Below are 232,943 nucleotides of genomic sequence, written 5' to 3' on the forward strand. Positions count from 1 at the left end.
AAGTTGAAGAGGAACAAGGCTTGGCCAATGAGAGTCGGGTGGGGGCCCCAAAAAACTTTGCCTGAAGTCTGGTCTTGCAGGAAGGGAGAAGCAGGCAGAGCCCCAGCAGTCCAGTTCCCCAGCCCTTCATCCCCAGCATTTGTCCCACTGGGAACTTGGGGAGCAGGGCACTCAGGAGGGTCCCTGGGGACAGATGTTCCCATGGATACAGCCTCCCGCTGCTGGAACAAACCCACATAGTGCTTTATGTGATCCGGTCCTCACTGTGGCCAGTTTGGCTGGCGAGCCCTGAGGTGGAAACCTGGCCTGTCCAAGGGAGGGACATCTGTCCCAAGGGTTGGCAGCCTCAGGATGAGGATGGGAGATGGGAGAGCAGTCGTTGAGGACCTCTTCAGCTGTCTGGCCCAGGGCTGGTCATCCAGAGGCGTACTTTGCTGGGAGAGTTCTGGGAGGTATGGTCGAATTCCAGCAGGGAAATCAGCTGTCATGGTGTGGGGCTGTTCGTGGCCCTCGTGACCTCCCACGCAAGGCTTCTTAGGGACCTACCCCTGTGGGAGTGCCCCCAGTCAGCCATTTGTGGGCCCAGGAAAGGGGGAGGGCTGTCACCCTGGGGTCACATGGAGCCTCAGTTTAGGTTGGAACCCAAGACTCCCCTCACCAGCATCTCACCTCAGGCAGTGTACCCGCTCTGACCTCTAGGATGAGGGGGAAGTGGGGCCCCCAGCCCTCTCCCAACTCACTGCAGGCTTTTGATGACAGAGCAGCACTTGGCAAAAATGTTTTCTGGAACTTTGGCCAAGGTGTAGACAAGGGGTAGCAGAGGGGGTCAGTTCAGAGTAGAGCGAGGTCATGGCCCCCACACCTCTCCCTCACACACACCAGGGGAGAGCAGGTTCCCCTTCCAGTTGCTAGAGCAGGACTGACAGGTGCAGCCCCAGGGCCACACGGATGAGGGGAGGGGAAATGGTTAGAAAGGCCACGCGTTACCGCTGGGCGCTCACTCGGCCGCACAGACTGCACGGGGGCGCTGTCCCCTGGAACAACCCACGGGATGGGGGATGTGCCAGGCTGGCTCACAGCCTTCCCACCCCACCCATGATACTCCAGGCTCCTTCCTCTCACTCTCGATTTTACCCTTGGTTGTGGGAGGGGACCAGGAATGACACCAAAGTTCTCTTAGCTCCATAGCAATGTATAGTAACTGCATGGGTCACTTTAAGAATTAAGAGATCCATACTTTGGAGGACTTCCCTGATGATCCAGTGATTAAGAATCCGCCTTCCAAAAAAAAAAAAAAGAATCCACCTTCCAATGCAGGGGACACAGTTTCAATCCCTGGTCTGGGAACTAAGATCTCACAAGCCATAATGCAACTAAGCCCGCACGCCACAACTTCCGAGTCCGAGCTCTGCAACAAGAGAAGTCCACGTGCCACAAGTAGAGAAAACCTGTGTACCGCAATGAAGACCCAGCACAGCCAAAAATTCAAACTGAAACAAAGATAGTCCTACTTCCTATGCCTTGAGGACCCATGGCTGCATTGGAGCTGAGCTGTGGTTGGCTGGTTGTCATGATCCTAAATTTTGTAACATCCCACGGAGAAGAAAATGGCAACCCACTCCAGTATTCTTGCCTAGAGAACCCCATGGACAGAGGAGCCTGGTGGGCTACAGTCTATGGGGTGGCAAAGAGTTGGACACAAATGAGCAACTAAATTACCTCCACCATGTTCTAAAAACACTTAATGGTGTGGTTTTGGAGCCAGTCATTCTGTTCAGACCTTCAGCATCATCTCTCGGAATCCACGCAGCTGCACCCGTTCTGCCTAATGGAAGAGATGGAACCCCCCAGTGTATGTGCTTGGGGAAACTCAGGCAGGCCCAGAGAGGTCTGGGACCTAGGTAACAGTGTAACACCTGCTCTGTTTCAGCTGGACTTGGTCCCTTTGCGGGGGCTGGATTGGAGTGGGGGGATGGTACTTAACGTTTCGGAGCAGGTTCTTTTGCTGGTAGAAGGTCAGGACAGGTCCATACAGGGTGTAGTACGTCTCCAGGTGCTAGCGGAGGGCTGCCTCACAGCCATCTGTCCAGTGTTCCATGTGGTCCTGGCTTAGGGCTCTCTGCATCATCGTCTCCATCGAACAGTCAAGTGTGATGACGACGTTGTGGGCCCAGCCCACCTGGGCATCCGTGAAAGGGGGCTGGGTGAGGAAGAGGCTGAATGAGGTGGCCTCCCATGCCCACCCCTGCCCCGAGATCAGGGATCTAGGGTGGTGCTCCCCCAGTAAAAAACCAGGCCCCCCTGGGTCTGTTTTACTCTTGTCGTTCCAAGTTTTTCTTCTATGTGTTTGTGTTTTGGACAGGTAGGGCATTGGCAGAGCTCATAAGCCAAACAAGACCAGTGGGAAAGGGTGAAGAGTCTCCTTGCTGCCCCCAAGCACCCAGTTTCACCCTCCCTGGATGCAATCAAATTAATCTGATTCTTGTTTCTCCTTCTGGAACTCTTTGGGCATATACCAAGCAAATTTGGTTCTGATGTTATTTTTCCTGCTTTTTCTTAAAGACACTGATTTGCCCTTTCACTTAGTAAGCTGGAGATGGTTGCGTATTTGACACACAAGGTACTTGTGTGTATTTTATTTAATCACTAGATAGTCTTCTGTTCTATTGTTGCTTCGTTTAGTCACTCAGTTGTGTCCAACTCTTTGGCGACTCCATGGACTGTAGCCCGCTCTGTTCATGGGATTCTCCAGGCAAGAATACTGGAATGGGTTGCCATTTCCTCCTCCAGGGGATCTTCCCCACCCAGGGATGGAACCTGAGTCTCCTGCATTGCAGGTGGATTCTTTAACTCCGAGCCACCGGGGAAGCCCATTCTGTTGTATGGATGTGTGTCATAATTTACTTAACTGGTTCCTCGTTGATGGGTATTTCTATTGAAATATTCCTTTTAAAGGGCTTCCCTGGTGGCTCAGATGGTTAAGAATCCACCTGCAATGCAGGAGAACTGGGTTCCATCCCTGGGTCGTGAAGATCCCCTGGAGAAGGGAATGGCAACCCACTCCACTATTCTTGCCTAGAGAACCCTATGGACAGAGGAGCCTGGGGGGCTATAGTCTATGGGGTCGCAAAGAGTCGGACATGACTGAGCAACGAAACACACACACGTTCCCTTTAAGACGGATTTAAGCAGTTTTCCATTGCTTTCCTCTCCCACGAGCACTTTGGGGAAAGAACAAGCGTTTCCAGCTCGCTGCTGCCCTCTCCTAACTCCAGGGAGACCTTCCAGGATCTCCAAGGCCACCCAGCTTCATTCATCGTAAGAGAAATGCCCATTTCGAATCACTAAGAGGGACTTCCCTGATGGTATAGTGGATAAGAACTTGCCTGCCAATGCAGGGGACATGGGTTCAATCTCTGGTCCAATCCCTGAACCCCACCTCCTAGTTCCTCCAGAATTTCCTTTTGAAACAGAACCTGTCAGCACATTAAAAAAACAAAATAACAGCAACAAAAAAAACCCCACAGCCCAGTGGGATTCATTCGAGGAAAGCAAGGACGGTTCAGTACAATTTATTGTGTTATTACTTAACTAAAGAAAAAGTCATATAAGAATCCTTTTAAACAGAGAAAGAGCAATTTAATTGACAAAATTCACACATTCTTGATTTAATTTTTTAAAAAAACACTAGGAATTGATAAACATCCTAAGCCTGCATCTTATTTAATGGAAACTTGCTTTCCGAGTAAAGTTGGGAATAAGATAAAACTGCCCACTCTTGGGACTTCCCTGGTGGCCTGGTGGCTGAGACAACCCTCCCCATGCAGGGGGGCCCAGGTTTGATCCCTGGTCAGGGAATGAGATCCCACGGGTCACAACTAAGAGTTTGCATGCTGCAACCAGGCACAGCCAAATAAATATGCAAAGTCACAGTAGGGAACACCCTGGCAGTTGAGTGGTTAGGGCTCAGTGCTTTCACTGTCAGGGCCCCAGTTGCATCACTGATCAAAAAACTAAGATCCCACAGGTCAGGCATCATGGCTAAAAAAAACAAAGGCACAATAAAACAAAAAAATAATTGACAAACCGGGGGGTGGGGGGTCAGAAATTTTGCAACCTATATTATAAACAGCTAATATATAAAGAGTTCCCTAAACTCAAGAGGAAAAAAAAACCAACAATCCTCTAGGATGGGGAAAAGTGAGAAAAGATATAAAGAGTGCACTGAAGAAGAAATGAAACTGGCCCAAAAGTTTGGAAAAGATGCCCAGCTTCATTCATCATAAGAGAAATGCCCATTTAAAGCCACTAAGGGGGACTTCCCTGATGGTACAGTGGATAAGAACCTGCCTGCCAATGCAGGGAACATGGGTTCAATCCCTGGTCCAAGAAGATCCCACATGTCTCAGAGCAGCTAAGCCCATGTGCCACAACTATGGAGCCACAACTATTGTGCATTCCAGAGCCCACTAGCACAGAGTCTTAGCCAGTGGACCAGTGGGGAAGTCTGAGGAAGACTTCTTGACACTGATATAAAATCTCAGAGTATACTGTAAAGTTAAGCAAAAAATGAAGTCTGTTGTATATGGAATGCTAGTTTTTATGAGGAGGGACACACACACACACCTGTATTATATTTGCAAAAAGAAACATCAGAAAGGACAACCCAAAACTTAATGAAAATGCTTGCATACAGGGAGGGGAGGGCACAGTTGGGGGCAGGGGTGGATCTACTCTTTTATGTGACTTTGAAATCATTAAGTATGCTGCATATGCAAAATGTTAATTTTAAAAAGCAATCCCTGAATGTTGAGAGCCAAGCTGAAATGAATGAATCCTGTGTCAATGTCATGCCGCAAATGCAGGGAGAAAATAATTATCGCTAGGGACCCAGTGTTTTTGTGGTCCGTCCACAGGGAGAGCTATTATGAGAAAACCAGAAAGTGTTAGTTGCTCAGTTGTGTCCGACTATTTGTGACTCTAGGGACTGCAGGCTGCCAGGCTCCTCTGTCCACGGGGTTTCCCAGTCAAGAATACTGGAGTGGGTTTTCATTTCCTTCTCTAGGAAATCTTCCAGATCCAGGGATTAGAACCCCAGTCTCTTGCATTGGCAGGCAGATTCTTTACCATCTGAGCCACCAAGGAAGCCTAAGGAAAACCATAGCTGCAAAGAAGTCTTAAACTTCCTATGGTAGTTTAATTCTCAGTAGTTAACACTGGCATGTTACTTATTTGGAAACTATTTTGCATCTAATGGAATAATGCAACTGAGAATATCAGTGGTTTTAGGAAGCAGACTTTTTAGGGAAAAGAGAAAAGTAAAACACTGTGATGTTACGTGTGAGCTGGAAACAACAGTATGAACTTGTGATATATATATATATATATATTTTTTTTTTTTTCCTTTCAAAAGTGTGTGTTTCCTGGCCCTGTCTGCTGGAGAGGCATGGAAACGATGAACACCCATAGCAATGAGTGCCCCTGGCCCCCAGATGGAACACCACTGCCCAGAGGCCTCCAGGAGAAATGGCTGATTTTCCAGGTCTGGGCCAGAAATGTGAAAGGTTGGGGTTGGAAGTCTTGCACAGAAAGAAAGCGAGAAGGTGAAAATGAAATGGAGCTGTGTCCTGGAGGACACTGTGCAGCATGAGGGAACTCCTAATGGCCCCAAATGAGACACGTTGACTCACAAAAAAGAAGACCAATTATGGCCATTATCAAAAAGTCCACAAACAATAAATGCTGGAGAGGGTATAGAGAAAAGAGAAGCCTCCTACACTGTTGGTGGGACTGTAAATGGGTGCAGGCCACTATGGAGAACAGTATGGCAGGTCCTCAAAAAACTAAAAATAGAGCTACCGTAATACAGCAATCCCATTCCTGGGCACATATCTGGAGAAAAGCATAATTCAAAGATACATACATCCCTATGTTCACAGCAGCCCTATTTATAATAGCTAAGACACAGAAGCAACCTAAATATCCATCTATAAATGAATGGATAAAGAAGATATGGTTCATATATACAATGGAGTATTACTCAGTCATAAAAAAGGAAAGAAATAGTGACTTCCCTAGTGGTCCAGTGGCTAAGACTCTGCACACCCAATACAGGGGACCTGGGTTTGATCCCTGGCTAGGGAACTAAAATCATACATACCATACAGTGTGGCCAAGAAATAAAAACTGGAAAAAGAATGAAATAATGCCACTTGCAGTGCCATAGATGGACCTAGAGATAATCATACTAAATGAAGTAAGTCATAGACAAATATCATATGATATCAGTCATATGTGAAATCTAATTTTTAAAATGGCACAAATGAACATATTTATAAAACAGAAACAAACTTACAAACTTATGGTTTCCAAAGGAGACATGTGGGGAGGAGGGGAAAGATAAATCATGGGCTTGGGATGAACATATACACAGTATTGTATACAAGACAGATAAGCGACAAGGAGCTACAGTACAGCAGAGGGAACTCTACTCAATATTCTGTAGTAATCTATGTCAGAAAAGAACCTGAAAAAGAATGAGTATATATACAAATGAATCATTCTTCTGTACACCTAAAACTAACACAACGCTGTAAATAATTAGACTCTAATAAATTAAAAAAAAAGAAGACTCACTTTAAATACTTTAAGTACACTTATTTTACTGAGATGGTCCGGAGAAGGCACTGACAACCCACTCCAGTCCTCTTGCCTGGAAAATCCCATGGACGGAGGAGCCTGGTAGGCTGCAGTCCATGGGGTCGCTAAGAGTCGGACATGACTGAGCAACTTCACTTTCACTCTTCACTTTCATGCACTGGAGAAGGGAATGGCAACCCACTCCAGTGTTCTTGCCTGGAGAATCCCAGGGACAGGGGAGCCTGGTGGCTGCCATCTATGGGGTCGCACAGAGTCGGACATGACTGAAGTGACTTAGCAGCAGCATCAACTGAGATGGTAAGGATGCAAGAGAACAAAACATGGGAAGACAAAATAATGAACCTCACTGTCACCATTGGAGGCAGCTAGGGCACCCGCAACCCCTCAGTCTGAAAATGGGCTCTTGGAAGGGAGAAGATGATCTTGTGTCCCACCTGTCTGGCAGGAACCAATATATTTCAAATAGCCCTTGTTGAGGAAGGCCATTCCTTCTTTAAGGGAAGAATATCAGCTAATTGATGTGGGGGAAACAAATGACTGAGAGTTACACATTTTGAACTGATTTGGAATATGAAGTTACCGATTCTGATCAGCAGTGAATGAATCTATAAGATAAGGGGCCGGCGGGGGTGTGTTACAGCAGCCCCTGATTGACCCGCTATCTTAAATTTGTGAGGACTGTCACACCAAGTACCACAGTTGAGTGACTCCAGCCACAGAAATTCCATTTCCTGGAGACTTCCCTGGTGGTCCAGTGGTTGAGAATCTGTCAAGGCAAGGAACGCTGGAACCAAGGGTTCCATCCCTGGTCCGGGAATTTAGATCCACATGCTGCGGAACAGTTGAGCCTGTTCACCGCAAAGGCTGAGCCTGTTCTCTCGAGCCTGGGAGCCTCAACTACTGAAGCCTGCGTTCCTCAGTTGCTGGAGGCGGTGCTCTGCAACAAGAGAAGGCGCTGCAATGAGAAGCCTGCGCACCACAACTAGAGAAAAACACACTCACAGTAACCAAGACCCAGAGCAGCCCAAAATAAATTTTTTTAAAAAAAAAGAGATTCCACTTCTCCACAGTCCTGGAGACTAGAAATCTGAGACTGAGGTGCTGGCAGGATGGAGTCCTTCAGAAGCCTCTCTCCTTGGCTTGTTTTCTCTCTGTGTCCTCAGTGGCCATTCTGTCCACGTGTAAGTCTCCTCTTCTTAAAAGGCCACCAGTTATATTGCGTTAGGACCGAGACAAAGCAACTGATCACAGTGGGCCAACCTTACTTCGATCCCGATTAAGACAAGATGTGAAAAGAAAAAGATTTTGAGGTGTTCACAGGAATTTCCATAATGATTGGTTATTTCACAACATGGAGGATATTAAGGTGTGATAATGGAAGCATGATACAATTTTTACAAAAGCCTTCACTTTTTAGGAAATATGTACTAAAATATTCATGGATTAAAAAGAAAAGAACAGGGACTTGCATGGTGGTCCAGTGACTAAAACTCCATTCTCAATGCAGGAGGCATGGGTTGGGGAACTAGATCCCACATGCTTCAACTAAGAGTTCTCTAGCCACAACAAAAAATCCCGCCTTCTGCAAGGAAGATTGAAGATCCCATGTGCTGCCACTAAGACCCAGCACAGCAAAACAAAACAATTTTTTTTTCAAGAATTAAGGACTTCCCCCCGCTTCCCTGTGGCTCAGACAGTAAAGAATCTGCCTGCAATGCAGGAGACCTGGATTCAATCCCTGGGGCAGGAAGATTCTCCTGGAGAAGGGAATGGCTACCCACTCTAGTATGGTTGCCTAGAGAATTCCATGGCAGGCTACAGTCCATGGGGTCTCAAAAGAGTCAGACACAACTGAGCGACTACAACACTGGTGGTCCAGTGGTTAAGAATCAGCCTGCCAATACAGGGGGCATGAGTTCCATCCCTCATCAGGAAGATCTCAAATGCTGCGGAAGAGCAACAAATCCTGGGAGCTGCAACTACTGAAGCCCTAGAACCGTGCTCTGAAACAATAAAAGCCTGAGTATTGCAACAAAGTGTAGCCCCCACTGTCTGCAACTGGAGGAAAAAGCCCGCTTGCAGCAAAGAAGACCCAGCACTGCCATAAATAAATAAATTTTTAAAAATGTTCATTGACTGACTTGAGTTCACGTTTCACTGCCTGCGCTATTATTTAAGGCTTTGAATTCTATCCACTTCCCTTTTCTACTTTTTTTTTTTAAAGATAATGGTAGCAGTTTGGGAAATGGAAAGTGGATGTCACTTGCCATGGAGGCGACTGTGAAAACAAATACAAACCAGGGCTGAAGGCCTGGTTCTGATATTGGGTGCGCATTGCATGAGATGTGGCCCTTCCTCGGAGCCAGATGAAGGGTCCGGCAGGACCTCTCCACCATCTCAGCAACTTCCTGTGAGGCTCTACTTAGGAAAAAGTTTGAAAACATACGTCATTATTGCAAAACCTACTTCTGGAACTTCCCTGGTGGTCCAGTGGTTAAGACTGCAGGCTTCCAATGCAGAGGGCATGGGTTCAATCCCTGGTGGGGGGACTAAGAGTCCCACATGCCTCAAGGCCAAAAAATTAATAATAAAAACATTCTCTTGTGAACTTCCCCAAATCATTGGTCTCATAATATAGGTGATTCTTGGGGAGAAACATGAGCCCCCATAATTGGGTCTTCTGTCCCTGGGCATCTTGGGGAGACTGTTCATGGATCTCCTGCACAACCTGACCTGATGCAGATAGTCAGGGCTACTGGTGTCTGGTCTGGTCTGGTCTGGCCTGCTGGCCCTCAAGCCAGTGCTTCCTGGGGGCTTCCCGTGTGCTCATTCAACAGACGCTGCTTGGGGACTTGTCTGGTGGTCCAGTGGTTAAGACTCTGCATTCCCACCTCCAGGGGGCACAGGTTCAATCCTTTGTCGGGGAACTAAGATCCCACATGCTACAGGATGTGGCCAAAAAAGTAAAAAACAACAAAAGCAACAACAACAACAAACAGATGCTTCTTGCCACGAGCCAGGCCAAGTTCAAGACAAACGGCCAAGGACCCCTCAGTTCCCCAGAGCGTGTATTCTCAGGATGGGGGCAGATGTGACTGCAGTCAACTCAGAAACAGACGTGACAGCTTCCCTGCATCAGCCTCACTCGCATTGAGGAGATGCTGGTGGTATTTCTGTGCACAGACGAGGAAACAGGCTGGGGGTGCTGACCCAGAGTGGACACGTGGAGACAGCAGCTCTGAGTGGGACCTCAGCCCCGGTCTCAAGGGCTCCAAGGCCAGCACGTGAACTAGGCCAGCCCACCACCACCCACAGAGTAGGGGCCAACCTCAGAGAATGTTCCCTGCTTGGGCCTCAGTTTTCCTGTCTATAAAATAAGGATGCTGGTCTTTTGGGAACGCCGAGGCAGTGTCTAGCTCTGGGTTCCTGTGAATTTCAGCACCTTTGTCCCCCCAAAGCACAGAGAAAGCAGGAAGGATAAAGGGAAGAATTCTGGGCATCATGTTCTTAGTGTGGAGCTTCAGCCTCAAGCCAGACTCACTGCTCCAACTCACACCAGTCAGAGTAGCCTGAAACAGGCTCGAAAGCCTGGCGGGATCAGAGCTGAAGGTCTAAGCTGGGTGGCTCCAGGGACGCCTTTTAACGCAGACCCTAGATGGACCCTAAGGCAGGGGCTAGATGGCTCACAGAGATCAAAGTTCCCTGTAAAGAAAACACACTCTTTGAACTTCCCTGGTGGTCCAGTGGCTAAGCCTCAGCACTCCCTATGCAGGGGACCCAGGTTCCATCCCTGGTCAGGGAGCTAGATCCCACATGCCACAACTCAGAGTTCTACATACCACAACTAAAGATCCTGAATACCACGACTAAGGCCTGGCGCAGCCAAAATAAATAAATGTTTTTAAAAAAAAGAAAGAAAACCCACTCTTGGAAATACCCTGGTGGCCCAGTGGTTAGGACTCCAAGCTTTCACTGCTGAGGGCAAGGGTTCAGTCTTTGGTCAGGGAACTAAGATCCTGTTTATTTTCATTTTCTCACTTCTTAGAGCCACACGGGTACCAGAGAAAAGCACGTGTGCTGTGCTTCTTAGCGTGAAGCTACCACACAAGCAGGATCCTAAATGGGCCTCCGTAAAGGAGAAGGAGCGGGTGGGTGTAGGGGGGCCGGCAGGGAACAGAGGGAGCACATCCCATCCACGTGTTAAAACTGGAGCCCTGGTCCTGCCTTGGCTGCCTGAATGGTGTGACCCGGGCTAGCTCCCTGATCCCTCTGTGAAAAAGCAGGGTGCCTGGAACGTTCGGGAAGATCAGAGTTCATCTGTGCAGAGTGTGGAGAACAGTGCTGGGCTGGTGAAAAGCTCCGGAGGACTTCAGGCTGCAGTTGCCATGGGGACCAGCAGGCTCCCGTGTTGCCAAGTCAGGCGTTTTTTTCAGGAGGAGCTGGGAGTTTTCATGTGGCATCTCTGGATTTTTGAAGGTTGGCCACGAATTTTAAAAAAAAAGTGTGAAACGCTGAATAGTCCAAACTGAACATGTCAGTGGATCACGTGGGACCCGAGGCCCTGGGGGTTTTGCAGCCTCTGTCCTGATGCTTTGCAACCACCTGTGGAGATCATTCAGCTGGCATGGGTGACTGGGTGTCTACTCTAGGCCAGGTGCTGGCTAGAGTCATTCATTAGCTTGGCCTTTGCCCTTCAAGCTCCCAGACCTGGAGAGGGAGCCACTATTTGCCTTTTACCTTCATCACAACAATCCGGACAAAACTGCTTCAGTAGAGGTGCATACAGAGGGCAGGATGGGGGGGCAGGGAGGGCGGGGGTGCAGCCCCCTGCGACCTTTGTCAGATTCCTTCCCCGCGCCTGGCACCTGAATGCGTTTCTACGACATTCAACAAGCCCAGCAAGTCCCAGGAAAGCCTGGAGGCCCCTAGCCTGCCACAGTTTCTCTTTTCCTGCCTGGCATGCTGCAGTCCCTGGGGTCTCGAAGAGTGGGATATGACTTAGAGACTGATCAACAACCTCTCTGGGATGTCATTCTGTTTTCTGTTCTTCACTGCACTTATGGCTACCAGAAATTCTGTTGTATTTTGCATGGAACATATTGCTGGTCCCTGACCCATGTGTCTGGTGAAGTCCAGAGGACTTAGCTTGTCCTCAAGAATTATTTTGGGCACAGGAGGTTGAATAAACGAGTAAGTGGAGAGCTACAGTCCATCTTTACGACCCAGAGGTGATGCTAAGCCCACATGCCACTCAGTGGGCAAATAGTTTGTCTACCAGTTGCCAGGGACTGTGTGGAAAGTGCAAGAGTTAGTCACTCAGTCGTGTCTGACTCTGCCATCCCATGGACTGTAGCCTGTCAGGCTCCTCTGTCCATGGAATTCTCCAGGCAAACATACTGGAGTGGGTAGCCATTCCCTTCTCCAGGGGAATCTTCTTGTGCCAGGGATTGAACCCAGGTCTCCTGCAGGCAGATTCTTTACTGTCTGAGCCATCAGGGAAAGGATTGACTGTGTGGGAGGATGTTAAAATGACTTTGTCCTCACCCTTGAAGAGCTCACCTGGGGGTCTAGACACTTCCAACCATCTCCTGACCATCCCCTAATTAACACAAAACTCCATTTCCCTGTCATCAGCTCCTCTTGCCTGACATCTCCATCTGAGGTGGGGACGAGGCCTGGTTTCATGCCCTCTTGGGGTCACTCACAAAACGCTCAAACTCCTTGGCCTGCCTCAGCTCCTGGGGGAAGCTGTCAATGAGGAAGCCCTGGCTCTCTGGGCAGGACAGCATGCAGATGCTGATCACATCAAGGATGACTCCCTGGGGCGGGAAGGGGCGGCTATATTCAGTGCTTGGGGGGCCCCTCACCTATGAGGTCACCTAGGCAAGTTCTGGTGATTTCAGGGAAACATTTGCTGGGTGCCCTGGATCCTGAGTGCCCTGCCCTGGACCCCTCTGATGGGCTGGGGTCTCTGGGGGCACTTCTGAGAATGGGGCTCAGCTACTGTCTGCTGGGGTGGGGGGCGTCTGCCCCACGCCAGGCTTATTGGGCTCCTTTGTTCATCACTATCATGAGGAACTGGGACGACCTCCATCTTATTGTGAGGAACTGGCGGCAGAAGGGGCCACTGACAACATGCCCAAGGTCACAAAGTGAATAAATACTAGCTAAGTTTACTGAGGGCTTCCCGGGTGGCTCAGCAGTAAAGAATCCCCCTGCCAATGCAGGAAATGAGGGTTTGATCCCTGGGTTATGAAGATCCCCTGGAGAAGGAAATGGCAACCCATTCTGGTGGGTTGCTTGGTAAATCCCAAGGACAGAGGAGCCTGAAGGGATAAAGTTCATAGTGTCTCAAAGAGTCTGACACAACTTAGTAACTAAAACAATAAAGAAAGTTTACTAAGTGCGTCTTAAGGGCCAGGCACCCTGCAAAGCCCTTTATAGGAACAAAGTCATTCACCCCGCACCCCAGCCTTCTGCTGAGGGTCCAGCTGCTCTCCCATTTTACAGTGGAGGACACGGAGGCTCGGCTGACAAAGCAGCAGCCGGTGGCCTCTGCCCTCGAGAGGCCCCTCGGCTCCCACAGGGTCCTCCTGGGACGCTCCTCCCAATGGGCCCCTCATCCCCGTGCTGCCCTGCCTGGGAGCTCTCACTATGGGCACCAGGATCCCTGCAGCATGAGGTCATGGATCTTCCGGCCCTGCTGGGTGCCCCGTGGGGCCTCCTGCCGCAGCAGCTGGCCCAGCCCCATGTGGCAGAAGCCATACTTGGTTGCCATGTATTTGCACTGTGTCCCTTTGCCGCAGCCTGGACCACCCATCACAAAGACGATCGGGGGACTTGAGGATGTCTGCAGTGTCCGAGAAAGTGAGACAGGGGAGAGGGGTTGGTGCCTGTAGGGGTCAGTTGGTGCTGAGGTGATTGTGTCCACAGCTATAGTGGGTGACACTGGACACATGTTGCTGGCAGACCTATTTCTGCCCTAGGGTGGTATCTGGGGGTGCGTGTCCACACCCAGTGATATATCCAGGCACAGCACCATTAATACTGCTACAGGTCATGTGGATGAGGTGTGAACCCAAGCAGGTCAGGCCCTTTGTGTGCAGCATCTCCTTGAAGCATCACCCCTTTTTACAGTTGAGGAAACTGAGGCTCTGAGATGGACATGGACTTGTCCACCCCTCCAGTCTCATCCCATACCACCCTCCCCTTTCTTTACTGTGTTTCGGCCCAGTGGCCTCCTTTCGGACCCTTGTACTCCTCACCTCCCTGTTGCTCCTCCCCCACCTCCACCCCCGCTGGAATTCCATACCGCAGTCCCTTCAGGTTGCAGCTCACCCTTCAGGTCTTCTCTAATCTCTGCCTAAAGAGATTGTTGTGTTACTATAACGTAGGGGGCCGGGAGGAGGGGCGTGTGCACACCTGGACTTGAGAGGGGGTTACCTGCATTCTCCTGCCCTCCACAACCTCCTTCCCTTCCCCCGAGTAAGCCAGCCACCCCTGAGACGTTTCCCTTCTTCTGGGGCCTCAGGGGCCTGTCCATTTGGGGCAGCTTGGACTTGCAGAAACCCAACCCGCCTCCGGACCGTGGGATGATCGCGCTCCATCCCCTACACAGGCCCTGACCCCTCCTGGTTCGATTCAACGTCACAAGAGCCCCTGGCCCAATTTTTTGGCGAGATGATAGGGCTACCCCCAGGGGCAGTGGGGAGAAATGAACCCCAAAGAGACTCAGGTAGAGCCGCAGCAGTCGGCTGCCAAGGAGGCCTCGGTTGCTGTGGTAACGCGGCCTCCTCGGACTCACTTCCGGAGTAAAGTAGCGCATGCGCAAATAGCCCGACAGGCCGCAAGGGTGGCGGGTTTCCTCCCTTCCTTCCCAAGATACCCCGCGGTCCTGAGATGTTATGTGACTGGGGGCGTCCCCACACCACCTGATTGGGTTATCCGCATGATGAAGTTATCGGCTTGATGGAATTATCGTGATATATATATATATATACACTGCGGGCCGCCAGAGCGCTAGATACAGAAGGCGCTAGCTGCCTTCAGTTCGGAGTAGGTTACTTCGACTAGGCCTGCAGGATTTCGATTCCGGTTTAGGCGGCTGCGCAGGCGCAGACTTGGCACAGGCGGTCCCTAGCTGATCGCCGACCCAGCTCGGCCTCCGGATAGCTTTTCCCAGGATCGGTTGTATCCCGGGCTTAGGGTCCGCGATCGAGGCCAGAGACCCGACACTTCGAGGGCGGCCTCCGCGGGACCGAGGGACGCGCACCCCGAGGGAGGCGTAAAGAAAGAGGTTCCGACCGGACCCGGGTCAATCGCCCATCGCCCATGGCGGCCCTCGTAAGTGTGCGGCAAGGCGGTTCGGCTGCGGTCCTGGTGGTGGCCTCTGTAGCCTCTCACTCACTGTCCTGCTTTCTCTCCCCTCAGGGCCCCAGCAGCCAGAATGTCACTGAGTATGTCGTCCGAGTTCCCAAGTAAGTCCCTGATCCTACCAACCCCCTCTCTCTCCAGAAATGTTTAAATCTCGAGCCTCCAGGAGTGTCTGATTCTTCTTCCAGGGCTGGGGTTGAGCCGAGGCCTCTGGGGCATCACTGTTTTTTTAATAGAGTGAATGAATGAGTACATTAATATATAGTAACACGCAACCTCCCTGCCTAGGATTCCCTCAGCCAGGAATGGCAACTGTGACTCTACTGGGTGGATTCTTTTTGATCCTGCAAAATTCCGTTACAGTATTTTCCTCCTTCAGGAGGCATTCCCTGGCTGTCCACCCCCCTGCCCAAGGCTGAGTTCCCAATTATCCCATCTTGGGTTCCCAGAAATATTTGTCCCTGACTGATCTCTGGGTTTTTTTTCATGGGTCCCCATTGTTGCCCAGCACAAAGGACTGAGCCTGGGAGGGTTTACTGAATTAATGAATGATTGACTGAGCACTGCCTCTTCTTTCTTGTCCATCCCAGAAATACCACCAAAAAATACAATATCATGGCTTTCAATGCAGCCGATAAAGTCAACCTCACTACTTGGAATCAGGTAAGTCCGAGTTCTGAGGATGTGAGAAAACCTGACCCTGGATTTGATATAATAGTTGCTTGGTTGTGATAGTAACTAAGGCTTAGTATCCTCCTCTCTCCCCATGTGCAGATAAGTGATAACTAAGGCCCAGGCTGAGCCTGAGGGCAAGATATGTATGACCCTGCAGGAGGTTTTCTCCTGAAATGTGTGCCCATTAATGGGCATTTGGGGTCAAGATCTATCTGGGCAAGAGAGGAGGGGGCTGCCTCCTAGAGGTGACTCAGAGCCCCCATTGTCGGAGACTCCAGAACGGTCTTTAGAAGCTGTCTTAGTTGTTGCAGGCTGCTTTAGCAGAATTCCAGAGATCTGGGTGGTTTATAAACAACAGATGTTTATTTCCCACAGTTCTGGAGGCTAGACGTCCAAAATCAGGGCGCCAGCAGATTTGGTGTCTAGTGAGGGCAGGCTTCCTGGCTCACAGCTGATGCATGTGCACTGTACCCTCACCTGGCAGAAGAGGGACACAGCACTATGGAATCCTTTATTAAAGAGGGCACTTAGCCCATTACTAATAGGCTGCAGCCTCATAACCTAATCATCATCTATCAGAGGCCTCGCCCCCAAATACCATCACACTGGAGATTAGGTTATACGCGTTTTGGGGCAATTCCCTGGAGATACAGCGGTTAGGCCTCCAGCTAGGACTCCAGCCCATTCACTGCGGGGGCCCAGGTTCCATCCCTGGTGGGGGAACTAAGATTCCAGAAGCCCCGGATCACAGCCAAAAAGAATGCATCTTGGAGGCACGCAAACATTCATCCATAGCAGAAGCCATTAAAGGGTTACAAACAGTCTGTAAAGAGATTTGTCCATTGTGGGGTCGAGGACAAGTGAAGGGAGAACGGCAAGGCTCTGGACCAGGTGAGCCTGTGATGGGGTTTGCAGCAAACAGGTTGCGACAAGTGATTTGACTCTGGAGTGTCTTTTTTTTTTAATTTGGAAATAATTTCAAACTTTCAAAAAGCTGCAGAAACAGACATCGTAGCGGGCTTTAGACAGATCCCTTTGCCCACATTCACAGAGCCTCTTTTCGCCAAGCGGGAAGTTGGCTCTGAGGGTCCACCGCTCAGCCTGCGGGGAGGAAGGGGTATCGTTGGATGGGGAGCAGGCTCCCTGATGAGAAGTGTCGCCTTCCGTCCTCCCAGGCCCGGCTGGAACGAGACCTGAGCAACAAGAAGATTTACCAAGAGGAGGAGATGCCTGAGTCGGGCGCCGGCAGCGAGTTCAACCGCAAGCTCCGGGAGGAGGCGCGGAGGAAGAAGTACGGCATCGTCCTCAAGGAGTTCCGGCCAGAGGACCAGCCCTGGCTGCTGCGGGTCAATGGCAAATCGGGCCGCAAGTTCAAGGGCATAAAGAAGGGCGGCGTGACAGAAAACACCTCCTACTACATCTTTACCCAGTGCCCTGATGGGGCTTTCGAGGCCTTCCCTGTGCACAACTGGTATAACTTCACGCCGCTGGCCAAGCACCGCACGCTCACGGCCGAGGAAGCCGAGGAGGAGTGGGAGAGGTGAGTGACGGGGCCATGCCTGGAAAAGGTCTGCAACCCCTGACGTTGTGCCTGGCTGGGAGCTGGGGACTCAGCGGTGAGCAAGCCAGATCTCTCCACCGCTCAGGAGCACCCAGTCCAGGGGGCAGATGGACTGGAGACAGCAGGGAGGTGGATCCAGTGCTAGGGCGTCAGCATCACATGAGACCTTCTCCTGAGGGACTCTGGGAAGACAGGGAACCAAAGGAGGGCCAGCTCTCCCTGTGTGAGCTCAGGGTCTTTCTGCCACGTGCCTGTGTCCCCACTTGTAGGGTCAGGTCGTCCCTCTCATCACCTAAGTTGTGTCTGTGGCTCTCCTCCGGGGCACACATGGTGGAAGTGCAGGGAGGCACCAGTGGATGAGGCCCACTCCCGGAGGGGGTCTCCCGAGCCAGGCCCGCTGCCAGCCCCTGCTGTAACACTGCCCCCCGCCCCACAGGAGAAACAAGGTCCTGAACCACTTCAGCATCATGCAGCAGCGGCGACTGAAAGACCAGGACCAGGACGAGGAGGATGAGGAGAAGGAGAAGCGCAGCCGCAAGAAGGCCAGCGAGCTGCGCATCCACGACCTGGAGGATGACCTGGAGATGTCGTCTGATGACAGCGAGGCCAGCGGCGAGGAGGGTGAGACGGGTGGAGCCAGCCCTGGGCGGCAGGGGTGGCAGTTGTAATTAATCCAGGTCCTGTGTGATGACTCAGAGAGGTGAATGCCCCTGAAAGGATTGCTTGATTACTTGCAGACCCTTGGATCCCCTCAGGAGTTTAGCTGCTGGGGGAAGCACTAGGGTTGGTTAGGAGGCCCCAGGAAGGTCTCTCTCGGCCATGGCCTCGACTGGGATTTCCATGGGAATGGCCTTAGGACTGGCCAGTTTGAGTCGTACCAGCAGGCTCTGGGCCAAGGGGTGGTCTCTGGTTGCCCAGTGGCTGGCTGGCCCAGGTGATTTGGGGCAGGGATGGCGGCCCTAAGTGTGAGTTAGAGGAAGGGGTTGGCTGGGGGTGTGGAGTTGAGATTGCTTGCTTGGCGGTGGGTGATTGGTACAACCCTGGGCCAGCTCTCTGCCTCCTGGAGGAATTGGGGCTGGTCCTGGCATCACCACGGCCCCTGAGATGTCCAGGCATCATTAGATACACACAACACGATGCATGTCCATCTGAGCCCCTCACCTCGTGTATTCTTCCCCAGGTGGCAGAGCCCCCAAGGCCAAGAAGAAGGCACCGCCCAGCAAGGGGGGCCGGAAAAAGAAGAAGAAGAAGGGCTCAGATGATGAGGCCTTTGAGGACAGTGATGACGGGGACTTCGAGGGCCAAGAGGTGGACTACATGTCCGACGGCTCCAGGTGAGGCAGGCGGGAGGCGGGTGTGAGACCCTGGGCCGGCCTGCGGACGCGCTCACTCACCCTCTGCCCGCTCTCTGTCTTACAGCAGCTCCCAGGATGAGCTGGAGGGCAAGCCCAAGGTCACCCAGCAGGAGGAGGGTCCCAAGGGCGTGGACGAGCAGAGTGAGAGCAGTGAAGAGAGCGAGGAGGAAAAGCCGCCCGAGGAGGACAAGGAGGAGGAGGAGGAGAAGAAGGCACCCACGCCACAGGAGAAGAAGCGGAGGAAAGGTGGGTTGGCTCCTCTGAGCCCCTGATCTGGGACAGGGCCGAGGGCTGGCTCAGGGGTCTCCAGTCCTGACGCCCCCTCCTCTGGCCCCTTGCAGACAGCAGCGAGGAGTCCGACAGCTCGGAGGAGAGTGACATTGACAGCGAAGCCTCCTCGGCACTCTTCATGGCGGTAAGGCCCCGCCGCGGCAGGGCCGGCCAGGGCGGACGGTGGGGGGGCCCTCTCCCGACATGCGTGCTCAGCCCCAATCTCCACAGAAAAAGAAGACGCCCCCCAAAAGGGAGCGGAAGCCATCAGGGGGCAGTTCCCGGGGTAACAGCCGGCCAGGCACGCCCAGCACTGAGGCGGGCAGTACTTCTTCCACCCTCCGGGCAGCTGCCAGCAAGCTGGAGCAGGGTGAGTAGTATGCCCCATCCCACCCCGCCCGCCCTACCCTGCCCTCTTGACCCCATCCTGGTCTTCCTGTTCCGCAGCCTCTGAGCCCCTTGCACACATGATCCCAGCACTGTCCCCCGACCCCCCTACCCCTCCATCCCCCTACCCAGTGGTCCAGCCTCCCAGACCCAATCTCAGTCCCACCGCCACCTCCCACAGGGAAGCGCACCAGCGAAACGCCGGCAGCCAAGCGGCTACGACTGGACACCGGGCCCCAGAGCTTGTCCGGGAAATCCACTCCTCAGCCCCAGTCTGGGAAGTCAACCCCCAGCAGTGGCGATGTTCAAGTGACCGAAGACGCCGTGCGCCGCTACCTGACGCGGAAGCCCATGACCACCAAGGACCTGCTGAAAAAGTTCCAGACCAAGAAGACGGGTCTGAGCAGCGAGCAGACAGTGAATGTGCTGGCTCAGATCCTGAAGCGCCTGAACCCTGAGCGCAAGATGATCAACGATAAGATGCATTTCTCCCTCAAGGAGTGATGCTGCCCTCAATAAACAGGCTCTGTTTTCTACAATCCTCAGTGTCTTCATCCCCACACTTGCTGCCTCTCGTCCCACTGCCTGTAGACGCCTCTTAGAACTTAATTCCAGAGAAGGCAATGGCACCCCACTCCAGTACTCTTGCCTGGAAAATCCCATGGACGGAGGAGCCTGGTAGGCTGCAGTCCATGGGGTCGCTAAGAGTCGGACAGGACTGAGTGACTTCACTTTCACTTTTCACTTTCATGCATTGGAGAAGGAAATGGCAACCCACTCCGGTGTTCTTGCCTGGAGAATCCCAGGGATGGGGGAGCCTGGTAGGCTGCCATCTATGGGGTCGCAGAGTCGGACACGAGTGAAGTGACTTAGCAGCAGCAGCAGAACTTAATCCTCTCCTTACCCCCTCAGCCTCCTCCATGGAGCTGCTGGGTGATTTCTTTCAGCTCTGTCTTCCACTTGGCTGGTTCTCTCTTCAGCTGTGGCTTATCCACCACCTGAACCCATTAAAAGTAGGGCTTCCCAGGTGGCTCAGCAGTAAAGAATCTGCCTGCCTGTGCAGGGGACGCAGGTTCAATCCCTGGGTCAGGAAGTTTCCCTGAAGGAGGAAATGGCACCCCACTCTAGCATTCTTGCCTGGGAAATCCCATGAACAGAGGAGCCTGGTGGGGCTACAGTTCATGGGGTCCCAAAGAGTTGGACATGATTGAGCACACGTGCACAAACCCGTAAGTACTTAGTGTCACTGTCTTTCAGTTCTGCAAATAGCTTTTTCAGATCAGTAGCTCTGTTTTGAGTGTATGGCCCCTTCTGTTTTTGATGCCTTCTTTTCTATTGTTAGTTTAAACATCCTTGTCTTACAGTCTCCATCACACTCACCTAGTACCTGAAGCAGACGGGCATCCTGTTGTTTTCTGATGCCTCTTTATGATTGTATTTGTGACCTGGGATGGGGGACTCGTTCCTAGTTCCAGGTTCTGTCTTTGGAGCTTCCTGGGTGGCCTGCTTTGCAGGCAAGTTCTTTTTTTTTTTTTTTAATATTTGCTTTTATTTATTTATTTGACTGTGCTGGGTCTTAGTTGCAGCATGTGGGATCTAGTTCCCTGACCGGGGATCAGACCCTGGGCCCCCTGCATTGGGAGCATGGAGCCTTAGCCACTGGACCGCCAGGGAAGTCCCAGGCAAGTTCTTCCAGATGGTTTTTGCATGTGCCTACCAGGTGCCCCAGAAGTGGCTTCTAGGTGGCGCTAGTGGTAAAGAACCCGCCTGCCAATGCAGGAGACTTAAGAGACCCAGGTTTGATCCCTGGGTTGGAAAGGTCCCCTGGACGAGGACACAGCAACCCACTCCAGTATTCTTGCTTAGAGAATCTCATGGAGAGAGGAGCTTGGCGGGCTACAGTCCATAGGGTCGCAAAGAGTCGGAAACAAGAGAAGCAATTTAGCATGCACACCTGCCCCAGATGTGTGATTCTAAGATTCTCAGCTCTTGATTCTGTCCCAAATGGCCACAAAATCCCAAACCCCTGTTACTGGCCTTGGCATCTGGACCCTACTTTTCAACTTCCCAGTGGGGTTTCTGGGGCATCCCTTAGAGTCTCACAAGTTGGTAAGGTGTTTATTTTATCCAGTATGGCTAGGCATTCTGTAAGCAAGAGGGTTCTTTGCGTTTGTGGAGTCATATTGCTGGAAATGGAACTTGGCAGCAGGAACGACGTTGAAACCCGTTTTGAGTGATCCGGCTGGTGGCAGGATGCTGGAGACGGCAGGTGGAAAACCTCCCCACCCAGTTCTACATGCCCTTGGCTGCCGAGCCGGAATGCCTGAGATGGCCGGCTAATTCCCAGGAATGTCCCAGCTCGTTCCAACCTCCCTCCCATCCTTCCGCCAGGACTTTCGTGAAGGAAGTGCCTGCCCCTTACCCTGACAATTTCACCCCTGCTCTGCCTGCCATGTGGACTGAGGTCTGAGGCCTCCCCCACCACACCGGTCTACGTGCCCCCAGTGGTTCACATCAGGAGCCTTGCATTCAGTAGGACTTGGGGTTCAAACCCCACCTGTGTCTCTTAATTCTGGGTGACTTTAGATAAGTGACATTCCTCCCAGCGACACCCCCCAACTGAAGGTAGTCTCAACAAGCAGTTGAGAAGAAAAAAGCACACCAAAATCACTGAAGCAGTCCCCTGTGGGTAGTGCTGTGGTCTTTTCCTACTTCCCAATACAAAGGGCAGCAAAAAGCCCCGAGCTTGCATCTTGGCTCACCTGAAACGGATGAGCTCCTGAAGCACGTGTCCTGGGTCAAAGGGATGGGATTGGTGGTTTCTGTAGCCAGTGTTCAACTGCCACTGGTTTATACTGCTACCAACAGGCATGCCCATTACACACACACACCCAGCCATGTGTAAGCAGACTCTTTGCCAGTCTCAGGGGCAGTCTCACCTGAGTTTTCATCTGGTCTTGCCTGCATTGGGTTCAAGCACCTTGTCAAATCTACACAAGTTGCTTGTATTTCAGGACTTCCCCCTGGTGGTCCAGTGGTTAAGGCTCTGGGCTCCCAATGCAGAGATACAAGTCGGATCCCCTATTCGGGATCTTGCATGACACAGGACATGGCCTAAAATTTTTTAAAAATTGAAAATAAAAAAGATGCTCTTATTTCCTTTGCCTCGAGCATTTTGTGTGTGCTTAGCTGCTCAGTTGTGTCCAACTCTTTGCAACCCCATGGACTGTATAGCCCACCAGCCGCCTCTGTCCATGGGATTCTCCAGGCAAGAATACTGGAGTAGGTAGCCATTCCCTTCTCCAGGGGATCTTCCCAACCAAGGGATCGAACATTGAGTCTCCTCCATTGCAGGTGAATTTTTTGCCATCTGAGCCACCAGGGAAGCTTCTAAGAGGCTCTCAACTGCTCAGTACCAGGCACCCTGATACACACTAAATGTCTCCTGTTTGTCCTCAAGACCTCATGTGGGAGGGACTCTGTTAGCCCCCTTTCATGGCTGAGGATGGAGGCTCACTTCCCCAGGGTGATGGAGAAGGGCTGGGAGATTGCCCTAACCAGGGCAGGGCTTAACCTCCCCTCCTGCTCTGATGCCCTCCAACCCCAGGTAGGGCTGGGGTCCCAGGGGACTCAGGTTGGCCTTCTAGAGACAGGAGTCCCTGCAGGGTGAGTTTCCTGCCCCTGTGTCCCAGCTCTTGGCAGTCCCCAGGCCTCTCCCTTTTCCTGTTTTGATACTGCCTGGGCCAGACCCGGAGGCAGGGCATGATGTCTTAATCCTCCAGGCAGGAGCCATGATGGATTCCCAGTCAGCTCACCCACCTCTCCCCTGCATGCACATCCGCTCTACCTGGTGCACAATGTGGGGGCTACTGGGCCCCAGCACCCTGCCCGAGAGGGGAGGACCCCCACTGGGAGACCCTTGGGGCCCCCCAACCCTCCCTCCAGACAGCAGGTGGGGTGGGGACCCCAAGTTGCCCTCCCTGAGCTCGGCCCTGGCTGCCGACACAGCACTCGTAAATCAAGGGGCGGAGGGGGTGTTGGAAATGGGTCTGTGGAATGTCTGGATGGGGTGTGTGTGTGAGGGGGTGTGCACCCTTAACTCTTGGAAGGATGGGGTGTGGGGCAGAGGAGCGGGGCTGCCTGGGCCTGAGGTGTGCGACGTTGGAGCCTTTGCAACAAGCAGCAGCCGGAAGTGATGAGGTTAATTCCCCAGCTCGGGCAGAGAGGGGATAAATTGAGGGTGCCGGGCATCCGCATCCTCAGGACCTGCCCGTCACCATGGCCACAGGAAGAGTCTTGCTAGGCTCTCTGCTTCTCCTGATCCTCCACTTGGACCTTGGTGGAAGCCGGGGGGCCTGGGAGGCTCTGGTGGCGGAGAGAGAGCTCTCATTTGAGCCAGCGGTGGACAGACAGACCCAGAGGCCACAACTGGGTAAGGACTCCCGGAACCCTGTGCGCTCCCCAACTCCTTTCTGCCCAGACTCTGCCTGCTGTCAGCTGCCCCTTGTCCCTGCAGGAGCCCGCCTGCGCCGATCCCTGACCAGCCCGTGCCAGCTGTGGAGCCTGTCCTTGCCTGTGGCTGAGCTGGGCCTGGGCTACACGTCGGAGGAGACGGTCATCTTCCGCTACTGTGCTGGCAGTTGTCCTCGCGGTGCCCGCACCCAACACGGCCTGACGCTGGCCCGACTGCGGGGCCAGGGCCGAGCCCATGGAGGACCCTGCTGCCGGCCCACCCGCTACGCCGATGTGACCTTTCTCGACGACCGCCACCGCTGGCAGCGGCTGCCCCAGCTCTCGGCAGCGGCCTGTGGCTGCGGTGGCTAAGCATGGCCGACCCGGAGCCCTGCAGCCGCTGGAGAAGCTCAACTGACTTATTTGCTGGAGGCCCAGAGGCCGAGGCAAAGAGAAGGGAAGGTGGGCTGGGGCCACCAGCAAGGGGCTCAATAAAGGAAACTGCTCCTCCAGCCTTATGACTGTGTGTTCAGCTGGGAATGCTCCTGGTAGGGGAAGGGGAAGAGGGGGAGGCAGGTGTGGTCCTGGGTTTCCCTTGCAGATCCTGGCCTTCCTGCAAACAGCTGGCAACAGGCCAGCTTGTCCATTCTCCAACAGTATTCACAACTTTATTCACAAACATGGTGTCCTGAACAGCTTGGGGTAATGGTCCAGGGGGTCAGCAAGCTGGGGGCGGCTGCCCAGGCTCCCCTGGCCCCATCCCCTCAGGGAGGGAGCGGCAAATCACCGAGATGCGACGGCCCCGGGGAATCCGACGCTCCCCAAAAAAGGACTCTTCATCCCGAAGGATCTCGTGGGAGAAGTCATAACGGGCTGAGCCCCTGCAGGAGAAAACAGAGGATGTGGCTGGTGAGGGCAGCCCTGGTTCCAGGCAGACCAGCCCTAGGGGTAGAGTCTGCTATCATGGCTGAATGACAGAAGGTGTTCCAAATGTTGAGTGGCTGTCTTGTGAGTTACTGGTGGAGTGCAGGCTCCTTGGCTGCCAATACCTAAGAATGTAGAGGGAGCCCGGCTCCAGCAAGAGTTCCAGCCACTCCCCTGGCTCCTGGGTGTGCACCAGTCGCATGACGCTAGGAGACAACAGGGATAGGCCGGCAATGGTGGATCCACAGAACTGGAAGAGAGGACATGGTGGAGGGTGGGTTTTGGCCTGGCCAGCCCATCCCCAGCTGGGAGCTCCAAGCCACTGCCCTCTGCCCACCTTGACGCTGTCCACGTGTGGCTTGATGTAGCCCTGAGGTTCTAGGTCCAGCACGTGCACTGAGGAGAGGAGCGTCTGGCCAGGTCCAAAGGCAGCTGCCTGCACACGCCGCAGGATGGCCCGGCTTGCCTCTGACCAGCGCGACTTCTCTGTCTCTCGGAAGCCGTGGATGGCCTGCCCAGAGCACTCAGGTCAAGCCTGGAAGCTTCCAGGGGTGGGGAACAGGGAAACTGAGACATAGCCCAGGGCTGGGGAGGGATTGGGGGGAGGGTGGTGGAAGTGCAAAGCAAAGGCCTGGTTTTTCCAGGATGACACTTGACCCCAACCCTCAATTCTCAACTTTGATCCTATCTACCCCATGATGTTTTCTCAAATCCCAACCCCTGCCACATCTGGGTCTGGCTTTAGTCCTTTCTACCCACCATCAGGGTCCAGTTCAGTCCCACATTCCGTCCCTAACGTTGGCCCGGTTCCAATATTCACAACTTGATTCACCGGGTCCCCTGTCTCTACCCCTCAACCCGTGACCCTCCCTCATCTCGCTCCACACCCATTTCCACCCCTAACTTTAGTCCTGTCCCCCAAACACCCCTCGGTTCTGCCTCGTTATGGCCCTGCTCACATCTCCAAAGCGCTCTTCCAGCCCCCAAGACCCCAAGTATCAAATCCTCGCCCCCATTCCCAGGCCCCGCCCAGATGAAGCCCCGCCCACCCCAGCGCTCCACTACCGCCGGGTCTCTAACGTCCCAAGCCACGCCCCGGTGGCTCAGCCCCAGCGCCACCCGCCCCAGCGCCACCCGCCTCACCGCATCCCAGTGGTCGTATTCGTATCTGCGGCGGCGCAGCTCGGGTTCCAGCTCGCGGCTCAGTGTCTCCTCCTCGGCCGCGCTCAGGAAGCCGGGCCGCACCACGGCCGCGTCTTGTAGGCGGCTCAGAACGGCTGGGCCCGAGCCCCGCACCCAGCCGTGCTGGGAAAGCGACCGCAGTACCACCTGCCCACCTCCGGCCATAGCCCCGGAGCCGGGTCTTGGAAGAGGGTGGGGCCAGGGCCACGCCCCTTCCCCAGGGTTATTGGCTGTGGCTGCACCGAGTCCCTCCAGCAATTGGCTTTCCTCAGAGTCCCGCCTCTCGCTCAAGGTTACTGGTTGTTACTCGGCTCGTCCTCTCAAGCTATTGGCTCTTCCCAGAACCTGCCTCCTCTCCGGCGCTATTGGGCCCTTTCGACCATAGAGACTCAGACTACTAGTTGTGCCTCGGGTCCGTCTTCCAGAGGGCGGTGGTGTCAAAGGCTAGCTATGCTCTGGGGTCAGAGGTCAAGGGTCAGAGAAGGATTGGGCCAAGGCTATCAAGTTAAGGTTACAGTCCAGTCAGGCTGAGCTGTAGGAGTTACGGGAGTGACATCAAGGCTATGATTATGGGGTGGGACCAGGTTTGTGGACTTAGGGGTTTCAGTCAAAGGTCAAGGCGAGGCGCCTCCCATTCCGACCCCCCTCTCCCCCATCCGCATACAAACAGGCTGGCTTCCAGTTTAAAACAGTATATAAACTGTTTATATACTTTGTTTAAAAACAGTATATAAACAAAAACTCCTCTCCCTTTAATGGTAGAATTGGAAGGTCACCATTTTTCAGCCCATAGACAACTGGTTTTAAAATATCTTCTGCTAGAAGCCACCCTCACGCCGAGGTAATCGGCGGAAAAGCGGAACCTGAATCCGATCAAACTTGTGTAGAGTCAGACACCAGGTACCGAAAGTACCAAGGACAGACTCGCATCCTCAAAATTCAGAGGGAAAGTTCGTAAAACACACGACCCTGTTTCTCCAACAAGTTAAGTTCAAGAAAAGAGAAGAAAAAGAGGGAGAGAGAGATTTGAGAGACTAAAGGGAAAAACCGCAATAACAAGACACTTATAGATTTATCAACCAGTGGCAATGCCTGCACCTTATTTGGATCCTGATTGGAAAAATTTAAAAAAAAAAATAGTGATCACCAGGGAAATTTGGACGCGGTTGAATATTCGACCACGGTAAGTGTTATTTTTTTCTGGTTGAAAATGATATTGTGGTTGTCTTTTTCAGGACAAAGATTCCTTGTCCTTTATTATGTTTTGAAAATTCTATAAATTCTGTAGCACTTTACAGTTTTTAAAAGTTTCACACACGCATGATTTCATAGACTCTCATAATAATAACCTTTTAAAAAAAATTCCCTACAGCTATATTGCCCCTCCTCCTTCCCTCTCCCCACTGGTAACCACTGGTTTGTTCTGTGTGAGTCTGTTTTTTTTGTTTGTTTTGTTGACTAGTTTATTTTTTAGATTCTACATAATAGTGATATGATACAGAATGTCTGTCTGATTAACTCACTTAGCATAATACCCTCCAAGTCCATACATGTTGCTGCAAATGGCATTATTTCATTCTTTTTTATGGCTGAGTAATATTCCATTGTGTATATGTGCTGTATCTTCTTTATCCATTCATCTGTTAGATTGCTTCTATGTCTTGGCAGTTGTAAATAATGCCATGAACATTGGCATGCATGTTATCTTTTCTAAATAGTGTTTTGTGTTTTTTTTTGGATATATACCAAAAGGAGTGGAATTGCTGGGTCATGTGGTTATTCTTAGTATTTTTGAGAAATAAAATTTCTTATCCTTTTAGAAATACATACTGAAATATTACAGATGAAATGAAAAGCTGGGATTTGCTTCAAAGTACTACAAAGCCATGGTAGAGGCTCTGTAGAGGCAGGGGAGGGACGAGACATAATCAGCCATGAATTGGTGTGGTGGGTACATGAGACCTCATTATTCTAGTTTCTCTACTTTTTTTCCTATTTAAAAAAAAATTAACTACAGGTGATTTTTCTTTTTTTTTTTTTGCAGCACCAGGCTTCATTGCTGTGTGGGCTTTTCTCTAGTTGTGGAGAGCAGGGGCTACTCTCTAGTGTTGGTGCACAGGCTTCTCACTGTGGTGGTGACTCTTGTGGAGCATGGGTTCTAGGGCATGTTGACTTCAGTAGTTGTGGCACACAGGCTTAGTTACTCCGAAGCATGTGGAATCTTCCCGGACCAGGGATTAAACCTGTGTCCTCTGCACTGGCAGGCCATTCTTAACCAATGGACCATGAGGGTCTTCTCCACTTTTGTATATATTTTAAATTGCACAGAATGAAAAAGTTCAACCAAATGTAATCGATGAATGAAGCCAAATTAAAAAGTCCTCTATATTAAAAAAAAAACAAAAAACAAAAATTGTTCTTTGCTCTGACAGCAAAATTCCTTGAAAAACTTGTCTAGCTCCCAGTATTTTCCAGCCCCTTCTCTCTGGGTCCACTCCAACCTGGCTTTTGGCCCCCTAGTACTAAAAGTGGTCTTACTGAAGGCCATTCCCAGGTGGTGCTAGTGGTAAAGAACCTGCCTCTTACTGCAAGAGATGTGGGTTCGATCCCTGGGTCAGGAAGATCCCCTGGCGAAGGGAATGGCAACCCACTCCAGTACTCTTGCCTGGAGAATCCCAAGGACAGAGGAGCCTGGTAGGCTACGGTCCAAAGGGTCACAAAGAGTCGGACATGACTGAAGTAACTTAGGGATTTCTGTGGGGCGAAGTGCCATAGCTAGTTCTTAGCCTCACTGCTAACTCATGGACACACTGAGGTTTCCTACATTTTTATTCCCGATCCTGACTCCAGATTTAACCATGTGCTGGGATGTCTGCGGGGGTGGGGTGGGGGGGATGAGGGGGGGCTGGGGAGTGGGGGAGGCACGCTAGACTTACAGACATCCAAAATCAACTCCTGATCCTGACCCCTGCTCCTCCCCCCAGCTCTCCTGGAAACATCTCATCTTTCTTTCCATCTTTCTGGCTGCTTTGGGCTAACACCTAGGAGTTTTGGGAGATTTCATTCTCTCTCAAATCTCACATCCTACCTGTAAGCCCTGCCTTTAAAACCTGGCTGGACACTGACCTCTCTCACCATGTGGCTGGGGCCAGGTCACTCCTCCTCTGGGTGATACCAAGTCTCCTCACTCCAGGTTTCTGTGCTTGCCGCCCTCCACCCACCACTCTGTGGTTCCTTTTTGTTCCTCTTCTTTTTCTTTTGGCTGCGCTGGGTCTTTGTTGTGGTGCAGCCTCAGGAGTTCCAGCACTCGGGCTTAGTTGCACTATGTGGGATCTTAGTTCCCTGACCAGGGATCGAACCCAGACCCCCTGCACTGGGAGTGCAGAGTCTTAGCTACTGGACCACCAGGGAAGTCCCCTGTTCCTCCTTTTTTTTTTTAGTTCTACCATTTTATTGCTACCAACCCATCTCCCTCCACCCTCGTGCACACGTGCTCAGTCAGGTAACCTCATGGACTGCAGCCCGCCAGGCTCCTCTGTCCATGGACTTTTCCAGGCAAGAATACTGGACTGGGTTGCCATTTACTTCTCCAGCCCCTGTTCCTCTTCTTGAAACCCTCCATGGGGCATCTCCCTCCTATCTCAGACCTGCTGCTGTTTAATCACTAAGTCGTGTCTGACTCTTTGCGACCCCATGGACTGTAGCCTGCCAGGCTCCTCTGTCCATGGGATTGTCCTGGCAAGAATACTGGAGTGCATTGCCATTTCCTCCTCCAGGGGATCTTCCTGACCCAGGGATCAAATCTTGGCAGGTGGATTCTTTACCACTGAGCCATCTGGGAAGCCCTACCAGACTTTTTATGATCTGTACTCTTCCTCTTCCTGCTCTTATCTCTACTTTTCCCCTCACTCCCTCCCTCCCTTCTTCCAGCCACCCCAGCTGCCTCATGGTTCCCCTCATGTGCCAGGCATAGTCCTGCCACAAGATCTTTGCACTTGCCATGCCTTCTGCCAGGCCTGCTGTGTCCCAAGATAGCAATCTGGCTCCCCCCACCCTCACCTCCTCCAGGTCTTTGCTCTAATGTTACCTTCTCAGCAAGGCCTCTGCAGGCCTCGTCATCTCACTCTCGTCACACACACACACAACACTGCATACTTCTTGCCCTGATTTAAAAAAAAAAAACAACTGTCTACTTTCCCAAGAATGTAAGTTTCTTCAGGACAGGGACTTCTGTGTCTTCTTCACAGTAAGTTGTGGCCTCTGGAGCAGTGTCTGGAGTGTCATGCCGGCTCTTAGCTCTGCTCAAGATGAAGGTCAGGGTGAAGGCACACGTGAGCCAGGGTAGACACCAGAGGGAAGGCGCCGGAGCCAGGAGCAAAGGCTACAAAGATTTAATTTAAAATCACAGTGTCTCAGTTGGGCTACCCACCGACAGGGGCAGCCCCATATCCACAGTTCCTCAAGGGGCCCCTCCAGGCTCAGTGTGGAGGGGCTCGCAGGCCAGGCGCCTCCGCTCTCCCTGGGAGGGCGAGAGGGAGGCCAGTTCTCAGGCGCTGGCTGGGGTGGGTTCTACCACTGTTGGCTCCCCCGGCTCCTTCTGTACCAGCTCTGGCTCGTCCTCCCCATCCTGTGGGGGGTGGACCAGAACCTTGTCCAAGATGCCGAACTCCTGGGCCTCCATGGGGCTCATGTAGCGGTCCCTCTCCATGGCCGACTCTGCAGGGGGCGTACAGGCAGGATGTGGGTGGTGAAGAATGGACACCCAAAGGCCACATTCCAGTCTTCAATCAGCCCAAGTCCACCCTGTGTGACCCTGGCCTCCCCATCCCTGTGCCTTGAGTTTCCCCACCAGTAAAATACCTGTTTATTGTTTTTTTAGCTTGTTGATATGTAAATACACATCTAGGAAAGGGCACAGACTGTGGAAGTGGACAGTGTGGTAATTTTCAGACTGAACCCACCCATGCGGCCAGCTCTCAGATCAGACCTCCCAAACCCCACTGGGGACACATCCAGTTGCTAAGTCCCACCCCCCCTGCCCCACCCTGCTGCTGCTGCTAAGTCACTTCAGTCGTGTCTGACTCTGTGTGATCCCATACACGGCAGCCCACCGGGCTCCCCTGTCCCTGGGATTCTCCAGGCAAGAACACCGGAGTGGGCTGCCACCTCCCTCTCCAATGTGTGAAAGTGAAAAGTGAAAAGTGAAAGTGAAGTCGCTCAGTCGTGTCCGACTCTTAGCGACCCCATGGACCGCAGCCTACCAGGCTCCTCCATCCATGGGATTTTCCAGGCAAGAGTACTGGAGTGGGGTGCCATTGCCTTCTCCCTGCCCCGCCCTAACAGTGGCCTAATGGCACAGAGGTTATGCCAGTTTTTTGCTCTTTAAATACATAATCACAGGGACTTCCCTGGCGGACTAGTGGTTAAGACTCCACACTCTCAATGCAGGGGTCCTGGGTTCCATCCCTCATCAGGGAACTAGGTCTTATGTGCTGTAGCTAAGACCTGGTGCAGCCAAATTTAAAAAAAAAAAAAAAAAAAGACTCTACACTTCACTGCCAGGGACATGGGTTGGACCCCTGATTGGGGAACTAAGATTTTGCATGCCGAGCAATGTGGCCAAAAATATTAAAGTTAATTAATTAAAAAAGTAAATAAACGTATAACCAGAGCATTTACTCCTTTTCCCACTCAGCACTGTTTTGGAGATTTATCTCAGTCCTTCTGGCTATGTAGCGTCCCACCTCATGAATATACCACCACTGGCCACTCATTCTCCTGCTGTCAGGCACTTGGGTCTTTCCCCATTTGGGACTGTAGGAACAGGACTACATTCCCGTCTGCATCTTCAAACAGAAGCACTTGATTCCCTTGGCTACAGGCCGAGCAGAGGAACCAGGTATCTTTCTGGGTGTTCACCCTCAGTGCCCCAGCTTCCTGAAGTGGTTGTAGTTATCACTGTTGCCTGCAGTGGATAAACGTTCCAGTGGCTCCACGCTCCCCTCAGCATTCAGTGGTGTCCGTATTTTCTATTTGAGCTGCTCCAGTGGATTGAAATGGAGCAGGAAACGGCAACCCACTCCAGTATTCTTGCCTGGAGAATCCCATGGACAGAGGAGCCTGGAGGGCTACAGTCCATGGAGTCTCAAAGAATTGGATCCGACTGAGCACACACAGCACAGTGGGCTGAAATGGTATCTCATCAGGGCATTGATCTGCCTTTCCCGAATAACTGATGATGTCATTATTATCATTTTTTCTTTTTTATTGGCCACACCACATGCGGCATGTGGGATCTTGGTTCCCCAACCAGGGATGGAACCTGTGCCCCTTGCAGTGGAAACACAGAGTCCTAAGTACTGGATCTCCAGGGAAGTCCCACTGATGACACTTCATTATTAAACATCATCAGTAAAGGTGATGAGAACTTTGGCTTCTGTTTCTTGGCCATTTGGATCTTCTTTGTGGGAGACCCTTGGAGAAGGCAATGACAACCAACTCCGGTACTCTTGCCTGGAAAATCTCATGGACAGAAAAGCCTGGTAGGCTGCAGTCCATGGAGTTGGAAAGAGTCGGACACGACTGAGCAACTTCACTTTCACTTTTCACTTTCATGCATTGGAGAAGGAAATGGCAACCCACTCCAGTGTTCTTGCCTGGAGAATCCCAGGGACGGGGGAGCCTAGTGGCCTGCTGTCTATGGGGTCGCACAGAGTCAGACATGACTGAAGTGACTTAGCAGCAGCAGCAGCAGCAGCAGTTCAAAACCTTTGGACCTCTTTCAGTCAAGTTTTTTGTCTTTTAATTTTTACATTTTTATTATTATTTTTTCTTGGCCACACTGTGCGGTATATGGGATCTTAATTCTCTGACCAGAGATCAGACCCGCATCCCCTGCAGTGGAAGTGTGGAGTCTTAACGACTAGACCACCAGGGAAGTCCCTGGGTCTCTAAAAAAAGTGCTCAGAACAGGGGTTCTCAACTGGGGGTGGGGTGGGGATTCTGATCCCCAGGGGACACTGGGCGATGGCTGGAGATGGTTCTGGCTGTCACCCCTGGAGGGGTTGCTGACAGCTGGTGGGCAGAGCGTGGGGATGTGCCACACATCCTGTAGGGCCCTGGAGGGCCCCCACCACAGGACGATCCAGCCTGGTATCAGCTACACCAGGTCCAGAGGCCTGACCGGTATGCCTGTGTTGGTTCCAATAAAAGAGCAGCCGAGGGCCTTGTAGGGGACGCTCACCGATCACCTGCAGGGTCTGTTTGGTGTGCTTGGCATAGATGCTGTAGAGCTGCTTCTTGAGCTTCATGATCTCCTCCGCCTGGATGGCGATATCTGTGGCTTGGCCCTAGGGGGCCATCCCAAGAGGGAGAAGGTTGGGATCAGGGTCTGCCACTTGCACGGAGAGGGACTCAGGAGACCACCCTGGGTTTCTGGTGCCAGCATTCAGGTGGGTGGGACAGGCCTCTGTGAATGCCTCCATAGTCTGTTTCATCCTTACCACCTCCAGGAAGGCTCTCTGTATTAACTCTATGTTCTTATTTCTGGCAGCTGGTACCTCCCTGACCAGAAGGGAGGGAGCTAATTTCCTAGAGACATCAGAAAGCTGCCCAGAACACACTTTTCACATGCAAAGCTGCCAATCCAAGCCCACACACCCGCCACCTTCTCTGCAGAGCTCTCACACCCTGGGTCACCATCCTCCTGCCCCATCACCCCAGGGTACCAGACAACTAGGGACAATCCCTACGCCCTAGAGCCCACCAACACTATTCATGCTAGCCCATCCTAATCTCACACGTTCTTTCCAGCAGAAACCTCGAAGAAGGCTCCTGCTCACATTCTCCTCTCGACCAACCCTTGTGCCTACGTGTGTGGTCCCCAAGGCCTGGCACACTCCCTCCTCTTGGGATCTGTGAGTCACAAACTGTCTTTTTAATGGCAACCCTCTCCTGGTCAGTTGGCCTCACCATATCTGCATACCAACAAAATCTACATTTTAAACCCACCCCGTCACGTGACTCCTGCCTGTCTGGCTGGTTCACCTGTCTAGACCCCCATCCCCACCCCCAAAGCAGCTCTCAGGGCACACTCACCCGGGCACCCCCAGAGGGCTGGTGGATCATGATGCGGGAGTTGGGGAGCGAGTGGCGCATGCCTGGGGTGCCAGCGGCCAGAAGTAGGGAGCCCATGCTGGCCGCCTGGCCCACACACCACGTGCAGATGGGGTTCAGGATGTATTGCATCGTGTCGTAGATGGCCAGGCCTGAGGTCACCACGCCACCTGTGGATGGGGCCGAGAGTGAGGGGCTGTGCCAGCTACCCCCCACCATCCTTTCTCCTAAGGTCCTGGAGAGGGTTGGGGTCTCAAACAGAAATACTCCCAGGGGTAGGAAGGTGACACAGGCCAGGTGGGGGCAGCAAATGAGGGCTGGCTCCAAAGTGAGCTGACAGTTGCCACACTTGCATGTGAACCCAGTGGAGGATGAGATTGGCCACATTCTCAAGAATTGGGAGAATGCAGTAACTATGAGCGAAGACTCTGGAGCCAGTCTGCCTGGGTATGACCCCTGGCTGGGCAGGTCATCACATGTGACCTTGGGTAAGTCACCCAGCCTCTTGGAGACATGGTGCCTCCTTGTAGGTTGGAGATAACTAGACACTACCCATCACGTGAGAGGCTGCATGAAGAAAATGAGTTAAATGCTTATAAAGTGCTTATAAAAGTGCCCGGCACAGTAAACGATCTATTAAGATTGGCTATTCAGGGAATTCCCCATGTGTCCAGTGGTTAGGGCTTTCACTGCCATGGGCCTGAGTTTGATCCCTGCTCAGGGAACTAAGATCCCACAGGAGGAACAACTCGACCAAACATAAAATAAATTGGCTGTTGGCTATTCTACCTTTTTGGGGGGATAGAGTGGAATCTACTAGTTTAAAAAATTTTGACAACCGAGTCAGGTTGGTAAAACATTATGTATGGGATCAGAGGCAGGTTCAGATGCCTCTTTAAAAAAGCAAGGGAAGAGGCAGATTTTGGAGGTTTCCAGACCCTCTGGAGATTCCGAAGGAAGCTCTGCCCCCTTTCTTGCTCCAGAGACAGAACCTCCCTAATTAGGGGCCTCAGTCCCTGGAGTCACCAGGTGTGTCCCCAGGAGTGCCCCTGGCACCCGGGGAAGGCACTGCTCACCGGGGCTGTTGATATACATGTGGATGGGTTTCTTGTTGCTTTCCGACTGCAGGAACAGCAGTTGCGCGATGACCAGGCTGGCGACACTGTCATCGATCTGCAAGTGAGGAGGGCAGGGGTGTCCTCAGATGGGCGTGAAAGCTAAGGGCGGCAGTTATGGGGTGGCTGGGGTTGAGTCAGGGCACCAGAATGGTGGTCAGGGCCCAAGTAAGACAGATCGGGAAGCGTTCAGGACCAGGAGTGGATGTGGTGGGGGGTGATCCGGAACCAGGGGGTTGGGGACACAGGAAGGGGGGACTCAGGCAACAGGAAGGAAAGGGGTGAGGAGGTTGGGGAGGAGAGACTGGAGCCCAGGAATGGGGAGGAGGATCATTGGTGAGGGAGCGAGTCAGAGATTAGGGAGGGAGACGCAGAGGATTTAAAGGAGTAGAAGAGGGACTCCAGGCCAGGAGGGAGCATCAGGGGGCTTATATGCCCAGGAAGCAGGGGGTGTCAGATTGGGACAAGAGCGTCAGCCTAGGGAGGAAAGTCATGGGGGAGAAGTCAGGTTTGCGGAGATCTGGGCAGGCGAAGGGGAGGATCGCGGCGGGAGGCACTCACAGGGCCCATGACGCACACAATACGCTCCCGAAGCAGTCGCGAGTAGATGTCATAGGCGCGCTCGCCGCGACCCTGAGGAAGAAAGACGCGGGTGAGGGTCAGACAACCTCCGTGCCCCAAGCCCTTGCACCCACGGGCCGTGTCCCCGCCCGGCCACTGTACCGTCTGCTCCACCACGATGGGAATGAGCGGGAGAGCCCGGGCCGCCGTCGCGTGCAGGCTCCGCTGCGGGGCCAGGCGATTCTCGGGCGTCCGCTGCGGGGGAAAGCGGGCGGCGAGGCGAGGCCCCAGCGCTGGGCACAAGCCGGCCGCCACCCGGCCCCCCCTAAGCAATATTTTGGGCCACATCGCGTCGCACGTCCCTCCCGGCTTCCGTACGATGCCGGAACTACAACTCTCAGCGTGCTTTGCGCCCGCGGCGCTGGCTCACGAGACCGCCCACTTCCGGGAAGCACAGGGCACGCTTCGGGGCGGGGCGATGGAGGGGGGGAGCCAGAGACGTGGTGCTCGAGTGGAGCCGGAGAGCTTCCAAGATAACTGAGTCTTTCTGAAGAATCGTCATAGTTTTCTGCTTTTCACTGCTAATTTAAAAAAATCAGCTCCGTTCGCCCGCTGGGCCTGGGCCTCAACGATCATCCAGCCTGGTGGGGCCGACTCCCGAGACCTTCCCATCCGTCTATGGTTATGCATGCGGTAGTGGGAAGGCCCCAAGATGTGCAAGCCCAAGGGTGGAAGTTGCGAACTTGGCCCGGGAGGTCGGTCTGGAAAGGCTTCCTAGGAGGAGCGGGTGTTGGAGCTGGGCTCTGAAGGATGTATAGGAGTTTGTTACGTAGGGAAAGGCATTCCTGGCAAAAGGAGGACAATGGACAAAGGTGTAGGGGGGTGAAGGAAGGCTCCTGGTAACGTTTGGAACCTCTTTTTGCCTCTAGATGGTCTCAGGGTGGACTCTCTTTCATCTTTCAGTTCTAATGTCACCTGGGAATTGTTCCTTATTTTGTCTCCAGAGCCTAGAACAGTTGCCTGGCACACAGTAGGTGCTCATTAAGTACACGTTGAACCCAGAGATGAAGTGGTAAAGGAGGTAGCTTAAGAGCTTAGGGCTTTGAATTCAACTATACTTCAATAAAAAATAAAAAAAAGTACTTAATGTAACTTTTAGGAGTAAATTAAATAACATATTTCAAAACTTTAAAAAAAAGAAGAGCCGAGGGCTTTGAAGGCAGCTTTCCCATATGCCAAGCCTGGTTTAGCCACTGACATGCTGTGTGATCTTCAGGTACATTGTTTAACTCCTCTGAGCCTGAAGTTTCTTGTTTGGAAGATGGTGATGATCAAACCGGTTTTACAGGGAAGGATTTGAGGATTCCTGCTGCTGAGGCAGCAGAGTAACATTCTCTGTGTTTAAATCTTGGCCCCACTGTCATGGTCCATGCCCGGGTTGGAAAAGAATTTCCAGACATGAAGCAGAATGAGAGGAGAATAGAGTTTATTAGAGTGGGAGACACTGTTAGAACAGTGGGCCAGCTCAAGGGAGATCCAACGTTGAATAGGGGTCCTTAGTCCACTTTTATACCCAGAGTACAAGGAGTGGGATGGGGGTCTTGCAGGTCATTTGCTGATTGGATGACGCAGGTATACTGGGTGGGGGAAGAGTAAGACAAATACCCTCTCCCTGTGTGGGGTAGGAGGGGAGACAGGAGGACCTGAAATCTGTTAATAGTTACAACATGGGGGAGAGAAGGATGATAAGGGTCTGGTTTTTCCATTCCTGCATTCCAAGACCCTCCTTGGTTTTATCTGCTCTTTAGTCCTTGGGTCATCACACCCATTACTCAACTAGTTTGTGTGTCCCTGTGCCTTACTTTCCTCTCTATAGAATGGACATAATAGTAATAAACTACATCCTGGGGTCATTGTCAGGTCCTCAGAATTGGACCTGGAATGTAGCAAGGACTCAATTTGTATTAGCTATTGACGTGTGTTTGGTGGGACAGATTTCTCTCTCTCTCTCTCTCTCTATATATATATATATACACCCATATTTACTATTTATATATTATATATATTATTCTATATATATTTTATTTATTTATTTTTAACTGGAGGACAGTTGCTTTACGACATTGTGTTGGTTGCTGCCGTACAGCGACATGAATCGTCTGTAGGTCTACATATGTCCTCTCCCTCTTGAACCTCCCTCCCACCTCCCACCCCATCCCACCCCTCTGGTTTGTCACAGAGCACCGGATTTAAGCTTCTTGTGTCATACAGCACATTTCCACTGGCTGTCTAATTTTACATATGGTGATTGATGTGTATTAGTTATTGTAGGTGCCCAATATGCTACTGGAGATCAGTGGAGAAATAACTCCAGAAAGAAAGAAGGGATGGAGCCAAAACAAAAACAATGCCCAGTTGTGGATGTGACTGGTGATAGAAGCAAGGTCCGATGCTGTAAAGAGCAATATTGCATAGGAACCTGGAATGTTAGGTCCATGAATCAAGGCAAATTGGAAGTAGTCAAACAGGAGATGGCAAGAGTGAATGTCGACATTCTAGGAATCACCGAACTAAAATGGACTGGAATGGGTGGCCATTCCAGAAAAACATTTATTTCTGCTTTATTGACTATGCCAAAGCTTTTGACTCTGTGGATCACAATAAACTGGAAAATTCTGAAAGAGATGGGAATACCAGACCACCTGACCTGCCTCTTGAGAAACCTATATGCAGGTCAGGAATCAACAGTTAGAACTGGACATGGAACAACGGACTGGTTTCAAATAGGAAAAGGAGTACATCAAGGTTGTATATTGTCACCCTGCTTATTTAACTTCTATGCAGAGTACATTATGAGAAATGCTGGGCTGGAAGAATCACAAGCTGGAATCAAGATTGCTGGGAGAAATATCAATAACCTCAGATATGCAGATGACACCACCCTTATGGCAGAGAGTGAAGAGGAACTAAAAAGCCTCTTGAAGAAAGTGAAAGAGGAGAGTGAAAAAGTTGGCTTAAAGCTCAACATTCAGAAAACTAAGATCATGGCATCTGGTCCCATCACTTCATGGCAAATAGATGGGGAAACAGTGGAAACAGTGTCAGACTTTATTTTGGGGGCTCCAAAATCACTGCAGATGGTGATTGCAGCCATGAAATTAAAAGACGCTTACTCCTTGGAAGGAAAGTTATGACCAACCTAGATAGCGTATTAAAAAGCAGAGACATTACTTTGCCAACAAAGGTCCATCTAGTCAAGGCTATCGTTTTTCCAGTGGTCATGTATGGATGTGAGAGTTGGACTGTGAAGAAAGCTGAGCGCTAAAGAATTGATGCTTTTGAACTGTGGTGTTGGAGAAAACTCTTGAGAGTCCCTTGGACTGCAAGGAGATCCAAGGATCTGTCCATTCTAGAGGAGATCAGTCCTGGGTGTTCATTGGAAGGACTGATGCTGAAGCTGAAACTCCAATTACTTTGGCCACCTCATGTGAAGAGTTGACTTACTGGAAAAGACCCTGATGCTGGGAGGGATTGGGGGCAGGAGGAGAAGGGGACGACAGAGGCTGAGATGGTTGGATGGCATCACCGACTTGATGGACGTGAGTCTGAGTAAACTCCAGAAGTTGGTGATGGACAGGGAGGCCTGGCGTGCTGCGATTCATGGAGTCACAAAGAGTTGGACACGACTGAGCAACTGAACTGAACTGAACTATTGTGTTAGATCTGTAACCATGGGCATCCAAGAAGCCCTCCCAAATAAGGGTCCATTTGGCATGGGTTTTCCTGGAGAAGGAAATGGCAACCCATTCCAGTATTCTTGCCTGGAAAATCCCATGGATGGAGGAACCTGGTAGGCTATGGTCCATGGGGTCGCAAAGAGTCGGACACCACTGAGCGACTTCACTTTCTTTCTTTCTTTGATGCATATGTAGGAGTTCACAGGCAGACCATTGCTAATTGCTGGACTCTGAACTCGAAGTGTAGTTTTGTGCCTGGTCTGATGAAGAGATAGAGAAGGACACAGACACTTTTCACTTTATGGAATCAGGGGCAGGAAAGAGGAAAGAATGTGAAAGTGGAAGAGTATAGAGGAGACCTTGGAGGCACCTGGGCTTCCCTATGGCTCAGCTGGTAAAGAATCCACCTGGAATGCGGGAAACCTGGGTTTGGTCCCTGGGTTGAGAAGATCCCCTGGAGAAGGGAATCATTCCAGTATTCTGGTCTGGAGAATTCCATGGACTGTATAGTCCACGGGCTCGCAAAGAGTCGGACACGACAGAGCAACTTTCAGTCACTCACTGGAGGCACCCTGGTGCCAGGAGAGATGTTTCCACCGCAGTGACTGAAGAAGTGGGTGAGCAGCATTGGCTCTTCCAGTTTCTGCGATGAGTCAGGTGGGTGACCCTGCCCAGCCGGTTTCCCTGAGGCCGGAGCTCCCACCCTGCCTCTGGGGAGAAGGGCTGTCCCATCAGTTGCCACCACCCCCGCAGTGCTCCGCTCAAGCACTGTCCCACACTCCTGCCCTCACTGCCTGTGTTATACCTGCTCTATCCAGGTAGGCACAGTTCAACTACTTTTCACCTCCTGCATCCTTGTCATTACCCTTAATAACACCCTTGTCAGTGTTGCAGCTTCTCCCCTGCTCTGGACTCCTTGCTGTTATTTCATTCAGCAGCCTGAGTGATCCTTGTAAAGGCTTTTTTTTTGGTGGGAGAGGGCAGCCCCTGGGCCTCATGGCTTGCGGGATCTTAGTTCCCTGACCAGGGATTGAATCTGGGCAAATCCTATCCACTAGACTATCAGGATACTCCCCAGAAGCTAAGCCACATCCCTCCCTTACCTAAAATCCTCCCCTTGGCTTCCCATCACCCCTGCTGACCTCTACCCTCCTCTTCTTCCACCCTTTCTTCTCCACTTGGCTTCAGGGGCCACGCTGGCCCACTTCTGCTCTCCAGACATGCCAAGTGCCTTCCAGCCACTTGGCCTCTGCCTGAATCTTGCTCAACACAAAAATCTCTATTCAAACACCACCTCCTTAGGACTTTCCTGGTAGTCCAGGGGCTAAGACTCTGCTCCCAAAGAAGAGGGCCCGGGTTTAATCCCTGGTCAGGGACCTAGATCCCACATCCTGCAGCTAAGAGTTTTCATGCAGCAACTGAAGATCCCATATGCCCCAACCAAGACCTAGAACAGCCAAATAAGTAAATATTAAAAAAACAAAGCCAAAAAACCATTACCTCTTTAGAGAAGCCTTGTGAAATGATGTTTATTTGTTTTTTGAGCAACCCCTTCTGATATATTCTATTTTATTGTCTTCTATTCCACTTCATTTAAACTGGGGTTTTCCAGCCTCAGGACTATTAACATTCTGTGTTGGATGATTCTTTGTCCGGGAAGGGGTGCTGTCCTGGGTACTGTAGGGTGTGGAGCAGCATCCCTGGTCCCACCCACTAGATACCAGTAATCCTCTCTCCATCATAACAACCCAAACTCTCCAAAGTTTCCAGGTGCTGAAGTGCCCCCTGCCCAGGATAGACCTGCTTCTGGTTGAAAGTCACCAATCTAAAGTGGGCAGTGACCCGAAATGAAAAAAACAAAGCAACTTTTGAACAGCACATGGCACATTATAGGCACTCAGATATTTATGAATCTCTTGTTTTTCCAGAATTTGCTCTGAATATTCCCAATGAATGAATGAATCAGGGGAGGAAGAATCAGTTTGAACACTTGGCTGCAAATCAGTCCATCCTACCGGTTGTTGGGTTTCCCTGGTGGCGCTAGTGGTAAAGAATCCTCCTGCCAGTGCAGGAGATGTAAGAGACACGGGTTTAATCCCTCGGTTGGGAAGATCCCCTGGAAGAGGAAATGGCAATTCACTCCAATATTCTGGCTTGGGAAATCTCATGAACAGAGGAGCCTGGTGGGCTACAGTCTATGGGGTCGCAAAGAGTCCGACACGACTGAGCCTCTGAGCATCAGTTTTCAGTCCAGGATCCGAGAAAACTCTGATCACTGTTTGCTTTTCTTAGATGAATGCAAAACAGGCCTGTTGAATTGATAGAGATTGAAAATTAAAAAAAAAAAAAAAAAGGAAAGAAAGAAGCAGAAACCTTGAGGGCTGAATAGGCTATGGGTAAATGGATTCCCCCAGGTAAAGGCTCGCCGAGGGTATTACTACTGGAATTGAAGCTGACACCAAATTTTAAATTCTCACAATCTACTTCTAGAGATTCATTTTTAGGAAATGGCTCAAGGCGAGATTTAGCCACAGGGCTGTTTATGATAGAACAGATCTTCCTTGACTAATGATGAGGTTACATCTCATAAACCCATCATACATGAACATATCATAAGTTGAAAATGCATTATGGGAAATTCCCTGGTGGTCCAGTGGTTAGGACTCCCAAGTTCTTACTGATGGGACCCAGGTACTATCCCTGGTTGGGAAATGAGAATCCCACAAGCCATGCTACTGCTACTGCTAAGGCACTTCAGTCGTGTCCAACTCTGTGCGACCCCATCCCTGGGATTCTCCAGCCATAAGGTGAGGTCAAAGAAGAAGAAGAATAAAATAAAACACAAATGCTCAACTAATTGAAGAATTCACATCCAAGATGGCTTACTCACGTAGCTAGCAAGTTGGATAGTTGACTACTGTTGGGAGGCTTCAGTTCTTTCCCAAGTAGACCTTTTGATTAATTGAGTGTCCTCACAACATGGCGGCCAACTTCCCCTTAGAATAAGTGATCCAAGAGAGCATGGTGGAAGCTGTAATATGTTATATGGCTCAGCTTTGAAACTCACACATGGTTATTTCTAGTGGTCACACAGGCTAACCACGATTTAGTGTGGGACTGGAGACTATGCTGGGGCTGACTGCCAGGAGGTGGGCATCATTGGAGATCATCTCAGAGAGTGGTCACCACACCCTTGCATCCTAGGGCTACATTTCTCAGCATCTCTTGCATCCCAGGAGCCATGTGATATGTTCATTCACCAAGGGACCCTGCAAGGAGATGCTGTGTGACCCTTACAAGTCCAGGAGCTTGAGGAGCAGGCATGACTTCTCCCCTCTCTTTTGACTCCCATCAGCTCTCGCAGCTGAATCCAGTGGCCTGATAAACAAGGAGGAGCCTGGGAGGGGAACCACCTGCCAATCAGAAGCACAGTTTTAAAAAGTTATTTATTTGGCTGCATGCAGGCTCTCTCTCTCTTTTTTTTTTTTTTTTTTTGCAGCACATGGGATCTTTAGTTGTGGCTTTTGAACTTTTAGTTGCGATATGCAGGAGCTAGTTCCCCAAGCAGGGATTGAACCTGGGCTCCCAGCTTGGGGAGCTTGGAGTCTTAGCCACGGGACCACCAGAGAAGTCCCAGGAACACACATTTTGGATTTTTTTCTTTCTTCTTACATTTTGGGTTTTAGATGGCTAAGCAACAAATTTCCTGAATAAATCAACAAAAAATTGTAAAGCAATTATCCTCCAATTAAAAATACATTTAAAAATCATAACCCCCCCAAAAAAAGAAATTAAAAAATGAACAAACAAGCTTCCATCATATCTGAGTCATTAAACATTTTGGGTTGTTTGTTGCAGCATCTAATATTACCTAATTAATTCAGGAGTGGATTGAATTCCTCAGGAAGGGGAGGGAAGCTTCAAACCTGCCTGGCTGGAGTCACTGGGGGCATGGAGGTGATTTTTACTGAGATGGGGATGTCAGTTTTGGGTAAGATTAGGGCAGAGTCTCTCAACTTTGACACTTATGACATTTGGGGTTGAATTAGTCAGCCTTTTGGCTAAGATCAAGTGTACTATGGGGACTTCCCAGGTGGCACAGTGGTAAAGAATCTGCCTGCCAGTGCAGGAGATGTAAGAGACACAGCTTTGATCCGCAGGTCAGGAAGATCCCCTGGAGGAGGAACCTGATGGGCTATAGTCCATAGGGTCACAAAGAGTAGGACATGACTGAATGACTAAGCACACAGCACAGGGGTCCCCAACCTCCGGGGCACAGACTGGTACCCTCCTGTCAGATCAGCAGAAGCATTAGATTAGAAATAAAGTGCACATAAATGTAATGCACTTGAGTCATTCTGAAATCATCCCTCCCCACTCTTCTCTGCACTGCCTCCCCCCCACCTCCAACCCCAACCCGGTCCATGGGAAAATTGTCTTCCATGAGACCGGTCCCTGGTGCCAAAAATGTTGGGAACTGCCAGCCTGAAGTTCTTTGTTGTGGGGGTTCATCCTGCACACCTAGCCTCCATTCACTAGATGTCAGTAGCGTCCTCCCAGTCATGTCCACCAAGAAGGTCTCTAGACATTGCACAATGGCCCCTGCTCAGAACCACTGGGTTGGGATCTGGGGAGCTAGGGCAGCCTGTGGATACTGGAGTGGAGACTTCCAGGAAGCGGGTGGTTCTGTAATTCTGGCACTCAGGTAGCATGGGAGAGGGTGAGCTCTCCCTTCCCTACCCTGTCCCAGGAACAATGGGTTGAAGTTAGAGGAGGGAGCCGGGACTGGGATGGGGGCAGTCACAGGCCCAAGGAAGAGAATGGTCCAGCAGAAGAACAAACGTGGCAGGTGGACAGGCTGTTGAGATCAGCCGTCAGTTTCAGAAGCATCAGATGCTTTGGGGAGCCATTGAGCTGGGAGAGGGAGCTTGTGGGGGTGGGGTGGGGTGGAGTGGAGGGGAATGTTAGTCACTCAGTCATGTCTGACTCTTTGCGACCTCATGAACTTGTAGCCCACCAGGCTCCTCTGCCCATGGAATTCTCCAGGCAAGAATACTGGAGCGGGTTGTCATTCCTTCTCCAGGGGAATCTTCCCATTCTAGGGATTGATCCTGGGTCTCCTGCAATTGAGCGAGGCAGGGGGGGGGGGCATTTAAATGGGTTGTCAGCAATGACAAATAAATTGTGCATTCACTTTTTTTTACCCCTCTTTCTGGCCTCGCTGCATAGCAGGTGGGATCCTAGTTCCCCAACCAGGAATCTAACCTGGGTCCCCTGCAGTGGGAGCTGAGTCTTAACCACTGAACCACCAGGGAAGTCTCTGTGTATTCAGTTTTATTGATTGACATGGAAAGAGTCCCATGGTGTAACTTTTAAAAAATATTTCATTTATTTATTTTTGGTTGTGCTGGGTCTTTGGTGCTGCATGTGGGCTTTCTCCAGTTGCATCGAGTGGGGGCTGCTTTCTAGTTGGGATAGGCAGGCTTCTCATTGAGATGGCTTCTCTTGTTGCAGAGCACAGGTTTTAGAGTACAGGCTTCAGTAGTTGTGCACAGGCTTGGTTGCTCTGCAGCATGTGGGATCTTCCCAGACCAGGGATCGAACTGGTGTGTCTCCAGCATTGCAGGCAGTTTCTTAACCACTGGACCACCAGGGAAGCCCCCCCATGGTGTAATTTTAAAAGTTATTGGAATATATGAAAATTCCAGTAGTTAGGACACTGAGCTTCTGCTGCAGAGGGCATGGGTTTGATCCCTGGTTCAGAAATGAAGACTCCATATGCCTGTGCCATTTTCTGTTTCTGTGAATCTATTTCTGTTTTGTAAATAAGTTCATTTTTATCGGTTTTTTTTAGATTCCGCATGTAAGTGATATGATATGGTACGTGTCTTTATCTGTTTGGTTTACTTCATTTAGGATGATAATCTCTAATTCCTTCCTTGTTGCTACACATGGCATTATTTCATATAATACATTATTATATATATATATACCACATCTTTATCCATTCATTTGTTGTGGGCACTTAAGTTGCTTCCATGTCTTGGCTATTGTAAAAGTGCTGCTGTGAACATTGAGGCATGTGTATCTTTTCGAATTAAGTTTTTCTAGATGGCTTCAATTTTTAAATTGGAAAGTATTCAGTTATTATTATTATTTTTGGCCTGTGACATGTGGGATCTTAGTTCCCCAACCAGGGATTGAACTCGTACACCCTGCATTGGCAGTGTGGAGTCTGAACACTGGACCACCAGAGAAGCCTCCAATCATTGTTCAGTGATAATTATCAACAGTTAAGGGGTGGTGGAGTAGGGGAGAGAGTCCTGGGTTCAGTCTCTACCCCACTACTTATTTCCCGAGACCTTGAATGAGGTTCTGAAAGTTTTGTAAGTGTATTCTCCTTACCTGACGAATGGGGAGAATCTTCTTCTGGGCAAGTAATTAGGTATTAATACTTCATAAAAGTCTGTCTGTTACTTCACTGCCCACACACACACACACACACACACACATATATACACACATGCACACACACACACACACACACACAAACCCTCAAGAAATGCAATCCATCTGGTAGACCAAGCCTATAAATTTCAATATTCATGAAAAGAACACAACAAAAAGTGGTGGGAAACCATGAGGTTTTCTAAACTTAAGTCATTCAAATGTGTGCCGGCTCTACAATCATGAATAATTTTGCTGTAAATCCCCTCGTTTAAGACATTCAAATATACATTTAGTTTAAAATAGAAACTTTAAATGACTGCCATACATGGAAAAATGGAATGACATACCAGAAATAGATGGAAACTGAATTTAAAAAAACACAGTGAAAGCAAAACACTGTTTTTAAGTGGAGAGAGAGGAGCCTGTCTTCTCCATATGTTCCTGGTAAGCTGTCCTGGAAATTCACAATGTGAATGCCTCAGACTACCAGTGGAACCATGAGCTAAGCCCATTATACCCTGACCCATTTTTAAAGAAATATTTATTTATTTGGCTGTGCTGGGTCTTAGTAGTGGTATGCAGGATCTGTTAGTTGTGGCATGTGAACTCTTAGTTGTGGCATGTGGGAGTCTAGTTCCCTGACCAGGGATCAAACTCAGACCCCCTGCATTGGGAGTGTGGGAATGCAGGGTCTTAGCCACTGGACCACCAGGGAAGTCCCACCTGACCCATTTCTGCTATGAACCCAGGACTCCATCACCCAAAGACCACAACCCTGTACACCCCTATTTTTTTTTTACCTTCTTTCTTCCTTGTTCAACTTGGTTTAATATCAACTCTATTGACATGTAATGTCCAGTTCATAAAATGTATCCATTTTAAGGCTTTGTGCTTAGTCCTCTCTGACTCTTTGAGACCCCATGAACTGTAGCCCACCAGGCTCCTCTGTCCATGGGATTTTTTTCCAGTCAAGAACACGGGAGCACATTGCCATTTCCTCCTCCAGGGGATTTTCACCGCCCAGGGCTCGAACCAGTGTCTCCTGTCTCCTGCATCTCAGGCGGATTCTTTACCGCTGAGCTATCCGGGAGGCCCCAGGTGGCTAAGTGGTAAAGAAGCCGCCTGCCAATGCAGGAGATGCAAGAGACATGGGTCAGATGCCTGGGTTGGAAAGATCCCCTGGAATAGGAAGTGGTAACATGGTCCAGTATCTTGCCTGGGAAAAAAATCCCATGGATGGAGGAGCCTGGCCAACTACAGTCCATGGAGTCGCAGAGAATCAGACGCGACTGAGCACAGTTTAAGTGTATAGTTTGATGAGTTTTGACAAACCCACAGTGTCTCCACTTCCCCAGTCAACACAGAGAACCTTTACATCACCCAAGAAAGATTGCCCTGGGTCACTTTGCATTAACCCTATCCCATCCTCATCTACAAATGACCATTTATCCGATTTTCTGTCACTCAAGATTAGATTTCCCTTTATTAGAATTTCATGTAGATGGAACCATATAGTAAGCAGTCTTTTGTGACTGGCTTCTTTCATTAACATAGTGTTTTTGAGAGTGACTGGTGCTGTTGTGTATATTCATTGATTCATTCGTTCCTTTCAAGGCTGAATAATATTCCGTTGTGTGGATGTACCAGAGTTGATCTGTTAATCCCAACCTCCTAATGTATCCCTCTCCCAGCCACCCCCTCACCCCTGCTTTCCCATAGTTTTTTTCTATGTCAGTAAGTCTGTTTTTGTTTTGTAAATAAGTTAACTTTGTATCTTTTTTTTTTTAGATTCCACATATAAGTGATATCGTAGGCTGTTTGTCTTTGATCATCTCTAGTTCCATCCATGTTGCTGCAGCAGGTGGCAATATTTCCACTCCTTCCCTTTTTAATGTCTCTTGAACCCACTCTAACCGGACTTTCTCCCAACAACTCCACTGAGACACAAATGGGTGAGGTCACCAGTGACTTTCAAATGGCCAGATCTGACGGTCAGTTTCTTTTGACGGGTCTCAGCTGTGGTCCCTGGGATCTTCAGTGACATTTGGAATCTTTGGTTGTGGTGTACGGATTCTCTAGTTCTGGTATGACGGCTCAGTTGCCCTGAGGCTTGTGGGATCTTAGTTCTCCAACCAGGGATTGAACCCAGGCCTCCAGCAGTGGAAGAGCGGTGTCCTAACCACCAGACCACCAAGGAGTGCCCCTAATTTGTCAACTTAAAATACTTTTCATGTTGAAACATTTCTATTGCAACAGGAAAGTTGCAAGACAATGCCATGAACTGCCATGTATCTTTTACCCAAATTTACCAATCACTACTATTTTGTCATATCGCCTGCCAGTGTCCAACTCTGGGTGACCTCACGGACTGCAGCCTGTCAGGCTCCTTTGTCCATGGGAATTCTCCAGGCAAGAGTACTAGAGTGGGTTGCTGTGCCTTCTTCCCTTCCTGACCCAGGGATGGAACCCGCGTCTTTTTTTTTTTTTTTAAGTTGGAGGCTAATTACTTCACAACATTTCAGTGGGTTTTGTCATACATTGATATGAATCAGCCATAGAGTTACACGCATTCCCCATCCCGATCCCCCCTCCCACCTCCCTCTCCACCCGATTCCTCTGGGTCTTCCCAGTGCACCAGGCCCGAGCACTTGTCTCATGAATCCCACCTGGGCTGGTGATCTGTTTCACCATAGATAATATACATGCTGTTCTTTGAAAACATCCCACCCTCACCTTCTCCCATAGAGTTCAAAAGTCTGTTCTGTACTTCTGTGTCTCTTTTTCGGTTTTGCATATAGGGTTATCATTACCATCTTTCTAAATTCCATATATATGTGTTAGTATGCTGTAATGTTCTTTATCTTTCTGGCTTACTTCACTCTGTATAATGGGCTCCAGTTTCATCCATCTCATTAGAACTGATTCAAATGAATTCTTTTTAACAGCTGAGTAATATTCCATGGTGTATATGTACCAGAGCTTCCTTATCCATTCATCTGCTGATGGGCATCTAGGTTGCTTCCATGTCCTGGCTATTCTAAACAGTGCCGCGATGAACATTGTGAACCCGAGTCTCTTGTGTCTCCTGCATTGGCATGCGGATTCTTTACCACTAGTGTCACCTAGGAAGCCCAGGATACTCTCTTGCTGCTGCTGCTAAATCGCTTCAGTCATGTCTGACTCTGTGCGACCCCATAGACAGCAGCCCACCAGGCTCCCCCGTCCCTGGGATTCTCCAGGCAAGAACACTGGAGTGGGTTGCCATTTCCCTCTCCAATGCATGAAAGTGAAGTTGCTCAGTCGTGTCCAACTCTTAGCGACCCCGTGGATTGCAGCCTACCAGGCTCCTCCATCCTTGGGATTTTCCAGGCAAGAGTACTGGAGTGGGTTGCCATTGCCTTCTCCGGGATACTCTCTTAGGTAACCATGATTCATTTATCAAATTCTGAAAATTCCTACCTATTTAATACTATTATCTAATAAACAGTCCATATTCAAAGACCTGGGAAATCTGGGAAAGATTGAGGGCAGGAGGAGAAGAGTGTGACAGAGGATGAGATGGTTGGATAGCATCACTAACTCAATGGACATGAGTTTGAGCAAATTCCAGGAGACAGTGAATGACAGGGAAGCCTGGCGGGCTACAGTCCATGGGGTTGCAAAGAGTTGGACATGACAGAGTGACTGAACAACAATTTAAAGTTTACTAATTGCCTGATCATGTCTTTCAGAGCCTTGGATATTTTCAGATTTAAAATTTTTGCCCTTCTGTGCCTGTAACCATGATTTACTTAAGCATCATCTTTAAATTAAACTCACTTTTCAAAAACATGATCCCATACATTTATTTCAGGAGGCAATTGTACATTGCACCCCTAAATGGAAAGTCAGAAAAGTAAGCAAGTAGAAAGCAGCTCTGGGACTCCCCTGGCGGTCCTGTAGTTAAGTCTCTACCTGCCGTTACTGTGTCCTTCCGCTTCTCTGTGTATTCATTCTATCCATTTTCGAGTGTTTGATATTGGAACTCCAACCAAAAATCTTAATTTATCTACTTAAAAAAGTTGTAAGATATAGTGGAACTATATGTAACCTTGTTCTGTATTTTCCAAGTCTCCTGTAAATGGGTTATTGTGCTTTCATAATTAAAAAAAAAAAAAAAAAGAATCCACCTGCCACTGCAGGGGTTCCACCCCTGGTCTGGGAAGATCCCACAAACCATGGGACAACTAAGTCTGTGTGCCGCAAGTACTGAGCCCAACAAGAGAAACCACCACAGTGAGGAGCCTGTGCACCACAACTGGAGAAAGCCCACTTGCCACAACTAGAGAAAGCCCATGAGGCCACGAAGACCCAGCATGGCCAAAAAGAAAGAAAGAAAGAAAAGAAAACAACTCCAAAAGCTCCTACTGGTGTATATGCACGTATACATCAGATGTACACACACAAACACATACACACAAATATACACAGACACACACACACCAGAGACACAAATACCTCAAGAAAGGGAAGTTAAAGGTCAAAATGCTAATAATACTGAGAGTATATCTGGGTGGAAGATTCCCCAAACTTTCTTCTATTTTTAAATGTTTAATAGGAAGTGGTTTTCTTTTAAAAATCTGTGCTGTTGAAATCTGTCTTAGCAATTTAAAATGCACCGATTTCCACTAGTTATTAGAGAAATGCAAGTCAAAACTACAATATCACCTCATACCAACCAGAATGGCTATCATCATAAAGTTCACAAACAGTAAATGCCAGAGAGGGTATAGAGAAAAGGGCAGACCCCTACACTGTTGGTGGGAATGTAAGTAGGTGCAGCCACTAGAGAATGGTGTGATGCTCCTCAAGAAACTAAAAATAGAGCTCCCACATTCCCACTCCTGGTCATATATCTGGAGAAAACCATAATTTGAAAGATACATGCACTGCAGTGTTCATCGCAGCACTGTTTACAATAGCCAGGACAGGGAAGCAACCTAAATGTCCATCTATAGATGAATACATAAGGAAGATATGGTACATACAGTGGGATATTACTCAGCCATTAAAAAGAATGAAATAATGCCATTTGTAGCAACATGGGGTGAACTGAGAGATTGTCATACTGAGTGAAGTAAGTCAGACAGAAAAGGAGAAATATCACATGACATCCCTTATATGTGGAATCTAAAGAGAAATGATACAAGTGAACTTACTTACAAAACATAAACAGACTCATAGACTTAGAGAAAGAACTTACGGTTGCGGGGGTGGTGGGGGAAGGATGGTGGGAAGGGATAGTTAGGGAGTTTGGGATGGACATGTGCGCACTGCTGGTATTTAAAATGGATAACCAACAAGGACTTGCTGTAGCAAGGGAACTCTGCTCAATGTTATAGGGCAGCCTGGATGGGAGAGGAGTCTGGGGGGATGGATACATGTATACATGTGGCTGAGTCCCTCTGCTGTTTACCTGAAACCGTCACAGCATTGTTAATCAGCTACACCACAGTACAAAATAAAAAGGTTTTATAAAACACACAATAAAAATAAATGTGTACAGCTGTTGTTTAAACTATGAAACAAAGTAACACCCTTGTTCAGAAAATGGACACCTGAAACTTAGTTTTCATTAAATGAAGTCATTAGTGGAAATCAGAAAACCAAAATAAACCGCACTGATTTCAGTTTTCCTCATTGTGAGCTCTTGGTCAAGCCTTGTATGTGCCATGTTTTTAAAAAGAAACTAATGATTAAATGAAGGACCTCAAAACAAAACAAAAAAAAGCTTACACTAAGATAGGCATGTTAATTATCTGAGTGATGGTGTTGGTTTCACAAATGTGTACATATGTCAAGACAATATCCAGTGATGTATTTTAAATGCGTGCAGTTTATCAAATTCACTTGTACTTCAATCAAGCAGTTTTTCAAAAACGAAATATAGTTGATTTAAAATGTGTTAATTTTAGATGTATAGCACAATGACTCAGATATATATGTATATAAAGAATCTGAAAAAATTCAAAATACTACAAAATATTGAGTAGAGTTCTTGTGCTATAGAGTAGGACCTTATTGTTTATTTATTTTCTATGTAGTAATGTCTATCTGTTAATCCCGGCCTCCTAGTTTATCCTTCCTCCCATCTTCCCCTGGAGATGGATGGTGGGGATGGTTGTCCAACAGTGTGAATGTATTTAATGCCACTGAACTCTGCACCTGAAAATGGTTAAGATGGCAAGTTTTATGTTCTGTGTATTTTCCCATAGTTAAAAGTAAAACTACGGACTTCCCTGGTGGTCCAGTGGCTGAGACTCGAAGCTCCCAATGCAGGGGGCCAGGATTCGATCCCTGATCAGGGAGCTGGATCCCACATGCCACAAGTAAAACCCAGCACAGCCAAATAAATAAATAATTTTAAAAAGTAAAAATAAAACTTAAGATAATTATAGTGAAGAAGGCTTCAAAATATCACAGGCTGTTAATGGCATTTTAAGGAAAAAATTAGGAACAAGCATACAATAGCACCAACATCTTTATAAAAACTAAATAATGTGAATGATCGTTTCAGGTAAAAATAGCCTAACAGTTAATTCTGGACTGTAAGATTATCAGCCAGTTTCATTTTCTCTTGGCCACTTGTGTTTTTCTATAACATACATCAGACCTTTGCCTGGGTGAGCAGAGATGGTTAAGAGTCATGGCTCATCGTCAGCCTTCTTGATGGACACACCACTGGCGTCTACCTCCCACCCTTACAAACCCCACAGGAGCTGACATGAGGTGGGATGCCAATGTCCGTCATGGGCAGAGTCCCATCCACAGCTTCATGAGGTCCCTATGATGGTGAATGAGAGATGAGTGAGGTCCCCATTCTGACCCCCCACCATGATCTCAAGTCCACCCTCATCCCCATACCTATCCCAACATTGTCCTCAAACTCACCCGCCAACACTGTCCCTGTCCTCACCTGTATTTCCATTCCCAGTGCCTTCCATCTCCAGCACTACATTTAGCCTTGTCTCCAATCCCAACTCAGCCTTCAGCCTCACTCCATAGTTATCCCCAGGCCAGTTCCCCACCCTACATCCATTCTCACCCCCGATTCCATCCTCACATCCATCTCAACCCCAATTTAGTTCAACCCCAGGTTCCCAGTCCTGAGATCCCTCTGCGGTGAGTAGATGACTTGTCATTTAGTTGCTCAGTCCTGTCTGACTCTCTTGTGACCCCATGGACTGTCGCCCACCTGTAGGACTGTAGGGTCGTCTGTCTGTGGGATTTCCCAGGTAAGAATACCAGACTGGGTTGCCATTTCTTTCTCCAGGGGTTCTTCTCAACCCAGAGATGGAACCTGAGTCTCTTGCAGTGCAAGTGGATTCTTTACCCCTGAGCCACCCGGGAAGTCCATGTAGATGATTAGTTCCCTCCAAATGTCCACATCCTTGTTACTGAAACTTGGCAATATGTTACCTTCCATGGCAAAGCCCCATGGACTGTAGCCCGCCAGCCTCCTCTGTCCATGGGATTATCCAGGCAAGAGTACTGGAGCGTGTTGCCATGCCCTCCTCCAAGGAATCTTCCCATCCCTGGAATTGAACCTGCATTGCAGGCAGATTCTTTACCTTCTGAGCCACCAAGGAAGGCCTTCCATGGCAAAAGTGTCATTGAATTAAGGATCCTGAGAGAAGATTGTCTTACACAGTGGATCCAGTCTTCACAAGAGTCTTTACAAGAAAGTTCAGATCAGAGAAAAGGGGGTAAGGTGGAGTAAAATGATGACATCCAAAGAGGGGATGATGTACTTTGAAGACGGAGGAAGGGGCCATGAGCCAGGGATGCAGGTGGCCCCTAGAAACTAGGAAAATCTAGAGTTTGGACTCTCCCATGGAGCCTCCGGAAGGAGACAGCCCTGCCCACAGCTGGATTTCCATCCCATAAGACTCCTTTCAAATTCCTCATCTCTAGCACCGTAGGATAGGAAAGGTGTGTTGTCTCAAGTTGCCGTCTGTGCTAATTTATTGCATGCCCACGGAGACCTGTCACCTCTCCACCCAGGCTCTGGCACTTCCCACACCTGCCATCTGGCAGAAGGTGAGCACCACCCCTTCAGCACCCACACACCTGTCTCACCATCCTGTTGCCCCAGTCCACGTGTGCAGGCAATTTCCCAAACTCCACACTGGGCTGGGCGTAGGCATCTCATCATCTTGCTTCCAGCTGTTAAACCTTGACCGAGATCCAGGAGAACCAGATCCTGACAACTATTCCTGGCCCAGATTTGACTAGGGAGGGACATGGGAGACTATCTGCTTCCAACTGGGCTCAGAGAGGCAGGGGTGATGGTGACGGTCGTGGGCTATGGCCACAGGTCAGGTTGTTGCTGATCTAGAGGAGTATAGAGCCAAGCCGAGCTTTTAGTCCAGGCTCTGGAAACTTTTGTCACCTCTAAATGTGACATCTTTTCCATCCCTTCAGAGGATCTTGAAGGTGACGGCGTATACCTGGCAGAGTGTGAACATCAAAGTATTTGACATCTTGTAGAAGATGGTGATGATGGAGATGGTGATGATAATGGTGATAATGGTGATGTGTGGAAAATTCTTAAAGAGATGGGACTATCAGACCACCTTATCTATCTCCTGAGAAACCTGTATGCAGGACATGAAGCAACAGTTAGAACCTTGCATGAAACAACTGACTGGTTCAAAATTGGGAAAGAAATACGGCAAGGCTGCATATTGTCACCCTGTTTAACTTATATGCAGAGTACATCATGTGGAATGCTGGGCTAGATCACTCACAAGCTGGACGAAATATCAACAACCTCCAATATGTAGATGATGCCACTCTAATGACAGAAAGTGAAGAGGAACTAAAGAGCCTCTTTTTTTTTTTTTCCCTTTTAAAATTTATTTGGCCATGCTGGGTCTTTGCTTATGTGAAGTGTGAGTGTGAAAGTCGCTCAGTTGTGTTTGACTCTTTGTGACCCCATAGACTATAGCCAGCCAGGCTCCTCTGTCCCTGGAATTGTCCAGATAAGAATACTGGAGTGGGTAGCTGGCCCCTTCTCCAGAGGATCTTCCCAAGCCAGGGATCAAATCCAGGTCTCCCACATTGCAGTCGGATTCTTTACCATCTGAGCTACCAGGGAAGCCCTTAGTTGTAGCACATGGGATAAAGTTCCCTGACCAGGGATTGAACCTGGGCCCCCTGTGTTAAGAGAATGGAGTCTTAACCACTGGACCACCAGGGAAGTCCCTAAAGAGCCTCTTGATGAGGGTGAAAGAGGGGAGTGAAAAAGCTGGCTTAAAACTCGGCATTCAAAAATAAGATTATGGTATCCGGTCCCATCACTTCATGGCAAATAGATAGGGAAAAACTGGAAACAGTGACAGATTTTATTTTCTTGGGCTCCAGAATCACTGTGGATGGTGACTGCAGCCATGAAATTGAAAGATGCTTGCTCCTTGGACGAAAAACTATGACAAACCTAGACAGCATATTAAAAAGCAGAGATGTCACTTTGCTGACAAAGGTCCATATGGTCAAGACTGGTTTTTCCAGTATTCATGTACAGATGTGAGAGTTGGATCATAAAGAAGGCTGAGTGCCAAAGAATTGATGCTTTTGAACTGTGATGCTGGAGAGGCCTCTTGAGAGTCCCTTGGAAAGCAACGAGATCAAACCAGGCAATCCTAAAGGAAATCAACCCTGAATATTCACTGGAAGGACTGATGATGAAGCTGAAGCTCCAATCCTTTGGCCACCTGGTGCAAAGAGCTGACTCATTGGGAGAGACCCTGATGCTGGGAAAGACTGAAGGCAAGAGGAGAAGGGGATGACAGAGGATGAGATGGTTGGATGGTGTCACTGACTCAATGGACATGAGTTTGAGCAAACTCTGGGAGATGGTGAAGGACAGGGAAGCCTGGCGTGCTGCAGTCCATGGGGTCGCAAAGAGTTGGACACAACCCTGAGTGAGTGAACCGCAAAAACAGGTGATGATGGTGGTAATGGTGGTATAATAGCCTCTTTTAGTTCAGTGCCAGCTCTGGGCTAAGCCATCAGCATACATACACAACTCAGTAGGTCCCAAGTTTCTGACTTTACCGATGACCCTCAAGATTTTCCTATATCCACTCCCTCCCTAAACTCTTATCTACTTAAGGTATTTTGTCAAATAACACCCCCTTTAAAAACCTAGATCAATTACTTTAAAATTGGGGTGAAATATACATAACATGGAATGTACCATCTTCATTTTTTTTAGCCACACCCTGCAGCATGCAGGGTCTTAGCTCCCCAACCAGGGATGGAAACCGTACCCTCTGTATTGGGAGTGCAGACTCTTAACCGCTGGATCACAAGGAAAGTCCCTGTCTTAACCGATTTTGATCCTGAGGTCAGTGGCATTAGGTAGCTTCACATGTTGTGCAACCATCCCCACCATGCATCTCCAGAACTTTCTTATCTTCCCAAGCTGAAATTCCGTGCTCATTAAATACCCACTCCCCACCCCCTGCCCCTAGCCCCTGGCCCCCACTTCCTGTCTCTATGGTTTGAGGTCCTCTAGGGACCTCCTGTGAGTAGGATCAAGCAGTATTTGTCCTTTTGTGACAGGTTTCTCTCCTGCTGAGCATCATATCCTCAGAGTTCATCCATATTGCAGCAGGTATCAGAATCTTCTTCCTTTTTAACATTGAATAATATCCCTTTGCTTGGATGGAGCATGTTTTGTTGAGCTATTCATCCACCAATGAAAACCCCAAACCAGTTGCTTAAAAAACTCTTTATATTGGAATAATTGTACACGCACAAGAAGTTGCAAAAAGTGTACAGACAGATCTGTATCCTTCTATCATATTTCTCCAATTTCTCTTACCTGGGTTACATATTATATAATGATACAATTTCAAAACCAATTAACTTATGTTAGTGTGATTTATAGACCTTATTCAGATTTCAACAGTTTGTCATTATTCATGTCTGTGCATTTATCCTATCTGTCTATGCAGTTTTTTTCACCTGTATAGATTTTTGTAACCACTGCAAGAATTATAAGGCTTCAGTCAGTTTATTCTTAAGAAGAAACTTGTAAGAACTCTGCCATGAATGGAAAGTGGCTATGAGCAGCTAGAAGACAAACTTACTTTAAAATAAGTACAGTATAAGTAAATAATGTCTAGATGGTCCAGCTGGATACTGTTGCCTGCTGAAGGGCTTTTTATCAAACAAAGGGATGAAATGTTGAGGCATAAACATATATTAGCACCAACTGAGCCCCTCTTCTGTAACTATTGAGAATTGAAAAGAGTAAATAGATTTCTCACCACATAGCTAAGTGATTCTGAATGCAGGTCCACCTCACCAAAAAATGTTCTCCCTAGGGAAATGCTATATCAGCTTATTAAATCTTCACAGAATCCCTAAGAGGGAAGTACTATTATTTCTCATCTAACAGGTGAGAAAACTGAGGCTCAAAGAAGTAAATTCACTTGCCCGTGGTCACACAGCTTAGGAATGGGAGGAACTCAGAATTCAAACTCAAGCCTGTCTGACTCTCAAACCAGAGCTTTCCGCAGCCCTGGGAAGTCAGGACTGGGAACCCCAGGCCTGGAACTCCACAGTCTCCTCCCATTCATTGGAAACTCAGACCCTCCAGGTATTTGAGGTCTTGTCTGCCCAAGAGAAATGGTTTCAATCCACCCCAGTCTCCCATAGCCCAGACAGGAAGACTGAGGCCCTCAAAGGAGGTCCTATCACCAAAGGCCCCCAAGGGAGCTGAGTAGAGTCCATTGGGGCAGGCATGCAGCTCTTGGCCTAGATCTGGGAGGCTGTGGTGTGTAGCTTTGGTGGCATCTGGGTAGTGGTTAGAAGCTTGGAGTCAGGAGCCTGCCTGTGTGCATATCTTGGTGTCCTCACCTTAAAGGATCTTGCCCTCTGCCTCACTTTGCCCATCTGTGAAGTGAGGACAGTGATCTAACATCACCAGTATTTAAAATTACTGTTCCAAGAACAGTCTCCCTAACTCCCACTCCTAGGGAGCAGGGAAGGGAAGCCCCTTTACCACTCCCCCTTGCTCCCTGGATGGTGCCAGCCCCTCTGCTTTTGCCCAGGGCACCTGCCACCACCTCACAGGCAGGCTGTCCCTGGTGCAACCAGGGAGCCGTCCAGCAGGTTTTTCCTCCTCTCGACCTGCCTGCCGCAGGGCACCCCGCCATCCTCTCCCCGCCTTGGCTGGGCCTGTCCCTCTGTAGGCTCAGATGCTGCTCTCTGCCAGACGCAGCCAGCGGGCGGCAGGTGAGGTGTCAAGATGCCCAGCATCTTCGCCTACCAGAGCTCCGAGGTGGACTGGTGTGAGCCCAACTTCCAGTACTCACAGCTGGTGGCCGAGTTCTACAACACGGTGAGGGGCCGGGTGGGAGGGCTGGCGGGACAAAGTCTCAGCTGACAGGGGTTCAAGCCCCAGCTCCTCCACCTCCGGGAAATCCTGCTCCAGTGGCCCGCCTTTCTGGGCCTTGGTTTGCTCATCTGTTAGGCAAGGCTTGCCTTGCTGGCTTTCATTCATTAGACTGTCTCTGTTTGGCATGAGCCTTGCAATAGTGATCTGAAAAAGAGCCCTCTCTGCCCTCCTGGAAAGGAGGATACAGAGGCTACTCCGGGCATTCACAAGCCAGGGTGATGGTGCTTTAAAGGGGGGTGCACAGGCAGCTTCAGAGAAGCCAAGAGGTGGCTTCTGAGCCAGTGGTGGAGGGGTGGACCAGGGAGGACTTCCTGGAGCAGGTGGTTATGTCTACTTTATTCTCAGCTGTAATTTCAGCCCAGGGTTACTAAATCATCTCAGTTTACTGGGACTGTCTTGGTTTCAGCACCATAAGTCTTATGTCAGGAGACCCTTCAGTTTCAGGTATAACAGGATGACTGGTCATCCTTTCCCCAGCCCTTGCTGTGGGGGCACATCAAAAGAGCTCAAAAATCCTGTGTGTGGATGTGTCAGTGGCAGTGGCATTTAACTGAAGTTTGAAAGATGTGAGTGACCGAAGACACGTGCGGCTCTGCCATCCTGTGTGGGGTGCTGGGGACGTTTCCTGGAGCCCGCAGGATGGTGGGTAATGAGGAAACATCCTTTACTCTGTGCCCTGCACATAGTACATGCTCAATAAATGATGAGCATGCAATCTTGCATGTAATGGCCTTTATTGAGCACTTACTGTGTGTCAGGCATCGTCCTAAATATTTGGCCTGAAAAACCCCATTTAATCTTCCCTGGGAATTAGGCACCACATATAAAGATCCCCCAGAGGAGGGCATGGCAACCCACTCCAGTATTAGTGCCTGAAAAATCCCATGGACAGAAGATCCTGATGGGCTATACAGTCCATGGGGTTGCAAAGAATTGGACACAACTGAAGCAACTTAGCATGCAAGCATAGTATATGGAGTTAGTTAATCCCATTTTCCAGGTGATGAAACAGGCATTCAGGGAGATTGAAGGATATGCCCAGGATTGCCCTGGTACTCAGAGGTGGGATTTGAACTTGACACATCCAGGAGAGGTTTTTTTCTTGGAGAGGGGGTAGGTATCGTGTGCCACGATACCCAAGTTGCTCTGACTCTGTTACCTTTGACCTCACCACTTTCCAGAGCTGGAACATGAGAGTTTGGGAACCAAGGTGTCGCTGAGGTTGCCCCAGCTTTTGAGGTACCGACTGTTCGTGGTCCTCAATGGCCTTTTTTTATAAAATGAGAGGGGGCTGAATATGCCAATGCCTATAGGCAGAGAAGAGGGTTGGGGGTTCTGGAACCCTCCTCTCTGCTTTCCCCAGCAGTCCAGAAAGTTCCATCTCCAGCCCCACCCCACAGAAGGCATGGAGAGAGGGCTGGCTCAGGTGTGGGCTGCATCCGGATCCGTGTGCTCTTGTGCAAAATTCCCACCCATGCTATCCTTCTTCAACCTGTCTTTTTTTTTTTTTTTGCTGTGCCTTGGGGCTTGCAGGATCTTAGATCCTGAACCAGAGATTGAACTGTGCCTTCTTGCAGTGGAAGCACAGAGTCCTAACCATTGGGCTGCCGGGGAAGCCCTCAGCCTGTCTCTAAATGTGGAAAATTGAATAGCCTGCAGATAACTTGCCAAGGCTGTAAGTCTAAAAATCGATTCTGGTCATGACACGTATTCAGACAGAGATTTCTACATCATTAGCATCTGATACCTGCCTTCCCGGATACTTATCAGACAGAAACAGAAGTTTGACCAGACAGTATTTACCTTGGACATCTTTTTTTTTTCTTTTTTGGCTGTGCAGCTTGTGGGATCCTAGCTCCCTGACCCCAGGGATCGAAAGCAGGCCCTGGCAGTGAAAGCGCCAAGTCCTAACCACTGGACCACTAGGGAATCCCCTAGGATGTCTTTTATTCTACTCAAAAGGCTTTGGCAAATAGATCCGGGCATGGGGAATTGAATCTGAGTTGTTATAGAAGAGATTTTCTCCTCCAACACACTTCTGAGTTCCCTAACCCCATCACTATAGCTAATAAGGCACATACTTCAGGGATCCACAAACTCCTTATATATATATATAAGTTTATGTATTTATTTTTGGCTGTGGAGGCTTTTCTCTAGTTGCAATGAGCAAGGACTGCTTTCTAGTTGTGGTACTCGAGCTTCTCATTGCAGTGGCTTCTCTTGCTGTGGAGCACGGCCTCTAGGGCACAGACTTGAGTCGTCGTAGCATGCGGGCTCAGTAGCTGCTCCAGAGTACAGGCTCAGCAGTCGTGGTGCACAGGCTTAGTTGTTCTGCAGCATGTAGGATCTTCCCAGATCAGGGATCCAATCTGTCCCCTGAATTGGCAGGCGGATTCTTTACCACTGAGCCATCAGGGAAGCCCCCACAAACTCTTTCTCTGAAGGCCAGATAGCCAGTGTTGTTTAGTTGCTAAGTCATGTCTAAGTCTTTGGCGACCCCATGGACTATAGCCCACCAGACTTCTGTCCATGAAATTCTCCAGGCAAGAGTACTACAGTGGGTTGCCATGCCCTCCTCCTGGGGATCTTCCCGACCCAGGGATCAAACCCAGGGATCAAATCCCTGTCTTCTGCATTGGTAGGCAGATTCTTTACCATCTGAGCTACCTGGAAAGCCCAAATAGACAGTAGTTTTGGATTTTTGGGAGCCACATGATCTCTTTCAAAACTACTCAATTCTGCCCTTGTAACTAGAAATCAGCCAAGATGATATGTAAACAGAAGAGCATGGCTGAATGCCAATAAAACTTTATTCGTGGACACCAAAATGTGAATTTCAAGTAATTGTCACGTGTCACAAGACATTGTCCTTGTTTTAATTTTTGAAAGCTTTTTTTTTTTTTTTTTCCTGGGATGTTCCCCAACCAAGAATGGAACCCTTGCTGCCTGCAATGGAATCTGAGTCGTAACCACTGGACCACCAGAGAATTCCCTTTTTGTGACCTTTTAAAATTGTAAACATCATTCTTAGCACATGGGCCATACAAAAGACAGTGGGCTGGATTTGACTCAGGGGGCTGTAGTCTGCCTATTCACATAAGAAGTTTTTCTTTTTTAAAGCCCAAATAGAAAACAATATATTTTTTTCTCTTTGGCCTCTCAAATCAGGAGTTAAAAATGAGTTTTTTTGTTTTTTTGTTTTTTTTTTAATGAATGTGGGCAAACTCACATTCTGTGGCCTCCTGCAAGCAAGTTGACAACTTGTGTCAAGGTATCAATTTACAGGGACTTCTCTGGTGGTTCAGTAACTAAGACTCTGTGCTCCCAATTCAGGGGGCCCAGGTTTGATTCCTGGTCCAGGAACTAGATCCCACATGCCACAACTAAAAGTTCGAATGCTGCAACTAAGACCCGGTGCAGCCAGGTAAATAAATATTTTAAAATATTTTAAAAGACATCAATTTACAAATAAACTTTAGCCTTGACCCTGCCATTGTACCTGTAGGAACTTTCACCAAAGAGAAAATCCCTATGGCTGGCAAAGTTTGTGTTTAATGTCATCTCTGGGACATTTGCAGTGGCAATAAATAAATGAATAAAAAGGAAGCCATAGAAAATTCCTGGTAGTTTGGTGGTTAGGACTCTGCGCTTTTACTGAAGAGTGAAGTGGAAGTGTTAGTTGCTCAGTTGTGTCAGACTCTTTGCGACCCCATGGACTGTAGCCTGCCAGGCTCCTCTGTTCACGGGATTTCCCAAGCAAGAATACTGGAGTGGGTAGCCATTCCCTTCTCCAGAGGGCCTTCCTGGCCCAGGGATGCACCCGGGTCTCCTGCATTGCAGGCAGATTCTTTACCATCTGAGTCACCAGGGAAGAGGACTTGGGTTTAATCCCTGGTTGGAGAACTAAGATCCTGTAAACTGCACAGCCAAAAAATAAAAAGAAGCCATAATAGTTTTCACCAATCTGTGTAGTGCTGAATACATGTCAAAATGCTAAGCAGCTATTTAAAAGCATGTTTTGATCTAGGTATGTAAATGAAAGACGATGTAAAAGAAAAAAAATTTTTTTTTAAATTATTTATTTCTGGTTACATCGGATCTTAGTTGTGCCCACAGGCTCACAGCTCAGTAGTTGCAGCACTTGATCTTAGTTGCCCTTAGTGTGTGAGATCTTAGTTCCCCAACCAGGGATTTAACCTACATCCCCTGCATTGGAAAGTGGATTCTTAACCACTGGACCACCAGGAAAAGCCCATGAAAGGAATTTTTAAATCCATTCACAATCCATTTAGGAGTCATAACTTATAATTGGAAAACAGTGCTCTCTGAAGAATCTTTTGCTTTCTTGTTGATCTTCTGGAAAGGAGCTGTGAGCCTGGGGTTGGTAGAGGCAGGGCCCAGCCCACCACAGTCAGGGTATAGAGGAAGGATGTGCTGGAGGACTTGGCTCAGGTTTCTGGAGGCTTCATGGAGGAGGGCACCTAGGAGTTGGGTTTTGAAGGAAGAATAGGAGCTCACCGAGGCAGGTAGGAGTCTGGGAAAGAGAGCAGAAGAGAAGAAAGTGATGTGCTAAGTTCTGGAAGTAAAAGAGGGACAACCAGTTTGGGAAAGTGTGTCTCTGTGCCCAAAATATGGGCCCAGATAAAGATGAAGGTTTTTTAAAAAATTAATTAACAAATTTTATTTTTGGCTGTGCTGGGTCTTCGTTGCTGCTCAGCGTCTTTCTCTAGTTGCAGCAGGCGGAGGCTGCTCTTTCATCGCTGTGTGCATGTGCCGGCTTCTCATCGTGGTCGCTCTTCTTGCTGAGCACGGGCTCTAGGGCACTCAGGCTTCAGTAGTTGTGGCCCACGGGGCTTAGTTGCTCTGTGGCATGTGGAATCTTTGCAGATCTAACCTGTGTCCCCTGCACTGGCAGGTGGATTCTTACTCACAGAGCCACCAGGGGAATGCAAAGATGACGTTTTCAATACTGAGTTGGAGTGTTTGAAATTTATCCTGTATTCATCGATTGACTCATTATCCATTCAGCAAAAATGCTGTAAACCACCCTGTGCTGGGTGATTCCAGGTCCCAGAGAGGCTTAGGGCCCCCAGGCTGTGGAGGGGGTGGTTCAGAATTAGGAATGGACTCCTCCCACCCCCATGGTTAGCTCGTGACTAAGGGAGAAACAGGGCTCCGGAAGTAATGGTGGGGAACCATGGGGTGGGGTGTGACGCCTCCGTTTGGTGGTGGGGGGGATCCTCGATGCTTAAGGAATAAGTTGATATTCTCTAAGGTGGATGGGTCAAAGGAAACAGCATATGCCAAGGTCTTGAGGTGAGAGACAAGAACTGGTACCTGGAAGCCAGCACCTAGGCTGCCTGCCTGAGGGGGAGGGACGGAAGGTGAGAAAAAGGGCTGGTGAAGTTTCCAGAGACCAAGACAAGGCTGCCAGGTGGAAGAATCCTTGCACCTTCTTGGGGGCACTGGGGAGCCATGGCAGAATTGGGAGCATGGGGGACTCCACAATGTGGGGGTGGCTGGGACACCTGATTGCGTTTCACAGTCTGGCCAGGAGTCTGAACGTGTGGTCCAGCTGGGACAGAGTGTGGTGGGGGTGTGGGAGGGGTTGGGATAGGATGAGCGTGGGGGGAAGTCGAGGTGCGTGGGCCACCCCAGTGGGTGCCTGTTTGCTTTGGTTTGGTGGCCTCCTGGGGAGAGTTTCAAGTGGTGTAGGGCGATGTTTCAAGGCTCCGCACTGCCTTTAACTCCGAGAGGCAGCTGTGCTGCTGAAATTTCTTCCCTGGGATCCTGCCAAAGTTTCAGAAGCTCTGCATCCCATCCTCCCTAGAAAACTCCTTCCCGGATGCTCAGATCCAGAGCAGTGGGATGGCGTGCCTGCTGTGAGGACCTGCATGGGCAGGTGGGAATGAGTAGGGGGAGTCTAGTGGGGAGTGGGTATCAAACAGATGGGGAGATAAGAGCCAGGAAGTTGCCAGCTGCAGTGCCCACACCTCCATCAGCTTCCTCACCTCCTCTTCTGACAACCTTGGCATGGCTGGCCTCTGCAGTGCGCTAATAACTCCCATCTCTCTCTTCCCTGGATGCTGTGTGACCCAGGCGCAAGGCCCACCCCTCTCTGAGCACCTGGCTGTGACTGACAGGTCCCATGAGCTCAAAACCACACCTCCCTCTTCTGCCTTTCTTCTCCTCAACATTCGCAGCAACAGCAATTTCTTTCCTTTGTTTTTTTTTTCTCGCTTCTTCTCACATCTTGGAGGATTATATTAGTAGTTTCAGGGACCAGGGATTGAACCTATGCCTGGCAGTGGAAGTGCCGAGTCCTAACCACTGGACTGCCAGGGAATTCCCATAGCAGCAGCAATTAATTCCAGAGCATCTCTGGTATGCCAGGCCCGACAAAAACCGAGGAGGGCATGGTTCTTGCCCTCGGGGAGAGCAGATGCCATGAATAGAATAATTGCACACCTGAAACTGATGAGAATGCCCCTGCTACAGCCTGGGCCCAGACTCAGTAGGTCCCTCTGGATCTCTCTTCTCCTTTGGAGAAACAGGCATTGGTGAACCCCACCCTGCTGGCCTCCTGGAACTGATGCCAGGGTAGACTGAAATGACCCCTTTATTTCCCTCCTCATTCATCGGAAACTGATGGAACCAGGCACTGCTCCAGCTCCAGGGATACAGCAGTGATCAAAGCAGACAGAAATGCCTGTTCTCATGGGGCTGGAATGGGTCCTCCCCGGTGGCTCAGCAGGTCAAGAACCAGCCTGCAATGCAGGAGACAGAGGAGATGTGGGTGCAATCTCTGGGTGCGGAAGATCTCCTGGAGGAGGAAATGGCAACCCATTCCAGTATTCTTGCCTGGAGAATCCCTTGGACAGAGGAGCTTGGTGGGCTACAGTCCATGGGGTCACAGAGAGTTGGACACGACTGAGCATGCACACATGGGCGGTGGGGTTGATGTCCTGGGAGATGGAAGCACTAAACAAGAGTCAACGGTATAGGGTGCCAGGTTGTGGTATGTGCTAGGGAAGAAAAACTCTTTCATTCATTCCTCCTATTCAGCAGATATTTACCAAGTTCATGCGTGGTGCTTAGTCATGTCCGACTCTTTGGGACCCCATGGGCTGTAGCCTGCCAGGTTCCTCTGTCTGTGAACTTTTCCAGGCAAGAATACTGGAGTGAGTTGCCATTTCCTGCTTCAGAGGACTGAGCACCTATGCAACAAGGGGGTTTCTGTGGAGTGCTGGGGCTTCCCAGGTGGCTCAGTGGGTAAAGAATCTGCCTGCAATGCAGGAGATGCAACCTACTTCAGTGTTTTTGCCTGGAGAATCCAAGGGATATATATATATATATATACACACACACACAAAGAATACATATGAAGTATATATATATATATATAAAGAATACACACACGCACACATTTTTTTGGTCATGCCACACTACTTGTGGGATCTTAGCTACCCCGCTAGAGATCAAACCCGGGGCCCCAGCAGTTAGAATGCAGAGTCCTAACCATTGGATCACCAGGGAAATCCTTTTCCATGTTCTTTCCCATTATGGTTTATTATAGGGTATTGAGTATGGATCCCTGTGCTGAAAAGTAGGACCTTGTTGTTTATTTTATATTCAGTAGTACATATCTATTAATCTTAAACTATAATTATCCCTCCTGCCCTCCCCCAGCCATGTTTCTTGATTTGATTGATTCAACAAATTCTTCTGGAGTGCCTACTGGGTGCCCAACTTGAAAGGCATTGGTGACACAGCTGAGGATAAAACAGGTGTTTTCTGTCTTCATGGAAGTCACAGTAGGTGAAGTTGTGCCTTGGAAAGAAGCATGTTTTATTTTATTTTTTATTTTTATTTTTTAAGAAGCATGTTTTAAAAAAATATTTCTTTAGGCTGCTCTGGTCTTCATTGCTGCGCATGAGCTTTCTTTGGTTGTGATGAGTGGGGGCTACTCTTCATTGTGGTGCACAGGATTCTCATTGAGGTGGCTCCTCTTGTTACAGAGCACAGACTCTATAGCGTGGACTTCAGTAGCTGCGGCTCTGAGCTCAGTAGTTGCGGCTCAGACTTAGTGGCCCAGCGGTGTGTGGAATCCTCCCAGACCAGGGATCAAACCTGTGCCCCCTGCATTGGGAGTGTAGACTCTTAGCCACTGAACCACCAGAGAAGTCCAGGGGCTGTGGTTTTAGCCCAGGATGGTGGGTAAATGAGAAAGACTGAGATGAGGTGAGGCATTAATTCAAGTCAATCTTCCTTCCTTCCTTCCTCCCTCCTCCATCTCCTCCTTCCCTTCCCCCATCTCTCTCCCTTTCCTCCTTCCAGCCCTAAGGAATCCAGCCACATCCACTTACCAGATGCCGTGCCAGATTTTGATGATCCAAACAGCAAAGCATTCTAGAATAATAGCTGCCCCATGGCACACTGCACAAGTGCCAGGCCCATGTATGCACTATTGACACATATTCTTTTTAGAAAAAATTTTTTATTTATTTGGCTGCATCAGGTGCTAGTTGTAGCATGCAGGATCTGTTAGTTGTGGTGTGTGAACTCTTATTTGCCACATGTGGGATCTAGTTCCCTGACCAGGGATCAAACCTGGGCCCCCTGCTTTGGGAGTCTTAGCCAAGAGTCTTAGCCACAGGACCACCAGGGAATTCCCCTGACACATATTCTTTGCATGCACTATTCTCTACAAAAATTTCCTGGGCACCTACTGCATGCCAGGCACTGTTCTAGACACTGGGGGCTGGCAGCAGTGAACAAAACTGCCAACCCCCCCGGTCTTGTAGCACTCAGTTCTCTCGTCCTCACCGTGGTGCTCAGAGATAGGGTCTGTGGGGTTTTTTCTTTAATATTTGTTTATTTTTGGCTGCACAGGGTCTTCGTTGCTGCTCTGGCTTTGTCCAGTTGTGACAAGTGGGGGCTACTCTCTCGTTGCAGTGTGCAGGCGTCTCATTGCAATGGCTTCTCTTACTGCGGAGCAACCAGCTCTAGGGCGTGTGGGTTCGGTAGCTGTGGCGCACAAGTTGAGTTGCTCCTCAGCATGTGGGATCTTTCTGGACCAGAGATTGAACCCCTGTACTGATAGGCAGATTCTTAACCACTGGACTACCAGGGAAGTCCCAAGGCCTACATTTTATAGAGAAGGAAAATGAGGCACAGAATAACCCTCAAACTCTGACTGGATACCTGGTAAAGGGAGGGACTTTGGGGTTTTTTTATTTCTTTTTTTGGCCATGCCATGTGGCATGCAGAACCTTAGTTCCTTGCCCAGGAATCAAACCCATGCCTCTTACAGTGGAAGTGTGGCGTTTTAACCACTGGATCACCAGGGAAGTCCCAGGGACTTTGTTTCAGACGCTGGTAATATTCTTGAAGGGAGGGTTCCCTGATGGCTCAGATGGTTAAAAAAATAAAATAAAATCCGCCTGCTAATGCAGGAGACTGGAGAAGACTCTTGAGAGTCCTTTGGACTGCAAGATCAAACCAGTTAATCCTAAAGGAAATCAACCCTGAATATTCATTGGAAGGACTGATGCTGAAGCTGAAGTTCCAATAATTTGGGCACCTGATGCAAAGAGCCAACTCATTGGAAAAGACCCTGATGCTGGGAAAGAGTGAAGGTAAGAGGAGAAGGGGATTGACAGAGGATGAGATGGTTGGATGGCATAACCAACTCAATTGACATGAGTTAGAGCAAATTCTGGGGGATAGTGAAGGACAGGGGAGCCTGGTGCGCTGCAGTCCATGGGGTTGAGGAAAGTCAGACACAACTTAGTGACTGAACAACAACAGTGTCCTTGAGCACATAGACAGTACTGAAGGGGTGGGTGATTGTTGAGCAAATGAATGAGTGAATGAATGACTGAACTGAAGTGAAGTCACCTTCTGGGGCTGGGACCCAAGCAGTCCAGCTCAGGTGTGTGAGAGCTCAGGACTGGCCATAATCTCAGGTGGGTGCCTCACCCAACTCTTGGAGTCTGGGTGGGGCCGGTGATTGGGAAACTTGGGCTCTGATTCTATCAGAGACTCCGGAGCCACTTGGAGCTTATTAGTCACAGGCACCGCCCATCACTGTGTCCTCATTCTACACACTCAAGGACATTCAGAACCCCTGCCTTCATTCTGCAGGCAGCTGAGCTTGGAGCATCTGTACCAATAATAAGCCTGCTGTTATTATCTCCTTCAACAATAACAAGAGCAGCAGCAGCAACCTTTACTATTTCTTAAGCTGAAACCATGTCCCCAGCAAGGTAGCTTTTCAATGCCTGGCCTCATGCACCGCTCATTCCTTGCCAACAGCCTTCGTGGTAGCATTGCTGTTGTTCTTGTCCAGTCACTCATCATGTCCAAATCTTTGTGACCCCATGGACTGCATCACACCAGGCTCCTCTGTCCTTCACCATCTCCTGGAGCTTGCTCAAACACATGTCCATTGAGTCAGTGATGCCATCCAACCATCTCATCCTCTATTGTCCCCTTCTCCTCCTGCCTTCAGTCTTTCCCAGTATCAGGGTTTTTTCCAATGAGTCAGCTCTTTGCATCAGGTGGCTAAAGTATTGGAGCTTCATCTTCCATAGAAGTCCTTCCAATAAATATTCAGGGTTGATTTCCTTTAGGATTGACTCATTTGATCTCCTTGCTGTCCAAGAGACTCTCAAGAGTTTTCTCCAGCACCACAGTTCAAAAGCATCCATTCTTCAGCACTCAGCCTTCTTTATGGTCCAACTCTCACATCTGTACATGACTACTGGAAAAACCATAGCTTTGACTATTCGGACCTTTGTCAGCAAAGTAATGTCTCTGCTTTTTAATATACTGTCTAGGTTTACAGCTGCAGCAGGTTTACAGTAAAATAGGAGAGGATCATCAAAACCTAGACAGCATTGATGATTCTCTCTTATTTTACTGGTGCATGAAAGGAGGACTCAGAGAAATTAGATGACACATCCAGGAAATAGGGGAGCCCCCCTTTGGTCATCACCATACATCTAGTCCTCTTGTTTTTCTTTAAATTTTTTAAAAAAAATTTTTGTTTATTTGTTTGGCTGCACTGGGTCTTAGCTGAGTCTTGTGAGATCTTTAGCTGTGGCATGTGGGATTGAGTTTCCTGACCAAGGGTGGAACCCGGGCCCCCAGCATTGGGAGCGCAGACTCTTAGCCACTGGAGACCAGGGAACTCCCATCCTATCTTTCAAAGCACGGGGTAAAAGCAAACTTCAGAGCTGTGCAACCTCAGAGAAATCACTCCTCCTCTCTGAGACTTAGATTCCTCATTGCCAAACAGGGACTAGAAAGCCTGGTCTTGATGGGTGTGTGAGGATTAAGAACAACCTGTAATGTCACGTGCTCAAAAGATTGGAAAGTAATAGTTATAGCGCCTTCTGTTTAGAACTTTCTAGATGCAGGACCCTCTGCCAAGTATTTTTTAAAATTCATTACTTTTTTTGACTGAGCTGGGGCTTTGTTGCAGTGCCCAGGCCTTCTCTAGATGCGGCGTGTGTGGGCATCTCTTGTTGGGGAGCATGGGCTCTAGGTTATGTGGGCACAGTTAACTTGATGCCAGTCAGGCTTAGTTTCCCCTCAGCATGTGGGATCTTCACGGGCCAGGGATTGAACCCATGTCCTTTGCATTGGCAGGTGGATTCTTAACCACTGGGCCACCAGAGACACGTCCTTGCCAAGTGTTTTCCCGTGTGTGACAGGTAAATCCATTTGAACTGTTTTGAGAGCCAGTCAATAGGAGATCACTCTCCTCGTTCACCTTCATTAAGAAGCTGTTTAGGGGTTCCCTGGTGACTCAGTGGTGAAGAATTCCCTTGCCAGTGCAGGAGACACAGGTTCGATCCCTGATCTGGGAAGATCCCACACGCCTGGCAGCAGTTGAGCCGGTGCACCACAACTATTGAGCCTGTGCTCTAGACCCTGGAAGCCCACAGCCACAACTACTGAAGCCCGTGCTTGGAGCCCTTGCTTTGCAACAAGAGAAGCCACTGCAATGAGAAGCTCGTGCACCACAACTAGAGAAAGAGCCCAGACGCAGCAACAAAGATCCAGCACAGCCATAAATAAATAATTTTTTTATAAAAAAAGAAGCTGTTTAGTTCTTCTTCAGTTTTTGGCATCAGAATGGTATTATCTGCATATCTGAGGCTGTTGATACTTCTCCCATCAGTCTTGATTCCAGCTTGTGATTCGTCCAGCCCAGCATTTTGCATAGTGAAATCTGCATAGAGGTTAAATAAGCAGGGTGACAATATACAGTCTTGTCATACTCCTTTCCCAATTTTGAACCAGTCAGTTGTTCCATGTAAGGTTGTGACTGTTGCTTCTTGACCCACATACAGGTTTCTCAGGAGACAGGTAAAGTGGTCTGGTATTTCCATCTCTTTAAGGATTTTGCATTTGTTGTGATCCACACAAAGGCTTTTGCATAGTCGGTGAAGCAGAAGCAGAAGCAGCTTTCTCTGTGATCCAACAGATGTTGGCAATTTGATCTCTGGTTCCTCTGCCTCTTCTAAACCTGACTTGTACATGTGGAAGTTCTAGGTTCACGTATTGCTGAAACCTAACTCAAAGGATTTTGGGCATAACCTTGCTAGCATGTGAAATGAGTGCAATTGTACATTGTTTGAACATTCTTTGGCATTGCCCTTCTTTGGGATTGGAATGAAAACTGACCTTTTCCAGTCCTGTGGCCACTGCTGAGTTTTCCAAATTTGCTGACATACTGAGTGCAGCACTTTAATACCAGTATATTTTAGGATTTAAAATAGCTCACCTGGAGTTCCATCACCTCCACTAGCTTCGTTCATAGTAATGCTTCCTAAGGCCCACTTGCTTCACACTGTAGGATGTTTGACTCCATGCCATCATGGTTATCTGGGCCATTCATTAAGACTTTTTTGTACTGTATTCTGGCTCCTGAGGTTATAATGGAGAAGGGGGAAGCCACAATCCCTATTCTCAAGACTAGATGTAGCAGGAGACCCAGATAGTTCCAGAACAGCGAGACCAGGGTCAGGAACATGGGACTGCATGGGACACAAAGGAAGACCACCCTGACCCTGCCTGATGGGCTTAGGAAGGCTTTAGGAAGAAAGCAATCCCCAGGCTAAATACAGAGTAGTTGGGCTGGCACAGAGGGCTGCGTGGGAATGAGAGCCTTACAGGCAGTGGGAAGAGTCTGTGCAAACTCCAGGAGGTAAGAAGTAAAGTATGACTACTTTGGAGGAGCTGAGTTATTCTTTCCACCCGGATTGTACAGTTGAAGGTGGGGAAAGGTAGTTATGGAGGGAGTGTGTAAGCCAAGTTAAAGAATCTGGCTTTGATGTATGGAAATCACAGATGTGTTCTAAGTGGAGGCTTAAGTGCCTGAGCCATCTTCAGGCACACTTGGTTTCCCCAAGGACTGGCATGTGGCTGAAGATGGAGGGGACATCAGATTTGTGTGGGGTTTTTGCCCATTCAGTATCCATGGCTCCATTTCCCCTTCATCAGCCACCTGGTTATGTTCTTGGTGGGATGGTCACTCGAAGTAGTCTCCTCTGAGGATCAGATGTGGCCCAGGCTACACTCTCCAGACATTTTTTTTTTTTTAACTTGGCTATGTCAGGTCTTAGTGGTAGCATGTGGGATCTTGCGTTGCAGCTCGTGGACTCTGCGTTGTGATGCATGGGCTCCATGGTTTTTGCACATGGGCTTAGTCGCTGTGTGGCATGTGGGATCTTAGTTTCCCAATCAGGAACTGAACCTACTTCCCCTGCATTGCAAAGTGGATTCTTAACCACTGGACCACCAGGGACGTCCTCACTCTCCAGAATTTGAAGTTTGGGCTTGCACAGAAGGACTGAACACAGTTCATTTCATTCATACCCAAAATTGCCCCCTGGAGAGATTGTCTATTAAAAGGCCAAAGTTATTCTGGTTTCTGGTTTTCTTGTCCTCTGCAATTTTCCTTTAATTATTTAGCTCCTTGTAATAAATTAATGAATGAACAAATACATGAATAAATAATTTGCTCAATTAAATAAGTAACCACACACATGCACACACTCACACAATTTATAGTTTAAGTTCACCAGAATCATTTTCTGTTGCTTGCTATGAAAGAACCCTAGCTAATATACCACTGTTGATGGATTCATGGGGCTCAGCCTATAGAGAGCTACCTTACCACTCCTGGGCATATGTCTTTTGAAAAGATAAAAACACTAATTCAAAAAGATGCATGCGCCTCTGTGTTCATAGTAGTGTTGTTACAATAGCCAAGACATGGAGACAACCTAAATGTCCTTTGACAGGTGAATGCATAAAGAAGACGTGGACATATACACAATGGAATACTACTCAGCCATAAAAACAAATGAGACAGGACTCCCCTGGTGGTCCAGTGGTTAAGAGTCTGCCTGCCAATGCAGGGGATGTGGGCTTGACCCCTGAGCAGGGAGCTAAGATCCCTCGTGTCATGGCCCAGCTAAGCCCATGTGCTGCAACTAAAGCTGCACACACACCTAGAGCCTGTGCTCAGGAACGAGAGAAGCCACTGCAGTGAGAAGCTTGTGCACGTATTGAAGAGTAGCCCCCATTCACTACAGCTAGCCCCCATTGCGCCCAGCACTGAAGACCTAGCACGGCCATAAATAAATAAAATTTTTAAAAAAAGAATGAAACTTTGTCATTTGCAGCAACATGGATGGACCTAGAGATTATCATCCTAAGTGAAGTAAGTCAGACAGAGACAAATATCATGATGTCACTTATGTGTGGAATCTGAAAAATAATACAAGTGAATTTATTTACAAAACACAAAGAAAACAAACTTATGGTTACCAAAGCGGATGGATGCACCAGGAGCTTGGGATTAACAGATACAAACTACTGTATATAAAATAGATAAATAAGGACCTACTGGATAGCACAGGAAATCACATGCAGAATTCTGTAATTACCTATAATAGAAAAGAATTTGCAAAAGAACAAACATATGTATAACTGAATCACTTTGCTGTACACCTGAATTTAACACAACACTGTAAATAAGCTATACTTCAATTAAAAAGAAACTAACTTAAGCAACAACCCAAACAAAGAAACAAACAAGAGGGGGAAAGAGAGAATATTGGAAAGATAGTGAGATGTGTTAAAAAATGGGAAGATGGGAAAACAGAACTGAAAGAGACACGTGTACCCCAATGTTCATCGCAGCACTGTTTATAATAGCCAGGACATGGAAGCAACCTAGATGCCCATCAGCAGATGAATGGATAAGAAAACTGTGGTACATATACACAATGGAATATTACTCAGCCATTAAAAAGAATACATTTGAATCAGTTCTAATGAGATGGATGAAACTGGAGCCCATTATACAGAGTGAAGTAAGCCAGAAAGATAAACACCAATACAGTATACTAACACATATATATGGAATTTAGAAAAATGGTGACGATAACCCTATATGCAAGACAGAAAAAGAGACACAGATGTATAGAACAGACTTTTGGACTCTATGGGAGAAGGTGAGGGTGGAATGATCTGAGAGAATAGCATTGAAACATATATATTATCAAATGTGAAGCAGATCGCCAGTCCAGGATGGATGCATGAGACAAGTGCTCAGGGCTGGTGCACTGGGAAGACCCAGAGGGATGGGATGGGGAGGGAGGTGGGAGGGGGGTTCAGGATGGGGAACACATGTAAATCCATGGCTGATTCATATCAATGTATGGCAAAACCCACTACAATATTGTAAAGTAATAAGCCTCCAACTAATAAAAATAAATGAAAAAATAAATAAAATATAGCAATTTAAAAAAAAGGAACGATGAGTTGTTTTAGGAAGGCTGGGACCCACAGTAGGTCTGCAGGATTCAGCAGATGTGCAAATACTGTCCTCAAGCATTCGCTTTTTTGTTCTCACCCTTGTCTTCTCATGGGTGGCAAAATGGTTGTCACATCTTAAATATCACAACAATAGCCCAGGGCCTCTGTAGAGAGTTGTCAATGATGCAACTCGATCTTGGTGACTCCCAGGCTTTGTGCCTGTTCCAAGTTTCAAATTCCTAAAAGAGAAAGTCTGATATCCTGCTTTGGCGTGGGTATCTATTCCAGTGGGGTAAGGTCTTGTGATATAGACAGGGCAAGTTGGGAAGGGGGGGATCTCTGTGTTCTAGGATAGCTGCTGTGAACTGGGTGACCCTCCTGGAGATGTGTTTGACCTTGTCCATTGATAAACATCAGAGGCTTTGGCATGGAAAACAAGGACACAGGTGGGACCATGGGCTGGGAAACCAGTTTGCCAAGGCTGGGCTCTTAAATGGTGACCTTTGAGTTGATTCAGTCATTGTCCCAGGAGAGCTTTGGGTTCTCCTGGAATCAGGAGGGCTCCTGTCTTGGGAACCTGTACAGGTGACCAGGACCTAGGCTAGTAGATGCTGACCTTGTATCAGGTGAATGATTTTCTCCAAACCCACCACTGTGCTCTGTATTTTTTTTTTTTTTTTAATTTGGCTGCTTCAGGTCTTAGTTGCAGCATGAAGAATCTTTAGTTGTGGCAAGAGGAATCTAGTTCTCTGACCAAGGATAGAATTCAGACCCCCTGCATTGGGAGCACAGAGTCTTGGCCACTGGACCACTAGAGAAGTCCCTGCTCCCTGTATTTCTTTTCTTTTTCAGTACTTATTTATTTGGCTGAGTTGAGTCTTAGTCACAGTCTTAGTTCTGGCATGCAGGATCTTTTGTTGAAGCACATGGACTCTCTACTTGTGGTGTGCAGGCTCAGTAGATGTGGGGGCTTAATTGCATGTGGGATTTGAGTTCCTTGACTGGGAATTGAACCCATGTCCCCTGCATTGCAAGTGAAGGTGTTAATTGCTCAGTCCTGTCTGATTCTTTCCCAACCCCATGAACTGTAGCCTGACAGGCTCCTCTGTTCACGGGATTCTCCAGGCAAGAATACTGGAGTGGGTAGCCATTCCCTTCTCCAGGGGATCTTCCTGACCCAGGGATCGAACCCAGGTCTCCTGTATTGCAGACAGATTCTTTACCAGGGAAACCCCCTGCATTGCAATGTGGATTCTTAACCACTGGACTGCCAGGGGAGTCCCCTCAGGCTATTTTTTAGAAGTGAGTCACTAGGGTATTGCTTTGTCTTTCCTTGTCTACAAGGCCAAGGCCAGTTCATGACCACTATGTTTGCATTTCAGTCCATAGGAAGTAGAGAGCAAGGCTCAAGCAGCTTCTCAAGAACTGACCTGGAAGTTATATTAGTAGATTCATTTACAGTTCTATCCCATGGGCTAGAGCAGGTCACAAGGCCACAGTGAGCTGCAAGGAAGGCTGGGGAATATAGTCTTTAGTTGAGTAGTTGGATGCCCAGCTCAAACCTGGGGGACACTGTTGCTGAAAGGAAAATGTTAGTAGATAGTCTTCACCATGTGCATTGAATGAATTAGTGAGCCCACAGAGTAATGGATGGAGTAATGGATTAACCAATGAGTGGTTGACTGGTCAGCTGAAAGATGGCTAGACCCTGGGTTGGTTAACTGCCTGAAAGATGGCTGCTGACCAGTTGGGTAATGACTGAGGACCACCGTGCTCGGCCTCCCCTGTCTGACAACCCCTCACCATGTTTTCCCCTTCCTTCTCCAGTTCAGCAATGTCACCTTCTTCATCTTTGGGCCCCTCATGACATTTCTGATGCGCCCATATATCCAGAAACGCTCCCGCTACTTTTATGTGCTCTTTATTCTCTTCACAGTCACAGGTAGGTGGGGACATTGGGACAGTGGGGGGGCGGGGGGGGAGCAAGAGGGACGACACCCTTGACCACCTGCCTTTGTCTCTCCCTCCAGGACTGTTCTCCATGTACTTTCACATGACGCTCAGCTTTCTGGGCCAGATGCTGGATGAGATCGCTATCCTGTGGCTGCTGGCCAGCGGCTACAGCATATGGTTGCCTCGCTGCTATTTCCCCACCTTCCTAGGGCAGAACAGGTAGGGCAGGGGTCGGCCCTCTGTCAATCCTACTGGAGCCCATCTATCCTCCAGGCCCTCTTTGGAGTCCCTCCCCTCAACACCCCAGGACTTTTTCCTGACCCTGTCTGACCTAACTGAACTTCCAGGCACCCCTCTTCTGAGCATCCTTGGGACCCCTGGAAGTCATCCCCTAGTTGTTCAGTCACTCAGTCATTTCTGACTCTTTGTGACCCCCATGGACTGCAGCCCTCCAGGCTTCCCTGACTTTCACTATCTCCTCAGGTTTGCTCAAACTCACGTCTTTTGAGTTGGTGATACCATCCAACCATCTCGTCCTCTGTTGTCCCCTTACCCACCTGCTTATTCTTCCTCTTATCCCACCTGGAGAGTTGAGACCTTCTCCAGAGCCTTTCTGAGCCTACTTTGGGGGTCCCAGGCACGTGTGTGCTCAGTTGTGTCTGACTCTTTGCGACCCCATGGACTGTAGCCTACCAGGCTCCTCTGTCCATGGGCTTCTCCAGGCAAGAATACGGGAGTGGGTTGCCAGTTCCTTCTCCAGGGCATCCCAGGACCCCATGCCTAAGCTTACCTGGGGTCCGAGACCTCTTCCCTGAGTCTATCACCTGGTCTCTCTGGCATCTTTCGTTGGATCTTCTTGGGCCCCCTTTTTGTTGACTTGAGATCCATCTGAATATCTCTCCTGACCCTGTCTGACCCACTTGAGCCTTGCAGGCTGTTGCTGCTTGTCAGGCAGTCAGTTGTGTTTGACTCTTTGTGACCTTATGAACTGTAGCCCGCCAGGCTCCTCTGTCCATGGGATTCTCCAGGCAAGAATACTGGGTTGGGTTGTCATTTCCTTCTCCAGTGGATATTCTTGACCCAGGGGTGGAACCCGGGTCTCCTGCATTGGCAGGTGGGTTCTTTACCACTGAGCCACCGGGGAACCCCAAGCCTTCAGGACCTCTCTCCTAATAGTTTCTGGGACCCCTGGTGCTCCTTCCTTAATCCCACCTGGCTCACCTGAGACTCTTGCCTGAATTTACCTGGGCCTTGGGACCTTCATCTGACCTTTTATACTGAGCCCACCTGGGAGTCTTAAGACCTTTTTCTGAGCTCAGTTGGGCTTCTCAGAACCCCTTCACTTTTCTCATCCATCTCAGCCATGAGATTTCCATGTGACTACCCAAACCCCACAGGAATACCCCTCAACCACCCTCCCCCTGCCCGCCACAGCTGAGCCCTTCTCTTCCTCCAGGTCCTGGTACATCTCACTGATCGTCACCATCACCCTGCTCAGTACCTTCTTGTCCTTCCTGAAGCCCACGATCAACGCATACGCCCTAAACGCCATTGGCTTGCACATTGTCTACATCGTGGTCCAGGAGTATAAGAAGTGGGTGTGACTGCAGGTGCCCAGAGCGGTGGTGCCCCTGTCTCTTCCAAGAACCGCACCCACCCGCCAAAGAAAAACCTCGCCATGTTCCCTTCCCCAGGATCGTTCGCCAGCTAGGGGCAGGACCAGGATTTGAAACCTAAGGCGGAGTTTGTCCTTCTTCTCTGAAAACCTCCAAACACACATACAAGTGGAGGGCATTGTATCATAAACCTCCATAAACCAGCCCCAACAGCATGTTGCCAACCTGCGTTCCTTTTTTCTTCTTCCTGGCCACATGGCATGTAGGATCTTAATTCCCCAACCAAGAATGGAACCTGCACCCCTCGCATTGGAAGCTCAGAGTCCTAACCACTGGACCACCAGGGAGGTCCCCAACCTGCATTCTCTATCCCCCTAGATTTCATATAATGTCATCCATTAATTGTTCAGGGTTTCACTCTCCTGATAAAAAATTACCATTTTTAACCCATGTTATGTCTTGGCAGGCTAGAGAAGGAACTCCCAAATGGGGCCATTTAAGGAGAGTTGTATAAAAGGGTTGTTTACAAAGGAGAGGGCAGACTGTGGGAACATCACTAGAGATCATTTAGAATCCCTCTGTTAATAACAGTGGGACTCCATGATCATCAGGAGACCTGGGATGGGGAGTGATGGAAAGGAGTGATTGCAAGAATCTGGAAGGAGAGATGTAGCAGAGAGAGTCTTCTTGGCCAGAGCTGTGACCTCCAGTTGGTTACAGTCAGCCTGAGCCAATCCCAAAGGGAGGTTGTATGGGCCAAATCCAGGATAAGGGCCAAGCCTTTATCCTTGGGCTTCCAGCTGGGTAGGTCAATGATTTCCAGTTGGGTTGGCCAACAGTTTCCAGCTGGGATGGCCAATGGTTTTCATTTGGGTTGGCCAATGGTTTCCAGTTGGGTAGGTCAATGGTTTCCAGTTGGGTTGACCAATGGGGAGCCCCAGCAAGGAGTCAAATGGTGGAGGGAGGGTACTGTTGGAATATTTATTTCTAGGTCCACCTAACTCAGCTCCCCTACCCCATACCCTGCCACCCCTTGAGGCTCAGGGCTGGGTGGAAAAAGGTAGAGAAGGATCTAGAGAGACGAATGGAAGATGCTTCCTTAGAATAGCATCTATAAATAATGCCCAGTTTGCACTGACCTTTCCTCAGTTTCCCAAAGACATCTTCTTGTACTTGGTCTTGTTTAAATCAGAAGATAAACACAGTCTTCAGGTCTTCCTTCTTTTATAGCAGTCCTTTCCTCCCTCCCTCTTTCTTCATGCCTCTGGTTTGATAACAGAAACTCAAAGATTTGTCCTGTAGGACATCCTGAATTTTGGATTTGGCCAACTGCTTCCTGTGGTGTCTTTCAACCTGTTTCCCTTTTTTTTTTCCCTCTGTAAATTAATAGATCTAGTTTTAGCTTTAACTTTTTTTTCACTTCATGTGCGGCACTGGGTGCTGCTTGTGCCAGCCCATTAAGACCTCATAATGAGTGGTCGTCCTACATTTAGTGCCATTGTGTTTGATCTGTGGATTCAGATGGTGTCATCGAGATCCTTCATTGTAAAGTCTTCTACAGACCTTTCCCCTAATGATTTCAGCAGCCATTTCATGCTGTCTCCACCCGTGATCTCCTTAGAGGGTGCAAAAGGGTGATTTTCAGATTCTGTTATTCCTTCTGCATTAATTATCTGGAGTCCAGACAGACAGACAGAAGAATGTTTGCTCATCAACCTTGAAATACAGTTTGGACAGGAAAGACAGGACAGGGCATTAGTTCTTTCCCTTTTAAAAATTAATTTCCAGAGCAGCAAGTTGGTGCCTTAGTCATCTCTGGTAAGGACCAATGAAAGTTGTTTTTTTTTTTTTTAAGCATGAACTCATGGACTTTTATCTCTGAAGTGTTTCAATCCATTGCAATCACTATGCTATATTTTTAACTTTTTATTTTGAAATAATTACAGGCTCAGAGGAAGCTGCAAAAATAGTACAGAGTCCTGTGTACCCTCCACCCAGATTCTCCCCACCTCCCCCGAGGCAGCATCTTGTGTAATCACATGTGTGTGTACATGCTAAATCACTCAGTCATGTCTGACTCTCTGTGACCCCATGGGCTGTAGCCCACCAGATTCCTCTGTCCATGGAATTCCCCCAGGCAAGAATAATGAAGTGGGTTGCCATTTCCTTCTCCAGGGAATCTTCCCAACCCAGGGATTGAACCTGTGTCTCCTGCATTGGCAGGCAGATTCTTTACCATCTGTACTCAGATTTTACCAATTCTTATGTTTGTGGTTTTGTTTTGTTTTGGTGTTCAGACTGTCCCCTTTTAGGCTAGCAGGCAGGGCTTGCACTTTTACCCATGAAGGAGTTATTGTCTCATTAATCTCTCATAAGCTCTTTCCCAAGAGACATTGGGTTAGTTCTGCTGTTGGGGAAACACATATTGTAATCCTGAGTTGTCCCATGACATGGGACACCCTCCCACACACATCCACACGTATTCTCAGAGCTACGTAGACATAAATTCTCATGCACCAGCCCACAGGAGCACATACACTTACACCCCAAAGCACAAACACAGAAGGGCTTGTTGGCTGCGGCTTCTGTATTCTGATAAACCTGATGCAGACCCCACATACCGGCTGCGTAACCTTGGGGTGGGGGCTGGGGCATACTTACTCTCACATGCCTCAGTTTTCTCATCCACAAAATGGGAACAAAAACATTGCTGTGAGGACCCAGTATCTTGTAAGTGGTCCCTACGTGTTAGCATGGGTCTGGCCCCTCCCCCACCTTGCCCCCTTTGATCCTTCCCGCCTCCGAGCCTCCTCTCCTGGAATGGAGGAATTTCCCATCAGCCCCCTGGGGCTCTGCTAGCTGAGTCAAGCTCTGATCTCCCTTCTTCCCTCCCTAGGACCAAAAATAAGGAGCTCCGGCATCTGATTGAGGTCTCCACGGTTATATGGGCTCTCGCCCTTACTAGCTGGATCAGTGACCGCCTGTTTTGCAGTTTCTGGCAATGGATTAATTTCTCCTACCTGCACAGCATCTGGTAAGCATTTACCCTCTGGTCTTGGGCTCTAGGGGCTTCTCTGGTGGCTCACAGAGTAAAGAATCCACCTGCAATGTGGAAGACCTGGGTTCAATCCCTGGGTCAGGAAGATTCCCTAGAGAAGGACTTGGCAACCCATTCCAGTGTTCTTGCCTGGAGAATTTCATAGACAGAGGAGCCTGGCAGGCTACAATCCGTGGCGTTGCAGAGTCAGACATGACTGAGCAACTGACACTTTCACGTGGGTCCTAGAAGCAGAAAATCTCAGATGCCAGAGTTTGGAGCAGGAGCCTGGGGGAAGTGGGGACAGGCACAGATACTGGGATGTGTGTGTATGTCTTGGGGGGTGTGTGGTCAGGAGATCCCTTTCGATGGCCAGGATCCAGGAGAGGTCAGAGAGGTGGGGCTGGGGCCATCAAGCTGACTGCTGGGCCATCTTTTCCCCCTCTCTACTTTGTCACCCAGGCATGTACTCATCAGCTTCACCTTCCCCTATGGCATGGTCATCCTGGCTATGGTGGATTCCACATACGAGATGCCGAACCAAACCATCAAAGTCCGCTACTGGCCTCGGGACACTTGGCCCGTGGGGCTGCCCTATGTGGAGATAGGTGATGACCACAAGAGCTGCTGAGGTCCGCCAGGGCTTCTTGATCACCCAACACCTACGTACCCACCGAGGACAGCGGCCTGAATTGGGAGACTGAGAGACACTCGCAGTTCTGCCCTCCGGCTCCCTCTCCTCATCATCCTGGTCTTCCGCGCCCCCATACCGAGGCAGGGGGTGGACTTCATCACCTCTCTGTGCTATGGTCTGATAACCCTGGAGCTCCCCTCCATGACCCACCCCCATTCTCTTTCACTTCCTCTTCCAGGTTCACTGTTTCACACGACCTGGTGGGGCTGGATCACTGAAGGGCTGTGCTTCTGTGGCAGCCACTGGGAATGACCTCAGGCTGGGGCTTGGTCCCTGGGCATCTTATAAACAGTGGTGGTCACTGTAAGACTCTTCAGACCTGTCTTTGGCTGTGCAGTGTCACTGATACTTGGGAGGCAGCCTAGAGAATGGACATGTTTTCTGGTCACCTTACACTCAAGCATGTGTGCTAATGGTAAAGAACCCACCTGCCTACACAGGAGATGGGAGACGCAGATTCTATCCCCTGCATCAGGAAGATCCCCTGGAGAAGGAAATGGCAACCCACTCCAGTATTCTTGCCTAGGAAATCCCATGGACAAGAGCAGCCTGGGAGGCTACAGTCTGTGGGGTCTCAAAGAGTTTGAACATGACTGAAGTGACTTCATGTGCATGCAGAGATCTCAGGGGTCCTCACATGCTCACATGGACTTATGGGGCTGGTAGCGTTGGAGCCTCATGGAGGCCTGTACTGGGTGACATGGGTGCTCTCGGGGCACGGGCATCAGGACAAGCGCTGCGGTGGCTGGTTGCTGTGTGCTGTGCTTAGTCGCTCAGTTGTGTCCCACTCTTCATGACATCATGGGCTGTAAGCCACCAGGCCCCTCTGTCCATGGGAATCTCCAGGTAAGGATACTGGAGTGGGTTGTCATGCTCTCCTCCAGGGGATCTTCCAAACATAGGGATTGAACCCAGGTCTCCCACACTGCAGGTGGATTCTTTACCATCTGAGCAACCAGGGAAGCCCATGAATACTGGAGTAGGTAGCCTATCCCTTCTCCAGGGGATCTTCCTGACCCAGGAATCGAACTGAAGTCTCCTGCATTGCGGGCAGGTTCTTTAGCAGTTGGTACCAGGGAAGCCCGTGGTGGTTGGTACAGGCTATCAAAGTGAGAGGAGAGAGGGAGAAGGGTGGTTTCCATGATGGTTAAGAGCTCAGGGCTTGGAGTCAGGCAGATGTAAATTTGAATCTTGCTCCACCATTTCCTACTTGTATTTTCTGAGGGAAGTGAGTTTTTTCCCCCCTCTACCTCTGAAGTTCAAGGACCTTGTCTGTAAAGCATTCCTTCCTTCCTTAGATTTCTGTGTAGATAAAACAAGATAACATATGTAAAGTTCTTAGAATGGGGTCTGGCAAACATTCACCCATCTACTCATCCTTTAATTTGTCTGTCCATCCATCCATCCATTCTTTTGAACTCTCCATTGAACCATCCATCTGTCTTTTAAGTTACTCATCCGATAGTTCATTCATTCATTGTTTTACTCTTTTATTTGTTATCTGTCTTTTTATCTACCATTTATTAATGTATCATCCATTCATTCAACCATCCATGCATCCATCTATTCATCCATCCATCCATATATTTATTATCCATCCTTCCATCATCCATTATTCTTACATCTATTCCTGTATCCAACTGTTAACCATCCTTCATCCATCCATCCATCCATCTACTCATCCACTTCATGCATCCATATATTCATCTTTTCACCACTCATTAATCATTCTTCTTCCATCCATCCATGTATTCAAGTGTTAACCATCCTTCGTCCATCCATCCATCCATATTCAGCCATCTTTTCACTTGTCCATCCAGTTCATTCAATCACCCTTCCATTCATCTATGTCCCCACCTGTTCCTTCCTTCCTTCAGTCATTCATTCATCTCTTCAACTACTGTGTACTGAATTCCTACTATATGTTTGACAGGAGTCCTCAGATACAACAACTATATACTGAGTTCCTAATATATGTTTGACATCAGTCCTCATATAAGACAACAAAGACATGCAAAGTACCTGCCCTAATGAGGAGGCACACTTTAGATAAATATAAAAGAGGCAATTGCAGTCACGGATGGGTGCTGCAAAAAAGATAAAGCAGGGTGATGTTCTCAAAGATCATGGGGTGGGGGAGCAGCCCTTTCATATGTGTGATCAGTTGGGAAGTGCACTTTGCAGCTGAGCCCTCAGTGAGGAGGGACCCAGCCATACCTAGAGCTGGGCAAGACCATTCTGGGCAGAGGGAATCACAGGTGTCATAGAAAAGCATCCACTTCCTACTCCCCTTGTCTCTATCTCTAAATGCATGACCATGATTTGTCCCCAGATTCTGGCTCCTGCTGACCACTCCATGTAGCCTCCTCTTGGGGCATGGAGGCAGTGAGTAGGTAGGAAGGAGGACCAGGGAATCATCCAGTTTGTAATTCTATCTCACCATGGGGCCTTGGCAAGCCCCTGTCTCCATCATGGAGGACTAATGGTGGCAAAGGACAAAATGTTCAGCTCTAGCTGGCTGGAATGACAAAATGATAACCAGCACATATACTTTTGAAGTTAGAGCTTAGACTGCAGGTATGGCTGGATCTAGGCTTTACTGTTGGCTCAGACAGTAAAGAATCTGCCTGCAATGAGGGGGACCCAGGTTTGATCCCGGGGTCAGGAAGATTCCCCCAGAGAAGGGAATGGCAACCCACTCCAGTAATCTTGCCTGGAGAATCCCAAGGACAGAAGAGCCTGGCAGTGACAGTCCATGGGGACGCAAAGAGTGGGACATGACTAAAGTGACTTAGCACACATGCACACAGGGCCTGAGAGGAGGAAATGGGGAGTGCTCATTGGTATAGGGTTTCCTTTTGGGGTGAAGAATATGTCTTGGAAAACTAGATAGAGGCAATGGTTACCCAACGTTGGTAAGGCTCTAGTTGCTTTTGAATTGTACACTTAAGTATAGTTTCTGATTAGTCTTAGGTTAGGTAAATTTCACCTCAGTTAAAATTTAATAAAGCTCCCAGAGTCGGTCTTGGCTGGTGTTAGGTCATGTCCTGCCTCCCCCCAATCAATTCCAGTAGCCAGAAGGATGCAGCTGTTTGATTAGCCAGACTTGGGTACGTGATTCCTCTGCAGAAGGAGGGGAGCCTCAATCTGACTGTGACTGATCTGGGGGGAAGAGGGAACAAGTAGGAGTTGAAGTCCAGTATTAAGCCCGTGCCTGTCCTCCAGAGGGGCTGCCATTTAAAAACACACACGTTCATATTGGCCCCCAGGGGGAGCCCTCGGATCGAGGACTGTTGCCAGGGAGAAATAAAAAGGAGAGGGGCTTCCCTGGTGGCCAAGTGGTCGGGTTCACCTGCCAATGGAGGGGACACAGGTTTGATCCCTGGTCTGGGAAGACTGCACATGCCATGGAGCAACTAAGTCTGTGCACCACAACTACTGAACCTGTGCTCTTGAACCTGGGAGCTGCAACTCCTGAGCCCATGTGCTGCAACTATCAAAGCCCAGGCATCTACAGCCTGAGCTCTGCAAGAAGAGAAGCCGCCACAATGAGAAGCCCACACCCTGCAATGAAGAGTAGCCCCCACTTACTGCAACTGGAGAAAGCCAGTGCTTGGAAGTGAGGACCCAGTGCAGCCAAGAAATAAATATATATCTTTTAAAGGAGAATGATGCTAAGAGAGGAAACATTGCAAATGTCCAGTGTAGCAGCCTTCTCTGGGGAAATACCTTGTGGCACATAGTTTGGGTCTGCTCCAAAACCATTCATGGGACTTCTCTATAGCTCAGATGGTAAAGAATCTGCCTGCAGTGCAGGAGGCCTGGGTTTGTCCCAGGGTCAGGAAGATCCCCTGAAGAAGGAAGTAGCAACCCACTCCATTATTCTTGCCTGGAGAATCCCATGAATAGAGGAGCCTGGCAGGCTAGAGTTCATGGGGTCTCAAAGAGTCGGACACAACTAAGTGACTAACGCACACACCCAAAACCATTCATGGCTCCCCATTGCCTATGGGACAAGGGCCAAGTGCCTCTGTATGACATTTAAGGTCTGCTCTGATTTGAAATTAACCTGGGGTAGGTCTCTGACATCCCCATTGGACTCTCTGCTCCAGCTTGATCTTATTCAGCATTGCTGTGAATGGCTGTGTGTACATTTGTGGCTGGCAGGAAACTGAGAGGTATAGGAAGCATTCTGTAGTAGTTGGTCTCGGGTCAGGAGGCCAGAAAGGGTTCCAAAAAAAGTCTGGGAAGGCTGAAGCACCTAAAAGGTGAAAGAAAGATAGTGTAATTAATACCAAGCGGTCCCTTTGGGTGCAAGTAAACTAGAACACTAGAGGGCGATAGAGACCTAATACAGCAGTTCAGTTACAGACGAGCTAAACTCACTACTTCCAAAAACGTTGCATTCTACCTGTGGGAGTCCTGCTTCAATTTCACTCTTTGTAACAAATTTGAATGACATGTATCACTCATGCATTCTGCCAAGTGCTCAAATTGCTATCTGCTTTTGTTTCTTTAAATCTACTCCCTTTGCTCACACTGATGTATTTGAATAGGAAACATTGTGTCACTTCCAAAAGTCACTTGTCACAGATACAAAATAACCATAAAACTAGATACAGTAACAACAAAAAATTATTAACTGCAGCTCAGTGATTCTTAGCCCAGTCTGCACATAGAATCTCCAGCTGATTTTTAAAAAATTTTAATTGAAATATAGGTGATTTATAATGTATTAATTTCTGCTATATAAAAATGATTCAGTCAAACATACATACATACATATATATATATATACATTCTTTTAAAAATTGTTTTCCATTATGGCTTATCACAAGATATTGTATATAGTTCTCTGTACTATACAATAGGAGCTTGCTGTTTACCCAGCTGATTTTAAAGACATGTTGGAAGAGGGCAGAGATACAGATAAAAAAACTGGTGGCTACCAGAAGAAAGGTGAGGAGAGCCAAAATAGGTGAAGGGGATTAAGAGGTACAAGCTACTAGATGTAAAAAAAAGTTACAAGGATGTAATATATAGCACAGAGAATATAGCCAATATTTTATCATAATCTTATATGGAGTATAATCTATAAAAATATTGAATCACTATGTTATACATCTGAAACTAATATTGTAAGTCAACTATCTGAGTGCTAAGTGCTAAGTCACTTCAGTCATGTCTCTTTCCGACCCTCTGGACTATACCCATAACCTTTACGCTCCTCTATGGAGTCCTTTTTAAAGTTTTTTTTTTTTAAGCACTTATTTTTATTTATTTGGCTACACCAGGTCTTACTTGCGGCACATGGGATATTTTGATCTTCATTGCAGCATGTGGGATCTTTAGTTGTGGCATGCAAATTCTTTTGTTGCAGCAATAGGATCTAGTTTCCTGACCAGGGATTGAACCTGGGCCCCCTGCATTGGGAGAGTGGAGCCTTAGCCACTGGACCACCAGGGAAGTCCCATTAGAGGCCTTTGAATGTGGGTGGGCTTAGAGTATGGTGGAAGTGACTCCATGTGACTTCTGAGGCTAGTTCATGCAAGGCAATGCAGCTGTCTATTATTTTGGGGGGGATACCCACTCTTGGGACCCAGCCACCACCATGCTGTGAGGAATCCCAAGCCACCAAGTGTAGGAGCCCACGTGGAGAAGAACCAACAGCTGGCACCAACTTCCCGGCGTGATGAGTGAGCTGTGTTGGAGAGGTTCTTCATTCAGCCTCAGTGAGTTCACATCATGAGGGGCAGAGGTAAGCCGTTTCTGCCAAGCCTTGCCCAAATTGCAGATGCTTGTAACATCTGGATAACGTGTGTCAATCATGCATGCATGTGTAGTTTCTCAGTTGTATCTGAATCTCTGTGACCCTATGGACTGTAGCCCGCCAGGCTCCTCTGTCCATGGGATTTTTCAGGCAAGAATACTGAAATGGGTTGCCATTTTCCTCCTCCAGGGGATCTTCCCGACCAAGGGATCAAACCCGAGTCTGCTGTGTCTCCTGCATTGCAAGTGGATTCTTGACTCACTGAGCCATTGGGTTGTCAATCACGCATTCTGCTCAAATTACTATTTGCTTTAAGTTTTTCTTTAAATCTATTCCCTTCAGGCACACTGATGTAGATAGGAAAAAATGTGTCACTTCCAGAAGTCCTTTGTCACAGATCAAAAATAATCACAAAAATTAGATACAATAACAACAGAAGTGTTATTAACTGCAACTCAGTAATTCTTGACCCAGTCTGCACAAGAGAATCCCCAGCTGAATTTCCAAAAGGGGGAATGAGTGACCTGGCCCTTTCTTACTTCAAATGAATGAAACCAAAATCTCTGAAGGTGACTGGGTCCCAACAACAAATGTTTAGTGTTGTTCCAAGTCACTCAGTTTAGGGTGGTTTTTTATACAGCAGATGACAACCAGAGCAACTTTGTGTACAATGCCAACTTCTAACTTTGTTGTTGTTGCTGATTTGCTAAGTTTGTGTCTGACTTTTTGTGACCACTTGAACTGTAGCACACCAGGCTCCTCTGTCCTCCACTATCTCCTGGAGTTTGCTCAAATTCATGTCCATGGAGTTGGTGATGTTATCTAACCATCTCATCCTCTGCTGTCCTCTTCTCCTTTTGCCTCCAATCTTTCCCAGCATCAGGGTCTTTTCCAGTGCTTCAGCTCTTCGCATCAGGTGGCCAAAGTATTGGAGGTTCGGCTTCAGCAGCTTGTAACAATATCTAAACATTGTACCTTCCTCTGAAAGAAATCAAGTGTTCACCTTCAATGTCATTCAAGTCTCAGCCTCAACCCTACTCCTTCCCCACCAGGAAGTCTTCTTTGATTTCCTTACTCAGGAAACATGTAGAGATGCTCTCATCAGGGAAGCTGCTGGTAGTGTCCGCCTACTAAGCAGGCACTAAGACACAGGTGGCAGACATGTAGCTCTGGACTCTCTGTGGGTCCCTGACTCTGGCATATACTGGACATGGGACATTGGACAATGCAATAACCTCATCTGAGCTTCGGTTTCCTCACCTGTAAAATGAGGGCAACAACACCTACCTCTTCATATTGCGATGATTAAATGAGTTTAAAATTCATCCTCTGGAGCTTGTATACAGCAGGTGTTGGCCAGGATACGGCCATACTAATGAGAAAATGGAGCAGCGCTCTGCTTACCTCCTCAAGGAAGGAAAACAGTTGTTCAGTTTTAGGCAATGGATGCTTTTTTTTTTTTTGACCACACTTGACTGGGCTGTGCAACTTGTGGGATCTAATTCCTGTACCAGGGATTGAACACAGGCCCTTGGCAGTGAGTGAGAGCATGAAATTCTAACTACTGGACCACCAGGGAATTCAACATATTTACATTTTAAAATTACTTTACCGTTCTAACTTTGAATGAATGAATTAATTTTTGCCTGCTGTGGGTCATTGTTGCTTCAAGAGGGCTTTCTCTAGTTGTGGTGATTGGGGGCTACCCTCTAATTGCAGTGCATGGGGTTCTTGTTGCACTGGTTTCTCTTGTTGCCGAGCATGGGCTTGTGGCACAAGGGCTTTAGTTGCTCCTCAGCCTATGGGATCTTAGTTCCCCCAACCAATGATCAAACTTGTGTCCTCTACATTGGCAGGTGACTCTTAACCACTAGACCACCAGGGAGGTCCCAACCTGTTTACTTTTCATTATATAAGCTTCCCATATACAGAAAAGTATAGAGATCAGTTTGATGAAATCCTATATGCCCATCACTTAGATTGAACAGTTCTTAACATTTGCCATATTTTCGTCTAGTTTTTTTTTTTTTTTAGTTTTTAAATTAATGTGTTTTCAAGGCAATTAGCCTGGTGGCATTTTAGCCCTGTGCAGCTTTAAAAAGTAAATAATTTTTCTACACAACTGTAATTCCATGATCACACCTAACCAATTACAAGTTGAAATATAATCCAATTCAAGTTCAAATTTCCCCAGTGACACAGCTGGTTTATTCAAAGCTAAGATCCAATGAAGGACCTTACATTGCATTTGGTTGTGACACCATCTCTTTGAACTCTGAATGGTTCTCATGTCTTTTCTCCCAGACTGTTGAGAGTTTCACCTTCTGAATTTGTTCGATTGCTGCTGCTTCTTCCTTTGTTTTCTATTTTTTTCACTGCACCATGTGTGACATCTGGGGACATTAGTACCCCCAACCAGGGATTGAACTCACACCCCGCTGCAGTGAAAGCCCGGAGTCTTAACCACTGGACCACCAGGGAAATTCCTTGCCTGATTTCTTCTCATGGTGTCACCTCCCATGATCACATACCCTGTGTGTTTCCTTTGTAAACTGGAACTAAAGGTATGATTCAAAGTAAATATTTGGGGCAAGAATAACTTCTTCTTTGGTGTTGTGTATTGCCCAATTTTTTCCCTCTGCATCTAGCAGGCAATCTGTGAAGAGGTCATGGTGGACATGATGTTATACTCTCCAGTATCCCACGGACTTTTCAGTTAATGGTCGACTGTCATCTGCAATGATTAGCTCATTAGGGGTTTCAAAACAGTGTTGTTTTTTTCTGTCATCCTTTTATTAATAACATTATTATTGGTTGGCATCATTGTTTAGCATTATTGTTGCTTATTTTCTCAGTATGACCTCCAACGCCCCCCACCAAAAAAAAAAAAAAAACAAAAAAAACCCAGGTGGCCCTGCCCTAGGTTTAAAAGTACAGTGTTACTATGTACTATGACACTGACTCTCTTAGCAGTTCCTATCTGGGCTTCTTTTAATTCCAAAGTAACTGATTTTCCGACGTTCTTCATCGCAAAGCACCGGCCACACAACCTAATAAATATTTTGCGAGCATGCTCAGTTGCCTCCTGCTTTTTGCGACCCTGTGGACTGAAGCCCGCCAGGCTCCTCTGTCCACGGGATTCCTCAGCCAAGAATACTGGAGTGGGTAGCCATTTCCTCCCTGAGGGGATCTTCCCGACTCAGGGATGGAACACACGTCTCCTGCGTCTCCTTACATTAGCAGGCGGATTTTTTAATTTCTACCACTGAGCCTGACACTTAAATGAGAAATGTGGGGGGGGGGTACCCAAACAAACCAAAAAACCCCGACTTTTAATCTTATAGAAGGAATTTAAAATAATTGCACAAGGGGCCCCAAATCGCAGGCAGAAGTCCTAATGTCCACAAGAAAAGTGGCTTACAAGATCATGAAAAAGATGGGGCGATACGTTTACGTCCGATCTAAACAGTTTACAAGTCACAGTGAAGGTATATATTCATGGGTAAATTAAAAATCGGTTTTTGAAGGGATTGGCATGATAATTTTCGGGAATAAATTGAGAATGTCTTGGTTATGTCAACGTAGCCGGTATCAGATTTGTATCATTCAGACTAGCATGAACTATCATCAAAAGGTACTGTGATATAGTCCCCATTTTACTGATGCAAACTGACCCTCGGGGGAGGAAGGGAGTGAACCATAATAGAGATCCAGGATTGTAAAATTAATCTGTAGTTCCAGAGCCCAGGGCTCATTCCATCACACAGTAGCAACACGTGGCTAGGAAACAAAAATGTCCCAGGGGATGCCTCTCCAGCGTTCCAACCGCCAGCTCAGCTCGGGCCCAGGGAGGCTCGGGCCCCAGGGATGCTCGGGCCACCGGGTAGCGCCCCCTGCGGACTACAGTGCGCAGGCGCGGCGCGCTCGTCCCGCCCCCGCCCCCCTCCACGTGCGGCGCACACCTCGCGCTCCCTTCTGCTGGGCTAGCCTCGCGCCTCCCTCCCTCCCTCCTCCCGCCCCTCCGGTCCGGGCCTCCTATTGGCTGCGGGCTTCGTCCCTCGGACCGCAGCCCGGCAGGCCCCCACCAGGCCGGAAGTCCCACCCCACGAGTGGCTGCCCGTATCGTCGATTGGCCCAGACGTCTGTCAGTCCGGGCGGCTGGCCCGAGTCGGCGGCGGGGGCCCGCGGTCGGTGCGCGACCCGGGCTGGCGGCGGTTTCCGGTTCCGCGGGGCTGGCGGGCGGGCGGGCGGCCGGGAGCGGCGGCGGCGGCGCCTGACAGACAATGAGGGCGGCGGGGCGGCGCTGAGCGGCGGCGGCGGCGGCGAGCGACGCGGGGCCCGGGGGCGGGGCGGGGCGCCAGCCATGGACAATCAGGTGAGGAACGGCCGCGCCGCCCCAGCGCAGCCCGCGCCGCCCGCCGGGCCCCCTCCCTCCCTCCCTCCTTCCCTCCCTTACCCGCCCGCCCGGCCCGGCCCTCCTCGGTCCCGGCCTCTCCGCTCCGGCTCGGCGCCCGCCCGCCCCGCTTTGTGCGCGCCCACCGCTCTCCCGGGCCTTTATGTGGGGCGGGGGCGCCCCTCCCCCATCCGCGACCCCCGCCGGGTTACAACGCCTCAGACTCCCCTGGGAATCTCGGTCCCTCGCTGCCCAGAGCCCCCTGGGATGGCCCTCGCAACCCCGGTCCGGCCCAGATCCCCGTGGGACACCTCTTGTGACCCCACTACAACCCAGACCCTCTGGGACCCTCCTCGGGACCCCAGCCTGGCCTGGATTACTCTGGGACTCCCCTTGCGACCCCAGTGCGACCCAGAGTCCCCTCGGGACATCCCTCCGGACTCTGGCCCAATCATGACTCTCCACAGCCATCCCCGGGGTCCCTTTAGAGTCCTTTGATCCGACCTGTACCCCCTTTCCTCTCTGAATCCAGGGCAGTTGGTGTCTCCTGTCTGCCCTGGCCCCTTGGCCCTGCTTCCCCTCACACTCTGTCTGTTCTCCACATTAAACCTTTGCTGGGGGTTGAGTCCCCCCAGAACTCCTGGTCTGCAGCCTCCTCCTTTGAACCCAGGCCCAGCCTAACCTCTCTCCCCTCTGATCCTGCCCCTGCCTCAGCCCCAGCAGAGCCTCAGCCCTCTCCTCAAACGCTGGCGAGGTCCCAGGCCTTTTCTCACCAGGACCCCGGCCTGCCTTGAACATCCTTCGTTTCGGATCTGGGCCGGCTTCCTCAGCCCCCTCTGCTCTGATCACTCTCCTTCGGGTTCCAGGGACCCAAAGGGCTGTTTCTTCACCTTCAGACCCTCTTTGACCAGATCCAGGGACCATTTCTGCTCAGATCTGGAGCCCCCACACCCTTCACGTACCAGATGCCTCACTCCCCTCACTTTGGGCCCTCTTTGCCCCTGTGACCCTGACGTTGCCCCACATTGCCCCCCAGCCCCCCAATCCAGAGCTAAATCTGGTTCCTGGAATCACAGCTGTCCTCCTTGCAGAGACCCCCTTGTCTCTTTCCTGATGTTCATGGTCACCCACTTCCTTCCAGCATCCCCTAGTCTGGTGCTGTGACTTTGACCCACTGTCCTCCTCCCAGCCCCTGTATACCCCCATGTTCCCTGCCTTCCCCAGCATCTTGGAGCCTCCACCCAGAGACTTGCTGCAAACCCAGGATGTTCCCCAGCCCCCCAGACTCCCCACGGACCCTCTCCCTTTGGTCTGGCAACCCAGAGTCAGTTTCAGTAAACTCAAGCCAGGGACCATTGCAGCTCCCTACGTAGGATCAACTCTCTCTTCACCCTCATCTGCTGCCCCTGGCTTCCCGGGGCGCGAGGCCAGGAAAGGCGGTGTGGGGCTGTGGGGGTGGAAGCTGAATTCCCCGCTTTTAGTGAGGGCAGGTTGGGGCGTCCCTGGCTGCCGGCGCCACTCAGGCGGCTCTGGCTGGTGAGGCGCTGTGTGGTAGTTGGGTTTCAGGGGTGGGGGTGCAGGAGGCATACCCCCCTGCCCATCCTGGCCGCCTGGTGGCCAGAATCACTGAGTCCTGTGCTTGGGGCACCCTCTCACTGCAATTTCACTTCAGCCTTGATGCTGTACCTTTCTCTCAAGAGGTGATGCATAGTTTATGACAGCTGAATGGGGATTTCTGCAGGGTGGGGTGAGTTCATTTCCCTTGAAGGGACTGAGCTCGAGGCCTCCGATGTTTATTGAGTTAGGAAATAAAATAGACCTTCAGTGTCCACTGTTAAGGCAGCTGGACCCTGGGAAAGTCTTGCTGGACAACCCGCAGGTGCAGAGCAGGACTTCTGCCCCTTGCCCCACTGGGCCCCCAGGGAGACATTTCAGGCCCATGGGCGTCCATCCACCTTGTGATGTGGGGGGCCCCTGGCAGGCTGTGGTTGTCTCTGTGAGTGAGACAGGGCAGTGTTCTGGGCTGGCAATGCAGGGAGACAACAGTCCTGCTCGGGGGGCAGATGAGCCCCCTGGAACAAAGAGCGCCATTCCGCCATTGTCTGGTGTGACAGTTGCTGGCAGTTGTGATTCAAACTTGAACCAGAGTGAAAAAGTCGGTTCTTCTGTTGCATGAGCCGCATCTTGGGTGTTCAGGAACCACCACTCCTGAGGTTCCAGCCGCCTTGTTGGGCGGTGTGAAGAGGTGCCCTTTCCTCCATGGCAGGAGGTTCCACTGGACAGCGCTGCTCCAGATCTTTGCGCATGCAAGTGCAAGTGAAACTGGCCCCAGAGGAAGGCGCGTGCCACCCCAGTCCAGTTCTTCGTCTGGGCTGTGTTCTCATGCAAATGTGGGAGGCAGAGGCCCCAGCTCTGAGCCCTATCCTTTCCTCATGGCCCCAGGGGAGGCAGGAGAGAATGGTGTACCTTATCGATCCGAGTGGGTGAGCCAGCTGTAAGCCGTCCAGGAGGACTTCTGGTACGGGATCTGGGGGTGGGGTGGGGGTCGGGACCCTTTGAATCCAGCAGAGCCAGCCTTCTCTGCCTCCCCTGGGACGCCCCACACCTGTGAAGGCCTCAGTGTGATAAGGAACAGCGGGTCTCTCCCCCAGCCAGACCTCTCGCTTTGGGAGGTTTTGGTTCTCTTGGCCTTCCTGGTGTGTTCTCTAGAACTTTCTGGCCCGGCTGAGAAAAGAGGGGATTCTGCATTTGGCTCTGGGCTCCCAGGGAAAAGTCATTCCAGTTCCCTTTGCCCTGACCATACACCCAACTGTCTGATCCCTCCAACCTCTAGTCTGTCGTTGCTCGTCTGTTTCCTTCGGGATGTGATGGTGGGTTTTCCTTTTGGGCTGTGCGGCTGGGGGATCTCAGCGCCCTGTGCCTTCGTGCTTGGTGGGTAAGTCGTGTCCGACTCTTAATGACCCTATGGACTGCAACCCATCAGGCTCCTCTGTCCTTGGGGTCGTCCAGGCAAGAATACTGGAGTGGGTAGCCATTTCCTCCTCTAGGAGATCTTCTCAACACAGGGATTAAACCCATATCTTGCATCCCCTGCATTGGCAGGTGGATTCTTTACCACCTCATCACCTGGGAAATCCATCTTAGTTCCCTGACCAGAGATCATATTTGTGCCTCCTGCAGTGGGAGTGCAGAGTCTTAACCACTGGCCACCAGGGAAATCTCAGGATGTGTATTTTTTTAGAGGGAACGTGGTGATGTATTTTGGGGGGCAGGTCTTTGCTTACTTAGGGGTCATGGCTAGCAGGCATATGATCTACAAAGATGGTGGGGAAGGAATGGCCTGGCTACAGACTGAGCAGATGCTGAAAAGGTGGGAAAGTTTGCTGGGGGGCCGGGGGCTGCCTAGGGAGCTAGAAGTGCTGTCAGTGTCTGGGGGTTTTGCTCCCCAAAGGCCCAGGTGTTCCTCCCTTTGCAGAAATGTCGGACCTGGCTGCCGAAGTGGGCAGCCGACCCATTGAACCACAGGTTGAACTGATGCTCGATGACGCTTCGTCTGCTAAGCCTGGACTTGGGAACAGCTTTCTGTGTCCATGCTCTGCTGCTCTGGAAGGGAGGTGTGTTTCTCATGATGGAGGAAGGCCCTTGTTACAGAGGAAGAGTCGAGGCTGGGGGCGTGCTTGGGGATCTCTCGCTGTTTTGCCAGACCTTTTCCAGACCACCTCGGAACCTGGCAGAGCGCTAACGAGAGGGTGCCAGGGTCCTTCCCAACCCGGCTCTGAAGCTGTCACCCGGCAGATTGGCCTGCCAGCCTTTAAAGCTGTGTTGTAACGCACTTGAGAGCAGGGGCCAGAGCCTAACAACTCCGCTTCGCGTCCCCCACAGTTTGTAATGTGAAGTTTTGCACTTAGCTTTACCAACTGTCAGTTTAATAAAAGGGGCTAGGAACCACTCCCTTTGTCACCAGGTCCACCGGCCCTGGAATAGATGCCTTCATCCGGTTGTTCATGTTCAGAATCTCCCAAGACTGTTCCCTGGAGAACTTTGGGGTCAACCAGCATATTGTCTGCATGTCGGTGGGCGTTCCCTACAGATTTAAAGTATTAATATATCTGGTACCAGGCCTCCCTGCTGGGCTGCTGGAGGTCAGGCTGCTCAGCCCCCTGACAACCCTGAGGATGATGGGTGTATTTGCTTAGCCCCATGGTCTGCATAGGTGGCCCTAGTGGTAACGAATCTGCCTCCAATGCAGGCGATATAAGAGATATGGGTTCGATCCCTGGGTCGGCCGGGAAGATCCCCCTGGAGAAGGGCATGGCAACGCGCTCCAGTATTCCTGCCTGGAGAATCCTTTGGACAGAGGAGCCTGGTGGGCTATGGTCCATAGGATCGCAAAGAGTCCGACACGACTGAAGTAACTTAGCACGCATAATGGTGGTCTGCTTGCTTATCCTTAGTGTCCCGAGACACATTCATGGAGTCCTTTCTTGTCACTTTGTCATTAACCTTGTGCCCCAGGACTGAGGCTGGTCAGAACCAGAAGAGGGTGCAGGGGCAGCCACCAGCCCTCTGTGGGCCAGTGGTCAGAGGCCCAGGCCCTCCTGTGGCTTTTGTGAGAGGTCCCCGCCTCTGGGCAGGTGGTCCCTGCTTGAGAGGATTGACACAGAGGGAGGGACAACTGGAGCCAACTCTGATTCAGTAGCTGCTCCAGGAGCCCCCGCAGGGCCCCCAAGGAGAAAGTTGTGTGAAGAGCATTTTCTTTGGATTTGTGTGGCTATGGTTCCGTGAGGCCGGTCCCCCGCCCCCTCCCATCCCCTTTTGTGGCTGTGTGTGGACCACATGGCCAGTGACCCTGCTGGGTCCCGTCAGACTTGGCAGAATCATTCCAGGCCAATGAGGGGTCCCTCAGTGATTTCTTCCCCTGGGAGGGGAGGGGATTGTTCATCCGAGGGAATTCACAGCAGCCGCCAGACTTCAGGCATAACTAGGCCACTTGGTAAAGTGCAAATTCCCAGAGGGAAGGGTGTCTGCTGAAGAGAATTCCCACCAGAAGAGCGGGGGAAATCTTACAGACACTCCGTGTCGAAGACCTGCCTTTTGGGGCTGGGCGGCTGGCTGGGTTCTGGGTTTGAGGGCTTCAGGAAGGATCTGGGAGAGCAAGGGCTGTGAGGTGAGAGGAACTGTGGGCCCCAGGCTGGCAAGGCCTCCCGGTCCACACCTGGAGGGATCTGGGCTGGCCGAGCCGTTGGCCTGCTTTGCAGGACTTGGGATTCTGGCCGTGGGGTTCCAAGTGCCAACTGCCAGTTGGCCTGGAGTGAGGGTAGTGCCCGGCGGAGGCCCTCAGCCCAAGCTTAACTGTCCCCAGATGGCCCTGGGAGCCCTCGTTCCACTCAGGTTTTAGGGAGGTTTTCCCAGAGGTAGAATAGTTAACCCCTTCTGGGACAGGGTTGGAATGTACCCCTTTGTTCTGGGCTTTTGTTGGAGGAGGGGGTGGTGAAGTAACCCCCAGATGAGATGCTGAACCAAGGCAGTGACCAAGGCCCGCCCTCGCCCTCGGAGGCTCTGCCATCTCCCAGCAGCCGAGTGGCAGGTGAGAGGCATCATTTGGGGCAGCACAGGCTTGTTAACCCGGTGGCAGCGAACCTCTCCAGCGGACACCCTTCCTGGAGCAGCGGCTGAGGGTCTGCTTCAGTTGCTTGGTTCTGTTGAACGGGGAAGGAGCCCAGGTGGAGTTGGGAGGGAGGGGCAGAGCAGGTAATAAATTACTGAGACTCGCCGAGCTGGAGTAGCTGGCGGGGGCTCGGCTTAGCCTGCCTCTGCTTTAGCGTAGCCTGAGCGTCTCACTGATTCGGTGTTTTTTTCCCTCATATCGTGTCCCCAGATCTGTGTGATTTCCCATCTTTACTTCTCAGAAGATTCCAGCACTTGAAGGAGACCCCCTCTACTGGGTGCAGCGGTGCATGGCATGGTCCTCGGCCCCTGGGGTCTGGGGTTGTTGAGGCTGAGCTGGCGCCAGCCCCCGAGGGCAGAGATGCTGCCTGGGCCCAGGCGGGGCTTTGGGCAGGGGCTTTGGGCATGGCCTGTCGGCAGCAAAGATTACCCACTGCGCTTCAGAACCTCCCTGTTTACTTTGGCCTGTGGCGCGACTTTCTGGCACTCCCATCTTCCCCCTCGCATGGAACTGTGGTCTTCCCTTCTTTCACAATCACGGCTTGGCTGCCTGCTGGTGTGCCCTGGGTGGGAACCCCACGTGATGAGACATGCCAGGCGGGCGGCCGAGGTGGGAGCAGGGTTGTGGATCTCCGGCCAAGTGAACAGCAGACCTGGGATTTAATTCTAAAGTACCAGAAGCTGTTCCCAGGGTCTCGTCATCATGATCTGGCTTCCCACCTGGAACCTTGCCCACAGTCCAGGGATTGTCTCCTGACTCCTCAGCGTTAGAACAGGTTGGAGAGAAACGTGGAGTGTGTTACACACTTGTGTATAGGGTGTGTGAAGCAGAGTATGTTACACAGTCAGTATAGGGTGTGGGGGGTGATTATGGCCTATTTGGGACCATGTAAACATCATCGGGATTTGTTTATCTTGAACGTTGCCCATAAGCAGTGCTCTGCGAATAGAAGCTCGTGGCTGATTTGAGCATGACTTGTTTATCCAGACGTCCAGTCCTTTCCTCCAGCTTTTGGTGGGGTATTTCCCTTCGAATGTCCCCATTCCCCCGCCACTGCTCTGCCGGGCCGGGCTCCACGGGCATCACAGCCTCCCAGCTGCACAGGGTCTCCTGTCTTTCCTCCATCTGCCCGCAGGTCCTCCCAGCTCCCTTGTTTCAGGCTCCTCTTCTAGCCACTCCTTCCAGTTGCCTCCCAGCAGGCTTGTGGTATGTCTGTCCTAGTCTGCCTTCAGCCCAGACCATACACAGTTGCCCAGGGTACTTCTCACTCAGTGCTGTTTCCCTGACTCCATCACCTGCATGTAGCTGGTTCTCTTATGTTAAATTGAAATACTCCATCTGGATCCCCACCCCTCCTACCAGTGGGCCGGCCCTGGGGGGGGGGGGTCTCTCTGCTCTGTTTCCGAGCAGCGCCCCAGGACTGTGGTCCTGCCAGCAGGGGAGGGGCTCCTGCTGTTTTTATAGCTCACTCAGCACCCACAGCCTCCCACCATTCTGCACGTGGAGACCACCCTATACTTAACCGTCACCTTGGCCCTTCCCCCCAGAATGTGCCGCTTAGAACTCCCTGATTTAGGAAGCCTCTCTAGTTTAATTCTGTGTGGTTGACACCTCGAGCAGTGTGGTTCCAGGATAGAGGGTAACTGGAGACAGCTGAAGGTGCTCAGGGGTAGGGTTGGGGTGAAGCACACCAAGGAGCTGGCTGTTTGCGGACGGTTGTGGAGACCAGGGCCTGCTTGGTTTCCAGTGTGGGGACCGATCAGATAGGGCTCTGGAGAGAGCAGCCCTGAGCCAGGGCTTCAGGGATGAGTGTAAGTTCAGTCTGCAAAGAAGTGAGTGAGGGCTCCCCGGTTGTGGGCTCACAGCCGGGAAGGAGCACTCATGCCTGGTGTGTTTGGGGATGGCTGGTGCCTGACAGAATGGGAAAGCAGGGTGTATGTGTTCCCCGTGCACCCTTGGTTCACAGCCCCTATGGTGTGTCCAGAGCTTAGCAGCAGCTGCTTGTGAGTGAGGGCAGGTATGTGCACGTGCACGGCTCTGCAGCATCCTCTCTCTGAGTCAGATGAAAACGTGGTGAGTCAGGAGCATCCCAGACTTGGGGAAACGCAGGCAGGAGGTATGCTGAGGCTTAAGGACTGGACTCAGACTGCGAAGGGCGAGCCCTGTGTCCCAGGCAGGGACCGAGCAGGCGGAGGAGGAGGGGAAGAGCAGGAGGATGCTGGTGGCGGGGTCTAAATGGGTAAAAGAGGCAGGCACCAGAGGGGCTGTGGCCCCTGGGGATGCTCAGGGGCTGGTAGTGGAAAGAGGGCGGAGGACGCAGAGAGAGGCTTCTGGTCCAGGCCCTGGCTGGCGAGCCCGGCAGGGGAGTCTCCAGGATGTGTGGGATCTGGCGGCCCACATGCCCTTGGTTATCTTGGCACTTAGAAGCAAGTGTCCACTTGGCCTCCGCCTTCTTTGTAATGTTCTTCGTTTTGATACTAGGTGTCAGGCTCTGTGTGAAGGGAAGTTTGGGGAGGGTTTTCCAGGCCAGAGGGGTGTGTGCAGTGGGTCCCCATGGGCGCTCCAGAATTTGTGAAGTGTGGGGGCTGCTCGCTTAGGAGGGAGGGGCCAACACATGTGCAATGAGGGGAGTCTGGCTGCCGAGGCCATGGTCCACCTGCACCTGTCCCAGGTGGCTTCGTTCTTGCCGTGCCCACCCCCCCCCCCCCCGCCATTCTCACTGCAAACCGTCGTTGGTGTGGGTGACTCAGGTGACCCTCAGGGTCTCTGTTCTCCGGAGGCACTCTGTGGGATGATGGATGACAACAGGGCTTTAATCAAGGACTGGTGTGGGTTGGTCAGTATAGCAGAGTGGCCCTCGGGTGACCCACACACACCGGCCTGAATCTCCATACAGCAGAGCCATCTCTCATGGCCACGTAGCAGCTCAGTCTCAGAGCCTTGGTTGCCTCACTTGTAGAGTGAGGTACAGCCCACCCTTCAGATTGGTGTGTTCTGCATCCGTATATTCATACAGTTGTGGAGCAAAAATATTTGGGGAAAAAAGTTTCAGAAGGTGCCAAAAAGTAAAACTTGAATTTGCTGGACACTGGCACTGTTGACATAGCACTTACCTGTATTTACAACTGTTTGCATAGCATCTATGTTGTACGAGGTATTATAAGTAACCCAGAGATGATGTAAAGTCTGTAGGAGGATGTCCGTAGGTCACTTGTAAGTGCTAAGCCTTTTTATGCAAGGGGCTTGAGCATCAGTGGATCTTGGTACCCTCTGGTCCTGGCACCAGCCCCTCCCTCATGGGTCACACTTCTTTTTTCGGGAAATCTTGGTGAGGGTTACTGCCCCAGACAGGCTGCCAACCTAAGAGCAGACCAGGCAAGTCACTAGCAAGTGGTTTCTGATGGTGGAGGGTGCTGAGAGGACCACATGGTCTGAAGAGCTGTGGGGGTGGGAGTGGGTGCTTTCAGACTGGGTGGTCAGGGAAGGCTTCCCTGAGGAAGCAGCTGTCAAGCTGAGACCTCAGTGAGAGGAGCCAGCCAGCTGTGCAGAGCCTGGGGGAGAGGAGACTGCAAGTGCCTGGGTCCTGGGGTGACTGGGGTGGAGATGCAGGGCCCCGGGTGGGCTTGCTGGGGAGAGAAAGCATGTAGAGCAAACACGTGCTCCGCACCCCCTGTAATTGGAGCCTCCCGGAGTCCCTTCACTTTTGGGCTCTGTATGCTACCTGGGGTAGGGTGGGGGATGGATGGAGGGGGCGGCCCACATCCCAGGGCCCTGGGCTCTGCGCTGACCCTGCGCCTGCCTCTCTCCCCGCAGTGCACTGTCCAGGTCAAGTTAGAGCTGGGACACCGCGCCCAGCTGCGCAAGAAGCCCACCACGGAGGGGTTCACGCATGACTGGATGGTGTTCGTCCGCGGCCCCGAGCAGTGCGAGATCCAGCACTTCGTGGAGAAGGTGGTCTTCCGGCTGCACGACAGCTTCCCCAAGCCCAAGCGGGGTGAGTGCCCCCCTCCCCGGGGAGCAGCTGGCCTGAACTCCTTGGCCAGCGCTGCTCTGCCCCCACACAGGGGCGCGCCCCCCCCCCCCCCCCACTTCCCCTCAGCTGTGAACTTGGTTGTCAGGAAAGCCCAGCAGAGCTGGTGACGGGTGTCTTGTGTTATTATTGAGGCTCCGGCTCTGAGGAGCACCAGAGTATGTGGCCCGGGTTGGAGGGTGGGCAGGGTGGTGTACGACCACCCCGTGAGTAAGCAGGAAGTTGCTCACTGGGCCCATGTCGGCAGAGGAGAGATGCCCTTTCCAGAGCCCCTGACGTGTGGGGCCGGACCAGAAAAGGCAGGCGTATGGCCCTTGCCTCCTCCTCGTTTCCCCCTCAGGCTGTCCTGTGCCTGCAGGCACAGAAGCTTGTCCAGGCCGCCAGGTCAGAGGCCACTTCCGGGAGACTTTGAGGGGGAGTTGGGGAGCTCTGTGGGGTCGGGGCCTGTCTGCTGCGTCACCGTTCGGTCCCTGCGTGAAGCCCAGCATGTCACAGGGGTCCCATAAGTAGGCCTCGGATGGATGTGTTGATAAAGAAACAAAAGACTGCTCCAGAAGGGCTTTGGGGCAGGGAGAGCTGCTGCCGGGCTGCAAGGGGGGCAGGGGGTTCGGGGTGAGGCTTCACGGGGTGAGAGTATGGAGCCTGTCCTGGGACCCGCTGGGGCCTGGGCCAGTGCCGGCAAGTGTCTGACTGTCCAGCCAGGAGGGGACGTGTGTCACAGAAGTAGAAACTCCTGGTTCCAGGGGGACAGCAGCTCCAGATTCCTAGTGGCATAGTTAGTGGCCATTGTTCTCCCTTCTGGATTCTTCCATCAGCTTTCAGCTCTTCCTTTCCTTAATTTCTCCTTCCTGACTTTTCACTTCTCTTCCTTCTTCCCTCTCTCAGCCTCTTGGAGAGAGCAGATTGGAGTCCTGATAACAGCAGATACCTGGGAAGCACCTGGTGGTAGTGGTAGTAATAATAATGATGTAAAGCACCTGGTAACAATAATACTACTACATGCCACTTATCAGATGTGTTGTGCTCATAAGCTCTTTTTGTTTGCCCCACGATCCTCTTTTACAGAAGGGGAAGCAGGCTCAGGGGTCTTGATAAGCTGCCTGAGCTTTAAAGCAGGGGTCTGTGCACCGTGGGCAGGGTCTGCCTGTTTCGATTGGCGCTTGGTCACTCCCGTTCATTCCATGGTCACTGACTGTGCCATGAAACAGCAGAAGCCGGGCTGTCTCCTTCTGGCCGGGTGCCTGCTTTCCCTCTCCCGTCCAGTCCCCTTCTCTCCCAGTGGTGATTCCCATCCACTCGCAGAGACTCTGTGACGTTGGCAGGGGTGGTGGTGCCCAGCATCCCCTTCCATGTCTCAGTGTGGAAACTGAGGTCCCAAGAGGCCTAGTCACCTGTTTGGAAGGGTCACATTCTCCAAGCTCCCAGTGTCTGAAAAATGGGTTTTGGGTGAAGCATACTGTTTTGCAGAGGCAGTTTGCAGTCAGAGTTGAGTAGCTGAACCGTCCTTGTTTGCAAAGCCTGTTGGTGCAGCCTCTGTGTAGAGGGCAGCTGCAGCATGTGGTAGTGGTGGTTGTGTCACTTAAGTGGTGACCGACACTCTGCAGCCCCATGGACTGTAGCCCCCCAGGCTCCTCTGTCCATGGGGTTTCCCAGGCAAGGTGACTGGAGTGGGTTGCCATTTCCTTCTCCAGGGGATCTTCCCGACCCAGGAATCGAACCCATGTCTTCTGCATTGGCAGGTGGATTCTTTACCACTGAGCCACCCTGCATCACGTGAATTAGATGGTAGATGCCTGTTTGCCATTTGTTTAGTGATCAGGGAAAAACATAAGGTGAAGCAGCTAGTGAATTCCTTACAGGACTCCAGCCTCTGAAGTTATACTTTATGTGCTTAAAAAGTATCTTTTAAATCAGAGTATACACCCCACAGAGACCCAGCCGGGATGTACCTGGTGGGCATCTCCACCTCCCAACTCATCAGTGGTGGTCCCACCCCAGGGGCAGCCTTCTAGTCCTTTCTGGGTTGTGTCCCTTCCTTACCACTTTAAAGTGGTAGAAGTGAATTTACTTCTTATTTCTAGATTTTTCACTTTAAAAATTTGTTTAACTTTCTAACATGAAAGCTCAGACTATTTCCTTAGCTTTGCCCTCTCACATCCCCGCCAAGCGAGGGGTTTGCATTTGGCCACAGTTTGCTGCTGTATCCCTGGGGCTGAAAGGATACAGTAGGTGCTTTCTAAACGTTTGCCAAGAGAAAGGATGGGTTCTCCAAAGCTGTCGGCTTTGGCCAGGGTCTCCTGACTTTCCACTTAGGAAGAGAAGGGCAGGAGCAGCCTGTCTTCCTTGACCCTTATGCCCCTTCTGGGAGCTACACTCAACTTGGTTAAGGTTGTTCCGCTCCAGGTTAGAGAGTGAGTCTAGAAGTCGGTAACTGTGAGGGTCACTGACTGTATTGATGCTCTCCACCGTCCGGCTGGTTCTCTCTGAACTCTGGGTCACTTGCTCCAAGGAGAATGCTCAAGGTCACGCCAAGGTCAGATAGGATCTTTTTTGTCATCCTTGCTTAAAACTTGGCCCTGTTTTGGGACTTCCCTGCTGGTCCAGGGGTTAAGAATTCACCTGCCAGTACAGGGGACGTGGGTTTGATCCTTGATTTGGGAACTAAGATCTCACATTGTTGTTAATTATTCGCTAAGTCCTATCTGACTCTTTGCAACCCGATAGACTATAGCCTGCCAGGCTCCTCTGTCCATGGGATTTTGCAGGCAAGAAAGAATACTGGAGTGGGATGCCAGTTCCTTCTCTCAGGGATCCTCCCAACCCAGGGATCGAACCCATGTCTCTCACATCTCCTGCATTGCAGGCAGATTCTTTACTGCTGAACCACCAGGGACGCTTAAGATCCCACATGCCATGGGGCAATTAAGCATGCATGCAGTAACTAGAGAGGCCATGTGCCACAACTGGAGAGGCCCCTGAGTGCACAACTGGAGAAAAGCCCTCATGCTGCAGTAAAGATTCAGCTCAGCCAAAAAAAGAAAAAAGAAATTTGGCCCCATTTACTCGGCTTCATATTTGGCCTGTGACTTTGTGAATACCTTTTGCTTCTTCCTCCCCATCCCTGCATTTGTCTTTTTCATCAGAGGTGCTTTGCCTTTTTCTCCATACCCCCATCATTTCATTTATTCAGTGGAGACTCCCCGCTTCCTCTGGATATTTCATTCCAGCCTCTTCCTCTTTTAATTAGAACTGGCTCCTCTCCAGACCACCTCATTAGCCATCACACTGGGACTTACTTTACTGTTCTCCTCAGGGATTCACCTAACACCTATGTTTTGGTTCATTTTCCTGTTTTACTGGAGTAATTTGTCAAGAAGTTTCCCAAGAGACTAATCACTGAAGCAATTTCTGAAGAAAGGGGTGTAGGGAATAAAGTCTTAGTGTATCTAGAGTGCCCTGTTCTGGCCCCATGCTTGAGTGGTAGTTGAGCTGGGTATAATGTTCCGGTTGGAGAATGACTATCACTCAGAGCTTTGAACATGTTGCTTTGTCATCTTCTGAGGAATCTGATGCTATTGGTTTCTCGTTCTGTTGCAGGTGATGTGTTTTTTAGTGTTTTTGTTTTCTCTCTAGAAGGACTTAAGATGGTTTTTATGACCTTTCTGGGGACTTTTTTGGTTTGTTTGTTTATCATATTGAATGTTTTTTGGTTCATTTGTTCATCATGTTGGATATTTGGTGCCCTTCATTTTAGCTCTGGAAGGTTCTCTTCTATTTCTCTGACAATTTCTTTCCATCTGTTTAATTTCTGTTTTCTCTTTCTAAAATGCTTGTTATGTAAATTCTCTATGTTTAAGTTTTCTCATCTGTAAAATGGGAACAAGTGCATTTGGCTCACAGTGTTGTTGAGAGTTGATGGTATAAGATTCTGGGAATACTGCCTGGCACACAATAGGTGCTTTATGAATATTAGCTGCTGTTGACATGTGTTTAATCCACAGCGTTGTTTTTGCACCTCTCACCTTTCTTAAAAAAATTTTTTTTTATCCCTACATTCTGGGAAATTCCTTTGACTTTATTTTCTGGTCTTTCTGTTGAATTAAACCATTGTAAATACTGTATTTGTAATGTCTAAGAGCCCTTTCTTACTCTCTAATTTTCATTTTTGAAAGTATCTTGTTTTCATTTGTTGAGCTGCATTGACTCATTGACTTAGGTTTTTTCTTTCCTTTTCCCAAGTTCTCTGGGAGAAGCTAAGGTGGCCTTGGGGGAGCCCGGGACAGCCTGGATCCTGAGCTGTGAGATGCCAGGCGGTGCAGGTTTCAGAGGGAATGAGAAAGTGGTGTGGGGTGGGCTGCATGTGACGTGCCCAGCCAGCTCCCATGGAGGATGACCAAAGAGCAGGAGACCTGTTGGAATAGGGATTGGGGCTGAGGTCACCCCCACAGAGTCCCCTGCTTATTGTCCCCTGGGCAGGGCAACTCCTGACTTCCGGGTGGGCTGACTGTCCCTGACTCTGTCACTTCCGGGTGGGCTGACTGTCCCACTGAAGGTGACTTGCTCCCTCCTGGGGACCTTGGCTTTTGTCACCATCTGGACACCCGACACCGCAGACGTGGATAATGAATGAATGCAGCATTTGGTGGCAGTAATGACTCACATTCATGCCCCGAGGTCAGGTGACAGCACTCCTGGTGCTCAGCTGAGGAGTTGGCCACTGGCGCCCCCAGGAGGCTCTGCTGCGGTGGGTCCTATGGCCGGGTCATGACTGCCCCCTCGCCCCTGGTGGGAAGTCAGGCCAGCCGAGCAAGTCTCATACCCCATGTGCCAGCCACGTGCAAGGTGCTGGCCTGTCATTATGTTCCAGCCATCTGTGACTCATTTAAGAGTTACAGTCCAGACACACGTGTGTAAGGTGTTAACAGGTGGCAGGGCTTTCCTACCTCTTGGTCGCCACGGGAGAAGGTGGGGTGGAGGACATGAGGGGTGGATCTGTACTCTTCTGTTTTTCCTAAAAGCAGGAGAGCAGTGTTTTCCTGTTACTCGCAGAGTGACAGCATATTTGTCAGAACACTGACAGTGCGTCCTGGAGACTGAGACTGGGAGATTGTCTTACCTCTGTTCTGCTGTTCTTCTTGGGTTCTCTCCCCCTCCCTCCCTGGGGTTGCTGCGGTCCCTAGGGATGCTGTGGTTAGGTGCTGCAGTGGAACCCAGGCAGCAAGCCCCGTCTTAGACCGGGTCACCTCCATCTGCTAGTGTCCGTGTCCCTGGCCCCGAGCAGGGCCCCGAGTCACATGCTCACATGGGTGATGGCAGGAGGTGGGCACAGCAGAGAGCCTGCCCCGCAGGGAGACCAGGGCTCCCCAGGCCTGGCATCTCACCCAAGCCTCACTTGCTGCTCTCAGTCTTGAACCCATGCACCCCGTGGCCAGTGCCAGCTACTCTGCCTTAGCTGGTCTCCGGCCCCTTCCCGCACACTCTCCCACTCCAGGGTGGTGGGGGCCCCCTTTCTCCTGCTCTGCTTCTTCTCTCCCCTGTGACCCCTCTGATGTGGCCCAGGCCTGGGATCTCCGCTCCTGGGGAGCCAGCCTCCTGCAGAGCCCACTGGGCCCAGAGAGGAGGCAGAATGCATGTGCTTCCTCCTGCCAGGAGCTGATGGCACGTCATCTGTTTCTTTTCAGTGTGCAAGGAGCCCCCCTACAAGGTGGAGGAGTCGGGGTATGCTGGCTTCATCATGCCCATCGAGGTGTACTTCAAGAACAAGGTAGGGTCCTGGGGAGTGGTGAGGAGGATGCACAACTCACATGAGGTGAGGGGACCTTGCGCCGCAGGGTGGATGGTGACACATGTAATGGAGACTCCATGTCAGGCGCCCGCGGGTGGAGTCACAACCGTCTCTCCATGGCAGTCGACTGGGGAGCTGGCAAGTTGGGGAGCAGCAAGCCATGGCCCCGTCAGTCATGCTAGAAGTGGCAGGGTCCCTGGCTCAGCCGTCACATGCTGGGGTGGGGCCAGAGTCCTTGGACAGTCACTGTGGGAGGAGAGGGGAAGATCCGGAAGGTACCTGGACATTCAATGTAGGCTTTTGGTTGGAGGCGCTTGTGCATCTTCTGAACCGGAACTGTTGACGGCCTTGGGGGAGAGAGCTTTAAGTGTTGTTGAATGAGAAAAGCAAGTTGTGTGTATGGTATTTATAGAAAAAAGGGATCATATGTACGAAAGATGGTAAAGGTAATCCGGGTGGTAGGATCACAGGAGGGTGTTCTCTCTGTAGTATTCTCTATGTGCTTAAAGTGGAAAAAAATAGAAATCATCTCAGTGTTCAGGCTGTGATAACACAATATCACAGACAGGGCGGCTCAGAAACACCAGAAGTTGTTTGCTTAGCGTTCCAGCGGCTGGAGGGCCGGGACTAGGCGCCAGCACGGTCAGGGAAGGGCCGTGCTTCAGGTCACATGCTCCTCTTGCTGTGCCCTCCCGTGGGGAAGCGCGAGCAGTCTGTGGAAGCACTAATCCGGTTCCGAGGGCTCCATCCTTGTGACCCAGCACCATCACGAGGGGCGTGGGAGTCAGTGTAGAAACTGGGGACATAGTTCAGACCAGAACTTTTTTTCTGAAGCCCAGTACCCAGCATTTAACCACTGTCTGCCTGGCAGTAAGCCTCTGTTGCTTCTCGCAGGTATGTCCAGCCGGCAGTGGTGACTTTACCTGACTCTGAATGCCTGCTGGCTGGATGCTTCTCCATGCATACAGCTGGACTGGCTGTGGGCAGCTCTGCCACCTCTCAGGGGGGATGACATCCTGGGGGGCCCGTAGGTGCCACCGCTCACTTGACAAGCCGCTTCTTCTGAGAATCCCTGGTGTCAGGGGCAGAGCTCGGGTGCACTGAGGAACATTTCAGTGGGTATGGGATTTGATGGTGGGACTGCAGGTCACCCTGCTTTTCTGGGCGTCAAGGTGACTGGCCGCTGATGAGAGGAGAGTCCAACCTGTCTGCACAGGCACAGGAGGGGCACTGTGCCCCCAGGGGCGTTGGCGCCCTGTGGCTTAGGAAGCCAGACCCCGGGAGGCCTCCTGCTGCTTGGGGAGTGTGGAGGCACAGGGCTGGGGTGAGTCCCTGGCACGTGTGTGTCCAGCCCTCCTGCCCCACGGGGAGGCTGTGCAAATGAAATGCTGATCAGAGCCCCTCTGGGTGGCTGGGGAGATAGAGCAAGTGCACCTGGAGAAAGCCATGTGCATGGATACCTCCGTATCTGCAGCGCTAGGCACTGGGGCCGGCGTGGAGCTGTGAGCCCGTTCTCGAGATGGGTGCTGGGTGCGCTCCTGTGCCCTGTGTCCCATGACTAGAATCCTCTGCTCCCGGTGGTGGCTTTGCCCTTAGGGCTGTAGTGGGCAGCCCTGCACTGTGAGACCACCTGGGGAGGGACTGGGGTGCGGGTCACAGGTCCCATTGGGTGCACCTCGTGTTCTGCTGGGTGCTGCTTATTACTGAGTACTTGGCCAGGCCCCAGAGGGCGGTCACATCCCCAGCCTGCATGCAGGAGCGCCTAGACGCCCAGTCACATGGGCTGGGCTGCACCTTGATCGTGGGGGGCTCACTTGGACCGGCAGAGCTTGTGTTCACATACACGTACGCAAAACGGATGTGACCCAGGATGACGGCCATTCGTGAATTCTGCTGTTTGCTTGCTTCTACAAGTGTTGTCTAAATGTGGGTCCCTTTGGAGGTTAGTAGAGCCCAGACAAGTGTGGAAAAGCAAGGGCGGGTTTATGGCAGAAGCAGCTGCTGCAGATGTGGGATGTGCATGGTGTAGGGCCATCTGGGGAGGACCTGCTAGTGGCTTCTCCCACCCCCACCCCACCCACGTAGACAAGAGCCGCCATCGGAGTTTAGCCCTCCTCACCGTTCAGTCATCAGTTAGGTGAGCTGATCATTGCTGTGCTAAGCAATGAGGAGCAGCTGTGGACAAGCCACTTCTCTGGACCCGTCTCTCTGTCTATGAGATAGATTTCAGTCGTGTCTGCTTCTCAGGCTGTTGGGAAGATTAGGAGAGATGGAAGGGCGGGCACGTGGTCTGGTCCCAGCACGGAGTGAGTGCTTCATCGCTGGTGTCACTGCAGGGTCAGCCTGGGCACACAGGGTGAACGGAGCAGGCAGTCCCTACGGCCTTAGGCCCCAGGAGTCGAGGCCCCAGAGATAAAGGAAGGTGACAGGAGGGCTCTCTCTCAGACGCAGGACGTTTTCTTGTGTGTGCCTGAGGCATTCTGGCTGCATCTGCCCCTGGCCATGGCACCTGCTGGGGAACAGTGGAATTCTGGGTTCCGTGGTGTTTGGCACTAGCACTTATCTGAGGCCACATTCTGTTTGACCTGTTGGCAGGATGTTCTTATACAGATAAACCACTCCTTTCCCCAAAGCCTGGGTGGAAAAAAGAGGGGTGGGGTTGGGTTCTTCTGACTTAAAAGTTCTTCTGGGCATCGCTGAGCTGTTTCTATTCACTTGCTTTTAGTGCCAAATGCAGCATCCTTCCCAGCACCTCTCCTCTGGCTCTGGTTCTCCAGACCCCGTCCAGGTGTCCAGGAGCTTAGCTGTCTCTGCCAGTAGCCATCAAATTAGCACAGACCCTCAGGTCAGGGCTCAGCCCCATGGTGTACCCTGTGACCGGCGCCTCCTGTGCTTCTGATGGACCAGCTGTAAATCAGGGTTTCCCACAGCCCCCTCAGGCTCTCACAGAACTCTGATCGACATTTTACTTCCTGTTTTGGATTTAGTATGTGGGATGCAGGTCAGAAGCAGCCAGCTGGGAGAGAGGCTGGGCCTGGTGTGGGTTGGGGTGGAACTTCCAGGTCCTTTCCCCCCACCATACCTGCACCTGCACGCTCGCCTGCTCTCCCTGAGGGCTCCAAACCCCATGTTTAGGGGTTTTATGGAAGCTTTGTTAAGAAGGCATGAGTCAGTCACTGACCATTGCTAACTAACTCAGTCTCCACCCTCCCCTGCCCTGGAGCTTGGAGGTCAGGACAGGGGATGAGCTTCTCGTCAAGACTTGGTCTTTCTGGGGACCAGCCCCATCCTAAGCCACCTAGGGGCCCACCTGGAGCTACCTCATTAGAGCACAGAACGCTCCTGTCACCCCTTCACTCAGGAGATCCCAAGATCAGGCACAGAATCTGCCTGAAATTTGGGAGACCTGGGTTTGATCCCTGGGTTGGGAAGATCCCCTGGAGAAGGGAAAGGCTACCCACTGCAGTATTCTGGCCTAGAGAATTCCATGGGCTGTATAGTCCATGGGGTCGCAAAGAATTGGACACAGCTGAGCGATTTCCAAGATCAGGAACTGGGGTCAATGGCCAAATGTTTTCCTATGATATGACAGTTGTAAAATAAAATTTTTACTGAGGTGAAATTCACGTCCTGTGCAGTTAAGCATTTTAAAGTGTATAATTCAGCAGAATTTAGTGCATTCGTGATGTTACGCAGCCTCTCTAATGTCAAATGTTTTGTCTCCCCATCCCCACTCTCATCTTCTGGCAGCCTCTGACCTGCTTTGTGTCTCTGGATTTGCCTGTTGTGGACATTTCATGCAGAAGGAATGACACAACACGCAGCCTTTTGTGTGTGGCTTCTTTCCCTGAGCTTCGTGTTCTCAGGGTTCACCAAGTTGTGCTGTGTGTCAGTGCTTCATTGCTTTTTATGGCTGAAGAATATTCCATTGTTTCAACACACCCCCCCACACCTCCACACATATATACAGTCGATTCTTCTTCCTCAAAATAGTTACGTAAAGTTACCAGGAACACTGAGTTAGTGAAAACTGAACCTTTGCTGCAAGGGGCCTAGAGGTTAAGTTCCTGGTCACGGTTTTGTCAGCAGAGGGACACATAGCCTTGTTTTCTGGGCACTTCTGTTTGATGGCTCCTTATTCACTGTTTCATTGTTGACTGTTAACAGTGGACTCACAGCACCGTCATTCACGCTGGCACTAAGCTTGTCTGGTGGACATATTTTCTCTGGAAGGCACCTCACAGCTCTCCTGGGATTGGGACCCCTGGACAGTACTTTGGCACTGTGCCTGGGGCCGTTTCAGACAGCAGGGGTACAGAAATGAGGGAAAGATGGCACTAGTTCACCAAGAGAAGGACACTCATTTGGCGTGAGAAGTGCATAGGAAGGCGAAGTGCGGCTTGTTCAATGGTGGCTGGGGACGACACATTTTGAGTTAATTTTTGTGTGTGGGATGAGTTAGGGTCTAACTTCATTCTTTTCCATGTGATCTTTCAGTTGTCTGAGCACCATTTGTTGAAGAGACTGTTCTTCCCCCACCGTGAAGTAACTGTAGCATCATCGTCGAAAATCAGTTGGTTGTATATGGTTCGCTTTCTCTCTGGACTCAGTTCTGCTCCATTGGTCTTTACATTTGTCCTTAGACTAGGGCTTCCCTGGTGGCTCAGCTGGTAAAGAGTCCACCTGCAGTGCAGGAGACCTGGGTCTGATCCCTGGGTTGGGGAGAGCCCCTGGAGAAGGGAAAGGCTGCCCACTCCAGTATTCTGGCCTGGAGAATTCCTTGGACTGTGTAGTCCATGGGGCCTCAAAGAGTCGGACATGACTGAGTAACTTTCACTTTCACTTTTATACTAGTACCATTCTGATTACTGTAGTTTTGTAAGAAGTTTTGAAATCAGAATATGTGGGTTTTCCAATTTTGTTGGGGTTTTTGTTTTTTAATATGGTTTTGGTTGATGTGGGCCTCTTGGCATTATGTATGGATCTGACATTGGACTTTTCCATTTTTGCAGAAGAGACCACTGAACTTTTGACAGGGATTGCATTGAATCTGTAAACATTTTGGAGACATTGCCATCTTAACAATATTAAAGTCTTCCAGACCATGGATAGGGGATGTCTTTCATTTATAGGTCTTCTTTAATTTCTTTTCTGAAATGTTTTGTAGTTTTCATGTACAAGTATTTTACTTTCTCAGTTACATTTTTTCCTAGATATTTTAGTCTGTTGTATGCTATTGTAAAATGGAATTGTTCCCTTAATTTCCTTCTGGAATGTTCATTGCTGGTTTATAGAAACATAGCTGATTTGTGTGTATGTTGATCTTGTCCTCTGTAACTTCACTGAATCTGTTGATTATCTTTAGCAATTTTTTGTGGCTTCTTTGGGATATTCTGCATAAAGGATATCATGTGCAAATGGAGGTAGTTTCATTTTTTTCCTGTCAGTTTGGATCTGTTCAGACACTAAGTCGTGCCCAACTCTTTGTGACCCCATGGACTGCAGCATGGCAGGCTTCCCTGTCCTTCACTATCTCTGAGTTTGCTCAGATTCATGTCATTGAGTCGGTGATACTGTCTAACCATCTCATCTTCTGCTACCCTCTTTTGCCTTCAGTCTTTCCCAGCATCAGGGTCTTTTCCAGTGTGTCTCTCTTCCCTTCAGGTGGCCAAAGTATTGGAGCTTTAGCTTTAGTGTCAGTCCTTCCAATTAATATTCAGGGTAGATTTCTTTTAGGATTGACTGGTTTGATCTCCTTGCTTTCCAAGGGACTCTCAGGAGTCTTCTTCAGCACCACCATTAGAAAACATCAGTTCTTTGGCACTCAGCCTTCTTTATGGTCCAGCTTTCACATCCATACATGACTACTGGAAAACCCATAGCTTTGACTATGGGAACTTCTGTCAGCAAAGTGATGTCTCTGCTTTTTAATGTGCTGTGTAGGTTTGTCATAGCTTTCCTTCCAAGGAGAAAGCGTCTTTTAATTTCATGGTTACAGTCACTGTCTGCAGTGATTTTGGAGTCCAAGGAAAGAAAATCTGTCACTGTTTTCAGTCTTTCCCCTTTTATTTGCCGTGAAGTGATGGGACTGGATGCCAGGATTTTAGTTTTTTGAATGTTGAGTTTTAAGCCAACTTTTTCATTCTCCTCTTTCACCCTCATCAGGAGGCTCCTTGGTTCATCTTTGCTTTCTGCCGTTACAGAATACCTTTTGGTATTTGGACACCTTTTTTCTTTTTCTTGCCTCATTGCTCTGGCTAGGAGTTCAGTACAGTGTTGAATAGTAATGTCAAACATGGTCTTTCTTATTTTGTTCCTGACTTAGAGGGAAAATGTTCAGTCTTTTTTTTTTTTTTTTTTTAAATCAAGTATAATGTTAGCAGTGGATTTTTCTTAAATGCCCTTTATCAGATTAAGAAAGTCCCTTTTTATTCCCAGTTTACTGAGTGTTTTCATGAAAGGGCGTAACGTTTTTTTCAAGCACTTTTTCCTACCTCTGTTGAGATAATCATGTGAATTTTCCCCCTTTATTTTAGTACTGTGGTGTATTACATTGACTATCATTCCTGGGATAAATTTCCACTTAATTATATGTATAATTTTTTTAATGTGCTGTTGGATTTGGTGTGCTGTTATTTTGACAATTTTATATTCACAAAGAGTATTGCTCTGTAGTTTTCTTATGGTATTTTTTGTCTGGCTTTGGTGTGAGGGTAGTACTGGCTTCACAGAATGTGTTAGGAAGTGTTCCTTCCTCTTCTGTTTTTGGAAGAGTTTGAGTAGGATTGGTCTTAATTCTTTGATTGTTTGGTAATGTTTAACAGTGAAACCATCTGGTTCTGGACTTTTCCCTTATGACTTATGGCATTGAGCATATTTTCATATGCTTATTTGCCTTTAACTTCTTTGAGGAGGTGTCTGTTCAAAGTGTCTGACCATTTTGTAAAATCTGGGATGTCTCCTTCCTTATTGAGTTTGTAAGAGTTCTCTATGTTTCTGGATATCACTCCTTTGTCAAACTTTGATTTTGCAGATATTTTCTTGGTCTGTGGCATGTCTTCTCAATCACTTAATCTCTTAGTGTCCTGCAAAGAGCAGAAGTTCTTGACTTGGATGTAGTTTGGTCTGATTTTGTCATTTGTGTTTGTAACATAATGTTTATCTGTAACATGCTGCTGCTGCTTAGTCGCTCAGTAGTGTCTGACTCTTTGCAACCCCATGGACTGTAGCCCGCCAGGCTCCTCTGTCCATGGAGATTCTCCAGGGAAGAATACTGGAGTGGGTTGCCTTGCCCTCCTCCAGGGGATCTTCCCAACCCAGGGATTGAACCCAGGTCTCCTGCATTGCAGGTGGATTCTTTACCCTCTGATCCACCAGAGAAGCCCATGAATACTGGAGTGGGTAGCCTATCCCTTCTCCGGGAGATCTTTCCGACCCAGGAATCGAACCCGTGTCTCCCACATTGCAGGCGGATTCTTTACCAAGCTGAGCTACCAGGGAAGTCCATCCGTAACCTAATATTTATCATTGAAGCCATTTTAAAGTGTAATTCAGTGTCATTAAGAATGCGCATGATGTGAAGTAAGCCAGACACAAAAGGACAAATACTATGTTATTCCACTTGTGTAAAGTTTCTAGAATAGGCGAATTCACAGAGATGGAAAGCAGAATAGTGGTTACTAGGGACTTGGGGAATTATTATTATTTTTAAATTTTGTATTGGAGAATAGCCGATTAACATTTGTTATAATAGTTTCAGGTGAATAGCAAAGTGACTCAGGCATACATATACATGTATCCATTCTCCCCCGAACCCCCTTCCCATCCAGGCTGCCATATAACATTGAGCAGAGTTCCATGTGCTATACAGGAGATCCTTGTTGATTATCCATTTTAAATATAGCAGTGTGTACATGTCCATTCCAAACTCCCTAACTATCCCTTCCCCTCCAACAACCATAAGTTCATTCTCTAAGTCTGTGAGTCTCTGTTTTGTGAGTTCATTTTTATTGTCTCTTTTTAGATTCCACATGTAAGAGATGTCATATGATATTTCTTTCTCTATCTGACTCTCTTCATTTAGCATGCCACTCTCTAGGTCCATTCATGTTGCTGCGTATGGCATTATTTCATTCATTTTTATGGCTGAGTAATACTCCATTGTAGATAGGCACCACATTTTCTTTATCTAGGGAATTGTTTTTTAATGGGTACACAGTTTTTGTTTCAGATGATGAGAACTCTCTGGGAATGGATAGTGATGATGGACATGATGCACGACATCGTGAATATACTACATGCCACCAAATTGTACACCTGAAAATGTTTAAAATGTTAAGTTTTATGTATATTTTATCACAATAAAAAATTCATCCAAAAAAATATGTACAATGGTTTGCAGCCACTATTTCTGTTTCCAGAACTTTCTGATAATCCCAAATAAAACTGCCAATTAAATAATAACTTCTCCTACCCCCAGTCCCTGGTTACCTGTATTCTACTTTCTATCACTATGAATGTGCCTATCATAGGTACCTCATGTAAGCGGAATTGTAACAATATGTGTATTTGGCTTACTTCATGGCTCATCCATACTGTGGTGTGTGTCAGTGTTTCATTCTTTGTTAATGCTGAGCAATATTCCATTGTGTGGATGGAGCACATTTTAAGTATCCTCTCATCTATCTTGGACATTCAGGTTGCTTCCATGTTTTAGCTACTGAGAATAATGCTGTTGTAAGCACAAGTATACAAATATATTTTTGATACCCTGCTTTCAATTCTTTTTTAAAGTTTTAATTTAACTTTTTAATTGAAGTATAAGTTGATTTACCGTGTTGTGGGCTTTTGGTTCTTTTGGGTACACACCCAGAAGTAGAATTGCTGGATTATGTAGTACATCTATTTTAATTTTTTGAGGAACCACCATGCTGTTTTCCATAGCAGCTGCTCAATTTTACATATCACCAACAGTACACAAGGGTTCCAGTTTCTCCACATCCTTGTCAACACTTGTTGCTTTCTCTCTTTTTCTGATAGTATCCATAGTAATGAGTGTGAGGTGCTATCTCATTGTGGGTTTTTGTTGTTGACCTTGCCATGCAGCTTGTAGGATCATAATTGCCTGACCAGGGATCAAACCTGGACCCTCTGCAGTGAAAGCACTGAGTCCTAACCACTGGACTGCCAGGGGCTTCCCTCATTGTGGTTCTGACTTGCTTTCTCTGATGATTAGTGATGTTGAGCGTCTTTTCATCTGCTTTCTGGGCTTTTGTATATCTTCTTTGGAAAAATATCTGTTTGAGCTGTTTGCCAGTTTTTGAATTGGAGTTTTTTTTCCTGGTTGTCCCCCATGGCATGGGGGATCTTAGTTCCCTGACTAGGGATTGAACCTGTGCCTCCTGCCTTGGGAGTGTGAGGTGTTAACACTGGACCTTGAGGGAAATCCTTGTTTGTCTGGTTGTTGTTGTTGTTGAGTTTTAGGTGTTCTCCGTATGTCTTGGGTAGTAATCCATTATTGTATATATGATTTGTAAGTATTTTCTTCCATTCTGTGGATTACCTTTTCACTCTGTTGGTCATGTACTTTGCATAAACGGTTTTAATTTTCATGAAGTCCAATTTGTCTATTTTTCCTTTTCTTGCCTGTACCTTTGGTGTCATATCCAAGATATCATTTGTTGTTGTTCAGTCGCTCAGTTGTGTCCTACCCTTTGTGACCTCATGGACTGCAGTGCGCCAGGCTTCCCTGTCCTTCACCATCTCTCGGACCTTGCTCAAACTCATGTCCATTGAGTCAATGGTGCCATACAACCATCTCATCCTCTGTCCTCCCCTTTTCCTCCTGCCTTCAGTCTTTCCCAGCATCAGGGTCTTTTCTAATGAGCCAGTTCTTCGCATCAGGTGGCCAAAGTATTGGAGCTTCGGCTTCAGCATCAGTCCTTCCAATGAACACCCAGGACTGATTTCCTTTAGGATGGACTGGTTTGATCTCCTTACAGTCCAAGGCACTCTCAAGAGTCTTCTCCAACACCACAGTTCAAAAGCATCAATTATTTAGTGCTCAGCCTTCTTTATGGTCCAACTTTCACATCCATATGTAACTACTGGAAAAACCATAGTGATTTCTTTCTAACCACATGGAAAGAAAGCATTATCAAATCCAATATTGTGAAACTTTTGCCCTGTGTTTTCTTCTAAGAATTTTATAGCTTTGGCTGTTACATTTAGATATTTGGTCCATTTTGAGTTAATTTTGGATATGGTATTAGGTAAAGGTTGAACCTCATTTTTTTTTTTAATTTTTATTTTTAATGGGAGGATAATTACTTTAGAGTGTTGTGTTGGTGTCTGCTGTACACCAGCAGGAATCAGCCATAAAGGTACCCACACCCTCTCCCTCTTGAGCCTCCATCCCGCCCCATTGAACTTCATTCTTTTCAATGTGGATATCCAGTTTCCCCAGCACCATTTGTTGAAGACTTGTCCTTTTTTTGTTGAATGGTCTTGATGCCCTTGTTGAAATCATTTGACCACATATATGAGAGTTTATTTCTGGGCTTTCTGGTCTATTCCATTGGTCTGTATATCTGTCTTTATGCCCAGCACCACACTGTTTCAATTACCATAGCTTTGTAATATTTTTCTAAAAAATTTTTAATTGAAGTGTAGCTGAAGGACAATATTATATAAGTTACAAGTGTACAGCATAATGACTCACAGTTTTTAAAGGTTGCACTGCATTTGCGACTGTTATAAAATGTTGACTGTATTCCCCGTTTTGTTCTCTCTCTCTTCATGGCATAGTGTGTACCTCTTTAACTCCAGTCCCTCTCTTGCCCCTCCTCTCCTTACTCTCCTCACTGGTAACCACTAGTTTGTTCTCTGTATCTCTGAGTCTGTTTCCTTTTTGTTGTATTCACTGGTTTATTTTTCAGATTCCACATATGAGTGATAACATACTGTGTTTGTCTTTTCTCTGTCTGACTTATTTCACTTAGCATAATGTCCCCCAAGTCCATCTATATTGTTGCAAATGGCAGAGTTTTGTTCATTTTTATGGTTGAGTAGTAGTCCATGGTATATGTATGTTTGTATGTGTATGTAAGTGTGTATATCTGAGTATGTATCTGTATATGCCACATCTTCTTTATCCATCCATTTGTTGATGGTTGCTTCCATATCTTGGCAATTGAAAATAGTGCTGCTATGAACATTGGGGTACATGTATCTTTTTTAATTAGATTTTTTTTGTTTTGTTTTGTTTTAATATATATCCAGGAGTGGAATTGCTGGGTCATGTAGTAGTTCTGTTTTTAGTTTTTTGAGAAACCTCCATACTGTTTTCAGTACGAATTTACAGTCCCGCCAACAGTGTACAAAGGATCCCTTTTATCCACATGGTCACCAACTTTCATTATTTGTGTTCTTTTTGTTGATATCCATTCTGACAGGTGTGAGGTGCTATCTCATTGCAGGGCTGTGTTTTTTTTTTTTGGCTGGGCTGGGTCTTTGTTGCGGCATGCAGGCTTTCTCTAGTTTTGGTACGCGGGCTTCTCTGGTTGCAGTATGAGGGTTTTTCTAGTTGTGGCATGTGAGCTTAGGTGCTCCACAGCTTGTGGGATCTTAGTTTCCCAGCCAGAGATGGAACCTGTGTCCCCTGCATTGGAAGGTGGAATCTTAACCACTTAACCACCAGGGAAGTCCCTCATTGTGGTTTTAATTTGCATTTCTCTAATGATTAATGTTGCTGAGCATCTTTTCTTGTGCCTGTTGGCTATCTGCAGGTCCCCTTTGGAAACATGTCTGTTCGGGTCTTCTGAATGTTTTGTGATTGAGTTATCTGTTTTTCTGACGGTGAGTCGTGTGAGCCGTTTATGTTTGGACACTAACTCCTCAGTTGTATCGTTCAGAGATGTTTTCTCATTAGTAGTTGTCTCTCCATTTTGCTGATGGTTTCCGTTGCTGTGCAAAGCTTTTAAGTTTAATTAGGTTCCATTTGTTTGTTTTTGCTTGTATTTTCTTTGTTTTAGGAGTCAAATAAAAAAAAATATTGCTGCAATTTATGTCAAAGAGTATTCTGCCTATGATGTTTTCCTCTGGGAGTTTTATGGTTTATGGTCTTACATTTAGGTCTTTAATCCATTTTGAGTTTATTTTTGTATGTGGTGTTAGAGAATGTTCTAATTTCATTCTCTGACATGTAGCTGTCCAGTTTTCCCAGCATCACTTCATTGAAGAGACTGACTTCTCTCCATTGTATATTCTTGCCTCCTTTGTGGTAGATTTATTTACCATAAATGTGTGGGCTTATTTCTGGGTTCTCCATTCTGTAGTAAGTTTTGAAATCAGTAAGTGTAAGTTTTCCCAATATTTTTCAAGATTGTTTTGACTCACTGAAGTCCCTTGAGATTTCATGTGATTTGGGGGGTAGAGTTTTCTACTTCTGCAAAAAAAAAAAAAAAGTTGTGGGATTTTGTTAGGGATTGCATCGAATCCCGTGATCACTTTAAGCAGTATTGACATTTTAACAATGTGAATTTTTCTAAATTCGTGATCATGGGATATCTTTGCATTTGTCTTTAATTTCTTTCAGCAATGTTTTAGTTTTCATTGTACAAATCTTCCTTGGTTAATCCCTAAGTATTTTATTCTTTCTGATGTTATTTTAAGTGGAATTATTTTCTTAATTTCTTTTTCACATTGTTCATTGTTAGCGTATAGAACTGTGGCTGATTTCTTGTGTGTTGATTTTGTATCTTATAACTTTGCTGATTTGTTCATTGGTTCTAACAGTTTTTTTGTGTGTGTGTAATCTAGGAATTTTGCATATAATATTATATCATCTGTGATCAGAGATAGTTTTACTTCTTTGTTTCCAATTTTTCTTCCTTCTTTCCTCCTCCCTCCGCTCCCTCCTTTCTCTTTCTGTTTTCCTTCCTCCCTTCCTTTCTTTCTTTTTCTTGCCTGATGCTCTGGCTATGACTTCTTAGGTGTTGTATAAAAGTGGTGAAAGTGGGCATGCCTTTCTTTAAGGCATCCTCTAAGATCAGGAACGTTTTCAGTCTTTTGCTGTTGAGTATGATGTTTACTATGGGCTTTTCATTTATGTCTTCTATTTCTAGTTTGTTGAATTTTTTTTTTTTTAAATAGCAGACGGGTGTTGACCTTTGTTATATGGTTCTTCTGCACTTACGGAGATGTTATAAATGTTGAGCACTGTTACTTATAATGTTGCTGCACCTCAGCTAATTTTGCACTTTGGGGAAAAGTATGGATGCTGATAGGCCAGTGGCTGTAGGCATTTTCCCTGACAGCTCCTCCAAGCCTCACATAGTCCCATAGAGGGTCGGCCCCATGGTCCCATCTCATAGATGGGGAGGTGGAAGGCTCGAATGGTGAGCCTGCCCAGGGTTGCACTCTTGTGATGTGGGAGAGTCCAGGGGTCTCTCTGATCTTCAGGTCTGACCTTGGTTTTTCTCCTGGCGTGCTCGCTCTCCTGCTCCCCAGCCCCGGAATGAACACAGGCCTGCTTGCCCAGTGCCTGACTCTGCCCCCTGGAAGGCCAGTTCTCTGGGGCGGGGCCCTGCCAGTGCTGTTCAGTGTGTCTGCCAGCCTCTGGCAGAGTGAGAACACTTGTACCTGAAAATATTTGTTGAGCGGGTGCCTGGAAGGATGAGCCAAATTGATTCTGGAGGGGCAGCTGTTGTCTGTCAAGCCTGGTGGTACAGCCTGTGTGTCAGCTCACCCACCCGTACACACCTTTTTTTTTTTTGTAATTGAGGTGAAATTCTCATAACATAAAATTAACCATTTTTATGTGAGCAAGTCAATGGTATTCACAGTATTGGGCAGCGAGCATCTGCATCTAGTCCCAAGACATTGACCCATATCCATTAAGCAGCTGTTCTCCATGTGACCTTCCGTGTCTGGCTGTATAACTGAGTTCACCCACATTGTTCTGTATCAAAAGTTCATTCCTTTCATGGCTGAATGGGTTTCCCTGATGGCTCAGTGGTAAAGAATCTGCCTGCCAATGTAGGAGATGTGTGTTCGATCCCTGGGTCAGAAAGTTACCCTGAAGGAGGAAATGGCTCCCCACTCTAGTGTTCTTGCCTGGGAAATCCCGTGGAGAGGAGCCTGGTGGGCTGTAGTCCAGGGGGTCACAAAGAGTTGGATACGAGTGAGAACACATACATACATGGCTGAGTAATTGTGGCTGTACCACAGTTTGTCTCCTTTCGTCTGTTGGAGGACATTTGGGCTATTTCTGAATCAAGCTGGCTGCTGAGAATCACCTGCTGCTCTGATATAGCATTGCTGTGAACACGTGTACAGGTACTTGTTTGAAAACCAGTGTTCAGTTTACTTAGGTTTATACCTGGGAGTGGAGTTGCTGGGTCACGGTGTTCTATATTTAACTTTTTGCTGCTGCTGCTGCTAAGTTGCTTCAGTCGTGTCCGACTCTGTGTGACCCCATAGACGGCAGCCCACCAGGCTCCCCCATCCCTGGGATTCTCCAGGTGAGAACACTGGAGTGGGTTGCCATTTCCTTCTCCAGTGCACGAAAGTGAAAAGTGAAAGTGAAGTCGCTCAGTTGTGTCCGACTCTTCGAGACCCCATGGACTGCAGCCTACCAGGCTCCACCATCCATGAGATTTTCCAGGCCAAGAGTACTGGAGTGGATTGCCATTGCCTTCTCCGTTAACTTTTTGAGACACCACCAAAGTGTTCTCCACAATGGCTGAACCATTTTACATTCCTACCAGCAGTGTTTGAGGGTTCTAATTTATCTACATCCTCCCCAACCCTTATTTCCTGTTTTTATTTAATAACTTTGATTAGTCCCCTGACCAGGGATCTAACCCATGTCCCCTGGAGTGGTGTCCTCTGAACCACTGGACCAGGGAATTCCCTAATAATAACTTCTAGAATTACCTTCATCCTTGTGTGTGTCGTGTGGCATGTCATCGTGGTTTTGATTTGCATTTCCCTGGTGACTAATGATGCAAAGCGTCTTTTCATGTGCTTGTTGATCATTTGCATATCTTCTTTGAAGATATATCTATTCACGTCCTTTGCCCATTTTATTTTTGTTGTTGAGATGTAAGAGTTCTTTGTGAATCCTGGATAGGTGCTGTTTTTATTTTTTATTTATTTTTAATATCTTTATTTATTTGGCTGTGCTTGCTCTTAGTTGCAGCACAAAGATCATCAATCTTCATCATAGCCTACAGGATCTTTCAGTTGTGGTGTGTGAGTTCTTAGTTGCAGCATGTGGGATCTAGTTCCCGGTCTAGGGATGGAACCCGGGGCCCCTGCATTGGGAGTGTGGAGTCTTAGCTGATGAACCACCAGGGAAGTTGCAGGTGCCTGTTTTTAAATGCTCACAGAATTTGCTATGACAGAATGAATGTGTGATGTGAACTTCTTTGTGTTGGGAGCTTGAGCTCGTCCAGGGGGATCCAGACAGTTGCCCTCCGATCACATGTTGACCCAGAAAAGTCTGCGAGCTGTGACTGAGTTGTTCCTTTGAAAAGTGATTGGAGGTGTTGGTTGTGGCCTGGGAGAACATGCCTGAATGAGGTAGCGTGTCCAGGACAAGTAAAGTCTCCGAAGACCAATTAAAGGAACAGAGTCTTGGTGAAGTGCTCCTCTCATTATCTGTTCATTGTCCCCCAAGTGGCCTGAGGCCTCTTGTTCCAATAAGTGAATTGTATCTTGTGCCCTGGCTGTCCAGTGAGACATGTAAGCCATGTATGTGATAGAAGCTTTTTATTAGGCACATTAAGAAAGGCTGAGAATGCCCTCAGATTGGGAGAAAATAATAGCAAATGAAGAAACAGACAAAGGATTAATCTCAAAAATATACAAGCAACTCTTGAAGCTCAATTCCAGAAAAATAAATGACCCAATCAAAAAATGGGCCAAAGAACTAAACAGACATTTCTCCAAAGAAGACATACAGATGGCTAACAGACACATGAAAAGATGCTCAACATCACTCATTATCAGAGAAATGCAAATCAAAACCACAATGAGGTACCATTACACGCCAGTCAGGATGGCTGCTATCCAAAAGTCTACAAGCAATAAATGCTGGAGAGGGTGTGGAGAAAAGGGAACCCTCTTACACTGTTGGTGGGAATGCAAACTAGTACAGCCGCTATGGAAAACAGTGTGGAGATTTCTTAAAAAACTGGAAATAGAACTGCCATATGACCCAGCAATCCCACTTCTGGGCATACACACTGAGGAAACCAAATCTGAAAGAGACATGTGCACCCCAGTGTTCATCGCAGCACTGTTTATAATAGCCAGGACATGGAAGCAACCTAGATGCCCATCAGCAGATGAATGGATAAGGAAGCTGTGGTACATATACACTGTGGAATATTACTCAGCTGTTAAAAAGAATTCATTTGAACCAGTTCTAATGAGATGGATGAAACTGGAGCCCATTATACAGAGTGAAGTAAGCCAGAAAGATAAAGAACATTACAGCATACTAACACATATATATGGAATTTAGAAAGATGGTAACGACAACCCTATATGCAAAACAGAAAAAGAGACACAGAAGTACAGAACAGACTATTGAACTCTGTGGGAGAAGGTGAGGGTGGGATGTTTCGAAAGAACAGCATGTATATTATCTATGGTGAAACAGATCACCAGCCCAGATGGGATGCCTGAGACAAGTGCTCGGGCCTGGTGCACTGGGAAGTCCCAGAGGAATCGGGTGGAGAGGGAGGTGGGAGGGGGATCGGGATGGGGAATACGTGTAACTCTATGGCTGATTCATAACAATGTATGACAAAACCCACTGGGGGGAAAAAAAAAAGGCTGAGAATGAGTGAAATTAATTTTAATACTGTAACTGATTTAACCCTATATTATATATCCAAAATATTACCAGTTCAGGATGTGTAATCAGTGTTTTAAAATCAGCAAGCTACTTTACTTCCCTTTTAAAAATACCGTGTCTTTGAAGTTTGGTATTATACTTACTCCACATCTCAGTTTGGGTAACAGATTTTATTGGAAAGACTTTATAAGACTTTCGGTTCCATAAAATTCACAGTCAGAGTAAGAGGTAGATTTGCACATTCAGGTTGCTGCAAATATACTTAAAGATCTTTGAGAACCCATCCAGGATGGACTGGCTCATAGTCATGACTGTTGTTTTCAACTTTTAATTCTGAAATAATGTTAGAAACTTAGGAACACAGAAGGGTTGCAGAGATCATACAGAGAGCTCCTGTGTACCCACACCCAGCTCCCCCGTGTGTTAACATCTTACAGGATCACTGCACAGGGTCAGAACAAAGAATTAACGTTGGTGTAGTACTTCCTGCATTTAAAACTATTTAAGTTACTTCTTTTTTAAAAAAATTATTTATTTACTTTTGGCTATGCTGGGTTTTTGTTGCTGCCCAGGCTTTTTCTCTAGTTGCAGCGAGTTGAGCCTACTCTCTAGTTGTGGTACATGAGCTTCTCATTGTGGTGGCTTCTCTTGTGGAAGCCAAGAGAAGCTCCATTGTTGTGGAGCATAGGCTTTAGGGCATGCGGATTTCAGTAGCTGCGGCAAGTGGGCTCCATGGTTGCAGTTCCCAGGCTCCAGAGCACAGGCCTTAATAGTTGTGGTGTATGGGCTTAGTTCCCCTGTGGTGTGTGGGATCTTCCCGGACCAGGAATGGAACCCGTGTCTCCTACATTGGCAGGCAGACTCTTTACGACTGAGCCACCAGGGAAACCTCACTTGTTTCTTATTCAAGCCCCATCCACTAGTTTTAGCCTCCGTTAGTGGTGTTCCATGGTGATTCCCATCTCACTCATTCCTTCTGCATTTATCAGCTGGAATTATTATGTAAGGTAGTTGTCCCTTGTACATGCATTGATTTATTCAGCCATTTATTTATGTCATTGCTTGTGGGGTTTGGGGGATGGGTTATAATCCAGGTCTGTTATTACTCGGTTTGTGGTTCAGATTGTTGCCCCCTGGCAGGTGGGAGCTCCCTCCGGCTGGCCCCTGTGCCTTTTCATCACGTTCCCATGTCTTGGGGGTGCTTCCTCTCTTTCTGGCACCACAAAAATGTTCCTGGCTCATCTTGGTTTTTCCATGCCTCAGCCCTAGAATCAGCCCTTTTTCCAAGGAGCCTTGGTCCCTTTTCCTCCTCCAGGGCATCTTCCCAACCCAGTGATTGAATCTGCATCTCCTGTGTCTCCTACATTGCAGGCCCATTCTTAACCCACTGAGCCATCAGGGAAACCCACTCCAGTATTCTTGTCTGGGAAATCTCATGGACAGAGGAGCCTGGCAGGCTGCATTCCATGGGGTTGCAAAGAGGTGGGCACGACTGAGCGACTAAGCACTAGAACTTGGTCCCTGTTATTGGAGGAGGTATTTCAAAATGAAGATCTGGGAGCAAAATGTGTTCATTGCTCCTGGGGCGTCAGTGCTTTTAGGTCCCTCAGATGACAGATCTGGGAAGTGTATGCCTGTGTACTAGCTGCCCCACCTATGCTCATTTCTCTGTCTGCGTAGTAAATGTCAGTTCATACCAATGCCTCAACTCCAGTTCAGCACCCCGAGTTCATTCTAGCATCACCCCCGCCCTGCCCTGTTACTTAACTTGTTTCTCTGAAGGGAGACCCCTGGCTCTCCCTCCATGCAATGTAGTTGCTTGCTTGTTTAATCTTAGTATGTCTGGAAAGCTGTTTAAGAATCTTGAAGTATTCCTGTGAGAAGTAAGAGTATGGTGTCTGCCTGCAGTTCTCCTGTCTTCCACCCCCAGTATCCATTGAGAGTTCTCTGTGACATCTCTTTTTTCCTCCAGTGCTATTGGGGTGGTTGTGTCACACACTTGTGTACACTTAGGTTCATTAGTCATCGTCTGTGCTCTGTCTTGGGTTCCTTCCCCCACCCATCTGGTTATGATTATTATCATTTAAGTTTGTCTTCAGTGAAGTTCATTCTGGGTTTTGACATGATAGTCATGTATCCACCATGACGTCACTGCACAGAACCGACCCCCCTCCCCAGACCCTCTCCTGCTGTCCCTTTGAAGTCAGTTCCTCCCCCCACCCTCAGTCCCTCGAAACTGCTCATCTGTTTTCCATCCTTGCATTTTGCCTTTTCCAGAATGTCACATAAATAGACACATGCAATATGTAGCCCTTTGTGTCTGGTTTCTTTCACTTAGCAAGATGCACTTAAGATCCATCCATGGCGTCGCATGAATGAATAGTCCATTCCTCTTTATTGTGTGGATAAGACTGCATTTGTTTATCCATTTGCTGGTTGAGGGACATGTGGGTTGTTTCCAGTTCTTGATGATTAAGAATAAAGTTGCCCTAAACATTTGCAGACAGGTTTTTGTGTGGACATAAATTTTTAGCCTCTTTGGGTAAATTCCCAAGAGGGCAATTGTGGGTGACACAGCACAGGTATGTTCACTTTGTGGTTGCCACTTGGCACCCTCACCAGCAGTGGAGGAGCGATCTTGCTGCTCAGCGCTTGGTAATGTCAGTTGTCTCTTTGCCTTTCCAATGGACGTGTAGTAGTATCTCTCCTTATAGCTTTAAAAGTAAAGTGAAAGTTGCTTAGTTGTGTCTGAGTCTTTGTGAGCCCATGGACTATTCACTCCATGGAATTCTTCAGGCCAGAAAACTGGAGTGGGTAGTCATTCCGTTCTCCAGGGGATCTTCCCAGCCCAGGGATTGAACCTGGGTCTCCCGCATTGCAGGAGGATTCTTTACCAGCTGAGCCACCAGGGAAGCCGTTAACAGCTTTATTGAGGTCTAATTTATGTGTGGTATAATTCATCCATTTAACGTGTACATTTCATTTTTTTCTTTTCTGATTTTGTTCGTTTGTTTTTGGTCATGCCGTGTGACACTTGGGTTCTTAGTTCTCTGACAAGGGATCAAACCCATTTCATCTGCAGTGGAAGTGCAGAGTCTTAACCATTGGACTGTCAGAGCAGCCCCTCATTGTTTTTTAGTATAGTCGGAGCTGTGTAGCCATCACCACTAGTTCCAGAACATTTCCATCTCTCCCAAGAGAAACCCCATCCCCATGAGCAGTCACTCACCATTCACTCCTCCCCCAACCCCTGGCAGCCACTGATCCACTCTCTGTCTCTAGATTTGCCTGTTCTGGACATTTCATATCAATGGAATCCTACACTTTATGGCCTTTTGTGACTGGCTTCTTTTATTCACCGTAATGTTTTCAAGGTTCATCCACACCGTGGCACATGCCAGTGCTTCGTTCCTTCTTATGGCAGAATTTATTCCACTCAGAATGGACCATATATTGTGTATCCATTTGTCAGTTGGTGGACATTCAGGTTGTCGCCACCTGTTAGCTATTTTGTGTGCAAGTTTTCCTGTGCACATACGCTTTCATTTCTCCTGGGCACATACCTGAGAATGGAATTGCTGGGTCTTTCGGTTAATCCCGTGTGTTAGTCTCTCAGTAGTGTCTGACTCTTCGTGACCCCATGGACTGTAGCCCTCCAGGCTCCTCTGTCCATGGGATTCTGTAGGCAGGAATACTGGAGTGGCTTGCCATTCCCTTCTCTAAACCCAGGTCTTCCGCACGGCAGGTGGATTCTTTATTGTCTGCTCCACTAGGGAAGCCCATAACTTGAGGAGCTGCCAGATGGTGTTCCATGGGGGCCAAACCCTTTTACATTGCTACCAGTGCGTCCGAGGTCCCAGTTTCTCCACATCCTGGCCCACACCTTCCGTATCTCTGATTGTCGCCATCCTGGTGGACATGAAGTATAATAATTGGTGCCTCTTTAGGTTCTGATTTGCATTTCCCTGATGGCTGATGACTGTGAGCATCTTTTCATGTATTTATTCGAAACCCATATATTTTCTTTGGACAAATGAAATGGGCTGTTCAGAATTTTTGCCTTCTTTAAAAAATTGGGTTAGTTTTTTTCCTTATTGTTGAGTTTGAGTAGTTCTTTATATACAGTACTCTTGATACAAGTTCTTCATCCAGTATGTGATTTATACATATTTTCTCCAAGTCTGTGGTTTGTCTTTTCACAGTATATCTTGCCCAACAAAAGCTTTACGTTTTGATAGTCCAGTTTCTCATTGTTTTCTCTTTTATGGTCGTGCTCTGGGTCTGGCACAGGGCATCTAAAAACCCACAAGCTTGTCTTTGCAGCCCACCCATTGGCATCGTGCTCTGAAACATCTGTTCAGAGAGGCAGAGGAAATTGCCTGTAGGAAGATGGCATCTAGCAGGGGGCGCCATGGTCATTTATTCTTGGCAGTTGGAGGTTTTTATAAAAGTTTATTTACTGGGAGGAGGGGAAATTGCTTCTCTTCTTTTTTTTCCCCCTGATTTATTTTCTTTGATTTATCCATGCAGCAGATATTTACAAGTCTGGGACACAGAAAGGACCAAAGTGGATCCAGACCCACGTGTGGTGGGCTCCTGGACCAAAAGGGCAAGAGGTGCTGGATGAGCAGGGCTGAGGGCGGTGAGGTCTACTCCATCGGTCCTCGGTGCTCTGAAGCTGGGGACATGGGCGCTGCCCCTGTCACAGGAACCCACTGAGAAGGGAGGGATGCGGAAAAGTTCCCCTTAGGAAGCCAGGCTCGCTGAGAGCCTTGTGGGTGGTGGAGTCAGCGGGGCAGAGCAGACGGGAAGACACCCTTCCTGGTGAAGGTGGGGGACGCAGTTTCAGAAGGGAGGGGTGAACACGTTGGGGAGCTTCGGAGACATCACCCAGGCTGTGTTGAAGTCATCACACTTGCCATGTAAGAGGCCTTTCAGGGGGTCTTCCCTGGCGGTCCAGTGGTTAAGAGTCCACCTGCCATCGAGGGGACAGGGGTTCGATCCCTGGTCCGGGAAGATCCTGCATGCCGTGGAGCAACTAAGCCTGTGCACCACAACTACTGCGCCTGTGCTGTGGAGCCTGAGAGCTGCACCACGCAAAGCCACTGCGTTGAGAAGCCCTTGCACCACAACTAGAGAAAAGCCCATGAGCAGCAACGAGGGCCCAGCACAACTTAAATAAATTTTTTAAAATGGCCTCTCAGGTTTGTGTGTGGTAGGTGGGTGTGCTCTAGACCCTCAGTGGGGCGTCGATCTCTGTGACCTCTGGGTCCATCTACCTCTCTGGACATGAGATCTTGTGGCCTTGCCAAGGTGCCTCTCCTGTTCCTGTCCCAGGTTGTCTTGCGGTAGCAGTCAGGTGACAGGGCAGACCCGGCTCCTCCTGGGAGGAGCTCAGCGGCTGCCAGACTGGAAGTACCTGTCTGTGTAGCAGACAGAGTCAGTGTCTAGGGGTCATGTGAGAGGGGCGCTTAGGGGCTTGGTCTCAGGTGTGAGCAGGTGTGGGGGAGCTGATCTTATTTTTTCTCTTTTTCAAATTAAAGCTGGTTGTCCCTTAGTCCCGAGTGTTTGGTTTGGAGTGATTGGTGAAACCAGGGGGTGGAGAAGAGAGTCAGGGATAGGGTGGGGACAAGGGGTTAGGTTCAGAGAACGCCTGCTCTGTTGTTTCCCGCACCTCACATTGGCCGGCGGCCCCTGCCCGTGCCCTGCGATGTCTGTCGGGGAATGAACGCTGACCTCGGCACACGTGGATGTTGAACCCTCAGCTGGGCTGTTCGGGCTGTGAAATCTTCCCCGAAGCTGACTTTGACCCCGTTTCCTCTGGTCTCTGCCTCCCTTCACTGTGAGATGTACCGTCAACTTAACAACATACTTGGTGGGGAGAAAGAGAAACACGTCAAGAATGTGTGCTGGGGACTTTCCTGGCAGTCCAGTGGTTAAGAATCCGTTTCCCAGTGCAGGGGACATGGGTTCGATCCCTGGTCAGGGAACCAGATTCCCACATGCCTCAGAGCAACTAAGCCCGCGCACCAAAACTGCTGAAGCCTGTACACCTAGAGCCCATGCTCCGCAACTAGAGAAGCCACTGCAGTGAGAAGCCCATGCACCGCAACTGGAGAGCAGCCCCTGGTCACTGCAACTAGAGAAAAGCCCACACAAAGCAGTAAGGACCCAGTACAGCCAAAAAATAAATAAGTAACAAAAAAAAACTTAAGAAAAGTGAGTGCTGACTTCAGGAGACAGCCCAATTTTCAGAGACGTAAAACATGAAGACATTTATTCCAGTTGTTTTCTGCTAATATTAGACATCCTCCCTGCCCTCCAGCCCGCCCCCACAGCAGGCTATTCTTGGACACTGAGCCCTAACCATCACTAACTTTCCATGACTTCTCTCCAATGCCGTTAACTGAAGTCACAGAAAGGGGTGTCTTGGTACATTTTATTAGGCAGCTTGCGTGGTTTTCTTCAGAAAGAGGTTTTTGTTTTTTTTTTTTAAAGTAAGATGAAACAACGAGGCCAGCTTCTGAGCCAGAAGCCCTCGGAGGCATGTCTTTGACATTCCTGCTGGCTTGTGCTGGGGGGCCAGTGCCTGTGTGGGCAGTGCTGAGCCCCTCGGCCCTCCTTCACGCCCCCAGAGGGGGCGCGGCTCTGGGTGTCCAGGTTGCTGCTGGTGACTGGTCGGGCGTTCCCCACCTGCCCTCAGTTTGAACTGAGACGGCAGAGGAGAGTGAGTCTTGAGTGACTAGGCCCTCGACCCCAGGGGCCGGTGGGGAGACTGCCTGCCCCACACAAACCCTTGACTCCCTGGCTCTCTGCGGCCATGCTGGGCTCAGGAGGTGGGCAGCCTGTGCTCTGCGTTGAGGACCTTGCTGGTTGATCCAGGGGGCCTGGCCTTGCTGGTGGATCACCGAGGAGCCAGGACAGAGGGCATGTTGTGTGAGGAGACCAAGGAAGGTCAGGGGGCTGTCAGCCAGCCGTGTGCTCAGTTTTTGCCTGTAGCGTCCTCTGCATGGGACCCCAGAAGCATCTGTGTTTCCTCGAGGGCAGGTGTGGCGCCCGGGAGAGAAATGCCTCCAAAGGGCGAATGAGCCAGAGAAGAGGTGTCACTGAGTCATCTGCGTGGTCACCCCCCAGAGTGCAGGCAGTGGTGAGGGGCTCGTCCATATCAGCCTGGGTGCTGTCTTGGGGTCAGACTGGCTCAGTTCCGGGCTGAGAGGTTGTTCGCATCTTTGCATATCTGACTCTTGTGTCTCTTTGTAGAAACAGCACCGAGGGTGGAGGTGTCTCAGATGGGGCTGGGAGGCCCAGGGAGGAGACCGAGGACGCCTGGCTGGGTCCCCTGAGTTCCAGGCGCCCATGGGCTTACCGCAGGCTTTGTCCTTTCCTCTTTTGGATCTGTTTTTGTCCCAAGTTTCTTCATCAGGTTACCATTTTACATGTGTGCTCATGTCGCTGGCTCCTTTCCCACTCCTGTTGGTGTTAGATTGTTAGGACTCCAGATAACCGAAGCTAACGTCCAGCATGAGGGCACTTGTTTCCATACAGGGTGGCCTGACCCCTGCACCCAGCCCTGGCGGTCCCCCCATTCACTTGCTGGGTGGCCTCCTGGTCTCCTGGGCAGTCTGATGGCCGCCACACCACGGTGCTGGCCAGCATCACAGCCCCTCTTCCCACCTGCCCTTGTGCACCCAGAACCCCGGGAGTCCTTTCCCTCCTCTCACCGGGGCTCAGAGAGGTGGGGTGGCAGGTCCAGCATCACACAGCGAGGCAGCAGCAGAGCTGTTAGGACATCCGAGCAATCTCAGACCCCAAAGTCCATGGTTTGGAGCCCACAATGCACTGCTTTCCTTAACACTTTTTAAAAGTTTTCCTCTTATTATGACTACAAAGGTGATAGATGTAGGTTGCAAGGGTTTGAAGTCTTTTCTCCAGCCTACTACCTTGAAGTAACTACTATAACCAGCCTCCCGGAAACAGCTTTGGTATGTGTGAGTGTGGGGGTGCAGGGAGGAGGGCGAGGGGCAGTTTCCACTTTGGTGTCTGTGGACTCTGCTGTGTCAGTGCCCCCAGCCCTGCTGGCTCTGGTGCACCGGCGCGGCGAGCCCCTTCGCTCACACCAGCTGTCATGGACCCACCCTCCCCGCCCCAGGCCGCCGTCATCCTGTAAAGCTGCCTCCGTGGACCTCCCCAAACACTTGCCTACTTGGCAGTGGGATTTCAGGGATTGCTTTCCTCCCTCTCTTTCCCTGGCGATCAGCAGTTCTCTCCTGCTGCCTGGAAGCCCCCAGCCTGATCAGCCTGGGCTTGGGGACCCATGGGCCGGCCCGGAGGAGCAGAGGAGATGGGGCTCTGCACACGCCCAAGGCTGCGGTATGCCCACCCCGTGTCTGCCCACCTTTACTGGTTCCGTGTGGCCTTGGCAAATAATCACATGCCACAAAGCCTGTTTCCTCTCCCGAGGGGCCGTGAAACAGCAATGAACCCTCAGAGCTTTGGAGGATGAAGGAAGGTGCCATGTAAAGCCTCCCACCAACTGCCCATTCCTGGCGAGGGCTGGCAGAGTGCTGACGATGGGGCCGAGTGTTAGACGTGCCTGCCACAGGAGATCCTGGGCTGGGGGAGCTGTGGGGGTGTGAAGGGCGGCCCTGGGCCTGCCTTCTCCTTGTCCCCTGTAGCAGGATGGAGTCGGCTCAGATAGGTAGTGGTTAGATGCACAGCTGCACAGAAGCTTGGGGTGGGACCAGCCCTGTACAGGTAAGCGTTTAAGTATAGAAAACCGAGAACCCTGTGGAGAAGTAGAGAGGGGCGCGGAGCAGAGCGCACAGCACCACCTCCAGCGGCAGCAGCGACCCGCCTGCAGGCAGCCCTCGCTGCGTCTCCACGCTGGGGCTGCAGCGTCCTAGTCAGGTCCTGATTTCAGTCTGTGTCTGGACAAGACAAGACTCTTAACCAAAAAACCCTAACAGATATCATCAAATCTAGAAAGCAATAGATCAATAATTCTTTAATGTCAAATACTCAATAATGTCAAAGTTGCCCGAATCATCTCACATTCATGTTTTGAAGTAATTTGTTCAAATCAGGATTCAGATAAAACCAGTTCATTGCTGTTGATTGCTGTCTAACGCTTCTTTAAATCTTCTTTCTCTCCATCTCTCTCTCCCTTTCTCTCCTTTGCGAGTGTTTTCAAAAGCTGTGGTCCTGTAAGCAAGCAGGCTGGGCCCTGATCAGATTTGGGTTTACCTGGTTTTCCTTTAAGCTCAGCGAATGTGGGAACCCTGGGGCCTCTTATGGGAATGTCAGATAGGCCCCTGGGGCCAGCGTGGGCAGAGGAAACAGCCTCAGGGTTCTTAGGAACCAAGTGTCCTCCTCAGCTGGTGAGGCTGCACTGCACCCGAGTCTTCTGCGACCTGGGGCAGCAGTGGGCAGGGGCGTGGTGGGGGCATCCTCCAGGCCAGCCCTGCCAGCTGCAGGGAGGCGGCCTTGGAGTGGACCCTGGGGGTCCGAGGTGGTGGACGGGGGCCGGTCCAGAGCTTCGATCAGTTGGCCCAGGGCTGGGGGCCCTCTGCCTGGAGAGCACTGTGGACAGGTGCGTGCGCTCCTGGCTTTGGGCGGTGGCACCAGATGGGCCGATGCCTTCACATCTTAGTTTGCTGAGGCCAGAGAGAGATACTAACCTGGGGAGTGACCTGGGGAGTGCAGGGCCTGGCCTGAGAACACTTGGGGCCAGCCCTGGGGTCCCCAGGGATTCCGGGCTCCCAGGGGAGTGACTAAGGGAGTTACTCCTGGGATTGCCTCCCGGTGCAACTTGAACTTGGCCTCTCCTCACCTCACATGCTGCCGGCTCCCAGGCGCCATGGTCCTACCTTCTCACAGCTTTCTCAGGAGGCTGGTTTCTTGGTGACTGGGCTGAAAGTGGTCCACCATCCACTTGGAAATTCCTAAGCTTCAGCCCCAGGTCTTGTCCCTAGGGAGCTCCGGTCATCTGTGCGTTGGGGCCCGTGTCCGCTGCAGGGCACACGCCGGGTGCTGGGGGGGCCTCTGCCCAGCCCAGACGCCACCCCTAGCTCTACCTCATCACTCACCTCCGGGCATCCTAGGGAGCTACCCCTGGGCGCTGCTTGGGCCAGTGCGTCGTTGCCCTGCTGGGTTTGTGTGGGTGTGGGAACCGCTCCGGAAGCCAGGGGTTCCAGAGAACACCACCTGCCTGGAGCGTGTGCTGGCCCACTGCCGACCAACCTTGGGGTACCAGGCACGTCCTCTGGTCCTGGTTCAGTGTCTTCACCTGTGAAATGGGGACAGTAAGAGCGCCCGGCTGTGGGGATGCTGCACAGGGTCATGTTACGGAGTAGTGTCCATGTCCCGTCAGGGTGGCCGCTGCTCCGAGGGCTCAGGAGGGAGGAGAGCCTCCGCAGCCCCGGTGGTGCTGCGGGCACACGGCAAGCCCCTGACACATCTCTGCAGGACTGATGAGCACGTGGGCACACCCAGCAGACACCGGTGCTTGCTCAGTGCTGCCCTGTGGGGACAGAAGACAAGATGTGCGTCCTGCAGACTGTGATGAACACTGTGATCGAGGATAGTGTTCAGGGGCTGTTGGAGGGCAGCCCTTGGCGGGTGTTAAAGGAGGGGGTTGGGGATGGCCAGGGCTGGTTAAATGTCCTTGGATTGAGAGGGGGCTACAGCAGAAGCTGCTGCGTGGGAGGGGGCAGCAGGATGAGGAGGGGCCGGCTGAGGGGGTAGAGTGTGTGTGGGGGCAGCTGGACTAGCCTTGTAGCTGTGCCACCAGGCTGCATCTCCATGTGTGTGTGGCAGGGGTCACCAGAGAGGGCAGAGGCCAGGGGAAGGCCCGGGCAGAGCCTCGGGAGCCAAGCTTGGCGGCGGGTGGAGCTGGGGAGCACCCACAGAAGCCTTACCTCACCCAGGGGATCCTGTGGCTATAGGTCCCGTGTCTCCATGTGCCCTCAACAGGCCTCTTCCTGGGAAGACAGCGGTTTCATTTTTGGGTGGTGCAGAGCCAGGCGCTGTGGCTGTAGCTCATCCTCCCCATGTTGCTGGGGCGCAAGTCGAGGCCAGGAGCGCAGCCCCGCCCGGGAAGGGGTGAGCAGCTCCGTGGAGCCAGGGCTCCAGGAGTGCGATTCTCTCACTTCCCTCCATGCCTGTCCCGTGGCGGCTGCTGGCCTCCAGGTGTGCCGTCTCAGGTGGTCAGGAAGAGAAGAGATGCCGAGACACGCTGAGGCATTCTCTTCGCCATGTCATTTCTGACCTGGGGGGAAGCCCTCCTCGGTGGACCTCCCTTATCTCATCATCCCAGATCAGGTCACGTTTCCACTTCGGGCAGGGCACTGATTTCTAAGTCTGGTGTATGTGATTGGGGTAGGAACCCACTCTTCCTGCGGGGGAGCTGGCCAGGTCAGGGGAGAAGGGCTGCCAGGGGAGAGGCCATGTCGGGATCACCTCAACCCCCGGTGTTGGCTTGAGAGGGCCTGTTTGCTGGTCTCCTCCCCAGACTGGCAGCTCCCGGAGGACAGGGCCCACAGCTCTGTCATGTGGCAAGTGCACCTTCTACCTTTGTGGCCTGGACTGGGGGGCAGAGTCGTCCACATGCAATTGCGGGACCTCACTCTTGCCCCCTTTGCTAAGAAGCCTGCTCCCATGTAGCCAGCCATGCCTCTCCCCACTCCACCATCACCTGGTTACTGGGCTCACCTCATGCTGCCAGCCCAGGGATGGCAGGGTGGCTGGGGTTCTGGTGTGCTGTGGCAGCAGGAAGGGGTGAAAGGAGGCTGGCCCAGGAGATGCTGGGCCCAGGGATGCTGGTGCAATGGCTTGGCTACCCTGCCTTCTACCCTCAACCCTCACCCACCTGCCCTCCTTGCTTACCTCCTTTCAACTGCTGAGAAGCCTCTGCTGGTTCCTCAGACTCCTGCTTTCTTCTCTCCCACAGACAGTACTTTAAACATTCAGGGTGTGATTCACATGCCGGAAAATTCACCTTTTCAAGCACACAAAGTTGGTAGTTTTGAGTATGTTCACCGTGTTGTGTGGTCATAACAGTTTCCTAGTTCCTGAGCAGTCTCATCATCCCAGAAAGAAACCTCTTCCCTAGCGGCCGGCAGCTTCCACATCCCCTCCCCCAACCCCTGGCCGCCAGCCCCTGGCAGCCACGAAGCCACTCTCGTCTCGGGCTTTACTCGTCTGTTCTGGACGCTTCATGCACGTGGAACCATATCCTGCGTGGGCTTCCCTCCCTGAGCATGGTGTTGTTGAGGGCCATCCCTGTCTTAACACGTGTCAGCGCTTGGTTCCTTTCCATGGCCGGATACCATCCCATTGTGCGGCTGAACCCCAGTACATTCATCCAGCCACCTGCTGGTGGGTGCTGGGCTTGTGTCCACGGCGTGACGATGGCAAGTGATGCTGCCGTGGACATCAGCATACGAGGTTTCATGTGGATGTGTGTTTTCATTTCTATTGGGTAAACATCCAGAGGAGACCCGTGGGTCATGTAGTCACTCTCTATTTAACATTTTGAGGGACTCTTGGCCGCTTTTCCAAAAGAACCACCATGTTACATTCCTGCTGGCAGCCCTAGGATGCTGGCTTCTCCACTTCCTTGCCAACATTTGTTACTTTCCATTTTTTTTTTAATTAAAAAAAAGTTGTTATTTTTTGAATCTTGGCGCGGCCTGTGGGATCTTAGTTTGCCACCCAGGGATCAGACCTGCATCCCCTGCATTGGAAGTGCACAGTCTCAACCACTGGACTGCCAGGGAAGTCCCTATTTTCCTTTTTTAAAATGATTGCCATCATAGTAGGGGTGAGGCAGAATTCTGTGGTTTTGATTTGTAGTTCCCTGGTGGCTGATGGTGTAAAGCGGCCTCCCCTGTGCTTGTTGGCTACTTTTATGTCTTTGGAGAAATTTCCCTTCCAGGAAAGGGGGTTGTGGTGAGGCTATAGGATCCTGGCCAGGCTCGGCATCATTGCTTAGTGGCTGTGCGTCTCGGAGCGCCTTCCCCGTCTGTGAGCCGAGCACTGTGAGGGTTGAGGGGTATGTGTTTGGGGCGGTGGCCACCGTCGGCAGGATCGACTGCTTCACTAGCCAGCTGAGACCATCACCCAGATCTTTATTTCTGTCTTGGAGCCTGCTTTGCTGGGTCTTCTGCAAACAGTCTGTTAATTTATTTTGGGTAAGCAGGTTGACGGGCAGACACATACAGACGAGCGGACAAGGGTCTGAGGGGAGAGAAGGCAGGGAGCGTGTCCGCCTGCCCCTGGCTGTCCCCACCTCCTGCCCCATCAAACAGACTTCCTTGTTTTCTCTGTTGAAGGAGGAGCCGAGGAAGGTTTGCTTCACCTACGATCTATTCCTGAACCTGGAGGGCAACCCGCCCGTCAACCACCTGCGCTGCGAGAAGCTCACCTTCAACAACCCCACCGTGGAGTTCCGGTACAAGCTCCTGATGGCCGGCGGGGTGAGTGCGCCACTCCCTGTGGTCCTGACATGGCCCCTGATGGTGCTGGGGGCACCCAGGGCTTCCCAGCGTGTAGTCGGGTGCCTGAGACCCTGAGGGGCAGGTGGTACGGGCGGCACCCTGCAGCTTTGGAGAGGACCCAGGCATCCCTAGCCTGTACCAGGGCGTTGTCTGTTGCAAATGACTGACTAGTCTTTAGTTATCCCGAAGCTTTTCGTTGCTGTGGGTAATTAGCATCTTCCTCCACAGTGGTGGGTGGAGGCAGGAGTGGGTGTGAGGCCAGTCTCCCTGCCTGGTGTAGAGCTGGAGCCAGTTTTCAACCGGATTGGCAAGGCCACTCAGAGGCTGCGTCATCTGGGGGGTTCCCTGCTGATGCAGGCTTCTAGGGGTTTGTCCTTGCGACTCGGGCCTGGTCAGAGTGTCAGCTCTCAGGACTTAGGTCTCTGTAGGGAGTTGTGTGCCAGCAATCCCGGTGTGGTGGTGGGGCTGGAGCACGTGTCAGGGCTCTTGGAGAGCAGGGTGGGGTGCCCGCTTCGGGGGGGGGCAGGCTGGACTGTGCCAGGCGGGGGTTGTGGGCTGAGCACACCAGGCCTGCTGTGCCTGGGACGGAGGAGTCGGCTCGGGTGTGACAGCCTGTGTGTGTGGTGAGGGCAGGCCCACTTCCCCAGTGTGTGCCTTTAGCTTGGTTTTCTTTGGCTCTTGGGAGCAGTCCTTGTTTCCTGTTACTTAATTCAGTTGGGTCTTTTTATAAACTTTTAAACAATATGAAAGAATCACTTTTTCATTGCAGGATGTGTGATTAAGGTCTGCTGTGTCCTTAATAAAAGATGAGTGCGTGACCCTAATCTTGCATGTGACGGCTGACGGAGTCCAGTCACAGAGCAGGGATGGGGGGTTGCCTTACACAGATGTTGGCTCTGAAGTTGGCAGGCGCAGCAGTCCTCCCCTAGCTCTGCCTCTCTACTTTGGCGTCTCTGCCGGATGCTTTCCAGAGTATTTCCCCAGCGGTTCCTGGGTGCTCCCCCCAAGGTTGCGTGGTCACCGCTCTCTGGGAGGCAGCCGCACAGAGTGTCCACGGGCCTCTCAGGGCCCAGGACGCGGCACTGAGCCCCTTGCTGCCCATGGTGGGGGCGGCGGTGTTTGCTCTGAGGAGATGAAGACTCAGTGAGCAGCATCCAAACACATAAAACAGAGGGCAGGAGGCGGGGGAGGAGGTGCAGGAGGGAGGGAGGCCGCGGCTGCCGCGCTGCACTGCCCAGGGCTGTCCTCGCCCTGGGGGAGCTGCCCAGACAGCTGGCCTGCTGCCCAGGAATTTCTCACCCTTTGGGGCTGTGGGCTTCAGGCACCGGGCTGATGGCACAGCAGTGCTGTCTGTTCTTAGGAGCCACCGGAGACCTCCAGGGGACTGTGGCTCCCGAGTCCTGAGTCCCAGTCCCTGTTCGCTGTGTTGGGGCACTGGGTCCCAGGTGGGCTGCCTTTCCCCTCTGGTGGCAGGTAGCCCCGGAGGCCGCCTGTGTTGATGTCCACATCGGCGCTGGAAGAACTGGAGGAGCGAGTTGTCTGTGAGCCAAGAGGACTGCTCTCTGTGCAGCCCCTTCCCTGGGGTCCCGTGAGCCCTGTTGCTCCTTGTGTGACACTGAGACGGCCTCGGCGGTGACCTTAGCCACTTCCTGCTGGGCCGGGTGGTCGCCTGGCTGCCAGCGGTGTGTCTCGTCCTTGGCCCCGTCGGCAGTTGAGCTGCACAGAAGTAGAGGCTCCTTCAGCGGCAGGCGGTGAGATGGGTTCCTTTGGAGCCACGTGCTCCCAGGTTTTCACCATGAGGCAAGGACACGGGAGGCAGTCACTCGTGTCCTGGGACCGGGTCAGCCTAGGACCTTCCTCTGAAGGGATAGGAAATGCTGTAACGAAAGGAGAAGGGCTGTGGGTGGACAAACCGAGGCTTCCCGTGGCCCTGCCATTCTTCTGGGCTGCCCACTCAGTCATGTCCGAGTGGCCTTCATGTGTACGGGCCCCTGAGGGCATGATCCCTGGGTGCCTGGAGGGGCCGACGTGTTCTGGGAGCCTGCTTCAGAGCGCGATAGTCAGACAGGCTCTGACGAGCAGCGCCGCCTCGGGCCCTGCCACCCTCCTTTCAACCCGGCGTCCCCACGGCGGTGGCCGGGTGTGACCTCAGCCTCCTCAGATGAAAGCTGGGGTTTGTTGGGGAACCCCAGGTTCTCAGAGCTGTTCATGGTGCCTGTTCTACCAAGCTAAATGCTTTCTTTTTCATCATCTTATGCACTTTATTCTTCTGTTCTGGCTCATCACCGTCTGGAAGGCTCCCTCTGAGTGGCTGGCTGCTGGTAGTGTCAGCTCACTCTTGTCAGTATTTTGAAAACTTGCCCCCAGCCTTCTCCCACTTCAGCTGGGGCCATGGGAGCCTGGCCGGAGCCCCTCCCGGCGGCACTCCAGCCCTCTCTCCTCCAGCCCGGCCACACGCCCCCTGTCTGTCCAGCTCACCCACCTGAGACTGGAGAGGGAGTCGGCACCCAGAATCTGGGTGCTGCCTCCACCACGCTGCCTGCTCTGGGTGTCTGGCTGGCTTTCCACCTGTCCCGGCCGTGCTTCTGGTTTGTCGTCCCCACCTTGTGCGGGGCAGCTTGGCTTCGGCGCCTCCTCGTGCTCCTTTGCACGCTCCGCGTCTTCCAGCCGGCCCTCAGGCCCGCCACACTCAGCCTTCCTGGGACCCGGCTTCTTCGCTCTCCACCCAGCCTGCTTGGCTCCAGCGCTCAGCGCCCAGCCCCTCCCAGAGGGAAGCTCCCACAGCAGGCTTCCTCTTGCCGATGGGATTTCCAGTCTGCCTCCCTGCCCATTGATAACATCTGTCTCTTCTTTATCACTAGGTGATGGTAATTCCTGAAGGAGCAGAAACGGTGTCCAGGCCCAGCCCCGACTACCCCATGTTACCCACAATTCCACTCTCTGCCTTCTCTGACCCCAAGAAGACCAAACCATCCCACGGCTCCAAGGTTAGTGAGGCGGCAGGCCCAGTCCTGGGGGCGCGCTGGGGCCCGGCGGCGAGTCCCGGCTCAGGGCGCCCCACGTCAGAGCTGGACCTTCCATCCCCGGACTCGCTCCCTTGGCCTCCTCTCGGAGCTCATCTCTGCCCTCCTGGCTGCTCTGCCCCTTAGTCAGGAGGCTGGCCCTCATGACCTCACGGACAGCCAAGTGATCGCAGGCTTCTCTCTGTTCCTCTTGAGGCCAAAGAGCCTGCCCTATTCTTCCTGCCACTGAGTCAGAGGGCCTAGGACCACTGGGACAGACCCTGAGAGGCTCGTGTGCTGGGGGCCGTGGACCAAGTGCGTCCACTGCTGCTCCCTAGCGCAACTCGGACACCCTCTCCGTGGGGCTGGGCGCCCCTCCCTCGGCTGCTCTAGGCTCCGCTTTCTGCTTTGGCAGCAGCTCTCTGCAGAGAGCTTACTTGGGGAAGGGCCAGGTGGAGCCATGCGGGCAAGCACGCTGTTTGCCCCAAGAAGAGATGTTTTATCATCTTCTCAGCCGTCAGGCAGGGGGTGCTCTGCCCTCACAACAGCTCCCTCCCTGAGCCATCACAGCATGGCCTCAAGCCCTTGGGACACAGTGGACACAGAAGTTCCCAAGTGTGCGTCTTGTCCCACAGCCGCCTCAAACAGCTGTGTCCCCAAGACCGAGCTACGCCTGGCTCTTAGGGCCGCTGCTGATCATTCACTACCACCCACCCCGAAAGTTTATCCACTTCTCGTCTTGGCAGGTTTCTTGCTCCACTCATGCTCGGGTATCAGGGGCCTGGGGCACCCGAGGCGGGGCAAGTTGAGCTCTCAGGCCTTACAGCCTGATGCTTATCAGCAGCCTTGGAGGAGTGCCTGTCACCTGGGCAAGGTCGTCTTGGCACTTTCCACAAGACCACTAGGTCTCTGAATCTTCAGATCTCTCTGACTTAAGCCTCCTGGACATATGAGGCCAGAGTCTCCAATATGGAGTGTGGGTCTGGGGTCTTCCCCACACTGGCATCTGTGGTCTTCCCCTGAACCTCGTGGGACTTATATAGAAGAAAAATTCTTACTCACGATCTTGGCAGCTTCTGTCTCAGTCACCCATGGTTGTCTAGAGGTCTGCTCAGAGTGGGAAGTGCGGGAATCGCCATCTCTTTCTGGCATGTCACTTGCGAGTCCCCTAGGAAGTGCCCTCTGGGTATTGAGGACACTGCAGTGGCCTGCCGAGCAGGGGCTGCTGGCAGCATCTCTTGCTGAGGTCTTTGAGACCCGTGGGGCCCTTATACGGTAGTCGCACCTGCCATGCTCGGGGGGCCTGCAGGCTGGGGTCTGCGTCTCCACCCCTCCTGGTCCAGCGTCTTCCTGCCGCTCCAGGGGCTGCAACTCAGGGGGTCCCTGTGACGGTTGCTGCATATAGCTCTCCAACAGACACCCTCAGTCCTTCCCTCCGAGTCATCATCCTTTTCCTGCAGCTCAGGAGGCCCTGGCACTTCCCTCAAATGGGCTGTCTGCTGTCCGGACCTGTGGGCTGACTGGCAGAGAGGCTGGGGGGTGGGGAGACATGGCATGGGTCCTTGTAGGGCCCTGGGGCTGCTGGGGAGTCTGGCTGTTGTGGCTCCAGGTGGATTGGTCCCTGGTGGTCCTGTTCCTGCCCATAGGCCCCCAGAGGGGAGCCTAGAGCCTCCTGGGAGAGGAACAGGGCCTGCTGCAGGGCACCTGTAGCTTCAGGCACCCCGCTTCTCCTTGTCCAATGTCAGCCAGTTGGTCCAGTGGGCCTTTGTTTCTCCAGCACTAGTCTCTTAGCCATTTGGGGTCCTTGCTGGCTTTGAGGACATGACTGTGGTGGGTTTCACCCCAAGAACTTCTGTGTCACACTCCAGACTTAGTGTGTGATTTCAGAGAGCCTGTCCTCCCAGGAGCCTGTGCAGAGCTCCGGCTGAGGAGGCGAAGCTCTGAGGCCCCTGCTAGGTGGGCAGATCCTAGATGGCGGGGAGGCTCTGCTGACTGGGGCTGGGGGGCTTTTGGTGGACCTGCCCTTGGGGGGCTCCGCTCCATGTCTCAGGGCTGGGGCCGGGGGGCCCAGGCAGGCACGTGGATGCTGCAGGAATAGGCCAGAGTTGTGCAGGGGCCTCTGTTTCTTGCCTCCCTCCTTGGGGGAGCTACTTGCTGGGAGTGGAACCCCGAGACAGGCCCCATTCCACAGCCAGCCCCCCAGGGGTAGCCCTTCAGACAGGCTTCTAAAGGGAGGCTTGTGATGTGAGTACCTCTTCCCACTACCATCGTGACGTAAGGGACACAGGGGCCGACTTCTCTTTAGGAGGCACCGGGGCCCCATGGCCCCGCGGGCCTGCCCCTGAGCCTCTGGTGCTGGTGCAGGACTCAAGTAGGTTGCAGGTGGCCAGGCTGTGCTGTCTCTGGGCTCTCTGCGGAGAGGGTTCTGTGGCTGCTCCCAGGGCTGTTAGAACAGGAAGCAGAGGCCCAGCTGCTGGCCTTCCCCTGGCTCACCTAAATCCCTCAGCACGTTGGGTGAGCTCCTTGAGTGAGGCTGCTCCTCCGCTCTGGTAGCTCTTGGTTTCTGGTGAGCTTGGGTCCTGAGAGCCTTGGTCCAGCCGTGCGCCTGTCCCCGGGGCTGGGGGCCGAGTCCAGTTGCCCATCGCAACCCTGGCTGTGCGGCAGGTGCTGACGCGCTGTGGACGGGGTGTGGGCACAGCCGGTGTCTGATGGGGCTCCTGGCCGCCTGGGGGTGGGGGACGGGGTGCTCCCTGACTGCCCTGCCTGTCCTGCACCATCGCCTGGTGAGGTAGGTGGTCGTGCTCCTGTTCAGAGGAAGCACAGGTGCACACGCTTGGAGTCCCCCAACCTGACCTTCCTGGAGGCCCAACTCAGGGCTGCTTGCCGCCTCTGTTTCCAGTGGGAGTCCCCCGACCTGGCTCATCGACTCGAGTTAAGGCTCCACACTCAACCCTCTGAATTTCTGAGATGGGGATCCTGGAATTACATGTGGTTTAGAAAAGCTGCCCAGGCGGCTTGGGTTCTAGAAGCCAGTTTTCACGCACAGCACCCAGGAACCCAGCAGGCATTCACTCAGTAAATGCGACTGTAGAGATCAAGGGGAGATCACAGAGCCCCTATGCTGCTATGCATTGGGGCCAGGCTGTCCAGTTGGGGGGCCACCTGGAGAGGCACCTGGCTCTGGTGGGGACAGGAGTGGGGCCCACCTGCTGGTGCCCCCAGCCCCGTGCCTGGCAGCCTCTGACTCCCCAAGGTGCCTGAGGGGTGTGGTCGGTGTGGCTGGCCTGTGTGTATCTGACTCACCTGCACGCTTGTTGAATCCCTCAGGGGAGTCTTAGCCTGTAGCCGCCCATGACCTGCTGACGCTTCCTAGTAGCTTTAAGGGACAGCTCCATTTAAAACTCTTACCTGCTGCCTTACTTTTTCAAAGCTTTATGGAAGATTTTCTCTAGCTGAGTCTGAATCAGGTGGATTACACTTTGTCGGGGTCGGGGGAGGCGGAGCAGGGCAGCCCTGAGATGCTGCGTGACCGTGTCCCCCTCCTGCCCGGCCTTGCAGGACGCCAGCAAGGAGAGCAGCAAGGCCTGCAAGGCCCACAAGGCGACCAAGGAGCACCGGGAGCGGCCGCGCAAGGACTCAGAGAGCCGGGGCGCCTCCAAGGAGCCGGAGCGCGAGCAGGCCCGGAGCGCCAAGGACGCGGCGCGAAAGCTGGGCGAGGCCCGGCCACCCAAGGAGGAGAAGGCCCCGCCACCCAAGGCTGCGTTCAAGGAGCCCAAGATGGCCCTGAAGGAGACCAAACTGGAGGGCATGTCCCCCAAGGGCGGGCCCCCCCCCACCACCCCCTCCCAAGTCTTCCAGCAAGAGGCCGGCCACTGCCGACTCACCGAAGCCCAGCGCCAAAAAGCAGAAGAAGAGCAGCTCCAAGGGGTCGAGGAGTGCCCCCAGCACCTCGCCCCGCACCTCGTCTTCCTCCTTCTCGGACAAAAAGCCGGCCAAGGACAAGGGCAGCGCCAAAGGGGAGAAGGTCAAGGCCGAGAACGAGTCCAGGGAGATCAAAAAGCCCCCAGAAGTGGAGGAGTCCAACTCGGAGGACGAGGCCTCCTTCAAGACCGAGGTGAGGCAGCTCCTTCCCCACCCTTCTCCCCTCACCCACCCCGCCCTCATCCTCTGCTGTTACCCAACCTGTTCTTGTCCTCTCTGCTGGCTCTGAGCTGCTCGAAGGTGACGAGGGGGTTGGGATGCAGGGCCCTGGGCTCCCACTGGCTCCATGGAGGTTTGGGCAAGCCTTCATGCTGTGCCAAGCCTGTTTCCTCTTCTGTTGGGGGGCGATGCAGCCGCCTCGTGAGAACTCTGTGGGGACACGGGGTCCCGGTAGAGCATGACACTGGGTACCTGGGTTCACAGTTCTCCTTCGGGCAGCCCCCTGCATGGGTGGGGACTCAACTCACCTGTGAGTGATTGTGTCCCACCGTCAACTCCTTCCCAGGGTGCTGCAGGCTCAGTTGGTCAGGACACCCCTTTCTGTCACTAGTGGTGAGGTATCCATGTGTGTTTTCATCCCACTTTCTGATCTGGGAACCAGAGGCCCTGGTTCCTCCTGTGGCAGCATTTTCATACAGCTCTGAAGGTCACCGTCAGAGACAGCTTGAGCCACAAAGGAGACAGGAGCCAGGTATTGATTGGTTAGGCAGACCTCTTTGGCCTTGGAGGACCATGTCATCTCTGTGTGCTATTTGGCTTCTGGTAGTTAGAGAAGAAGAACTTGGCTGGATGGATGATAGTTGGATGTATGATTGGGTGAATGAATGGATGGATGGATGATGGTTGGATGGTTGGTTGGATGGATAGAGCGTTGGTTGGATGGATGGAGGGTTGGTTGGATGGGTATATGGTTGGTTGGATGGTTGAATGAATGTATTATTGGATGGATAATGGCTGGATGGTTGGTTGGTTGGATGGAGGGATGGTTGGATGGTTGGTTGGTTGGATGGATGGATGGATGGATGGATGAGTGATTGACCCCTTCACTTATATCACCAACCCCAGCCCTTAGTGACCTTTTATGGTTCCCGGCATCCTCATTCACTCTCAAAGGCAGAAGCTTTGCCTCCAACGTTGCTGCTCGGAGCTCCACTGAGACTTTGAAAGTGGTTCCCAGAGATGAAGGCAGAGGTGGTTTGTGTCAGTAGCACTGATGTTATGAGTGTGTGGCTTCCAGGGGCACCTTGTTGGAAGTGTCTGGGGGTAACAGTTTGGCCCGGGGGTTAACAGTGCATCCCCATTGATGAGGACACACATGGGGCTGATGATGTTGTATACCCAGTGCTTCTTGCACCCAGGAGACTGTCTGCCAGTGAACTTAAGGGCATAGGACCCCGGAATGTCTCTCTGATGTCCAGGGCTGTCTGCCCCCTGGCTGCTGGAGGTTCTTCAGGTGCCTCATCTGGCATCTTTCTCCTCCGTCTGCTCAGACTGGAGCTCTGGGCAGGGTGTCCTTCCCGCCTGTCCACCTCGAATGCTTCCACCGAGGCCTTCTGTGCCCAAAGCTGGTGCACCTATGCTGGGAAGAGCTGAAGGCCTTCCTTCCTCTGTCCCCAGGCTGAGGGGCTCTGGCCCTGGGTGTCCACCTGACATCCTGCTGTGGTGATCCTGAGCACCTGTGCCCCTGTGGGCTGCTCCCTCCGCCTGCTCGGGTGGGCTGGGTGGAAGACCGGCGTATCTAGCCTTGGCCGACCTGGGACCGGAGGCTGGCATTGCTCAGGAAGCCTGGGGTTTTCTCCTGGCTGAAGAGACAGGTCTGCTGTGCTGAGAGACTTGTGAACCACAAGTCCAGGCTGTTTGAGATCCTGCAGCTGAGGCCTGGGCCTCCAGCAGGATCCCAGGGGTCTCAGAGGCTGCTGGATGGTGACTCACACGTCCTGACCCGGGACCTGGGGAGACACAAATGTCCACAGTGAAGAGGGCAAGATGGCCTTCAGATCCAGCCCACCCCCCAGTCTCCCTTGCCTATCTCAGGCCATCCCGCTCTGGAGGCTGATGGCATCATTGCCAGAAAGCTCTGACCCTGCATGGAACCCAGGTCTCCCCCTCGGCTTGCAGAGGGACCACAGCTCCTCATCTGTGTGTCGGGCCAGGACCCCAGCTCCTTCAGCTGCTCCTCTGTGGTCTCCTTGGCCATGGGGTCTCTTCAGTCACAGGCCCCAGAGTATGGGGACCACAGTAGGCCCTCTGCTTTCCTTCTGGACACCCCGTGTGGCCTGAGCCCCGGAGCCTCGGCAGTGCTCACAGCAGCCTCTTGAGGGCTCTCTGACCCTCGGGAACCATTAGGCTCTTGGGGCAGAAGCCACGTTCAGGTCCTCCCTTCCCTATCCTGTCCCTTGTATTCGTGTGGAAGGAAAAGGGTTGTGTGTGGCTGAGGGGCCCGCCTGGCCTGCCCGGCCTGCACCCTCCCTAGCCTGCCTCGACCTCGACTTCCGTATGCTTAGCAGGGCCAGCAGGGCAGCTCTTCCGTCAATGGGGAAGCTGAGGCTTAAAGGTGGGGCCTTGGTCAGTTGGTGAAAAGCCAGGCTCAGACGCAGGGACCCTGAGCCAGAATAAGAACTCAGGAGTCTGTGTGCCGGAGGGCTGTGTGGCTTCAGTGGTTGGGGCCAGGGTTCACGCTGGCCTGTGGTTCCCATCCCCCAACCCCCCCCCCCGCCTCAGCAGACACTGGCCATCCGGGCTGGTTTCCCAGACAGGGTCCCCAGGAACTAGCTTGAAGGTGGCCAGGGGGGATGTCGGCAGTGGCGCTGGGAGGCAAGGTGGAGCAGACCCCAGGGGAGGGGACCCTTCACTCTTCAGTCGGTAAGTGTTCGTCCCTGGGCAGCGACTCCTTCTCTGGGTCTGCTAAGAGGAAAGACCTGTGCCTTCCTGGGTCTCTGGGGGCCAGGACTCCCGCCTGAGGGTCTTCTCTCCCGGGGTTCAGCCAGGATCAAGGAGATGCTGCTGGCGCCTCCACCTGCCTCCTGGCCCCCCCCCCAGGTGCCAGGCCGCTCAGCTCCCCCAGACGGCTCCCGATGGCACGTGGGCACTCCATGCCAGCGGGCTTTCTGAGCTGTGGACTCTGCCCTTCTGCCCAGCAGAGCCCAGACTGGCCCCACCCCAGGCCCAGCTTGTACTCTGCTGCCCTATAGTCTGTCGGTTTCTCTCTCCCGAGGGCCCAGCGCAGACACCTCCCTGTCCTGGCTCATGCTCAGAGGTCCCGTCCCCATGCGGGCCTCTGGAGTGGGAGGCACCGCGGCCCCAGGTGTCTCACCCCCTGGTCTCTAGGGCCTGGAGTCCCCGTGTGGGCTTTTACTGCCCCCTGGTGGCTGAGTCGGGGTGGCCGAGTCAGGGTGGCCGGCTGCAGGAGGTGGCGGAGAGGGTGTGACTGGCTCTGGGTGCAGAGGGGCCGCCTGAGTCCACCATGTCTACCATGTCACTGACCCACAGGCTCATTGTCACCTCAGGGGCACCTGGTGGCAAGGAGACAGCTTTTTGTCACTACTCAGCCTCAGGGCTGTGAGGAGATGAGGGGTTACCCCCCTTTCCTGTTCAGCCTTCCAGCTGTGCTCCCACCGGAGCGGGCAGGGTCCACACGTGAGCAGCCACACAAGCTGTCCAGCCCCTGCCTCGGCCCTGAACTCCTGCCCAGGCAGGCGGGAGGACCAGCCACGGGCTGGAGATTTAACATCCTTCAGGGAGACAAAAAAAGTCTTGGGTTGTGTTTTGAATGCAAACAGCTGCGTCCTGGGACTGAAGAGGAGGCGAGGTGGGGCCATGTCTGGAGGGTGCTGGCACCTTGGCGACCTGTTGAGTGCACATCAGGGCATCCTGCCTGGCTGTCTCTGCCACCCAAGGGCTTGGCCATCCATTCCTTCTCTTCAGTCTGAAAGCTGACTATTGTCCTCTCTCTCTTCCTGTCTGCCCCGCCCTGCCCTGCCATGTGGTGAAGTCCGCCCAGTCGAGCCCATCCAATTCCAGCTCCAGCTCTGACTCCAGTTCAGATTCGGATTTTGAGCCATCTCAGAACCACAGCCAAGGTGTGTGCTGGGCAAGGAGTCAGTGGGGGTGACAGGCTCCCTGACCTCCCCAGGGGCCAGCAGGGCACTGGACCTGTTATGGAGGCAAGGGATTCACAAGGAATTTCCCGAAGCTGTTGACTCGCTGGGGGCTTGCTCATGTACACCCAGAGTCTGAAAGCTGCCTCCAGAACTGGAGAAGCCTGAGGGTAGGGTGGCTCCAGCCTGTGCTAAACTTGCCCCTAGGGCTTCCTTTTAGGATGCAGTTTGTCACATGGGGCCTCCCAAACTGGCCTGGGTCACCTGGCTGCCGACTGCCCCTCTCCCGGGCCCTCAGCTTTGTCCATCTGCACAGAAGGGCTTTGAGCTGGGCTTTGGGTCTGTGGTGAAGGGCTCTGTTCTGACCTGAGCCCTGCCCTTACCAGGCCTCTCCTCTCCAGTCCTACCAGATGCAGGGCCCTTGCCTCTGCTGCCCCCAGCCAGCCAAGGGCTCCAGCCCAGGCCCCCTTGGCAGCCTGGTCCCTGCAGGCCTCCTGGGGTGCTTGAGGGGAGGTGGCCCAGCTAACCCCTGCCCACCCTCACACCGGAAGCACTTCTGGTGGATCACACTGAGAATTTCCTCCACAGCCTGGAGCCCTTTTTGAGGGTGGGGGAGTGCTGGGGGAGGTGAATGTATTGGGGTGGGGGGCTGACATAAAGACACAGTCCCGAGGGGGCTGGGGGATGGGGTGCTCCAAGCCCATACTCTCTCCAAGGGTTCTTATCTATGGGGAAGGGAGGGGGAACCTGCCATGCGGGGTCATGTGACCAACGTAATTGAGGGCTTTGTGTCCCTTTGTTGCCTCGGTAACAGGAATATAAACCAAGATGCCGTCTGTAGGGGATTGGAACTGAGTGTCTCTGGAGAAAGGGAGGACAGTGGGATGGGAGCCTTTGAGGGGGCTGCCAGCCGCTGAGGGGGCTGCCAGGGGGCTGAGCAGGCTCAAGTAGGGGCACGGGGGGTGGGCAGGGGTGGTGGTGTGTGGTCCATATCTCGGGCCATCTTGCCCTCCTTGGCCAGGACTGGTTCGTGCTGCCTCCAGGCAGAGCTCTGATCCCAGCGCCCAGAGCAGAGGGGGGCTGTCCTTGCCTTGGCAATGGAGGGGCCCCGCGTGCCTGTCTCAGGCCAGGGGCTGGAGGCCTGTGAGCAAGGCCAGGAAGGTAGGGGCAGGGGGGGCCAGGGGTCCCTTAAGGAGGAGGTGGCCACAGGGGCAGTGCTTGGAGATGGGCGGCAGTCCCTACCTGGCCAGAGGAACCTCCAAGGTGGGTTTGTGTGGGTGCATCTTAGGGGTTCTGGCATCAAGAAACTATGTGGCCCTGGGGGTGGAGGGGGCTCTTGGGCACAGGTGGAGCCCTGAACCCCCTTCTTTCACTTTCCCTCCCTTCCCCTCTTCCTCCCTTTTGCCCTCGTGGCTCTCTCCAGGACCCCTGCGCTCCATGGTGGAGGACCTGCAGTCCGAGGAATCTGATGAGGACGACTCTTCATCAGGCGAGGAAGCCGCCGGCAAGACGAACGCAGGGAGGGATTCCAGGTGCCCGGCCAGTGGGGAGGAGCGGGCATGGGGGCACTGGGATGGGGAAGAGAGAGCCCACTCGGGAGCCCTGCCTGGGCATTGAGGGGGCCTGGGGGCCTCCTTCATCTCAGTGCTGGGGAGCGTGGCTGCGGAGTGGAGGTGGGGCCAGCCACTCCGGGAAGAGTCCCGTCGTCACCTGAGAAGGGGGCCGAGGTGGTGGCTAGCAGCCTGACCTGGGCCCAGGCATATGCCAGCGGGGCCTGGTTTCTCTGCTCTTGGCCCAGGCAGGGGTCCTTCCCCAGGTGGCCGGCACTGGGCTGGGACACACTGAGGACTGTCCTTGGACCCGAAGACACCCCGGGTGGGAGCAGCTGTGGCCTGGGGAAGGGCCACGTGGCCTTCCACCCAAGTGGAGTGAGCCGAGACACCTCCTCCGGACACCCCTGGCCTGGGAGTGTGCCCACCTCAGGGCTTGCTGTCCATGCTGGCCTTGGCCCCAGGCCTTGGGGCTGGGCAGACTCAGGGTCAGCAGCTCAGTCTGGGTCCAGCCTTTTCTTCCAATGAGGCCAAGCCCTTGTAGCCTCTGGGGCTCTTTTTAAGGTGGGCTGGTCACTCGGTCTCACCCAGCAGGCAGGGCAGTGAGCAGCAGTTGCTCGTTGTTCTGTGCTGGTGTTGCTCGTGAGAGCCGCCGTCCTGGGGGCTGAGGCTGTGGGAACGGCTGCTATAGGAGCCTGGGCTCCCTGGGCAGGACGGCAGGGGATGGCGCTCAGAGGGATGCCCCTCCTGGGCAGAGGAGGGGGGACGGTGACCCGCCCGAGACGGGACAAGTGGCAGCGGTCCCCGCCTGGGTGGTACTGGCGACTCTTGAGTGCGAACCTTAGTGTGGACCCTGAGTGTGGATTCCAAGTGTGGATCCTGAGTATGGATCCCGAGTGTGTATCCTGCTGGAAGTGGGTGTAGGGGGCTCAGGGGCTGGTGAACGTGCACCTGCTAATGGGGGCTCAGGTGGCAGTGCCAGGGCTGAGTGAGCATCAGAAGACGTCTCACTGCTGGGTTGAAGGGGTGCAGGTGAAAAGCAGGATGGGGCTGCCTGGGTCACTGCATCCATCAGGAAAGGGGCCCCATGGACCCTAATGCTGGTGCCCAGCCGCTGCCTGGCGGAGACAAGGCCGTCAGGCCACTCCTGGGCATGCTCACCAGCAGTTCCTCTGAGGTGAGGAGATGAGCTGTCTGCTTCACCCTGATACTCTGCCTCTGGGGAGGTGGTGGGGAGAGCAGAGGACTGGAGCCAGGGAAACGGGCAGGCCTGGCCTCGGGGTGCATGAGGCAGGAGCCCCTGAGGGTCAAGGCTGCGGCCAGTATTCTGGCCCTGCCTTTACGCCAAAGCCCAGCTCAGCAGGAGAGAGGCGGCAGGCAGGAGCGACCATATACCTGATGGACTCTGCCCAAGGGTGCTGTGCGTTGCCACCCAGAAGCAGTGGGAGGAGGAGAGCTGGAGAGGGGCTCCATCTGCACCGCCTGCTGAGCTGTCGGGGAGGGGTTTCTGGAAAAGCTAAAGGAATGGACCAGCTCTTTCCGTCCAGACTGAGGGCGGTGTGAATGGAAGGAAGTGGCTGTCAGGTGCAGGCTGGCTGGGGGCATCAGGCAGCCACACCCTTCCCTCTGTGAGGGGGCAGCCCCCCAGGAGGTGCGGACTGGAGCCCCCCAGGAGGGGATGGGCGCCTGAGGTCACCACTTGGGCACAAAGGGCCCTGTGTCCTTTTCTCCCGGGGTGTCAGGCTGAGGTAGAGCCATGTCTCTCCTGCTGGCCATGTCTCTCCTGCAGGCCCCTCCACCCACACAGCAGTGAGCATGGAGCCCACCCACCTGGAGTTCTGACCTCAGAGACACACAGGGACTCCAGAGACCCAGGGGCACCCCAGAGACCCAGGGGGACCTCAGAGCCTCACAGGGCAAGCATGCTGATCTCTGAGTTCCTTGCTCTTTGACGGCAGCTCAGAGACTTTTTCTATTAAGTTGGCAGTGGCTGTCTGGAGCTGGGTGAGGGGGTCTCCGGACCTGTAGGGGGAATGCTGGGTGCTGGCCTGGCCCCAGAGAAGGGCTGAGTCCGTCCCAGAGCTTCACTGGGGGTGTGCTGGGCAGGACTGCCTCCCTGGAGCTCTGGGTGGCCAAGGCCTAATGGGGTCGTTTCCACGTTCAGGTTGAGCTTCAGTGACAGTGAGAGCGACAATAGCGGAGACTCCTGCCTGCCTAGCCGGGAGCCCCCTCCGCCCAAAAAGCCACCTCCACCCAACAGCAAGGTAACCTCCTGGAGGCCAGCTGAGGGTTGGGCCTGGCATTTGCCAAGTCTCTGAGGCTGAGGGTGGGGGCACAGTAGAAGGTGAGCTCACCTCTCAGGTCCCAGTAATAGTCTGCTGCCTGGGATGGGCTACTCTTACAGTCGGGTCCAGGGCCAGAGGAAGGACAACGGGTGGACCCAGTGGGGGCTGGGGAAGGGGCCACAGGCCAGCACTCACACAGACTGGGGTTCACCTCACAGGCATCAGGCCGCCGGAGCCCAGAGCCCTGCAGCAAGCCAGAGAAGATCCTTAAAAGGGGCACCTACGACAAGGTAGGGGCCGGGACGGTGAGGGGCCTATGGCCTGGTGGGGCCGGGACGGTGCGGGGCTACAGCCAGGTGGGGCCGGGACGGTGAGGGGCCTACGGCCAGATGGGGCCGGGACGGTGAGGGGCCTACGGCCAGGTGGGGCCGGGACGGTGGGGGGCCTACGGCCTGGTGGGGCCGGGACGGTGGGGGGCCTACGGCCAGGTGGGGCCGGGACGGGTTGGGGGCTTACGGCCAGGTGGGGCCGGGACGGTAGGGGGTTACGGCCTGGTGGGGCCGGGATGGTGGGGGGCCTACGGCCTGGTGGGGCCGGGATGGTGGGGGGGACTATGGCCTGGTGGGGCCGGGATGGTGAGGGGGCTATGGCCAGGTGGGGCCGGGACGGTGGGGGGGCTACAGCCAGGTGGGGCTGGGATGGTTGGGCACCTATAACACAGCACCCGGGGTGGGGTGGGGTTACGACAAGATGGGGCTGTCGTGTTGGAGGGCGCCAGCCTGGAGCTGCCTGGGTGTGGCGCGGGTTGGGAGGGGCAGGTCACCCCTGAGTACCCCTCTGCCCGCAGGCCTACACTGATGAGCTGGTGGAGTTGCACCGGAGACTGATGGCCCTGCGGGAGCGCAACGTGCTGCAGCAGGTACGGACAGATCCCTGCCCCAAGACTCCCAAGGGCATGGGTCTCAGAGGAGTCCTGGGTGGGATGCTATCCAGGCCCACGCGCTGCGGACCCCCTTAGGCAGCCCTCAGGAGCCGCCTTCTTTTCTTTGAGGGCCTGGTGAGGGGCGGGGGCCACCCCAGCCCAGCATCCTGCCCATGAAGCCTCCCTGCCCGCTCCTTCCAGATCGTGAACCTGATCGAGGAGACTGGTCACTTCAACGTCACCAACACCACCTTCGACTTTGACCTCTTCTCCCTGGATGAGACCACCGTGCGCAAGCTGCAGAGCTACCTGGAGGCCGTGGCCACATGACCCTGGGCCGGCTGCCGGGCCGCAACCCTGGGGTCCTGGGAGGCCACGTCCGGGCCCCGCCTTCCCCCTTCTCTCGACTCACCCGCCCGCAGCACTGCCTTAGTGACCGCCCTGTCCTTGGCCCACATGGCCAGCTGCACTTTCCTCATCGGGAGCCCTGGGGCAGAGGGGGGCCAGGCTGGCGCTGCTGCTCCCCGACACCCAGGGCTGTTACCTGGGCCCCCCTGGGAAAGCGGCTTTTGCTGGAGGTGGCACCGCGCCTCACTCCTGAAGGGGAGGAAGCGTGCCCTGTGTTGGGGGCCTGGCTCCACGGTGGGGCTTGTGGCACAGCTTCACTGCCCGGGCCCTCTGAGCAGCGGGGGCCCTGCCTCCAGCCTCTCCAAACGGTTCAGAACACACCCGCCGTGCTCCAGGACCTCAGAGGGCCCCCGCTGCACCTGGACGGGCCCCACTCACCCTCCCGTGAGCTGACACGGTTCCGTGTCGGCTCTCACTGTGCTGGGACGCGTGCTGTATAGTCCTCTCCCTGTTATATATGTGTCTGCACTCTAGGTACCACAGCGGGTTCCAGGTGTGTGTTTCTGTGGCAGCAGTGCACGCTGGGGGGTGGGGGGTGTGTAAGGCGGGACTTGTAGGTTAAGATGTCTCCACTGGTCTTGTTGTCGTCGGGCTGGAGGCCGAGCCGGAGCGCCAGCTGGCCCCTCCAGGGGTAGGGAGGACGCCTCTCCCTTCCCCCGGCCGGTGAACACTACGCGCTGCCATCTCCGGAAGCAGCCCCCGGCCCGGGGCTCGTCCTCTTCCTCCTTCCATAGGATCCTCTTCCTTCTGTTGACCGAGTCTTCAAACTTTGAAAAAAAAAACATGAGCTTTTGCCAAATAAGACGGGATAGTTTGTGGAGTGTTTTGCGGAGCGTCAGGACTCAGAGCCAACCCCTCACGCCTGGGCCCCGGCGGGCAGCAGGCCCTCCCACCCCTGCGAGTTGTGCCAGTCCAGGGCCAGAGACCCAGCGCCTCGCACGCCTGAAACTCTCCAAGGGCCAAGCCAGCTCCTCCTCCCCACCCAGGCCGGAACGTCCTTGTGGGGAAACTCCTGGGCCTGGGGGCCTGTTTGTCAGCCTCTACTCTCCCAGACCTCGACTCCAGGCTCCTCTGGCCCCCACCGGCTCCAGCAGAGGAGGCCTGGACCAGAGCTGGGCTCACCTCCTCCCCCACCGCCGTTGGATGGCCCCTCTCTTCCCGGTTTGTGAGTACTCACGTGGGGTGCACCAAGCCCCCCTTCCCTGTGGTCCCCGAGCATTGTCAGTGCTCCAGTTTGGTCTGTCAGGCAGACCCCCAACACTCCCTCAGGAGCCCCGCCTCCAAGGCTTCCCCAAAAGCCAGCCTTGCTGGTGAGACCCCAGGACCTGGGGAGGCCCAAGAACTTTCCGAGGAAAACGCCATGACTCCTCACCACCTGCTCTGAATCTCTCCCAGCCCCACTGCCTCGAGGTATCAGGAAGAGGGCAGGCCGTGTGGCAGGCTCTGTGCCGCCACCCATTTCCCCAGGCAGGCCAACAGTACTCCGAAGTGGGGCACCTCTCCTCTGGAAACTAAGACATTGGACAGAAGGGACTGGCCTGAGGGCAGCAGCTGCTGGGCCCTCTGTGCACAGAGGCCGCCAGGGTCACGGGTGGGAGCCTCAGTCCAAGGGCGCTAGTCTTTTTCCTTCTCGAGGAGCTCCTGACTTGGTGACTCGGGCAGCTCTCTGCTCAGGAGCTGGGCTCTGCGCCGGAGGCAGCTAGAGGAAGGCTGGGCTCGTGGGTCTGCCCTTAGCAGCAGCAGCAGCAGAAGCTGGCCCTGCCTCTGATTTCCAGGGCCTTCAGAAGCACCAACCCATTTCTGTTACCTCCTCTGGCCAGAAGGCCCCTGCGCTGTCCTCTGGACCTACTCTAGGCTCAGTGCTGGCCCTGCAACCACCTGATGGACGTGCCAGGCAGCCAGGGCCCTGGCCACGGCATTCCCAGCTGCTCCCCCACCCCAGCCCCAGCTGCCCGGCAGCTGGGCCCACCAGGGCTCTGGGGAACACTTCCATAGGAAGGGCCGGCACTTTGTGATGGCCGCGTGTTTAGTGTTAAGCCCCTTGCCCCCAGTGCAAATCCCCGTGTTTTGCTCTCTCCTGAACAAAATGTAAACCGACGCCTGAAAGCGAAAGGTATCGAATACCTTTCTTACCCACAAGGGTTTTTTGTTTTTGTTTTGTTTTTTACAAAGAATGTGTCTCACTAGGAACTAGGACACTCATCAACCTGAGACCAACTCCTGGATAAAAGGAATAAAGGAGAATCGTGTTTGTAATAAGTCACAGGATTGTTTCTGTCCTGAGTTTCAAACTTTCTTTTTGTTAAATTGTGAAATTATGGAGGAGTTTTATAGAAAAAAAAAGTGAAATAAAGTCAGGCGGGAACGCAGAGCTCTGTGTAGGGCTTTGTGCACCTGCTTGGTTCGCTCTGTCGTGGCGTTGGTGAGTGGAGGCACAAACTCCCACGGGGCCCCTTCTCTCCTCTCCCTGTCTCAGCGTTTCCAGGTGGACGACCGGGAAGAGGAGAGGGGGTTGGAGCCAAGCGAGGTGGGCACCAGGAGTGGGTGCAGGAGTGTGAGCAAGGCTGGCATCCCAGAGGATATAGATGGCACAACCAGAAACCTGAGAGGTGCAAGGTGGCAGAGAGTGAACTCTGCCATCCTGATTTTGATGGTGTGTTCTTTCCTTGAAAGCAGGGAGCAAATTTTGGGTTGAAAAGCAAGCCTGACCTCAAAATATGGATGAATGGGTGGGTGAGTAGATGAGTGAGTGGATAGATCATGGGAATGGGTGAGTGGATGGATGAAAACCAGACAGAAAATGTGGGCAAAGACATCCTTTGTGAGGTGCCAGGGTGCTTGTCAGCCAGTTTGTCCATGGAATTTGCTCTGGACTTGGTGTGGCAAAGCTGAGTGAACCCCAAGGAGACAACTCTCCCAGGCTCTATCTAAGCAGTCTTGTCCACCCTGGGGGCTCCAGTCCTACCAGAGGGACAGAAGATTCATTCCAGAATGGTCAGCATTGGCCAGTACCCTCCAGCCACTCTGCCCACAGCAGGTGATTAAAATCACTTCTGTCAGTTGGCAGCCACTTGGGGAGACAGCTGGCTACACCAGGGTACTCAAGATAATTTTGTCTGTTTTCTAATCAGTAGCCAGAATTTCCATTTTCAGCATCCAGGCTGTGCCCTCCCTGCCCTGTCTTTCCTACCAGGGATTCTGCAGGCCTTTTTGGGACAGTTTCTCATCTGAGCTCCTGAATTAGGGACACAGAGTGAAAGAGGGTCTAGAATGGTTCCCACCGTTCCCAGACACCGCCCCACCCCCTCACCCCACCAACACACACATACACAGAGTAAAGGACGACTATGTATAAAAATACGGTAGGGTTTGCTGCAAACCAGGTGTTGGGCTGAGAGTTGTTGCACAGATTCCACAAACAGTTAGGGTAGGCACTGCTGTCAGAATTCCCACAACCGGTGAAGAAACATTCTGCAAGAGTTGACCTTCCTGCATCCATACAGCTAGGAGGCACATTCCCGACACTCAAGGTCAGGTGTGTGTTAACTTTATTGCTTACAGTAAATATTTCTTTGTATTTACCCATATAATCACCTCCTGGGGTGTGCTTTCTGAATTTCCATCTGGAATCATCTTCCTTAAGCCTGAAAAAAATCTCACTAGCATTTCATTTATTGCAGCGATGAATTCCCTCAGCTTTTGTTCATCTGTAGACACCTTCATTGTATCTTTATTCTGTGAAGATATTTTCATTAGGTATAGAATTCTAAATTGGCAGGTATGGTCTGTCCCCACCTCCTGCTTGCTGCTCCATCATCTTTTGGCTTCCATTGTTTCTGCAGAGAAGTCAGCCCTTCAGTGTCATTTGTTGCCCTTTTGAGGATCATGTGACTTTCATCTCTGGTGCCTTTAAGATTTTGTCTTTTAGTTGGGAACAGTTTCATATATTTTAATGATTTGTTTCTTCTATTGATATGACATCTGCATCCCTTTTAAATGCTTTTGCCTTGAATTGTTTCAAATATTTTTTCCAATCTTTTTTCCCGTTTTTGGCCAAGCCACACAGCATGTAGGGTCTTAGTTCCCCAACCATGGATGGAACCCACATTTCATGCATTGGAAGCATGGAGTCTTAACCACTGGACCACTGAGGAATCCCTCAAATTTTAAGTTTATATTTTGGTGATGCAGGCACAAGTACAAAGTTTCCAGGGACACATGTGCTGTGAGTGGTGATCCTCATTCTTACTTTTCCTTCTCCACTTTCTTGCGCAGCTCTTAAAAGCCATCTGTGCATGAACAAGACAAAACTGTACTAGTGATACCATACATGCATCCTTTTCTCTTACTATATCTTAGAGTTCATTCCAAATTAGCATGCCGTGTAAAGGCACCATAGTTTACATAACTCATCCTGCTGGTGGGCATTTAGACTCTTCCCTCATTTACTTCCATGACCACAGGTAACTGCACACGTTCGGGTGCGTGACAGCATCTGTGCTCAACAGCTTTTGTGGTGGATCTGCCTATTTTCTACCAGGTTTCTTGGTATTTGTGTCTGTGTGCTTATGTGTCTGTGTATTTTTAGGAGCTCCTTATGGAATATGTAATGTAGGGCTTTGGAATGTATTCTGTTTCCCCAGCTTGTCTGTAGGTTTTGTTTATGACATTTCCACCATGCTGAAGTCCTTTCTTTCAGTGGTTTTTGGGTTGTTAACATTTCATCTAGGATGATTTTTTTTTTTTTTAAGTTCTCTCCTGGTTTCTTCCCTCCCTCCTTTCTTCTTTCTCACCTTCCAGTTTGCCATGAGTTAGGGCCCCAGTGATACATTACTCAATTCCTGCATGTATTTCTCAGTCCCTGACTTCTCTCTTCTGCATATCTATTTATGTCCCATCACTGAGCTTTCAGTTACTTCTGCTTTGTCATTTCTTTAATATGTGGTAGGGAAAGCCTCACATCCCCACCCCACCTCCCCATCAGTATTCAAGAAATCACTCCAATGTCCTTGCATGCTTGTTTTCCCACATAAACTAATCAGCTTATGTTTTTGAATATTTATCTTGTTCTGAAGTTTCACATTAACATTCTGTTTTGAGTTCTGATTTTTCAAAAAACATACTGGGTAGCATTTGGTGGGGTCCCGGAAAACTCTCAGCCATATGTCTTCATATGTTGCTTCTCGCGTTTTCTGCTTCTGCACGTCCTATGACATAGGTTGGAACCTATAGGATTATCTATCTACCTTTCAGATCTCTAACCAACTGTTCTCCCTGCAGCCACCAGAGGGCGCCTGTGAGCTCCTGAGTCAGATCTGGTTCCATGCCTCCTGCCCTCCGCCTGGGCTCCCTCCAGCTAAAAGCCCCAGGTCCTCCCCATCCTGCAGCCCACAAGACTGCGTCCTCGCTGCCTGCCCTCACCTTCCTCTCTACCCACCCACTCATTTTGCCCCAGCCAAACAGGCCTCCTCTCTTCCTCCAATTGGCCAGCCACGTTCCTACCCTAGGCCCATAACGTCTGCCTACAACACCTTCCCCAGAAAGTCACACAGCTCCCTCCCAACCGCTTTTAAATCTCTGTTGAAATTTTTGCCTCATCTCCTTGGTCACCATGTTAAAATTTCAAACCCCCAACCCTGGCTAGTCCACCCGCTTCATGCTTCAGTTTTCTCTGGATCACTGTGTACTCAATGCATACTTTATTATGTTGACTGGACGAGCCCCTTGAAGTCTCTTACGCGTGTCTCAATCCGAAAATTGGGCATTTATCATTGAACGCATACCTGAGGAGACAGTGCTCTCCTAAATCCCGGGGTCCCATAGGGAACAAGGCAGCCCAGCCCCTCACCCTCATAGAATGTGACCAACGGAACAAATGATACAACCATGGTAGCAGGTGGCCGATAGGGCTGAGCAGAAAATTTTAAAAGGGTGTGGGAGTGGTGGGGGTGGGGAGGTGGGGAGGGCGGTCAAGAATGACCTGGCTAAGGAAATGGGACTCATTGGAGAAGAGTCACAGTAACAGCAACTGTAAGACTATCTAATGTGGATGCAATGCTTGTGTGCCAGGAGCTATTTGATACGCGTAAATGCATGAAATCCTTGTAGAAAATCTTCGTGCTAGCTGCTGTTATATTTTACTTTATATATTTATGTAAAAATGTCAATATCCCTCGTCTTACAAATGGGTAAACTGAGGCACAGTGAACCTGGGTAGTTTACTTTTTTTCACACACAAAAAAAGTCGCACGCATTTAAGGTATACATGTTGATGAGTGAGGTTAAGTAATTTGAGAAAGTACACCCTGGGTGATGGGGGGAGCTGAGATTCGAACCTGTGAACACAGGCAGCTTCAGACAAACCAACCAGAGACACGGAGTGAGGGTACCCCCAACGCCGCCAGAGGGAAGACATGGCGCGCAGGCGCAAGAGGGGAGGCGCGGCGCGCAGGCGCAGGAGCCGGAAGAGGGCGCTGCGCAGGGCACGCTGGTTCCTGAGGAAAGCCAGGAGGCGCTCCCCGTAGTACTCGACGTAGGTGGGCCGGTGGCCGTCGTGCCAGTGCTTGGAGCTGAGCCGATATAGTTGGCCTACTTGATGGCCTTGCCCAAGACCGTGTCGTGCTCGGTGATGGACGCCTCTCTGACGAAGGAGGGCTCGTGCCCCAGGTTCTCCTCGCCATCCCGCTTCGTGGTCCAGTAGCGGTAGCCTGTGGGCAGGTCAGAGACCTCAGGTAGGCGAGAAAAGGCAAGGGGGCACAGAGACGGGGTGTGGCACCGATGGTGTGGCTAACCAGGGTTCTTGGTCTCTTTAATCAGTAGAAACTGGTGAGGCCAGAGGGAAATTGAGGCAAGGCTTCACTGGGGTCCCTGCTGTAGCAGGGGAGAGAGAAAACAAGTGACAGATGTCCGTCCTTGCTCTGAGAGCGGGGAGCCGAACTGGTTCCTTATACGGGATGGGTCCAGGGGTTGGGCAGGAGAGGTGGCTTGGGTGGTGCTGTTTGGGGTTTTTGTCTTTTTGTGTCTTGTTCATGATTTGTCCCCCTTGCTTATGCACACAGTTGTTTTTAGTCCCTTATAGTTTCTTTGTGTTTTCTCGCTGGAGGAGATGTTTGGCCAAGGGCGGGCACAGCAGCGAAGTGTCCCAAGTCCCAGCCTGTCTCAATGCAGGCAGAGAAAGTGGAGGAAGAATGGGATGGGGGTGGGGGGAGAGCCATGAGAGAGAGAGTGAGAAAGACCAGGGCTTGCTGGTGGAGAAAGGATGCAGGGACGGGTGGACAGACAGATGCACGAGAGAGCAGAGGACAGCAGCAGGCCCACCAGCAAGTAGGCAACTCAGTCCTAGTGTTCCTCCTCTAGACCCCTCCCCACCAGGGTCAGGTGCCTCTGATAATGGGTGACCACCCCCGTACACACAGACACATACTCCCAGCCCAGTGTCCAGGCAGAGGGACAGTGACCTCCTCTCCAAAACTAAAGTTCTGACTGGACCCCCAAGGACCCCACTGATTGAGGGTCATTTCTGAGGGGACCCCCCCCCCTCAAACTAGCCTCTCTGGGAGCCCTGCCAACCACAGTCTGGACGTAAGGAGCCCCTGACTGGCTTTCCTGTCTGGTGGGTGGGGTCTCTCCTTCACTGAACTCTGTCCTGGGCGAGGACATGGCTTCCGGGGTACTTTGACAAGTCTGTTCTCACCTGTCTGTGGGGCACCTGGTCTCCAGGGACTGGGCAGACAGATATTCTCAGAGACACACTTGCAACCAAGTGGAAGGTGGGGAAGGCACAGGGCTCCCCTCCAGTCACAGGGTGGTCATGAAAGGCCTCTCTGAACAGTGGGTAGGAGTGGACCAGGCAGAGAAGGGAGGGAGAAGCATCTGAGAAGAGAGCAATGTGTTGTAGGCTGTTGGGACTGAGGGAGAAGTGGATGGTGGGGAACGAAGAAAAGAGACAAAAGGGCCAGATCACATGAGGTCCTGCTGGCCGTGTTAGTAAAGAATTGTTTTCTGGTATTTCTGTGCCCATCCCCCACCCACATGCAGCGTTTCATCCCTGGTAGAGGCTGAAATCTCTGCCTTCCACTCAGCAGGCATTTTCACCTTGTCTGTCATCAGGAGGGCAGTGCCTACTCTTGTCTCCAGTTTCTTTTTATCTGTTTTGGTCACCTCCCCACCTGCTGCTCCCTGCTGTAGTCACCGGGGGAGCAGCAGTCTCCAGCATGAATGTCCAGAACATTCCTGCCTGTGGCCAGCTCCTGTAACGTCACTGTGAATTCCACAGCCTGAATCCCTCCTGGAAGCACAGCCTCCTGCACCTGTGCAGAGGCCAGTCTTGGGGGGTGAGGCAGAGGTCCACCCAAGAAGCCCCTTCACCCTGTGCCTCTGCAGCCCATGGTTCCCAATGTGACAGTTCCCAGGGAGGCTGCTGCTAAGTCACTTCAGTCCAACTCTTTGAGACCCCATGGACCGTAGCCCACCAGGCTCCTCTTGCATGGGATTTCCCAGGCAAGAATACTTGGTGGGTTGTCACCTCCTCCTCCAAGGGATCTTCCCGACGCAGGGGTCAAACCTGCATCTCTATGTCTCCTGCATTGGCAGGTAGGTTCTTTTCACTAGCACCACCTGGGAAGCTCCCCATTCCCATCCCAGGGAGGAGGTGACCAGGGAGAACCTGGTCTTAGGTTCAAGTCTGACAGCTGAAAAGGATTCCAGAGTCAGTGCTCAGCATTCATGGTTGGCTTTCAGAAAAAGCATTCACAAGGGAGCCTGAAAAAGAGAAATGAGATGGAGGAGGGAGATGATGGAGGAGGCAGACGCAGAAGGTATGATGTCATGGGGGCCAAGGAAGCAGAAGATTTCAAAAAGCAGAACAGCAATAGCAGGACCCAGGGCCCCCAAAAGGTCAAGGACCTATGCCCAGGGGGCTCGTGAATTCATTTACCAACCAGGCATGTCCTGGAGTCTCCCATGTGTGTGCAGCTACCTTGTCAAATATTGTTGGATGCTGTTGAGATTGATGGACTGAGAAATCATTTAAAAGCCTCTCTAGTTCCTAAAAAAATTAAATATAGAATTACCATATGACCCAGCAATCTTATTTCTGGGTATGGAACCGAGAGAATTGAAAGCAGGGACTAGAAGAGAGATTTACACACCTACATTCACACACAGCAGCATTAATCACAGTAGCCCAAAGTGACCCACTCTCTGACAGATGAATGGAAAAACAAAATGTGGCCCAATGGAATGTTATGCAGCCTTCAAAAGGAGAAAAATTCTAACAGGCTACAATATGGATGAACACATTGAGGATCTTATGCTCAGTGATATCATCCAATTACAAAAAGATAAATATTCCACTCATATTAGGTACTGAAATGAGTGGGCTTCATAGAGACAGGAAATAGAATGGTGGTTGCTAGGAGAGAGGGGAAAGAGGGTGTGTGGGGAGTTGTTTAAAGTGTACAGATTTTCAGTTTTGCAACATGTACAACTCAATGCACTTAACCCCATTGGACTCTATATTTTTAAATGGTTAAAATGATAAATTAACATAAAATAGTATATTTTACATTTACCACAGATTTAAAAATAAGTTTTTAAAATGCCTTTTTAAACTTAGTAGCTTTTCATTTCTCAGAGAACAACTATTTTTTTTTCCATTTATTTTTATTAGTTGGAAGAACAACTATTAAGAGAGCAATGAGGCCAGACTGAGAACTGTTGAGAAAATACATATATTTCTTTACTGAGTTTGAACATTTTTTTGACAATATAGACAGCTATATTTCTTTGATGAAGGGTAAGTATTGAAAAGAAAGTAAAAAAATATTGACAAAGATAAGTTCAGCATAAAAAAATGGCCTATATGTTTTGAGAAATACACTGTCAGTGAAGTAGCTAGATATATTATTAACACAGATCGCCTCCACCAGCTTTCCCATATATTAACATCAACCATCTAGAAAAAGGGAGAAACCACATCCACAATGGAAACACAGGCTATAAACTAGAGTTAAGTTGACCGGACACTATATGAAGTAGTTAATAGATAAAATCATTAAGGTTTAGGGAACTCCCTGGTGGTCCAGTGGTTAGGGCTCTGTGCTTTCACTTCAGGGGGCACAAGTTCAATGCCTGGTCAGGGACCTAAGATTCCACAAGCCTTGGAACATGGCCCCCCAGAATTTATTAAGGTTTTCTAAAGAAAAGATATGAGTAAATTGAAAAAGACATTAATGAATGAGAAGGCTGGATCTACATTATAAAAGTTAAACTCTTCTGTAGATTAGTCAGTATAAACAAGCAATTTGAATCAAAATCTCCACAGAAAGTTTTACGGAACTTAGGTTGTTTTAAAGTTTACATAGAGGGCTCACCTGGTGGCTCAGTGGTGAAGAGTCCACCTGCCAACGCAGGAGACACAGGTTTGATCCCTAGTCCAGGAAGATCCCATGTGCCGCAGAGCAGCTGAGCCTGTGCGCCGCAACGTCCTGGGAGCTGCACCTACTGAAGGCTGTGTGCTCCAGGGCCCTTGATCTGCAGTGCAAGAGGCCACTGCAGTGAGAAGCCAGCGCACTGCAACTAGCGAAACGCCCACGCAGCAACGAAGATCCAGCTCCGCCACAAATAAAGTAAAACAGAAGGTCTACATAGATAGTAAAGTGCAAGAATAAAATAACAAAGGAAGCTTGCCAAAATCGAAACATAAAACTATCATCATTAAAACAACATGAAGGACTTGTGACCGGAATGTACAAAGAACTCTTGTAAGCCAACAATAAAAAGACAAAAGAATTCAGTTTAAAAATGGGCAAAGAGTTTGGACATGTGTCCAAAGAAGATTCATGTAGGGATATTTGTGATACAGCCAGATGATGGAATTGACTCAGCCATAAAAACAAATGACTGATATGCAGAAATGAACTCACGCTATGTGGGGAAAGCCACTCGAACAGCCACTACTGGCCTGGAAGGTGATGAATCCCAACCCCATTCCAACAGGCGGAAGCTAGGAAGCTAAAAACTGTATCCCCCAGAATCTCACGTGGAGAGGGTTCTGGACATAACTTGGGTTCCACTAATCAGGACTGATTTGGACATGACCTGTGTCATATTCCCAGTAGAAACTGGGTGCTTCTGGGGCCAGCAGCAGGGGCATCAGCTTCTTGCCTGGGTCAGAAGTCTCCTGACCCAGCGGCCTCTTGGGCAGAAGTAGTTTTCCTGGTCCACAGCAGAGATGGTGTGGTTCCACTGTCAGCTCAAACCAGTCAGTCCTAAAGGAAATCAACCCTTAATATTTGTTGGAAGGGCTGATGCTGAAGCTGAAGCTCCAATACCCTTGGCCACCTGATGTGAAGAACCAACTCATTGGAAAAGACCCTCATGCTGGCAAAGATTGAGGGCAGGAGGAGAAGCGGGTGACAGAGGAGGGGATGGTTGCATGGCATCACTGATTCAATGGGCACGAGTTTGAGCAAGCTCCAGGAGATAGTGAAGGACAGGGAAGCCTGGCGTGCTGCAGTTCATGGAGTCACAAAGAGTCAGACATGACTGAGTGACTGAACAATCACCACCACCGTCAACTACTGGAGAGGTGATGGAGCCTCCTGGACTGGTGAACTACAAGTTGTTCTTAGAACATACTCTTCCAGCCCCACTAGTGATTCCCAACCACCCCCTCCCCCGCCACATTTTTTGAGTTATGACTTACAAACCATAAAATTTACTCCTCATAACAGTACACAGACTTGTAATAAATTCATGCTGCGTGAAACCATTGGGACCCTCTGGGCTTTTTGTACCTGGGTGTCTGTTTTCTTCTTCCTGTCTGATTCCTGGGAGAATTGTTCCCATGTGTAGGTGTGTTTTTGATGTGTCTGTGGGGGACGGTGAGCTCTCCATCCTCCTACTCCACCGTCTTAATCCCTCTTCCCTGGTCACAACATTTTTAAATAAAAATATTTACTGACAGGGACTTCCCTGGTGGTCCAGTGGCTAAGACTCGCTCGAAATGCAGGGGGCCCAGGTTCAAGCCCCTGGTTGGGGAACTAAGATTCTACATGCCTCAACTAAGTAAGACCCAGTGCAGCTAAATAAAAATATTTTTTTTAAATAAGAAAAGTTAAAATAAAATTTATTTATTTAGCTGCATTGGGTTTTAGTCATGGTGTGCGAGATCTTCGTTGTGTCATGAAGGCTCTTTTGTTGTGGCACATACACTCCCTAATTGTGGCATGCAGGCTTCAGCGTGTGCGGGCTCAGTGATTGTGGCATGTGGTCTCTTAGTTGCTCAGCAGCATGTGGGATCTTAATTCCCTGACCAGGGATCAAACCCGTGTCCCCTGCATTGCAAGGCGGATTGTTAACTGCTGGACCTCCCTGGTCACAATATTTTTATCCACTGATCTGTACATACTTGTATCATGTGTATTTACGTTTGACAACACCTTAATAGACACAGATGATTCACTAGCATTGAGCTCATGGCCAGTGGCAATGTAAGTCATGCCTGAATGAAGCTTATTTTGCACGTGTATATTTTTCCATAAGGCACCTCAAAGGTTTCTTGAATTCAAGACCGCTAGTCAGCACTTAAGCACTACACTTGGGGGCCGTTTTCAACAGTGAAACCACCAAGAAAAATGCAGAAAACATAGCACTAAATAGACTTCCCAAAGACACAGGTTCACAGCTGAAGCCAGCAGGCACCTGGTTGGACCTTCAGCAAGCCTCAGACATGCATGTTGGGTTGTTAAACTTTTCCACTGCTCCACCCATTTCCAGAGATGGCTATAGAAATGCCAGATACATTAATTTTGGGGGTTAGTCGCTCAGTCATGTCTGACTCTTTGCAGCCCTATGGAAGGTAGGCCACCAGGCTCCTCTGTCCACGGGATTTCCTGGGCAAGAATACTGGAGTGCGTTGCCATTACCTTTTCCAGGGAGTCTTCCCAACCCAGGGATCGAACCCATGTCTCCTGCATTGCAGGCGTATTTTTATCTTTACAGTCAGCCACACGGGAAGTCCTCAGTGAGCAGGCAAACTTGTAAATATGGAACCTGCAAATAAAGAGGATTGACCATACTTACATAGTAAAAGCAGAAAAACTTGCAACTTTTTGAGGAAGGCTTTAGCCTTATCTCTGTCAGATGCTCTTTTGTGAGGAGAACGTCTGTACACTTCTGATCAATTTATCATTTGGTGTTTTAAAGAGGAAACAGAAAAAAAAAAAAAGGAGTGCCTCTGGGCATCTGGGGGGACACGAAGTTTCCTTCTTCCTGCCCTCGTGGTCGGTCCCTCTATATGCTGGGAGATGTCCCCTGCCCACTGTCTACCTGTACTGATACCCTTTCAGGAACTGATACTGTGTGTGTGCCATATCAGCTTTGGTTTGTCCATACACGGACTATTGGATGAGAGAGGAAGAAGGTTCTATTTTCTTTCAAGCTGCTGCTGTCTCACATCTTACAACAGCAGCAGACTCATCTATCCCAGAAGATGTAATTCATAAAAAAATCACAGCTATTGGGACTTCCCTAATAGCTCAGCAGTAAAGAACCCGCCTGCCCGTGCAGGAGATGCGGGTTTGATTCCTAGGTTGGGAAGATCCCCTGGAGGAGGAAATTCTCCAGTATTCTGGCCTGGAAAAATCCCATGGACAGAGGAGCCTGGCAGGCTACAGTCTATAGTGTTGCAAAGAGTCGGACACGACTGAAGCGACTTAGCCCGCACTCACCCCTTCCCAAGACTCAGACATGTGAACTCACACAGCCAGTCAGAATCTAAACCCAGAATCTGAACTCCTTGACAAAGGACAAGCTGTCCACATCTGGCCAAAAATCAGGACATGGGGCGCTAGAGAGCTTTATTGTCAGAACTCATCGGATGGGTTTCTAAGTTGCTTGCAGGAAGATGAGTGGGTTTGGGGGCCTGGTTTCTTCTTCAAACCGGGCTTTTCTTCTCTGGTGTCTCTGCCAGTCCTCTGGGGAGGGAAAAAAAAAAAAAACCAGTTGAAACCCACCAAGTCAGATCTTTCTTCTGAACAGGCAGTTCTTCAGGGTCATCCTCATCAGTTTCCCCAGGCTCACGCCCCGAAGGCTTGTAGGAATTCCAAGGTCTATGCTGACCTTGTTGCTTCAAGAGGCATGGCCGGTCCGAGAGTGTTTACCTCTTCCGCAGGTGGATGAAAGAGACCGACGCACAGGGAATGTGGCTTCTTAATAACACAAGACACTCAAGTCCCTGTGATGGGGTCTTCCTCTTGCAGGCTGGAGAGAGGAGAAAGATACGTTCTCATATGGGGACCCTTGGTATATGTGTGTTCATTCCCTGACATCCCACCACCCAGGGACTGTAAGATGGAACTGTTCCAGAATAAACAGATCCCCTTAGAAATTAAGAAAAAAATTGAATTCCTCTCCAGTGAACTTGAACTTGATATTTACCTTTTAAAGAAATTTATTTATTTTTTAATTGAAGGATAATGGCTTTACAGAATTTTGTTGTTTTCTGTCAAACCTCAACATGAATCAGCCGTAGGTATACATATGTCCCCTCCCTTTTGAACCTCCCTCCCATCTCCCTCCTCATCCCACCCCTCTAGGTTTATATGGAGCCCCTGTTTGAATTTCTTGAGACATACAGCAAATTCCCGTTGGCTGTCTGTTTTACATATGGTAATATAAGTTTTCATGTTATTCTCTCCATACATCTCACCCTCTCCCTACCTCTCCCCAAGTCTATAAGTCTATTTTCTATGTCTGTTTCTTCATTGCTGCCCTGTAAATAAATTCTTCAGTACCATTTTTCTAGATTCCATATATATGTGTTAGAATACAATATTGAGCTTTCTCTTTCTGACTCACTTCACTCTGTATAACAGGTTCTGGGTTCATCCACCTCATCAGAACTAACTCAAATGTGTTCCTTTTTATGGCTGGGTAATATTCCATTGTGTATATGTACCACAACTTCTTTATCCATTCATCTGTCGATGGACATTTGGTTGCTTCCATGTTCTATCTATTGTAAATAGTGCTGCAATGAACAATGGGATACATGTGTCTTTTTCAATTTTGGTTTCCTTAGGGTATATGCCTTGGAGTGGGATTGCTGGGTCATGTGGTGGTTTTATTCCTAGTTTTTTTCAGGAATCTCCATACTGTCTTCCATAGTGGCTGTATCAATTTACATTCCCACCAACAGTGCAAGAGCATTTCCTTTTCTCCACACCCTCTCCAGCATTTATTGTTTGTAGACTTTTTGATGATGGCCATTCTGACCAGTGTGAGGTGATATCTCATTGTAGTTTTGATTTCTCTAATAATGAGAGATGTTGAGCATCTTTTCATGTGTTTGTTAGCCATCTGTATGTCTTCTTTGGAGAAATGTCTGTTTAGGTCTTTTCCCCACTTTTTGATTGGGTTGGTTGTTTTTCTGGTATTGAGTTTATGAGCTGCTTGTATATTTTGGAAATTAATCCTTTGTCAATTGTTTCATTTGCTATTATTTTCTCCCATTCTGAGGGTTGTCTTTTCACCTTGCTTATAGTTTCCTTTGCTGTGCAAAAGCTTTTAAGTTTAATCAGGTCCCACTTGTTAGTTTTGTTTTTATTTCCATTACTCTAGGTGGGTCATAGAGTATCTTGCTTTGATTTATGTCATTGAGTGTTCTGCCTTTGTTTTCCTCTAAGAGTTTTATAGTTTATGGTCTTAAATTTAGGTCTTTAATCACATTTTGAGTTTATCTTTGTGTATGGTGTTATAAAGTGTTCTAATTTCATTCTTTTACATATAGCTGTCCAGTTCTCCCAGCACCATTTATTGAAGAGGCTGTTTTTCCCCACTGTATATTCTTGCTTTTTTTGTCAAAACTAAGTTACCTATAGGGGCATGGGTTTATTTCTGGGCTTTCTGTCTTGTTCCATTGGTCTATATTTCTGTTTTTGTGCCAGTACCATATTTTCTTGATGACTGTAGCTTTGCAGTATAACCTGAAATCAGGAAGGTTGATTCCTCCAGCTCCATTCTTCTTTCTAAAGACTGCTTTGGTTATTCGGGGTCTTTTGTGTTTCCATACGAATTGTGAAATTTTTTGTTCTTGTTCTGCGGAAAATGCCATTGGTAATTTGATAGGGATCACATTGAATTTGTAGATTGAGTTTGGTAGTATAGTCATTTTCACAATATTGATTCTTCCTACCCAGGAACATGGAATATCTCTCCATCTTTTTATGTCATCTTTGATTTCTTTCATCAGTGTCTTATAATTTTCTGTGTACAGTTCTTTTGTCTCCTTCGTTAAGTTTATTCCTAGATGTTTTATTCCTTTTGTTGCAGTGGTAAATGGGATTGACTCCTTAATTTCTCTTTCTGATTTTTCACTGTTAGTATATAGAAATGCAAGTAATTTCTGTGTATTGACTTTGTATCCTGCAACTTTGCTAAATTCACTGATTAGCTCTAGTAATTTTCTGATACTATCTTTAGGGTTTTCTATGTACAGTATCATCTCATCTGCAAACAGTGAGACCTTTACTTCTTTTCCAATCTGGATTCCTTTTATTTCTTTTTCTTCTCTGATTGATGTAGCCAGGATTTCCAAAACTATGTTGAATGATAGTGGTGAAAGTGGACACCCTTGTCTTATTCCTGATCTTAGGAGGAATACTTTCAGTATTCTCACCATTGAGAATAATTTTTGCTGTAGGCTTATCATATATGGTCTTTACTTTGTTGAGGTAGGTTCCTTCTATGCCCATTTTTTGAAGAATTTTAATCATAAATGGGTGCTGAATTTTGTCAAAGGCCTTTTCTGCATCTATTGAAATGATCATGTGGTTTTTATCTTTCAGTTTGTTAATATGGTATATCACATTGATTGATTTGCATTTATTGAAGAATCCTTGCATCCCTGGAATAAACCCAACTTGATCATGGTGTGTGAGCTTTTTGATGTGTTGCTGAATTGTTTGCTAAAATTTTGTTGAGCATTTCTGTATCTATGTTCATCAGTGATATTGGCCTGTAATTTTCCTTTGTGTGTGTGTTATCTTTGTCTGGTTTTGGTGTCAGGGTGATGGTGGCCTTGTAGAATGAGTTTGGAAGTGTTCCTTCTTCTGCAATTATTTGAAAAAGTTTTATAAGGATAGACATTAGCTCTTCTCTAAATGTTTGATACAGTTCTCCCATGAAGCCATCTGGTCATGGGCTTTTGGTTTTTGGGAGATTTTTGATCACAGCTTCAATTTCAGTGCTTGTAATTGGGTTGTTCATAATTTTTTTTTCCTCTTCTAAACTTTATTATTATTATTTTTAATCCACCAGAAACTTTCAGCAATTTCTTTTCTCTTTTTCTTTTTTCAGTTACTATTTCTTCTAACACTATTTAGCCCCATCTTTCTCCTCTCTTAGGTCTTCAAGACTCCAATATTATATATTTTGTTAAAGCCCCACAAAGTCTTGAGGTTCTGTTACTTGGTTTATTTTTTTAAGTTTATCTTCTCTGTTCTTCACATTGGGTAACATCTATTGTTCTATCTTCAACTGATTCTTCTGTCCTGTTGATCCTGCCATTGCCTGTCAATTAAGTTTTTTGATTATTGTATGTTTCAGTTCTAAGGTTCTCAGTTGGTTATTCTTTATTTTATTTATTTGAAACTTTCACTTTTTAAATTTGTTTTAAGTGGCTTGTAATTGCTCTCTGAAGCATTTTTACATGACTATTTAACCACTTTTACCCTCCTTGGCCGATGGTTTCAACATCTGAGTCAGCTTCTCTTGATTGCCATTTCTCCTTCAAGTTGACATTTTCCTGGTTCTCAGTTTGATCAGTGATTTTCAACTGTATCTTGGATAGTTTCGGTATTATGTTATGAGACTCTGCTGCTGCTACTGCTGCTAAGTCACTTCAGTCGTGTCCGACTCTGTGTGACCCCATAGACGGCAGCCACCAGGCTCCTCTGTCCCTGGGATTCTCCAGGCAAGAACACTGAAGTGGGTTGCCATTTCCTCCTCAGGTGCATGAAAGTGAAAAGTGAAAGTGAAGTCGCTCAGTCGTGTCCGACACTGTGACCCCATGGACCGCAGCCTACCAGGCTCTTCCATCCATGGGATTTTCCAGGCAAGAGTACTGGAGTGGGGTGCCATTGCCTTCTCTTGGTTGTTCATAATTTATGTTTCTTCCTCATCAGTCTTGGAAGATTGAACTTTTCTAAGAATCTGTCCAATTCTTCCAGGTTATCCATTTTATTGCCATATAGTTGTTACCATAAGTCTCTTATAATCCTTTGTATTTCTGCATTGTCTGTTGTAACCTCTTCTTTTTCATTTCTAATTTTGTTGATTTGATTCTTCTCTCTTTTTTTCTTGAGGAGTCTGGCTAAAGGTTTGTCAATTTTGTTTATCTTCTCAAAGAACCAGCTTTTAGTTTTATTAATCTTTACTATTGTTTCTTTCATTTCTTTTTCATTTGTTTCTGCTCTGATCTTTATTATTTCTTTCCTTCTAATTTTGGGCTTTTTTTTGTTCTTCTTTTTCCAGTTGTTTTAGGTGTAAAGTTAGGTTGTCTATTCGATGTTTTTCTTGTTTCTTGAAGTAGGATTGTATTGCTATAAACTTCCCTCTTAGAACTGCTTTTGCTACATCCCATAGGTTTTGAGTTTTCATGTTTTCATTGTCATTTGTTTCTAGAAATTTTTGATTTCTTCAGTAACCTGTTGGTTATTTAGAAACGTGTTGTTTAATCTCCATGTGTGTTTTTTACAGTTTTTTTTTTCTTGTAATTGATATCTAGTCTCATAGTGTTGTGGTCAGAGAAGATGCTTGATGCAATTTGAATTTTCTTAAATTTACTGATTTGATTGGTGACCCAAGATGTGGTCTATCCTGGAGAATGTTCCGCGTGCACTTGAGAAGAGGTGTATTCTTCTGCATTTGGATGGAATGTCCTGAAGATATCAATAAGATCCATCTCATCTAATTATCATTTAAGATTTATGTTTCCTTATTAATTTTCTGTTTTGATGATCTGTACATTGGTGTGAGTGGGGTGTTAAAGTCTTCTACTGTTATTGTGTAACTGTCAATTTCTCCTTTTATGTCTGTTGGTGTTTGTCTTATATATTGAGGTGCTCCTACATTGGATGCATAGATGTTTACAATTGTTATGTCTTCCTCTTGGATTGATCCCTTGATCACTATGTAGTGTCCTTCCTTATCTCTTGTATCTTCTTTATTTTAAGGTCCATTTTGTCTGATAGGAGGATTGCTACTCAAGCTTTATTTTGCTTCCTATTTGCATCCTCTCATTTTCAGTCTACATGTGTCTTTAGGTCTGAAGTGGGTTTCTTGTAGACAGCATATATATGGGTCTTGTTTTTGTATCCATTCAGCCAGTCTGTGCCTTTTGGTTGGAGTATTTAATCCATTTACATTTAAAGTAATTATTGATATATATGTTCCTATTGCCATTTTCTTAATTGTTTGGGGTTGATTTTGTAGATCTTTTTTCTTTTGTATTTCTTGACTGTATAAGTCCCTTTAACATTTGTTGTAAAACTGGTTTGGTGATACTGAATTCTCTTGACTTTTGCTTGTCTGAAAAGCTTTTGATTTCTCCATCGATTTGAATGAGATCCTTCCTGGGTACGATAATCTTGGTTGTAGATTTTTCCCTTTCAGTACTTTAAATATATCCTGCCATTCCCTTCAGGCCTGAAGAGTTTCTGCTGAAAGATCAGCTGTTAAGTATATGGGGTTTCTCTTGTATGTTACTTGTTGCTTTTCCCTTGTGGCTTTTAATATTCTTTCTTTTAGTCTTTGTTAGTTTGATTATTATGTGTCTTGGCATGTTTCTCCTTGGGTTTATCCTGTATGGGACTCTTTGCGCCTCTTGGACTTGCTTGACTATTTCCTTTTCCATGTTGGGGAAATTTTCAACTATAATCTCTTCAAAAATTTTCTCACATCCTTTCTTTTTCTCTTCTTCTTCTGGGACCCCTATAATTGGAACGGTGCTGCATTTGATACTGTCCCAGAGGTCTCTGAGACTATCCTCAGTTCTTTTCATTCTTTTTACTTTATTCTGCTCTTCAGAAGCTGTTTCCACCATTTTATCTTCCACCTCACTGATTTGTTCTTTTGCTTCAGATATTCTGCTATTCCTCCTAGAGTATTTTTGATTTCAGTAATTGTGTTGTTTGTCTCTGTATGTTTATTCTTTAATTCGTCTAGGCCTTTGTTAATTGATTCTTGCATTTTCTCCATTCTGTTTTCAAGGTTTTTGATCATCTTTACTGTCACTATTCTGAGTTCTTTCTCAGGGAGTTCACCTGTTTCCTCTTCATTTATTTGGACTTCTGTGTTTCTAGTTTGTTGCTTCATTTGTGTAGTGTTTCTCTGCCTTTTCTTTTTTTTTTTTTAACTTACTGTGTTTGAGGTCTCCTTTTCCCAGGCTTCAAAGTTAAATTCTCTCTTCCTTTTGGTTTCTGCCCTCCTAAGGTGGTCCAGTGGTTTGTGTAAGCTTAGTATAGGGTGAGATTTGTGCTGAGTTTTGTTTGTTTGTTTGTTTGTTTTTCCTCTGATGGGCAAGGCCGAGTAAGGTGGTAATACTGTCTACTGATGATTTGGTTTGTATTTTTGTTTTGCTTGTTGTTTAGATGAGGCGTCTTGCACAGGTGCTACTGGTGGTTGGGTGATGCCAGATCTTGTATTAGGTGGTTTCCTTTGTGTGAGTTCTCGCTATTTGATACTCTCTCGGGTTAGACCCCGATGCTGGGAGGGATTAGGGGCAGAAGGAGAAGGGGACTACAGAGGATGAGATGGCTGGATGGCATCACCGACTCGATGGGCATGAGTTTGAGTAAACTCCGGGAGTTTGTGATGGACAGGGCGGCCTGGCGTGCTGCGATTCATGGGGTCGCAAAGAGTCGGACACGACTGAGTGACTGAACTGAACTGAACTGAGGGTTAGTTCTCTGGTAGTCTAGGGTCTTGGAGTCACTGCTCCCACTCCAAAGGCTCAGAGCTTGATCTCTGGTCAGGAATGATGATTCCACAAGTGGTTTGTTATGGCACTAAGTGAGGTGAAAACAAATACCCAAAAACGAGAAACCGAAGGTGAGCCCCGGACAAATGGCAGTTACAGAATCAGGCAAATAATAATTAAAATAGTGGGATATACACATATACATATATACCCATTAGCAAAATCAAAACAGCCCAACAAAAATAAAGTACCATAGATTGATCCAGCAAACAAAGAAACCAAAAATTATATCTACCAGTTAAGAACAAAACTAACTAAAGCACAAACTGGAAAACAAAACTAAAGCAAGGTGCCAAGTGGGGAATAAAGCAATGAAAACAAAACTAACAAATATGTTGAGAGGAAAGGAAAGAAAGAAAAAAGAAGATATATGCAAAGTTAAATAGAGGTGGATAAAGAAGATTTGTATATATTAAAGATTAACTGCAAGGGGAAAAGAACAGTAGGAAAAGCAAACAAAGGAATAAATGTAGAAAAAATAATAATAGATTTAAAAAATAAAAAATTAAAATTAAAGAGAAAAGAAAAAAAAAGAAAACTCCACAGAACTGCAAAAGCCCAACATAGAGGCAGAGGTTTATAACAACAATGAAAAGTGTGACTGAAAGAAAAACTCAAAAGCTTAATTAGATTTCATAGTGCCAATAAAATCAACATCTGCAACGGGTTGGGGGGTAGGAAAAAAACAAAAGAAAAAAATTCCAAAAGACTCTCTAGAACAAGTCAAAACATAAGAATAATAAATGTTTCTCTTGAGTCAGTGCTGTCAGAGTCCTTTCCCTTGCTGGGAGTCACAGTTACCTCACCTCTCTAGGCTGCCCTCCAGTACTGTGCTGAGCTCTGGACCTGCTGTGGGGGCAGCTCAGATTCTAATCTGGTCCCACTCCTTTGTGTTCTTGCCTCCAATATCCACGGCTACCAGAACTAGTGTGTTTTCTTTTGTGGAGCTCTCAATGTCCCTTTATATATTCCATAGACACAGAGCTGCCTAGTTGATCATGTGGATTTAATCTGCAGCTTGTACAGCTGATGGGAAGGTTTGGGGTCTTCTTCCTTAGCCACACTGCCCCTGGGTTTCAACTGTGGTTTTATTTGCACCTCTGCATGTGGGTCATCCACTGGGGTTTGCTCCTGAGGCTACCCTGGAGGACTTGGGTCTGCTCCAGTGAGGGCCAGGTGTGGAAGTGGTGCAGCTGCTTTGGGTCGCAGGGGTTCTGGCAGCACCAGGTACTCGGGGGAGTTGGCAGCTAGGGCAGCAGGAAATACAGTGCTCTAGAAGGGTATGGCAATCAGTATTGGCCAATATACTCCAGTATGCTTGCCTGGAGAACCCCCTGACAGAGAAGCCTGGCAGGCCACAGTCTACAGGATCACAAAGTTGGACATGACTGAAGTGACCCTGTGTGCATAGATGCAAGAAACTTTTTTGCCTGCGGCAGCTCTGCCCCAGTGAGGGTTGAACATGAAGATGGCGCAGCTGCTTGGACTGTGGGGACCCTGGCAGCGCTAGGTGTGCAGGGACACCGACTGCCTCTGCTGCAGGTGCTATGGCCCTATCAGAGTCTTTTTTCAAGTCTCTTGCAGCTGGCAATCAGAAGGCCTCTTTGGCCAGTCTTTCTCTGTAGCTGTGCCCGTTCAGGCACTTAGAGGGCTCCCCTGCTTGGGGTCCTCTGTTGTTCCATGCATCAGGCACATAGAGAGGTCCCCACGGCTGGGGTCCTACTCTGTAGATTGGCATGTCAGGCACTTAAAGGGGCACCCTCGGTGGGGTCCTACTCTGTAGTTCAGTGTGTCAGGCATTTGATGGGCCCGTCTGTCTATTCAGCTGCCAATGCTGGGGTGTGGGGAGAGAGAGGTCATGGTGATGGCTCCACCCCCTACGCATGACTCAGCAGTATCACCTTGCTTCCATGGCTGCCTGGCTTTCCTCCAAGGGCACTTCCCACCACAATCTCTTTCCCTCACATCCCCTCGATCCATCTCTCCACAATCAACAGCAGCCCTCACCCTGGGATTGCTCCACAGTCCCTAAGCTCCAGCTCCCAGCTGCTGTGCCTTCTAGGGGACCTGCATCCCTGCCTGGCGGTATGTATGCTTGCAGCAAGGACTGTCTGATTCTCATTCCATTTAGGCTGCCATGGATTAGCTGATTCACTCTCAGCCGTAAATGTTTCTCCTCTGACTCAGACAATTGCCCTGATGTGGGGATTGGACCCCTGCTTCGGTTCCTTGACCCGCTGAGGGCACATCCAGTCCTACTAACACTCCTGCTTTCCCCCTGAGTTCCTTCATCCTACCGAGTTTTGCGTGGTTCTCTATATTCTTTTCCACTAGTTAGGTACTCCTAGCCTCTGTCAGCTGGTCTGTATGCACTTTTGTGTCTGAAGGTATATTCCTCATGTATCCGTGGAGAGAGATGTACTCCACGTCCACCTACTCCTCCGCCATCTTGTTCCTCTTCTGATACTTACTTTTTATTTGCCACACTGGACAGCTTGCGGGATCTTGGAACCCACAAGATCCCTGACCAGGGACTGAACCCAGGCCCTCGGCAGTGAAAGCCCTGAGTCCTAACCACTGAGCCTGCTAGGGAATTCCCCTCCAATGAACTTTAGCATGGCGCTCTCCAAGAGAAACGTCACGTGAGCCACCAATGTGATGTTAAAATTTCTAGTAGCCACACAGAAAAGGAATTGATGAAATCGATTTAGGTGCTGTAAGATCCCCTGGAGGAGGAAATGGCAACCCACTCCAGTATTCTTGTCTGGATAATCCCATGGACAGAGGAACCTGGCAGGCTACAGTTCATGGGGGTCACAAAGAGTTGGATACAACTGAGCGACTGAGCACACACACATATACACACACACATTTTTTGGCCACACCACACACGTGTGGGTTCCTAATTCCCCCACCAAAGATTGAACCCACAACCCCCACCCCCCAGCATGGAAAGGCAGTCTTAACCACTGGTCCACCAGGGAAGTCTCTATGTGCTATATTTAATATTATCAGGTATGTCCTAAAGAGTATCATTCTAACATTCAGTGTTTTAAAATATGAACTTGGTATTGTATGTTCTGTTATTTCATATCAGACTCCCATACCCAGTGTGGGTTTTATACCCACAACATGTCTCAGTTTCAGATGGACCACCCTGTGGCCAGTGATGTCCATACTGGACAGCACGGGTTCAGAGAGGGTCCACCTCCCACCCCCACACCACTGTTGGATGGCCTCTCATCCAACTGCAGAGTGAACTCAGAAATCTTGCAAAAGATACTGAATGGCAAATGGGATGTGTTTAACTGCCGGGCTCACTTGCAAGACTCTGACACATGAAGGGGTGGAGGGGTTAAATCAGTTAATGGTGAAGGAAAGAAAAAAAAAAAAAAACCAAACAGATACAGCAGTATTACAGGCTGGATTGCATTCACCTCCATCCTGACACCCAAGCCCTCAGGATGGGAGTATATTTGGGGATGGGAGTCTTTATGGACAGAGGTCTGCAAGTTAAGATATGATCATTGAGTGGACACTGATCCAGTATGACAAGTATTTTTCTAAGGGAAAATCTGGATACAGATGCAGGGAGAAAACGGCCGTCTACAACCAAAGGGGCTTCCCAGGTGGCGCTAGTGGTAAAGAACCTGCCTACCAATGCAGGATACATAAGAGATATGGGTTCGATCCCTGGGTCAGGAATATCCCCTGGAGGAGGGCTTGGCAACCCACTCCAGTATTCTTGCCTGGAGAATCCCATGGACAGAGGAGGCTGGCGGGCTACAGTCCTTAGGGTCGCAAAGAGTCAGACATGACTGAAGCGACATAGCACGCACACACAAACCAAGGAGAGGGGCTTCGGAAGGAACCAACCGAGCCAACCAGCCTTGACTCTGGGGAGACTTCCAGCATCCAGGACCCTGAGGAAAGAGATTCTTGTTGTTTAAGCCCCGGGCCTGCGGAACTGTCTTCTGTGGCAGTCCCAGGAAACCAGCACAGGGCGTCAGAGCAGGAGGATTTGACCCCGAGAGAATTATCCGTAGGCCCCGGGACAACAGAAGTTGTGTCCCCTCTGCCCACACCGTGCATCGTGCTGGGTTTCTAAAGCTACCTGTGACTCCTGGCATCGCGGAGGCTCCATGTGAGAAAGACTTGGGGGAAAGGGAGGGTGCAGAGAGGTAGTGGGAGGAGCTCGAGTCTCTGTCACTCACCTCCCTGGTGGTCCACTGGTTACAAATCCACCTTGCAATGCCAAGGACAGAGGTTCAACCCCTTGTCCCCGAAGATCCCACTTGCCACCAAGCAACTAAGCCCATCCCCCGCCCCCGCCCCCGCCCCCGCCCCCACCCCAGGACTGCTGAGCCCACTCTCTAGAGCCCGTGCTCTGCAACAGGAGAAGCCCGAGCATGGCGACTAGGAAGACCCCCGGCACCAGCAAAGATCCAGTGCAGCCAAGAAACGACATCTCCATGCCGCTGCTGGGATGGGCCGTCACACCTCATTCCTTGGGTTTCCGGCCAGTAGAACCCCCCCACCTGCCCCCCGCAATAGTTTCTGACAAAAGGCCTTCTCCAGAGAGGCCACCAGGAAACATTTGGGCATTTCACATTTGGGCTCTGGTTTCGGATACGAAGTCTGCCTGGCTCCCTCTGCCAGGCAAGTGGAAAAGGCAGGAAGAACAGCTAACAGAGGTGACAGCCAGGCAGGAAGGAGTTGGCATGCCCCACTGGGACCCTGGTGGAGGATGAGTGGAGGGCAGGCACCGTCCAGAGCCCACGGCAGCCAAGCGTGTGTGCACATGTGGAGACCACCTGTGTTGGACTCATCTGAGGCCCAGCCAGCCAAGCTAGTCTCACCATCAGGGCAGCCAGGACCTGCTCCGCCAAAGAAGTCACTGGTAGAAGCTGTTGATCTGCCTTTTGTATTTCTGGTGGACGAAGTGTCGTTTAATCTTTGTCGTCGGGCCTGCCCAGAAAGGAGAAACCGGTTCAGATATGGGGGTGAAATAAGAGTCTTTGTACCCTGTGTGTGACCAGGCAGCAGGATCTCGTGGCTGGGGCTGGGCTGGTGGCTGGCCATACCCTCATCTTCCTGGGGCACCGCCTTTGCCATTTTCGGGGATGGCAAAGGAGACCGCCTGGCTTCACACACACACACAGCTCCCTTTCTGGGAATAAAATCTCAACTCCTTAGCACAGCTGAACGTGACCTCTCTCCACCCTGACTTCACAGGCCTCCCAGTTGTTCCCACGACTCTCCAGACACCGTCCTGCCTGAGGGCCTCTGTACCTGCTGCCCCCTCAGCCAGGAATATTATTCCCCTTTGATTGTTTGCCCAAAAGGCTCCTTCTCATCCTCTGAGTGTTACCCTAAGGACCGCTTCCTGAGAGCAGCCTTCCCAGATCCTTCTGGCCAAAGCAGCTTGCTGTCCAACCTCTGATCCATCATCCCTCTAGTCCACTGTCACACCTGCTACACTGCCCAGTCTTCTCACCTCCCTGACACATCAGAGTCTGAAACTACTGGGGGTGGGGTCAGGGGGAGGTGGACACCATCTCCCTCTGTGTGGCCCCCCCTCGGTCGGCAGCTGGTCCCACAGACCCACTGACTCCCAGAATAAGACATGTCTCCTCAGCACCCACAGGGCCCTGGACTGTACCACCAGGGGACCAGCCTCCAGGTATCAAAGCTCTCCAGGCCACTCACCTAGCTCTCCGCCACTGATGGAAAAGTCCTTCTCCAAGATGACCCACTTCTGAATCTTCTGTGCATTGGAGATGGCTTTTTGGTTGACAGCATTGATGCCTTTCTGGATGGCCATGTGGACCATGGGGTCTCGCAGGTCCAGGATCTCAGACACCGTGGTCGCCTGGCTGCCCACCTCCCGGCAGAACTTGATCGCCTCCCAGTTCAGCGTGTCCAGTGGCTCTCCAGTCATTTTGTCAACTTCGCACTGCCCCCGCGACACCCCTGTCACAACCCCTAGTTTCCAGCCCCAAGGACCAAGATGCGGCTTCCCACCTGCTGGAAAACCCACGTTACCTTCAGCGTCAGGAGGATGCTCAGGAACTTGGCCTTGTCGCCCACCAACATGGCATTACTAATGATGGGGATCGTCTCCTTAACCAGGTTCTCGATGGGAAGGGGGGCCACGTTCTCGCCACCGGCTGTGATGATGATTTCTGAAACGAGGCGTGACTGGGGGTGGGTTCAACCAGGACAGCCCAGGAGCCCCGTGCCTTTGCAGATCAGACGGGCCCAGGTGTCGGCAGCAGCAACCACTCCCCTGAAAAACCCCGGAAGCAGAGGGGCACCCCTGCCCTTGGCCAGGACACTCTCCATGTCCTTCTCCAAGTCCCAGTCACTCTGCCCCTCCTCCCCCATCTTCTTCAGATTCCCATCAAGCATCCACATCCTGAATATTCCACTTGGGCAGCATCTTATCAACTCCTGGCCTGTTCCTTGGTCCCCCGTACCCTGAACCAGGCCCTCTGGTATTTTCCTTGCCTGGAACCAGGCCCTCTGGTATTTTCCTTTCCTGAACCAGGCCCTCTGGTATTTTCCTTGCCTGGAAAATAGTCAAGCGCTTCTGACCATGCCCTGTCTCTCTGTCTCCTGCTGTTCCCATTGTCTGGCAACTCTCAAAGACCCCAAGTCCAGGCTCCTCACGGGGGTGTGTGGTGCCTTCCTAGTTTTGGCAGGCTCTTAAAGGATTGTGTCACTGTCTCCCCCTGCCTAAAATCCTTCAGGAGCTCCTCCTCCTGCCCCAGACACAGTCTTCACTTGTTCCTCCATCCTGGGACACCTGCTGCTTCCTGTCCCACCCACCCAGACTCTCTCCATTCCATCCTGTGATCTTGCAGTCACCTCCGCTGAGGTCCTTATAGCACTAGGAATGATCCGTTTGAGCCCATGATGGACATCTGTGATATCATCTGCCCGGTGACTCCTCCATCCTTCGAGTTTCTTTAGAGAACTACCCTCCATCTCTGTGTGATATGGGGAGGGGGTGGGCTGCTGGGGTAAGCCTGTGACCACATCAGACCAGTCAGTGTATTTCGTCCTCTACAGTGATTCATTCTGAGACGGGATACTGACCCAAGAAGATCCAGTGAGAATCAGGCATAAAACTTGCTGACGCTGTTGGGAATAGTACACTCTTTCCTCAACCTTTGGGTGTTACAATGAGCCTAGACTGTTGGCAGCCATCTTGTCATCAAGTTGGAAAAGCCTCCTCAAGAATGGCATCAGGGAGCTCCCTAGTGGTCCAGAGGTTAAGAATCTAGCTTCCAATGCAGGGGATGTGGGTTCAATCCCTGGTCATGGAACTAAGATCCCACATGCCGTGTGGCAACTAAGCCCTTGAGCCACAACTACTGAGGCCACATGACAAAGAGCCTGCATGCTGCAACTAAGACCAGATGCAGACACATAAATAAATGAATAAACAGACAAGGATGGCATAAATATAGAGGGGGACTTGGTCACAGAAGGATAAAGAGATTCTTGTGATGTCATTTTGGCACCTGGATCCACCCATGCCTGAGGCATGTGCTTTTGGACTTTCCAGTTTTGAGCCAGCAGCTTTACTTTTCCACACAAACCTGCTTAAGAAGGGTTTTCTGTTGCTTATCACAGAAATAGTGGTAACATAGCCCTCCTACTGAACAGTTACACCCTATGTCAGGCTCCATGCCAGATGCTCTACATCAGAGGTTGTGGGCTAAATTCCACAATGCTCCTTCTGCCTGTTTTTGTAAAGACACGAGCTAAAAAGTTTTTACATTTCTAAATGGTTGGAAGGAAATCTAAAGAAGAACAATATTTGTGATACATGAAAATCCTATGACATTTGTATTAGTGCATGGCCACGACCATAGGTCTGGACATCAACTGCGGCTGCTTTTGTCCCACAGCTGTCAGACACCCTGTATCCCGCAAATCCAAAATATTTATACATGGGCCCTTTAGGGCTTCCCTGGTGGCTCAGTGGTATAGAATCTGCCTGCCGATGCAGGAGATACAGGAGACATAGGTTCTGTCCCTGGCTCGGGAAGATCCCCTGGAGAAGGAAATGGCAACCCACTCCAGTATTCTTGCCTAAAGAACCCCATGGACAGAGGAGCTTGTCGGGCTACTGTCCATGGGGTCACAAAAGAGACACGAGTTAGTGACTAAAACAGCGACCAACTTTATGGGAAAAGTTGACTGACCCCTGTTCCGTATCATTTCATTTAATCATGATGACTCTGTAGTTACTGTTATCCGTAAATGACAGGGGAGGGAACAGAGGTTTGAGGCCCAGTGTAGGCTTCTTTTCTGGCTCCATCCTGCTGAGGGCCAGATGTTGGGCACAAAGACAGCACTGGGCTGGACAGTGCACGGGCTGGGGTGTCCCTGTACATCTGTGTGAGCACCCATCCCCATGAAAGGTGGCAAGGCAGAGCCTTCAGTGTTCAAGGCTGGCCTGCCCACTGGAGGCCCCTGGGAACCCAGCCCCAGTACCTTTGATGCGGCCGGTGATAAAGAGGAAGCCCTGGTTGTCCAGGCGGCCCAGGTCCCCAGAGTGGAGCCAGCCCTCCTTGTCAATGGCCTCCATGGTCGCGTCTTCCTGCTCCAGGTAGCCCATGAAGACATGCCGGCCCCAGAGGCAGATTTCCCCCACGCCATCCTTGCTCGGCTGGTACAGCATGTTCTTACACCCTGCCACAATTTTGCCAGAACTGCCGGGGGACAGGAGGGAGGAAGACTGAGACTCGGGGGCAGGGGCCGAGGTCACCTGGTTCCTGACCCCTGGCTCAGCTGGCCTGGGCTGGAGCTGCCGCTGCATCCTCCCCAGGACCCAGTGGGTGCTTGTGACTATTGGCTGAGTGGAGAGAGGGCTGGTCCCACCAAGGGAGTCAAATTCCCAAAAACCTGGTGAACTGGGCTTCCCTGGTGGCTCAGTGGTAAAGAATCTGCCTGTGATGCAGGAGACAGCGAGTTTGATCCCTGGGTCAGGAAGATCCCTGGAGAAGGAAATGGCAACCCACTCCAGTATTTTTGCCTGGGAAATCCCATGGACAGAGGAGCCTGTTGGGCTACAGTCCATGGGGTCACAAAGAGACATAACTGAGTGACACTTTCACTGGTGAACTGGGAAGCCCAGTGGAGTTGTAAGTTGGTTTTATCTTCACGTACATGGCAGAAAGACTTCCCAGCAATGGGATTCCTCAGTGTCCGAGTGGTTGGTACTCCACGTTTTCCCTGCTGAGGGTCTGGGTTCCATCCCTGATCGGGGAACTAAGATCCCGCAAGCCACACAGAGTGGCAAAAAAAAAAAAAAAGAAAGAAAGAAAGAAAAGAAAATCAACCAACCCGAGCAACAAAACCCTTTCTAGAAAACAGGAATGTTGCCCTGAATGCAGTGACCAGGACAGCTGATTTTAGGTAAAATGACCAGCCAAAGTCTCTTTAAAGTTACTTCCACAGGACAGAGAGCACTAGTGAAATCTGGATTTTCGTGAAATTCCTTTCATTAGTGATACCACTTGGGAGGGTGGTCTTAGGATGGAGAGAAGGAAGTATTTTCTTTCTGCCTGGCTGAGATCTCTTCTATTGGCAGTTAGAAGGGTCGGTGGTTTTAGGGTGAAGTGTAGAAACTCCCATAGTCAGCAAGTGGAAAAAGAAGGCAGGCCTGAGATGCTTAAAATGTATATGAATGCATAAATGTGGACTCTGGAAAAAGGGTACAGGTGAACAGACATAGAGAACAAGTGTATTGACCCCACCGGGGGAAAGGCAGGGTGGGATAAATTGGGAGATTGGGATTGACATGTATACACTACAATGTATAAGATAGGTAACTAATGAGAATCTACTGTATAGTACAGGGAACTCTGCTCAATGTTCTGTGGTGACCTAAATGGGAAGGAAATCCAAAAAAGAGCAGATACACACACATACACACACATGACCAAGATCTTCCAGACACACACACACACACACACACACACACACATGACCAAGAACTTCCAGATGTACAAGCTGGGTTTAGAAAAGGCAGAGGAACCAGAGATCAAATTGCCACCATCTGTTGGATCATAGAAAAAGCAACAGAATGCCAGAAAAATATCTACTTCTGCTTCCTTGACTACGCAAAAGCCTTTGACTGTGTGGATCACAACAAACTGGAACATAGTTAAAGAGATGGGAATAACAGACCACCTTACCTGTCTCCTGAGAAAACTGTATGTGGGTCAAGAAGCAACAGGACATGGAACAACTGACTGGTTAAGAATTGGGAAAGGAGTATGACAAGGCTGTATATTGTTACTCTGCTTATTTAACATATATGCAGAGTACATCATGCAAAATGCCAGGCTGGAGGAATCACAAGCTGGAATCAAGACTGCCAGAAGAAATGTCAACAACCTCCCATATGTAGGTGATACCACTCTCATGGCAGAAAGTAAAGAGGAACTAAGGAGCCTCTTGATGAAGGTGAATGTTGGCCTAAAACTCAACATTCAAAAAACTAAGATCATGACATCTGATCCCATCACTTCATGGCAAATAGAAGGGGGAAAAGTGTAAGTGGAAATAGTGACAGATTTTATGTTCTTGGGCTCCAAAATCACTGCAGCCATGAAATTAAAAGATGCTTGCTCCTTGGGAGGAAAGCTATGACAAACCTAGACATCACATTAAAGAGCAGAGACATCACTCTGCCAACAAAGGTTCATATAGTCAAAGCTATGGTTTTCCTATATGAACATCGACATTCTAGGAATCAGTGAACTAAGATGGACTGGAATGGGTGAATTTAACTCAGATGACCATTATATCAACTACTGTGGGCAGGAATCCCTTAGAAGAAATGGAGTAGCCATCATAGTCTACAAAAGAGTCTGAAATGCAGTACTTGGATGCAATCTCAAAAACGACAGAATGATCTCTGTTCATTTCCAAGACAAACCATTCAATATCATGGTAATCCAAGGCTGTGCCGCAACCAGTAATGCTGAAGAAGCTGAAGTTGAACGGTTCTATGAAGACCTACAAGACCTTTTAGGACTAACACCCAAAAAAGATGTCCTTTTCATTTTAGGGGACTGGAATGCAAAAGTAGGAAGTCAAGAAATACCTGGAGTAACAGGCAAATTTGGCCTTGGAGTACAGAATGACGCAGGGCAATAGCTAATAGAGTTTTGCCAAGAGAACACACTGGTCATAGCAAACACCCTCTTCCAACAACACAAGAGAAGACTCTACACATGGACATCACCAGATGGTAAACACTGAAATCAGCCAAAGATGGAGAAGCTCTATTCAGTCAGCAAAAACAAGACCGGGAGCTGACTGTGGCTCAGATCATGAACTCCTTATTGCCAAATTCAGACTTAAATTGAAGAAAGTGGGGGAAACCACTAGACCATTCAGGTATGACCTAAATCAAATCCCTTATGATTATACAGTGGAGGTGATGGAATTCCAGTTGAGCTATTTCAAATCCTAAAAGATGATACTGTGAAATTGCTGCACTCAATATGTCAGCAAATTTGGAAAACTCAGCAGTGGCCACAGGACTGGAAAAGGTCAGTTTTCATTCCAATCCCAAAGAAAGACAATGCCAAAGAATGCTCAAACTACCGCACAATTGCACTCATCTCACACACTAGTAAAGTAATTCTTAAAATTCTCCAAGCCAGGCTTCAGCAATACGTGAACCGTGAACTTCCAGATGTTCAAGCTGGTTTTAGAAAAGGCAGAGGAACCAGAGATCAAATTGTCAACATCTGCTGGATCACCGAAAAAGCAAGAGAGTTCCAGAAAAACTTCTATTTCTGGTTTATTGACTACGCCAAAGCCTTTGACTGTGTGGATCACAATAAACTGTGGAAAATTGTGAAAGAGATGGGAATACCAGACCACCTGACCTGCCTCTTGAGAAACCTGTATGCAGATCAGGAAGCAACAGTTAGAACTGGACATGGACCAACAGCCTGGTTCCAATAGGAAAAGGAGTATGTCAAGGCTGTATATTGTCACCCTGCTTATTTAACTTATATGCAGAGTACATCATGAGAAATGCTGGGCTGGAGGAAGCACAAGCTGGAATCAAGATTGCCGGGAGAAATATCAATAACCTCCGACATGCAGATGATACCACACTTATGGCAGAACGTGAAGAAGAACTACAGAGCCTCTTGATAAAATTGAAAGAGGGGAGTGAAAAAGTTGGCTTAAAGCTCAACATTCAGAAAACTAAGATCATGACATCTGGTCCCATCACTTCATGGCAAATAGATGGGGAAACAGTAGAAACAGTGTCAGACTTTATTTTTTTGGGCTCCAAAATCACTGCAGATGGTGATTGCAGCCATGAAATTAAAAGACGCTTACTCCTTGGAAGGAAAGTTATGACCAACCTAGACAGCATATTAAAAATCAGAGACATTTTTTGTCAACAAAGGTCTGTCTAGTCAAGGCTATGGTTTTTCCAATGGTCATGTATGGATGTGAGAGTTGGACTATAAAGAAAGCTGAGCACAGAAGAATTGATGCTTTTGAACTGTGGTGTTGGAGAAGACTCTCGAGAGTCCCTTTGACTGCAAGGAGATCCAACCAGTCCATCCTAAAGGAGATCAGTCCTGGGTGTTCATTGGAAGGATTGATGTTGAAGCTGAAACTCCAATACGTTGGCCACCTGATGCAAAGAGCCAACTCATTGGAAAAGACTCTGATGCTGGGAAAGATTGAGGGCAGGAGGAGAAGGGGACGACAGAGGATGAGATGGTTGGATGGTATCACTGACTCAATGGACATGAGTTTGAGCAAACTCTGGGAGATGGTAAAGGACAGGGAAGCCTGGCGTGCTGCAGTTCATGGAGTCACAAAGACTTGGACACGACATTGTGACTGAACAACAGATAACTGACTCACTTTGCTATACAGCAGAAAATAACTTTATAAAGCAACTATACTCCAATAAAAGTTTTTTTTTTTAAATGTACAAAGAGGCTTCTTATGACTTCCTGATTAAAAACTTTCCTAGGAGTGTGGGAAAACTCAGAAGCTATACAAGTTTGATGGGTTCATCCAAGGAAAACTAAAAAAAATTCTACACAGGAAAAAAAAAAAAGAAAAAAACCACCTCTTTAAGGAAGGACTACTCTTTGGTTTGGGGAAAAACAACAAGGTTCAAGTGGGCATTTGGGTTTTACAGAAAACAGACCCAGGTGCAGTTATGGGCTGGAAGGGGTGGATACTGATATACAGAGTAAAGAAAGAAGCAAGAGATGGTTTTGCCAGATTGGGAAGATCAGACTTCGATTTCACTAAGTTCAAAGGCGAGTGGAACCTGGCCAAACACGAGAGGAGACTCGACCTTGCAGTATGGTGCTGTTGGTAGGGGACAGGGGGTCAGGGAAGGATGACCAGGAGGTCCTGTGAAGGAACATGGCTCCCAGACTCCAAGTGGAACTCGCCTTTGGTGTTTTACTGTGTCAGTGTAACTGGGCTCCATCCTGCAGTCCAAGCTAAGCAAAGCTTGGGAGAAAGCCAGAGGGGCCTGGGGACATGGACAAAGCACCTTGGAGATGAAAGGTCCCTGGGTCTCAGGAGGTCAACCTGGGGTGGGACATCTGGAGGCAGAGCTCTCAAGTGACAGATAGGGAGGGTACATACATAGAATGTTTGGGAGACCTCCCTCTTTGTCCGTGGGCTCTCGGACAAACTGGGGCTTCCCGCAGTCATGAAGATTTGGAGCCTGGAGGCTGGAGACACCAAGTCAGGATTCATCGTAGCCCAGAAACCCTCCCACCTCCATCCCCTTTGACCCAGCATTGCCAGAGGACCAGGTGTCTGCCCAGGAGACCAGTACCTTAGAAACTTGTAGTTTTCCGAGGTGGATATGGAGTGGGGTCCTGAGCTTTCACTCATACCATACACCTCGCCTATTGGTATGTCCAGGCTTAAAAAGAACTCAGAAGTCTCTTTGTTGAGGGGTGCGGCCCCACTGATAAAAATGCGACAGTGATCCAGGCCAAGGGAATTCTTGATTTTGGTGAACACGAGTGCCTTTGCCATGCGGTAGCTCATGGAAGGGTCATGTTCCCTGTGAACATGGATGCCAAGGAAGGTTCTGTAGCCACAGAGCCACACAGGGGGGATGGGACCCAGCTGGAGAAGGCTGAGCCCCCTCACCCACCACCCTCCATGCCTGGCCCCAGCGGTCCTGCCACTTACCCTGGCCTCCTTTTCGAGTTGACCTTGAAGCCAATATTCCTTGCCCACAGAAACACCTTTCTCCTCAAGCTTGAAGACTTGTCAACAGTCTCCTTTATCTTCTCATGCATCTTTTCCCAAATTCGGGGTACCCCCAGGAAGGCAGTAGGCTTTACCTCTTGCAAGGTGTTGACCAAGGTGCCCTGCTGGGCACAGAGTTTGGTCAGCAACACTTGCACCCCAGGTATCCATCTCTCCCCAGCCACTGAGGGCAGCCCAGGAGAACTTTCTCTTGGCTTTCTGGACCAAGGTGAGCTCCTGATCCACAGGAGCCAGCCCATTGACTAGCCAGTGGCCAATCAGTTTAACCCGTTCTCCCTGGGGACATAGTGGAGCATACAGACAGGTAGAATATTTTTGGAAGGCAGTGTGACAGTGCTGTTAACATTTTAAATACAGCTAGGCTATATTCTGTGGGTGATAGAACTCAGCTGGACGAAAGACTCCAATTCACAGAGAAACACGTGTGAGATGCTCTTAGTGCATCATTTTGTAATAAACTGAAAACAAGCTACGTAGCCAGTGTGGGGGGGATTGGCTGAAGAAACTGTGGCCCAAGCATGAAGTGGAGTATCATGAAAGATTCTCCCTCAAACTGATCTACAGGTTCAATGTCATTACTATAAAAAATAGGCAAGCTATTTCATACCAACTGACAAGCTGCATGGAAATGCAGAGGACCTAGAATAACCAAAGCAATTCTGAAAAACAAAATCAGAGGACTTACTATTACTTGATTTTGAAACTGACTATAATGTAGGGTGATCAACTGTCCAGATTTGTCCAGAACTGGAGGTGTTCCTGGAGTGTGGGTTTTTACTTATGAGCCGGGAGAGTCCTGGTAAACAGGGACAAGGTGATCTCATCACCAAAAAGCTGGGAAAATAAAGTCAGTGAGGTTTTGGTGTAAGGATAACATAAAGATCAATGAAACAGAACTGAAAATCTGAAGATGAATCTTTACATTTATGATCAATTGATGCTCAATAAAAGTGCCAAAGACAAACAAACAAGTAGAGAGTTTAGCTAACTTAGAGCGTTCTTGCCAGACACAAAAATTACCTCAAAATGGACCACAGACCTAAAAGTAAGAGCTATTAACAGATCTAAAAGCCCTCCAGAAGAATACATAAAAGAAAATCTCTGTGCCTTTAGATACAGTATGTGAAGGTCATTTAGTCATGTCCGACTCTTTGTGACCCCATGGACTGTAGCCCACCAGGCTCCTCTGTCCATGGAATTCTGCAGGCAAGAATACTGGAGTGGGTTACCATTTCCTCCTCCAGCCCTGAGGGTAGGCAATGATTTTCTTACAAATTAAACCAGAAGCATGAAAGGAAAAAAAATCAATAAATTGGAGAGTTAACACTCATTAGAGGTGAACATTTTCTGCTTTTCAAAAGACACTAGTAAGAAAATGAGAAGACACGCCACAGAACTGGGAGCAAGTATTTGCAAAACCTATATTTGATAAACAATTTGTATGAAGAACACAACATTCAACAAGAAGATGTACAACTCAATTTTTACACAGGCAAAACTGTGAACAAGAGATTTTTCCAAAGAAGATACACAGATGGCCAATAAGCACAAGAAAAGTGGCTCACCATCATTAATCATTTGAGAAATGCAAATTAATAGGAGAGAGACCACTTCACATCTGCTAGGATGGCAATAATAGTAAAAACAAAAATAGTAAGAACAAGTGTTGGTGAGGATATGGAGGAACTGGACCTCTCATACACTTCTGGTGGAGATGTAAAATGGCACAGTCTCTTTGAAAACACTCTGGCAGTTGCTTAAAATGTTAAGACAGGGAATTCCCTGGCAGTCCTGTGGTTAAGACTCCATGCTCCCACAGCAGAGGGCACGAGTTTGATCCTTGGTCAGGGAACTAAGATCCTGTGTGCTGAAGCCAAAAACAAGTTAAAACGGCTTTGTTCCTAGTGCTAAGTTGCTTCAGTCATGTCTGACTCTTTGCAACCAAATGGACCATGGCCCACGAGGCTCCTCTGTTCATGGGATTCTTCAGGCAAGAATGCTGGAGCGGGTTACCATTTCCTTCTCCAGGGGATCTTCCTGAGCCAGGGATCAAAGCCCCGTCTACTGGGCCTCCTGCACGGCAGGCAGACTGTTTACCGCTGAGCCACTGGAGAAGCCCATTGATACTTCTGAAGATACGCACGTTCCCAGTAAGTGGGGTAAACATGAAGACGCAAATAGCTTCACATCAGTTCAGGTCAGATTCTACTGCCAAAAATGTTTGGTTTGTGGAGGGTTTTGGAGCTGGGAATACTGAATTAAAAAAAAAAAAAAAACAACGCTACACACACACACACACACACAAATTCTGCCTTTAGTACCATTCACATTTTAGTCTTAGGTAGTTCAGTATACAGTCTGCAAATCTGTGGACACCATGACTTGGATAAAGATAAAAACAAAAAGAAGGTGGTTAACTGATTCACATGCTGCTAAAGGGGAGCATTAGCTGAGGACAGAGAAGGAACCCCCCACCCTACCAGATCTGGGCCTTGATGGAGCCATCCACCCTTCCAAGCTGCCCTTAACCTTGACCCCACACCCCCAGATCTGGGCCCTGATGGAGCCGTCCACCCATCTGGGCTGCCCTCAACCTTGATACCTTGAGAGCGTCTGGTTCAGCAAAGTAGATGAAAGCCCCGACCTTTATGGGCACCCAGACGTCCATCATCTGAGCTGCGATGTGGCTGAGAGGAAGGTAGCTGACCACCACCTCCTGCTTTTCGGAGGCATAAGCCAGGTTGTAGACCCTCGCCACTGACCCCGCTGTCCACGTGATCTAGAACACAAGCTGAACTTAGGATCCAGTGAGATCCGACATACTTCCTCCTCCTCCTCCTCACCTGAGAGCTGTTTAAATACAGTTCTTTAACAAACGCAAGGCACCGCCTAAACGCTAGGCACTGCTCCTGTTCTTTACAAACATTGAGTCATTTAGTCATCTTAACACTGGAGTTGATAACTGTGATTCTCCCCCATCGTCAAGATGAGAAACCAGAGGCACAGAGAAGTTCACTAACTTGCCTGAGGCTGGGATGAACTGTAAACTACAGTGGGCAGCTTTGGGGGATTACCAGACACCCCAGGATCCAAAAGGAGACCCTAGAGTCAGGATGTCAGAAAATCTGAAGAACTCAGTAAGTGTCTCAGAAGCAATCTTGACTCTTGGGGCTTCCGTGGTGGTCCAGTGGTTAAGAATCCACTTTATAATGTGGAAGATCAGGTTCAATCCCTGGTCAGGGAACTAGGAGCCCACATGTCGCAGGACAGCTAAGCCCGTGCACCACAACTGCTGAGCCTGCTTGCCACAGTGAAAGATCCCACATGCCATGACTAAGACCCAACACAGCCACACACACAAAAGAAATCCTGACTCCACATTTACTAGCTGAGTGACCCTGGGCTATTTGCTTAAAATCCCTTGGAACCTCTATTTGCTCATCTGTAAAATGGGCACAGAATTTCCTTGTGCCAACATAAAATTAAGAAACCAACACTGTCCAAAAAACAAAAAGACCACCCTTAATCCCATGGAATAAACACCCCAACAATTAGTGTATTAATGTTTTTCTTTAAAAATTAAAAAAAATTTTTTTTCTATTTATTTTTATTAGTTGGAGGCTAATTACTTTACAATATTGTAGTGGTTTTTGTCATACATTGACATGAATCAGCCATGGATTTACATGTATTCCCCATCCCGATCCCCCCTCCCACCTCCCTCTCCACCCGATTCCTCTGGGTCTTCCCAGTGCACCAGGCCCGAGCACTTGTCTCATGCATCTAGCCTGGGCTGGTGATCTGTTTCACCCTAGATAATATACATGTTTTGATGCTGTTCTCTTGAAACATCCCACCCTCACCTTCTCCCACAGAGTCCAAAAGTCTGTTCTGTACATCTGTGTCTCTTTTTCTGTTTTGCATATAGGGTTATCGTTACCATCTTTCTAAATTCCATATATATGCATTAGTATACTGTATTGGTCTTTATCTTTCTGGCTTACTTCACTCTGTATAATGGGCTCCAGTTTCATCCATCTCATTAGAACTGGTTCAAGTGAATTCTTTATAATGGCTGAGTAATATTCCATGGTGTATATGTACCACAGCTTCCTTATCCATTCGTCTGCTGATGGGCATCTAGGTTGCTTCCATGTCCTGGCAATTATAAACAGTGCTGCGATGAACATTGGGGTGCATGTGTCTCTTTCAGATCTGGTTTCCTTGGTGTGTATGCCCAGAAGTGGGATTGCTGGGTCATATGGCAGTTCTATTTCCAGTTTTTTAAGAAATCTCCACACTGTTCTGCATAGCAGCTGTACTAGTTTGCATTCCCACCAACAGTGTAAGAGGGTTCCCTTTTCTCCACACCCTCTCCAGCATTTATTGCTTGTAGACTTTTGGATAGCAGCCATCCTGACTGGCATGTAATGGTACCTCATTGTGGTTTTGATTTGCATTTCTCTGATAATGAGTGATGTTGAGCATCTTTTCATGTGTTTGCTAGCCATCTGTATGTCTTCTTTGGAGAAATGTCTGTTTAGTTCTTTGGCCCATTTTTTGATTGGGTCATTTATTTTTCTGGAATTGAGCTGCAGGAGTTGCTTGTATATTTTTGAGATTAATCCTCTGTCTGTTGCTTCATTTGCTATTATTTTCTCCCAATCTGAGGGCTGTCTTTTCACCTTGCTTATAGTTTCCTTTGTTGTGCAAAAGCCTTTAAGTTTAATTAGGTCCCATTTGTTTATTTTTGCTTTTATTTCCAATATTCTGGGAGGTGGGTCATAGAGGATCCTGCTGTGATTTATGTCAGAGAGTGTTTTGCCTATGTTCTCCTCTAGGAGTTTTATAGTTTCTGGTCTTACATTTAGATCTTTAATCCATTTTGAGTTTATTTTTGTGTATGGTGTTAGAAAGTGTTCTTAGTTTCATTCTTTTACAAGTGGTTGACCAGTTTTCCCAGCACCACTTGTTAAAGAGGTTGTCTTTTTCCCGTTGTATATTCTTGCCTCCTTTGTTCAAGATAAGGTGTCCATAGGTTCGTGGATTTATCTCTGGGCTTTCTATTCTGTTCCATTGATCTATATTTCTGTCTTTCTGCCAGTACCATACTGTCTTGATGACTGTGGCTTTGTAGTATAGTCTGAAGTCAGGTAGGTGATTCCTCCAGTTCCGTTCTTCTTTCTCAAGATTGCTTTGGCTATTTGAGGTTTTTTGTATTTCCATACAAATTGTGAAATTATTTGTTTTAGTTCTGTGAAAAATACTGTTGGTAGCTTGATAGGGATTGCATTGAATCTATAGATTGCTTTGGGTAGGATAGCCATTTTGACAATATTGATTCTTCCAATCCATGAACACAGTATATTTCTCCATTGTTTGTGTCCTCTTTGATTTTTCATCAATGTTTTATAGTTTTCTATATATAGGTCTTTTGTTTCTTTAGGTAGATATACTCCTAAGTATCTTATTCTTTTTGTTGCAATGGTGAATGGTATTGTTTCCTTAATTTCTCTTTCTGTTTTCTCATTGTTAGTGTATAGGAATGCAAGGGATTTCTGTGTGTTAATTTTATATCCTGCAACTTTACTATATTCGTTGATTAGCTCTAGTAATTTTCTGGTAGAGTCTTTAGGGTTTTCTATGTAAAGGATCATGTCATCTGCAAACAGTGAGAGTTTCACTTCTTCTTTTCATATCTGGATTCCTTTTACTTCTTTTTCTGCTCTGATTGCTGTGGCCAAAACTTCCAAAACTATGTTGAATAGTAGTGGTGAGTGTGGGCACCCTTGTCTTGTTCCTGATTTTAGGGGAAATGCTTTCAATTTTTCACCATATAGGGTAATGCTTGCTGTGGGTTTGTCATATATAGCTTTTATTATGCTGAGGTGTGTTCCTTCTATTCCTGCTTTCTGGAGAGTTTTAATCATAAATTGATGTTGAATTTTGTCAAAGGCTTTTTCTGCATCTATTGAGATAATCATATGGTTTTTATCTTCCAATTTGTTAATCTGTTTTTATCTTTCAATTTGCTAATGTGTTCAATTTGTTAAAAAACAAAAAGACCACCCTTAATCCCGTGGAATCAACACCCCAACAATTAGTATATTAATGTTTTTCTTTAAAAATTTTAAAATTTTTATTGGAGTCTAGTTGCTTTATAACTCTATGAATGTTTTTCTTTCTCCAGTGCATACTTTGATGCAAAGTTTTAGCATATCTATAATTTAGCAATCTATCCTTCTTACTGGTATCGTAAACTGGTCATTAATCCAGCCACGTGGGCCTCGGCACTGTTATTCCAACAGGCCAGGCAAGGTCCTGCCTCAGGGCCTTTGCACTGGCCATTCCCACTGCCTGCGATCTGCTTCCTACAACTGTCTCCACAACTATTAATAACTCCTTGGGTGCTGAATTGCTAGTTAAATTTCACCTCTTAGAGAAGCTGTCTCACCCCCAAACCGAAGCTTCCAGCATCTGTCTAATCCTCTAAGTACTACTTGCCACAATCTCAGTGGTTTTATTTATTCGTTCCCTGTCTGTCTTCCTGGGGGCCGCGATTGGGTCTGTTCTGTCCAAAGCCATTTACCAAGCACATAGTAGATGCCCAGTGAATTTTTGTTGAGAAGGGACATTTTTTTTTTTTTTAATTTTTTTATTAGTTGGAGGCTAATTGCTTCACAACATTTCAGTGGGTTTTGTCATACATTGATATGAATCAGCCATAGATTTACACTTATTCCCGAGAAGGGACATTTAAGAGCAAGGAAACATGTAAAACCCTTGGCCTGTAGTGAGCCCTCAAGATTCATCCCTTGTCTTTCTCTGGGTCTCAGGATGGAGGGATTTTCCTTCTGCCACCATAAGCACTGTCTCTTCCAGAGGCCCAAGGAATCCAGCACCTATTTGTTGAGGTGCATGCAGACTGTGATTAAAGTCGTTCAAACATCCGTGGGTTCAGAACCTAGCTCAAGCTCATTCTTTGCTCTCTGACCTTGCTCAAGTCATGTCCCCTCTCTGAGCCTGTTTCCCCATCTGTGAAAGGGGTTAATGACACATCTTACCTCATGGGGTTTCTGTGAGGGGTTATATCTTTTTCTCAGCATGGCCTAGTATTCTACAAAATGGGAGAAACTTTGAATTGTGGACATATGTTGAGAACCTGGGACTAGCTTTGACTTCTTGCTATAAAAATGATGACGACTATGATGATTTTAACTCATTATTGACTGGGGGATTCTTGCAGAAACGAATGCCTGCAGCTAGAGTTTTCATTTTGGCTGGCCAAAAATCAATTCTGTGATTTCACTAACACTGTTTTGCAGGTCATTACATTCAGCAGTTTACACTTGACACACTTATAAAGTCTTCTCTAGCATCATGAGTTTCACTTTCCATATCGGAATCAATCACTAAGGTTTTTTGTCTTCTTGTGGGTCTACATTCGTATTGTCTGAATCAGAACTATGTTATGAAGAACTGTCATATTCTGAGACACTTGTATGTACATTGCTCAGACAATCAGAGAAAGTATTCCCATAAAATTCACTGAAAAATTCATCTTTGCATAAAATTTCACCATGTGTCATCTTTGAAGATTTTACGGTAATAAATTAGCACTTATCACATACACAAAGTTGGAACAAAAACCTAACAGAGAAAAACGTGAATGATAATGACAGTTGTAAGTTGTCTAATGAAACTTTGATCAACTTTAAACTCTAACAACTCCACACTTGATGTTAATTGTATCAGTGTCTAAAAATGTACTGATACGTCTCCCGTCAATAATGGACAACAAAAGATGTATTAAAATGTCTCCAGTCAATAATGCATTAAAAGTCATGATAAAGGACACTGATGAGGCTGTGTGCCAGGTATCACTCTGAGCATTTATATCTGTGTGTAGGTTAAGTGAACTGTTAGCCGCTCAGTCATGTCTGACTCTTTGCGACCCCATGGGCTGTAGCCCTCCAGGCTTCTCTGCCTATGGAATTCTCCAGGCAAGAATACTGGAGAGGGTAGCTAGTCCCTTCTCCAAGGGATTCTCCCAACCCAGGGATTGAACCTGGGTCTCCTGTATTTCAGGCAGATTCTTACTGTCTGAGCCACCCGGGGAAGCCCATGTGTAGGTTAAAGATAGCAGCAAATTCTCTGCCACCCCCTCCATTCAGAGCTAGAGTCTGTTTCCCTTTCCCCTCACAGGGCTGGTCCAGTGGCTGGTTTTGACCTGCAGAGTGGGGCACCATGTGGACTTTTGGCCCTGAGCCCTAATAGACGTCAGCCTGTGCCTTTACATAGTGTGTGCTTGCCCCAGCACCACATTGAGAAATTCAACCACCTCACTACCTCCATGCCACAGAGAAACCCAAGCCCCAGGAGACATGTGAGTGAAGCCCCTTTTGGAGGTCCAAACCCAGCCTGGGCACCAGCTGAGTTACCCCAGCTGACACTCTGTGGGGCAGAAAAGACACTGCTGAGCCCTGGTCCAAATCTGAGACCCAGAAATAACACACTGTTGGTGTTTCAAGTCACTCAGTTCTAGAGTGGTTTGTTACACAGCAGTAGCTAACTGACACAGTATGGGACATAATTTAACCTTCACAGCAACTCTAAGAGGCATCAGCTGTTCTTGTCTCCATTTCACAGGTGGGCAAACTGAAGCCCAGAGAAGTTAAGGGAGTTTTCTCAGGTCACACAGCTAGCAAATGGGGGAGCCAGGATGAAGATCTGGGCATACTTGCTCCAAGAGCTCGGCGTTCATCAACTGTCTTCAAGGAGATGATCTCAGCAGACATGAAGCCACTAGGAGTATGAATGCTGGCCAGGGTGGGGTGGGGGCTTCCTCAGACCCTCTCCATTCATTCAGTCCACAAAATGGATTGAATCTTCCTGTATGCCAAGCACTGGAGACACAGCAGTGAACCCAACAGAATGCCGCTGCTCTCAAGGAGCTGATGTTCACGATAAACACGTGACTGTATATAATATGTCAGTGCACGGAAAACAGTAGCCAGAGGGGATCAGGGACTGATGGAGTGGTTTATTTTTATTTGCTGTTTTGAACATGAAAATCAGGGAGGACTTCACGGAGGTGGAATTTGAGCAGGGACCCCGAGGAGGTGAAAGAGGAAGTCAAATTGGTCTCTAGGAAAAAGAATTCCATGCAGAGGGAACAGCCAGAGCAAAGGCCAGTGTGTACTGCCAACTCTGAAGCTGGGTTGGTGCAAAAAGCTATTATAAAGTAGAAACGCTGGGACTTCCCTGCTAGTCCAGGGGCTAAGACTCTGTGCTCACAGTGTAGGGGGCCCAGGTTCAGTCCCTGGTTGGGGAACTAGATCTGACATGCTGCAGCCAAGACCTGGTGTAGCCAAATAAAGAAATATATATATATATATATATATATATATATATATTTTAAAGTAAGAAATGCTTCATTGTAAAACTATCAGTCTTTCTGACTCACAAAGGGGAGTGTACGTGTTGGGTGTACGTCCTACCAGACACTTTTCTGCTTTTAAAGCTTACAGGTGTGTACATTGGTCACTACCTTTTTCAATTTTTAACAAAAACTGCCTTGCTCTGCATACTGTACTTCAGCTGGCTTCAACATATTTATAGTGATCGCATCTTATCTTTACACCTTAGCCACATAGATCAACAGCGTAGTTGAAAATGTGGACCGTGACACCAGCCTGCCCAAGTTCAGATCCTGGCTCTGCCATGCTGCTTGCTGTGTGACCTGGACCCAGCATTTTAACCTCTCTGGGCTTCAGTTTTCTCATCTGTAGAAACAGCGGCCACCTGATAGAACAGATAGAATCATAGAATCACCGAGAGGATTTACAAAGTGTAAAACTCTCGGGATGGACCCTGGCATATCACGGGCATGTAACAGAAATAAACCATCACTGTCTTTCTTGTTCTTTAGAAAAAAACAAACAACAGCTTTATCAAGGTGTAATTGACATACAGGGAACCACCTGCATTTGAGGTGTACAAGTTGGTGCATAGTGACTTATATATGCAGCCATGCAGCCACCCCCACCATTGAAATGGTAATGTTCCCTGTTCCCATCGCCCTTTGTCATGCCTCCTTTTTGCCATCCCAAGCAGCCAACATCTGCTTTTGGTTCCTGTAGACAAGTTTGCATTTTCTAGGGTTTGCACCACACAGGCTTATTTTCCCAACCAGAGTTTGAACTTGGGCTCTTGGCAGTGGCACACGGATCCCAACCACTGGCCCTCCTAGGAATTCCGTTTCTAGGCTTTTATAGAAATAGGATCTTTTATTTAGCTACAGTTTTAAATTACAGTTAGGTCATTATATTCACTTTCTAATTAATTTTTTAATTAATTTATGGGTGCACTGGGTCTTTGTTGCTACACATGGGCTTTCTCTAATTGCAGCAAGCAGGGACTACTCTTCGTTGTGGTGCATGGAATTCTCATTGCGGTGGCTTCTCTTGTGAAACATGGGCTCGACAGCATGCCGGCTCGGTAGTTGCTCCACTCAGGCTTAGCTGCCCTTCTGCGTGTGGAATCTTCCCAGACCAGGGACTGAATCTGTGTCCCCTGCATTGGCAGGTGGACTCTTAACCACTGGACCGCCAGGAAAGTCCCTTTCTAGGGTTTTATATAAATAGTATCTTTTAGCATGGATTCCCCTATTCTTTCCTACCAGTGACCTAAATTACCATCAGCTTTGGACTCCACTCAGACACGCATGCATTTCCCCCAAGCACAGAGCCTTCCTCAAGTAACTGAAACATCAGCTCCCGCTTTACCCCCTGAAACCCAGTGTTTACACTGCCCTTTCACATACTTATTTTATCAAGCGTGGTTCTGAGCTCAGACAACCCAGGAGGCAGGGACTTTTACATCACACCCATTTTACAGATGAGGAAACCAAGGCTTAGAGATCTTGGACATGTTGCCCAAGATCATAGAGCCAGGTCTCCTGCAGAGTCCCTGATCTCAACCCCTGCACTATGCTGCCCCGACCTTGGAAGTGTTGGCTTAAGTCTCTCTGCCCCACAGATCAAGGTCTCCCATGCCACTGTGCTCCTAAACACCACTGTGCTCCTGTGGGTCAAGAATAAAAACAGTCTGAAGGCCTCTGCCCCAGGGCAACGAGACCCTGGAGGCTGCGGAGCCCAACCCCGTCAGCAGAGACAGCACTTACATTGTCATGACTGAGCATCACCCCCTTGGGTTGGCCTGTGGTCCCGGAAGTGTAGATGATCACGGCACACTGATTGGCCTTCTGGCTTTTTATGATCTGGTCCAGCTGGGCATCAGGAATGCTACTGCCAAGTTCTAGGAAGTCATCCCACTACGGAAAGAAAAGACCAGCAGAGGGTGGCGGCTCAAGGGTGTGAGGGGTCAGGTCTTGCCCCACCAGCTGCCCTGGAAGGATGATTCCCAGCAGGTGGAAAGGCACTTTATACAGAGGCCCTGAGACACCTGCTTCTCCTCCACTTCCTGGGCAGGCTACTCAAGCACCTCGGCCTCAGTTTCCTCGTAGGTAAAATGGGGATGATGTCAAGGCCCAACTCTTTGGGTTGTTCTAAGCAGTAAGTGGGTCACTATGTGTAAAATGGTTAGAACAGCAGAGTTCAGGATCATTTGTTCTCTGCCTTTCCAGATTCCACTCGGCACCTCAAACTTAGTGACCAGATTGATGGAACTGAAGGCCATCCTGATTGGCTTAAGCTAGAAGGTCCCATCTGCCTGGGCCACAGTGATTGGACTGGTTCTGGACATGTGACCTCAGATGGCCCAATCACAGTGAAGGTCAGAGCTTTGGCTGTAAGTGCTGGGACATGAATGAGTCATCTGAACATGAGGTAACCTGAGGAGCTGCTGGACTGTCTCAGGACTAGAGGGAAGCAAGGTTAGTGGAGAGCAAAATGGAGCCTACTAAGTCATTTCAGTTGTGTCTGACTCTTTGCAACCAATGGACTATAGCCCATCAGTCTTCTCTGTCCATGGGGATTCTCCAGGCATGAATACTGAAGTGGGTTGCCATTTCCTTCTCCAGGGGATCTTCCTGACCCAGGGATTGGACCCACGTCTCTTATGTTTCCTGCACTGGCAGGCAAGTTCTTTACCACTTCACCACCAAATGGAGCCTTGGGCATGTTATTTGAGCTCCTGGTTCCAGCTGTGCATGGGTTGTAGTTACATGAGCCAACAAATGGTCTTTGACGTTTAAGCCATTTGGAGTTAGGCTATTATCCCTTGCAGCCAAAGATATCCTTAGTAATAAGACATACATCACCTCCCTCTGGCAGATGAAGAAGTGGAGGCTCAGAGGCGGTAAGCTACCTGCCCAGGGTCACACACTAGGTAAACAGAGGAGTTAGCATTTTAACCCAAGAGTCCAGAGCCTGTGCTCTTAATTACCTTAGAATTTGATGCTTCACAAGGAACTGTTGGGCTGTATGAACCGAATTTCACATGAGAGCTGCAAAAATGCTGTCTGTGATCCTCCAGTGAGGCTCTGGAGGAGGACAGTATCCTGTCTGCAAAATAGAGGGCTCTCCATGTCCTCCAGAAATGGCCAGCATTGCCTGCAACCTGACAGGGCAGTGCTGGCCCCATCCAAAAGGAAAGGACCTTTCACCAGAGCATCCCTAACAGGGTAGTGTGATGATGAGAGGAGCAGTGCACACAGGCCTTTGGAGGGACCCTGTCCTTTTCTGAGAAATGCCCCAACCCCCCCCCAAAAGGATGCTCCCCTAATGGCAGGTGCAGGACCTCATCCTCCCATGGCCATGGGAGGCCACAAATGATGGGATCACATAGACACTTGACCCAACCTAGTCCAATGCAGTGCTCTGTTGGAAATCTGGAGTTGGTTCCGAGTCCAACTCCAGGCATCGCCCAGTTAATGGTCTTCTTCTGTCATCCCTCTGCCCTTAAATTTCACCTTTTAATTTCCCAGGCATTTCCTTTTTCTCTCAGTTCTAATGAATGTATTCCTAAACTGAATCTAAAAATGGGAGGTTCTACTCACCCTGGCAGAGAAGTAGATTCTTAACCTGTCACAAAACTGTTGCCTGTAAATCACTGTCCTCAACTAGAGGCAATGTTGCCCATACCCCCCTCCCCCCGGCCAGAGGACCTAGGCAGAGTCTGAGGATATTTGTGATTGTTTCAACTAGGATGTAGTAGGTGGAGGGAAGCCAGGGTTGCTGCTTAACACCTTAAAATGCACAGGACAGCCCGCACGATGAAAAATTATCCACCCTGAACTCTGCTCAGTGTTATGTGACAGCTGGATGGGAGGGGAGTTCGGGGGAGAATGGATACATGTTTATGTATGGCTGAGTCCCTTCACTGTCCACCTGAAACTATCATGATATTATTAATTGGCTATATCCTAATACAAAATTAAAAGTTCAAAAGAAAAAAATCATCCACCTTGAATATCCAATGAGGCTGAGAAACCCTGCCGTAAATAGTGTTTCTAACAAAAGGGTTTAACTTATTCAGACTTAAGATCTTGTTGCCGTGATGGTCACTTTTAACCTCTGAAATGTCTGTGATTCTGATCAGTTGTCTTACTTACTTGGTTATCATCCTGGTCTTAATATTCTAAGGTTTTCTGAAAGGTGCACAAGCTGGCGAGTGTTTCAGCCAGAAAGGATCACTGTCATCTTTCCTCCCACTTGAGTGGAGGGAAAACCAAATAAATTCCGTGACATGTTAGGACTTCTGATTTGGATCATGGGTTTAATGGCCTGATCTCAGGAACATTAACAACAGGAGCGTGGGCTGGTCCCTCACAGACCTCCTGCCCTGACGTCTATGAGTTAACTTGTTGTATCCTTAGAAACAAGACCCAAACCCTCTCCTTTGGCTTAAGTGGGTCTCTGTTGCTTGCACTCAAGCATTTTCTGACTCTAGAAGGCCCTGAGGCAGAGTGAATTTGCAAAAAAAAAAAAAAAGGCTGTGACATGTATGATGTCACACAGTTTTCAGGGGCCCTGTCCCTCGCTTAGTAAGAGGTGGAGTCTGGTCTGCAGCTTGGCCTCAATGTGCTCCTTCCAAGAATAGGGTCATTCAAGGCAGGACAGCTTCTGCCTGAATATTTCTCTCCTCAAAACATTCTCTCTGGAAACTTTCCCAGTGGTCCAGTGGTTAAAGACTCTGAGCTTCCTTCTACTGCAGGGGGCGCAGTTTCCATCCCTGGTCAGGGAATGAAGATCCCCACATGCTGCCCAGCATGGCAAAAACAACAACAAAACAAACAAAAAACCATTCTCTGTGGAGATCTGAGCTACCAAACAAGCCCACAGGTCCAGAAGACATCGCAGAAGCAGAAAAAGAAAAAAAGGTCCTGGAGGAGCCCCAGACGCAGAGTCAGGACCAGGCTGCGGACCAGGGGCTTCTCTTTGAGTGCAAATTTTTTTAGGGAATCCCCCCCCAAAAAGGCTTGTAATCAAGATAAATAATATTTCAATGCAATATTTTAAAAGTCAATATCAAAACAAAGCAAATCTGTGATGGATGAAACATCAAAATTTAAAAAACAAAGGCAGGCTCCAACAGGGCTGTTGGTCCAAGCCATAGCAGAAATGGGCGCCCCTTGTATGTGTATTTTTGTACATTAAAAATAGCTAACAGTTTTAATAAAGATACTGATGACTTTGCATCTGTGAGAGCCAGGAAAGTAAATTTATAATAAATTCTGACTTGAACATAAATTAAATACTTAAACTTAATGTTGTGAGTTCCAACACATCTTATTTTCAGTGCTGCAGTATTTTTTCAGTTACGCTGTGTGCGCTGCATGCGCTCAGTCTGTCCCACTCTGCGACCCAATGGACATTAGCTCACCAGTATCCTCTGTCCATGGGATTTTTCCAGGCAAGAACGCTGCAGTGGGTTGCCGTTTCCTACACTAGGGGATCTTCCCCGCCCAGGGATCAAACCCACATTTCCTGCATTAGCAGGCAGATTCTTTACCACTGTGCCACCAAGGAAATCCTCAGTTACGCTAATGCTCTGAAAAAAAAAAACAAACACCTAATAATAAAATGATTGGTACTGTCTTATGCCACCAATTCTGGGGGTGATTTGTTACACAGAAATAAATTACCAGAACAGGCACCTTCCGGGAAATCAGACCCTTCATGGCACAAAAAAATTCTCTCAAAAGCCTCACCCCCTTCCCTTGTGAGGTCTCGCATCTCCCTTGCCCACCACCCAGTGGGTGGGTGAGTCCCCACCCACTTCTGTGGGCTTCCCTCCTAACTCGGTTGGTAAAGAATCTGCCTGCAATGCAGGAGACACAGGTTCGATTCCTGGGTTGGGAAGATTCCCTGGAGAAGGAAATGGCAACCCCTTCCAGTATTCTTGCCTGGAAAATCCCATGGACAGAGGAGCCTGGCAGGCTACAGTCCATGGGGTGTAAAGAGTCGGACACGACTTAGCGACTAAACTACCACTACTACTACCCACTTCTGTTGCTCACGACCCAGTTCCCTTGAGTCCTCGCTCATTTCCTTTGTATGGCTCCGCCCTCCCTCTCTGGAACCACACAGTTCCATTGCAAGTCCCCGCCCACTTCCCTGTATGGTCCCCCCTCCCCCCGTCCTTTGCCAGTGCCCTCCTTCGCTTTAAGGCCCTGTCCTCTCCTTTGTTGACACTTACAGAATACAGGTTTTTACATTTGCTGTCGTCCACGGGTGGCTTGTACTGAACAATCGCTTTTAGGGTCTCCATCTTGTTGCTCGGAATCTGAAAGAAAGTTGTTCAGTCGCTCAGTCGTGTCCGACTCTTTGCGACCTCATGGACTGTAGCTTGCCAGGCTTCCCAGTCCTTCACTATCTCCCTAAGTTTGTTCAAACTCATGTCCATTGAGTCGATGATGCCATCCAACTGTCTCATCCTCTGTCGCCCCCTTCTCCTCTTGCCCTCAATCTTTCCCAGCATCAGGGCCTTTCCAGTGAATCTGCTCTTTGCATCAGGTGGCCAAAGGATTGGAGCTTCAGCTTCAGCATCAGTCCTTTCAATGAATATTCAGGGTTGATTTCCTTTAGGATTAACTGGTTTGATCTCCTTGCAGTCCAAGGGACTCCCAAGAGTCTTCTCAGGCACCACAAATTCGAAAGCATCAATTCTTTGGCACTCAGCCTTCTTTATGATCCAACTCCCAACATCCATACATGACTACTGGAAAAATCATATCTTTGACTATACAGACCTTTGCCAGCAGTGATGTCTCTGCTTTTTAAATAAGCTGTCTAGGTTTGTCATAGCTTTTCTTCCAAGGAGCAAGCATCTTTTAATTTCATAGCTGCCATCACCATCCCCAGTGATTTTGGAGGCCAAGAAAATAAAGTCTGTCACTCTTTCCATTCTTTCCACATCTATTTGCCATGAAATGATGGGACCAGATGTCATGATCTTTGTTTTTTGAATGTTGAGTTTTAAGCCAGCTTTTTCACTCTCCTCTTTCACTTTCATTAAGAGGCTTGTTAGTTCATATTCATTTTCTGTCATTAGGGTGGTGTCATTTGCATTATCTGAGGCTATTGATATTTTTCCCCAGCAATCTTGATTCTAGCTTGAGGTTCATCCAGACTGGCATTTCACATGATGTACTTGGCATATAAGTTAAATAAGCAAAGTGATAATATATAGCCTTGATGTACTCCATTCCCAATTTTGAACCAGTCCATTGTTCCATGTCCAGTTCCAACTGTTGCTTCTTGACCTGCGTACAGGTTTCTCAGGAGGCAGGTAAAGTGGTCTGGTATTCCCATCTCTTTAAGAATTTTCCACAGTTTGTTGTGATCCACACAGTCAAATTTATGCATGGACCTCAGGATAACCTGGCCCAGAAGCATGTCCTAAGCTCTCTCCCACAGGGACCCCTACCTCTTTCCCTCCCCTGCCCACACAGTATAATTTGGCTATCAGTAGATTCCAACCATTGAAGAGGGCTGAGGGCAACAGCCTCCTGAGTTCTGCTGTACCGAGTTGTGGCTCTTAGTTGATGAGTCAAAGGACAACCCTCTTGGCTCCTCCTCTCTTGGCACCTTGAGCTACGCAGCCAAGATCCAGCCAAACTTCTAGTTGGCATGAGGCCACAGAAATTCTCCATGAAGGTGGCCAGAACCTGGGCAGGTTCAGAAGGCTCTACCTAAACCTAGAACTGTAAGGTTCAGGGGATTCTTGTCCCCTGCAAGAATCTTGTCATTCACGCAAGGGGAGGACGTTTGGATCTGTGGCACATTCCTAGCCAGTGCAATGAAGATGTCACTTCCAGCATCAAGAATGCTGATTATAGGCAAGTCTCTGCCATGGCCTGGAGAGAGAAGATGACAACAGTGCTTTTAACTTCTGGACAAGAGTTTTCCAGAAAGAGAAGGAACAGACATCCAAAAAACCTGGAGCAGGCAGTGGCTGGCATGTTTGAGGGATGTAAAAAGTCCAGGATGGCTGGAGTGAGGGTGGAAGAGAAGAGTCCAGGGGAGGAGGCAGCAAAGGGTGTGAGGGCCAGGAGGCCTTGCCCTGGGGAAGTGATGGTGAGGAGTCTGCCGTTTATTCTGAAGGAAGAAGGAAGCCCTGGAGGGTTACAGGCTGCGAACATCACCAGGAAAGAAAGATTTCCAAGTGGACCTGAACATGCAGTTTGGGAGGAGCCTGACTCTGAGTCTTTCACTCAGAGCAACCAGAACAACAAATCTTCCGCAAACTGCATCTTTGGTCAGACTAAGTCTCTGTGTGCATGCTCAGTCATATCCGAATCTTCGCCACCCAACGGACTGTAGCCCGCCAGGCTCCTCTGTCCATGGGATTCTCTAGGCAAGAATCCTGGAGTGGGTTGCCATTTCCTTCTCCAGGGGATCTTCCTGACCCGGGGACTGAACTCATGTCTTCTGCATTTGGGACATTGGCAGACAGATTCTTTACCACTGAGCCACCTGGGAAATGAAACTAGGAGATGGAAATAATTCAGATATTGCTTTATGCCTGTGAGGTTGAAGATATCAGACCAAGGACTGGAAGTCATAAGAGCAGGGTGGCTGCAGGGGAAGGATGGAACACAAAGCATTTTCTAACAGTGGGAAAACCCAAATCGGAAGCCTATATTCACAGTAAGGAGGGAAAGGGCCCTACCCTCACTCATCACCAGTCACCTTGCAATGAACAGGATGGACAAGACATGAATTGAGTACCAGGGACCAAAGAAGCGTGGCTTCAGAAAGCAATTTCAGAAAGTAGAAGTCTGGGGAGTTTCCTGGCAATCCAGTAGTTAAGACTCCATGCTTCCACTGCAGGGGCCACAGGTTCAATGCCTGGTCAGGGAACTAAGATCCCACATGCCACGCGGTGCAGCCAAAAAACAAAACAAAACAACAACAACAGAAAGACAACCGGAAAGGAGAAGTCTGTGCTCCCTGAACCAGCTCAGGTTAGGTATTGCGTTGAAGGAGGCCTTGTGGCACAAAGTGTCCACTTTCATTAAGTCAGGCTGGATTTCATTGAGTCTGGTGAATCTACCCTAATTTCAGTGAAGTTAATATGTGGACAAACACCCTTGATGTTCAGAGGATACTGTCTTTGGCACTGATGGCAAGACTTGAATCTCAACTTCAGAAATATGAAATGTATAACACAGGAGAAATGGAATAGGGTATTAAAGAAACAGTCAGAGGACTTCCTTGGTGGTCCAGTTGTTAAGACTCCATACTTCCAATGCATACTAAGATCCCACATGCTGCGTGGTACGGCAAAAAAAAAGTACGGAAGGAAAGGAGGGAAGAAAGAAATAGTCACAGTAGCTCTTGGGCTGAGCAATGACTCTGGCCGTGGAGGTTCACTCTTCCCAAGGACTTCCCTCCTTTCAGAATACTTCTCTGAAAAGCTAGTTCAGACAACTGCAATCATTCAAACACAAATCATGGGAAACATTTCTCCAGCATCCATACAAAGATAATGCAAGGAGAAGCAAGAGGAGTAAGAGAGGAGTCAGATTTCACTGAGTACAAAAAGTCATGGTAGGATTTCCCTGGTCTCCAGTGGATAAGAATCTGCCTGCCACTGCAGGGGACATGGGCTCAATCCCTGATCGAGGACGATTCCACACGCCGCAGAGCAACTAAGCCTTCACAACCACTGAAGCCTGCACGCCCTAAAGCCCGTGCTCCGCAACAGGAGAAGCCACCACAATCAGAAGCCCTCTCACCGCAACAAGGAGTAGCCCTCATTCACCACGACTAGAGAAGGCCCACGAGCAGCAACGAAGACCCAGCACAACCCAAAAGAAAAATTTTTAAAAGTCACAGCAAAGCAGAGGAAGATTGCCCCCCAAACTTCTAATATAAAATGTAAGATGTAACAAGCTCAACACAGCTTGAAAGGAAGGACCCAAAGCAAACATAGACACTCTGGGGGGAGAGCCAGACATCCACCAGAAAGTCATGAAGCAGTGACGCAGCCAGACGTGGGGAGGAGACAGCAGAGAAGCACAAAAGCATTTCAGAAAAGAGGGTGAGTGTAAGAGATGACAATTGAAAGCATGACAAGGCTCAAGATAACGTTTCTAAGAGAAAACTGATAAACAGTGGGCTGTATATGAAATAACACACAAATGCATTTTTAAAAATGGAGGCCCAGGGGACTTCCCTGATGATCCAGGGGTTAAGACTTCACCTTCCAATGCAGGGGGTGCAGGTTTGATCCCTGGTCGGGGAGCTAAGATTCCACATACCTCCCTCAGCCAAAAAGAACGAAAACATAAAACAGAAGCAGTATTGTAACAAATTCAATAAAGACTTTAAAAATGGTCCACATCAAAGAAATGGAGGCCAAGTAGGAAAAGAATATGCTTTGGAAGTTAAACTCCTCCACTTTGCACACATCCATTCTTCCTTGGTGATGGGCGGGCAACAGTGGTGGTGGGCGGGGGATGGGGTGGGGCGGCAGTTGTTACCGAAAGGATTTTCTGCAACTGTGCGCCATTTTCCACCAGCAGGATGTTCACTTTGGCGTGAGTAATGACGTATTCACAGGCATCCGCGGAGTTGGTGGCATAAATACCAACACAGAAGCCCCTGGGAAAAGAAAACACACGCATGTGTGTGCCCACATACCTGAGTCAAGAACTTCCTGGAAGGGGAGGAAAGGGTCTGGGGGTAGGGTCTGCTGGCAGGTTCTGAGTCTGAAGTCCTGCCACCAACTTCCCTCCCTCCACAACTGGACAATGACGAAAAGGACAGGAATGACAGCGATGATGGACTCGAGATGTTGCTATGACATGGAGCCCTCACAGTACCCATTTTACAGATGAGGAAGCTGAGGCTCAAGGGCGGGAAGTCGCTTGTTCAGGGTCTCATAGTAAATAAGAGGTGGGGTTTGGAACCCCCACCCCTCCCCCAGCCACCTGTTCCCTTCACTCACAACCTTTTCTTCTTGCTTTCAACCATTATGTGGTGGGTTTGTATCTCCCTGCTGCCAGATGACCTCAAGGAGCTTTCCAAGCACTTATTGGCTGCTTCCCTTAGTGGTGTTTCCCTTCAAGTTTCCTGCTCCTTTAAAATCTTTCTGTGTTTTTATTTCTGAGCTGTACAAGTCCTTTGGTGTATTTCAGATGACTGGGGAGTGTGTGTCTATCTCACTGGCTTGCCTAGGGCTCTCTGCTCATATCTCAGTGGAAACCTGTGCGGGCACCAGGCCCCCGGAGCAGCAGCCCCCCACCCCACCCCAACATTCACAGTGTCCAGGGCCCAGGATCTTACCCTGCGAAGGTGGCACCAAGAGCTGCAAGAATCCACTCGATGGAGTTAAATCCAAGGATGCCAACTGAGTGGAAAGGCTCCAAACCCAGCTGGGAAGGCAAAAACAGACGAACAAGCAGAAAACAGAGACACAGAGGAGGTTTGCTTCCAGAGGGGACCTGCTCACTGGGAGAAGGTGGACTCCAGAGTCCATGGAAGTCACGTTGGGGAAAAGCCCATGTTGAGATGGAAATCCACAGTGTGATTTTTTTTGTGACCCTTGGGAGGCTGGTTTGCCTTGCTCTACTTAATACCCCCTTTTGTATTCTAATTTTTATGGATTTTAGTTTTTAATCATTCTAACCAACTTTAAGTGCACAGCTCAGTGGTATTAAGCTCCTTTACCCTAACCCCCCCCCCCAAAATCCAGGGGAATTCCCTAGTGGTCCAGTGGTTAGGACTTCATGCTTTCAGTGCTGAGGGCCCAAGTTCATCCCTGCTGTGGGAACTAAGATCTCGCAAGCCTCACAGTGTGACCAAAAAAAGGACATTCACACTGTTAGGCAACTGTCCCCACCATCCATCTCTAGAACTTTCTCATCTTCCCAAACTGAAACTCTATCCCCATGAAACACTGACTCCCCAGCCCCTGGCCCCCCACCATCTATTATCCTTCCTGTCTTTGTGGATCTGACTCCTCCAGGGACCTTCCATAGAGGAAGGAACTGAGGCTTCCTGCCAAGAGCTAGCCATGCTTAGAAGTGGACCCTCCTGCCTCAGTCAAGCCTTCCAATGATGTAGCCCGGGCTGATAGCTTGACTACAATCTCATGCGAGATCTTGAACCAGATACATCCAACTAAATCACTCCGTAGAGAGGGGAAAAAGATATGAAAGAAAATTTTCACCAGTTAACCTTCTTTCTTGGGGTGCCTTGTGCATTTTGTCCCATATGTATTTACACACAGAAGGAATGATTTAATACATGATGAACAAATAAAGGAGTGAGTGAACCACGCATTTACCTTGAGCATGGCTCTCGCAGTCTTCCGACAAGCCTCATAGTACTGGTTGTAGTTCAGAACGTCCCACTTTCCATCCTTCTTTGATGCTAGGGCAGGATAAGTCCCAAATCGGTTGACTGACTCCCGAAAAAACTCAGGGATGGTCATAGGGCTCTCATGGCCTGGCCCATGTCTTGATAGCCTCATAAGGACTTCTCCATCTCGGTGAATGGTCCACAGCCTAGGAGTAACTGCAGATAACCACCAGACTTGGATGGCACACGTTTTATATTCACTTCATACTCAGGAGGCGGGAGGGGGCTCTTTTTTTGATACTGAATGAATCCCCCGCTTCGAGTGAAGTCACATGGTCAGTGGTGGCCTACTCTAGCTTCCCTGTTCCTATTTATTTCTTCCTTACCCTCCCCCAACAGTCTATCATGAAAATTTTCAAGCATACAAAAAGTTGGATTTGTATAGCAAGTGCCCTCTTACTCACCACCAAATCCTACAGCTGTTAGCACATCCAGCCATCCCTCTATTTATCCATCCATCACACCATCTTCCTTTTTGACACGTTTCAAAGAAAGCTGTGTCCATTTCACTCTTCAGCATTTGAATCATTTTTTAAAAATTTTATTGAGACTGACGCACTGCCTACTGCGCTAAGAGGGCAGATAAGGAATCCAGATAGGAAAAGAAGAAGTGAAACGCTCACTGTTTGCCGATGACATGATCCTCTATATAGAAAACCCTAAAGACTCTACCAGAAAATTACTAGAACTAATCAATGAATATAGTAAATTTGCAGGATATAAAATTAACACACAGAAATCCCTTGCATTCCTATATACTAACAATGAAAAAACAGAAAGAGAAATTAAGGAAACAATACCATTCACCATTGCAACAAAAAGAATAAAATACTTAGGAGTATATCTACCTAAAGAAACAAAAGACCTATACATAGAAAACTATAAAACACTGATGAAAGAAATCAAAGAGGACACAAACAGATGGAGAAACATACCGTGTTCATGGATTGGAAGAATCAATATTGTCAAAATGGCTATTCTACCCAAAGCAATCTATAGATTCAATGCAATCCCTATCAAGCTACCAACGGTATTTTTCACAGAACTAGACCAAAGAATTTCACAATTTGTATGGAAATACAAAAAACCTCGAATAGCCAAAGTAATCTTGAAAAAGAAGAATGGAACTGGAGGAATCAACCTGCCTGACTTCAGACTCTACTACAAAGCCACAGTCATCAAGACAGTGTGGTACTGGCACAAAGACAGAAATATAGACCAATGGAACAGAATAGAAAGCCCAGAGATAAATCCACGAACCTATGGACACCTTATCTTTGACAAAGGAGGCAAGGATATACAATGGAAAAAAGACAACCTCTTTAACAAGTGGTGCTGGGAAAACTGGTCAACCACTTGCAAAAGAATGAAACTAGAACACTTTCTAACACCATACACAAAAATAAACTCAAAATGGATTAAAGATCTAAATGTAAGACCAGAAACTATAAAACTCCTAGAGGAGAACATAGGCAAAACACTCTCTGACATAAATCACAGCAAGATCCTCTATGACCCACCTCCCAGAATATTGGAAATAAAAGCAAAACTAAACAAATGGGATCTAATGAAACTTAAAAGCTTTTGCACTACAAAAGAAACTATAAGTAAGGTGAAAAGACAGCCGTCAGATTGGGAGAAAATAATAGCAAATGAAGAAACAGACAAAGGATTAATCTCAAAAATATACAAGCAACTCCTGCAGCTCAATTCCAGAAAAATAAATGACCCAATCAAAAAATGGGCCAAAGAACTAAACAGACATTTCTCCAAAGAAGACATACAGATGGCTAACAAACACATGAAAAGGTGCTCAACATCACTCATTATTAGAGAAATGCAAATCAAAACCACAATGAGGTACCATTACACACCAGTCAGGATGGCTGCTATCCAAAAGTCTACAAGCAATAAATGCTGGAGAGGCTGTGGAGAAAAGGGAACCCTCTTACACTGTTGGTGGGAATGCAAACTAGTACAGCCACTATGGAAAACAGTGTGGAGATTCCTTAAAAAACTGGAAATAGAACTGCCATATGACCCAGCAATACCACTTCTGGGCATACACACTGAGGAAACCAGATCTGAAAGAGACACGTGCACCCCAATGTTCATCGCAGCACTGTTTATAATAGCCAGGACATGGAAGCAACCTAGATGCCCATCAGCAGATGAATGGATAAGGAAGCTGTGGTACATATACACCATGGAATTTTACTCAGCCGTCAAAAAGAATTCATTTGAACCAGTCCTAATGAGATGGATGAAACTGGAGCCCCTTATACAGAGTGAAGTAAGCCAGAAAGATAAAGAACATTACAGCATACTAACACATATATATGGAATTTAGAAAGATGATAACGATAACCCTATATGCAAAACAGAAAAAGAGACACAAAAATACAGAACAGACTTTTGAACTCTGTGGGAGAAGGTGAGGGTGGGATGTTTCAAAAGAACAGCATGTATACTATCTATGGTGAAACGGATCACCAGCCCAGGTGGGATGCATGAGACAAGTGCTCCGGCCTGGTGCACTGGGAAGACCCAGAGGAATCGGGTGGAGAGGGAGATGGGAGGGGGGATCGGGATGGGGAATAAGTGTGGATCTATGGCTGATTCATGTCAATGTATGACAAAACCCACTGAAATGTTGTGAAGCAATTAGCCTCCAACTAATAAAAAAATTAAAAAAAAAATTTTATTGAAGTATAGTTGACTTACAATGTTGTGATAATTTATGCTGTGTGGCAAAAGTGACTCAGTTATGCACACAGATGTTCTTTTCCACTAGGGCTTGTCGAGGAATATTGGATAGAGTTCCCTGTGCTACACAGTAGGACCTTGTTTATCCATCCTCTGTATAATAGTTTGCCTCTGCTAATCCCCAACTCCCAGTTCATCCCTCCCCACCCCCTTGGCAACCACAAGTCTATTCTCTATGTCTGTGAGTCTGTTTGCTTCATAGATAAGTTCATTTGTGTCTTATTTGAGATTCCACATATAAGTGATATCATATGGTATTTGTCATTCTCTTTCTGAGTTAGCATGATAATATCTATGGCCATTCATAGGTGGTAAATGGCATTATTTTATTCCTTTTAGAAACATTTGAATTGTTTGATGTGAATCAGCCTTTAGCATTTGAATCATTAACTAGAAATATATGTATACACACCTATCTGCATTACATATATTATTACATCTGTATCATAAGTGTAATTACATTTATATTATATATACATATATATAACTACGTCTGTACTATATATATAATTATATTCTTATATAGTAAGTATATATATGTACTATATATATATATATATATATATAAAATTATATTCTTATTATATGTATTATTGGACTTCCTGGTGGCTCAGGGGTAAAGAACCTGCCTGCCAATGCAGAAGACTCAGGTTTGAACCATGGGTTACAAGGATCCCCTGGAGAAGGAAATGGCAACCCACTCCAGTATTCTTGCCTGGGAAATCCCATGGGTGGAGGAGCCTTGCAGGGGGGCACAAAAGGTTCAGACACAACTTATTGACAACAATATATATTATTATATATATATTATTACATCTGCCACACACACACACACACACACACACATCTGCACTATATGTAATATGTAATGTATAATGTGTATAATATTAAATATATTATATATGTGTGTATATATGCTTTACCCACACAGGCACACCATCCTAACATGCTTAGTCACTTAGTCATGTCCAGCTCTTTGTGATCCCATGGACCATGGCCCGTCAGGCTCCTCTGTCCGTCGAATTCTCCAGGCATGAATACCAGAGTGGGTTGCCACACCCTCCTCCAGGGGATCCTCCTGACTCAAGGATCGAACCTGAGTCTCTTGCGTCTCCTGCCACCAGAGAAGACATAGGGAGCTTCTATTATTAATGCCCCCCTCTCCCTGGTACAAGGGTTACAACAGAGACTTCAAAAGAGCAGGTGACTCGCTCACAGAGCTCTGCTCCGTCACTCGGCTCACAGAGCTCTGCTCTGAATGACAGGCCCCAGCTGTCACTCCTTTATGTTGGCCCCCTCTGCTACCCATCACATGTAGAGACTTGGCCCCCCAGGTTCAGGCACCTCAGCCAAGGCCAGCAGCTGGGGCACAGAGTTGTGCCCAACTCTCCAGCCCGGCCTCCTTTATAAACAGTGGTGATTCAGCCCACCTTTCTCTCTCTTGCACAACGTACCTTGTTCTTGGCTCATGTCTACTTTGAGGTCCTCAGCCTTCTCTTCTTGACTCATCTGGGTTTCAGGCCTTACAGAGACCATTCTTCACCATGCTGCAAGGCACAGAGCAAGAAACTTAGCACGTGCTACTAAGTTGCTCCTGTCGTGTCCAACTCTGTGGACCATATAGACTGTAGCCTGCCAGGCTGCTCTGTCCATGGGATTCTCCAGGCAAGAATACTGGAGTGGGCTGCCATGCCCTCCTCCAGGGGATCTTCCCTACCTAGCGATCACACCTGTGTCTCTTACATCTGCTGTATTGACAGGAGGGTTCTTTACCACTAGCGCCACCCTGGAAGCCCCGGGAGCTTAGCAGGCCTGGTAAAGGAGCTGCAGGTCTGAAGCCAGCTCCAGTGTTGACTTAGTCATGTCGCCTAGAACCCTGGGATTGATTAGTCATGCCTGTCCTGGGCCTAGGAGGAGAGGAGCCAGGCCTGCATGCCAGATCATCCAGCAATTGTAAATCCAGAGCATGTGCAGTCTTCGAGTTTCCAGAAGAGTCTCTTGAACAATGAGAATGTAGAAGCTAGATCTATATGTGATCCTATGGGTGAGAGAACATTTTGGAGTTTCCTGAAGAGAAGCAACTCTCCCAAGAGAGTTCTGTTCTGGTTCGTTTCCTTAAAGATAGTACAACACAAAAACTCAAAGGCCTTAAAGGATAAAACAGAGTAAATTTTGGCACATAAAAAGTTTTAAGTTTTTCAAACAGCAAAGAATACCATGAACAGAATCAAAAGATCAACAACAAACTGAAAAAAAAAAAATGGGCAACACATGTAATCAACCAAAGCCTGATTTCCTTAATATGTAAAGAATACCAATGAATCAATAAGAAAAAGACCAATAGCCCAATGAGAAAATGGGACAAAATCTTGAATAGACAGTTCTCTGAAAACAGTTTTAACTGACTTTTAAAAACAGGAAAAACAGGGAATTCTCTGGTGGTCTTGTGGCTAAGACTCTACACCCCCAGTGCAGGGGGCCTGGGTTTGATCTCTGGTCAGGGAACTAGACTGCACATATTGCAACTAAGAGTCTGCATGCTGCAACTAAGATCTGATACAACCAAATTAACTTAAAAAAAAACAACAACACATGCACCCCAATGTTCATCGCAGCACTGTTTATAATAGCCAGGACATGGAAGCAACCTAGATGCCCATCAGCAGATGAATGGATAAGGAAGCTGTGGTACATATACACCATGGAATATTACTCAGCCATTATAAAGAATTCATTTGAATCCGTCCTAATGAGATGGATGAAACTGGAGCCCATTATACAGAGTGAAGTAAGCCAGAAAGATAAAGAACATTACAGCATACTAACACATATATATGGAATTTAGAAAGATGGTAACGATAACCCTATATGCAAAACAGAAAAAGAGACACAGAAATACAGAACAGACTTTTGAACTCTGTGGGAGAAGGTGAGGGTGGGATGTTTCAAAAGAACAGCATGTATACTATCTATGGTGAAACAGATCACCAGCCCAGGTGGGATGCATGAGACAAGTGCTCGGGCCTGGTGCACTGAGAAGACCCAGAGGAATCGGGTGGAGAGGGAGGTGGGAGGGGGGATCGGGATGGGGAATACGTGTAAATCCATGGCTGATTCATATCAATGTATGACAAAACCCACTGAAATGTTGTGAAGTAATTAGCCTCCAACTAATAAAAAAATAAATTAAAAAAAAAAAAAACAAACAGAAAAACATGCTCCATCTCAGTCCAAAGAGAAATACAGTAGAAAACACGATGCAGTTTTCACCTAGATAAAGTAAGACCCAAAAGACTGAAAAAGAACTCATGTTAGTGAGGGAGACTTTGGGATAACAAAGGCTCTCCTATACTGGGGTAAAAATCGATGCAACCCCTTTAGAGGATGTTTTGTTGGTAATCAGACTGAAGTTCACACAATCATAAATCCATTGGTAGAGGCCAGTACAGATTCCAGGGTCCTTGCATGCTCAGGAACTGGACACCACTGTTTGAATCCTTTTGTGTGTGATGTGGGGCGAGCACCACTCCTTAACCATCCTTGACTTTCAATATGTTAATCCTTAAATCAAATAACATGCTTCTAAACATCTACATAACAAGAATTAATAGTTATTCTCCAGACATCCCTGGTGGCCCAGTGGCTAAGACTCTGCACTCCCAGTGCAGGGGGCCTGAGTTTCATCCCCAGTCAGGGAACTAGATTCCACACACCACAATTAAAGAGTTCACATGCCACAACTAAAAATCCTGCATGCGGCAACTAAGACCTAGTGCAGCCAAATAAATGATAAATATTTGTAAAAATCAATTATTCTCATGGACTAAATTGTCTTCCCTGAAATTTGTATGTTGAGGCCCTAACCCCCAAGTGATTGCATTTAGAGATGGAGCCATGAGGAAAGTTGAGTGCCTTCTCATCACAGAGTCATGTCTGACTCTTGTGACCCCATGGACATTAGCCCACCAGGCCCCTCTGTCCATGGGTATTCTCCAGGCAAGAATACTGGAGTGGGTTGCCACGCCCCCCTCCAAAGGATCTCCCTAACCCAGGGATCAATCCCACATCTCCTGCTTTGGCAGGCAGATTCTTTACCACTGAGCCACCAGGGAAGCCCCTTGAGAAACATAACCAAGGTTAAATGAGGTCACAAGAGTAGGGCCCTAGTCCAATAGGATTGCTGTCCTCCTAAGAAGAGAAAAACAGCTCTCTTCCTCCACCATGTGAGGACACAGTGAGGAGGAGGCCATATGCAAGAGAGGCCTTAACAGACACCAGCACTGCTGAGACCTCAATCTTGAACTTCCAGCCCAGCCACAACAAGGAAAAGAAGTTCCTATTAAGCCACCCAATTCTACAGTGTTTCTGTTAACTGCAGACAGTTACATAAATATCTTGAAAACTGTTTCTTAAATGAGCTCATGAATTCCATTTTCTTCCTAGAGTGGAGTGTTATTTGGCCAAGAAAAGGATAGAAGCACTGACACTCGCTACAATGTGGATGGACCTGGAGGACATGATGCTCAGTGAGAGAAGCCACACACAGAAGGACACGCAATGTGTGAGTCCATTTATATAAACGTTCATAGAGACAGAGTGGGTTTGTGGTTGCCAAGGGGCTGGGGAGGGAATGAGGAGTGACTTTTTATGGGCACAGAGTTTCCTTGTGGGGCGATGGAAATGTTTTGGAACTAAACAGAAACAAAGGTTGCTCAAGGTTGTGAATGTACTAGATGCCACCCAGCCGCTTATCTTAAAATGGTTAATTTCACGTTATGCGACTCTCACCTCAATTAAAAAACACCAGAAATGTTGATTCACGCTTCCCGAAATGGAACGTTCTCCAAGACATAAAATTAAATAAAAAAAGCAAGATTCTGGACAACAAATACAGAAGGTGACTGGGCAGGCAGATGGATCCATGTATGTGACTCAAGAAAAAAAAGTTCTGCGTCTCTAGTCTAAGAGGTCATTACCTCCTGGGCAGACACGATGCAAAATGCCAGCAGTCTAACCCAGAGTTGACCACCAATGCCCTAAAAACAGGAAGATGAGAGAGAGGTCTCGGGTCACACAGTCCCCAGGCGCCTGTGGCCGTCAGCGGGCCTGCACTGGTCTCGTCTAGCTTCACCAACACCAGGAACCCATCCTGCGTGCTCAGCAAGGGGGCGGGAGGGTCTCCACCCCGGGGGTCAGCCTGTCTCCTACCCGGGTGTTTCCTGATCATCTACTACTGTGAGCCAGGCAGGGCTCTAGCTAGTGGGCAACCAGATGGACAGAAATCCCTCCTGAAACCAACATTCTAGTTGGTGGAGACAGCTAGGGAACAAAGATCAATGAAGACAGTAACAGGATGCGCCTCAAAAGCATCAGGCTGAGAGAAAGAAGCCAGGTATCAAAAGGCACAGAGTGTGTGAGTCCATTTGTAGGAAACATCCAGACAGGCAAATCTGCACAGACAGAGTGGGTTTGTGGCTGCCTGAGGCTGAGGGAGGGGGGCGGGGAATGGCTGCTTAACATACATATGGTTTCCTTTTGGGGTGTTGAAAATATTTTGGAATTACATTACTGTGGATGTACTTCATGCCACTGAAGTATTCACTTTAAAATGGAGAATTTGGGGGACTTACCTGGTGGTCCAGTGGTTAAAGCTGCAGGTTCCCAATGCAGGGGTCCTGGATTCTATCCCTGCTCAAGGAACTAAATCCCACATGCTGCAACTAAGAGTTCAAACACTGCAACTGAAAATTTTGCATGCCACAATTAGATTTTGCATGCCACAAATTAAAGATTCCATATACTGAAACTAAAAGATCCTACATGTTGCCATTAAAGATCTTGCATGTTGCAACTAATACCTGGCACAGCTAAATAAGTAAATAAATACTAAAAAAAAAACAACCCCATCAGAAATGGGTTCAAGCCTTGAACAGAGAGTTCACAGAACTGAATGGATTATAAACCCAGGACAGGATGCTCAGGTTCCTTGGTAATAAGGGAAATGCACATTAAGACCCCACTGAGATATCACTTTACCTCCAGTAGATGTGCAAAAATGCATCAGATGCTGGAGAGGAAGAAGAATGGGAGCTCTCCTCCCTTGCTGGGGGAGCTAAAGATGGCATGGCCTGCTGGGAAAGCATTGTGGCATTAACGGTTCAAAGTGAACACATGCATATCCCTGATCTGGCATTTTTACTCCCAGATATATATACCCAAGGGCTTCCCAGATGGCTTAGTGAGTAAGAATCTGCCTGCAATGCAGGAGACACAGGAGTCAAGGGTTTGATCCCCAGGTCAGGGAAGAGGGCATGGCAGCCCACTCCAGTATTCTTGCCTGGAGAATCCCATGGACAGAGGAGCCTGGCAGGCTACAGTTTACAGGGCCACACAGAGTCGGACATGACTGAAGCAGCTGAGCGCACACACACATATAGCTAAGTGAAACTCTTGCATATCTGCCTCAGGAGACACGGGCAAGAATGATCATAGCGGCTGTGTTCCTAAGAACTGCAAAGTGGAAACAGCCCAAAAATTCATTAGCGACAGAATGGATGCAACCATCATGAAATACTATGCAGTGATGAAAATGTAGGAACAGACACAAAACCCCGGGTGCATCTCCCAGCCTTGATGCTGGTAAAGAAGCAGATGGCAGTATGATTTTATTTGTATAAAGTTCACAAGCAGGCAACATTAGTTAGTCCTTGTTTAGCTGGTAAAACGAGAAGGAGAAGCTCTGCGGGCAATTCAGAACAGTGTTACCTCATCCAGGTGAGGGAGGAACAGGAGAAAAAGGTAGGACACAGAAGACTTCTAAGTTACTAGTAATTCTCTATTTCATAAAGTGAAGTAGGTACACAGACATGTATAGCTATTTATTAAACTGTACTTAAAATGTTTTGTGCATCATTTTATATGCAAAATGTGTTTCACAATTTTAAAAAGCCATGTAGGGTTCATTATAGCAATGGATTAAGAATTCTTATTGAATTTAAGGGACAAGAGTGAAAACTATATCATCTCAAGATACAATTTGATGAAATATCCACTTTTTAAATGAAAATCTCTTAGCCCATAAGAAATGGAAGTGTCCACATAACTTGATAAAGGCTGTCTACTAGAACTATGAATATTATATTTAACAATGACAACAGAACCATCAGAAGAATTTCCATGAAGTCAGAAAGAAGATGAACACATTAGCTGTCACTTCTACAAGTCAGCATTGATGTGGAGGTCCTTAGTCAATGCAATAAGACAAGAAAAGGAAGGGAGAGGAATTAAGATTGAAAACAGGCAACATTGCTATCGCATGTGATTGACTGTCCCTATAGATATTCAATCAACTGAAAAGCTATTAGAAATAAAAAGTTCTGGGACTCCCCTGGCAATTAAGACTCTGTTGCACTTCCAATGCAGGGGGTGCAGGTTCAATCCCTGGTTGGGGAATTAAGATCCTGTATGCTGCTTGGCACAGCCAGTTTTTAAAAAATAATAAATAAATAAATAAAACATCTAAGAAAAAGGAAAAAAAAAACAGTTCTTTAAGGTGATTATAGAAAATCAATATTTAAAAACCAATAGCATTCTTGTACACCAGCAGCAACCACTTAGAAGATGCAGTAGAAAAAGACATTGAGAGTCTAGCTCAAGGCCAAAATGTATGTTTGAGGTAAATCCAACTCCTAGTGAAATATGCTTGAATGTTACACTGACATACTGCTTATCGAGGGCTTCCCAGGTGGTGCTAGTGGTAGAGAATCCGCCTGCCCATGCAAGAGTTGTAGGAGATACAAGTTCAGTCCCTGGGTCAGGAAGGTTCCCTGGAGTAGGAAACGGCACCCCAGTCCAGTATTCCTGCCTGGGCAGAGGAGCCTGGAGTGCTACAGTCCGTGGGGCCGCAGAGTAGGACATGACTGAGAGATTGAGCACACACACAGATATATTGAAAGTCAAGTATGACTGTCAGGCAGCAAATCCCAGAGGACCCGGATGCACCCCCACCTCCCACAGCACTGGCACCTTCCACTTTTCACCAGGTATGGTTCTGGCCATCACAGCAAAGCATGGGTTGCAGAGACATCTGGGCACTCGGAGTGTTTTCTTCTTGCACAGAAGTGACAAACAAGTTGCTCCTCCTGGAAACCTGAACATGGGCTGCCCCTTCCCAGCCCTCGTCGCCGTCGGTGGTGGTGGTGATGAGAGGCAGGAAGGCGGGCGGTTCTCCTTCCCAACAGCCCTTCTATCCCATTCAGCCTTCCAGAACCTTCCTCCCAGTCACCTCTTGTGACATCACTGGCTGCCCCTGCCTTCCCATCCCACCCCACCTCCACTCCTGCTTCCAGAGCAGGAGGGCAGCCATTCTCTTTCCACCCATCCATCCCTTCATGCATTGCACTCCTTAACTTTTGGTGAGATTCATATGGAGCCACAGCACTAACGTCAGGCATCGTGCTAGATGCTGAGGACGTGAAGATGTGCAGAACCAGATGAGGTCTGTTCAGGGAGACCATGGGAAACCTGGAGTCAGACAGGGAGACCCAACGTATGTCAGTGGCAAGGGTTTGCTAGTGAGACTGGCCTAGGCAGGGAGGTCGGGAGAGGTCCCTGGAGCTGAGTTCTAAAGGCTGGGCAGGTGTTAGCCTGACTCACTGCTTTTCATCACGTGCCCTGCTCCATGCATTCTCAGTCTGCCTCCGCCTCCTCTCGCAGTTGCATCCCACTGCCTAAAACAGCTCCTGGCCAGGCACGCAGCAAGTGTGTTCAGTCAGTAAAGACTTATTGCCCAACCCTCAACATTCATAGGAAAGACTTACGCTAAAGTTGAAGCTCTAGTACTTGGGCCACCTGACGTGAACAGCCAGCTCATTGAAAAGACCCTGACGCTGGGAAAGATTGAGGGCAGGAGGAGAAGAGGGCGACAGAGGATGAGATGGTTGGATGGCATCATTGACTCAATGGACATGAGTTTGAGCAAACTCCAGGAAATGGTGAAGGGGAGCCTGGCATGCTGTAGTCCTTGGGGTCACAAAGAATTAGATGTGACAAGCGACTGAACAACCACCACCCAATCACCCTGCTCTGTCAAGAGACAAGAACAGGAGTGTTCTACTGTCTCTGGAGCCTTCTGGGTGGTTCCCATCCATGTCTGAGCAGTGTCACCCTGCAGAGTACCGAGTCACCTGAAGCTGGAGAGCCAGTGTCCACCAGGAGCCATTCTGGCTCACTTCTTCCAGCCCCTCAGCCAAAAATCATCTCCCAGGTCCCCTTGTTGCAACATGTGGCCATCTGGCTACATCCTGACCTGTGGAATGTGGATACAGGTAATGCGGGGGTCACTGTAGAGTCATGCCCCTAACGGAAAGGAGATTGGGACCCCCTTTCCCTAGTGGGAGGCTGAGATCTGAAGCAATCACCTTGGATAGGAAGGGAGCTGAACAGTGAGGAGGCAACGCAATAAGAGGGAAGGAGCCTGGGTCCCTAATGACTGTGCAGCCACCTTGCTAGTCCTGGACAGATAGAGTTTCGTGCACACACACACACACACACGCACCTTCACATGTACACACTCACATGTATACTCATCTGTGCTCACACACATGCACACATTCTCCCACAATCATACCCATTCACCCCCTCAAACACACCCTCCTACAGACCCACAATTGGGTCACACACTCAAGTCACATACACCCTCTTATAGATACACAATTATAGTCACACAGATGCACTCACGCACAAATTTCTATACAGACACATAATTATATACACATGTGCTCAGCACGGGTATACACAACAACCTCACATTCTTGTGCATCCTCATTGGACGCAGGATTGCATACACATGTGCTCACACACATGCACTCACACACCTTCTCACAGATATTCTCACACACGTGCACACACAACTGTCTCACCACAGAAAGGTAAGTCATTCAGGAAAAGCCCATCCAGAAATACCTCAGCGGACGTCCACCCTGATCCCGTTCAGGGTTGATGGGCACACTGACAGCTTCCGGAAATGCTGCTGGAAGCAGACCTCTGCTCCTGGTGGCTTGGGATCTGCCTCCCCTGAATAGCCCCCCGCATCTAGGGTCACCCTCCCTTCCCAGGGCCACCCACACTCACGTGGGGGCATCAAGCCGCCCGCCCATCACCCCATCTCAGGGCAATACTGAGAGGGGTCCCAGCCACCGAGCCTCCATGGGGGAAGGGCATCCTCTCTGCCTTGGAGACCGGGTTCTGACTCCTCCCCTCCCCCAGGGTCACCCCTGAGTGCTCCCCAAATAAACCTTCCACAAGCTCCATTCGTCTGCCCTGCTTCCCAGTGAGCTCCACACGTAGCAAGAGCAGTCAGCGCTCCCCCTAGAATCCCTGTATTGACCTCGTCTCACCTTTCTCCTACCTGCCCTAGATAAGCTCGAAACGGGGACCTTTCATCCCCCACCAGTCGTAGCCATCAGCAGTGACCACGCCCTCCGGGTGGTGGACGAACCCCTTCTCCGAGCAGAGGGACAGAGTCGATTCCAGGCGACTGCACACATTTTAATTGAGAAAAGTCTGACAGTAGAAAACAGGATTGCACGGAGGCAGCGGCTGCAGAAAGAAAAGCCCTGATTTGGCAAAATCTGTCCACCCCAACCCTGCTGACCCCGGAAGACTCCCCCCCCCCCCCACCTCCAGAGCCAAGGGCAAAATGAAAGTCGCCTCAAAAAAGCTAAAAATAGAGCTACTATATGATCCAGCAATCCACTTTTGGTTATATATCTGAAGGAAATGAAAACACTGTCTTGAAGAGCTGTCTGTACTCCTGTGTCCACTGCAGCACTCTTTATAATAGCCAAGAAGACCTGGAGACAACCTAAGTGTCCAATGACAAGTGAATGGATAAAGAAGATATGGGGTGTGTGTGTATACATATGATATATATTAAGCTAGAATCAGGATTGCTGGGAGAAATATCAACAATGTCACATATGCAGATGATATCACTCTAATGGCAGAAAGTGAAGAGGAATTAAAGAGCCTCTTGATGAGGATGAAAGAGGAGAGTAAAAAAACTGACTTGAGACTCAACATTAAAAAACTTAAGATCATGACATCTGGTCTCATCATTTCACGGCAAACAGAAAGGGAAAAAGTGGAAACTGACAGATTTTATTTTCTTGGGCTCCAAAATCACTGGTCAGTGACTGCAGCCTTGAAATTAAAAGACGCTTGCTCCTTGGAAGGAAAGCTATGACAGACCTAGCATATTAAAAAGCAGAGACATCACTTTGCCAACAAAGGTCCATATAGTCAAAGCAGTGGTTTTTCCAGTAGTCATGTATGGATGTGAGAGTTGGACCATAAAGAAGGCTGACTGCTGAAGAATTGAGGCTTTTGAATTGTGGTGCTGGAGAAGGCTCTTGAGAGTCCCTTGGACAGCAAGGAGATCAAACCATTCAACCCTAAAGGAAATCAACCCTGAATATTCACTGGAAAGACTGATGCTGAAGCTGAAGCTCCAATGCTTTGGCCACTTAATGTGAAGAGCCAACTCATTGGAAAAGACTCTGATGCTAATAAAGATTGCAGGCAAAAGGGAAAGGGGTAGCAGAGGATGAGATGGTCAGATAGCATCATCGACTCAATGGACATGAATTTAAGCAAACTGAAGGAGATGGTGGAGGACAGAGGAGCCTGGCAAGCTATAGTTTGTGGGTCACAGAGAGTTGGACATGATGTAGCATCTGAACAACAAAATGATACATATTTATGTGTATATCAAGAATGCTATACTTCGCAATCATTAAAAAGAAGGAAATTCTGGCAATAGAGACTACATGGATGGATCTTACAGACATCATGCTTACTGAAATGTCAGACAGGAAGACAAATACTGTATGATCTCACTTATACATAGAATCAAAACAAAACACAGCAGATGGTTGGTTTTCAGAGGTGGGGAATGGGGAGACGGGTGAGGTGGTCAAAAGGCGCAAACTTCCAGTTATAAAATCTGTAAGGATGTAACACACAGCATGTGACTTCAGTTAATAGTATTCTATTACAGACTTGAAAGCTGCTTGGACTTACCTGGTTTTCTAGTGGTTGAGAATGCGCATTCACAATGCAGGGGACACGAGTTCAGTCCCTGGTCCGGGAAGATTCCACACACTGCAGGCAGCTAAGCCCTTGTGCCTCAGCTACTGAAGCCCCAGCCCTCGAGCCTGTGCCTTATGACAAGAGAAGCCACTGCGATGAGAAGCCCGTGCGCTGAAAGACCCAGCGCAGCCAATAAACAAATAAATATTTTTTTTAAAAAGCTGCTAAGAAAGTCGATCTTAAAAAGCCTCCTCACAAGAAAAAAAATTATAGCTATGTAAAGTGATGATTAACTAGACATTGTGGTGGCCATTTTGCAGTATATTCTGATATGGGATTGTTATGTTGTACACCTGAAACATATTATGTCAATCGCATGCGTGCTAAGTCACTTCAATTTGCGTCTGATTCTTTGCTAGCCTATGAACCTTAGCTTGCCAGGCTTCTCTGTCCATGGAATTCTCCAGGCAAGAATACTGGAGTGGGTTACCATGACAATTATACCTCAATAAAACAAAGTTCAAAAGAAGATGGCAAAGCAAAAAAACTCCACAAATTCAGGTAGAGGCTGGATTGGATACAAGGGGTGGTAGTTCGGAGATCCCTACTATATATGCCCCAGGGTGATTCTCATTTGTTTTTCCAGAGGAAAACTGTAACTTTCCTCCCAGCTCCCCTTCGTGGGAGTGCGCGTCTCTCGCACCCAGCCAGAGTGAATATAACACGGCATCTGGGGTGTCTATGGCATGCAGCACAGATGGAGTGCCCTGACATTTGTCTGCTGTGTTTTAAAGTCTTTACTTTTTTTTCTTTGGCTGGGCCAGGTGGCATGTGGGATCTTAGTTCCCCAACCAGGGATCAAACCTGGGCCCCTTGCGTTGGGAGCACAGAGTCTTAACCCGTGGACCAACAAGGAAGTCCTAAGTTTTTACTTTTCGATTAAGGTAATTCATACCCCTCGTTTTGTTGTTGTTTGAGTATCAGAAAGGTTTGTAACAAAGCAAAAAAAAATGCCCTGTTCCACCTCTGCCTCCTCAAATTCCACAGGTGTCCCTTCCCCAGGAGCCAACAATTATCAACACTTTGACTCTTTCCTTTGATATTAGCCTCAGGTTTTTTAATTTAATTTTTCATTTCATATTGGAATATAGTTGATTTGCAGTAGTGTGTTAGTTTCAGGTGTCCAGCCACGTGATTCAGTTTTATATATATATATATATATATATATAACCGTATGCTTGCAAGACCTGTAAGATTGTTCTCTATGTCTGTGACTATTTCTGTTTTGTAAATAAGTTCATTTGTGTAATTTTTTTAGATTCTACATATAAGCAATATTATATGATACTTCTCTTTCTCTGACTGACTTCACTTAGTATGACAATCTCTAGGCCCATCCATGTTGCTGCAAATGGCATCCTTTCTTTTTTTTTTTTCCTTTTTACAGCTGAATAATATTTCATCCTATATATGTACTATATCTTCTTTATCCATTCCTCTGTCAATGGACACTTAGGTTGCTTTTGTGTTCTGGTATTGTAAACAGTGCTGCTGTGAACTTTGGGGTGTATGTATCCTTCTAATCTCAGTTTTAGATTTTATGCTCTGACTTCCTGTTATGGCCTTGCTCTCTGATGATTTTCATCTGTATCATTACATGAATTAATATTTCACTATCTATCCTCATAACAGCATAAAAAAATACATCCTGATATGAACTGACCACTTCATAAATTGGAAATCTAGGAGAAAACCAGAATCCTCCATAATTTTAAGAACTTCAGGAATTTTATTACGTCTTTGTTTTTAATCTCAGGGTGGACTTCCCTGAGCATGAAAAGTGTATATTCTGAAACAGTCATTGTCTGGGAAAAAAGAAACACAGTCGCGTCCTCTCCAAAACACAGTTCAATTCAGTCGCTCAGTTGTGTCCGACTCTTTGTGACCCCATGGACTGCAGCACCCCCGGCTTCTCTGTTCATCACCAACTCCCGGAGCTTGCTCAAATTCATGTCCATCGAGTTGGTAATACCATCCAACCATCTCATCCTCTGTCGTCCCCTTCTCCTCCCACCTTCAGTCTTTCTCAGCATCAGGGTATTTTCCAATGCGTCAGTTCTTTGCATCAGGTGGCCAAAGTATTGGAGTTTCAGCTTCAGCATCAGTCCTTCCAATGAATATTCAGGACTGATTTCCTTTAGGATGGACTGGTTATATCTCCTTGCAGTCCAGGGAACTCTCAAGAGTCTTCTCAAACACCACAGTTCAAAAGTATCAATTCTTTGGTGCTCAGCTTTCTTTATAGCCCAACTCTCACATCCATACATGACTACTGGAAAAACCATAGCTTTGACTAGATGGACCTTTGTTGGCAAAGTAATGTCTCTGCTTTTTAATACGCTATCTAGGTTGATCATAGCATTTCTTCCAAGTAGCGAGCGTCTTTTAATTTCATGGCTGCAGTCACCATCTGCAGTGATTTTGGAGCCAAAAAAAATAAAGTCTTTCACTGTTTCCCCGTTTATTTGCCATGAAGTGATGGGACTGGATGCCATGATCTTAGTTTTCTGAATGTCAAGTTTGAAGCCAACTTTTTCACTCTCCTCTTTCACTTTCATCAAGAGGCTCTTTAGTTCTTTGCTTTCTGCCATAAGTGTGGTGTCATCTGCATATCTGAGGTTATTGATATTTCTCTTGACAATCTTGATTCCAGCTTGAACTTCATCTAGCCTGGTATTTCTCATGATGTACTCTGCATATAAGTTAAATAAGCAGGGTGAAAGTATACACCCTTGATGTACTCATTTCCTGATTTGGAACCAGTCTGTTGTTCCAAGTCTAGTTCTAACTGTTTCTTCTTGACCTGCATACAAATTTCTCAGGAGGCAGTAAGGTGGGCCAAAACACAGAGGGAAGCCAAATCCATACATACGAATAGCTCCTTCCATAAACCCATTCGCGTAATTTATGCTATTCCATACTTTTTTTCCTATTCATGATTTCCTCCAGTTAATGATGAACACGGAAGAGTTGTATTGGTTGGGCGATATTCCCTGAATAATGTGGATAATTGGTGTCTTTCATGAAGATGTGAAGGAACTGCCAAGTCCCTTGCTCCCACCCGCATCAGACTGTCCTTCCAAAATCTTATGCAGACCTTGTATCAATATAATTTCCTCAAAGACACATATAAATTCACAAGTGGAGTTCTGATTCATCAACCCACATTACCTTTACAACTAGTACAATTGCGATCAAGCTAAGAATGTTTTTTTAAATTTTTATTTATTTATTTATGGCTGCACTGGGTCTGTTGCTTCGAGGTCTTTCCGCATTGCAGGAAGGGATGGTTACTCTCCAGTCACGATGCACAGGCTTCCTGTTGCGGTGGCTTCTATTGTTGAGCGCAAGCTCTAGGAAACACGAGCTTCAGTAGTTGCAGGCGTGGACTCAGTACTTGCAGCTCCCAGGCTCAGTAGTTGTGATGCACATACTTAGTTGCCCCGCAGCATGTGGGATCTCTCTGGACCAGGAATCCAACCCATGTCCCCAGCATTGACAGGTGGATGCTTAACCACTGGACCAAGGGAAGTGTAAGCTAAGAATATTTAGGTCTTAGGTTCATTTTCATAAAGTGGACAGTAAGAGTGCTTGACAGTTTGTGTCATTGAACTGTCTCTCTTCCGATTTTTTTTTTTCCTCTTCCGATTTTTTAAAAAAATTCTTTCACTTTCATTCCTTTCCCCTTTCATTTTCCTCTAGTTCATCTTTTTTTCTTTTCGTCCCCCTTTTCTTTCCTTCTTCCATCCACTGGCAGTCACTGTGGAACATAGGTACAGCCATTCTATTGCCCTGCTTCCCGGTTGCCTGGAAGTGGTTAATGCAGTTGGCTGAAAACGCAGGGTTATTTTTAAAAAATGTTGTTTCATGTGTATTCAGCCTGCCCCTTCCAAGGCTGTTCAAGGTCACAACAGTTTGCCATGGAAATGACTTGGTGTCTTGGAGAAATGTGACAGACATCGGAGAAAGCCAGAGGAAAATGAAGATCTTTGTGGCACGCAGGTGCCTTGTACACAAAATTCACCAATCAGACACCCCGTCATTATGGAAATTGCCCTTTTATGCTACCTTTGAAAGGATCAGATGCTCACACTCAGGTCTGCGCCCAATCAGTGGCTCTCAAAACCATCCACCAGAGCTTCAACAGCCTTGAAAGTTCTAACAGTACTGGTTAATTAACAGTTATTAGCTAAATAAAAACAGTCAATTAGGAAGAATTCCATCTGGGAGGGGAGGAGAAAAGTTTTAACAACGACGTAGGCTAAATGCTCTCCAGGAGATGTGGAAAGCTCCCAGGAGGATGTATTTTCGTACCATTCTTGGATGCATCTAGTTTTTAGTGGTTTTGTGGTTTTACTGGCTAATTCTTTTCTTGTAAACATGTGGTTGACCTTTTTTTTTTTGGTTTCTTTTTCTTTTTGGTTCAATTTTTGTTTTATATTTGGGCAGAAAATATCCTTTCATTTTATTATGCCTCTGGGGTTTTTTGACCAAAAAAGAAAATAGATTGGAAAAGTAATACTTGCGTTTTTGGTAAACACATACAAAGACAGACAGCCTCAATAGGGTGAAAGGATCTGCAGAGAAGAGCTAGTCTTCCCTTTTCCTGTTATGTGTATTTTTTCTTACTGTTCATTTGCTCAGTCATGTCCAACTCTTTGCGACCCCATGGACTGTAGCTCACCAGGCTTCCCTGTCCCTTACCATCTCCCAGAATTTGCTCAAACTCATGTCCACTGAGTCGATGATGCCATCCAACCATCTTACCCTGTCACCCCCTTCTCCTCCTGCCCTCAATATTTCCCAGGATTAGAGTCTTTTCCAAAGAGTCGGCTTTTCACATCAGGTGGCCCAAGTATTAGAGCTTCAGCTTCAGCATCAGTCCTTCCAGTGAGTATTCAGGGTTGGTTTCCTTTAGGATTGACTGGTTGGATCTCCTTGCAGTCCAAGGGACTCTGGAGAGTCTTCTCCAACACCACAGTTCAAAAGCATCCATTATTCGGCACTCAGCCTTCTTTATGGTCCAGCTCTCACATCTGTACATGACTACTGGAAAAACCATAGCTTTGACAGTTTTGACTACATGGACCTTTGTTGGCAAAGTGATATCTCTGCTTTTTAATATGCTGCCTAGGTTTGTCATAGCTTTTCTTCCAAGTAGCAAGCATCTTTTAATTTCATTTCATGTGTATTCTTAGTTTATATTGATTGTTTTTTTTTTTTCAGGAATATTCTCTGCGTATACAAGCATGCTGCCCCAGAGCATGGACGAGATATAGGAAAGGTTGGAGGTCAAGCACATGGGTGTCAAAGCCAGACCTCCTGGGTTCAGATCCCAACTCTACAGTTTATTAGCTGGCTCTATGAGTTTGACTGAACGCTTCTGGACCCTACCCCCAGAGTGGTTGTCAGCTTCTAAAATGCACCCCCGAGAAGACAGCCCTCAACAATCCCCACTTCATCATATCTACTTCCTTATGTAATCATCTCCCCACAAGTATGGGCTGGACTTACTGACACCCTTCTTTCAATGACATCAGAGCTGATGAGGGACTTCCCTGGTGGTCCAGTGCCTAGGACTCCATGCTCCCAGTGCAGGGGGACCAGGTTCAAGCCCCGGTCAGGGAACTAGATTCCACATGCTGCAACTAAGATCAAAGATCCCACATCCACAATGAAGGTCGAAGATCCTCTGTGCTGCAGCTAAGACCTGCAGCAGCCAAATAAATTTTAAAAAAATTTAAGCTAAAAAAAAGAAGAATTGATGAGATGTTGTCACTGCTGAGCTTAAGTGACAAAAGACAGTGGCTTCTGTCTCAAGTGCATGGGGGTGGCCAACTGCCTGGTCCCTCATGTCACGTCGAAAGGACACACAAGCTGCTTGTTAAACAGTCCATGGGGTGAAGAACAGAAGTCTCCAGCCAGTAGCCCTCGAGGAGCTGAGACCTGCTAATGACTACATGAGTGAGCTTAGAGGCGCTGTCTGATGGGTGTAGTTTCAGTGTTTCAAAATGAATAAGTTCCAGAGATCTACTGAACAATGTGGTACCTGCAGTTAACAATTCTCTGTCATAAGCTTGAAATTTTGTCAGGAGGATATATCTCATATTAAGTGTTTTTACCACAAGTTTAGAAAGAAAAGGAAGAGAGAAAGGAAGGAAGAAGGAAAAGAAGAAGAAAGAAAGGAAGAACAAAGTGGGTGGGAGGAAGGAAAGAAAGAGGGGGGAGGGAAGCAAGGAAGGGAAAAAGAGAGTAAGACTCTTTCTCCACTCGAGTCTTCAGATAAGAGCAGCCAACAACTTGCCCACAACCTTCTGAGAGACTGTGAACTAGAACCACCCAGCGAAGCTGCATCCAGGTTCCTGACCTACAGTAACTATCTGAGATCATGAATGTTTGTCATTTTAGGCTGCTAAATATGGGGATGATTTGCTGTGCAGCAAGAGATAACTCATATGTAACATGTTGGACCAATAATACGAGTTATGGTGAAGAGGAATTGAGAATATATTGACAAATGGTAGGGAATTACCTGGCACATCATAAGCACTCAGTAAATGTTTATGTATTTACTTTAAAAGGTAATACGTGTGTAAGTTTATCCCCCTTTGAAACAAATATCCCCCTTTAAAAACACTGTCAACAGAGTTCAATGTTCTGTGTTTACGTTTTTGTCATTTAATGTGTAGATCACAGCCATTCTCCAACATCTGCCCATACTGCTGCATCTCATCCTTTTTCATGGCTGTATAATGGTCTACTGCTTAGCTGAATGCTACTTCAAGACTTGTCTTTGGAATCATTCAGTGCTGAGGTTTTAAACTCTGGTTCTAGGAGACCAAGTGTTCTCTGGTGCCCCCTGCCTTGAATTAAAATTGCTCCCCTTTCACCAGTCTAACCCCAGACCCAGACACCTAATCCTGCGTTTACGCCACACTTCACCAAGTCTTCCGTGAGAACATATCTGCAGCTTCATTGTGGGACTGTTTGTGGCAAAGAAGTTTATTTCAGAGCCACCTCCTTGGAAATGCTGTACTGTGCCCACTCAGTTGTGTCTGACTTTACAACCCTACGGACCAAAGCCCCCAGGCTCCTCTGTTCATGGGATTCTCCAGGCAAGAATACTGCAGTGGGTTGCCATTTCCTCCTCTGAGGGATCTTCCTGACCCAAGG

The 232,943-nt window shown here is 49.0% G+C and overlaps 7 protein-coding genes and 1 long non-coding RNA gene across 11 annotated transcripts; 4 read left to right on the forward strand and 4 right to left on the reverse strand.

Moving 5' to 3' along the window:
• Positions 1–14,506: 14,506 nt before the first annotated feature.
• GTF2F1 (general transcription factor IIF subunit 1) lies at positions 14,507–19,820 on the forward strand. The gene is made up of 10 exons (XM_043911798.1): positions 14,507–15,003; positions 15,091–15,137; positions 15,624–15,696; positions 16,884–17,248; positions 17,706–17,890; positions 18,450–18,603; positions 18,689–18,870; positions 18,966–19,039; positions 19,126–19,264; positions 19,463–19,820. The coding sequence occupies exons 1-10, from the start codon at positions 14,992–14,994 to the stop codon at positions 19,783–19,785; spliced, it is 1,554 nt and encodes a 517-aa protein (XP_043767733.1). The 5' UTR covers positions 14,507–14,991; the 3' UTR covers positions 19,786–19,820.
• Positions 19,821–21,124: 1,304 nt separating this feature from the next.
• Positions 21,125–24,245, forward strand: PSPN (persephin). Its single transcript, XM_043911806.1, has 2 exons — positions 21,125–23,713; positions 23,798–24,245. The coding sequence occupies exons 1-2, from the start codon at positions 23,560–23,562 to the stop codon at positions 24,103–24,105; spliced, it is 462 nt and encodes a 153-aa protein (XP_043767741.1). The 5' UTR covers positions 21,125–23,559; the 3' UTR covers positions 24,106–24,245.
• Positions 24,246–24,375: 130 nt separating this feature from the next.
• On the reverse strand, positions 24,376–26,042 carry ALKBH7 (alkB homolog 7). Its single transcript, XM_043911805.1, has 4 exons — positions 25,801–26,042; positions 24,995–25,168; positions 24,783–24,907; positions 24,376–24,614 (listed from the first exon to the last, which is right to left on the reverse strand). The coding sequence occupies exons 1-4, from the start codon at positions 26,002–26,004 to the stop codon at positions 24,452–24,454; spliced, it is 666 nt and encodes a 221-aa protein (XP_043767740.1). The 5' UTR covers positions 26,005–26,042; the 3' UTR covers positions 24,376–24,451.
• Positions 26,043–26,231: 189 nt separating this feature from the next.
• Positions 26,232–81,724, forward strand: ACER1 (alkaline ceramidase 1). Of its 4 annotated transcripts, XM_043911801.1 has the most exons (7): positions 58,076–58,211; positions 69,924–69,988; positions 75,936–76,050; positions 76,139–76,280; positions 77,518–77,655; positions 80,574–80,711; positions 81,177–81,724. In XM_043911801.1, exons 3-7 carry the CDS (start codon positions 75,972–75,974, stop codon positions 81,343–81,345), a joined length of 666 nt encoding a protein of 221 aa, XP_043767736.1. In that variant the 5' UTR covers positions 58,076–58,211; positions 69,924–69,988; positions 75,936–75,971; the 3' UTR covers positions 81,346–81,724. The 4 variants fall into 4 exon arrangements, with proteins under 4 accessions (XP_043767738.1, XP_043767735.1, XP_043767739.1 ...); XM_043911803.1 differs by lacking the exons at positions 58,076–58,211; positions 69,924–69,988 and adding an exon at positions 26,232–27,022; XM_043911800.1 differs by lacking the exon at positions 69,924–69,988 and having other exon boundaries at positions 58,056–58,211.
• LOC122699629 (caseinolytic mitochondrial matrix peptidase proteolytic subunit) lies at positions 30,215–36,071 on the reverse strand. The gene is made up of 6 exons (XM_043911799.1): positions 35,793–36,071; positions 35,631–35,702; positions 35,031–35,127; positions 33,937–34,124; positions 33,083–33,188; positions 30,215–30,555 (listed from the first exon to the last, which is right to left on the reverse strand). The coding sequence occupies exons 1-6, from the start codon at positions 35,976–35,978 to the stop codon at positions 30,386–30,388; spliced, it is 819 nt and encodes a 272-aa protein (XP_043767734.1). The 5' UTR covers positions 35,979–36,071; the 3' UTR covers positions 30,215–30,385.
• A 9,608-nt stretch (positions 81,725–91,332) lies between the features above and the next one.
• On the forward strand, positions 91,333–155,925 carry MLLT1 (MLLT1 super elongation complex subunit). The gene is given in 13 exon segments (XM_043911808.1): positions 91,333–91,553; positions 101,053–101,233; positions 106,951–107,033; positions 137,253–137,396; positions 140,279–140,404; positions 143,978–144,243; positions 144,245–144,533; positions 148,392–148,479; positions 149,921–150,029; positions 152,212–152,311; positions 152,551–152,622; positions 153,180–153,251; positions 153,456–155,925. Coding segments are annotated over 13 exon segments (1,671 nt in total). The 5' UTR covers positions 91,333–91,541; the 3' UTR covers positions 153,585–155,925.
• LOC122699635 lies at positions 133,908–135,865 on the reverse strand. The gene is made up of 3 exons (XR_006342652.1): positions 135,805–135,865; positions 134,838–134,900; positions 133,908–134,440 (listed from the first exon to the last, which is right to left on the reverse strand). It is a non-coding gene; the product is annotated as an uncharacterized LOC122699635 (long non-coding RNA).
• Positions 155,926–167,596: 11,671 nt separating the features above from the next.
• Positions 167,597–215,103, reverse strand: ACSBG2 (acyl-CoA synthetase bubblegum family member 2). Its single transcript, XM_043911807.1, has 15 exons — positions 215,075–215,103; positions 210,781–211,010; positions 209,778–209,866; positions 208,973–209,093; positions 204,682–204,768; positions 200,204–200,353; positions 191,621–191,797; positions 188,938–189,119; positions 188,573–188,806; positions 183,214–183,431; positions 180,751–180,890; positions 180,415–180,661; positions 179,565–179,673; positions 167,787–167,927; positions 167,597–167,641 (listed from the first exon to the last, which is right to left on the reverse strand). Exons 1-13 carry the CDS (start codon positions 215,088–215,090, stop codon positions 179,600–179,602), a joined length of 1,965 nt encoding a protein of 654 aa, XP_043767742.1. The 5' UTR covers positions 215,091–215,103; the 3' UTR covers positions 167,597–167,641; positions 167,787–167,927; positions 179,565–179,599.
• Between the last annotated feature and the right edge of the window lie 17,840 nt (positions 215,104–232,943).

This window comes from Cervus elaphus, chromosome 9, assembly GCF_910594005.1.
Source record: "Cervus elaphus chromosome 9, mCerEla1.1, whole genome shotgun sequence".
In the NCBI taxonomy this organism is placed as follows: Eukaryota; Metazoa; Chordata; class Mammalia; order Artiodactyla; family Cervidae; genus Cervus; species Cervus elaphus.

Excerpts from the sequence above, each read along its gene's own strand:
- LOC122699629 (XM_043911799.1), bottom strand. The coding sequence starts at position 35,978 with ATGTGGCCCAAAATATTGCTTAGGGGGGGCCGGGTGGCGGCCGGCTTG. Across the intron at positions 34,125-35,030 it reads CATGTATATCAACAGCCCCG|GTGGCGTGGTGACCTCAGGC; the intron begins GTGAGCAGTGCC and ends CCCCATCCACAG. Across the intron at positions 30,556-33,082 it reads ACAGACCCTGCAGGTGATCG|AGTCGGCCATGGAGAGGGAC; the intron begins GTGAGCGTCCCC and ends CGCCCCCTGCAG.
- ACSBG2 (XM_043911807.1), bottom strand. Across the intron at positions 204,769-208,972 it reads AGTTGCAGAAAATCCTTTCG|ATTCCGAGCAACAAGATGGA; the intron begins GTAACAACTGCC and ends ACTTTCTTTCAG. Across the intron at positions 183,432-188,572 it reads GAAAACTACAAGTTTCTAAG|TTCTGGCAAAATTGTGGCAG; the intron begins GTACTGGTCTCC and ends GTCCCCCGGCAG.
- ACER1 (XM_043911800.1), top strand. The coding sequence starts at position 58,119 with ATGCCCAGCATCTTCGCCTACCAGAGCTCCGAGGTGGACTGGTGTGAG. Across the intron at positions 76,281-77,517 it reads ACCTTCCTAGGGCAGAACAG|GTCCTGGTACATCTCACTGA; the intron begins GTAGGGCAGGGG and ends CTCTTCCTCCAG. Across the intron at positions 77,656-80,573 it reads GTGGTCCAGGAGTATAAGAA|GACCAAAAATAAGGAGCTCC; the intron begins GTGGGTGTGACT and ends TTCCCTCCCTAG.
- PSPN (XM_043911806.1), top strand. The coding sequence starts at position 23,560 with ATGGCCACAGGAAGAGTCTTGCTAGGCTCTCTGCTTCTCCTGATCCTC. Across the intron at positions 23,714-23,797 it reads GACCCAGAGGCCACAACTGG|GAGCCCGCCTGCGCCGATCC; the intron begins GTAAGGACTCCC and ends TTGTCCCTGCAG.
- GTF2F1 (XM_043911798.1), top strand. Across the intron at positions 18,871-18,965 it reads GGAGAAGAAGCGGAGGAAAG|ACAGCAGCGAGGAGTCCGAC; the intron begins GTGGGTTGGCTC and ends GGCCCCTTGCAG. Across the intron at positions 19,040-19,125 it reads CCTCGGCACTCTTCATGGCG|AAAAAGAAGACGCCCCCCAA; the intron begins GTAAGGCCCCGC and ends CAATCTCCACAG.
- ALKBH7 (XM_043911805.1), bottom strand. The coding sequence starts at position 26,004 with ATGGCCGGAGGTGGGCAGGTGGTACTGCGGTCGCTTTCCCAGCACGGC. Across the intron at positions 25,169-25,800 it reads AATACGACCACTGGGATGCG|GCCATCCACGGCTTCCGAGA; the intron begins GTGAGGCGGGTG and ends TGCTCTGGGCAG. Across the intron at positions 24,615-24,782 it reads GGCTCCCTCTACATTCTTAG|GGGCTCAGCCCGTTATGACT; the intron begins GTATTGGCAGCC and ends TTTCTCCTGCAG.